The sequence below is a fragment of the Bos grunniens genome, chromosome 22, assembly GCF_055505025.1.
Source record: "Bos grunniens cultivar Pamir isolate PY7600 chromosome 22, Bosgru_T2T1.0, whole genome shotgun sequence".
Classification (NCBI taxonomy): Eukaryota; Metazoa; Chordata; class Mammalia; order Artiodactyla; family Bovidae; genus Bos; species Bos grunniens.
In genome coordinates, this window is record NC_141186.1 from 7,572,546 (window position 1) to 7,860,903 (window position 288,358).

The following is a 288,358-nucleotide window of genomic DNA, read 5'->3' on the forward strand; positions in this document are numbered from 1 at the left end:
CTTTTCCCATCCAGCTTTTTGGGACATTCACCATGTTGCGGTCCCCCATCTCTTCCCATTGCTTTATCTCTGGGGTCTCTGAGTGACCAAAATGGGGAGAACCTCGTTCCATAAAGGAGAACCACATGCAATGAAAGAGCCCCAAACTGGAAAGCAGCTTCAAATTCCCGTCACCCAGATGCAGTGTTGCTGGGTAGGGAGGTGTCAGGAGACTTTGTTCGGTGAAAGCGCCTCTTCTTTTATTGAAGAATTTAATAGTGATTCCCTAATAGTGAATTCCCCTCTGATTCCTATTCGGTTGTCTTTTATGTTGTCCCTAACTTCTCAGTTCTTTGACTGGTAAAGAGCACATGTAATTAAGCTTTTTTTTTTTTTTTTTTAAATTTTGGAATAACTTGGTGCTGATCCTCCTCCTCTTAGTCCTTCTGCTCCCCCAAATAATCACCAAAGACAACGGATTTTAAATGCTTAATTTTTCTTTTTTTAGCTGTGGGGGGGGAGTGGATCTTGAAAATTCTTTGAACTGTTCTCTGAAACTCAGGTCATGATTATGGTTAGGCTGAGTTGTTGGAGGTAGTCACTGCCTTCGTTTAGTCTGCCTTTGGTTTCATTATCTTTACTCTCACTTCTGCTTCCCAGTCTCCCCATTTGTGGGGAAGTATTGGGACCTGAGTGAGAGAGTAGCAGTAACTAAGGCTGCTTCTTGAAAGTTTGTCTGTGGATCTGGTTGTGAATCCAGGGTTTCCACACGTGGCTGAAATGACCAGGGCTTCATTAATCGACTGTCCAGTGTGCAGGCTTAAAGCAAACAGGCCCCCTCCTTGAAACGAGCATGGAGGGTGGATGACGCAGCCTCTTCACTCTTTGTAAAAGATACATCTCCTTACCTTGCCTGCGCCTAGGATTGTGCGTCGCCATTCGAGAAACATGCTCACACTTGGGAAGCTTTTGTTTGTAAAACACTGCCATCTGCGGCTGCTTCCAATTGACTCCTGACCCACAAGGGATTGGTGCAAAGCACTCGGAGTGTGCTTCTTGGACAGTGTGGAATGCTCCGGATCAAAGAGTCATGAGAAAGGCTAGCCTTTGGAGCTCCCTAGAACGAGTGAGGCTGTTCACAATAAGTGGGTACCAGTGCAGGTCTCCCGCCCCTTAGGAGGTGTGACACCAGGGCAGCAGGAATTGGGTCAGAGCAGGAGTCTTTAACGTGGTGTGAAGATAGGTTCCTGGGTGCTGTGAGGGAGGAGGATAAAATGCTTCTGTTCAGGAATGTGATGCTGAGACAGTAATCCCCGTGTATGTCCGATCTGGTCAGGGGATGGGGTGGGGTCAGTATATGGTTTGAGATACCAATTGGATTTAGATGTACAGGTTTAAATATTGCAATGGCTAAAGGAAATCCAAACAACCCACAGAGGCAAACCACTTTTGATTGACACCAACTTGACATTTCAGAAGTATTACTGGTGTTTGGGTTTGTTTTGTGTGGGTTTTTTTTTTTTTTTTTGAATACTGGGTTGGCCAAAAAGTTTGCTGGGGTTTTTCCATAAGATGTGATGGAAAAACCCAAACGAACTTTTTGGCCAACCAGTAATTCCTGTGTGAATTTGGTCACGAGAAGCAGTACTATCTCAACCTGTGCTGTGTGGTGGCTGGCAGGTGGCACTCAAGTTGGCTGGAGCCCAGTGGCCCAGACAGGACCCCAAGTCCACTGACTCTTTGATTGACAGAACCCTTTTAAGTCTAACTTAATTTGGGGAATCACAAGACTAGGGTACCATAAACAAAATCTAAATTACACGCTGGGCCAAAAACAAGTTGCCAGAATCGAAGGCACTTTGAAATGCGGTTGTAAGAGAAGACCGTGAGATTGGCTCCATCTGCTTTATTCTAGTTAAGCCAAAGCTTAATGATTAGAGGAGGGAAGTCTTACTGCCTTCTGTGTGTCTTCTTCCTCTCTGAAGATCTTAAGACTGCTGTGTCCTGGTAGATAGCGAAAGATATGCCAAAGTTAGAGGCTGGTTTTGTGGTTTTTTTGTTTTTTGTTTTTTTTTCTGTTAAAGAAAAAAATCCGATGGTGCCAAAAAGTATTTATTTAAGACATCACTCTTACTGAGTTTCCAACAGTCTGGGGCTGTATAAAAAGTCTTAATACTTGCGTGTGGTAGAATCGCAGAACTTGGCCCTCCCAATCTTCTCTGGCTATTTGCAGGCTGGGGCATAAAACACAGACAGACACAAAAACACACACACCCACCCACTCCACTTCACACCGTCTGCTTTTGTTTGCTTTCTACCTCACTTTTGGCAAAAAGTCGTCTACCTCACACTGGCATCTGACGGGGTCTCTGAATAGTATTAATCCACCGGGAGTGGGTGGGAGCAGGGAGCTACCTCGAGAAGAAAATGCTTTCATTAATTCCAGAACTGACTTCTCCCAGGAGAAACTTGGACCAACCTTGAAAAAGAAACCTGGAAACCAAATCTTCCTATACTCATGCAGAACAGAGTCCTTAAACCCAAATACTTCTTAACCAATCTGGCTTTTTTCCCCCACCAGGAGTTGACAATGCACACCGTTAATACATTGCTCAGTGTTCTGAAACCACGAGTACATCTGACCTGTTTGAGGACTTAACTGCAAATGAAGACCTTTAGGTCTTTCTTTTATTTTTTTCTCTTCAAGAGAAAAAATATTTTATCTGTATTTTGAATGTCTACAAATACAGCCTTTTAGGAGCAATTCCAAGGGTCTGGTTGTTGAAAACATCACATCTATTGGAAGGGAATGAGCATCCTTTAGACCTCATGATTGTATTTATACCCTTCCCGGACCCAGCTAGGCATGCCTCACCATGACATTGCAGCAATCACTGTCTGACTGAGCAGTGATGGTGCAGGGTGTGTCACTCCTGTGTTTGATTTTTTTCCCCCCCTACCAAAGGTAACACATACTTTGATAGGTTGTTCTTTTCCTTTGCTTGTTGATTAAATACTTGATAAAGTTGAGAAGCACATTACCATGGTAGTACTGTATTGCCTCTCCCCCTCTCTTCCTCCCCTCGCTTCAGTTTTTGTTATAGTTTGGAAGAGAGGGTCCTGAAGACCACTGTCGTCATTGCGCATTCGCTTTAAAGATGTCATGGTGAAGAAATACCTCAATGATGCCTATTTTAAAAACTGATCTTACGGGTTCACAAGCCAGCCTGGTGGGATGTTTTTCCATCATCATTTAACCAGTAATGGTTCTAAAAGTTTTGTGTATCCACATGGTCGTAGACCTCGTTTTAATGATTGTATTAACTTGCAAGCTCAGGTAGTATTTTTCTTAAGGCTCTATCCCAGAGCACACTGACTGAATGTTAATGTGTTTACCTTCTTTAAATAACCAGCTCTGGAATAGTTCTTTGTGTTTCTAGCAGTCTGTGTAGTTGTCTTTTTCAAGAGGAAGATTTTTCACATTTCTGGGATGTTCTTGTTTTTTAGGGCGGTAAGATTTCTTTCTTTTTTATTCTTCAATTCAATGCAGGTGAGAGGGTGGGTGGGCAAGGGATGTTGTTTTTAACTAGCATGTTAGGTATATTTGGGTGGGTGGGAGGGTGGTTAGTGTTTGTTGGGTTTTTTTTTTTTTTTTTTTTTTAATCTTGCTTAATACTGTCCATTAGCTGTCATGCCCGGTCAACAAAATGCTTTAAATTTGAAAGTGTAGAACACATGGCTTGGTTGAGGGGTTGTTTTTTTTTTGTTTTTGTGAGAAAAGCAAATGCAAAGTTGGAGAAATTAACCCGGGCATGCTGCCTGAGATTAGAATGACTAAGATAAGTCCTTTTTTTTTTTTTTTTTTTTTTTAATTTGTTCAAGGCAGACATGGTGTAAGGAATATGCACCACCAGACTAACTGCCTGGGCCACAGAAACCTATGCTGCAAGCCCTCCTGGTTGCTGACTGCCTCTTGACACTTTTCAAAATGGGCATTGCAGCGGTGGTGTGGATCCTGTCCATTAAGTGGAGAACTGGGGAAGTGAAGGGTTTTCCCCAGACCTTTAAGGTGGGTTCTTGTTTGGGTGGGTTTTTTTTTTTCCCTCCTCCCTTCTGGAGTTTTACTTTTAAATGATACACTGCAGGCCTCAGGCATGACAGGCAATGAGCAGGTGAAGAACCGATGGGAAAGTGTTCAAAAACTCCTGTGTTAGCTAACAGGCTTCTGAATGTATCGCTGTGGTCCACAGAGGAGGCTGGACAAGGTAGCAAGGAGATGATGTATCAGCTACTGCAGCCTTAAAACAAAGTTGGTGTCTCTTTGGACTTTAAAATTGTTCCTATGCAGCTTATTTTATTTTTGTTTAATCAAATAAACAAGAGGGTTTTTTCCATGGAAAGGCTGTGTCTGTGTGGTCCTTGATTCGAGAATAAAGAAGGGTGTGTACACTGCCATCATGAAAGGGACGTCTGTGATGGAGGATCCAGAGCTAGTACTCTGGTCAGTGGGTCAGATTGGGTCCATGCAGTGTTTGCAAAATAGGTGGATACCAGGACTTTTTTTTTTAACATTAAAGAAAAAATATATTTATTTAGCTGCACTGCATCTTAATTGCGGCACATGGGATCTAGTTCCCCTACCAGGGATCAAACCCAGGTCCCCCCCTGTATTGGGAGTACAGAGTCCTAGCCGCTGGGCCACTAGGGAAGTGCCTAAAACACCTTTATTTTATTTTATTTTTAAACTTTACATAATTGCATTAGTTTTGCCAAATATCAAAATGAATCCGCCACAGGTATACATGTGTTCCCCATCCTGAACCCTCCTCCCTCCTCCCTCCCCATACCATCCCTCTGGGTCCCAGTGCACTAGCCCCAAGCATCCAGTATCGTGCATCGAACCTGGGCTGGCATCTCGTTTCATACATGATATTTTACATGTTTCAATGCCATTCTCCCAAATCCTCCCACCCTCTCCCTCTCCCATAGAGTCCATAAGAGTCTTCTATACATCAGTGCCTCTTTTGCTGTCTCGTACACAGGGTTATTGTTACCATCTTTCTAAATTCCATATATATGTGTTATACTGTATTGGTAATACACCTTTATTTTTAAAATTTTATTTTTGGCCATAACCTGTGGCATGTAGGATCTTTCTCCCACCAGGGATGGAAGCCAGGTCCCAGCAGTGAAACTGCCTAACTAACCACTGGACCACCAGGGAAGTCCCCAAGTTTCGTTTTTTTTGGGGGGGGGGCGGTTAAGGCAATTTTTATTTTAAAGAACAGTTTTAGGTTCATAGCAGAGACGAAGGCACAAAGGTTTCCCAGAGGCCTCCTACCCTCACGCATGCATAACCTTCCCCTGCCATCCACATCCTGGGATTTCTCTCAAATGATGCAATGAACTAGAACTAGGCAGTGGTGATGGTTTTTACAAGTAAGTGGGTGAATTCTATGGTATATGAGTAATCTCAATAGGAAAAGACACAGTACACAAATCAGTATATCGGGTTATATTAAAAATTAATGCTTAAATGAAAAGGTTTGATTGGTTTTTCTGGACTTGTATTGGGAGGGCCACATGGCTAGCCTACCCCGAAAGTTGTAAGTGGAAGTGATACGGTGCCGCTTCCCAGCAGGGCTATTTCTTGGGCCTGGAGAGCCCTTGCTGAGTTCTGGTCCCTCTTCCAGGACCTCAGGCAGTATTCTAAGGAAGGCAGCATCACCAGCCCGGATTTAGGAATGAGGTGAACACACCCGGCCAACCAGAGATGTACCTGTGACCAAACAATGTACAGTTGTTACTTTCAGAATCTTAAAAATTCAGTCCAATGAACATCATTAAAAAGTAAAAAGAGAAGGCTTGGCCTTGGAGAAGATACCTATAAAGGTATGAAAACCTAAAGGTCAGTCATGTCCAACCCTTTGCGACCCTGTGGACTGTAGCCCACCAAGCTCCTCGGTCCATGGAATTCTCCAGGCAAGAATACTGGAGTGGTTGCCATTCCCATCTCCAGGGGATCTTCTTGACCCAGGGATCCATCCCAAGTCTCCTGTGTCCCCTGCATTGCAGGCAGCTTCTTTACCACAGAGCTACCAGGAAAGCCCCTTATAAAGGTATAAGTAACAGCAAGTAATATTCCAGAATATTTAAAAGAATTACAAATCAATAAGGAAAATATAGTCCAATTTAAAAAAAAAACAGGCAAAGGATCGGTTAGGTAATTTATAGAGCTCAGCTGCACTAGAGCTCAGGTAAATAACAAAAATAAGATACCATTTTGTATTCAAAAGTTTGACAAAAATGGTTAAGTCTCATTGTAGCAAGTGCTAGAAACTGTCATACACAGCTGGTGGGAGTGTACAACCGTTGGCAGGGGTGTTTGTCAATACCTAGTAAACAGTAGACGTGGGTGTGCACTGAGGTCGGTCCTTTCACCTAGAGTGTGCTTTGGAGAGAGACTAGCACAAGATATGAGAAGAGTACATGTGATACATTTATTCACTGGACTGTAAAATGAATGACCAGGAGCTAACTGTGGGTAAACTTAGAAGTCGAAGGAGCTAGTTGCCCGGGCACTTGATGGTATACCTTTTTTGAAATATAAGTTCAAATTTAATTATTTGCTCAATATGGAAAATACTTAAGTCACAGAATTGAAGAAAATCAACTTTGTTTTATGCAAACTATAAAAGGCCAACCAAAGTCAAATCATGTTTGATGAAATTAACAATTTAAAATCAGAAGCCAATATATAATGTTTGTCTCAGAGAAGTGCTGGATCTATAACTTTTAGTTTATTTGTCTTTTATTAACAATGTTTGGGCATATTAATTTTATATTTTTAATGCTATTTTTAAAGCAACAATGGAGGTAAGAAAATATCCTTTACTCTTTTTTTTTTTTTTTCCTTTACTCTTAAAAGTATTTTTAGCATGGTCTTGTTTAATCACTGAGTCGTGTCCAATTCTTTTTCGACCCCATGGACGTAGCCCGCCAGGCTCCTCTGTCCATGGGATTTCCCAGGCAAGAATACTGGAGCGGGTTGCCATTTCCTTCTCCATACAGTAAGACTTTTACATGTTTGAAAAAAGCTCAAAACAATACTACATATTTGTGGGGTTTTGTTTCATGGTTTTTTTTTTTTTTTTTTTTTGGGGGGGGGGGAGGGTGGTAGGTAGGGCACACAGAGCACTCAGGTTCTTAGTTCCCAGACCAGGGGTCAAACCCATCTCCCCTACAGTGGAAGTGCAGAATCCTAACCACTGGACCACCAGGGGATTGCCAGCATAGGCTTAGTCTTAATCCCACACGCCCAGCCTAATGCCAGAATGAGGGCGTTCCTAGCAGAAAGGAGGCGGGGGAGGTTGCCTTTTGGTGGGGAAGATGTGTGGGTTTTGAGCTAGGTTTGGAGGCAAATATTCCTGCAACATTGACAAATGTGAACATGACCTTGTTAATCCAAAACCATACAGATGTTATTTTGGCTGGGTGTTCACCCATTCTTACCTCTCTCTTGCTTGGTGGATTCCGTGATGTGAATGTACTTTCTGCTCAACCAAGCCCTTCGATAGGGCTTGCTGGAACAGGTGGCCTAACAACAATTCTGTTTTCTTGGATGGGATAATTTCCTACTGTTCGGCTCAGAAGATGTCAACTTTGATTTCAGTGATTGGAGGCTTATCTTGGCAACTTTCACAGTCAAGCATTCCCAACATTAAAAAAAAGATGTTATTGAAGTAGAGTTGATAACTTGTTTTAAAAAGGCTATTACAGGTAACACAAAGAATTCTATTTCTAGTAATATGTGCTATCCTTGCTACAAAAGGCTACAGACAGTATTTTCACTGGACCAAGCTATCATTGAATCTGAAACTTTTAACTGTTTTCTTTTTTTGGCCGAGTCATGTGTCTTGTGGGATCTTAGTTCCCTGACCCAGGATCGAACCGGTGCCCCATGCAATGGAATTGTGGAGTCGTAACTGCTGGACTTCCAGGGAATTTCCAACACTTTTAAATTTTTACAGTGTGTTCTGGGCATGGACAGACCCAACTGCTTGAGGAGAGTTCAACAGCAGCCTGGACCACCATCTGTCAGATGAGTTGGGGTTAGCTGGGAGGGGCTGGCACACGCTCTAATCTGGACTGAGAGATCTCATCAGGTGTGGGAACTCAGTTTAGGAATGCGCCTATAATGTTAAGGTCTGGGGTGGGAATGAGGAGAGAAAGGAGGAGGGATCCGCCCAGAACATACTGTCCCCCAGCCGGGAGGGCTGGGCAGGTGCCAGCACGTCAAGGTTCCCAGCCAGTTCCAGCAGAATCCCCGAAAAACAAGCTCTGTTGTGACTCCACCACCACCGGTATTCACTGCACCTTCCACATGGCAACATACTCTCCCAACTAGATCTCCCTCCAGGACATTTTTCCTAAAGCAAATGAGACCAAGATATAGGCAGAAGCCCACCTTAGAAGAGTATGGGCTTCCCTGGTGGCTCAACCTATCAATGCAGGAGACACAGGTTCGATCCCTGGGTCAGGAAGATCCCCTGGAGGAAGAAATGGCAACCCACTCCAGTGTTCTTGCCTGGAGAATCCCACTGACAGAAGAGCCTGGTGGACTAGACCATGGGGCCGCAAAGAGTCAGATATGACTTCATGACTAAACAAGAACCACCTCAGGTCATCAGGAATTAGATCCTGGAGGTGGGGGCACCTGCTATGCTGCTGCTGCTGCTGCTAAGTCACTTCAGTCGTGTCTGACTCTGTGTGACCCCACAGACGGAAGCCCTATAGAGCACTGTTTTTTTGGTGAAATCGCTGACTGCTTGCCTCTATCAAAGCACTTTGTAAGCAAAAAAAAAAAAAAAGAAAGAAGTACTTGGTAGGCACTGCTTCCCTGTCCATCACCAACTCCTGAAGCTTGCTCAAACTCATGTCCATATAGTCAGTGATGCCATCCAACCATCTCATCCTCTGTCATCCCCTTCTCCTCCTGCCTTTGATCTTTCCCAGCACCAGGGTCTTTTCCAATGAGTATATTGTGTATATATTATATACAATGAGTATATTTTGTATGCTGCTGCTAAGCTGCTAAGTTGCTTCAGTCGTGTCCGACTCTGTGCAACCCCATAGACGGCGGCCCATCAGGCTCCGCAGTCTCTGGGATTCTCCAGGCAAGAACACTGGAGTGGGTTGCCATTTCCTTCTCCAGTGCATGAAAGTGAAAAGTGAAAAGGAAGTCGCTCAGTCATGTCCGACTCTTCGCGACCCCATGGACTGCAGCCCACCAGGCTCCTCCATCCATGGGATTTTCCAGGCAAGAGAACTGGAGTGGGGTGCCATTGCCTTCTCCGATATTGTGTATATATACACAATCTATATTGTGTATATATATATATATATCTATATATACACAACGAGGAGAAGGCAATGGCACCCACTCCAGTACTCTTGCTTGGAAAATACCACGGATAGAGGAGCCTCGTGGGCTACAGTCCATGGGGTCTCGAAGAGTCGGACATGACTGAGCGACTTCCCTTTCACTTTTCACTTTCATGCACTGGAGAAGGAAATGGCAACCCACTCCAGTGTTCTTGCCTGGAGAATCCCAGGGACAGAGGAGCCTAGTGGGCTGCCGTCTATGGGGTCGCACAGAGTTGGACATGACTGAAGCGACTTAGCAGCAGCATACACAATGAGTATATTGTGTTTGTATATATACAATCTGTATCTTGTGTATCTATATGTATAATGAGTCCATTGTATATATATACAATATGTATATATATATATATATATTAAAAATATATAGGGACCTACTGTATAGCACAGGGAACTCTAAATATTCTGTAATGGCTTACATGGGAAAAAAATCTGATAAAGATTGGACGCATACATGGGTATAACTGATTCACTTTGCTGATTCATACCTGAAACTATCATTGTAAATCAACTATTGTTGTTCAGTGGTTCAGTCATGTCTGTCTCTTTGCAACCCCATGGATTGCAGCACGCCAGGCTTCCCCGTCTTTCACCATCTCTTGGAGCTTACTCAAACTCCAAAAAAAGCTAACACCATTGAGTCAGTGATACCATCAAACCATCTCATCCTCTGTCGTCCCCTTCTCCTCCTGCCTTTAATCTTTCCCAGGATCAGAGCTTTTTCTAATGAGTCGGCTCTTCACATCAGGTGGCCAAAATATTGGAGCCTCAGTCTCAGCCTCAGTCCTTCTAATGAATATTCAGGACTGATTTCCTTTAGGATTGACTGGTTTGATCTCCTTGCCATCCAAGGGACTCTCAAGAGTCTTCTCCAGCACCACAGTTCAAAAGCATCAATTTTTTGGCGCTCAGCCTTCATTATGGTCCAACTCTCGCGTCCATACATGACTAGGCTACTGAAAAATCAACCATTCTTCAATAAAAATTAAAAACTTTTTTTTTTTTTAGAAAGAGGCACTGCTTACTACTTTGGGTTCCTTTCTGCTTTTAAAATTTTAATTCTTTTTTTTTTTTTCTGTTCTGTTTTACTACTTTTTGTATGAATTTTCCCCTAAATATGTGTATTCTTTCTTTTATGTTTTTTTCTTATGTATTTTTATTGTTGATCATGCCAGATATGCAGGTCTGTAATGTGTGTGTGTGTATGTGTTCAGGTACGACTATGAACCGAAGAGTTCATCTTCATATTTGTCAGTTCTCCAGGAATCTCTGCCAACACCACCCATAACAAGTTGTGAAACTAAGCACATCTCCTCCCTGCCAGCTGGCTTCCTTTAGCAACCTCCTCACACCTGCCAGGGGAAATTCCCTTGTCACACTTTCCGACTAGAGATTTGGCAATGCCTCTTTTGTTCATTCATTAGTTCATTCTATAGTCAAACATTCAAACATCTCAAGTCTCTTTCTGTTTTGTAATGTTTATGTATTTATTTGCTGCATGCCGGACCTTTGAGTTGTAGCATTCAGACTCCTAGTTGCGGCATGTGGGATCTAGTCCCCCAGTCAGGGGTCATACCTAGGTCCCTTATGTTCGAAGTACAGAGTCTTAGCCACTCGACCACCAGGGAAGTCTCAGTCCCATTCCTCTTTATTTCCTCTCTCACTATGCTGCTCCTGTTATATGCAGAACTACAAAACCCTCGCTCTCTGCTGTCTCCTCTCCTAGCTTCACCATCATGCTGTCTAGTCCCTCCTGTATCCTTTCACCACACTGCCCAGAAGGGACAGGTGCCTTGGATCTCAGCTCAGTGGTTTGGCTTGGGTGGGTGGGATGATAAGGGTGTAAGAATTGCCCAGAGTTGGGGGACTGGTTCTATGGCAGGTGCCAGGGATGAGAAGCAGGAGACAGACCCAAAGCCGGGGGACTGGGAATAGTTGGAAAGAGATGAAGCTAAGAAAATCTGAGGGAAAACATGTTAGTGAAGACCCAAAAGGCTTGGTGATAGGTGGGGCTGGAAGTTCATCCAGAGGTTGAGTGACTTTCCCTATGTGTCAGGCAGGAGCCCAAACCCAAGGGCGTGGTTCCAACCTGGGCTCAAAAACCCTTCTATATTTTGGTTCTGGTGAATCAAGGAATCAAGCTTCCATCTCTTCTGCCCTAGATTTCATCATTCAGCCCTGGGGAAAAGACCCCTGTGAACCCCAGGCCAGAAACCCCAACTTTCAGAGACCCCTAATTCAGATGCTGCTGCCTTCTCATAACTGAAGCTGTTTTACCTTGGGGCTCACAGTTCTCGTCTCCTCCCTGCTCAGACATTGCACCTTCCTGATTTTTTTCTCCTCCAAATATTTTAGAACCAGTAGTGTTTGAGAAACAACAGTTGCTGGAGAGAAGGATAGAGAAAAGTCAGTGTTCTCAAGAAACAGCCAGATTTTAGTATTTAGTACTTAGTATGTTGAACGTGGAGGAAACACTGAGACCATGATAGAAGATATTGGGGTGGGGTGGGAGAAGGCGCTCCTGATGAATGGGCATGAGGTCGAGGATGTACAGTGGAAGGGTTTGGGGGTTTTGAGTTTTTTCCCAAGTTTGTACTGCCCTTCCTAGCCCAGTTGCCCCCCTAAAGATGTTCAGCCCAGTGCTCTCATTTTAGACGCAACGAGGTTTGGGTTCAGAAGGGAAAATGCTGCAGAATGTCTTCCTTTCTCAGTCATAGGTTCTGAGTCTAGGATAAAGTCTGAAGGGTCTTTTTTTTTTTTTTTTGCCATGCAGCAGGGATCTTAGTTCCCTGACCAGGATCGAACTTGTGCCCCCTGCAGTGGAAGCACAGAATCTTAACCAACCACTGGACCACCAGGGAAGTCCCCTGTGGGTTTTTTTGTCAGCTCCAGACATAGCCTTTTCCTATTGGAACCCTCCTCGTATAGGGACTTCACCTCTGAGACAAGCCATTTTCCTGGGGTCTCCATCTGCTGGGCCCAGTTCTACTGATGCCATCTTGAGCTGCCCGCAATCTGGAAATGTCTTTTCCTAAAGAAACCTTGCGTGGTGCTGAAGGGGCTGAAAGGAGATACCCCACATCCAAGGTCAGGAGCGGTGGCCAAGAGGAGATTTCCCACATCCAAGGTAAGGAGGAGTGGCTGTGCTTTGCTGGAGCAGCTGTGAAGAGATAGCCCACGTCCAAGGTAAGAGAAACCCCAGTAAGACTGTAGGCATTGAGAGAGCACATCAGAGAGCAGACAGACTGAATCCACAATCACAGAAAACTAGCCAGTCTGATCACATGGACCACAGCCTTGTGTAACTCAATGAAACTAAGCCATGCCATGTGGGGCCACCCAAGATGGGCGGGTCATGGTGGAGAGGTCTGACAGAATGTGGTCCACTGGAGAAGGGAATGGCAAACCACCTCAGTATTTTTGCTTTGAGAACCCCATGAACAGTATGAAAAGGCAAAATGATAGGATACTGAAAGAGGAACTCCCCAGGTCAGTAGGTGCCCAATATGCTACTGGAGATCAGTGAAGAAATAACTCCAGAAAGAATGAAGAGACAGAGCCAAAGCAAAAACAACACCCAGTTGTGGATGTGACTGGTGATAGAAGCAAGGTCCGATGCTGTAAAGAGCAATATTGCATAGGAACCTGGAATGTTAGGTCCATTAATCAAGGCAAATTGGAAGTGGTCAAAACAGGAGATGGCAAGAGTGAATGTCGACATTCTAGGAATCAGTGAACTAAAATGGACTGGAAAGGGTGAATTTAACTCAGGTGACCATTATATCTACTATTGTGGGCAAGAGTCCCTTAGAAGAAATGAAGTAGCCCTCATAGTCAAGAAAAGAGTCTGAAATGCAGTACTTGGCTACAATCTCAAAAATGACAGAACGATCTCTGTTCATTTCCAAGGCAAATCATTCTATATCACAGTAATCCAAGTCTATGTCCCAACAAGTAACACTGAAGAAGCTGAAGTTGAATGGTTCTATGACCTACAAGACCTTTTAGAACTAACACCCCAAAAAGATGTCCTTTTCATTATAGGGGACTGGAATGCAAAAGTAGGAGGTCAAGAAATACCTGGAGTAACAGGCAAATTTAGCCTTGGAGTACAGAGTGAAGCAGGGCAGAGGCTAATAGAGTTTTGCCAAGAAAACACACTGGTCATAGCAAACACCCTCTTCCAACAACACAAGAGAAGACTCTACACATGGACATCACCAGATGGCCAACACCAAAATCAGATTGATTATATTTTTGCAGCCAAAGAGGGAGAAGCTCTATACAGTCAGCAAAAACAAGACTGGGAGCTGACTGTGGCTCAGATCATGAACTCCTTAATGCCAAATTCAGACTTAAATTGAAGAATGTGAGGAAAAACACTAGATCATTCAGGTATGACCTAAATCAAATCCCTCATGATTATACAGTGGAAGTGAAAAATACATTTAAGGGACTAGATCTGATAGACCGACTGCCTGATGAACTATGGATGGAGGTTGGTGACATTGTACAGGAGACAGGGATCAAAACCATCCCCAAGAAAAAGAAATGCAAAAAGGCAAAATGGTTGTCAGAGGAGGCCTTACAAATAGCTGTGAAAAGAAAAGAAGCGAAAAGCAAAGGAGAAAAGGAAAGATATACCCATTTGAATACAGCGTTCCAAAGAGTAGCAGTGAGAAATAAGAAAGCCTTCCTCGGTGATCAGTGCAAAGAAATAGAGGAAAACAATAGAATGGGAAAGACTAGAGATCTCTTCAAGAAAATTAGAGATACCAAGGGAACATCTCATGCAAAGATGGGCTCAATAAAGGACAGAAATGGTATGGACCTAATAGAAGCAGAAGATATTAAGAAGAGGTGGCAAGACTACAGAGAAGAACTGTACAAAAAAAGATCTTCAGGACCCAGATAATCACGATGGTGTGATCACTCACCTAGAGCCAGACATCCTGGAATGTGAAGTCAAGTGGGCCTTCGGAAGCATCACTACGATCAAAGCTAGTGGAGGTGACGGAATTCCAGTTGAGCTATTTCAAATCCTAAAAGATGATGCTGTGAAAGTGCTGCACTCAATATGCCAGCAAATTTGGAAACCTCAGCAGTGGCCCCAGGACTGGAAAAGGTCACTTTTCATTCCAATCCCAAAGAAAGGCAATGCCAAAGAATGCTCAAACTCCTGCACAATTGCACTCATCTCACACACTAGCAAAGTAATGCTCAAAATTCTCCAAGTCAGGCTTTAGCAATACGTGAACTGTGAACTTCCAGATGTTCAAGCTGGTTTTAGAAAAGGCAGAGGAACCAGAGATCAAATTGCCAACATCCACTGGATCATCAAAAAAGCAAGAGAGTTCCAGAAAAACATCTATTTCTGCTGTATTGACTATGCCAAAGCCTTTGCCTGTGTGGATCACAATAAACTGTGGAAAATTCTGAAAGAGATGGGAATACCAGACCACCTGACCTGCCTCTTGAGAAATCTGTATGCAGGTCAGGAAGCAACAGTTAGAACTGGACATGGAACACCAGACTGTTTCCAAATAGGAAAAGGAGTACATCAAGGTGGTATATTGTCACCCTGCTTATTTAACTTATATGCAGAGTAGATCATGCAAAATGCCTGGCTGGGTGAAGCACAAGCTGGAATCAAGATTGCTGGGAGAAATATCAATAACCTCAGATATGCAGATGACACCACCCTTATGGCAGAAAGCGAAGAAGAACTAAAGAGCCTCTTGATGAAAGTGAAAGAAGAGAGTGAAAAAGTTGGCTTAAAGTTCAACATTCAGAAAACTAGGGTCATGGCATCCAGTCCCCTCACTTCATGGCAAATAGATGGGGAAACAGTGGAAACAGTTTCAGACTTTATTTTTGGGGGCTCCAAAATCACTGTAGATGGTGACTGTAGCCATGAAATTAAAAGACGCTTGCTCCTTGGAAGGAAAGTTTTGACCAACCTAGACCGCATATTAAAAAGCAGAGACATTACTTTGCCAAAAAGGTCCGTCTAGTCAAGGCTATGGTTTTTCCAGTAGTCATGTATGGATGTGAGAGTTGGACTACAAAGAAAGCTGAGTGCCAAAGAATTGATGCTTTAGAAGTGTGGTGTTGGAGAAGGCTCTTGAGAGTCCCTTTGACTGCAAGGAGATCCAACCAGTCCATCCTAAAGGAGATCTGTCCTAGGTGTTCATTGGAAGGACTAATGTTGAAACTGAAACTCCAATACTTTGGCCACCTGATGCGAAGAATTAACTCATTTGAAAAAACCCTGATGCTGGGAAAGATTGAGGGCAGGAGGAGAAGGGGATGACAGAGGATAAGATGGTTGGATGGCATCATCAGCTCAATGGACATGAGTTCGAGTGAACTCTGGGAGTTGGTGACGGACAGGCAGGCCTGTCGTGCTGAAGTTCATGGGGTCGCAGAGTTGGACACGACTGAAGGACTGAGTTTAACTGAACTGAAAGAAACCTTTGAGCTTCCCCAGTGGCTCAGGAGTAAAGAATCCATCTGCCAATGCAGGAGACCTGGGTTTGATCCCCTGGAGAGTTGGGTCAGGAATATCCCCTGGAGAAGGAAATGACAATCCTGTCCAGAAAAATCCCATGGACAGGTGAGCCTTGCGGGCTACAGACCATGGGGTCCCAGTGAGTCGGACACAACTTAGCGACTAAACAACAAAACAACAAAGAAGCCTTTAGGTATCAGAAGATGCTGCTGCTGCTGCTGCTGCTAAGTCACTTCAGTCGTGTCCGACTCTGTGCGACCCCATAGACGGCCGCCTATCAGGCTCCCCCGTCCCTGGGGTTCTCCAGGCAAGAACACTGGAGTGGGTTGCCATTTCCTCCTCCAATGCATGAAAGTAAAAAGTGAAAGTGAAGTCACTCAGTCGTGTCTGACTTGGAGCAACCCCATGGACTGCAGCCTATCAGGCTCCTCCATCGATGGGATTTTACTGATCCCCTTCCCACTCCTCAGCCCTGAACTCCTTCCATTCTCCAGACAGTTAGGGAAATGACAAGAGCCTGCGATGCATTTATCTGTCCTGTTACAGTTGAAGTCGCCCAACAATTCAAATGGAGGCTTTTCCATTTTCCTCCCTTGTGCAGATGAGCAAGCTGAACTCTGCTACTGCTGCTAAGTCGCTTCAGTTGTGTCCGACTCTGTGCGACCCCATAGACGGCAGCCCACCAGGCTCCCCCGTCCCTGGGATTCTCCAGGCAAGAACACTGGAGTGGGTTGCCATTTCCTTCTCCAATGCATGAAAGTGAAAAGTGAAAGTGAAGTCGCTCAGTCGTGTCCGACTCTTCGCGACCCCATGGACTTCAGCCTACCAGGCTCTTCCGTCCATGGGATTTTCCAGGCAAGAGTACTGGAATGGGGTGCCATTGCCTACTCCGAAGCTGAACTCAGAGGGGTTAATTCTCCTCCGAGGCCACGAAGCTTGATGGCTGTGAAAGCTGGCTCTGAGCGAGGCTTGGTCTCGGTCTCCAGAGCCCTTACAAGCTGTTGTTACTCAACCTGCCTTCACTTCCTGGCTGTGTGACAAGCCGCTAGTGTTATGTGGTGGGGAGTGGCACAATAGCAAGGCAGTCTCCATGCAGGATGACTAAGGTCAGTATGCCTGAGATCAGAGACTACCAGGTTGGAGGAGGCTTAGAGGAGAAGGACAAGATGGCACTGCATCGGCCTTTGAAAGAACTGGAGTTAACTACGTAGGAAAGCAAGAAGGGCATTTATGGCAGAGGAATCAGTATGAATTCAGGATCGGATATTCAGCCTCCTTTTATTCACAGCGCTGAACCTGACAGCACAATGGTGAGATGCCTAGATGTTCTTGTAGCCCTTGCCCCACACGAATCCCCAAGACCTGCCTCTCTTCGTTGACCTTCACAGGCCAAAAGGCAACCGCCCCTACTCAAGTTACTCCTGGGGAGCTCTGGATAAACTTCCAGCCTCAAACGAAAGAACACACTCCCACCGAGCCGCTGCCTCTGAGCCCATTTGGCTCTGATTGGCTGCAAGACTTGCGCCTTCAGGCTAGCCACTCAGAGGCGCCCACCAGTTCCCTCTTGCTTCTGATTGGCTGAGAGGAGCGCATGCTCAGACACACCAAGGGCCGCAAGCTCAGAGCTAGAACGGCGGTTAACTGCTTGGCGTCGTCATGTGGTTTCTTTACAGACTCTTTGGTCTGTGACAGGTAACTTAACTGGGGAGCAGGGGAAGGACCGGCCATCAGGAGGTGGGGAAGGGGAGGCTGTGGGGTCCTGGTGGTGGCCCTCACTCACCTCGGAGCTCTGGAAGGCTACAGAGCCGATCAAGTGAGGGCCAGACTATCGGGAGTACCAGGCCCCATCTCCCCCAGAATCTGACTCAGGGCGTGGCAGTTCACATGGTCTGTGAACCTGGGCCATTTCCTCCCCTCAGGGAGTCTCTGAGTGTGATATGGAGATGAACTAGGGGTGAGGACAGGCCGTTGGGGCCCAGGTCTTACTTGGTGTCGAAGGGTCGCGTAGGGGCTGGGGGTACGAAAATGATTCATCAACCGTCGATCCCCTTTGAGGTGACTGGATTTGCTCTTTGATGAACACATTGCTATCTTCTTGAGTCCACACTGATACATTTGTTTATAATTAGAAAGTAATGCGTATTTCGTTCTTTGGAATTGGTAGAAAATTGTATATAGTGTATATATCTCTGGTAGCAACGAGAAAACTACCTGTGGCTCCAATCCTCACTTGGTTGGAAGGAAGAATTGTCTTGCACAATTCTTGCACAATTAAAGCCTTGCACTCAACACCTAATCTGTTCTCAATCTGTATGATTTTGTCACGAAGGTTATAAAAATTAAAATCATACAGTTTGTAACCTTTTAAGATTGGTATTTTTCATACAGCGTAATTACTTTTCTGTCCCTCCAAGTTCTTGTGTGTAACTTGACACTTGTTTTTAGGGGAGATTGGGGTACTTTGAAGAACACTGTAGACCTTGAAGCTGATCCGTCTTAGCCATATCTGATGTCAAGAAAAGATAGCTCAGAGCTCAGGCATTGGATATTAATCAAGAGTCCATCACTTAGCAACTTTATGATGTCAGCATGGCTACTAATATGTTTGTATCTCAACTTCCTTATCAACATATGGAAGATAAGAACCCTACCTTATAGAGTTGTTGTGAGGATTGAAAAGGACAGTACATATGTACTCAGTAGAGTATATATATTATAAACATTCCATAGTTCATCTTTTAGATTTCTGTTATTAATCCATTTTACTCATGTCAGTGTGAGAGAATAAGATTGATTAATTTATGGCTTTTCATCTTTAAAAAGGCCAACAATAAGCTCAGTCTATGTCTAATCTTCATTACCATTGTTACTATGATCTACCATACTAAAACCATCTTCAAACTGGTCAGATAACCCTCTTAGAGTTTATACTATACTCCTAAGCTCCAGTAATCAAAGCAGTGTGATACTAACAAAAAAGCAGAGTTATAGGTCAATGCTGTGCCCAGAAATGAATCCATACACCTATGGTCAATTATCTACAACAAAGGTATCAAAAATATATAATGGAGAAAAGACAAGTCTCTTCAACAAGTGGTACTGGGAAAACGAAAGCTACATTTAAAATAGTGACGTTAGAATATTCCCTAACACCACATGCAAAATAAACTCAAAATGCTTTAAAGACCTACATGTAAGACCAGAATCCATAAAACTCCAAAAGAAAAAAAAAAACACTGTTTGAAATAAATCATAGCAATTTTTTTTGATTAGTTTCCTAAGGCAAAGACATAAAAGCAAAAATAAATGAATTAGACCTATTTAAACTTAAAAAGATTTTGCACAGCAAGGAAACTATTGACAAAATGAAAAAAACTATGGAGTGTGAGAAAATATTTGCAAATGATGTGACAGGGGTTAATATTAAAAATATATTAACAAAAGAAAAAAGAAAAAATATATTAACAGCTTATACAACTCAAAGAGCAAACAAACCAATCAAAAATGAGAAGAACCTAAATTAACATTTTTCCTGAGAAGTCATACAGATGGCTAACAGGTACATGAAAACATGCTCAACTTTGCTAATCATGAGAGAAATGCAAATCAAAACCACAATGAGGTGTCACCTCACACCTGTGAGAATGGCTATCATCAAAAGTCTACAAATAACAAATGTTGGGGAGGATGTGGAGAAAAGAGAACGTTTATACGCTATTGGTAGAAATGTAAATTGTTGGCAGCCACTGGAAAACAGTGTTTGTTGTTATTGAGTTGCAAAGTAGTGTCCCACTCTTTGCGACCCCATGGACTTCAGCACGCCAGGCCTCCCTGTCCATCACCAACTCCGGGAGTTTACTCAAACTCATGTCAACTGAGTTGCTGATGCCGTCCAACTATCTGATCCTTTGTCGTCCCCTTCTCCTCCTGCCCTCAATCTTTCCCAGCATCAGTCTTTTCCAGTGAGTCAGCTCTTCGCATCAGGTGGCCAAGGTATTGGAATTTCAGCTTCAACATCAGTCCTTCCGATGAACATCCAGGACTGATCTCCTTTAGGATGAACTGGTTTGATCTCCTTGCAGTCCAGGGGACTCTCAAGAGTCTTCTCCAACAACACAGTTCTAAAACATCAATTCGTCGGCACTCAGCTTTCTTTATAGTCCAACTCTCATGTCCATACATGACTCCTGGAAAAACCATAGCCTTGACTAGACGGACCTTTGTTGGCAAAGTAATATCTCTGCTTTTTAATATGCTGTCTAGGTTGGTCATAAACTTTCTTTCCTAGGAGTAAGTGTCTTTTAATTTCATGGCTGCAGTTGCCATCCGCAGTGATTTTTGAGCCCCCAAAAATAAAGTCTGAAACTGTTTCCACTGTTTCCCCATATATTTGCCATGAAGTGATGGAACCGGATACCATGATCTTCGTTTTCTGAATGTTGAACTTTAAGCCAACTTTCACATTCTCCTCTTTAACTTTCAAGAGGCTCTTTAGTTCTGCTTCACTTTCTGCCATAAGGGTGGTATCATCTGCATATGTGAGGTTATTGATATTTCTCCCAGCAATCTTGATTCCAGCTTGTGCTTCACCCAGCCCAGTGTTTCTCATGATGTACTCTGCATGTAAGTTAAATAAGCAGGGTGAGGATATACCACCTTGATGTACTCCTTTTCCTGTTTGGAAACAGTCTGGTGTTCCAAGTCCAGTTCTAACTGTTGCTCCCTGACCTGCATACAGATTTCTCAAGAGGCAGGTCAGGTGGTCTGGTATTCCTATCTCTTTCAGAATTTTCCACAGTTTATTGTGGTCCACACAGGCAAAGGCTTTGGCATAGTCAATAAAGCAGAAATAGATGTTTTTCTGGAACTCTCTTGCTTTTTCGATGATCCAGCAGATGTTGGCAATTTGATCTCTGGTTCCTCTGCCTTTTCTAAAACTAGCTTGACTATCTGGAAGTTAATGGTTCACGCATTGCTGAAGTGTGGCTTGGAGAATTTTGAGCATTTCTTTGTTAGCGTGTGAGATGAGTGCAATTGTGCGGGAGTTTGAGCATTCTTTGGCATTACCTTTCTTTGGGATTGGAATGAAAAGTGACCTTTTCCAGTCCAGTGGCCACTGCTGAGTTTTCTAAATATCCTGACACATTGAGTGTAGCACTTTCACAGCATCATCTTTTAGGATTTGAAATAGCTCAACTGGAATTCCATCACCTCCACTATCTTTGTTCATAGTGATGCTTCCGAAGGCCCACTTGACTTCACCTTCCAGGATGTCTGGCTCTAGGTGGGTGATCACACCATCGTGATTATCTGGGTCATGAAGATCTTTGTTGTACAGTTCTTCTGTGTTTACATGCCACCTCTTCTGAATATCTTCTGCTTCTGTTAGGTCCATACCATTTCTGTCCTTTATTGAGCCCATCTTTGCATGAGATGTTCCCTTGGTATCTCTAATTTTCTTGAAGAGATCTTTAGTCTTTCCCATTCTGTTGTTTTCCTCTATTTCTTCGCACTGGAAGACAGTATGGAGATTCCTGAAAAACTAAAAGTAGAACTGACATACAACCTAGCAATCCCATTCCTGGGCTTGTACCCAAAGAAAACCATAATTCAAAAAGATAAATATTCCCCAATGTTCAGAGCCAAACTATTTACAATAGCCAAGACTTGGAAGCAATCCAAGTTCCCATTAACGAATGATTGGTTTAGGAAAATGTGGCATATATATATAGAATGGAATATTACTCAGTCATAAAATAGAATGAAATTCTGCCATTTACAGCTGTGTGGATGGACATAGAAGAATATTATGCTTAGTGAAATAAGTCAGAGAAAGACAGATACCATGTGATACCACTTTTTTGTGGAATCTAAAAAATACAAATGAATATGTGCAAAACAAACAGACTCACAGAGAAAACAAACTTGTGGTTACCAACGGGGAGAGGGAAGTGGGGAAGGATAAACTGGGGGTATGGGATTAACAGGTACAAACTACTGTGTATAAAATAAACAGTAAAGATACACTGTATAGCAGGGGAATTATACCCATTATCTTCTAATTACAGTGTAGTATACCACTTGTGGACATGGAACAACTGGTTCCAAATAGGAAAAGGAGTACGTCAAGGCTGTATATCCTCACCCTGCTTATTTAACTTCTATGCAGAGTACATCATGAGAAACGCTGGGCTGGAAGAAGCACAAGCTGGAATCAAGATTGCCGGGAGAAATACCAATAACCTCAGATATGCAGATGACACCACCCTTATGGCAGAAAGTGAAGAGGAACTCAAAAGCCTCTTGATGAAAGTGAAAGAGGAGAGTGAAAAAGTTGGCTTAAAGCTCAACATTCAGAAAACGAAGATCCTGGCATACGGTCCCATCATTTCATGGAAAACAGATGGGAAAACAGTGTCAGACTTTATTTTTGGGGGCTCCAAACTCACTGCAGATGGTGATTGCAGCCATGAAATTAAAAGACGCTTGCTCCTTGGAAGGAAAGTTATGACCAACCCAGACAGCATATTAAAAAGCAGAAACATTACTTTGCCAACAAAGGTCCGTCTAGTCAAGGCTATAGTTTTTCCAGGAGTCATATATGGATGTGAGAGTTGGACTATAAAGAAAGCTGAGCGCCGAAGAATTGGTGCTTTAGAACTGTGTTGTTGGAGAAGACTCTTGAGAGTCCCCTGGACTGCAAGGAGATCAAACCAGTTCATCCTAAAGGAGATTAGTCCTGGGTGTTAATTGGAGGGACTAATGTTGAAGCTGAAACTCCAATACCTTTGCCACCTGATTAGAACAGCTGACTCACTGGAAAAGACCCTGATGCTGGGAAAGATTGAAGGCAGGAGGAGAAGGGGACGACAGAGGATGAGATGGTTGGATGGCATCACCGACTCAATAGACATGGGTTTCAATGGACTCCGGGAGTTGGTGATGGAAAGGGAGGCCTGGTGTGCTGCAGTTCATGGGGTGGCAAAGAGTTGGACACGACTGAGCGACTGAACTGAACTGATACCACTTCAGGATTCTTGCCTGAGAAACCCATGAACAGTATGAAAAGACAAAAAGATAGGACACTGAAAGATGAACTCCCCAGGTCGGTAGGTGCCCAATATGCTACTGGAGAGCAGTGGAGAAATGACTCCAGAAAGAATGAAGAGACAGAGCCAAAGCAAACACGACACCTAGTTGTGGATGTGACTGGTGATGGAAGCAAGGTCCAATGCTGTAAAGAGCAATATTGCGTAGGGACCTGGAATGTTAGGTCCGTGAATCAAGGCAAATTGGAAGTGGTCAAACGGGAGATGACAAGAGTGAACATCGACATTCTAGGAATCAGCGAACTAAAATGGACTGGAATGGGTGAATTGAACTCAGATGACCATTATGTCTACTACTCTGGGCAGGAATCCCTTAGAAGAAAGTGAGTAGCCCTCATAGTCAAGAAAAGAGTCCGAAATGCGTTACTTGGCTGCAATCTCAAAAACGACAGAATGATCTCTGTTCATTTCCAAGGCAAACCATTCTATATCACGCTAATCCAATTCAATATCACAGTCAATGCCCCAACCAGTAATGCTGAAGAAGCTGACATTGAACGGTTTTGTGAACACCTACAAAACCTTTTAGAAGTAACACCCAAAAAACGATGTCCTTTTCATTATAGGGGACTGGAATGCAAAAGTAGATTAAGAAATACCTGGAGTAACAGGCAAATTTGGCCTTGTTGTACAGAGTGAAGCAGGGCAAAGGCTAATAGTTTTGCCAAGAGAACGCATTAGTCATAGCAAACACCCTCTTCCAACAACACAAAAGAAGACTCTACGCATGGACATCACCAGATGGTCAACACCAAAATCAGACTGATTATATTCTTTGCAGCCAAAGAGAGAGAAGCTCTGTACAGTCAGCAAAAACAAGACCGGGAGCTGACTGTGGCTCAGATCATGAACTCCTTAATGCCAAATTCAGACTTAAATTGAAGAAAGTAGGGAAAACCACTAGACCATTCAGGTATGACATAAATCATATCCCTTACAGTTATACAGTGGAATGAGTGAAGTAGTTCAGTCGTGTCTGACTCTTTACGACCCCGTGGACTATAGCCCACTAGGCTCCTCCGTCCATGGGATTCTCCAGGCAGGAATACTGGAGTGGGTTGCCATTTCCTTCTCGGGGGGATATTCCCAACCCAGGGTTTGAACCCAGGTCTCCCGCATTGCAGGCAGATGCTTTAACCTCTGAGCCACCAGGGAAGTGACAAATAGATTCAAGGAATTAGATCTGATAGAGTGCCTGAAGAACTATGGATGGAGGTTCGTGACATTGTACAGGAGACAGGGATCAAGACCATCCCCAAGAAAAAGAAATGCAAAAAGGCAAAATGGTTGTCTGAGGAGGCCTTACAAATAGCTGTGAAAAGAAGAGAAGCAAAAGGCAAAGGAGAAAAGGAAAGATATACATATTTGAATACAGAGTTCCAAAGCATAGCAAGGAGAGATACAAAAGCCTTCCTCAGTCATCAGTGCAAAGAAATAGAGGAAAACAATAGAATGGGAAAGACTAGAGATCTCTTCAAGAAAATTAGAGATACCAAGGAACATGTCATGCAAAGATGGGCTCAATAAAGGACAGAAATGGTAGGGACCTAACAGAAGCAGAAGATATTCAGAAGAAGTGGCAAGAATACACAGAGGAATTGTACAAAAAAGATCGTCATGACCCAGATAATCACCATGGTGTAATCACTCACCTAAAGCCAGACATCCTGGAATATGAAGTCAAGTGGGCCTTCGGAAGCATCACTAGGAACAAAGCTAGTGGAGGTGATGGAATTCCAGTTGAGCTATTTCAAATCCTAAAAGATGGTGCTGTGAAAGTGCTGCACTCAATATGTCAGCAAATTTGGAAACCTCAGCAGTGGCCCCAGGACTGGAAAAGGTCACTTTTCATTCCAATCCCAAAGAAAGGCAATGCCAAAGAATGCTCAAACTCCCACACAATTGCATTCATCTCACACGCTAGCAAAGTAATGCTCAAAATTCTCCAAGCCACACTTCAGCAATATGTGAACCGTGAACTTCCAAATGTTCAAGCTGGTTTTAGAAAAGGCAGAGGAACCAGAGATGAAATTGCCAGCATTTGCTGGATCATCGAAAAGGCAAGAAAAACATCTATTTCTGCCTTATTGACTGTACCAAAACCTTTGCCTGTGTGGATCACAATAAACTGTGGAAAATTCTGAAAGAGATGGGAATACCAGACCACCTAACCTGCCTCTTGAGAAATCTGTATGCAGGTCAGGAAACAACAGTTAGAACTGGACATGGAACACCAGACTGTTTCCAAATAGGAAAAGGAGTACATCAAGGCGGTATATTGTCACCCTGCTTATTTAACTTATATGCAGAGTAGACCATGCAAAATGCCTGGCTGGGTGAAGCACAAGCTGGAATCAAGATTGCTGGGAGAAATATAAATAACCTCAGATATGCAGATGACACCTCTCTTACATGGCAGAACTTGAAGAACTAAAGAGCCTCTTGATCAAAATGAAAGAGGAGAGTGAAAAAGTTGGCTTTTTCACTCCACATTCAGAACTCAACATTAAAAAACTCAACATTCAGAAAACTAAGATCATGGCGTCTGGTCCCGTCATTTCACAGCAAATAGATGGGGAAACAATGGAAACAGTGACAGACATTTTTTCGGCTCCACAATCAATGCAGATGGCGACTGCAGCCATGAAAATAAAAAATGCTTGCTTCTTGAAAGAAAAACTATGAGAAACCTAGATAGCATATTAAAAAGAGACATTACTTTGCTGACAAAAGTCTGTCTAGTCAAAGCTATGGTTTTTTCCAGTAGTTGGACTATAAAAAAAGCTGAGCACCGAATACTTTTGAAGTGTAATGTTGGAGAAGAGTTTTGAAAGTCCCTTGGACTGCAAAAAGATCAAACCAGCCAATCCTACAGGAAATCAGACCTAAATATTTGTTGGAAGGACTGATGCTGAAGAACTCCAATACTTTGAACACCTGATACAGAGAACTGACTCATTGGAAAAGACCCAAATTCTGGGAAAAATTGAAGGCAGAAGGAGAAGGGGATGACAGAGGATGAGATTTTTGTATGGACATGAGTTTGAGTAGGGTCTGGGAGTTGGTGATGGACAGGAAAGCCTGGTGTGCTGAAGTCCTTCAGGTTGCAAAGAGTTGGACATGACTGAGCGACTGAACTGAACTGAACTGATACCTGAAACTAATATAGTACTTTAAGTGAACTTTTTATTCAATAAAAATAATAAGACAAGAAATAAAGAAATAGAATATCTGACATTTTAGATAATAGGAAATGCTAGAGAGAAAAAAGCAGAATGGAGATTGATAAGGTATGTCAGAGAGGGTTGAAATTTTCATTTCGATAAGAGTTGAAGATCTCATTTGGAAAGTAATTTTTTGGTAAAAGCTTGAAAGGAATGGGAGAATTTACATATCTGAAAGAAGAACATTTTAAGCAGAGGAAAAACCAAATGCAAAAGACCAGAGGTGACAGCATGCCTGATAGCATCTTTGCGGCAAAGTTTAGTGTGGAGAAAGGAAGGGATTGATAGTGGGAAATGAGGTTAGAATGTTAGGGGTAGGTCATGTAGAGTCTTAAAGTCATAATAAGGGCACTGACTTGTGTGTGCATGTAACAGTTTCATTTTGGTATAATTCACATACTGTAAAAGGCACTTTTAAAAATGTACAGTTTAGGGCTTCCCTGATGGTCCACTGGTTAAGAATCTGCCTGCCAGTGCAGGGGACAAGGGTTCAATCCCTGCTCCGGGAAGATCCCACATGCCACTGAGCAACAGAGCCCATGCCCCTCAACTACTGATCCTATGCTCTAGAGCCCGGGAGCCGGAGCTCCTGAGCCCCTGTGCCCTAGGGCCCACACTCCACAAGAGAAACCAGTTGCAGTGAGAAGCCTTTGCACCCCAACTCTCATCCCAACTAGAGAGAGCCCACACACAGCAATGAAGACTCACCACAGCCATAATATAAAATAAGTAAATCTTTCTAAAAAATGTACTATTCAGTGGCTTTTTGTATGTTCAAAGAGTTTTGCAACCATTGTCATAATCAATTTTAGAACATTTTTATCACTCCCAAAAGAAACCCCATACTCATTAGTAGTCACTCAGCGTTCTCTCACTCTCCTCTGCCCCAACCCTATGTAACAATCTACTTTCTTCATAGGTCCACCTATTCAGAACATCTCATCTCATATAAATGAAATAATATTTGATCTTTTGTGACTGGCTTCCTTCACTTACCATGATGTTTTCAAAAAGGCTTATCTATAATGTAGCATATACTAGTACTTCACTCCTTTTTATAGCTGAATAATATTCAATTGTATGGTGATACATTTTTTTATCCAGTCATCAGTTGATAGAGATTTGCATTGTTTCCATCTTCTGACTGTTTGAGCCTTCATTTATAGGTCTTTGTGTGGATATATGTTTTTATTTCTCTTGGGTATATATCTAGGAGTGGAATTGCTAGATCATATGGCAACTCCTTTTATTTGAGGAAATTCCCACACTCCTTTCCAAAGTGACTGTACTATTTTACATTCCCACAGTAATATGTGAGTTTTTCAATTTCTTCACAACCTTGTCAATACTTGTTATCTGTCTTTTCAGTTATAGCCATCCTAATGGATATGAAATTGTATGTCATTGGGGTTTTGATTTACATTTCCCTGATGGTTCATGATATTCACTATTTTTTCATGTGCTTATTAACTGTATCTCTTCTTTGAAGAAATGTCTGTTCAGTTCTTTTACTCATTTCAAGTTTGATTATTTGTCTTACTATAAGAGTTTTTATATATTCTGGATACAGGTCGCTTATCAGACATATGTATTTTTTCCCATTCTGTGGGTTGTTTTTTTACTTGATGGTAACCTTTGAAGGTCCATCTAGTCAAAGCTATGGTTTTTCCAGTAGTCATGGATGGATGTGAGAGTTGGACCATAAAGAAAGCTGAGCGCTGAAGAATTGATGCTTTTGAACTGTGGTGTTGGAGAAGAATCTTGAGAGTCCCTTGGATTGCAAGGAGCTCCAACCAGTCCATCCTAAAGGAGTTCAGTCCTGGGTGTTCACTGGAAGGACTGATGCTGAAGCTGAAACTCCAATACTTGATGCAAAGAACTAATTGGAAAAGACCCTGTGATGCTGGGAAAGATTGAGTGCAGGAGGAGAAGGGGACGACAGAGGATGAGATGGTTGGATGGCATCACCAACTCAATGGACATGAGTTTGAGCAGGCTCCAGGAGTTAATGATGGACAGGGAAGCCTGGTGTGCTGCAGTGCCTGGGATTGCAAAGAGTCTGACATGACTGAACGACTGATCTGAACTAAACCTTTGAAGCATAAAAGTTTTTGTGAATTCCAATTTATTTTTTCTCTTGTTGCTTGTAGTTTTGTAATATGTCTGAGAAGGTTTTGCCTAATCCAGGATTATATTTTATAACTCAAAATATCTTAAATTATGACTAGGATTAATTTGAAGATGCTAAATTGTACCTTCTGTCACCTGCTGTTAAGATTCATTACCCTAATACTGCAGTTTTCAAAGTGTGGAATGTGGAGCCCTCTGGTGGGAACCAGAGAGTCTTTTCGAGCGTTTGCAAGTCCAAAACTAAGTTCATAATAATGAGATGTTCTTTGTCCTTTTCACTATGTTGATATTTGCACTAATGGTGCAAAAGTATTGGCAAGTAAAACCACTTGGCAGCATCACCACCTGTAGCTTCTGGAAAATTGCATTGTGCATTCTTTAGAATGTAGAAGAAAAAAATTAAAAACACATGTACAGTTGACCCTTGAACAACATGACTGAACTGTGTCGGTCCACTTACAGGTGGATTTTTTCAATAGTAAATACAACAGTACTACGCAATCGGATCCAAAGGTGGGTGAATCCATGGATGCAGAACTGCTTCCATCGAGGGCCAAGTTAATTTATACTTGGATTTTTGACTGCACAGACAATGGGCACCTCTAACCTAAATGTTGTTCAAGGGTCAATAGTAATTCTGTGAATTCTTTAGAATTTAGAAGGTAAACTTATTTAATCTGGTATTAGTAGTAGTATTATAAAAATAGTTTTGACCTCATGGGCCACTTGAAACAATCCTGGAGCCCCTCTTGGGGCCCACGGACCATACTCCAAGAACCACTGCACTGCCAAAATAGATCCTTGATAGAAGAATTATTTGAAGTGCACTTTAAATTTCTACCAGTATCACTTTTATATTGAGGAATCTTTGATGTAAAGAAATACAAATTTGTGGGAGGGCAGTGGGGAGAAGGAAGGATTTATTACTTGCCCCAAAGAAGGAGAAAAAGGATCTTTTTCCAAAGGAGTTCCTCCCTGAACTGTAAAATTGGCTAATTTTTTTGAGGGGGATAATTTTTAAACCAGGAGTATGTGCATATTCATGAAGGGGCTTGAGCAGAGGGGAATTCAGCATAGAATTGGGGCAAGGGTCAACAGAGTCCAAGCTTTAGTTGACTGAAGTCAGGAGGGTCGGCGTCATCATTCCATCCTCTACCTGGGTAGGAGCTTTAGATCCTCCAGAACCAGAACTGGTGTCAGTTGAGTGAAGCTCAAGTTCTTATGCCTTGTCATAGAAAGAATTCAGTGAGAGACACAGTGATAGGTAAGAAGGGGATTTATTTAGAGAGGTGCACATTCCATAGATAGAATGTGACCCATCTGAAAAGATGGAGAGCAGCCCTGGGAGAGACACTCCACAGAGTGTGGACCATCTCAGAAGGTAAGAGGCTAAATATCAACATTTAATTTAGTGTTCATACATGATTTTCAGTATATATGAAAGAGAGATCAAACCAGTCAATCCTAAAGTAAATCAGTCCTGAATATTCACTGGAAGGACTGATGCTGAAGCTGAAAATCCAATCCTTTGGCCACCTGATGCAGAAAACTGACTCATTGGAAAAGACCCTGATGCTGGCAAAGGTTGAAGGCAGGAGGAGAAGGGGACGACAGAGGATGAGATGGTTGGGTGGCATCACCAACTCAATGGTCATGAGTCTGAACAAGCTCCGAGAGTTGGTGATGGACAGGGAGGCCTGGTGTGCTGCAGGTCCATGGGATCACAAAGAGTCAGACACGACTGAGCAAATGAACTGAACTGATACATGAAAGACAGTATATTTTAATTTCTAATTATTATATATCACTTTATTATATGTGATCATATTTGTGTTGTATAAATACAACACATCCAGCTTCCTGAATAATTTTTACATACTTCAGCTCTATATTATATAGAATCATATATTCCATCACACGTATGAAATCTGTGATTCTCCCCATGGACTGTAGCACACCAGGCTCCTCTAAGACAGTATATTTTAAATTAGTACATTATATCTGTTTTTAACTTTTCTAAATTTTGTGATGAAAAGACTGTACGTGCATATCGTCAGAGTGTGGCCCTTAAAATAACTGCCAGAATGAAGCGCTGATTTCTAGCTTGGGTGCAAAAATAATAGTCAGGATCTGTCCTATGGACACAACAGCTAGGGTAAAATCTTTATCATTCAACTACTTATGTGAATTTTTCTAGGTTTTAACCTACAGTAATATTTCTCCCCAAACATTCCAAACTCTGTAATAGTAAGCTGTGACTGCTAGACCGTGAGCTGGGAGGGAGCGATACTGTTGGTGATTGTCTTGAGCACATCCCTAGGTAAGAGTTTTGAAACTTAACTTCATGAGAAGGAATATTTCTTCACATGTAAATTTTTCACATATTTAAGAATGGTAATATTCTTTGGATTTCCCACATTAATTCTAAACTGAATTTAAATGTTAGCTATAAAATAAATTTGAACTGAAAAGCTGATTATGTTACTTCATAGCACATAACCCACGAGAGGCCCTAGTATGCAGATGAGGATGTGACAGTGATTTTGGAGTTGCCTTCAACTTTGGGGGAACAGAAGAAACTGAAGCACAAAACAAACTTAGAGAAGCTGAAAGAAGCTAAAGTATTTAAAAACATATTAAATGGGTGAGTTTAAATACTCTAGTTATTTCCTTATTTGCAATATAGTTGGTTCGAAGATTGTGCTCATGAATAAATGGTATAAGTTATGCTCAGCATAGAAAATGCTTTTCTTTGTTTCACTCACAATTCTAAAATCAGTTTATGTTAAAATATGTTTAATATAGCTTGACTGATGCTTTTGACCAAATCAGTCCCACTTCTCAATTATATACGAGTGATCCTTTTCAAGCATCATGTTATTGATCACAACATGTCTTTCTTTTTTCCTTAAATAAACCAAGACACTCAGGTAAGTATGTATTAGAACTGCTAACAATATGTGCATATCTCATAACGTAAAATAAGCCCCATTTAAAAAACAAGTATGCAGGAGGAGGGCTTTTATGATGCAGATACAGTGTTGTTCTGTGGATATTACATGAGCTTTTTATTACATTATGTCATTGTGTAGGTGTGAGTACTGCTTATATAATATTTGCACCCGAAAGCGTATGTAAACAGGAACACACACAAGCTCACACACACATCTTCTAGTTTGATAACATAGATGAAGTATCAAAGTATTCAAAGTATCATTTTGTGTTATATAATGTTTAAATATTTTCAGAAAAGAGCAAAAGTAATTTTTGACATGATATTTTTAAGTACCATAAATAATGTATGAAAAATGTTTTCTGATTAAAAATACATTTTACTTTATACTAGGAATCACTTCTTACCTTGAAATGTTCTCAAATGTCATAGCACAAAAGAACCGCGGTGGCATTGTGAATATAAGGTAAATACTCAGTCTTTCCCAGGTGATGCAGTGGTAAAGAATCTGCCTGCCAATACAGGAAACATGAGACCTGGGTTCAGTCCCTTGGTGGGGAGGATCCCCTGGAGGAGGGCATGGCAATCCCCTCCGGTATTCTTGCCTGGAGAATCCCATGGACAGAGGATTCTGGCGGGCTGCAGTCCATCGGATCATAGAGTCGAACATGACTGGGCGACTGAGCACGCACGCATGCACACACTCAGTCTTTTCTGTTTCGTCTCCTTGTCCACATTGACTCCTGGCACTTAGGAAGGCGCGGCACATCCCAGCTCTTAGCCCTCTGGGGCTAATGTGTAAGCAGACTCTGGAACTGAGAGTTGATGTGGGAATGGCAGGGCTCAAGGAAGCCAGAGGAAAGAGAAGCGGGAGGACAGGGATATCTGTTCCTAAGAGGTGGGCTAGATACTGTCTTGACATCTGGGAACACTGAGGAGGATGTAACCCTAAGGGAATATGGCCCAGTGTTCCTCCTGACTGCTTCTAAGCAGTTTTGTTTTTCTTTATTGAAAGCCCTGGGTTTTGCAGCTCGAGGCACCATTATTTAGCATAGCATGGAGCCATTAATTTTTGACAGATTTTTCACCTTCTCTTTTTACACTAGACCAAAAGAAGATGGCAGCAACAGACCATGGAACACGTCTGTACTGTTTTCCAGTCTCCACGGCCACCACCTGCCTCCACAGGCACCACCTAAGGATTCTCAGAGCTGCAGGAATGAGAGTTTTTTCAACTTTTATCCTCATGGTGACTCCCCATGCAGTTTCTTGAGGGCTGTGGTAAACCATTTCTCTGTAATAAAAATACCCATGATACTCTTTTCTCTACTGCCTCTTTGAAATGTAAGATGGCAGTATTTAAAAAAAAAAGATGGCAGTATTAAAATTGCTTATATTGAATGTACTGTCATTTCCAAAATTCTTCACATGGTCAAATAAAAATATTCTCTTTGAATATGCAAACCTGTATTTTATATTTTGTATCCCAACTGTGTTTAACAAGGAGGGATCGAACTTTGAGTTAAGGAGAGAGGAAGAACCTCACAGGGCTGACTTACAGGTAGAAAGTCAGGGTTGGAGGGAATTGGCTATTCCAGAGACAAGATTTGGTGGGTTGTATGTGTGTTGGGGGGGCTGCCCTGGTGGCTCAGTAGAAAAGAATCTGCTTGCCAATGTAGGAGACTCGAGTTCAATCCCTGGGTCATGAAGATCCCCTGGAGAAGGAAATGGCAAACCACTCCAGTATTCTTGCCTGGGAAGTGCTATTGGAAGAATTGTTGCTGAAGCTGAAGCTCCAATTCTTTGGCCACCCGATGTGAAGAGCAGACTCACTGGAAAAGACCCTGATGCTGGGAAAGATTGAGGGCAAAAGGAGAAGGGGGCAGCAGAGGATAAAAGATGGTTGGTTAGATAGCATCACCGGCTCAGTGGACATGAATTTGAGCAAACTCTGGGAGATAGTGAAGGACAAAGGAGTCTGGTATGCTACATACAGTCCATGGGGTCACGGAGTCAGACACGACTTAGTGACCGAAAAATGACAATGTGTGTTGGGTGGTAGTTGCTCTGGAGGAGGAAAGGAGTGTATAGTATGCTCTGAAGAACTGATGGAACATGTCGGTGTCTACCAGTATGGAAGGGACCTCTCTGTAGGCATGAAGACTCTGCAGCCCATCAACAGTGTCCCACTCTGTGATTATGCTAGTTCCCAGGGTCAGACAACTATAAAATCACCAGTGGGCATAGAGTTGCCGGGGGTGGGGCTGGGAGTTGGAGGGGTGGTAGACAATGTTTGGGGGGCTTCCTAATAATGTAAAAAGTCTATCTCTGAAAGTCATTGAAATTGGCCTCCATACTGAGGAATGGTTCAACAGACTCATAAATCAAATGATTACAGATATATTTCTACTGATTAGTATAGCAAAGATGAAAAGGCAGGAGTGTCTCCCCAGCCTGTTCCAGTGTTTGGCTTTCTTTATTGGGTGAATTTGAAGAAAGAGATGAGCAATGTTCTGAGATCAACAGCTTCTTCCAGACTGCCCAGCAGAAGCAGAGGGAGCTGACTGAGGAGCTGTGCTGCAGAGGTGGCTGCCGGGAGTGCAGATAGGTGTTTGGCACCTCCTGCTGGTCAGTGTTGAGTAGTAGGGGGGCAGTTAGCCATGAGCAGCTCCCCTGAAGCCCCATGGTATTCCCTTGACTGGAGGGCTGCAAGCCACCACCCTGCCACATGTCCTTCAGACAACAGTTTCGTGAACCTGAGCCAGGCTGGAGCAAAGCTTTTCAATTGTTCTCTGCTCCCGACCCTGTTTTTCCTTTCTTTCTCCTCTCCGGGCCACTGGTGGGTGGGGATGTCAGAGGTCAGGGCTCAGGAGCTCAGATCAGTAGGAGGGCTGAGTCCTACTCTGCCCAGAGCACCAGGGGGTACCTGGGGGGCAGACTGTGGGGTGTCCGAGCCTCACCCAGAAACAACTCCACCTCAGAGTAGAAATAGCCTCTGGCCGACAATCCTGGGTGGCATCTTCCCCTCAGTGGGTCTCTGACTGTAACATGGGGACCGCTTGTGTGGGAATGCGGTTGTTGGGCTCCAGGCTCCAGGTCTCTTCTGGTGTCAGTGGTTGCTTCTGAGAGGAGTAAGGCTGCTCTGTCTGTCTCTTTGAGATGATAGGATTTGTTCCTTGATGAACACTGGCCTCCCCCGCCTTCTCAGTGATACATTTGTTCATAATAGAATAATGCTGGTTTTGTTTTCGGAATTTGACAGTACTTGGGTGTTACATATAGCTCCTTGAATCCCAAGAGGGAATTAGCTGTTGTCTATCATGGCCTGATGGGAAGGAAGAACTGTCAGGGTTGAATTCAGAGGAGGCGTGCTGCACGCTGGCTCTAAGCCAGCCCTGGTTTGCTCTGGGGCAGAAGAAAACCTTCAGGAGCTCAAAGAAAATACTCAAGTGGAGGTTGACTACCCCATGGGGTGTTCCCCAGAGCTTCAACTAGATGGAGGCTTCAAAACATTTGCATCCCTGTGCTCACAGGTGGAGCTAACATTCAGCTGGAAAGAAAAGCATCCATGAGGTTATGGTTTCTCTTATTTCAAAGAAGGCCTATGTCAACGATGACTCCAGCCTTTGTCGGATCTCAGTTGTGATCAATGTCCATCCCCACCTCCTGCCCTGAGTATCACCGTCCCGAACATTTCCTGCCCTTTCTCCATTCCTTCCCTGTGACCCCACTGTTCCCTTAGCCTTGCCAGTCAGTCCTTACTTTGTGCCTTCATTTGGCAAATACGATTGGCAAATACCAGCTATTTTCAGGAGCCTTCCTTTTTTCCAACAAGCAGAGCCAGGTATGATTTCTGTTCTGTTACAGAATTGTGCTCAAATCTCACTTATTCGGTATTACACTTTATAGAAGTATCTCTCTACTTCATTGCATACTTCTGTTCAAATCTTTTTTATTTGTTATTTATTTTTATGTTCGGTTGTGCTGGGTCTGCCTTGCTTTGTCTGGTTGGAGTGAGCAGTGGCTGCTCTCCGGTTTCAGTGCATGGGCTTCTCACTGCAGTGGCTTCCCTGGTTATGCAGACAGGCTCTAGGCCCACGGGCTTCAGTAGTTGCGGCTTGCGGGCTCTATATCATTGGCTCAGTAGTGGTGCACAGGCTTAGTTGCTCTGTGGCGTGTGGAATCTTCCCGAATCAGGGATCGAACTCAAGTTTCCTGTATTGGCAGGCTGATTCTTATCCACTGTATCACCAGAGAAGGCCTGAAATCTTATTTTATATAATGCATCTGTCATAATTATATTCTCACATTGTCATCTTCTCCATGGGACTGTGAATTGGTGCCCTGAAACATGGGTATTTCCTCTTGAAATCTCATTGTTCAATATGCAGGAGATGTTCAGGAAATCTTAATCATTGAATAAATTTTCACCTAGGAGAATTGGTCATAGCTTAAATACTTAGGAAAAAAATCCCTTGGTTTTTTTGTTGTTATTGTTGTTTGCTAGGAAGATTGCACATTATTCTGTTATCATTTATTACTAATTATATTTTCTAGTTGGTGAACTTTTATATCTTTTGCCTACTACTGAAGTCTAAGTTTCTTTTCTAATGAATTTTTATTGAAGTGTAGTTGATTTAAATTTCTTTGTTATTTCATATAAAATAATTTGGGTAAGATATTCATTCAGCAAATAATATTAAGCATAATCCCACGTGTGACATTGTTTTAGGTGCTAGAGACGTGTAGTTAACAACGAAACAAAAATCCTTGCATGTTGGGTAGGATTTTTCTACAAAACCATCTGTCCTGAGGGTTTTTTTAATTTTTATTTTTAAAAAAATATTTATTTTTTGGCCGTTCTGGGTCTTAGTTGCAGCATGCAGGACCTTTGTTGCGGCGCAGCACTGGGTCCTGCAGGGTGGCTTCCGGGCCCTGGAGCGTGCAGGCTTCAGCAGCTGTGGCCTGAGGACTCCAGCGCATAGGCTCAGTGGTTGTGCTGCAGGGGCTTAGTTGCTCTGAGGAATGTGGAATCTTCACAGACCAGAGATGGAGCCTGTTTTCCCTTCGTTGGCAGGTGGATTCTTATCCACTGTACCACCAGGGAAGTCATGTTTTTTGCTTTTTGGTGGTGCTTTGCACCACGTGGAATTTTAGTTCCCTCAGCAGGGATTGAACCTGCACTCCTAGTGAAAGCTTGGAGTCTTAACCGCTGGACTGCCAGGGAAACCTCTGACCACAATTTTGGTTAGGTGGTATTTTATGATCATGTCATTTATACTGTCCTGCAGTCACTTCCCCTATCAACCTCTTGTATAATACTCTGGAATCCTTAGGAACCAGCCCTAATTGTCCTGTGGCTTGGGAACCAGATGACTAGGGACAACCCTTCTGTCTCAGGCCTACAAAGTTTCTCAGCTTGTTCAACAGAGAACTCTTGAAAACTAATCCCAACTGCTCGCCATATATAACCTGCTCCCTACAACTCTTAACTTGATGTTACTCTGTCCTTGGGTCCACCTGCTGTGTGGCCCTGCCTGGCAGCCTTCTCTCATTTTAAGGTGTGAATTACAGGTCTGACATCAGATCCTGGATGTTTTATCACCACTGCTCTGCTGCAGAGTTTCATGGAGTTCTTCCTGAAGGCCTTGGGAGTTTTTAGCTTCCAGTGGCAGACTTGCAGGTCCTGTTTGTGGCTATGGGGATTGTATTTTGCTGTCTTTGGTCTTGAAGTAAGGCTTGGTCCACCAGGGGGCGCAGTAGTCTCACGCTATTGCTTTGTGTCCTAGTGAAGGTCTGTGTGATGAGGCTTATCACCTTGCTTTGGAGAGGGGTTTGCCCTTGGTATTTTTGTTGGTCACCTTCTCTCTGGTCAGGTTTCAGAAACTCAGCTCAAAGTCAAAAGATTTTGTCCATGAAATGCACTGTGTTGCCTTGAATGCACCACCTCCCTTCTATGGGTTCTTAAAATGTGATCCTTTTTTTTGTGTATGTGTGGGGTGGGAATATTGTTTAGTTTTGAAATCCTTACTGGAGGGAAAACCTATTTCGTGTTTCTTCAGGACAGTATCATTATTACTTTGCAAACCTGAAGAATGACTTTCTCCAGAACAATAACTTTTGCAACTTGGAAACCTGAAACCTGCTTTTAACCTGAATACTGACTGTGATTGTGAAAACTGGTTGTGGCCCTCTAAGTCTAAATCAAAATATTTTCTGGATTCCTAATGATGGCTAACAGAAACATGCCAGGCTCAGCCATTTCAAGAGATGAAGCTAGTATATTCCCGTGTGTTTTATGCAACTTACTAATTTTCACAGCTGGTGCCGTTTTGAACACCTATCTGGACCAGACACCATGCTAGGTGTTTTACAAACTTTGGCTCATTAATCCCCTCTTCATGCATTATCACCCCCATTTTTACAGATAAGAAAATTGAGGTTCATATAGCATACACGATGGCCCTGAAATCCAAACCCAGACTGAGCAGACATATGTGCTAGCCAGCACAGATCCAGACCTCTGACTTACTCACACATGGGGCCAGGGGCCTGTCACATGGCCAGTAAGGGGAGCACCGACTGGCTTTAAGGGACCATCTCAAGACCCATAATGACCGACCACCACTGATGACGATTTGGACATCCACATAGCACCAGTTCTTCTAGAACTTCATCGCTTCTCCCCCTCCATGGAGGGTTCCACAGAGACAACACACTCAGATGGCCTTGCCCAAGGCAACTTGCCGCTCAAGGCTTCTAATTCCATGGTGGAACCTTCCTCAGGCTCTGCATTTCTAAAAATATGTCCATTTTATTGGTTACTCAGTATAATGGGTGTCAATGGATTGGTCAAATTGTTACCCAGGCAGCCCATATGGACCCCTGCTGGGGCCTTGCCCGGCTGAGACCCCACCTCAACAGGGAAGGTTCTCACTCCTTTCAGGTTCATGCAGCCAGAGGCTAAACCAAAGCTGAGACTGATGCAGCTCAAGCTTTATTCAATGGCCCGAGAATGGAGAAGTGGGAACTGTGTTTTAGATGAGCTTCTTCCCGACACGGCACAACTTTGGGCCATGGCTGGGGGCAAGGGTGTCACTTAGTAGCTGATGTAGTAAAATCAGTGTAGAGTGAGACTCAAGGGCTGCTGGAGGTCAGATTCGTCTTGGCTCCAACTGATTCCATATGGGTTTTTGTTTTTCTATAGATTCCCTTCTTTGTCTCTGGACCCTGTGACTTAAAGACACGCATTAGCTCCTGTCCACGGGCCTGGTGTCAGCTCTGGCAATAACATACACCTGAGACATTTTTACTCTCTGTCTGCTTCCAGAGTTCGTGGTAATATTAGCACTGGAAAAGCACAACAATAAGGAACTGTACCATGCTCAGCATTTAACCTGAGCCCCGGCCAAACGTTCCCCCAAGCTTCTTTGTCCCTTTCCTTTTACAGAATCCTGTGCATCTGGCTCTGCAGTTTACCCGTGGGAACATTGCTCTAGCTTAGGAGTCCTCAGCCTCAGAACTGCCGGTCTTCCGGGCTGGGTGACTCCATCGTGGAGGGCTGCCCTGCGTGCGGTAGGATTTTAAGCAGCGTTTCCAGTCTCTTCCCGTTAGAAGCCAGAAGCAACTCCCCCACCCTAAATAAATCTTCCTCTTTTATACATAAAGCATATATATATATATATATATATGACAAGCATATTTACCATTTATCTGTGGTATTATTATTTATTTTGGCCATGCCGCGCATCTTGGTGGATATCAGTTCCCCAACCAGGGACTGAACCTGGGCCACAGCAGTGAAAGCAATAGAAAGCACTAACCACTAGACCACCAGGGAACTCCCCTATTTATACGTGGTATTAAAATATTTTGTGGAGGATTTCCGTGGTGGTCCAGTGGTTAAGACTGCATTGGGGAACTGAGATTCCACATGCCACGTGACATGGCCAAAAAAAAAAAAACCCCAAATATATCATGGGGAGGTGATGACGAAAAAAATGTCTGAAAAGACTCTTTGGGATGGAGTGATAAAAAAAGGTTGATAAACACTCTAGTTCAATTTTTCAGTTCTTATTCATGCAACTTCCTCAGGAAAAATGGCATTTGTGGCTCTTTAAAAAAAGCTGAACCAAAGAGCCAAGCAACTGTAGATACATAGAAGGAAATAACTGAGAGCTGGCAGGAGCCAAGGATACCATATGGAAAAAACTTAGGGCCGATGTCAGCCGCTTGGCTATGACTGGTAGGTGAACCCCAAGAAATCCTCAGCCAGGATCACTGTCCAGCGGAAGCTCTGCCATTTCTAAGTAGAAGAGGCTTGGGGGAAGGGTCTTCCTGTGGTGTGGGGGGCTTGGAACTGTGTTATCATGTCACTTATTTATTGAGGACATTTATTGACTATGGTTGACCAGAGCCTCCATGTCACTGCCAGACACACACATCTGAATACACTTCCCTGCCCCTAACTATTATTCTTAAATAAATCTGGCTTCTCACTCTGACCTTCTCAGATCCCACTGTTTAGAGAACATATCGTGGCATATCTTGATTGCTGGTCATGGCACATCCAGAATGGGGAAATAACAAACAGCTCGTTGATCCAGAATATAAAGGTCATCTCTATTGCACATAGCCAGCTAAACTGGAAAAAGAGGTAAATTAAAAATTCAACAAATTTTAAAACATTAAAAAGTTTCTCTCTTGAAAAACTGACTTCCCTCATCTAGCAGAGCACAAAGCTTCCCAGCTTTCAGTTTGGGGAAATGAGTGAGTAACCTGAACCCAAGCGGAGAGTCACTCATTTTCTGCTTCTTACTTCTTTCAAAAAACCCCACTTGAACTCAGCGTGCGTAGCTGGGTGAGGAAGAGAGAGCTGGTGTTCACAGGAAGCCACGCGCCCTTCAGAGGCACCTGTCTTTCTTAGTGCACTGCTTCTGGAGCAAGCGGGCACTGCCTCTCAGACCTGCCTTGGAGCCACTTTGAGAAAAGCAAGGTAAGGGGGCAGACGGTGTGGGGTGCTTAGGTCCTCAGACCCCGTGCTGCTCGGCCCACAGGTGTGTGGGTTCTGGAAGCGCTGAAAGCTGCCCGGCTAGGCAGCCGGCCGATCACTTGGTCAGCCCGGTCATTCTGCTGGTTCGTGCCAGTTGGCACCTGTCCTTATTGCTCACACACAGCCCTCCCAGCCCTCATCTGACTGGCTCTCACATACTTAACAGCGCTTTCCTCCCGCATACATCTGGCTTAAACTATGTGCTCGGAACACACAGTTGATTTTCATTCACTATATATACTTTTCCATTTCTGGCTTCTATCAAGACTCCCGGCTCAAGAAACACCAGCCCAGTGAGGGCTGCAGCATAATCCCAGACATTTACCAGCTGTGTCGACTTCTGTTTCTTCTCCTGATAATTTCCTAACACCTCCTCAGCCTCTCTTATTCCTTTCCTTTTCACTGGTGAAATGATGGTGATAGACCAGAATTGTTATTTGTTTAATTGGAATTGATAATCATTTAACACATTTTTTTTTAATTTTTTTGAGAACCTGCGATGCCCCAGGTCTTCAGCATCCCTTTGGAGGAATAAATCAAAACCTCTCTGAGAAACACATACTTTGGGTGTGTGGTGGTCAGAGTGGGAGATGGGGAATGTATGTGGAATTATTGAGCAATGTGATAGGGTTTTGATCAAGAATATCAGGGCGCCAACTAAGAAGGATGCAAGGAGAGGTGGCCTTGAGGCAGAAAGCCGCCTGCATTGCTCTGACTCACATGTGGACATGTGTGTAACTTTCGGAAGATTTTAACCTCTTCATCTGCGAATTTAGACAGGAAATGAGGGTGGTTGTGAGCATATGTGTAAGGTTAAGATTGTAACCTCATCTGCCAGTTTAGATAAGAAATGAGGGTGGTTGGGAAGGTAGAGATTTTATTTTTGGCTATGATGTGCCTTTTCTAGATCTGTCCTGCTAATTGATACTCTGATATGATTCATGCATAAAATTGATCTTTATATGCAGTTCTGATGAAAAGACCAAAAATTTCCCTCAACTTACCCAACTGAATGTTGCGACCTTCCATAGGGCCTGGAAAAACACATTTGCTGCTTTTGTGTCAGATTGGCCCAAGAGTGCCCAGTCACCCAGCCGGGGAGTCCAGGTGCGTTCCAGGTAAGACAGCGCTCCAGAGCGAACACAGGACTTGGGTGTGGTGTGCTGGGGCCCACCTGTACCAGCACTCAGGAGCTGATTGTTAAATCTTGAGAAATTTTGTGGGGCAGTTGGTGATTTGACCTTGGCCGTGGTGGGAGTGTTTGGGCTTCCCCAGTGGCCCGATGGTAAAGAATCTGCCTTCAATGCTGGAGATGTAGGTTCGATCCCTGGGTTGGGAAGATCCCCTGGAGGAGGGCATGGCAACCCACTCCAGTATTCTTGCCTGGAGAATCCCATGGACAGAGGAGCCTGGGGGGCTACAGTCCAGGGGGTTGCAAAGAGTAGGATACGACTGAAATGACTTAGTGCACACACGTGGTGGGAATGTTTACACCATGGAAACCGCCAAGAGCCACACATCAGAGCCCCCCAGCCCCACCTCCTCACCCTCCCAGACCTGGTTCACCTGCAGCACGTCACTGGGACTTGGGGCCCAAAGAATACATTCTCTGTGTGGCTGTGTGGTTTTCGGAAGACACTGAACTTCTCTGAGACTTTCGTGAGTCATCTACACCACGGCTCAGTATGGTTATTGGGCTTAGAATACCAGGTTTTATTGAAAGGAGTGTGAGAACGGGAACACACGACTGGGATTGAATGCACAATACCAGTGAACATGTTCTGAAGTCTGTAAAGAGCAAAGCACACAGAAGGAATTCGAATTTTTATATAAAAGCAAGAGGTCAACCTGGTTCCTTTCTAGCCTGATGATTTACCTAAGTCATCTCTGAATTTTGGGCATTACAATCTGAAGGGGAAACATGCATAGATTTTCTACCTTTTTTTTTTTTGGATTTCATGTCAGAAAGGCCCTGGGTACGGTACTGTTGGGCAGGTCATCTGGTCTTGTCATTTCTGTGAGTGATTTCAGTAAATGCCAGACTAGCTTTCAGAAATACATCCTTGAAGAACAGCTCATTGAAAGAAGGTTTTACTTGTCCCTCTTACAAATGGGAGAACCAGAGCTCCCAGCAGTGGGGCAGGAAGAGTGGCAGAGCTGGAGTTTGGTGTCTGTATGCCACCAAAGGGCAGGATTCCTGCACTGTGGCTGACTGCTCTTCAGTTCAAGGACCTGAGCCCCTCAGTGCCGGGAGCTTGGGATGAGTGTCTGATGATCTGGGCAAAGCAGCTGTGCTCTGCACACAGCACCGTTCTGATTTGTTTCTGTTCTGATAGAAATCTGTTGGCTCTTCCCCTCATTAGGTTCTTTTGGCTGGGCTCAGAGCTGCCTTGAGGAGCCTGTAAATCTGAAAATGAACCCCACGGATATAGCAGACACCACGGTAGATGAAAGCATCTATAACAGTTATTATCTCTATGAAAACCTGCCCAAGCCTTGCAACAAGGACGGCATCCGGGCATTTGGGGAGCTCTTCCTGCCCCCACTCTACTCCCTGGTCTTTCTCTTCGGTCTGCTTGGAAACTCCGTGGTGGTCTTGGTCCTGTTCAAGTACAAGCGGCTCAAGTCCATGACCGACGTGTACCTGCTCAACCTCGCCATCTCGGACCTGCTCTTCGTGCTCTCACTGCCTTTCTGGGGCTACTATGCTGCAGACCAGTGGGTGTTTGGGCTTGGCCTCTGCAAGCTGATTTCTTGGATATACCTGGTAGGCTTCTACAGCGGCATCTTCTTCATCACACTCATGAGCATCGACAGGTACCTGGCCATCGTGCACGCCATCTTCTCCCTGAGAGCCAGGACCTTGACTTACGGGGTCATCACCAGTGTGGCCACGTGGTCAGTGGCTGTGCTTGTCTCCCTCCCAGGCCTCCTGTTCAGCACGTGTTATACTGAGCGCAACCACACCTACTGCAAAACCAAGTACTCTTTCAACTCCACGCGGTGGAAGGTCCTGAGCTCCCTGGAGATCAACATTCTAGGGCTGGTGATCCCCTTGGGAATCATGCTGTTCTGCTACTCCATGATCATTAGGACCTTGCAGCACTGCAAAAATGAGAAGAAGAACAAGGCAGTGAAGATGATCTTTGCTGTGGTGGTCCTCTTCCTGGGGTTCTGGACCCCTTACAATGTGGTGCTCTTCCTGGAGACCCTGGTGGAGCTGGAGGTCCTTCAGGACTGCACATTTGAGCGACACCTGGACTATGCCATCCAGACCACAGAGACCCTGGCTTTTGTTCACTGCTGCCTCAATCCTGTCATCTACTTCTTCCTGGGGGAGAAATTTCGCAAGTATATCGTACAGCTCTTCAAAACCTGCCGGGGCACTCTGGTGCTCTGCCAATACTGTCGACTCCTCCCAATGTACACTGACACCCCCAGCTCATCTTACACGCAGTCCACGGTGGACCATGACCTCCGCGATGCTCTGTAAAAACTGAAAATGCAAGAAACAGTTAATAAGCTTCCCACGTTGAGAGCTTATTTAAAATTGTATCAAAGTGACAGTTTCCTGAACAAGTACAGGGGAGAAGAAGAATTATATCCACTGCAAAAAGTAGGGCTTCTCACCCGGCAGTCACGTTTTCTTCCTGCCAAGTACAAGTTCAGTGTGACCAGAGTTCACCTGGACCGAGGCATCCTTCCTTGGTGCACCAGGCTTTCCTGCAGGGATGAGTAAACCTGAGGAGGCTTCTGAGCAAGCTTCAGTGAGGAGAGAGATGATTTGGGAACGGGAAGACCATTCCCTTCCAACCTGAACTCATGGGATTCTCTGGAGGGGTTTGTAGAGAATTGACTGGGGGAGTAAAGCGCTAATTCTTGCTGTGAAAATGAGGCCTTTGAACTGCTACTAGCTTCTGTGAAACAATATAGAAAACCTTGGGCACACTGTCCCAGTGTTTTCCTGATCATATATATCTGAAGCACGGTGTACGCCACGAAGCCAGGTGTCTGCAGAAACAACTAGTAAAGGAATGAAATTAGATCTGGATTCTTTTATTGTGAAGGATTATTTGTTAATGAAAGCCAAACTTCCAATGCTGATAACAAGTATAAGCTTAAGAAGGCATTAGAATGGTCTGATTCCTAAACATGAAATGCAAGGCATTAACAAATCTAAACGTAACTTGTGGAAATTCAAACACAGTTTCATATGCTTATGGTGTGTTTTATTTTCATTAATACATGAGTATTCACATTTAAGAAGTAATACATAGGCCCAGATACATTTATCTGGGGTCTTTTACTCATTTACAAACATATCCTTCAAAACCAAAAAATAACAAGGACTAATCAAGTAAGAAGACAGTGCTTCCTTAATCACTTCAAAGTGCCTGCCATAAAGTAAGGCAAAAATAGTCCACTAAAAGTTAATGCTGATATGGCATAAAAATGACTTCCAAAAAATTTGGAATTGTGAAAAGTGTCATCTTTTAAAATATTGGCCCTGCTTTTTAACTTTTGGATGATTCAAAACTTCAATCAGTCACTTCTTACAAGTCATTTTAATTATGTAATTAATCATTAAGAGAACGCTCTGTTCTTACAGCCTTAATCAGAATTAAGACTTACGAAGTCTAAGGATATCTGTAATTGCTCCAAAAACAAAACCTACTTTGCAAACTATTACCTGAGCTAACCAGTTTAAAGTGCTTCTGTAAATTTACACATTATTGCATGCTTTCCATTTATAAAGAATGCATTTCCAGAAAATTTATTTTCAGAAGGTGATTTTAACAGGGTAAGTTGATATTGCCTTTCTAGAAATACAATAAAAGACAACAAATAGACCTGTGTATAGTTTTTCCTGGTTATGTGTATGTTTGGTCTCCCACTGGGGATGAGCATCTGAGCCGCCAATGTTCCTGTTGTCTGGCTTGATCATCTTTGCTACACGTTATAGAAGAAATCCACGTTCCGGAGAGGAAGAATTAAAGGCTTCAGTGTTAAGATAACCACTTGGGATGGAGAAAGGAGTCACTACTCATTGTCACAAAAGTGCTTGGGGATGAGAGTGGATGAGGAGTGGGGACAGGAGGGGTTCCTGGGCAGTCCTTAGAAAACCCACATGACACGGCAGGGTCTGCAAATTATACTTCTGTGTTTCCTCGTGCGTCTGAGCCATTACTTTCCTCTCTTAGCCTTGGTTTCCTCTTATCTGTAAAGCAGAATAGAGTTCAGAGTGATTGAAAAAAAAGATGACTACTCAAAGTATCTATGTTCCTTGGTCATAAAGTGTGGTTTTGAACTTCCCAGCCAGTGGCTACCTCCCCTTTCCTCTTAGAGCTTGAAGTTTCATTCATTTAATCAGTAGGAGACAGAAATTTAAGGACACCAAAAGACAGAGACTAAAGACTCTGATGCTGGGAGGGATTGGGGGCAGGAGGAGAAGGGGACGACAGAGGATGAGATGGCTGGATGGCATCACCGACTCGCTGGACATGAGTCTGAGTGAACTCCGGGAGTTGGTGATGGACAGGGGGGCCTGGCGTGCTGCAATTCATGGGGTCACGAAAAGTCGGACTCAACTGAGCGACTGAGCTGAACTGAACGGAACTGAACCACCGGGGTTTTACTGTCCCTTTAGTGTCCATTACTCTAACGCTCACTGAGGCTGCAGACCACACAGCTCCTGCACCCCATCCGAGGATGGGGTCACCTATCACCTCCAGGACCTCAGCGCCTCCCTTTCTCCAAAGTTGGGAGCTGTCCCCTCAGGATGGGAATTTAGAACCTCTGGTGATACCCAAACATAACCCTCTCAGCTCACTGGAAAGAAAGTTCCTTCCCCTTCAGTAACAAACATAGAAACCCCAGCTTGATTTCTACAAAGTTTGGTTTTGCTTTTTTTTTTTTTTTTAAAGGGTGCCAGGACCAACAATCACCAGCTACCCAAGAACCAAAAAATTATACTTCCAAAATCTCTTGATGTTGATTCTGCAAAGAACAAGAGCTGTCCTACGTGTGCCTCTTGTGACGGAAACCCTTTTTAAGGTGGGTTTACAGAATTGAAAGAGACATGTGTACCCCAATGTTCATCACAGCACTGTTTATAATAGCCAGGACATGGAAGCAACCTAGATGTCCATCAGCAGATGAATGGATAAGAAAGCTGTGGTACATATACACAATGGAGTTTTACTCAGCCATTAAAAAGAATGCATTTGAATCAGTTCTAATGAGGTGGATGAAACTGGAGCCGATTATACAGAGTGAAGTGAGCCAGAAAGAAAAACACCAATACAGTATACTAAAGCATATATATGGAATTTAGAAAGATGGTAATGATAACCCTGTATGCGAGACAGCAAAAGAGACACAGATGTATAGAACAGTCTTTTGGACTCTGGGAGAGGGAGAGGGTGGGATGATTTGGGAGAATGGCATTGAAACATGTATAATATCATACAAGAAACGAATCACCAGTCCAGGTTCGATGCAGGATACAGGATGCTTGGGGCGGTGCACTGGGATGACCCAGAGGGATGATACAGGGAGGGAGGTGGGAGTGGGGTTCAGGATGGGGAACACGTGTACACCTGTGGCGGATTCATGTTGATGTATGGCAAAACCAATACAATATTGTAAAGTAATTAGCCTCTAATTAAAATAAATAAATTTAAATTAAAAAAAATAAGGTAAGTTTAACTGTATGTTTTCATTAGGACCATTCTTCTCTTGCTGCACCATGTCTAGCTTCTGGGGAACACAGTTCAGTTCAGTTCAGCCGCTCAGTTGTGTCCAACTCTTTGCAACCCCAGGGACCACAGCACACCAGGCTTCCCTGTCCATCACCAACTCCCGGAGTCCACCCAAACTCATGTCCATCAAGTCAGTGGTGCCATCCAACCATCTCATCCTCTGTTGTCCCTTTCTCCTCCTGCCCTCAATCTTTCCCAGCATCAGGGTCTTTTCAAATGAGTCACAGACTAGGTATAATTCCTTTAAGAACAAAAGAAAGAGGTTTGCTTTTCAGATGGTGTCATTGTTTTGGAATAAGACAGAAGTTATGGCTGCACAGCATTGTGAATGTACCAAATGCCACTGAATTGTACATTGAACACTCTCCGACATAAATCACAGCAGGATCCTCTATGACCCACCTCCCAGAATATTGGAAATAAAAGCAAAAATAAACAAATGGGATCTAATTAAAATTAAAAGCTTCTGCACAACAAAAGAAACTATAAGCAAGGTGAAAAGACAGCCTTCAGAATGGGAGAAAATAATAGCAAATGAAGCAACTGACAAACAACTAATCTCAAAAATATACAAGCAACTCCTGTAGCTCAATTCCAGAAAAATAAATGACCCAACCAAAAATGGGCCAAAGAACTAGACATTTCTCCAAAGAAGACATACAGATGGCTAACAAACACATGAAAAGATGCTCAACATCACTCATTATCAGAGAAATGCAAATCAAAACCACAATGAAGTACCATTTCACACCAGTCAGAATGGCTGTGATCCAAAAGTCTACAAGCAATAAGTGCTGGAGAGGATGTGGAGAAAAGGGAACGCTCTTACACTGTTGGTGGGAATGCAAACTAGTACAGCCACTATGGAGAACAGTGTGGAGATTCCTTAAAAAACTGGAAATAGAACTGCCATATGACCCAGCAATCCCACTGCTGGGCATACACACTGAGGAAACCAGAAGGGAAAGAGACACGTGTACCCCAGTGTTCATCGCAGCACTGTTTATAATAGCCAGGACATGGAAGCAACCTAGATGTCCATCAGCAGATGAATGGATAAGCAAGCTGTGGTACATATACGCAATGGAGTATTACTCAGCCATTAAAAAGAATGCATTTGAATCAGTTCTAATGAGGTGGATGAAACTGGAGCCGATTATACAGAGTGAAGTAAGCCAGAAAGAAAAACACCAATTCAGTATACTAACGCATATATATGGAATTTAGAAAGATGGTAATGATAACCCTGTATGCGAGACAGCAAAAGAGACACAGATGTATAGAAAAGTCTTTTGGACTCTGTGGGAGAGGTGGCAGGGGATGATTTGGGAGAATGGCATTGAAACATGTATAATATCATATATGAAATGAATCGCCAGTCCAGGTTCGATGCATGATACAGGGTGATCGGGGCTGGTGCACTGGGATGACCCAGAGGGATGGTACGGGGTGGGAGGTGGGAGTGGGGTTCAGGATGGGGAACACGTGGTGGATTTATGTTGATGTATGGCAAAACCAACACAATATTGTAAAGTAATTAGCCTCCAATTAAAATAAAAAAGAATTGTACATTAAAAATTTTTTTGATTTATTATTATTTTTTTTAATCACACTATGCAGCACGTGGGATCTTAGTTCCCTGCTGCTGCTGCTGCTAAGTCGCTTCAGTCATGTCTGACTCTGTGCAACCCCATAGACGGCAGCCCACCAGGCTCCACCGTCCCTGGGATTCTCCAGGCAAGAACACTGGAGTGGGTTGCAATTTCCTTCTCCAATGCATGAAAGTGAAAAGTGAAAGTGAAGTCGTTCAGTCCTGTTGGACTCTTAGCGACCCCATGGACTGCAGCCTACCAGCCTCCTCTATCTATGGGATTTTCCAGGCAAGAGTACTGGAGTGGGGTGCCATTGCCTTCTCTGCTTAGTTCCCTGACAAAGGATCAAATCCTTGGATCAAATCCCCTGCAGTGGAAGCCTGGAGTTTTAACCTCTGGATGACCAGAGAAGTCCTGAATCGTAGGTACAGTTTTAAATGATTGGTTTTATAGTGTGTGAATTTTACCTCAACAACAACAAAAAGAATAATAAGAAATAGCCCTATCAGTATCTGTCCATAATAGGCACTCAAACTCTATTAAATAAAAAAGTGTCACCTGCTTCCCAAGAGAAGGAAGAATGCTGGGTGATGTATAGACCTTTATGGAGATTTTTCATAAGAAACTCTTATAACACTCTGGGACATTTTATGCAATGATTTCTGATTTGTTGGGAGTCTGTCTTGTACCACTTGGGATGGTAGGTGATGGAGAGGAGGATAGGATAAAGGAGTGGGCTCTGCATGTATAGATTGTAACTTGAGACAGGAATACACAAGTACAAGATCGACTACGAAGCAAGCAGGACAGACACAATAACATAGTCACAAAGAAAATGCTTCAGGACCCCAGACGAAGAAGGAATCAATGTCAAATGTCAAACTTCGACTAGCTTTTGAAGTTGGCCTTATAAGAGGAGCCTGATTTTGGTGAATGGAAGGGAGGAAGGACATTCTAAGCTGGTGAAATTGCACATGAAAAGGCAGATGCTGTGTCAAGACTGCCCCTTGTGGTCAGGGAGGGGTGAGCAGGTTTTTGTAGTTAAAGTGAAGACGGGTTGGGTGCGGAGAGGGCCAAAAGAGGAAAAGCTGAGACAAAGGAAAACTTAGGGACCTCATTTTTGGCGGCAGTTTTGAGCTCCTGGGACAGTGGCCATGCTGCATCAGGCTGGAGGAAACTGTTGGGGTTGTGGGGTGCTGTCCACACACCCTGTGCTGAATGAGTACTCACCCCATCCGTTCCAGGAGCGCTGACACTTGGGGCTCTCGGCTGGTCTCTTCAGGACTGTCCTCCCAGGGGAGCACTCACTTCCAGCGCCTGATCTTGGAGAGAAAGAAACACTCGCTCCCTTGCTTTCAACTGGGACACGCTGATAAGCCATTCCAACCGCAGAGCTGCCCGTAAGATTAGCTGAGCCTCTGTTGTGGCTACATTGTGGTGTGCCCAGCGCTGCCTCCTTCGTGCCCTTGCAGATGTTGTTCCCAAGAGGCCTCCCCAGTAAATCTCCCGTATGCTCATCTCAGAGTCTGCTCCCAGGAACTCAAGTCTAAAGTGGGAATTCTGGATCATCGCCTAAGATAAATAGGAGTGACCCCAGGTGTGGGAAAATGAGGGTGCATAGAGTTTGCAGCAGGCTGTCCATTCATCACCCTTTGGCTAGCAACCCCATTTGACTCTTGGTTCATGTGCTTCCCTGAGTCAACCTCGCCTTTGCTGTCATAATTCACCTGCCTCAAACCCTGAGCCATCATCCCCACACCACTCTCCTTCTGTTATGGTAAGAGCTCAACGCTACCCTTGGCCTTGACGTCCTGTATTCTGCACTGGTCTGTGGCTTCCTGGATTCAATGAACCAGACACAAGTTCCATTCGTTTCGGGATTCACGATACTTCACTCCTGAATGGCCATTATCAAAAAGTCTGTAAATAGTAAACGCTGGAGGGAGTTCCCTTATGGTCCAGTGGTTAGGACTTTCACTTCACTGCTTAAAATGCCCAGACCGGGTCAGGGAACTAAGATCCCACAAGCCAAGTGGTATGACCACCACCACCACCAACAAAAATAGGGAAAAAAGAACGCTAGAGAGAGTGTGGAGAAAAGGGAACCCTCCTACACTGTCGGTGGTAATGTAAATTGGTGCAGCCGCTAAGAAAAACTGTATGGAGGTTCCTCAAAAAATGAATAATTGAGCTGCCATAATCTAGCAATCCCAATCCTGGGCATATACCTGGAGAAAACTCCCACTCGAAAAGACACATGCAGCCCAATGGTCATAGCAGCGCCATTCACAATAGCCAAGACATGGAAGCAACGTACGTGCTACAGACGAATGGATGACGATGTAGTGTATATATATACACACACAATAGAATATTAGCCGTAAAAAGAATCAACTAATGCCATTGGCAGCAACATGGACGGAACTAGAGATTATTTTACTAAGTAGATCAGAAAGAGAAAGACAAATATCATATGATGTTACTTACATGTGGAATCTAAAAAGATACAAATGAACTTATTTACAAAACAGGAATAGACTCACAGATGTAGAAAACAAACTTATGGTTAACAAAGGGGGAAGGGAAGGGCGAGGGATAAATTAGGAGTTTGGGATTAAAATACACACACTGCTATATATAAAATAGATAACCAACAAGGACCTAGTCTATAGCATAGGCAACTATGTTCAATATCCTGTAATAACCTGTAATGGAAAAGCATCAGAAAAAGAATAGATATATATGTATAACTGAATCACTTTGCTGTACACCCAAAACTAAGACAACATTTCAAATCAACTACATTTCAATAAAATTTTTAAAAAAATACTTTACTCCTTAAAAGCTTCTAATGGCTTCAAATTCCCCTTTCAGCATATCAGAACTCCACTAACTATTTTTGAAACTCATTTCAGCCTTCTCTTTAAGTAGATAAGGTTGGTTTTATTATCCCCAAGCAATTGAGTTCAGGGGAAACAACATTTTAATAATGAAGTAAACCAGATCCACCAACAATATCATCACCTAACTGCTTAGTAAAATGCCCAGCACAGAGCAGTTGTTCAATTATTTTTTTAATGAATGAGTGAATTTCCTTATCTCTTAATTAAGTACTCTATGCTGGCAACTCAAGTTTCTATTTCACTACACAAAGTTCACCAGTCTGCTCTCCAAAATCCCCAATATGTTTCTAATAAAACTTTGTGTGACAGAGTTCAAAGATTGATTGACTTGCCTCCTAGTTCCAGAAATTAGTGGGTGGTCTTTGGGTCAAAAATGACTTCATTATGACTTTTGGTATGAACAGAGTTGCAGAAATCTGCATTTTCGTCTTCTCTGGGAAATTATAAAATATCAGCAAGAAGAATGAAAAACCCCACAAACTCCATTTTCAATCAAACTTGGAGAGAGAAATACTTTTCAGAGTCTAAAATATACATGAAGGGCCTACTAAAAGCGGCCGATGCCAGGCACAGATGTGGAGGCAGCGTATGGCAGGGACAGAGCTCACAGTCTCTGCAGAAACCCATTTCCCATAGGGAGAGGTTTACCGCCGGGGGCAGGGGCAGGGGCTGGCAGGAGCAGAGCTGGAATCAGAAGCCCTCCGAGGCCCAGTTTGGTTCAGAGGAGGCAGATTTGCTCAGTTTCAGATCTGCAGGGTGCAATCTGTCTCTGTGGCTGTAGAAGAGAGTCATTGGATTGTGAAAACAGCTTGCCTCCTGGAAAAGAACGGACACCCTGCCTCAAACACATGCATACTCATACTTAACAATTCAAAGATAGACACTCAGAAAAATGATACTGACTACAATCAGGCTAGGAATACTATAGAAATATAGGAATATAATATTTTATTATTTTATCATCAAATATATTTGTCCCCAGCTTCCCTTGTGGCTCAGCTGGTAAAGAATCCACCTGCAATGAGGGAAACCTGGGTTTGATCCCTGGGTTGGGAAGATCCCCTGGAGAAGGGAAAGGCTACCCACTCCAGTATTCTGGCCTGGAGAATTCCATGGACTATATAGTCCACGGGGTCACAAAGAGTTGGACACGACTGAGAGACTTTCACTTTCACTTTCTTAAAATGCTTAACAGGGCACTCCCGAGATATTTTAGCTCAAGACAGAAGACAAGAACGCCTGCTGTCACTGCTGCTACACAATACCAGGCTTTGAGATACCAGCTCCTTCCTATTTAGGGATAAATTAGAGGTATAAAAATTGGGAAAGAGGGATATTCTACAAAATACCTGACCAGGATCCTTCAAAACTGTTAACATCAGTAAAAACAAAGAAAGTCTGAGAAATTGTCTCAGACTAGAGGAGCCTGAAGAGACATGATGATAAAATGTAGTTGTGGAACAGAAAAGAACATCAGCTAAAAACTAAGGTCATTTCAATAAAGTATGGACATTAGCTGATAATAAAACATCAATAATGGTTCATTCAGTGTAACAAATGTATCACAAAAATGTAAGATGTTAGTAATAGGGAAAATGGGGCATGGGGTATATGGGAACACTCTACTTTCTTCCTAATTTTCTTTTATTCTTACAGTTTCAGTGAGATATAATTGACATACAGCATTTGAGCTTCCCAGGCATCTCAGCTGGTAAAGAATCTGCCTGCAATGCAGGAGACCCCGGTTTGATTCCTGGGTCAAGAAGTTCCCCTGGAGAAGGGATAGACTATCCACTCCAGTATTCTTGGGCTTCCCTCGTGGCTCAGAAGGTAAAGAATCCACTTGCAATGCGGGAGACCTGGGTTCGATCCCTGGGTCGGGAAGATCCCCTGAAAGAGGGCATGGCAACTTACTCCAGTACTCTTTGCCCGGAGAATCCCATGGACAGAGGAGCCTGGTGGGCTACAGTCCATGGGGTCTCAAAGAGTCAGACACGACTGAGTGAGATAGATACTGTATAAGTTTAAGGTGTACAGCATGATGATTTCTAAAATATTTATTTGCTTATTTGGCTGTCCCAGATCTTAGCTGCACATGTGAACTCTTAGTTGCTGCATGTAGGATCTGGTTCCTTGGATCCAGGATCAAACCTGGACTCCTACATTGGGAGCATGGAATATTAGCCCCTGGACCACTAAGGAAGTCCCCAGCATAATGATTTGACTTACATATATCATGAAATAATACCATGTAAGTGTAGGGAATATCCATCAACTTATAGAGATATGAAATCAAAAAAAGGATACCAAAGATATTACATAATTATTGCATATATTCCCCCACACTGTCCATTTTATACTTGTTAGTCATATATTTTGTAACTGGAAACCTGTACCCCTTAAACTCCGTCACCTGGTTTACTCATCCCCCACACCCTCCCTTCTGTTTCTGTCTTTTTATGTTTGTTCATTTTGTTTTGTTTTTGTTAATTTATTCTCACATCCATACATGGCTATTGGAAAAACCATGGCTTTGACTCGACGGACCTTTGTTGGCAAAATAATGTCTCTGCTTTTCAATATGCTGTCTAGGTTGGTCATAACTTTCCTTCCAAGGAGTAAGCATCTTTTAATTTCATGTCTGCAGTCACCATCTGCAGTGATTTTGGAGCCCCCCAAAATAAAGTCTGTCATTGTTTCCATTGCTTCCCCATCTGTTTGCCATGAAGTGATGGGACCAAATATCATGATCTTAGTTTTTTGAATGTTGAGTTTTAAGCCAACACTTTCACTGTCCTCTTTCACTTTCATCAGGAGGCTCTTTAGTTATTCTTTGCTTTCTGCCATAAGGGTGGTGTCATCTGCATATCTGAGGTTATTGATATTTCTCCCAGAAATCTTGATTCCAGCTTGTGCTTCATCCAGCTCAGCGTTTCTCATGATGTACTCTGCATATAAGTTAAATAAGCAGAGTGACAATATACAGTCTTGGAGTACTCCTTTCCCAATTTGGAACCAGTCTGTTGTTCCAAGTCCAGTTCTAAATGTTGCTTCCTGACCTGCATACAGATTTCTCAGGACATAGGTCAGGTGGTCTGGTATTCCCATCTCTTTCAGAATTTTTCACAGTTTGTTGTGATCCACACACTCAAAGGCTTTGGCATAGTCACTAAAGAAGTAGATGTTTTTCTGGAACTCTTTTGCTTTTTCGATGATCCAGCAAATGTTGGCAATTTGATCTCTTGTTCCTCTGCCTTTTCTAAATCCAGCTTGAACTTCTGGAAGTTCACGGTTCACATATTACTGAAGCCTGGCTTGGAGAATTTTGAGCATTATTTTGCTAGCATGTAAGATGAGTGCAATTGTGCGGTAGTTTGAGCATTCCTTGGCATTGCCTTTTTTTGGGATTGAAAGAAAACTGACCTTTTCCTGTCCTGTGGCCACTGCTGAGTTTTCCAAATTTCCTGACATATTGAGTGCAGCACTTCCACAGCTTCACCTTTTAGGATTTGAAATAGCTCAACTGAAATTCCATCACCTCCCCTAGCTTTGTTTGTAGTGATGCTTCCTAAGGCCACTTGACTTTACATTCCAGGATGTCTGGCTCTAGGTGAGTGATCACACCATCGTGATTATCTGGGTCGTAAAGATCTTTTTGTGTAGTTCTTCTGTGTATTCTTGCCACCTCTTCCTAATATGTTCTGCTTCTGTTAGGTCCATACCATTTCTGTCCACCCATTCGTCACAAATGGCAAGATTTCATTCTTTAGTATGGCTGAGTAATATTACTTTGTTTGCGTATCTTAACCTGTGAACCAGTGGAAGTGATAGTGTTAGTTACTCAGTCGTGTTCAACTCTTTGTGACCCCATGGACTGTTTGTCCATGGAATTCTCCGTGCAAGAACACTGGAGTGGGTAGCCATTCCCTTCTCCAGGGGATCTTCTGACCCAGGGATCGAACCCGGATCTCCTGTACTGCAGGTAGATTCTTTACCATCTGAACCACCAGGGAAGCCCATCTCTACCTGTATCTATATCTAAATCTTCTAAAAAAGAATATTTATACATATATACCTGAATCACTTTGCTATATACCTGAAACTAACACAAAATTGTAAATAAACCATACTTCAATAAAAAAAATAAAGATGGCAACATAAAATCAAAGGAGGGACACAACAGATTTACTTAAGGAGTGGGCCAGTTGGACTGTTATCTGGGAAAAAAATTAAGCTTGATTCATGTGTCATATGTACATGGTTAAGTGGCAAATAGATAAAAATTTAAACGTAAAAATTGGAACAATATAAGTTCCAAATGGAAACATGGAAGAATTTCTTCAGAATGTTGGCACAGGCAAGAATATTCTCAAAATTCAGAAGCCATAAAAGAAATGAGTAATAAATTCAACCATGTGAATACAAAAATGTGCACGATGAAACATCACCAAGATAAAACTCAGAAGACAAGTGATGAACTGGAGAAAATATGTATATGCATTTGAACTGTTTTTCTAACAGCTAAATGGCAAAAGGATGTTTCTTACATTATTCTCAATACTTTTCTATATGGTTAAAACATTTAATAAAAAAGTAATTAATTTTTTATTAAATGTTTTAAATTTTTTTAATTTAAATGTTTACATTTTTTATTAAATCTTTTATTAAATGGTATATTATGGAATATGCCATTAAAAAAAGAATGGCTTCCAGATATAAACTTACCACTATGCACAAAAGTTCATGATATATATTAAGTTTTTTTTGGTTTGTTTTGGCCATGTGGCTTTTTGTGAACACAGGCCCTGGTGCTCAAAGTGTCTAGTCTTAACCACTGGACTCCCCAGGAATTCCTGTAAGTTCATGATAAAAACCTGGAATGATGAACCTAAAACTTAAATCCCAAACTCTTATTCATTAAAAATTTTTCTGGATTTGTTGAGATATTATTGATGTTAGCCATTTCTTAAAATTATTTTTAATTAAAAAATTTTATGCAATTTGAAAATATGTATTTACTTGGTTTTGGCTCCACTGGGTCTTCACTGCTGCGCGTGGGCTTTCCCCAGTTGTGGCACGCTGGCTCAGTTGCCCTGTGGCCTGCGAAAACTTCGCGGACCAGGGATCAAACCTGTGTTCCCTGCGTTGGCTTTGGCAGGGGATTCTCAACCACTGAACCACCAGGACGTATTTTATCCATTTTTATAGAGGGAAGAATTATACTACTTTACAATTTCTAGGCTTCTTAATTTCTTTAAACAAACATGCCTTATTTTCACAACCTGCTAAAACAATCAGGATCTCCCCATTTTAGAAAAATAAAAAGAGGGAGGCCTTGTGATTGGGGAAAGTTGACTAATGAACCGCAGACAGGATCTAAAAAGTAGGGCTCCCAGGTGAGGTGAGCAGGTGGTTGCTCATGCCGGTATGATACCTGCCTACGGAGATGGCTACTTTGAAGAAGATGCTGATGTCAGTCGTGGGATGGGAAGCAGAGTTTGCATATGAGATGGTTACAAGATAACTTGTGGGAACCTGCAGAATGTCTGCACTCTTTTGATCTCACAGGAGATAAGCCAAGGTTATGCTTGGAGCCCCACCAGGCAGGAAAGAGCTCTGCATCAACACTGGACTGTACAGCCACCTCTCCACGGTTGCCTTGGTTTGAGGGATTCCTCCTAATGGTAATTACATCGCTACAAAAACATCGCATGCAAATAAAGTGAATGGTGGTTCAAGTGGTGGATTTTGTGGTCTAGCTGGGCTTCTCTTGGGGGAACGACTGAGAAGGAGTTTGAGAGGGGTTGCACAGTTGACAAGAGTGAGCTTATGAGGGAATGGATTTAAGCTGAAAATAAAAAAAAAAATCATCTTTTGGAAGCTTCTTGAAGATTACAGACACGTTGAGTCTATCACAGAGAAGACTTCCAATTAAGGTGCAACATAAGTCTACAGTGTGGGGGCCTTTCTGTTTTCCAAAACTCACTGGGATGTAACAAGAGAAATTTAAAAGATGGTTGGATACAAAAGCCACTTTAGAAAATACCTTGACAATTGTAAATTTGAACGTATATGTACCCTATGATCCAGGAATTCTATATCTAGGTATTTGTGCAAGATCTGAGTTCTTAAAAAGGCTTGTACAAGAATGTTCACAACATCATACTTGATGGTGAAAGACTGAATGCCTTCCCCTTTTAAATTTTTTTATTTATTTTTAATGGGAGGATAATTGCTTTACAATATTGTGTTGGTTTCTGCCATACATCAACATGAATCAGCCATGGGTATATACATGTGTCCCCTTCCTCTTGAACCTCCCTCCCACCCCCCACCCCATCCCACCCTTCTAGGTTGTCACGGAGCACTAGATTGAACTCCCTGTGTCATATAGCAACTTCCCACTGGCTATCTATTTTACACATGGAAATGTATATATCTCCATGCTACTCTCTCAGTTTGTCCCACCTTCTCCTGCCCCCGCTGTGTCCATAAGTCTGTTTTCTGTGTCTGAGTCTCTATTCCTGCCCTGCAAATAGGTTCATCAGCACTATTTTCTAGGTTCCATATGTATGCATTAATATGCAATATTTGTTTTTTTCTTTCTGACTTACTTCACTCTGTACAATGTCACTAGAACGGACTCAAATGTGTTCCTGTTTATGACTGAGCAATATTCCATTGTATATATATACCACAACTTCTTTATCCATTCATATGTTGACAGACATCTAGGTTGCTTGCATGTCCTGGCTATTGTAAATAGTGCTGCAAACGAACACTGGGGCACACGTGTCTTTTTCAATTATGGTTTTCTTAGGGTATATGCCCAGTGGCGGGATGGCTGGGTCATTTGGTAGTTTTATTCCTAGTTTTTCAAGAAATCTCCATACTGTTCTCCATAGTGACTATATCTGTTTACATTCCCACCAACAGTGCAAGAGGGTTCCCTTTTTTTTTACATCCTCTCCAGCATTTATTGTTTGTAGATTTTTTGATGATGGCCATTCTGACCAGTGTGAGGTGATACCTCATTGTCATTGTCTTTGCCTTAAAATCAGGAACAAGACAAGGATGTCTGCTCTTGCCACTTCTATCATTGTATATTGGAGGTTCTGGTTAGGAAAATATGGCAAGAAAAAGAAATACTGAATGAAATGCATCCAGATTGGAAAGGAAGAAATAAAACAATGTCTCTCTGCAGAGGACGTGATCTTTTATGTAGAAAATTATAAGGAATCCATAAAAAAGGAAAACTCTTAGGGCTGTTAAGTGAGTTCAGCAGATTATAGGATACAAGATCAACATAAATCAATACTATTTCTATTCAAATATCAATCTCATCCAGAAATCCTCACAGACATACCCAGAATACTGTTTAACCAAATGTCTGTGGCTCAGTCAGGTTGACACATAAAATTAACCATTAGAAGTTGCCTGCACTGGCTTGATTTCACAGGGGCTCTGGAGCATGAACTGTTCCACAGAATTAGTTCCATTTTGAGGCAAAGAGTCTGGCCTTTTGTATCCACATGTCAGTGAAGCATCTTCCTACTTAGGCCAAGAGTAGATCTGTGGTAGGACTTCCTCGGTGGCTGGTCCACTGGATAAGACTGTGCACTTCCAGTGCAGGGCCTGGGTTCGATCTCTGGTCAGGGAATTAGATCCCACATGCCATGCAGCCAATACATAAATAAACTAAATAAGAGAGTAGTTTTCTGGGGAAAAAAGCAACTAACACTCACAGCAGCTAAAGGAGGGGTGCAGCAGTAGGCAAAGGCTTCTGGGTAGGGTACCAATAACATCCAATACAGAGGCAACCTCAAAATTCCTATGCAGAGATGGAGGAGCAGAGAGAGAGAAATAAATATTTATAAACAAACTAATATGAAATCTCCATTCAAAATGAGTCTGCAATCCAACATTCCTTACTCCAAGGAAGAAATATGATTGTACAATGAACAAGATCAACAATCAAAACGAGATCACTTGAGATGAACTCAATATAATAAAATAGCAGGGAAAATATTTCAAAATAAACATGCTGATCCATTTGGAGGAAGTAATAACACCCACTAACAAAGAACAAACATTTTTACTGACATCTGATAGAATTGATCCTGCCCAAAGGTGTTAGGAGAGGTGTATGCGGTTGTTAACAGGAAACTTCCTTCCACAGCTGAACTGAACTTCTATTTCAAGATCCTAGTTCTCCCAGAAGTCAGAGACTTCATCTCAGACAATTCAGCATTTCACCCACTCCCCCCTCCTTCAGTGGCACTTTGATATTACAATTTTGGGAAATGATCTTCGTCATCTGTTGTCAGCAACTGCTGAGACTCGCCTAATTCCGCCCAGGCCTCAACCATCAATCCATGGACTGACCTGCTGAGTTTATCCACTGATCATGTGGCCACACTGGAAACGCTCCATTTTCTCCTGTGTTCCTCTGTGGCCTCAGCAGACATAGCAGGGCTTTCTGGAGCCGTTGCTACTTCCTGCTGCTCTGACTGGCGTGAGAGATCAGCCTTCTCCTCCCCACTCCATCTCTGGCTCATAGGAAACCTTGAAGGGACCTTGGTCCTTGTGCAGACACCTATGCTATGCTTCCTTCAAACTTGAACAACAATGGGAAACGCAGGGATCTTGCTTCCTCCCCTTTTGCTCAAATTTTAAGACCTTTGTGGGGATTCCATGGTATTCTCTAACTCTAAGAGCCTGGCCATGGGTGGTGGCCATGCAAGGACCCTTCCCAGGTGTACTTCCTAGCATCTGACTTTTGCTTTCCTTCTGACTCCTCTCTCTCAGCCCATGGAAGCCTCTTCCCTCTCAGGGCCCCTTCCTAAGAAGTTAGATCTGAAGGAGAAAGGCAAGCATGTGTCATTTCAGAAATACAGATGGGACATGCTTAATCTTCAAATCATTAGAAATTCAGAGATGTGAGTGGACAAAGAGAAGTGAAGATTAAGAAAAGCTGGCCAAGCAATATGAAGCATGGTCGAATGTCTTGTAAAAACTGGAATATCTGATATTCAGTACAATTAAGCTTATGCTATTACTCTGTAGACCGCCCCCACCCCTGTCTCTTTAAGCTTCTGTAAAGTTCTAAAGATGAAAGGGCCAGTGTGGGTGAGGTTTTTGTGAAACTCAAGGGACTCAGTTCCACATTTGAGTCAAGATACTGCAAGAAAATATGTGGGACAGTGAGCTCGTTCATGACTTGAACTCATTCAGTGGAGGCACAGTGTCTAGCCAGAGGAAACAATGAGAAGGAAGCCCTCCAGGGGTTCACAGAAATCTTGGGAAGGTTTTAAAAACAAACCTTTTCTAGATTTTCAAAGAGAAGGAAACCTCAGCTGACATCTGGTAGACATGGCTAAAGGAGTGCTTTTAAAAACACATGGGCCCACTCCCAATCTGTGAGCATAGACATAGAAGTATTTTTTTTTTTTTTTTGCATTCAGGAAGCATTGATGGACGACTTACTATGGGCTAGATGTGCTGAACTGCGTACCAAGGATACAAGAATGAAAATCACACGGCAGTTGTCATGAAGGCTCTCTGGTCAGTGGTAAACAAATAACTACAGTTTTATGAGCTAAGTGCCATAGAGGGGGATGTAACCTGGGAAAGGGTTAACAGTCCCTCCCCTAACAAATATCAGGGAACCTGGCTCTTTCATTTCCTCATCTGCTCCCGAGGCTCACAGAATGTTTTGCCAACCTGGCCCTAATCCACATGTCTGAATTTCTGACACAGTGCCCTGGATATTTACTTAAGTGTCCTTTGCCTAATTAAACGATGGAAGTTTCTCTTCTCTTTTGACTGTTATTATCATTGCCTGTTGGTTCATGAGCGTAGGACAACTCTGCAGAAGCTCCATGGTTATTGCATGTTATAGTTAAGCTGATGGGAGAACAAGTGTCACCAAAACAGGAAATTGCCCATCATCTCAAAAACCTTTGGGTGAGATAATTGCCTTGATGCCCATAGTTAGCATGGAGGCGGGGGGGGGGGGGGCGGCAATTGTCCCAAAGACTGATGAGATTCTCAGCACATTTAGCTTGAAGATGGAGAGATTTTATGAGACATGCTAGAGATAGAGGGATTGTGTGGGACATGCTTTCTTTAAGTGGGAATGGAAAAGAAGAATTCTCCCCTCCCATTTTCCATAATAACAGCAATCAAAGAAAGAAAGAAAGAAAATAAATTTTGTAAGTGTCAAGAGTTGAGGACGAAACAAAGTTCTTGAATTTCAGACTCTGCAACAGAGGGATTCATAGGACCCTGATAGAAGGATGTTAACTAAAATTTTAGAAACCAACGCCTGATTGAAATTAAAAGGTGTTTATTTGGGGTTTGTTAAGGCTGTAGCCTGGGAGACACAGACTCGAGAAGCACCGGAGTTTGTTCTGCTGGACTACAAAATGAGAGAGGCTGATAAAGGAAAAACCCATGGGTTACACTGAGTTTCAGGAGTGGTTTATCAAGCATTAGAATTGGAGCTGGTGAGAAGTAAGGGAACTTGTTGAGTAAGACTGGGTGGGGTCTGAATATTTCTGGAACTCTCTATTGTCTTTCTGGGTCTCTGCAGGTGCTGCTTCCTCCCCAAGCACCTTCTGCTCTCTTCATCTCTGTTCCTCCTGCTCTCATTCTCCGTGTGTCTCCACTCCAGGAGGCCTACCCTGACCAACCCCTGCTCCACGCCAGGGCCAGGTCTAGAGCTGGCATGCTCACAGCATGCTGCTCTTCTCCTTGAAATTGTCTTCCCCACAAACACTGCCTCGTCCATTCATACACAACTGTGTGATCCTCGAGGGGCAAGAAAAATGGCCTACTCAGTAACATGGGGCTCAGGGTAATACTGAAGGAACGTTTACTGTGTGGGTGAAGACACTCTGCTCATAGGTAAAGGTGAGGAGCACACCGACCCTAAAAGGGACAGGATCTGAACCCCTCAGGAGTCCTCTCTGGCACTTCTTGGAACACTTAATGTCTTCAAAGGTGTGGAAAGGAGGACAGGTGAGCCAGAATGGCCCAACTACCTGGATAAAGATCCTACCGCCTAGTAAAAAGTAAAGCCAAGGTGAAGTAAATTGGACAGATCGCACACCTTGCCTTATGGCACCACCGTTATGGCAGAAAGTGAAAAGGAACTAAAGAGCCTCTTGATGAAAGAAAAGAGGAGAGTGAAAAAGCTGGCTTAAAACTCAACATTCAAAGAACTAAGATCATGGCATCTGATCCATCACTTCATGGCAAATAGATGGGGAAACAATGGAAATGGTGAGAGACTTTATTTTCTTGGGCTCCAAAATCACTGCAGATGCTAACTGCAGCCATGATATTAAAAGACGGTTGCTCCTGGGAAGAAAAGCTGTGATAAACCTAGACAGCATATTAAAAAGCAGAGACATTACTTTGCTGACAAAGGTACGTCTTGTCAAAGCTATGGTTTTTCCAGTAGTCATGTACAGATGTGAGAGTTGAACCATAAAGAAAGCTGAGTGCCAAAGAACTGATGCTTTTTGAACTGTGGTATTGGAGAAGACTCTTGAGAGTCCCTTGGACTGCAAGGAGATCAAACCAGTCAATCCTGAAGGAAATCAGTCCTGAATATTCATTGGAAGGACTGATGCTGAAGCTGAAGCTCCAATACTTTGGCCACTTGATGTGAAGAACTGACTCATTGGAAAAGATCCTGATGCTGGGCAAGATTGAAGGCAGGAGGAGAAGGGGACGAAAGAGGATGAGATGGTTGGATGGCATCACTGACTTGATGGACATGAATTTGAGCAAGCTCCGGGAGTTGGTGATGGACAGGGAAGCCTGGCATGCTGCAGTCCATGGGTTCACAGAGTCCGACACAACTGAGTGACTGAACTGACATGAACTGAACTGTACATCTTGCTCAGAAATCTATATCGAAGGCTTTGCCAAAGATAAAACGGGAAACCAAACTGAGCTTTAAGTGCAGGACATACTCCTGTCATCTCACCCTGCCATATACTCTGCCTGGTGAGGCCTGTGTTCAGAGTCACAGTTCCCATTTGGTTAATACTTGGTGGGACCACCAAAGGCCAGTAATCTGCAAAAATGATGAATCCCACTCATTAACACAGGCGAAACATACCTGCTATGGAACAAGCACAGTGATCTGCCAACAGGACCTTGCACCAGGGGTGAAGGGACCCGATTCATGCTCACCAGGTTCTCAGACTTGAGTGGGAAGAATGGAAATACGTATAACACTCCAGAATTTCCTCCTGGAACACACCCTCTTGAACCTGGTCCTAGGCCATGGGCGGAAGCTTTGGTTGACAATCCCAGCTGAGTTCAGCCTTCAGACACGCCAGCCCAAAGGCCATCTGGAGTGAAGGAACCTCCAGACGATTCTAGGACCCGGCAGAGGCCACAGTGTCATGACACCGAGAAGCCATCCTGCAGTCTGTCTGAATTCCGGATGCATGGAATCACACACATCACAAGATAGTTTTTTTATGCCACTTGCGCAAATGTATTGAAGTGCTTGGACGTGTAGCAACAGACCACGAGCAGCAGGCGCATAGTGATGGGAAGCGCCCGTCAGATTAGAAATTAAGGTGTTGGCACCAGAGAGTTGCTTAAGTTTTGAGAACAGGTGAACAGAGACTTTAAAGGGATGGAGGACCCTTCAGTCTGCACTGAGGTTTCTGGCGTCCACGCTGGATTTCAAGTGTTTTCTGTCGGCACAGGCTGCCCACAGCAAGGTCAGGCTAGTGCTGGAGGGTCCTGAGGGATGAAGCTCCTTTCCCCTTTCTGTGCAGCCTCTGCCCTCCGCTTTTCTGGTTGTGTCCATATTCGATACCAAACTATCTCCTTAGCTTTGCGTCCTTCAGTCAAGCGCGGTGTCCAGTCAGAAGGGCCCAGTTGTTGAACTGAACACAAGGGGTACAAGGAAAGGGCAGTGGCTCCTGGTGGGTGTTCTCCCCAGCCTGTCCCTCAGGTTTCCAGATGACCCTTTACCTGCTTCTGTGGAGGAATGTGATGGGAAAGCACCCAAATAGCCTTCAGGAAACCCTTTCTCCATGGCAAGTGACCTGGGAGGTGCTTTTATGATGTAAAAAATGCCTTTGATGTAAAAACTCCACAAGTGGAGGCCCCCTTACGAAATGAGGGCTTAATAAGTGAATCACTTGCTTAAGATCATATTGATGGTGAGTGATGAGCGGGGAGCACCCACCTGTGTTTTTGCACGGCCCCCCCACCGCCCCCAGCCTGTCTCATTTCACCCGGGAGACAGTGGTGCTGGCCTGGGGGCTTACAAGCCTGGGGCTCCTAGGGGACTTCCTTACACATGGAAAGCCCCTGGGGGTACAAATAGAGCAGCTGTCTGCTGCGGAATCAGCTGAGAATCTTCACAGATGGCTGCTGGGTATCTAGTTAGCAAACCTCAGGCCCCAAAGGCTGGAAGGCAGGGGACGACCCGGGAACACGCTCAGTTAGATCAAGAGCAGAGGCTGGGCTGAACCCAGAACCCCTCACCCTGAGCATCTGGACCCTGACCAGACTCTCCTCACAGCCCACGAGTGGCTGGACCACACGAGCCGTCCCCTCTACCACAGACCAGACAGAATCCCTCAGAGTACGGACTGAAAAAGCAATTTCAGGAAATGACTTTTTTAATGATCATAAGGCAAGAAACAAAGGCCACACAAGATCATTTCCTTTGTGTGTCATCTGCCAGAAGACCGAGCGCTTGTTGGGGAAACAGTGAAAAAAAACCCAAACTCAGATGAACACGAAACAATCTCATTCTGAATAAACTGGATTTGCTGAGAAATAACAACGGACATGCTGACAGATAAAAAGAGAGAGAGACAGTGACTGGCCTGACTCAGAGCAAGGCAAAGAGACAGAGGCAGGTGGGAGGGCTGTGAGCAGTCTTCTTCATCCCCTCCTCGGCTCAAGCAAGGTCTTCTGAAATTGTCTGGCAGTTTCTTAAAAAGTTAAACAGACACTTATCATATGACTGAAGAATTCCATGCCTAGGTGCCTACCCAAGGGAAAGGAAAACAGTTGACCACACAAAGAATTGGGCCCAGATGTTCAGATCAGCATTATTTATAAGAGTTCCAAGCTGGAAGCAGTCTGAATGCCCATCAGCTGACAAATCAACGTTCACACATGGAACACTCCTCGGCAGGAAAACGGAGAACATTCCACATCGCGCTGCAGCATGAATGGATCTCAAACACACGATGCTGAGTGAAAGAAGTCAGACACAGAAGACTGTGCTGCTGCTAAGTCACTTTAGTCGTGTCCGACTCTGCGACTCCATAGACGGCAGTCCACCAGGCTCCCCCGTCCCTGGGATTCTCCAGGCAAGAACACTGGAGTGGGTTGCCATTTCCTTTTCCAATGCATGAAAGTGAAAAGTGAAAGTGAAGTCGATCAGTTGTGTCTGACTCTTAGCGACCCCATGGACTGCAGCCCACCAGGCTCCTCCATCCATGGGATTTTCCAGGCAAGAGTACCGGAGTGGGGTGCCATTCCTAGTTCTATGAAATTCCAGCAGAAGGCAGAACTACAGAGATGGAAAACGTTAGTGGCCACCTGATGTGGGGTGGAAATGAAGACTTCCTGCTTGAGAGAGTCTTCTGAGTGAAAAAAGTGTCCTAAAACTGGATTATGGTGGTGGATTTACACCTGAATAAATTTAGTAAAGGACTTCCCCAGGGGCTCAGCTGGTAAAGAACTCGCCCACCAACGCGGGAGACAAAAGAAATGCCAGTTTGATCCCTGGATCAGGAAGATTCCCTGGAGAAGGGAATGGCTACCCACTCCAGTATTCTTGCCTGGAAAATCCCATGGACAGAGGAGCCTGGTGGGCTATAGTCCATGGGATTGCAAACGGTCAGACATGACTGAGCACCGCCCCCCTGCCACACAAGTTTAGTAAAACCCATCAAAGTGAAAGTGAAAGTGAAGTCGCTCAGTCGTATGCGACTGTTTGCGACCCCATGGACTGTAGCCTACCAGGCTTCTCAGTCCATGGGATTTTCCAGGCAAGAGTACTGGAGTGGGGTGCCATTGCCTTCTCCAGAAAACCCATCAAAGTGTACCCTAATACGAGTGAAATTAATGGTATGTAAATTACACTTCAACAACACTTTTCCAAACAAGACGATCTGCTGATTGTGCAAATCTGGGCCAAGGATGCCAAGGAAAAAGCCCTGCTGTTCATAAGGACGGCTGAAAACATAGTAATGTTCCGGGAACATCAGTGTTATGGATGGGTTAGTTCAGGCCTGCTCAGAAAGCTTTGACATATTTTTAAGAAGTATTTATTTGGCTGCACCAGGTCTTGGTTGCAGCACACGGGACCTTTAGTTGCAGCATGTGGGATCTAGTTCCCGGACCAGGGATCCCACCTGGGCCCCTTGCATTGGGAGTGTGTAGTCTTAGGTCCTGGACCACCAGGGAAGTCCCCAGAAAGCTCTGACATATTAAAAATCAGCTTAAGGTAAATTTAATATAAAAGGTTTATACATCAGTCAATAAAGGTGTTGTCCTTATTATTTTCCGGGGCTCATCGAATTTTACAAATGACGTTGTAGAAGGTGAAATGTATGCCCCTGAGAGACAAACAAAGAGTTGGATGGGTTTGGGTAGAGTCCAGGGTAGGGTCATTTGTGTATTAAGATTCTGTTTTCCACAGTATGCTGCTGCTACTAAGTCACTTCAGTCGTGTCTGACTCTGTGCGACCCCATAGACGGCAGCCCACCAGGCTCCCTCGTCCCTGGGATTCTCCAGGCAAGAACACTGGAGTGGGTTGCCATTTCCTTCTCCAATGCATAAAAGTGAAAAGTGAAAGTGAAGTCGCTCAGTTGTGTCTGACTCTTAGAGACCCCATGGACTGCAGCCTACCAGGCTCCTCCATCCATGGGATTTTCCAGGCAAGAGTACTGGAGTGGGGGTGCCATTGCCTTAAGTTCCTCAAAAAACTAAAAATAGAACTACCATATGACTCTAGTAATCCCACTCTTGGGCATATACCTGGAAAAAAATCATAATTCAAAAAGATACATGTTTCTCAATATTCATTGCAGTAGTCTTTACAGTAGCCAAGACAAGGAAGCAACCTAAATATCCATTAACAGATGAGTGGATAAAGATGTGCTACATAAATACGATGGAATACTACTCAGTCATCAAAAGAAATGAAACCATGCAATTTGCAGTGACACTGATGGATCTGGAGACTGCCATACAGAGTGAAGAAAGTCAGAAAGAGAAAAACAAACGTCGTATAATGTTGCTTATTTGTGGAATCTAGAAAAATGGTACAGATGAACCTATTGGCAAAGCAGCAATAGAGACACGGATATAGAGAACATACGCGTGGGTACCAGAGGTAAGGGGGAAGGAAGGCAGTGGGAGGAACTGTGAGCTTGGGATTGACATATATACATTACTGATACTATGTATAGAGTAGTTAAGTAATGAGAACCTACTGTCTAGCAGGGAACTCTAGTCAAAGCTCTAGGGTGACCTAAATGGGAAGGAAATCTGAAAAAGAGGGGACATATGTATAGCTAATTCACTTTACAGCAGAAACTAACACAGCATTGTAAACCAACTATACTCCAATAAAAATTAATTTAAAAATTAAAAAAGGATCGTTTTCCAGAACATAGCATCCTGGACGAGGGGGAGAACCCCAAAAGACTCCCTCACACAAACAAAACACTCTGACTTTGGTGGAGACAGACCAGATTGGAATCCAGTTCCACCTCTCCCTGAAGGTTAAACGTTTTCATCCGTGAAGCGGGCTCTCCACTGCCACCAGTGGGGTGCGGTTCTGAAGGCTGGATGAGGGGAACCAGGTAAGGCGATGGAAGGGAAACAGTCTGCTGAGGCGGTTTCACTCCAGCCCCTGAGCCTCTGGAGAGGCCACAACAGGGAATCTCTGGGACAGGGGATGTGCAGGGGACCAACGCACAAGGCTTTAGTCTCTCGTCTTCCCAGAGCATGTCACAAGGCACAGCTCTCGAGTATCATTTTCTCAATGTTGAGGAACTTAGTGGGAGAAAGAGTGATGCACTGCGGCTTAGGCGCAGGGAGCAGTGCCTGCTGTCCGCCCAACACCCAGAGGATGCGGGACATCCAGCAGCAGATGCTACGCAGACACTCCTCGGCCAGGTCTGGTCTATTTGTTTCAGCACATACATGTCTCCTGCAGAGTTTCCAGACTCCCAGTCATCACTGATGTCTAAGAGACAGAGAAACACACTCCTGTAGAAAGATGCGGTCGGTTAGCAACAGACATCTTTCTTCCTCTCTTAAGAAAATGGACCTCATCTCTGCACAGAATCTAAAATATAGGTAAACAAAAAAGAAATTGCAAACAACCTCTCAAACACCCACCACCCAGATATGCTCATATATTAAAAAATTTTTATTTATTTCTTTGATTTTTGGCTGTGCTGGGTCTTCGTTGCTGTGCGCAGGCTCTCTCTAGTTGCGGTGAGTGGGGTCTCTTCTCTAGAGCGGTGCGCGGGCTTCTCACTGCAGCGGCTTCTCTTGTAGTGGAGCACAGGATCTAGGGTGTGTGGGCTCGTTAGCTGGGCGTGAGCTCAGTAGTTACTCCGCGGCATGTGGAATCTTCCTGGACAGAGATCTAACCTGTGACGCCTGCCCCCAGATATGCTCATGTCAACATTTCCGTTTCTGTCACTGTAGTCTTCTCCTCTGGGAACATGAGCATGTGTCAGTATATGACAGATGCCACACCAGAGCCAGAGGACTGGGCTTCAAACCACGTCTCTACAACGTGTAGACGTGAAGTAAACGTGTTAGTCGCTCAGTCGTGTCCAACTCTTTGAGACCCCATGAACTGTAGCCTGCCAGGCTCCTCCATCCACCGGGTTGTCCAGACAAGAATACTGGAGTGGGTTGCCATTTCCTTCTCCAGAGGATTTTCCCGGCCCAGGAATCAAACCTGGGTCTCCCACATTGCAGGCAGACTCTTTACCTCCTGAGCTACCAGGGAAGCCCAGTATGTAGACAGGTGACCTGGTAAATGAGGTCATATGCTCCTCTGAGTTCTGGTGAGGGACGAGTGGATTAAATACACAATACGCTCAGAACTGGACATGGTGGAAGACAGTGCTTACGGTGTGAGATCAGGATGCCTGGGGCAGGAAGGGCATCTCCCACAATTGCTGGGGTCTGCACGTCCACACGTGTGCCCGTCTGTTGACGGGTGAACAGGCCTGGACTGAGTGTGTGCATGTGTGCAGCTCTTATGTCCAAATCGACAACACAGGATCCAACTTAAGGCAACACGCTTTTTTCACACCACTTACCATGAAAATATTTTCAAGTAAATAAATACAGATCTGCGTCTGCATCTTAGCGGCTCTGGTGTCTCCCACTGTACAGATGTACCAATCTGTCTATGCTTCCCAACTGCTGATGGTCTGCATAGTCATTTGGAGTTGTGTTTATGAGCTCTCCTGGTATGTATCACAGAAATTTAAAAGGAAGTCAAAGACCAGAAAAGCAATGGTCCAGTAGATCAAAACAAGACTATTTTCCACTCCTTTGAACCAACCTCAACTTAGTGAAGTGGCTTATTCAGCCCACTCAAGTCTAGTTATGATTTAAATCAGAAGCTATAATTTAATACCTGCTCAACATTAAAAACAGTAAGATCATTTGAATACAAATTTTATTTAATAAAAAGGCTACATGATTCTTAACAAAATAAAAATCAGAAAAACTTCAAACGCTTCCCTTCCAACTCTGTGGATGCCTCTGTGTTGCTGGGCTACCAGCCCCACCCCATGACCACGCAGCCTGGACGGGGTGCGTCAGGCACCGCCGGGCGCCAGGGAAACCTAGGTAAGAACACGCCTAGCCCATCTTCCAATCAGAAGTGAATGCTGGCCTTCCGAGCGACAGGCGAGGTATGTGCAAGGCTAGAATTCTGAAGGGTCACAGACTTTGTTCCAGGGAGTCGGTCTTGCTCCTAGTTTGCATGTCTGTGGGTCTGGACTGTGCGAAAAACTGGCTTGTCCACGAACTCCACGGTGCACAGTTCCGGGCCGCCGTCCTGGCAGGGCGCATGCTCCAGCTCCAGCACCACGATGGTGTTTGGGGTCGAGGTCACCAGGATGTGCTGAGGCACGAACAGGGTCATCTGGGGGCCCCGCACTGGCCAGTAGCGGCCGAGGTTAAAGCCGTTGATCCACACCTGACCCTGGAAAGAGAGAAAACCATCAACCCAGCTGTGCTGACCCCTGAGGGGCATGAGAACCTTGGTGCAGGGGGCGTGGGGTGGGGAAGCAGGCAGTGTCCCCAGGAAGATGCTCAAGTTGGGCAGGAGCTGGGTGGGAGAAGCCACTCATCCCAGTACCCACCCTGCTTCAGGAAGAGACGTGTTTGGTCCCTCCTGTGGCTTCAGTGCCGCGCAGGTCAGCACTGGATGACACTGCGGCACAGTCACCAAGTTTCTGAATTTTGTCCTGGGTCCGGCGCGACGTAGGGGTGGGGTGCCTGTCTGCACACGCCTCTGCCCGAGGCCTCTGTACACAGTCGCCTCCCTGCCTCCTCAGGAGACGAGCTTTGCCTCTGTGCTCCCCCCTCCTCCAGGCAGATGGGGGCCTTGCTGCCCGAGGTAAGCAGGAGCCCAGCAGCCCAAACACATGCGCCCTCTAGAAGGATGGGGAGTCGAGGAGGGAGAGGCTGGCCGCCCAGGTCGTCTACCTTCTTGCTACCTTTTGATGGTTTTCACACCAGCATAAAAGTGAGGGGTGGGGACTTGCTTCAAGGAGCACAGAGTATCCTACAAGCTGCGAAGACTTCTGCCGATGCTGCTGCTAAGTCGCTTCAGTCGTGTCCGACTCTGTGCGACCCCATAAGACGGCAGCCCAGTAGGCTCCCCCATCCCTGGGATTCTCCAGGCAAGAACACTGGAGTGGGTTGCCATTTCCTTCTCCAATGCATGAAAGTGAAAAGTGAAAGTGAAGTCACTCAGTCGTGCCCGACTCTTAGGAGTAGGAAAAGCTGCTTCCACCGCAAAACCCAGAAGGAGGAGAAAGTTCTCGGGAATGGGGCCCGGGCTGGGGTGTGTCTGCACAGCGTGAGAGCAGGAGCTAGAATTCGCTGTCAGGTGGGACTTAGCAGTTGATGGAATAGGTGGACCATTCTGTTACGGAGAAAGCAAGGGAGCAAAGGAGAGAAGGTCACACACAAGAGAATACCTGAGAGAGGATGGAGGAAGGAAGAAGGGAGGAGGAGGGGTGGGAGGAAGAAGCACCAAAATTGGCCCCACAATGGCCCTAATGTCTTGGGGAAACATCCTGCAGAGGTCCAGCCCCCGTTGCCCCCTGGAGCCCTGATCCTGAACCCAGCTCTGGGTGCTCACCCTGGAGCTACCTACTCAGGTCTCACCTTTGGGTAATTTTCAGCCCCCAGGTGGCCCCTGGATGCAAGCTTCCCACCTGGCTTCAAACCTTATTCCTGCCGCCTCCTGCCTGTATGACCCTGGGCAGGTCCCCACTCCCACTGGTACCTGGGGACGGGGGGTAGGCAGGAGGAAGCCGCGCATGGTCAGCATGGCGTGGCTGCACCCCTCACGCCACCCAGTGAAAAGACCTTGGCCTCCACGTCCCCTTGAAAGGAAGCCAGTGATGGAAAGCCACCTGTCTGTCGGGATAAGTCATTTAGAAAAAGGGTGACAGTTTCACACTTCTCAGAATTATTTTACTCTTGTTTTTACCGCGGGATATGCTATCTCGATCCATGCCGAAGGTACATGCAAACGACAGCTTCACCAGGGTTTATCACATTGAAGATCTGGTGGTGCCCCGTTTCCGCAGTGTTAGAGAACAGTAGAGGCCGACTCTGCAGTCGGGGTAGGGGCAGATGGGCTCCAAGGGGAAGCGAGGGAGAGCGCTGTGAGCAGCACGTGTGGGCAACCCCGGCCCCACCTTGCGTCCTGGCCACACCGAGGACCAGTCCCTGCCAAGATGCTGCCCCTCCAATACCTCTCCCGCTGCACCGAGCGGGTCTCCTGTGTTGGTTATTGGGACTGGGGAGCTGGGTGAGAAAAGGCGCCCCCAGCTCCCTCCAGGGTTAGGGGGTGCAATTCACCTGGCGGAGGAGATGAGGTGCAGCGGGCTGGGGCCCCAGGAGCACCTTGCTTGACACTGGAAGGTGGCAGGGGAGCTGGGCCACTGTCAGGGGCTTGCACAGGTAGACGGGGGACTGGCACCTGTGGGCTCAGCTCACCCTTGGTCCCCCAACTACCCCAGGTCTAGCTTATCCCCCAAATGCTGCCCTGCTCACAAACAGTGCAGTAGCTGCACGAGCCAACAGCCCTAAAGACCCCCTCCATGAGCTTCCAGGGGTACCACTTCCTCCTGGGAGCCCCTCGAGGTGCCGACTGGACCAGCCGGGGAGGAAGATGAGCGTTTCTGCCTTTGATTCTCCAGTCCCTCTTCCAGCTCTCGCTTCCCCGGCTGCCCCCACATTTCTGGAAGGTCCAGCTGCCACCAGTCAACACTCAGGGTGGCCCCACTTCCCAGACTGCTCTGTGACTGACAGATGTAACCCCTAACCGTCACTCCTAGTTGCTCATCAAAGTGGATGTAATTTTCCTTCTGACCCTCCTGGCTTTGGATCATCTGTTTAAGTTATCTTTTCTCTCCCAAATTATCACCCATTTGGAGCCTTCAGCCCCCATCTGGATTCTGCCTCCTAACTCACCTAAGTGACTCTAACATGTAGATATTGTGCCTGGCCCCTTCCCTCCAACCTTCCCCAAACTCAGGCTTACAGGATCTTTGTTGTTGGTGGTTAGTCTCTAAGTCGTGTCCACCTGTTTTGTGACCTCATGCTGTAGGGTCATTCTGTAGCCCACCAGGCTTCTCCATGGAATTCTCCAGGCAAGAATACTGCATTTCCTTCTCCAGGGGATCTTCCTGACCCAGGAATCAAACCTGTGCCTCCTACATTGCAGGCAAGTTCTTTGATTTTGGTTAATTCTCCAAAGCAAGAAAAGTCTTCAGGACAGTTTCCCTCTACTCTCCGTCCTGAACAGAATGGGCGTGCGGGAATGCCTATGACAGTTTGGTTGCCCTTCCAACCCAGAGGAATGAAGGATTCGGAGAGCACAGGTCATGGTACATAGTCCTGAGGCCCTGCTGGTCCACAGAACTGTCCACAGAGATGGAGGGCTTGGTGTTGCCCCACAGGGTAGCTACCTGCACTGACCAGCGGCTGGTGCAGGGAGGAACTAAATTTTCACTTTGAATTAATTCAAAGGTAAATGGAAAATAGCCAGGTGGCCGGTGACTGTTGTGCTGAGCAGCTCAGCAGAGGTGTGGTGAAGGCCCATCACTCCATCATCAGACCCATCTCCCTGCTCCTCTCTACTTTCCCAGCCAGTTCTTCAGACACATTCCGGGCAGCGCTGGCTCAGGAGCCTGGAGCCACTCCCCACCCCAACCCACCGCCTGGGCAGGTCCCCCTGCTTCCTCTAACTCTAGATCCCAGGCTCCACATAGCAATCCCCCACACTCCAAGCCTTCGGATCCCTCAAGTGTCCACCCCATCACCACCTCCACAGAGAGAAGGTCATCTCACCCTCCTCAGTCCTGGGGCTTCCAAGTCCCTCGCTTGCCCTTTAATATGATTCTTCTAGTTACTGTCATTGTTTGCACACGCAGTCACTTGTTTGACTACTGGTTTATCAGCTATTTGCAGCAGAGAGACATACAATGTACACCCATGACACCCAGGAGGTAAGACTCGTGGACGATTCTGCCCGGGCAAATACCCAGCCCCACTTCAAGAATACTCCTGTCCCTCCCCTCCCAGCTTAAGAATTTTAGGGACTACTGTTCACAGGCAGAACAATGCAGCATTTGCCTACTCCCTTGATTAACACTGTGATTTTTTTAAAACACAATTTTTTACGGCACTAAAAAACCAGTTTAGGACATCCCTGGTGGTCCAGTGATTAAGAATCCGCCTTCCAATGCAGGGGACATAGGTTCAATCCCGGGTCTGGGAAGATCCCGCATGCTGTGAGCAACTAAACCCGTGTCCACAGCTTCTGAAACCCATGCTCTAGAGCCTGTGCTCTCCAACAAGAGGAGTCACCGCAATGAGAAGCCGGCGCGGTGCTACTAGCGTGTGGCCCTCGATCGCGCAACTAGAGAAAGCCTATGCTCGGTAACACGCAGCCAAAAAAAAAAAATCACTTTGAAAGAGTCAAACTGAAAAAAAAATCTATTAAAATATATATGTACATTCTGATTCTTGTTTCCCTTTTAAAAAATTATGCTGAAATTATTGGTGCGGGGAGAGTAGGCCCATGTGATCTGAATAGACATAACTCTTTTTTTCCCTTTTGTTGTAGCCATGTGGCTTGGGGATCTTAGTTTCCTGCCCAGGGATAGCACCTGTGCCCCTTGGGGTGCAAGCTCGGAGTCCCAACCATTGGACCTCCAGGAAAGTTCCTAAAAGTAGACACACTCTTAATCAACACAGTTAAGTATTAATACATACTAAGGCCGAGCATCTGTAGAGTGAACACTGATGGCTTCAGAGTTTCCCTGGGTTGTCCCAGCTGAGACATCTCCATGACAAATGCTGACTTTCTCTGACTGTGGCTTGACCCCTGACAGACTCCCCGCTCTCCGCTAAATATTATCACCAAGGTTGTAATAGTTCCAGTGAAGGACAGGTTCCTGGCAGTGACTGACTTGCTTCTGTGTTAATCAGGCAGACATGTGTCTGTCTGTCTGTTTTCAATTCTCCAGATAAATAGAACCCTCTGAGAAGAATGTAAAACAAAAGATTCAATCCTGGTTTAAGTCATAGCTTCAACATTCTCAAATGTGGTCAGGAGTTCCTTTAACAACACCAAACTTGGGTTGAAGGTTGACTCTGTTCTACTCTGGAAGAAGACATTTAGATACTTGGAAGACTTAAAGGTCCATTTCTCAAGGTTAAAAGGTTCTCACATGCATGATTCATGAGTATTTATGGTGCTAACTTGGGAGGAAAAAATAAAGAAAAAAAAGTAAAACAGTGAGAGATAAGATGTTAAATAAACCTCCACACAGGAGAAAACCAAAATCTCCCCTGCCTTCAGACCCCAAGTCTGTGGCTGATGCAACACCTTTCCTTCCTCCTTTGTCTTAGAATAAAAAGTTTATGGTTTCTCTGTATTTTAGGACAGACCCAGATAGAATCGAAGCCACGAAAATGCAGAATATTAACATAAAGGATGAGTCACTTCCTGCTCTCAGCAAACCCCCAAAGATAAATTCCTTCCTTTTCAACTCGCCCTGGGTGCCAGCATCGCTTGATCTTTTTATGGAGCATCTCCCCTATGACTTTCCTCATGCGTCCTCACATTCCTGGAACGAAGCTAAGAACTGGTAAGCGAAAACCATCTCTAGGCAGCATATACCATTTGTTGCGGAGTCCATGCACTAAAATTTGTAGAGATTCTCCTTTACTCAGAGCCCATTTACTCCTGTTGGCATACAATTCTTACAAGCCTTGTTACTAAATTAATATACATTTGGGCAAAGGTGTCTATCTAGTTTCCAAGTTCACAGGACTTGTGATTAGAAACAATGAAGTGGAAATAGTAAACCTTGTTAGGGGTAGGAGAACTGTAAATCAGGCCAAAAAGAGTTGAAAAAGCATATCAAATTCAGAATGAAAGTAGGGTCAAACAGGGCTAAGACTTCGTGGTAGGCTGCAGACATGCCCACAACTTTTCACAGCATATGCACTCAGGAAGTAGAATCTTGGATGGGGCTGGTCGAGTGTTGGGCAAAGAACATGGAAGAAGTGACATGTGAATTCTGACTTGGGTCTTAAGAATCCTTGCACGTCTGCATTTTTTTCTTTGAACACTGCCAGTCATCATATGAGCAAGCCCAGGTTGGCTTGCTAGATGATGGGAGAGACACAGACCGATCTGTACGGCCTCAGCAGACAGACAGCCAAGCCCCAAGACGAGGGCCTCCTCACCGACTGGAAGGGCTTGCCCAGCCAAGACCAGCGAAACCACAACCCAGTCTGCCAACACTCCCAATCAGGAGCTAAATAGAGGGTTGCTGTTTGACACCACTAAGTTTGGGGTGGTTTTTTAGACAGCGAAAGCTAACTGATAACACAACTCCATGGCCATCAGCGTACAGCAGCATGCTACTTTTCAGTAAAGTAAATGATGTCATTGAACCCAATTTCACAAGAGTAGGGTTATCCTCTACTAGTCAGTTCCTCTTTCACCAATTAGCCTCCAAATCCCATCTCCAAGTCCCCACCTCTGTCGTATCTGTACCTCTCTCAGGGTTGTTGTAAGTAAGTGAGAGGATTCAGGTGAGCACTCAGCATGGTGGCTGGTGTGCAGGGAGCTCTCCACAAGACTGCTGGTATTGTTTCCCACAGCTGGGCCCCTTTTCCATCCTCTCTGCTGCACTAAATTCCAGCTTCCTTCCTTGTCCCTGGACCACTTCTCCTGCAGAAGAGCAAGTGTTGGGGAACGAGGAAGAAGGGGCTGTCTTATATATATCAGACGAGATCTGAGGCCTCCAGTGGTCAGTCCACCCCGGTGGTTGGATGTGGTGTTCCCCGTCCTCAAAAATGATGAGCTGGAAATCGGGGTGTTACATCTGTGGGGATGAGCTCCCCTCAAAGTGTAAGCAGAGGGCCCTGAATCAAGTCCTGAGAACTGAAACACAGACAGAGAAAGAAAAGCCTGAGAAGGAACGAAGACAGGGTAGGAAACCAGAAGTTCGTAGACATCAGGAGAGCTTCAAGGGAGGGCGTGGTTACCTGTGTCAGATGTTACTTGCCAAGAAGTTACGTGAGACATGTCTGGGGAGCATGTCACCATGTCGATGTCAGTGATCTCAGCAGGGACAGCTTCTGAGCATGGGCGCAGAGTTCCTGCCCACTGCCGTCCACTCTACAGACTGAGTCCTTTCCTGACAGGCATCTTCCTGCTGCATTCCCATAAGTGCTGAAGTCTCCCCTTTAACTTGCCTCACACAGCCCGGCCCCCGCAACCTGTACAGAATTATCCATAGAGACTCAAGATTGACGGGCCATCTAGAAGATGACCATCAGGTCTGGAAACAGAGATGACACAATTTCATTGTGCTGAATGCAACTTTCCTTTTTTGCTGTGTTCCAGACTTCATGGCCACTCCCTGTGACGACCAAGAGCGGACAGCTCTTCCTGAATGAGCAGGAAGTACTTGAGTGGCCTCTGACCCCCACCGTGCTCCTGAGTCATTCCCCTCAGAGGCTGACAGTGCCATACCTCCAGTTGTGTAGGCTCCAAATTCTGGAGTCCTAGTTCTGAACAACCTGTTGGGGATTCCCATGAGCCCCTCCTCAGATTCAATAATGTCCTAGAATGGCTCACAGAATGCAGAAAAACACTTTACTGATATCTATGGGGTTATTATAAAGGATACAACTCAGAAAATGGCCAGACGAAAAAGATTCACAGGGCAAGGTATTAGGGGTGCGGGGCTGAGCTGCCGGCCGTCTCCATCTGTACCTCCCGCCCAGGTGTAAGCTGTCAAGTGTTCACCGACCCAAAAGCTCCTGAATCTTGTTGTTCTAAAGTTTTTTTGTAGAATTTCATTTCCAGTCCCTGACCCTAACTCCAGAGGTTGAGGAAGGATGGGCTGAAAGTCCCAATGTCTAATCACATTGTCTTTCTGGTGACTAGGCCTCAGGATAGGACTGATCACCAGAAAGACCAAATGATTAGAGAGCTGGAAATGTCAAAAGCAAGATTCAAAAAGAGTCTCCAAATAGAAGATAGTTACCAACCCTTCATTATAAATTTTTTTATCCATGGTTCTTTTACAGCTTCTTGCTTTTCATCTATATTCAATGTTGATTTTTTTTGGTCACCAGCATGTGGTGTCTCCGTTCCCTGACCAGGGATCGAACCTGTGCCCCTGGCAGTGGAAGCTTGGAGTTCTAACCAGTGGACCACAAGCGAGGTCCCTCTATGTAGCTTCTTAATGTTCAAAGCTTAATTCTGGTAGAGGAAAAACCGGAAGTTATCCCAGCCCTCTCACCCCCATGCTCTGTTAGGCACCCAGACCTACTGCAAGTGGTAATAAATGTAGGAAGTCTACAGAGGATATTCATGTGGTGTCCTCCACATGCATCTGAAGGAGAGATAAACAGCACACACGTCACTGCAGAGACAGAGTAAGGGTTTTAGGTCTGGCCCATCTGGCATGCTGGAGCACTGAAAAGCAATGCTCGCTGTGGGGAGTTTGTGGTCGGACGAGAGTTCTGTGCAGACCAAGCGCTGGTCTGTGTCTCTTGGATGAAGCCAAACATGTCAGACCACTTCCCAAAGAAATCCCAGTTGACGTTCGGGCATTTAACCAGAAAGCCACATCCGACCCAAGTATGGCCGATTAATCAGAAGTGACTTTTTTTTAATCTCCTGAATCTCCTTATCAGTGACTTCATTCACCCCATCAAAGTAGTTTCTCTATAACAAGTGAATGGCAGAAGTCAAAGGGCCAGAACAGGGGCCTCCTCGGGGCCTCCCAGATGGAGGATAGAGCGGGTTTGGTGTCGAAAGGCAGAGTCTTAGAAACCGCCCACGCTTTGGGTGGTCCATCCCCTCTGCATCCCCCTGGTCTGCTAAAGTGCACATCCTCCCAAACTCAGAACTCCATGCCCTGGGAGGGGGTGTGTGATCTGTCTGCCGTGCATGTGTCGATCGCTCAGAACCTCAGGAGCTGGCATGGATGGTCCATGGCGATAGGGACCACCGCTCGCTGGAAAAGAATAGAAAATGCGCATGCTCTGTCCTAGGCATGATAAACGTGTGTTCTCTGACCTTCAGACCTAGGCAACCCAGGCTCACAAATCTCAAGGACAGACCTTCTGGTGTGTGTGTGTGAGGGGGTACAGCTTTACTGAAATGTAATTCACATACTATATAACTCCCTCATTTCAAGTATACAACTCAATGGTTATTAGTTTACTAAGGAGCAATCCAACCATCACCCCAAAGAAAAACTCTTCAGTCTTTAGTATCCACCCCCACCCCCTTTCCCTAATACCCCCTTTTCCCTGCTCTAGGCAACCACTCATCTTCCTGGGTCTATAGATCTGCCTGTTCTGGACATTTCACATACATGGTACCACATGGTATATATGGTTTGTGACTAGCTTCTTTCACGGAACATGTTTTCAAGGGTCATCCATGTCGTTCATTTGTCTTTTTAATATTTTGATTTATTAACACTGCTGGGTGGACTTTCCTCTAGTTGTGGTGAGCAGGGCCTACTTTCCCTCGTGGCGTGTGGGCTTCTCACTGCGGTGCCTTCTCTTGTTGCGGAGCGAGGGCTCTAGGACGCACAGGCTTCAGTGGTCGCGGTGCACGGGCTTAGCTGCTCTGAAGCATGTGGGATCCTCCCCGATCAGGGATAGAACCCGTGTCTCTTGCATTGGCAGCTGGATTCTTTACCACTGAACCACCAGGAAAGTCCTGTTCATTTGTTTTTACTGCCAAATAATTTTCCATTAAACGGATAGGCCATAGTTTGTTTATTCATTATTAGTTGATGGGCACTTGGGTTTTTTTACCTTTTAGTTGATTCTGGATAATTCTGGGTAATACTGCTCTGTACATTTGTGTATAGTTTTTATCTTTATTTTTGGCTGAACCATGCAGCATGTGGGATCTTAGTTCCCCTGCGTACTAGTTTTTGATGAGACGTATGAATTAGATGAGTTTCTTGGGTTCTAAACACCCTGACATATTCATAAATATTGTGTGCACATGTACTTTAAGATTAAATTTTTTTTTTACTTTTGACTGCACTGTTTCTTGGTTGCTTTGTGCAGGCTTTCTCGAGCTATGGTGAGGGGGGCTGTGGGGGCTACTCTTCGTTACTATCCAGGAGCTTCTCATTGCAGTGGCTTCTCTTGCTTCAGAGCACAGTGGGCTCTGGAGAGCGGGCTCAGTAGTTGTGGCTCACGGGCTTCGTGGCTCTATGGCATGCAGAATCTTCCCAGGGATAGAACACGTGTACCCTGCATTGGCAAGTGGATTCTTATCTACTGCACCACCAGGCAAGTCCTGTACATGAACTTTTCAAGCATAAAGGTGCAGAAAACCCATCAGACTAAGTAAGTGAAGAGCTTCTGCCTGGATCATTAGTACAAGCTCCCCCTGGCCTTTGAGGCCCTGTACATGCTGCCGGCCTTTTCATCTGGGCCTCCAAGTCAGACAGACCTAGGGCTGGGGAGCCTTTTCACCAGCATGTCTGTACCTCACACCAGATACTGAGGTCTTTGAGCCTCTATCTGCTCATCTGCAAACTGGAGACACTACCAGGACATCCTACCACAGGGGCCTCCTTTGATGATTATAAAGATAGTGTCTCTTAGGTGCTGAGCAAAATGCCTGGGTCAGTAACTCTTGGGTGTGACACTTCCATGACCTGGCCAAGGTGAACCCCTTTGACCTCCAAAAACATGCTATGCTTTTCCATTTATTTTTTTTCCTTTATATCTGCTATTCTTTCACTTGGAAGTTCCCTCCCTGACATAACCTCTAATTCTGATGAAGGACTTATCCATCCTTTGGGTGTGTTTCAAGCTCCATCTGAGCCTTCAGCCCTGCTCATAACTCCTGGGAAAGATAATGCTGTCTTTATGCGTTACATCTCTTGAAGGTTCTTTCTCTAAGCCATGGAGCTGATGCCACCTGGTGAGCCACCGTTTGTGTTGGCTCTTCTCGTGGGCCTTGGTCCCATACCCCCAGCAACAGCCAAGCCTCTCTTCACCAAAGGGACCCTCAGAAGGCCTGCACTCTACTCACCTCCAAACGCACCTCCAAGAGGTTTCTTCCAAGGGACCCAGCAACATAATCAAGTCCCCTCTTCCACCTGAAGGCAGTTACAGAGCAACCAGGCCCAGGGAGGAGGCCAGATAAACCGGGCACTTAAAAAAAAAAATGCCTCTCGTGAAACTTATGGCTCAGCAGGTGAAACTGGGGCGCCAGCTTGAGTGACGAAGTGTCATGGCTGCTGAGTCTAGACTGGGCTCTAGAGGGATCAAGGGGGACAAAGTGTCTAGGAGGGTTTCAGAGAGGAGTTAATGCCAGTCTTGAAGTTGTGAAAACCCAGTGGGCACAGAGAGGGAATGAACAAGAGTGAACAGAGGACACCAAGAGGGAGAAGAGGGCCAGTAACGAGGGAAGGGAACATGGTGGAAGAGCGGGGTGAGGAAGCGGGAGGGAGAGAATGAGCATGCGCAATCCACTGGGAGGATCCGGGGAAGGCTATACTTTGTTTCCGGGTCAGGCCTAACTTTGTTTCCGGGTCCCAGCGGCCCTAGATATTGCTTCTGGGCTGCATGCAACAAGGAGTTGGAGAGAAGACGGAGAAGCTGACAAAGTGCAAGAGGAGGAAAAGAGAGAACAGGAACTCGGCCTGGAGGAAGAAGGTGGGGAGGGGGTTTGGAGCTTGCACTTCCTTCTAGAGGCCACGGGGCAGGAAGTGAGGGTGGAGGCAGAAAGATAAGTCTGACAGGAAGCTGAGGAACAAAGGATCTCACCTGATAGCGTCAAGTAGGGTGAGTCCTCTGTGGAGGAGGTGGGGAGGAGGCAGGTGGTTTAAGGAAGGTGGTGAGAGTTAGAGGCCAGCTGGGGATAGGGAAGACTTGCTGGGCAGCTTGGGGACCTCCAGAGTTTGGACACTGAGGGGACGAATATGCCAGAGAGGCCACACCCGGGGTCCTCAGTTACCGAGAACTAGCAGAGAGAGGCCAGTGCTGAATCCATTCCCAGTGAGGGTGAACAAGGAGTGGAAGGGCAAGGGGGCCAGTGGATTGAGGGCTCCTAAGGAAAAGACTTTTCGCTGGAGAAGACTCTGATGCTGGGAGGGATTGGGGGCAGGAGGAGAAGGGGATGACAGAGGATGAGATGGCTCGATGGACGTGGGTTTGAGTGAACTCCGGGAGTTGGTGATGGACAGGGAGGCCAGGCGTGCTGCAATTCATGGGGTTGCAAAGAGTCGGACACGACTGAGCGACTACACTGAAGGAAAAAAAATGGTGGTGTCGTCTAGGCAGGATAGGGAAGAACTGTGGCCCTGATGGTGGAGTTTCAGGTCATCTACAAGATCCAAGAGTAGACCTGGGAGCCTTGAGAATTTTGAGGGATAGAAACATATGGCCAGAGAGAGGATGCTGCTAAGTCGCTTCAGTCGTGTTCGACTCTGTGCGACCCCATAGACGGCAGCCCACCAGGCTCCCCCATCCCTGGGATTCTCCAGGCAAGAGTGCTGGAGTGGGGTGCCATTTCCTTCTCCAGTGCATGAAAGTGGAAAGTGAAAGTGAAGTCGTTCAGTCGTGTCGAACTCTTAGCGACCCCATGGACTGCAGCCTACCAGGCTCTTCCATCCATGCGATTTTCCAGGCATGAGTACTGAAGTGGGGTGCCATTGCCTTCTCCCAGAGAGAGGATAGTAGAGCTTAAAATTACAGAAAAATGTTCACCAGGAAATATATGCTTGGGCGATAAACTAAGTCTCAATAAATTTAAGAAGATTTTGCAACCATCACCACAATTTAATTTGGGGACATTTCCATCACCCCAAAAAGAAACCCCATACCAATTTTCAGTCACTCTCTATTTCCACCCTAAGTCCTAGGCAGCCATTCATTTACTTTTTGGCGTTTCTGATTGGCCTTTTCTTTTTTTTTTGATTGACCTTTTCTGAAGAATTCAGACAAATGGGATCACACAATATGCAGTCTTTTATGATTGGCTGCTTTTACTTAAGGGTCTTCAGTCTTGCAAAACACCTCCAAGGGAATGGTCAGTCTTTGGATGGGGTGTGTTAATCTCTATTCACAGGTGGGCAGGGACCTCCAGGGAGGCCATTAAGTATGATTATAATAATAAAGCAATGAAAATCAAGTCAAAGAAACAATTTTGAACAGGGAAGCAGAACTGGCTTCCTCCTTGCAACATTCCTTGAAGAATGTGATGGCAACCCACTCTAGTACTCTTGACTGGAAAATCCCATGGATGGAGGAGCCTACAGTCCATGGGGTTGCAAAGAGTTGGACACGACTGAAGCGACTTAGCAGCAGCAGCGGCTTTTACTTAGCATAATATTTTTCAGATTTATCCATGTTGTAGCCTGTATCAGTAGTCTGTCCCTTTTTATTGTGGAATATCATTCCATTATATGGATATTGCATAGTTTCTTTCTCCATTTATCAGTTGATGGACATTTTGAATTATTTCCAACTCTTGGTTATTTTGATAATGCTACTATGAACATTTGCATATAACTCTTTGTGTAGACACATGTTTTCATTTCTCTTGGGAACAGCTGGGAGTAGAATTGAAGGCAATGGCACCCCACTCCAGTACTCTTGCCTGGAAAATCCCATGGACGGAGGAGCCTGGTAGGCTGCAGTCCATGGGGTCACTAAGAGTCGGGCACGACAGGGCGACTTCACTTTCACTTTTCATGGTAATTTTAGGAGAAATTGAAGAAACTGCCAAACTGTGTTCCAAAGTGTTTGTACCATTTTACAATTCCACTAGCAATGTAGGAGGGTTCCCATTTCTCCATATCCTTGCCAACATTTGTTCTTGTCCATCTTTTAATATTACAGCCATTCTAGTGGGTGTGAAGTGGTATTTCATTGTGGTTGATTTGCACTTCCTTAATGATTTGCACTTCCTAAAAGCATTAAGCATCTTTTCACATACTTATCTTCTTTGGTGAAATGTCCATGCAAGGCCTTTGCCCATTTTTTGAGTGGGTTGGTTATCTTTCTATTACTGAATTCTTTATATATTCTAGAACCAAGTCCTTTGTCAGATATATGCATTGAAAACATTTTCTGCTAATCTGAAGTTTGGATATTCATTTCTTAAATAATGTCTTTTGAAGGGAAAACATTTTCAATTTTGATAAAATCTAATTCATCAATTTTTTTCCTTTAAGGATTATGTATTAGGTCTCAAGTCTAAGAAGTCTTTGCCTAATGCAAGATCAGGAAGATTTTTCTCCTTCTTCCAGAAGTTTTATATAAGAATTAAGTTAGAAATAAAAAAATAAAAAATGCTTCTAAAACAAAAACACAGAGAATTCCTTGGTGAGCCAGTGCTTAGGACTGTGTGCATTCAATGCTGAGGGCCTGGGTTCAGTCCCTGGCCAGGGAACTAAGATCCCACAAGCTGTACAGTATGGCCAAAAAAAAAAAAAAAAAATATATATATATATATATATATATATATAATATTAAACAATGCATATTTAAATCACTTATGGTTCAAAGAAGAGATATTAAGGGAAATTAGAAAATATTTCAGACAGAATGATAATGAAAACATATTTCCATAAACATGTAAAAATCAAACATTATAAAAGGGCACTTATTAAACACATGCCATGTGCATCTTCGGCTTCCCTGGTGGCTCAGCTGGTAGATAATCCGCCTGCAATGCAGGAGACCTGGGTTTGATCCCTGGGTTGGGACGATCCCCTGGAGAAGGGAATGGCTACCCATTCCAGTATTCTGGCAAAGAATCAGACACGACAGAGCAACATTCACTTTCACTTTCACATGTGCGTCTTCTCTTGCAGCTTTTTTTCCAGTATTTTTTTCCCTCTTCTCCTTCAGAGCCAAACTTCTCAAGAAGAATGTTTATCTTTAAGTATCTGTATTTTTCATGTTTCCATCTCCTCCCCCTTCAGTCCTCAGTAGAAGGCTGTTTGGCTTGCAGTGTTCGCTCCACTGGCTTAGCCCTTACTGAGGGTCCCTGTGACCCCTGGTGCTAAACCCAGCAGAGATGCTTCAGTCTTCATCTCACTTGCCTCTTGGCAGCATAAATGCTGTTCTCCTCCCATTTGTTTGGTCTCTCCTCACTCTCCATCATGTTTGTGTCTCTCAAAGATCAGCTCAGTGTCTTCCTTTCTTCCTTCTGCGTCATCTGTCCTTAGAGGAACTTGTCTACTGGTCATGTCTTCAATGACCATCCATATACAAATGATCTCATTCATATATTCCCAGCCCAGATCCGTCCTCTGAATACCCACCCATAAATCCAACAGCCTCCTCAAGTACCTTCTCTCCGCTATTCCCCATGGCCTAACTCAACTGTCCACATCCAAACTCATGATCATGCTCTTCTAGCACAAATCCTCTTTTGAAATTTCTTCTTTCAGTAAATGGTGTTATCTTCCTAGCAGCATGCCTAGAACCTGAGAGTCACCTGATATGTCCTTCTCTTTCAATACCTATGTCCAATCTATCACTACCTCTTTATGGATTTAACTACAAACATCTCTCAAATAGTGTGTCATTGCCATCTTGTCCCACCAACCCCGTCTGGCAACGAAACTATGGTCCAGCCTCCTAGCCAGTTTCCCTGAGCCCAGTCCATCCCAGGGTCACAGAAACTCATTGCATCACAACCATGCCATGTCACTCTGTTTTGGTGGCTCTCAAAAGAAAGATAAAACTGTAATGTGGTTAAATACCCTGTCCTGATCTAGTCTCTACCCACTTTCCAGCTTCTTCTCTGAACCACAACCCTTCTTCTCTGTGTTCCATACAGTTGAGTTCTCTATGAGTTCCTCATTTTGGCCACTTTTCCCTCTAACCACATAACCTTGGCATGTGCTAGCTCCTCTGCCTGGCGTATGTTTCCCTCCCCTTTCTGCCATGTTAAGTCCTATTCAACCCATCTCTGTCAAGCATCATGTTCACATGTCCATCATGTTCCCTAACCACCTTAACATGGGCAAATGCCCAATTATTGTCAACCTCCATATCTCTTCTTAGCACCCATTGCATCTGCAATTGTATCATTTAATTTGAGTGATGATATGATTTGGGTATGCTAGATTTTAAGTTCCATGAGAGCAAGAGGGCTTCCCTCGTGGCTCAGATGGTAAAGAATCTGCCTGCAATGCAGGAGACCTGGGTTTGATCCCTTGGTCAGGAAGATCCCCCAAAGAAGGGCATGGCAACCCACTCCAGTATTCTTGCCTGGAGAATCCCATGGAGAGAAGAGCCTGATGGTCTACAGTCCATGGGGTCACAGAGTTGGACACGACTGAGTGACTAGCACACGCCCAGACTTTAAGTTCTGAGAGAGCAAGAACCATATCCAGTTCTCTTCATTTTTGGATCCTTAGTGCCTGGCACAAGGTGTGGGCACGTTGTAGTGAAAAGGAGCAGGACCCTATGGGCCTTCCCCCACCATGCTTCCTGCCTGCCTTTTGTCTGTAGAAAACCTTTAGCCAAAGGATAAGTTTAATCAGAGAACTAAGAAAATACAGAAGCAAAGGAAAATAATCAAATAGGATAAAATAATAATAAAGTCAGTAAGCAAAGTCAAGGAGCTTTAGTTTCTTCTCAAGGGTTTTAGATAGTATTAGAGCCATATCCTTGGAGCTGTGTTGTAGATGCTGAAACCCCCACCAGGTGGAAGACGTTAACTACATGAAGACCAGACTATAGCCCCACGAATTGGCCCCAGGGAAATGGAAGCAAACCGACCCCAGAACTGAAGATTAATTGCACTTAAAATAATCAAGATGACACTGGTCAGGGATTTCCTGGTGGTCCAGTGGTTAGGACTCCACACTTCCACTACAGGCAGCCCGTGCTCAAGCACTGGTCAGGGAACCATGATCCCAAAAGCTATGCAGTGCGGCAAAACAAATACCCAAAATGCTGTCAAAAAAGCTGTGCAGTGCGGCAAAACAAATACCCAAAATGCTGTCAGACCACTGCATGATCAATTTCAAGGCGACTCAGAGCTGACTGTAGCCCCCTCCCGAACACCTATACAACCCTGAAGATCCCCTTTAAAAGCTCTTGCTCACTGCTTGTCAGTGGGAGGAGGAATGAGTTGGCCTATGGACAGGAGTCTGTCCTCCCTTTGGTTTCATACATCTGAAAAAAAGACAACTTTCCTTTCCACTAACCTTGCCTCTTTATTGCTTTTGAGCTCCGAGCACCTGGACCCACTTTTGCTAACAGATTTTGATGCAACGAGACTGAGCTCTCGCAATACCTGCCTCCTGGGGGTTTTCCCCGAGGGAAGCCGCCACCATGAAGACACGCCAGGAAGGCTTCAAGGAGCCATTGCTCATGGCTCTCAGGTCCGGGGAGGAGATTTGGGGGACATTCCTACCAGCTGCCAAAACCATTTGTTTCAGGGGTCCTCCCTGTTTCTCCCCTGCTCGGCACTGGCCGCCAACATGCGCTTTCTTGGTGGAACAGAAAGACACCCCAGGACGAGTTGAGGAGCTCCCAGACCCAGTAAGTCCACAGGTGTGCACCCGGCTAACTTCTCTTTTGAGCTTGAAGTGCTATTTGGGCATTTTTGCCAGCTGGTTCTGATGTATGTATGATGTTGAGGACTGTTTGTGTTGCAGAGTGTTTATCTGGGACTCCATATCTGTCATCCTCTCAGGGGATTTATGACAGTTCTTTCTCTGGTGTGTGAGTGTGTATTCTGTTTGTGTGATTGGTATTCTTGTCTTTTGTAAAGTGAAAAATTCAGGTTCATTAGAAAAATTTTAGCTATGAAACTATGACTAAAGGGAAAAAAATGATTTTTTAAACACTGGGTGGCCACCAAGTGTTCTTCAAACTCCAAAAAAAATTGGTTATGATGAAAGTCTTTTATTTTTGCATATGCAGTTAGAAAAAACATACTTTTTTTTTCTATTCACAATTCTGACCCTGAGAGAAACAAAAATATGCTTAGGAGAAAGCTTGAAGTTAAGTCTTGTCCTTGAAATACAAACACAGCTCACGTTGAGACTTCAGACTTGGGTTATTTAGTACAATTTTAAACAAAAAAAAAGGAAAGAGGGCTTAGATTTAAACACAATAAATGCATATTATTAAATACACATATTGTACCACATTAAAGAGAAATTGTGCTATGAAAAAAATGTATGTTTTTAGAGGTTATGGAATATGTTCTTAAGTTTGCCAATCAGAAATGCTGGTATAACAGTTCAACTACTTGTTACTTAGTTTTGTTAAGGCTTTAAAGGGTTAAAAATTGTAATATGTGAAAATGATAGGGATACACTTCAGTATTGAAAGCAAGTAGGATATGTGTTGTCTGCCAGAGAAAATATAAAGGATGGAGATTTTGTTTTTTTCCTTTGGCCCCACCGTGTGGCCTGCAGGATCTTAGTTTTCACCAAGGATCAACCCTGTCCCCCTGCAGTGGGAGCTCGAAGTCCTAACCACTGCATCTCCAGGGAATTCCCAGGAGATATTTTTGTTGAAGGATAAAAGGAGAATAACTTTGGGTGGGAAAAAAATTAGAAATTAAAATGGATATAGAAAATATCCTTTTTTGTAAAGAAAAACAAAGTACTATGAGAAAGGAATTTTGGACACTTAAGATTGATTAAAATTAGATTGAATTTAGTAAAGTAAATGAATTTTAATGGTAAGCTGATACAGGGCAGCAATTTGGTTTTCTGTTACGAGAATAGAGTTTTCCTGGAATATTGTGCTGCTTTTGATAACAGATCGTAAGTTTCTTTATCTAGGTAACTTTGAGTTTTCCAGAGGGCCCCTGAGGAATCTCAGAGAAAAATACTGTTAAGAAATTGACAGAATTCTAATGGAAAGCTGTTTTTCTTCTAATCATACTTTTGACCCCAATGTTCAGGATGGAAAAAACTGTTTAATGAAGTTATCACAGAGTCTAACTACTCATGATGTGTACCATTGCTGCCTTTAAGTTTACTACTTAAAATACATGTACAAGGTGTAAAGATTGGGTGTAATCAATACAGTGTATGACCTAGAAAATGCTTCCCTGTCAGCATACCTCTCTCTGCTTGTTTGTTACGTCTAATTAGTTTTCTCCCAGTGTGGATGACTAGACAAATATATAAACAAAAAGTCGGCCGAGCACCGAGGGACATGAATGGACCGAGAGCAGGCAACAACTGAGCCACTCTGGCAACAGTGGAAAATATATTGATTATCAGTGCTTTTTACGGGAAAGGGGAAAATGGTAGAAGTTTTCATATACTGAGGTATGGGGGTCATTCTGGCTTATACATGATTTAATTTGAACTTTAGGCTGACCAGGGCTTCCCTGGTGTCTCAGAAGGAAAAGAATCCACCTGCAATGTGGGAGACCTGGGTTCGATCCCTGGGTGGGAAGATCCCTTGGGGAAGGAAATGGCAGCCCGCTCCAGTATTCCAAATAGCCAGCTTATGGCCTATTTGACATACATTGTACATCTGCTTTAACCATTAAGAAGAAAATACATTCAGAGAATAATACAAAGATGCATTTTGATTATTATCCTCATCCATAATATGTCTGCTAATTTTTAAGCGTTTATCCAGGCACTGTGACAAGGCAATCAGACAGAGGTCATGTTTTCACAATACAAAATACTGATGCTAAACTTGAGACTTGAGATTATTTCCAACTCTGTGTCCATTCCCCAGATTAGGCAGGACTGCACCCCATTTCAGCAGAGAGGAACCAGAGCAGCCAACACCCACTGCCTCAAAGAATCGGGGAATACTGGAAGAGAAATGAATTAAAACCAAGTGCCTCTGCCAACTTTATTACTAACTTCATTCTCTATTCAAAACTTTTATTCCATTTCTTGCTCTCTATCTGTCTCTCCTTAATCTTGAAGCGTGTCAAAAAGGGGTGGATTGAAAGGGAACAAGACCCTATGGTCCCCAACCCCCATGTCCTCTGCCTGTCTTTTGTCTGCAGAAAACTTTAACCAGTTTAAACAGAGAATTGGGAAAATACAGAAGCAAAGGGAAAAAATCAAACAGGACAAAATGATAATGGTTGAGTCAGTAAGCAAAGTTAAAGACCTCTAGTTTCTTCTCAAGGATCATAGATAATATTCTGAGCCATATCCTTGGAGCTGTGTTGTAGACACTGAAACTCCCACCAGATGGAAGAATTTAATTACATGAGGACCAGACTGCAGCCATGACATGAGGTGCCACAATTCCGAGAATTGGCCCCTAGGAAATGGGAACAAACTGACCCTGGAACTGAAGATTAACTGTACTTAAAACAATTAAAATGACACTGCTCAGACCACCGCATGACCAATTTCAAGACGACTGTCAGAGCTGACTGTGCTGTTTCTGCATGTAGCTCCTCCCTCTGCCTATAAAAGCTCTTGCCCACTGACTGTCAGTGGTGGGGGAGTTGGCCTGTGGACAGAACTCTGCCCTCCCCCAGCGTTGCCAGCCTCTGAAATAAAGCAAAGTTGCCTTTCCACCAACCTGAACTCTTCATTGGCTTTAGGGTGGCGAGCAGCTGGACCCACTCTCAGAAACAGAAACCACTAAATATTTGTTGAATGAATAACTTGAGTCATGATAAGGTCTAAGATGAAAATAGGACTTGAAGTAGAGAAGACAATGGTGAAAGAAGACATGTCTTCCAAGAATAAAGGAGAATGAAGCAGGCAGTAAAGTGGCCAGGGGGGAGCTGAGGATCCTACAGACAGGGGTGGATGCACCCTGGGCATGGGAGCATCCCCATACGGAGGTGGGGTGGTCTGGAGAGTATAGAGTTAGGCGTGAACAAGAGAAAACAGGCTTCCCAGAGATTTGCCCCTTTGCCTGGGCCGGATTTTCTTCAGTATAAATAAGAAATGCTATTCCTAGTCAGTTTTCAAAGACGGTATGGTTTTTCTTAGGGGAAGGAGGAAGTTGCTAAAGAAAGTTGTCAATGAAAATGGGCTAGATGGTTACCTTCAGGCTGACCACAGCATCTTTGAAGATCTGCTGTGGCCCTGCTCCTGACAAATGGATAAGCATCCACAGAAAACCCTCCACTCCCCTGAGTCTCACGCAGCACACCATTAGCAGTCTTTTTGATGCTGTATCAGACACAGAAAAGAAGACATCGGAGGCCTAAACGCAAATACTTTCCATGAAGACACATACCTTGGTCCATCCAGGAAACTGGATAAAGGTGTCCTGAGGCAAGTCTGCGATCCCGCTGGGAATAGTGAAGTTACCCACATAAAAGGTCGGGAGTGCGTAGGTAGGGGGGCTGTGTGCACGGGCTTTATTGTGGTAGCCCCCGTCACGGCCACCCCAGGTCCCCAGGTGACTGCGTACTGCATCCTCCATGTCCAGCGGGAAGATCTCCCAGTTGGTGAGGATTTTGGAACCAAGGGTCAGGTTAGAAACAAGACCCTGTAAAAGAGAAACAGAGTGATGAGCTGGGGGCTAAAGATGGTGCAGAGAGGCTTCATGTGACTCTGTGTTCCAGCCCTAAATTCCTGGGAAAAGCAAACTGGGATATGAAACACCAACAGCACATGAAATCCAAACTGTGTGTCCATCAGAGTGACACAGATCTGGCTTGAGGCCAGAGCTTTCGACCTCAGATCCCCGTCTTCAGTGTTTGGTTCAGAGACATGGCCAGAACAGAGGAAATGATGGTTTCGAGGGTGGGAGAGTGAATGGAGGTGGGGGGAGAATGCAAAGGAACACTTGGCCACTGTAAAAGGATAGAAGGGTCTGTGATAATGATGGGGAGCCTGAGACTCACATTCTGAAGTTGCTCTATTTGTCCAGCGGAGGCAAGGGCTTGAGGTGTCCATGGCACCAGACACTGCATGGAAGCCTTTGCTCATGGCTCATCTGGCTTCCTCTTCCCAGCCTTTCATGAGTGGAACTTTTCCATCCCAGTGGGATCCCATATTTGTTCTACGACACCTGTCAATACCATGTCTCAGTGGCCCAATCAGTAATTCAATAAGCGTTGACCATGCAGCTGTGTGCCAGGCTCTTTGCTGGGTCCTGGGGATTCAGGCACCTCACAAGAGTCCCCGTCACTCTGTGGGTCAGTGTGGCCTATGATAGCCAAGCAGCACGACCATTAATTAGTCTGACCACAAGGACGGTAACAGGAACATTTCTTTTATACTGGAGACAAAAGTGGCCCCTGCATGACTGTTCTCCAGGAGTGTCACTGCTTTGCTTCTGAGATGCCACCAGGAGGGTCAGGAGATAGCCCCAGACACCTGTCCTGTCGTGGGTGTTGCCGTCATTCTGGAGGTGCAGCCTTCCCTCCTCTAGCACGTGGTGAGCTAACCGAGGGGCAGCCTGTATCTCAACATCCTTGCCTTCCTCCAAAAGCACCGCATGGAGCACACACACAGAGGATGAGCATAGCAAACACTTACTGAACAACGCTCTCAAAATGCACATCAGAAAAGCATACTTGGACTAGATGCCTAGGCACAGACTAACCAAGAGAGCTGAGAGCAGTGCACGGAGGGAAAGGCTTTCTAAAATTCAAGAGTTTGTCCACACCCAGAAAACAGCAGAACAAATGCTAAATTGGCTTTGTTGGCATGGGAGTGCCTTTTGCAGGCTTGGTGGGTTTTTTAAGCAAAGGAAAAGCATGGTGCAGTGGCTTCCTCCTTCTGTTTCTTGCTAAAGGATGGCTGAACTCAAATGCAAGGGTTCTGTTTGCAAAGCTCAACTTTCTCATCATCTACAGAGGAAAACAGATCTTCAAAATAACCCAACTTCTAGGCTGCAAAACAAATCAGGTAAGTTTACTCATCAAATTTGGCAAAGGGCGCATGCTTTTAAAAATTACTTCTACGTGGACTTCCCTGGTGGTACAGTGGATAAGAATCTGCCTGCCAGTGCCGGGGACACGGGTTCAGTCCCTGGTCTGGGAAGATTCCACATGCCTCGGAGCAACTAAGCCCATGAGCCACAACTTCTGAAGTCCCTGCACTCTCGAGCCCATGCACTGCAACTACTGAAGCTCATACGCCCTAGAGCCTGTGCTCCACCATCAAAAGAAGCCACCGCAATGGGAAGCCCGCGCACTGCAACTAGAGAGTTGTCTCCACTAGAGAAAGCCTGTGCGCAGCAGCAAAGCCCAGCACGACCAAAGCAGAAAATCACTTCTACGTGAACAGGGCTGCAAGGAAAGAGTGTATGCAGGAGAGTCTTTAAGTGGATTTACAGAAACTTTCCCCAATGACTCAGGCACAGTTTGGTCAACCTTTGAGTCTCACTCCCAACAGGGAGGCTGGGCCTACCTTAAAATCACTGATAGACGAGCCATAGTTCACACGCCCCATATTCTCCACCAGGAGGTCCAAGGTGGCTCCAGCTTTCCCTGTTATGTTCAGGGTGATCACGGATTCTCGTTCAAGGACTCCCTGGGCAACCTGTGGGTTCAGTACCAAATGAGAATTAACTAGGGTGGGAGGGTCAGCAGAGGCAGCCTGCTCAGTCAACTCCACACTCATTTTGCTACCCTGACGTGTCACCAGACTTCAGACAGAAGTGCTCTGATGGCTCCCTTGCCCAAGTCCTCAGCCAGATGCCCAGGCTCCTGCAACAACTGCTTTCTTCATAGGAGGGTTGCCAGACTCAGCTCCCAGCAGGGAAGGGCTGAGGCTGATTTCCTTAGCTCTGGGTTATTTTCTTGTATGTCTATTTTATTTTTTTATTTTGTATTTATTATTATTTTAAATGTTATTCATTTATTTTTAATTTTTGGCCATGCCGCAAAGTACACGAGATCTTAGTTCCCCAGCCAGGGATCAAACCTGCACTCCTTGCAGTGGAATCACAGTCTTAAACACTGAACTTCCAGGGAAGTCCCTTATTTTTTAAATTTAACTTTTATTTTATATTGGGGTATAGTTGATTTACAATGTGTTCACTACAGGTGTACAGCTAAGTGGTGCAGTTATATGTATACATATCAATATATGAATTCTTTTTCAGATTCCTTTCCCATATAGGTTATTACAGAGTATTGAGTAGGCTGTGCATCTATTTTTAATAGAGAGGGGATGGAGGCAGAAATTCCAGGGAAAGATTTCTAATACAGGAATCTCTTCATGCGCTCACAGCAAAAAAGGCAGTAATAAAAAATAGGTTTTAAATCACATGGAGATGGGACAAAATAAGACAAACGAGATAAAATCAGAGAGTTAGGTGGAGTAGTTTTACTTCAAAATACCTGATATGATACATTAACCACAAAGATGAAATAATAGAATGAGGGGAAATAACTGGTAATTTAGCAGCAACATATTCCTAACTTTTTAAAATGCAAGATTCTTTAAAAAACAACAACAAACAAACAAAAAAATCACTAAAACAACCCTCAAATTGGAATTTTAGAAATCGTTGCCATCAGTATACATACTCATAGCGTTTTAGACATTTGCTGCCACTCAAAACCACTCATCACCATAGGATGGAAATATTTTCATTTGAAATTGTCTCTCACCTGAAACTACCACAACATTGTTAACTGGCTGTGCCCCAATACAAAAGAAAAAGTTTAAAATCTGAAAAAAAAAAAGAATAAGTAGTTTGGGAGACATGGGAGATTGCTGTAGAGAAATCGAAGCAGCAGAGAATTAGTTCTGATAGTTCTTGAGTGACCTTGGGTGAATCACTCCCTTCTCTGGCCCTTAATTTCTTTCCTTTTGTGTTGCTTTTGAAGCATAGTTGATTTACAATGTTGTGTTAGCTTCGGGTGTCCAGCAAAGTGATTTCATTTTACATATTCTCTTCCATTATCGATTATTATAAGATATTGAATATAGTTCCCTGTACTATAGAGTAGGACCTTGTCGTTTGCCTATTTCATATATTAAAATCACTTCATTCTTTTTTTTTTTTTTAAAGAAAAATTAAAAATTTTTTTTCCTCAACAAATTTTCTTGGTTAGGAACAATCTTTCATGTGTTTATTTCACATGATTGTCTCAGTGAGAGGAATGGAAATCCTATAACGTTATGTATGAAATCAAAGTCTTCGTATCTCTTAGCTCTGATTATCATGAACAGCCCTTCAGAATATAACTTCTCATGTAGGATGAAGACCCTAAGTTAAAATGACTCATCTGGTGTATACAAAACAGACCCTGCCATCCAAGAGTAAAGAAGACAGGAATGACACCCAGTGTCAGTCAGAGGGGATGGCCCTGGACTAGGGGGGCAACCAGGAAGTTCGGATGGACGAGGGGGTGTATACCTCAGGCAGATGGAGTGCAGGTGAGGCTACACCAGCCAGCAAGGGGAAGAGCTCAGGAGCATCACAAGGAGGGTGGAGCCTGAGGATGGGAAGGCAGCAGTCTCCCTGACTGTCATGTTACTGAGGTAGGAGATAGATGGGCCCTTGGGTTGGACATCTGGCATTTGTCAAGTGGGGTCAAACTGAAGACACTCCAAGGACAAAGCTAGTGGCAGAAGCTGACCTCTGCTGAAGAGAAGCTGAAGATGACCACTCCTGAGGGCAAGGGAAACTTCCCTGTCCGTACACGTGCAGGCAGGCTCCTTGGGGGTCACAACGTGCCACCCCATGACAAGTGAGGACATGCACCCAGAGGCCTCTGCAGTGGGATCCATTTTAGCAAAAAGTTACGCACGCATGTTGGGGAAGGCCCAAGGACAGGTCAAGTGTGAAAAAAGAAACGATAATTGGCCAAAGGTACACAAAGACCCAGAAGGACTGTCTTATATAAGGGATTTGAATCACCTCTTTACTACATTCCCCATTCAGGACACCTGCTGTCCTCTCCAGGTGTGTATTTCTGCCTTGCTTCAGTCTTTTATTTTTATTTATTTTTTGTATTTTGGTCCTGCTGTGTGGCATGCAAGACAGTTCCTGGATCAGGGATCAAACCCAGGCCCTGGCAGTGAAATGCTGACTCCTAACCACCAGGGAACTCGGATAAACACGCTGTTTCTCTGTGTGCTGTCCCTCTTCCTGTGCTGTGTCTCTAAGGATAAACTTGCTACCTGTTTTTACAGTTTTTGCCTCCTTGAAACATTCTTGCATTCACACAGGGGAAAGAGCCAAGAGAACTTTGCCTGTAGCCCCTGGTGGCCCAGCAGCTAAGATTTCTGCTTTTCATCCAGGCTAACCAGGTCCAGTTCCCGGGCAAGGAATAAGATCTCTCCTCAGGACTGCTTACTGCTGTCTCTCTGAGATCATTACCAAGTGCAACCCACAACTCTCCTCCCCCGTGGGGGCAGACACACAAATTCAGAGAGAATTCTTACCCCGTTCACAGAGACGTAGGCCCGGTCATGGACACCACTGGGTGGCGAAGAGAGGGGTGTAGGGTCGCTGCAGTCTTCAGGGAGCATTGTTCGGTACAGCACAAATCCAAAGTACTGGTTAGAGAAGGATGCAAGAAAAAGACATCACTCTTGCAGTTCACCTTAGGAGAACTGGGTCACCCTCCATCCGCGTGAAAGCAACATTTCTAAAACTATAGGAATGAAATGCTTCCCCAGCTTCGGCAAATATTCTGTCTAATTAAAGGGAACTGGCTTCAGTTTTCAGATCACAGAATAACCATCACAGCAGCTAACTGCAAGGAAGCCTGGAGGCCTTTGTCAAACATCCCCTCCCCTCCCACAAGAGGGAACCAGACCCTGGAACGTGGTAGGTGATGTGCCCAGAATAACTTGGGGGGATCCTGTCACAGATCAAAAGGTTACTGCCATTACCTCAAAAACCAAAACCAAGGACAACAAAAACAAAAGGTAAACAGCAACAGAATGCTCCGTAAAGCATTCTCCAGCTTCTTGGGCTAACTCTGCTCTAACATACAAAACAAGAGTCAATCAGAAACCGTTTCAAGTGGAGGCGAGAGGGAAACAGGCGGCGAGAGACAGATGGAGGTGGGGGTGAAATGTGCCTCTAAATGAGCCTCAGAAAGTACTTTGAGATGCTGGGACCCCTGGTTGGAAAGGAAGCCCCCAAACACCAGCCTGGGTGAATGGCTTCCTGAGTGGTCATTAGCTGGGAGAGCTGGACAAGTCAGGTCATACAGGAGAATCCAAATGGAAACCCAGCAGGAAACAGTTTCCCACTCCTCAGCCCTGAATGCGAGAAAGAGCAGCCCAGCAAAGGGGAGGGGTGATATGCAGGAGCGGAAGGAAAATGCTAACCCGTGTTCCTGTGCTGCAGGAAAGTGCTGAACTCAAGAAATGCCACTGTCATCACCCAAACCTTCGAGCACAAGGATGCCTCCCTTCCAGACCCCCAAATCTCCATCTCTTGTTTCTTTTTTTCTTTTGAATGCAGCAGAGTGGTGAGTCCTAGCTCAGAGACTAGGGGTTTCCAGGAGGGGAGCAGAAGGTGAGATGCTCCCTGCAATGGCAAAGTGAGGACTCCGGACGGGGCGGATGGGGGAGGCAGCTGCAGGGGTACCAGAGCTGCACCCCACTCCCTGCAGCTGTGCCCACCGAGAGGTTTGCTGGAAGTAAATCTTCTACGGCCTGTCCCAGATCTGAAGCAGTCAGGGCCCAGGAGCCACACCTGATCTGAGAGCACTGCCTTGGCCAAAGGTGAGAGAGCAGAAAGGGGCTGAGAAAAAGCAAGGACACTAACCTGGGATCCACTTCCCAGGTTCCCACTGCTCTGAGCTGTGTCTTATCTGATGTGCTCCGACCCTCCTCAGTGGAGAGGACAGGTAGATGGAGACACGGATGTACAACCAGTGTGTGTTGGAACCAGAGAAAGAACACTACCCAACGCTAACAAAAAAGTGAGGGGGGCTTAATTAATCATTTTTATTTATCACAAAGCAGTATTGCTGGAGTGAAATCACAAACTCAAAAAAAGACAGTTATTTGTTCTTAGTTCCAAGATACAATAATATAACAAAATAAGCTAAAGCAAGATCAAATGTGCTGTTACTATATCATTCTCCAGAAGGTGATCTCCTCAGAAGTCAGAAAGGAGCCCCTACATAATTTTCCATTTCAAAAACCAGAGCTGAGATCTTAACTAAGTGATCAAATAGAACACTGAACTAAAGGCACCAAGTGACCCTACTACGGCAGCCTGAGACGAACACGCTGCGGCCGTTGTGTGTGTGCCAAAAATGTCTCACTGAGTCTAACCGGTGAGGTGTGGTCTGCAAAACTTAGAAACTGTCTGAACTCTTCAGACATGACCATGTCACGAGAGAGAGAGGAAAAACAGACTCAGGAACTGTTTCAGATGAAAGCAGACTAAATGCAATGTGTGATAGTGGACTGGCAACTGGACTGAAAAGAGAGAAGCTATAAGGGACATTGCTGAAATAAACTGGGATACCTGATCGTAGAATGTATATTAGATAATAGGACTGTATCCATGCTAGATTTCTTAAGGGTGATCATTATTTGTGATCATGTACTATAATGTCCTTCTTAAAAATACATGCTCTAATATTTAAGAGTGGAAGTGTCATGATGTTGACAACTACCTCAAATGCTTAAGAAAAACAAAAAGCAGCTGACTCCAAACCATACACACACAGAATGCCAATGAAGCAGCTGTTAACACTTGATGGATCTAGGTTAAAGCTCTATGGGTGTTGTACTATTCTTGCAAGTTTTCTAACACAAAAAGTTGGGTAAATTTTACAATAAAGATGGAGCTGTGCCTGGAGATTAAACACACACACACACACACACACACCGTGTACTCTCTTCTTTTTCTCTGCAAAGGCAGGAAAAAATCTCTAATAACCTAATCTATTAAGAACACAGTCCCTATATCTTGGAACTAACAACAAATATGGAGAAGGAAATGGTAACCCACTCCAGTGTTCTTGCCTGGAGAATCCCAGGGATGGGGGAGCCTGGTGGGCTGCCATCTATGGGGTCGCACAGAGTCGGACACGACTGAAGCGACTTAGCAGCAGCAGCAGCAAGAACAAATAAGTGTCTTTTTTGAGTAATAAAACAGTGGTTTTACTTTGATACCTAATAAGACTAATTATATCAGACATATACTCAATGTATAACCTGCACAGAATTATGCTAAAGCAGGTTATTACCTATGTGATAAGAAATGGGATGGGGAGAACAGCAAAGATCAGCCACTGTGCAGCATACAGAGCTAGAGCCTGGAGATCCGAGGTGATTTTACATAGGGGTCTGATTTATCTGCTTATCATTTTGGTCCCTGTGTTCAGAACAGGTAGTGTAGAAAGCACATATTTTTGAAGGTAGAAAAAAGGTAAAGCATTACCTCTGAAGCCTTACCTGTTTCACATCGATAAATGTCAAAGGATAAACACTTTTTATGGGTCCAGAGGGACACAGGATGTTGAGAGCATCCTCCACTGTCTTTAACTGGAAAGAAACAAAAGCAGCTTTTACTCACTGTCACCCCTCACTTAATCACAGTAGAAATAACGTCATCATCAGAGACAGCGGATTTGACCAAACCCCTAAATGAAATGGTTTGAATTCTACTCAGGGCTGTCCTGAGTGGAATCAATTCTATCCAGTCCCTAACTCTGGATGAAAAATAACAGATGATATTGTAAAGAGTTTCAAACATACCTATTCAGTCACAACCTCCTGTATAGGAAAGGCCCGTAAAATGCATGAAAACCAAGGTTCTGTAAAAGCTCCCCTCCACCTCCGAGTGAAGCAGCCCCACTGTGCCCTCCTCTGAGCTTGTCAGCAGCATGTTCCCCATGCCTGGATCACCTTCCACTTGTTGACCCCACTGTCCTCCTTGTGGACAGTCAGCTTCTTAAGAGCAAGGTCTGTACTGTGCTCACCTCCAATGCCCAGCACATAGTAGACACCCAATTAACACTTACATTCAGCCTGAATGACTGTGTTTACTCGTAGCCCATGATGTTTACTCTGATGTACAAAACAACCGTGGGTGCCTCTCCAAACTCTAGGAGAGACCTCCCTTTACCCACACACCTCACTGAGTCCTCACAAAAGCCGGCAAGGAAGGCAATACTGTCCCTTGTTAGGGAAGAGGAAGGAACTGGGGACTCAGGATTTCACTTGAGTCACGGCCCAGACGGGATTTGCAGTTAGGTTTGACTTCAAACCCAGGGCTTTCCCCAGCATGAAACTGGTTAGGAATTTTTATAAACGCTTTTTAGAGCTACCTCACTGATAGGTAGCATGGAAGAAAAAAAAACCATCGGTTAGGTACAATCCCATCAATTCAGCTAAGTGAGTGCTTTCCTACTTGGATAACTAAAGGAGCTCATGGTCAGAGCTTTTATCCTATATTACTATGATCTACATAAACTTCATTCAGTATTTTAAAAAATTAATTATTCATTTATTTGGCTGCATGGGGTCTTAGTTGCAGCATGTGGGATCTAGCTCTCTGACCAGAGATCAAACCTTGGGCCCCCCGCATTGGAAGCATAGAGTCTTCGACACTGGACCACCAGGGAACTCCCAGCCTTTACACAGTTTTATGTCAATTTGCTGTCTTCAATCCTGTATTTAGTTTCTGGTCTCACAGTTCTCCTTCCTGGTAAACAGAATGTGCTTTGGTACTAAGGTTAGCAATATTGTTCAAAACATTTGCAGTTATTTTCTGTTGCATAAAAATAAACTTTTCACAGCTTAAAAAGACACAAACCAAACTTTTCCTTAAGTAGCAGTAGCAATGAACAAGTTGAAGGTACTCCCTTTACAAATGTGATTAAAGTCTGATTAATCTAAAGCAAGATTCCTATCAGGCAGAGAAACCACATTCTTTGTAGAATGTAACACACATATCTGACACTAGGTGGAAAATGTTACAAGAGCTCAACCAAACATCAAAGGGCTTCACGAATGGAAACATTATACAATCATGTTTGGCATTTTGCTTAAAGATAAAAACTTATGATGCTATTTTAGCATATCAAGATTCTTAAGAAATGTGTAACTTTTTTTTTTCTTGTTAGTTAACCCAGGTAGGAGTTAGGGATTATCAGAGGGGAAAACCTGAAGATGGTCAAAACAAATTGCCTTGGGCTTACGTCACTCCTATCAAATGAAGCCTCTCCTCTTTTGCTCTTTCCCTAGAAGAAAAAGCTCTTTGCTAATATTTATGATTCGTTTCTGGCTTTCCCACTCCCAATTACCATATTTCCCACAATATGGTAATTATATGTCCCAATTACCATATAAGCCACAAGCCATGAGGACATGATTTTTCTTTTTTTCCTGAAGACATGATTTTGAGATGGAGGGCAGTGTATAATTTAGAGTTAATGTTCGTGGCTTTTGAGAACTGCTTTTAGAAAAGGAGAATTATAGAAATGAATGTCACTAGCCGTAACAGTAAGGTTAGATGTTATTCCCACAAGGGCTCCTAAGGCTGGTTTTGCCACTGATAATGGAAACAAAATGATCTAAGAATGCCCGCTCACGCCTGACGCGCTCACCCTGTCAGCATCACACACAGCAGCTCACGGCCTGTGTCCCCGTTTTCCCAGAAACATCACCCACCCCATCAGTCTCACAGAAAACAAGTTCACAAAAAAATAAGGAGCCGATTGCCAGACATAACACTTTGACTCATGACTGCTGAATTCCACTTCCTCACTCTTAATGTTTCTGTTAGTTTTTTTCTTACCTTATTCAGAGCAACTTTTCCATATGCAAACTTCGGTGTGGATGGGGGGATAGGACCTTCTGGTACTTTTGCAAACTATAAACCACAGTGGAAAAAAGAAAAGAAAAATGGCTGTTAAACTCTCAGAAACACATCTCTACAATTCATGTTTCAAAAGAATGATCAAAGATTCAAATAGTGCCAGTGATTTTTGGAAAGGCAAAGGAACCAAAAACTCCCTCCAAAACAGAATTCTAAGCACACGCCTGTGTATGTCTGTGCTTTAAGCTCCAGGAATCACTCAAATAATTATAGAACAAAACACCTGAAAACAGAAAGTGGAAACAAATAGACTAACACAACATTGTAAATCAGCTATCAGCTCAGTGGTGTCTGACTCTTTGCGACCCCATGGACTGCAGCATGCTAGGCCTCCCTGTCCGTCACCAACTCCTGGAGTTCACCCAACTCATGTCCGTAGAGTCAGTGATGCCATTCAACCATCTCATCCTCTATCGTCCCCTTCTCCTCCCGCCTTCAATCTTTCCCAGCATCAGGGTCTTTTCCAATGAGTCAGCTCTTCGCATGAGGTGGCCAAAGTACTGGAGTTTCAGCTTCAGCATCAGTCCTTCCAATGAATATTCTGGACTAATTTCCTTTAGAATGGATTGGTTGGATCTCCTTGCAGTCCAAGGGACTCTCAAGAGTCTTCTCCAACACCACAGTTCAAAAGCATCAATTCCTTGGTGCTCAGCTTTCTTTATGGCCCAATTCTCACATCCATCCATGACTACTGGAAAAACCATAGCTTTGACTAAATAGACCTTTGCTGGTAAAGCAATATCTCTGCCTTTTAGTATGCTGTCTAAGTTGGTCATAACTTTTCTTCCAAGGAGCAAGCATCTTTTAATTTCATGGTTGCAGTCACCATTTACAGTGATTTTGCAGCCCCCCAAAATAAAGTCTGTCACTGTTTCCATTGTTTCCCCATCTATTTGCCATGAAGTGATGGGACCAGATGCCATGATCTTAGTTTTCTGAATGTTGAGTTTTAAGCCAACACTTTCACTTTCCTCTTTCACTTTCATCAAGAGGCTCTTTAGTTCTTCTTCGATTTCTGCCATAAGGGTGGTGTCACATCCTGGAATGTGAAGTCAAGTGGGCCTTAGGAAGCATCACTACAAACAAAGCTAGCGGAGGTGATGGAATTCCAGTTGAGCTATTTCAAATCCTAAAAGATGATGCTGTGAAAGTGCTGCACTCAATATGCCTACGAATTTGGAAGACTCAGCAGTGGCCACAGGATGGGAAAAGGTCAGTTTTCTTTCCAATCCCAAAGAAAGGCAATGCCAAAGAGTGTTCAAACTACCACACAATTGCACTCATCTCACGCTAGCAAAGTAATGCTCAAAATTCTCCAAGCCAGGCTTCAACAGTAGGTGAACTGTGAACTTGCAGATGTTCAGGCTGGATTTAGAAAAGCCAGAGGAACCAGAGCTCAAATTGCCAGCATCCATTGGAGCATCAAAAAAGCAAGTGAAGAAAAACAACTACTTCTGCTTTATTGACTATGCCAAAGCGTTTGACTGTGTGGATCACAACAAACTGGAAAATTCTGAAAGAGATGGGAATACCAGACCACCTGACCTGAGAAATCTGTATGCAGGTCAAGAAGCAACAGTTAGAACTGGACATGAAACAACAGACTGGTTCCAAATTGGGAAAGGAGTACGTCAAGGCTGTATATTGTCACCTTGCTTATTTAACTTATATGCAGAGTACATCATGAGAAACGCAGGGTTGGATGAAGCAAAAGCTGGAATCAAGATTGCCAGGAGAAATCAACTATACACCAAAAATAAAAATTTTTAAATGCTACCATTAAAACAATGACAACTGGGGCTTCCCTCGTGGCCCAGAGGTAAGAAATCTGCCTGCCAATGCAGGAGACAATGGGTTTGATCCCTGGTCTGGGAGGGTCCCACATGTTGCAAAGCAAACAAGCCCATGCTCCCCAACTAGTGAGCCAGTGCTCTAGAGCCCAGGAGCCACAACACCTACTGAGGACCATGCTCCCTGGAACAAGGGCTCCGCAAGAGAAGCCCACATACCGCAACTGCAGAGCCGGCCCTGCTCTGGAGAAAAGCCCATGCAGCAAAGAGGATCCAGCACAGCCAAAAATAGATAAAATTATTTTTAAAAACAACAACTGAGACCTGAATTAGGAATGGGGTGAAACAAAAGAGCAAAAACAAGTTAGAGAGGATGAAAGTGACAGCTGAAGATGAGTTGGGAGGAAAAGAAATAAAAGGTACGTGCCCAAACTGACTCTGAAGGGGGGGAGTCTATAGCAGGAAAAGATGCTGTGTGCAAATTAAATCTTAGGAGTAGATTAAAGTTTTGTGTCAGTGTTAAATTTGCTGTGGTTATATAAGAGCATATTCTTGCCTATTCTTAAACAACATACACTGAAGTATGTAGGGGTCGAGAGTCTTGATGTCTAAAACCCTCCAGAGGTTTAGAGAGCATATGGGCTCGGCGAGGGGCAAATGATGACACAAACGTAGTGAAATATTCACACGGGTGAATCTGGGTGTGGAAGACACAAGTGTTTGTCCTGCTATTCTTATTCTTGAAATATTCCTGTAAATTTGAAATGATTTTTAAACAAAAACAAAACCTGATTAAATACACACACACACACAATTTATATTAATGTCAGAAGATACGGGTGTCATTCCCAGGTCTTAAAAAAAGTCGATGTCCATCTGGAATCTCCAAGTATTAATAGGTTGTATTATGATCTGTCAGGGCTCTTAGTTCCTTCCTTCTTTCCCCGCCCGCCCCCCACCCCCCAGCCGCCTCTCAGCTTCCCTTTTTAAAAGTAATTTTAAAAAGCATAGTAAAAAGCAGTGGTTTCCTGCAACATTCTTTTAGTTCTGTTCTTCAGACGAAACCATTTTAAAATCATTTCACTGTTTCGATTTTTGCTTCTTTTAGTCTCTAAATTTACCTGCTACTTCTTGTTTGACCAACTTAAAGCATGATCATTTATTTCTTTAATACATGGGATTTAGCTCAGTTGTACTCTTCAGATATCACCCTTTCTTGCCAATATGGTTATGTCACTATTTTTACTTTCTCTACTGGTTATCTTTGTAGCTTTAAATAATACCCTATACCTTTATTTCTTAGTTCTTACCGACTAGAACATTATCCATCGTCTCCACACATTTAAAGATAAGGCTGTCTGCATCCTTCCCCTTAGCTCTCCTCTCCACTCCCATCTCCAAACCATCAGCTGTGCTTTTTAAATGTCAAGGTTAAAGGTCTACCCTATTAGTCACAAGTCCTCCCATCAAGTGCACATTGACCTTATATTAAAATTAATCACCTGTGCTCACATTATTACAATTATATAAATACTGCTCTCTGCACAGCTAAATGGCAGATATGTATCAGGATGGCATATTCTCTCTCCTTGCAGATGTTAGTTTTCTTTTCTCTTCCCTGGGGTTTCTAATTGCCTTTCTTTCTTCCTCTCTGCTGTGCAGTTCACACGGTGCTTAGATGGTTCCAAATTTCCAAAGACGGTATCAAGTTTCTTCCAACACTCTTTTCTCTCCCAGAAATCCTCCTACTGGGACCCTCAGTCTTCTGCTCCAAGGGTTGAGAGTCCACGATTATTTTAGAAAAACTTTCGTATTTCATTGATTTATGGCCCCGCTGCACCACTTGTGGGATCCCCATTCCCTGACCAGGGATCAAACTCTTGCTCCCTGCATCGGGAGCGTGGAGTCTTAACTGCTGGACCACCGGGGAAGTCCCCAGGCTTTATCATTATTCTGGCTTTTCCCTCCTGTTTCTAGAATCTCACGACTTCCTCATTTCACCAGAGCAATCTCAAGTACCTTCCTAAGAACTGGTACATGGGAAGGAAACTTCCTGAACCTTTGAATGTCTGCGTATGTCATATTTAGTTAGCAATTTGGGTAGGTATAGAATTCTATGTTGAAAATCATCTTCAGGACCTCCCTGGTGGTCCAGAGGCTAAGACTCCCGACGCAGGGGCCCCGGGTTCAATCCCTGGCCAGGGAACTAGATTCCACATGCCTCAGCTAAGAGTTTTCATGCTGAAGCTAAGACCCAATGCAGCCAAATAAAAATATTTTTCTAAAAAATCATCTTCCCTCAGAATGACCAGGGTGCTGTTCAGTGTCCTCTGTCACCTGGTGTGCCTCATGCCAAGCACCTTCCTGAAAAAGGTGACCAGCTTTTTCTCTCTGGAAGCTTGTAGGTTATTTATTCCCAATATCCTAAATTTTTGTAAAGGTGCATCTGGACACACATGGGTTTTACATTTATTGTGCTAGGCAACTCAGATATTCTTTTTTATTTTGGAGAAAGTTCTGTATTATTTCTTTGCTGTTTGCTTTTTCTCCATTTCTCCCCTTCCTTATGAGTAACCTGCACCTCCCAGATTATTCTTCTATGGGTCTCATCTTTCCTCTCCTGTTTCCATCTGTCTTCTCACTCTAATTTCTAGGATATTTTTAAAATTTCCGATAACTTTTTCTTGGTCTCCTTTATCAAAGTATTCTGTTCTTCTTTTATCGATGCCATATCTTCTCAGATATCTCTGAAGGATATACATTTGAGAAGGTTTGCTTTGTTCTGTTTAAGATCTGTCCTGTGGATTCTCTGTTGCCTTTAGGGTTACTTTTCTGTTTATTTCATCTTGGTCTTCCTCCTCCTGGTTGCAGTTTTTCTGGGTTTGCACAAACATGTGGCCATCATCCTTAGCTGTCTATTCACATTTAATGGTAATGCAAACGAATGCACTAGCATTTGCACACTCAGCTTCTTTGTGCCAGTCCTGTTATACGTACAGCAGCCAGGCTTGTCCAGTGGGGACCTCTGTTTTAGGATGACTTCGCAGGGAATCAGACATAACATGTGGGGTCTTTGCTCTGGGGCTATGCACTTTTTTTTTTTTTAATCCTCCAATTTTCTGGCTGGTAGAAAGATGCTTCCCTGATGGACAGTTTATTGGAAAGTGGGGTGAAGGAGTGAAGGATATGACTGGAAATACGTAGAGTTTCATCAGCCTTCCCACCCTGCCACCCCTGCTTTTTAAAAATCTTCTGGCCATGATACACACAGCATGTGGGATTTTGGATCTTTGTTCCCTGACTAGGGATCGAACACCCACTCCCTACATAAGGAGTGCAGAATCTTAACCACTGGACCACCCAGATCTTCCATTTTCAGCTTTCATTTCCATCCTTTGTCTTACTTGTAGTTCCAAGACCCCAGCTCTTCTTGGTTCTTTATGGTCAATCTACTCCCTGTTCCCTGTTCCTATAACCCTCTTCCATGCTCACTGGGAACCTAGATTTCCTTATCTTACTTGTTCAGTCACCACTGCTCCATCTATTTTTGTTTCCCAGAAATCTGCTGAAATCTCTCATGCATGGACAGCTCCCTTCTTGTTGGCTTCATTTAAAATAAAAAATTCTTTTTTTTTTTTTTATCATTAGTCACATTTTAGAAGGAAGAAGAGATAGATACATAGACAGGCAGCCATCTGGAGCTGGGAACCCTTGGTATTTCTAATATTCTATGAGTCTATGTTTCTGTGAAATTTAAAAGATCATGTTACAGTGAACTTTATGACACAGTAACACAAATGAGGCCACAGTGACTCCTGATCTTACAGCAGGATGCAAGGTCTCTCTTCCCAGCTTTGCCTGAAGCCTAGATCATATTCTTTCTCTTCTGCCAGGCGACATACCGCATTCTCCCCCCAACATTCTGGCCAATAACAGCAGTCAGCACAGATCCAGAGGGGAGACCTGACAGCAGTCTGAGATCCCCTATTTACTTGTGCGAGGTAGGGCCACGACCCACCTAATTTCTAAAGCCAAGGTGTGGCCAGGGCCGCAACCTCTCTACCACACTGGATGAAAAAGTCAACTGCACAGACACTTTTATTCAACCTACACTCGGCTGACTTTGATGTGCCGGTTCTATCATTTTATTTACTCCTTACATAGGCCCTCATAGCTTGTTATCATATTTCCTCTTTAGGGATGAGACCGAGGAACTTGCTCAAGATTTCGGAAAGGGGCAAGGGAGGAGCCGGGACTTCGACTCCAAGTTTAGTGTTGTTCCTCTGGCTCTGTCTTTTTCGTTTTCACTATTGTTACTTATTTATTTTTTTGGCACGCTGGGTCTTAGTGGTGGCACTCAAGAATCTTTGTTGAGGCTTTCAGGACCTTTAGTTGCAGCATATGGGATCTAGCTCCCTGGCCAGGGATTGAGCCCAGGCTCCTTGCATTGGGAGCTCCGAGTCTGAACCACTGGACCACCAGTTAAGCACATATAAAGACGAGATAATTTTATAATTTACTCCTGCCACTTACCAAAAGCACTTCTGGCATGGGCCAAATAGTAACAACAATTTTACTTTCTTGTATATTATATTCAAACAGATATAACAGAAGTTATATAACCATCGCTTTTCAATATTAGGTATTGAATTATTTCCAGTTTTTGATACTATAAATAATATTGCAATGAACAACTTCTTGTCTATAATATTCTCCACGTTCAGAATTTTTAAAATAAAGTTCCAAGTGAGGGGCGTGCACGTGAAGTCACTTCAGTCATGTCCGACTGTGACTCCAGGTACTGTAGCCTGTCAGGCTCCTCTGGCCATGGGATTCTCAGGCAAGAATACTGGAGTGGGTTGCCATTTCTTCCTCCAGTCAAGTGAGGGGTCATTAGGTCAAATGATATAAGCATCTTATATGATTTTTAACATAAGGTGTGTCAAAGTTTTCACTAGACGTCTATACTTGTTTATGTCTTTCATCCAGTTATCTATTTGGATCTTGATTTTTTAAATCAGTAGGATGAGCTCATTATAGTCTCCATATTAAGCCTCCCTCTGTCTATCACATTTGCCACAACCTTTAAAAAAATTATTATAGAGAGTTTTCACTGATTATCATATAGCAAAATTCTAACCTTCTGTCCAAGTAACCAATGTGTCAGAAAAGAAATAGACAAACATAGCAAAATAGACGTCTGAACCTTTATGTCTCCAGAGTAATTTGTACTTTAATCATAGTTTTCAGACTTGTCGTAAATACTGCTTCTTATCCTACTTATTTAGAGGGACAAACTCAACATGGAAAGCTGCTCTTTTCCTAGTAGAAGCCAACAGATGCAACAGTGACCAACTGTTCTCTCCCTAAGATTTCTAATGTTTTTGTTCATTGATCTAGCAAACTCTCATTAAGAAAGTGACTGGGGAATCCACTGGGAGTCCAGCGTTTAGGACTCTGCACTTTTACTGATGGGGCCAAGTTCAATTCCCGGTCAGGAAACTAAGATCTGGCAAGCCACGGGGCACAGAAAAAAAATGAAAAGAAAGTACTTTGTGTCAGGTCCTGTGCTTGGTACTAAGGATAATAACAGCCCCAAGTCTAGAGTGCAGTGTGTATACACAAGTCATATTAACACTAGGAGAAGTTGTGTATTCAAGATTTCCACAGTGTAACTCAGTGGCGGAAAGCAAAGTGTGACTAAATCTACAGAGAGACGACTCAAAGATGACTCCCCAGAGAAGCTAATGAGGCATGTCCTCATTTTCTAGGTGGGTAAGTGAGGGGCCGATCTGTGCAGAGGCCAGGGAGTAGAAGAGGCACCTCCTGTAGAACTTGAGGAATTTTCTGTACCTGTATCTTAAGGCTAGACAGTCATGTACAAGAAAGGGAGACCTGCATAGCACAGGGAACTATATTCAAAGCCTGTAATGTAGGAAAAGAATCTGAAAAAGAGTGGAAAAGAACGGAATCATCTTGTTGTACACCTGAACCTAACTCAGCATTGTAAAGTATACTTTAAAAAATGGTTTAAATAAAAGGGAGAATGGAAAGATGAGGCTTGATGAAAATAGGGGTGGAGTCATGGAAGGCATCCTGACCAGATCAGGGTTTCAGAGAAATCACTTCGGAAGACAGACTAAAAAAGCCAGGTATGCAGGAAATGAATGGACTAATGCCACAGGAGTTTAGGCGATGCTTTAAAAGACTATCTGTTTGGATTAGCAGATGCAGACTATTATATGTAGAATGCATAAACAACAAGTCCTACTGTGTACCACTGGGAACTATAACCAGTATCCTCCGATAAAACCATAATGGAAATGAATATGAAAAAGTATGTATCTATATGTATAATTGAGTCATTTTGTTGGACAGCAGAAATTAACACAACACCGTAAATCAACTGTGCCTCAAAAAATTTTTTTAAAGACTAACGTTTATGAAGCAATATTGACATTGTCATCCTTGATTATCTGACATAAACACTGTGTTTCCACCAGCACCATGGATCATTAAGAGACAGCTGGTTCACCCACTGAACTAATGTCATTCTAGCCATAAACCAAGAGGACATTTAGCCAGTGTGACTGGTCCTGGGTCAAGGTTCAAATGTCATTAAGCTTCTGAAATACTGAAAATCACGTTGGCCATTCTCCCATGCCCCGTCACCACCCAGCCCCAATGCCACCCTCAAGGAATTCCAAGATCCACTCCAGTCATCAAGGTCAATCAACTACAACTTGATTAATTTCTACAGAATAACCCATCTTCAAAAAGTCAGCTGGACTCATCTTTGATAGAACCCCTATTAAGAACTGGAACAAAACTCTCATTCAAAAGCATACAAAAAGAAACTCACCACTGCCCCTCTCAGGAATTGGTAATGAGCAGGAGGGCGTTTACCCTACAGTCTTAGAGTTCATCCTCGAGGTCAAAGTGTTAACCAAGTTGGTTGAGTTTTACCCACAGCAAAGAGAATAGCTTTAAAAATGCAAATATCGAGAGCACTGCCCTGACTTAAAAGAGTCCTGTGCGGCCTGGAGGGCTGCCTGGAGCCTTCACCACCGCACACAGGCTGGTGCAGCCCTCTGGGAAATTCCCATCCCCCGGAGTCAGTGGAAGAGACTGTCCATCTCCACCCAGCTTAGTCTTGAGATGGACTAAAGAAGAAACTCAGTCAACTTTTTAAGTCTTTGGTGAAGGAAAGAGGCAGGAAGAGGTGTATATGGGGATATTTATGATCCCGTTTCTTTTCCTCCATGCAAACAAATACTCTGAACACCATCTAACAAACCAGCTAGCTGAACATCTACAACGTCTCCTAAGCAAGAGCCCACTTTTGAAGTTGTTCTTTTTTCTCTTCCTATACCTAAAATATCAACACAGAGAACGAGGGGAAAGACAACTAAATGTTAACGTTGCAATCTATCGTAAGCTACTGAATCACATAAATTTCTGAAGATTCGGTCTCCTTCACGAGTTCATCTTACTGCAGCCGCTGGTTGAACACCTGGGATCCTCTGGATTTGTCCTTTGCTTGGCCCACTGCCCTTCCGGATCAGCTCTCCACGTGCAATCTCAGCCTCTCCTGAACTTCACCCTCTGCCTCCACAATGACTGTGGAATCCATGTCTGTCCTAACGACTTCTTCCTGGAACTTTTCACTCTTAAGTGAGTTGCCTGCCAGACCTCCCCCAGTTGTCCCCAGAGGCATCCTGAGCATAACTGGCTTCTCTCCCCCACCCCACTTCCCACCTGCGTTTTCCTTGCAGCTCTCTGTCTTAGTTGCTAACCCCAATACCCATCCAGTTATCCAGCTAACGTTGTAACATGGACCAATTAATGACTCCTCATTCTTCCTCACACCTGCATTCAGCCAGTTGCTGCCGCTACTGCTGCTAAGTCACTTCAGTCGTGTGCGACTCTGTGCGACCCCATAGACGGCAGCCCACCAGGCTCCCCCATCCCTGGGATTCTCCAGGCAAGAACACTGGAATGGGTTGCCATTTCCTTTTCCAGTGCATGAAAGTGAAAAGTGAAAGTGAAGTCGCTCAGTCATGTCCGACTCTTTGTGACCCCATGGACTGCCGCCTACCAGGCTCCTCCATCCATGGGATTTTCCAGGCAAGAGTACTGGAGTGGGGTGCCATTGCCTTCTCCGCAGCCAGTTGCTAAATCCTACCAATTCTGGGCTTCCCTGGTGGCTCAGATGGTAAAGAATCTGCCTGCAATGCAGGAGACCCAGGTTTGATCCCTGGGTCAGGAAGATCCTCTGGAGAAGGGAATGGCAACTCACTCCAGTAATCTTGCCTGGAGAATCCCAAGGGCAGAGGAGCCTGGTGGGCTACAGTCCATGAGTTTGCAAAGAGTCGGACATGACTGAGCCACTAACACTCTCACTTCCCTTTGTCACCAATTTTACCTCCCAAATATTTTTCAAATCGATTGCTCTCTCTCCACTCCCTACTGCCCGTGCCGTCATCTCATTCCTTGGTTACTTCAGCAGCCTCTGAACTCATCTCCTGCATCCAGAAGTGCCCCCAAGGCTCACTCCCTCCCCAAGGGAGAGTCCTAGTAGTGCGTGATCAGAGGTTTCTGTAAAATTTGCAAAGTAACACAATTTAACCACAAAAGGCTAAAACACTCGTCTTTTTCTGCTCCAGTTTTCTTGTCAAGCATGCTCTTAGGTGAAGGGGCTTTAGAGTGGGTATAGGCCTTGATTCAACCAAAGGAGAGTTGAGGTGGGGATTTATTTAATTTGGGTGGAAAATATATTTACCAGCTGCACTATCACTCCCATGAGTAGGCAAACTATTGCTAACAGATTATGCTGACCTGCAACATGACTGTGCTCTAAGGCATCCAGCCCCAGAAATATGTGGGTTGCGGAAGGGAAACAGGGTTTGAAATGTTATGCAGCCAGAACCTGTCTGTAATTTCTTCCAAATATTATCGCTCATGCTTGCAAGAACTTGAAAGACATCTTCCCAATTTGCATGACAATACTAAATAGTCATACAGCACCATCAGTAACAAAATGTGAAGCTTTTCTGTTTTGCTAAACTGTCAATACTGAAAAACAAATTTCTATCAACCACACTCAAGAGCCAATCTCACTAGAGAAGATTACAAACACTGCTGTCATTTGAAGAGACAATAAAACAGCATGAAGCCAAAAGAAGTTAAGGAAAGAAGGATGGCAGAGGTGTTTCAAGCAGTGGATAAGTCAAAATATGTTTTTAGGTTTTGTGATGTTTCCAATTATTTTAATCTTTAAAACATTTTAACTTGCAATGATTAAAATGTTTTCATTGGAGTATAATTGATTTACAGTGTTGTGTTAGTTTCTGGTATACAGTAAAGTGAATCAGTAATGCTGTTGTTGTTCAGCCACTAAGTCGTGTCTGAGTCTTTGTGACCCCATGGACTGCAGCACACCAGGCTCCTCTGTCCTCCACTATTTCCCAGAGTTTGCTCAAATTATGTCCATTGAGTTGGTGATGCTATCTAACCATCTCATTCTCTGCTGCTTTCTTCTGCTTTTGCCTTAAATCTTTCCCAGCATTAGAGTCTTCTCCAGTGAGTCAGCTCTTCACATCAGGTGGCCAAAGTACTACATCTTCAGCTTTAGCATCAGTCCTACCAATAAGTATCCAGAGTTGACTTCTTTTAGGATTGACTGGTTTGATCTGCTTGCTGTCCAAGGGACTCTCAAGAGTCTTCTCCAGCACCACAATTTGAAAGCATCACTTCTTTGGTGCTCGGCTTTCTTTATGGTTAAACTCTCGTATCCGTGCGTGACTACTAGAAAAACCATAGCTTTGATTATACAGATCTTTGTCAGCAAAGTGATGTCTCTGCTTTTTAATATGCTGTCTATGTTAGTCATAGATTTCCTTCCAAGGAGCAAGTGTCTTTTAATTTCATGGCTGCAGTCACCATCCACAGTGATTTTGTAGCTTAAGAAAATAAAATCTGTCTTGCTTCCATTTTTTCAACTTCTATTTACCATGAAGTGATGGAACCAGATGCCATGATCTTAGTTTTTTGAATGCTGAGTTTCAAGCCAGCTTTTTCACTCTCCTCTTATTCTCATCAAGAGGCTCTTTAGTTCCTCTTTACTTTCTGTCATTAGACTGATACCATCTGCATATCTGAGGTTTTGGTATTTCTCCTGGCAATCTTGATTCCAGCTTGTGATTCATCCAGCCCAGCATTTCACATGATGTACTCTGCATATACGTTAAATAAGCAGAGTGACAATATACAGCCTTGACATACTCCTTTCCCAACTTTGAACTAGTCAGTTGCTCCATGTCTGGTTCTAACTGTTGCTTCTTGACACCTGCATACAGGTTTCTCAGGAGACGGGTAAGGTGGTCTGGTATTCCCGTCTCTAAGAATTTTCCACAGTTTGGTGTGATCTACATAGTCAAAGTCTTTGGTGTAGTCAGTGAAACAGAAGTAGAGTTTTTCTGGAACTCCCTTGCAATCTCCATGATCCAATGAATGTTGACAATTTGATTTCTGGTTCCTCTGTCTCTTTGCTCGTACATCTGGGAGTTCTTGGTTCATGAGCTGCTGAAGCTGAGCTTGAAGGATTTTGAGCATCACCTTGCTAGCAATTGTGTGGTAGCTTTAACATTCTAAGGCATTGCCCTTCTTTGGGACTGGAATGAAAACTGACCTTTTCCAGTCCTGTGGCCACTGCTGAGTTTTCCAAATTTGCTGACATATTGAATGCAGCACTTTAATAGCATCATCTTTTAGGATCTGAAATACCTCAGCTGGAATTCCATCACTTCCACTAGCTTTGTTTGTAATAATGCTTCCTAAGGTTCACCCAAACTCACATTCCAGGATATCTGGCTCTAAGAGAGTAACCACAATATAGTGGTTATCCAAGTCATTAAGATCTTTTTTATGTATTCTTCTGTGTATTCTTGCCACCACTTCTTAATTTCTTCTGCTTCTGTTAGGTCCTTATCATTTTTGTCCTTTATTGTACCCATCCTTACATGAAATGTTCTCTTGATATCTCTAATTTGCTTGAAGATATCTCTAGTCTCTCCCATTCTGTTGTTTTTCTGTTTCTTTGCATTGTTCATTTAAGAAGGCCTTCTTGTCCCTCCTTGCTCTTCTCTGGAACTCTGCCTTCAGTTGGGTGTATCTTTCCCTTTCTCCTTTGCCTTTCCTTGCTCTTCTTTCCTCGGCTATTTGTAAAGCCTCCTCAGACAACCACTTTGCCTTCTTGCATTCTTTTTCTTTGGGATGGTTTTGGTCACTGCCTCCTGTACAGTGTTATGAACCTCCATCCATAGTTCTTTGGGTACTCTATCAGATCTAATTCCTTGAATCTATTTGTCACATCCACTGTATAATCATAAGAGATTTTATTTAGGTCGAATCTGAGTGGCCTAATGGTTTTCCCTACTTTCTTCAATTTAAGCCCAAATTTTGCAATAAGGAGTTTATGATCTGAGCCATAGTCAGCTCCACATCTTGTTTTTGCTGATTGTACTGAGCTTCTCCATCTTTGGCTACAAATAACATAATCGGTCTGATTTCAGTATTGACCATGTGATGATGTCCATGTGTAGAGTCATCTCTTGGGTTGTTGGAAAAGGTTATTTGATATGACCAGCATGTTCTCTTTCCCTTGCCCTGCTTCATTTTGTACTCCAATACCAAACTTGCCTGTTATTCCAAGTATCTTTTGACTTTCTACTTTTGCATTCCAATCCCCTATGATGAGAAGGACATCTTTTTTTAGTGTTAGTTCTAGAAGGTGTTGTACGTCTTCATAGAACCTGTCAACTTCAGCTTCTTTGGCATCAGTGGTTAGGGCTTAGACTTGGATCACAGTGAGGTCGAATGGTTTGCTTTGGAAATGAACTGAGATCATTGGGTCGTTTTTGAGGCTGCATCCAGGTACTGCGTTTTGGACTCTTGTTGACTGTGAGGACTACTTCATTTCTTCTAAGGGATTCTTGCCCACAGTAGTAGACCTAACGGTCGTCTGAATTAAACTGGCCCGTTCCCGTTCATTTTAGTTCACCGATTCCTAAGATTTCGATGCTCAATCTTGCCATCTCCTGATTGACCATGTCCGCTTTACCTTGACTCATGAACCCAAATTCCAGGTTCCTATGCAATACTGTTCTTTACAGCATCGGATTTTAGTTTTACCACCAGATACATCCACACCTGAGCGTCGTTTTTGCTTTGACCCAGCCGCTTCTTTCTTTCTGGAGCTATTGGTAATTGCCCTCTGCTCTTCCCCGGTAGCATATTGGACACCTTCTGACCCGAGGGACTCGTTTTCCAGTGTTATGTCTTTTTGCCTTTTCATACTGTTCATGGGGTTCTCCAGGTGAGACCCCCGGAGCGGGTTGCCATTTCCTCCTCCAGTGGACCATGTTTTACCAAAACTCTTCACTATGACCTGTCTGTCTTGGGTGGCCCTGCACGGCATGACTCATAGGCTGTGATCTATGAAGTGGGATCAGTTATGCATACACATATATCCACTCTTTTTTTTTTTTAGATTCTTTTCCCATTGCTGAGTTTTGAATAGAGTTCCCTGTGCTATACAGCAGGTTCTTATTAGTTGTCTATTTATATATAGCAGTGTGTATACCTTAATCCCAATCTCACAATTCATTCCTCCCCTCTTATTCTCTGGTACCCATAAATTTTAATGATTTGTTTTTGCTCATTTAAATATACATACGCTTTTCATGCCTCATCCGATACCCACTCTGAAATGTATATCTATGTCACCTGGCTTTTTCAGCAGCATTAATGTCCTTGATGAAGGAGAAGACAGCATCACCTGTACATTACGGGAAAAGTGTGGCGGTGACGGTTCACACTGGATGGGGAGAAGAGATGAGGGTGGAGACAGAGAAGTGCAGACAGTTAAAGGTCCAGTTGAGGCTGAAAGTACAAATCCCTGTTCCAGCCAGTCGACACTGACACTCACAATCCTCCTGCCTGTTTCCAGGGCCAGAGTGTGACAGCAGAATGGCCCAGGCTGGTGTATGGGGCATGGACCCTGAACAGCAGCAGAGAGAGCTATGCAGGGTGACAGTGACTCTAACAGCCAGCAATCATAAGGGCCAGGGAAGGTCAAGAAAATGTGAGGGCCTGCAGGAGTGGGGAAGAGGCAGAAAGCAGCAGCTAAACGTATAGGAGAATAAGAGTGTGAGGTTGTGATGAGGCCAAAGATAAGACGACGTTTCGTGCAAAAAAGCACATGTAAATATCTGTTTTTAAGTTTGATTTGCATTTTTTTTCTTGTTAGGCATAGAAAAGTTCATTATTTCAGAAAGAAAAGTATTCTAAAAATAAGCCTTTCCAGCAGTACCACTGCAAGGTATGTAGCAAAAGAATGGAAAGCAGGACTTGAACAGATATTTGTGCCCTGATGTTTAATACAGTGTTATTCAAAATAGCCAAAAGAGTGTCACACAATTCGAAGTGTCCATCAAGAGATGAATGAAATGAACAGATAAACTGGTACACAAGTTTTCCCTTCGTATCTGCAGGGTACTGCCACCAGGACTCCTGCAGATGCCAAAATTCCAGGATGTTCAAGAAATTTGAGTATATCTGCATATGTCCTGTGCACATTCTCCCATATACTTTTTTTAATAATTAAAAGTTTTTGGCTATGCTGTGCGTACTTTTCTCTAGTTGTGAGTGGGGGCTACTGTTCACTGCAGTACACAGGCTTCTCACTGCAGTGGCTTCTCTTGCGGAGCACAGGCTCGAGGGCATGTGGGCTTCAGCAGTTGTGCTAAGTAGGCTCAATAGTTGCCACTCCTAGGCTCTGGAGCACAGGCTCAATGGCTGTGGCACACGAGCTTAGTTACTCCAATGTATGAGGGATCTTCCCAAACTGGGGATCATACCTGTGTCTCCTGCTTTGGCAAGTGGATTCTTCACCACTGAGCCACCAGGTCAGCCCTCCCATATACTTTAAATCATCTCTAGGTTACTTATAATACCTAATATAGTGTAAATAGGAGAAGGCAATGACACCCCACTCCGGTACTTTTGCCTGGAAAATCCCATGGACGGAGGAGCCTGGTAGGCTGCAGTCCATGGGGTTGCTAGAGTCGGACACGACTGAGCGACTTCACTTTCACTTTTCACTTTCATGCATTGGAGAAGGCAATGGCACCCCACTCCAGTGTTCTTGCCTGAAGAATCCCAGGGACAGGGAAGCCTGGTGGGCTGCCGTCTATGGGGTCGCACAGAGTCAGACATGACTGAAGCGACTTAGCAGCAGCAGCAGCGGCGGCACAGTGTAAATGCTATGTAAATAGTTGTAAATACAATGTAAATGTCATATAAAAAGTTGGTGCTATGCAACCACCTCAAGTTTTGCTTTATGGAACTTTCTGTTTTTGTTTTTTTTTTCCCCTTAATCTGTGGTTGGTTGAGTCTGCAGATGTGGAACCCACAGATATGGAGCATTGACTGTATATATACCATAAAGTATTATTCACCATAAAGAAGAAATTAAATTCTGACACATGCTATAACATTGCAGAATCTTGAAAACATGCTAAATGAAATAAGTCAGTCACAAAAGGAAAATACTGTATGGTTCCACTTCTGTGAAACATCTAGAATATGCAAATTCACAGCGGCAGAAAGTAGACCAGAGCTTCCCAGTGGCTGAAAGGGGGCTGTAATGGGGAGTTATTGCATAACAGCGTTTCTCTCTGGGCGAATGAAAAGATTTCGTGACTAGATAATGGCCATGGTTACACCACGTTATGAATGAAATTTATGCCACTGAACTTTTAACCCCTTAAAAATGATTAAAATGCCAAATTTAATGTTATATATATTTTATCACAATTTAAAAAATTAATGTACAGAATCCATCGAATTGTGTACTTTAAATGGGTGAAGTCCACAGTATGTGATTTATATCTAAAGAAATCTGCTAAAAAATAAATAAATAAATCTGAAATGGTTTGTGAGATGAAGCAACAGAAATAAGTCCACAGGCACTATAACATTAATAAAATCCTGGAAATCAGTCAATAATTTAAAAAGGAAAGTACAATGGAATATTCATGTTCAATTTAAGGAGACTAAATAAATTAAATATAGTATATGTGGATGCACGCATTTGTGGTAAAATCACAAAATGTATGTAAGGATAAATACCATTCCCTCTTCCTCCATCTGAGGGGGGAGGGCAAGAAACAGGGGATAGAGCCAGATTTATCTGCATTGTATTATTTTCTTAAACAATTAGAAGCAAAGATTTCATAATAACCTGTGTTATATCTAGGTATTGGGTACATGAGTGTCTGCAACATTATATATTAAAAAAATTTCAAGATGTTATATTTTGAAGACAAATATATATCATAATATTTCTCATGAAGAAATAAAAGACTCCATTTATAGTAATATTAGAATTAGGAACACAGAATACTTGAGAATAAACATATTCAGAAATGGACAGGGACTATTTTTTTTAAGAAAGCTTTAAAACAAGGACATCAGAGAAGACTTGAATAGACAGAAAACCATTTTCTTGGCTAAGTCTCAATACAGTAAATATCACCCCTAATTTGATGTATAAATTTAATACAAAACTAATTAAAACATCAACAAGTATCTTGAGTTTTTGTTTTGAAGTTGATAGAATAATATGAAAGTTTATAACAGTTGGGGAAATTCTGAAAGACTATAGACGGAAGACTAGGACTTTCCAGTGGCTAAGACTCTGGGCTTCCACTGCAGGGGGTGCCCAGGTTCGACCCTTAGTCAGGGAACTAGATCCCACATGCCATAACTAAAGATTCCACATGCTGCAACCAAGACCCGGTGAAGCCACATTAATTTAAAAATTTTTCAATAAGTAAAATAAAAGTTCAAAATAATCTAGATGCCCATCAATTAGAAATGGTTTAAGTAAATGGCAGTAGATCTAAATAGTATAACAGCATGTAGCTGAGTGCATGCTACATGTACAACAGCATGTGATGATCTCATTATAGAGAATGAGATCATTTAGGTTAAGAAGGCTCACTAAACAGAACATCTGATGTCATTCTTGCCCAAAACACCAGTAAAATCTCAGTGAACAGATTTTTGTTTAAGACATAAATACACAGAACTGAAGGACAGGACAGGAGACAACAGCAACAAAATTTTGGAAGCTGGAAAACGGACAAATGAATGGCGAATCAGTAGTAAGAAAGGCAAAGAGAACGGGAGGAAGCTAAGAACCAATTCAATTTGGTTCTGAAGAATTACTAAAAGGCTCGAAACTGGCAGCACCAGGTACGTCCGAACCTGGGAGGCACAGGTGCTTAATTAAATAAGGAGCCTGATCCACAGATTTCTTCTTCTCCAAGCTAAGGGTTCTTAAACTCTAGTGCATGTCAGCGTCTCCTCTGACTGTAAAATCCTGGATTGCTGGCTCTACCCACAGAGCTTCTGATTCGGTGGAATTAGAATTTCCATCAAGTTACTAGGTGGTTCTGATGTGCTGGTATTTGAGAAACACTGCTCTTTGTATGCAGTGCCCTCTCCCACCTGGGACTAGAGATTTATTTTCTGGGGAGGAGAAAACATGGTCTTTGGGTTCCTGGTTAACCTGTAGAGTTATGGACATGTGGAGCATTTTAAAAGGGGAGGCTGTGATCATGTACAAAGTAAAAAGTAACTACCGCCACCCCAGCCCTGTGCCAGGGTGCAGAATGCTGGCAGCCAGCAGCTTACTCCAGGCAGAAAATCAGAAGACATCTTTCTTGAAAATCTTAACAGTCATAGAGGAAACATTTAAAGATACTGATATTTGGTAATTTTATATAATTAAACAAAATTAGGTCAAAAAGGGAAAAAACAACCTCTATAAATAAAAAGACCCTTAAAGGAAATAAATGAACCTGTTGGACTAGCAGCATAACCAAAAGTTACCCGTGGTTACAATGAGTGTTGACTGCGACAAGTCTGGCCCTGACTGTAGGGGGATGCGACGGTTTTAATAATATGCCCACAAATTCTCTGATCCTCTTCCCCTCAATAAGTGGAACTTAGGCCCCGTGAAGATGGCCCAGACTTAGTAACTGGCTTCTGGAGGAAAGAATGTGGAAAAGGGATGGAATGTCATTCTTTGTTTAGGTAATTCAAAGACTGCAACTTTGGGAGTTCAGTGATTCAGTGATTCCCTGGGAGTTCAGTGATTCAGTGATTCCCTGGGAGTCCACTGGTTAAGACTCCATGCTTCCACTGCAGAGGGCATGGGTTCAATCCCTGGTTGAGAAATAAGATACCATTTTTTTAAATAAATTAAAAAATTTTTTTTAAAAAGACCGCAACTCTCATCTGGAGGTGCCCGCTCTCCCACAGACCTTTCACTGTGGGGGAAGGCACATCGTGAGCCACCTCATGGAGAGTCCTACATGGCAAGGAACTTTAGTGACCTGCCCTTAGCCGTGTGAGAGGGACCTTTCAAAGTGGAGCTGCTGGCAATGTAAGTAGTTGCAGCCACTATGTCTCCATGGAGGTTCCTCAAAAAACTAAAGATAGAGCTGCTATATGATCCTGCAATCCCACTCCTAAGAACATATCTGTAATTCAAAAAGACACAGGCACCCCAGTGTTTGTAGCAGCTCTGTTCACAGTAGCCAAGACATGGAAGCAACCTAAATGCCCACTGACAGATGAATGGATAAAGAAGATGTGGTACGGATATACAATGGACTATTACTAAGCCATAAGGAAGCATAAAATTATGCCATTTTGTAGGATGGACCTACAGATTATCATTCTACACGAAATGGAAAGAGAAAGAGAAATGCCATATAATATCACTTATATGTGAGATCTAAAAATTGGTACAGATGAACTAATTTACAAAACAGAAACAGACTCACTGACATAGAAAACAAACTTACGGGGACTTCCCTGGTGGTCTAGCAGTTAGGAATCTGCTGGCCAATGCAGAGGACATGGGTTGGATACCTGGTCCAGGAAGACCCCACATGCCTTGGAGCAACTAAGCTCAGGCGCCACAACCACTGAGCCCACTCTCTAGAGCCAAGAGTCACAACTGCTGAAGCCTGTGCTCCACGACGAGCGAAGCCACCACAGTGAGAAGCCTGCGCACCACAGCGGAGGGCAGTCCCCGCTCGCCACAGCCGGAGAAAGCCTCACGCAGCGAAGAAGGCCCAGGGCAGCCCAAAGTAAATAACACAAGTTAAAAGAAAACAAATTTATGGTTACCAAAGGGGAAAAAAGGCGGGGGAGGGATAAATTAGGAGTTTGGGATTACATATACACACTACTAAGTTATGACCAACCTAACAGCATATTCAAAAGCAGAGACATTACTTTGCCAACTAAGGTCCGTCTAGTCAAGGCTATGGTTTTTCCTGTGGTCATGTATGGATGTGAGAGTTGGACTGTGAAGAAGGCTGAGCACCGAAGAATTGATGCTTTTGAACTGTGGTGTTGGAGAAGACTCTTGAGAGTCCCTTGGACTGCGAGGAGATACAACCAGTCCATTCTGAAGGAGATCAGCTCTGGGATTTCTTTGAAGGGAATGATGCTGAAGCTGCAACTCCAGTACTTTGGTCACCTCATGCGAAGAGCTGACTCATTGGAAAAGACTCTGATGCTGGGAGGGATTGGGGGCAGGAGGAGAAGGGGATGACAGAGGATGAGATAGCTGGATGGCATCACTGACTTGATGGACGTGAGTCAGGAGTCCAGGAGTTGGTGATGGACAGGGAGGCCTGGCGTGCTGTGATTCATGGGGTTGCAAAGAGTCGGACATGACTGAGTGACTGAACTGAACTGAACTGATATATATATAATAGATAAATAGCACCGGGAACTATGTTCAGTATCCTGTAATAAACCATAATGGAAAAGAATATGTGTATGTATGTATAACTGTACACTTTGTTGTACACGGGAAACTAACATAATATTGTAAATCAACTATACTTCAATTTAAAAAAAAAGAAAGAGAGAAATGGATCCTTTAGCCCCACGCAAGTCTTTAGAGTCTGCTGCTTGGCCAACAGCTTTCACTGCAGCCTCAGGAGAATTCATGAGCTAGAACATACAGCTAAGCCACCCTATATCCTTCACTGTCAGAAACTGTGAGATCATATATATATTTGACCATGCCACGAAGCTTGTGGGATTCACCAACTAGGGACTGAACCTGGGCCATGACACTGGAAGCCCAGAATCCTAACCAGCAGGTAACCAGGGAACTCCTAACATCTGTTGTTTTAAGCCACTAAGTTTGTGGGTAATTTGTTGCATAGCGATAAACTGGGGAGAAAACAAATCTCTTTTGAAGATTCACATCCACAACTAGCCCACTACTAAAATACACGCCATCCAGAGCATGTAAGTCAGGAGGGATGTAATTGAAGTTAACGTGAGATAAAGTTCTGGTTATAGGAAGGAAGTAAAGATATAGATTAATTTTAAATTATTATAAATTCAAACTGAATGTTAAAGTTTTTTGAAAGCCAGATATAAAGGAGTGCATATTGTATGAACCCATCTATATAAAGTCAAAAAACAAGCACAGCTAACTTGTGGTGATCAAGGTCAGGGGAAAGTCAGTAATTAGAAGGAACATGAGGGAAGCTTCTGAGGGGCTGTGTGTTGGTTCCAGGAGTCTGTGTTTTATAAATTCACTGAGCTCTACATTAAAGAGCTGTGCTTTTCTGGGGAGGGTGGGGTGCGCATACTTCACACTTCATCAGGTAACCCCTAAAGAAACGAAAATACAGACGATAACATCCAAATTAGGGTGTGGAGGGGGTGGTGATATAAGAAAACAAAAATAAACAGTTCAAAAGAAAGTAAGAAAGGAAGACGAAACAGAAACGGTAGGCAAGTACATAATTACAAGATGGCTGAAATGAATCGAAGTGTATCAAGAATTATAATGAATGATGATGAGCAGGTGCACCAGTTAAAAGACAAAATGTCCAAACGAGATTTTTTAAAAAATCCAGCTATATCCTGTTTACAAAGGATGTATGTTTTTATTTTATTGTTATTGAAGTAAAGTTGATTTACAGTGTTGTGTTAACTTCTGCTGCACAACCAAGTCAGTTATACACTCATACATTATTTTTCATTATGGTTTGTTACAAAGATATTAAATCTCGTTCCCTGTGCTCTACAGTAAGAAAGGAAGACCTTGCTGTTTATCCACGCTATGTACAACAGTTTCTCTCTGCTAACCCCACGCTCCCAATCCGTCCCTCTCTCCCTTGGCAGCCGCAAGTCTGTTCTCTATGTCTGTGAGTTTGTTTCTGTTTTGGGACAGAGGTTTTGGGGATGATTTTTAAGAAAGGATATAGAAGGATATTTTTCACAGGTACAAAGATACACCAGGTAAAAGATACACCAGATAAAAGAATGCAGGTAAGTATATTAGTATCAGACATAACAGATTCTAAGGCAAAAATCATTATCAGAGATAGTTTCCATATGATACAAAAAGATTTAATTCTCAATTTGCATTCTAATAATATGGCCTCAAAAACTGACAGAACTACAAGGAGAAATATATAAACACAACTCTCTCAATAACTAATAGAATAAATTAACAAAAATTAGGAAGGACATAAAAGATATCAATAGCACCATTAATAAGCTTAATCAAATGAACATGTATACAGATTATAGCCAACAGTTATAAAACATGCGGTCTTTTCAAGAATATATGGAGTATTTGTTCATATTGGTATAAGCCAGGCTGTATGAGGAGGTTCAATAAATTTCAAGGGATTGGTATTATACTCAAAACATTCTCTAACCAGAATGCAGCTATGTGAGAAACCATCAGACTAGAAAAATACTTGTGTTTAATATTTTAAAACCTCACTTCTGAACATTTGAAGGGCCAAAGAGAAGTCAAAATAAGCATGTTTAAAAGCAAATAATAATAAATATATTATATATCAAGACTTACGAGATGGAGCCATAGCAGTACTTGAAGGAAAGGTACAGACTTGAGTATTTATATTACAAAAGAACAAAGTCTGGTTTAAAAAGCTAAGCTTCAAATAAAGGAAGGAAACAATAAAGATAGGAACAGAGAGCTTTGAAATGGAGAACAAATGTACAAGACAGAACTTGGGAGTCATCACTCTAAATTCTAGAGATTAAACCCACAATAAAAATTACACGAGCAACATTCTAACCACACATCTGAAAATGCAGATGAAATGAACAAACCCTGAGTAGTTAGGTATTGACTCTACTTTTTAATAGGCTTAAAGTATTTCATAATATTAACGTTAACACTTAGGCATAAATTGAGACTATGTTGAAAACAAAAAAAAAGTTTATACCATTTATAGGCAGAAAACCTTTGTTTTTTAACTTCAAAACGCAGGTGACTGAGCAGAAAAACTGTGGGTTTTTTTTTAAAAGCCACACAGAGACAGGAAACCCCACCTGGGTGCGTTAGATGCTTCAAAAGGTCACAACGCTAGCAGGACTAAGTGTTCAGGTGTCAGGCCAGGAGGAAACAGCAATCACTTGCTCCAAAGCAGAAAAATGAAGCTCTGCTGACAGCTCACACTTGCCCTGTGTTCACGATGCCCATAGATTTTCTCTCCCGCACACTTCAGCTATTTATGTGGACACACATTTATACCTTTAGTATAAATAATAGTAATGGCTAACACTTACTGGACAGCGTATGTGCAAGGGCTAGTCCCGAGGCTTTACCTATGTTCTCTCTAATCTTTACAACACAACCGCGTGCTGTGGCCTGACTTGCTGACAGGCTCCCTCTTAACTGGGTGGGGCCAGGACTTGAGGTCAAGTCTAGCTGATGCCTCCGTTCATCCATCCTTTTACACACAAAGGCTGCAGGAAGATGTCTACAGAGCATCCTGAGTCCCAGGCAGGCTTGGTCCAAGACCAGCCCCTGGAGCATGTACAAAGCACTCACCTTCTGAATAATATCCCGCAGAGCAAAATACTTCTCAGTGAGGTCCCCGGCCTCGCTCAGGGGGGCATCATAGTCGTAGCTGGTGGGCTGTGGTTGGTAGGGTATGTTGGCTCCTGGAAGACAAAACCATGCCGCTAGTTACTACAGAAGGCCTTCTCCTGTGAGAAGTTCTCATGGATTTGTGGAGGTGGTGAATAAAGAAGCACATTACAGCCAACTGTTAAGTGACACAGAGGTGGCCCTCCAGATGCAAGGTTTCTTCCTGCAGGTGGCCCTCACTAAGCACCTTGGTGTCTACAAAGGACTTTCCCCATTTACTCTCTCAGCAACCCCAGCAGATATCCCTGCACTGGATCCGCAGGGCATCTGAAGCTCCCAACAAAGCCCCCAGACATCTCACAGCCAGCAGTGGCCAGGCCTATGGCACGACTCACACGTCCGAATGTTAACCTTGCAGCTGTGATCTTGTTTATGACCTCCTCTGTGGCTAAAAAACAGGTCCATGGTAGACACACAGGTTTCTGGGCCCAGGATCAGCAGCAAAGCACTAAGGGGTTATCAGACCAAGTAAACTCAGAGAATTTTATCATGATTTTTCCTACCCCCAAAAAAGACCATGGAGGGACTTCCTGATGGTCCAGTGGTTAAGACTCTGCTTCCACTGCAGGGGGCGAGGGTTCAATCCCTGGTCAGGGAACTAAGATCCCACATGCCAAGTAGTGTGGCCAAAAAAAAAAAAAAAAGACCACATAGGAAATACAGGAATGGTGTATTTGCTTTGGAAAAAAACTGTGGCAGTTCCTCTAACTCTAAAAATAGAGTTAGTTACCATGTGAACCAGCAATTCCAATCCTAGGTGTGCAGTCAGAAGAACTGAAACAGAGACTCAAACAAATACTTACACGTCAATGTGCATAGCAACATTATTCATAATGGCCAAAAGAGGTGAGACAACCCACATGTCCATCACTGATGAATGGAGAAACTGAATGTAGTATATCTGCATAATAGAGTATTATTTCTCTATAAGAAAGAATGAAGTGCTGACACCCACTATAATATGGATGAACCTTGAGAAGATTATGCTGAATGAAAGAAATTAGACACAAAAGACCATATATTGTGTGGTTCTACTTGTACTAAGTGTCCAGAACAGACAAAGAGTGGTGGCCAAGAGCTGGGAGAAGGGCAGTGGGGCACTTCTTGGGTATGAGGTTTCTTTGGGGGGTAATGAAAATGTTTTGGAATTAGATGGTGGTAATGGCTGCACAAGTTTGTGCTAAACTAAACACCACTAGATCATATATTTTAAAAATCATCAGCTTTAGGGTATGTGAATTATGCCTCAACAAAATGTTTTTTAAAAAAGAAAGAGAAAAAAGACCAGAATATATGAACAAGTTATAGCCAGAGACTACGACTTGCCCAGTTAGCTTGATTTTAAACAATAGTTTCTAAATGCACAACCTACAGCCCTTAACGTTTTTTTAAAGAAAAATGATTTTGTAGGAATTCTCTGGCAGTCCAGTGGTTAAGACTCCATGCTTCCAATGCACGGGATATGTGTTTGATCCCTGGTCAAGGAACTAAGATCTCACATGCCATAAAGTGTGACCAAATAAAAGAAAAATGATTTTTTGACCTACTGTATAGCCAGAGACTCGATATCTTATAGTAACATATTAGGGAAAAGAGTCTGAAAAAGAAATATATATATCTGTATCTATATCTATCTATCTATATATCTGAATCACTTTGCTGTATACCTGAAATACACTGTAAAGCAACTATACTTCAATAAAATTAAGAAAATAAAGAAAACCTAGAAAAATTAAAATTTACATAGGGAAAAAAATTCCACTTCTATGATTCTTACACATTTGTAAATTAAATTGAAATGTTGAAGTAAATTGTCGAAAGTAACTTTTGAACATCTAAAACAAGTATAGAAGGGTAATTCAGAAGCAGCCTAATGCTACTCATTCATATAACACTGATTATTTCATGACACCTGCATACTCAATTTTAAAAAATTATTCTCAATAGAAAAGTAAATTCAACATTTCTCTCTTCCTAATAAATAAAAGATGAAAGTGAGTTTTTAATATTATATAGGCAATCTTACATATTAGAAAATTTAGGAGAAGACAAACCAAGACAGAAGAATCACCAATGGCCATGGTATGGACAAAATCAAGCACCAGAAACATTCTACCATTAGATTCTACAAACAAATGTTAAATCGCTCTTACCGTTCCAATAGGCAAAATTGGTGCCACCTATAAACATGTACCTACAAGGAAACAAGAGAACAGATGAGCCCACAGCTCATCATGAGCCCACAGCTTCACCATGAGCCCACAGCTTCATCATGAGCCCACAGCTACAGAGGACTCCCTTCCCTCCAAAAATTAACACTCACATGTTTACATTTGCCCCGAGAGCAAGCATATCATGAAGGGTGAAAGCCACTGCTTTGGAGCTGACTGTGGAATGACGCTGGCCCCAGTGATCTAACCATCCGGTGTAGAATTCAGAATTGACCTAAAAAGAAAGGGATATGGAGCTTAGGACAGACTTAAACCTTCACACGCTGGGCTTCCCAGTAACTACTGCCCTAGGTTATCCACTGAAGAACAGGAAGAGGGGGCAGCTGACATTCACTGCTTTGCTGGGAACTGGGGGACCAATGAGGACATTTCATAATAGCATTGCCTAAGCTCAGGTCTCAGGTGTGGACAAAGCAGGTGTTCCTGAAAAGCTGTACCTGCATCAAAATCTTATTAACCAATCCCCAGTTTGAATACAGGAGGAAAGTTTGTTGGGCAAAAGAGTCAGATGACAAAATATGTTTATGAAATCATTAGCACCAAATTCACCCTTTGTGTGAATCCAGATTTTCAGATCTCAGGTTGACTTATTTTAATTGAAGAATAGTTGATTTACAATGTTGTGCCAATCTCTGCTGTACAGCAAAGTGACATACAGACATTCTTTAGATCTCAGACTGACTTAATGTGTTGTAGAAATATTGTCCAAATATTCTAGCGCTTGGTGTTTCTGTTGGGCATGACCCTGCCACGCCCTTGTCTACAGAAGAAAAGAGAAATCTGGGTGTGTTCTGGGGACTTCTTGTCTCAGGCTGCAGGAAACAGCTCCACTCAGTGTCTGTGAACATGGGTTCTGCATGACTCAGGAAGCAGAGGCCAGGTTCAGAAAAGGCTGCTTTGTACAAAGGTGGGTGCACAGGCAGGGCAGCCTGACCTGCTGCGGGGAAGACACCCCTTACGTGGGGCCAAGTAACAACAACAACTGCGGGGGGAAGGGAAGCGGAGAGAGGGACACATTCATTGATGGGCTGAGCACCCCTGCCAGGACCTCATTGCCGTCTCTGCCTCCCAGCCGTCTACGGAGATGCCACAGAGCCCTGCAACTCCCAGAGCGGTCAGCAACCCTACATCCCCACATCTCCTGGCTGCTTGTCAGAAACTCAGTGCCCCTTCCCCAGACCCAGTAAATCAGTGTCTGCATTTTCACAAGACTCCTATGTGATTTCTAAGTAGATTGAAGGCAGAGCAGCTCTGTCACAAAGAGCTCTCAAGAAACACAGACCTGAGCTCAGATCCTGGCCCTGCCACTCACCAGCTATACAGGCATGGGCAAGTGACATAGTCTGAGTCTCACTGAAAAGAACGAGCTCTCATAACACCACTTATGAGAGCTGCCATGAGGATCAAAGGTGACGAGCTATGCCAGGGTGCAGAGCCTGGGACTTCCCTGGTGGCCCAATGGTTAAGAATCCGCCTTGCAATCCAGGGGATGTGGGTTTGATCCCTGGTAGGAGAACTAGGATCCATTCTGGAGGGGGCAGAATGGGGACCATGGTGAACATCCCGCCTCATTAAGCTCTGCTTTTTTTTTTTTTGCATTAAAAAAAAATCAATTGTATTTCTTTTTCTTTCTTTCTTTAATGATTTGGCTGCACTGGGTCTTCACTGAGGCGAGCAGGCTTCTCTAGTTGCAGCACATGGGCTTAGTCCCCCGTCCAGTGCAGAGCCTTAGTCTTGAGCAGTAGTACTGCTTCAGCTGTTGCCCATGCGTCCAGAAGGTGGTCTCTACAGCCCCATCAGTTCTGACCCCAGACCCAGAAACCAAGAATCCACTCCCACCCTTCACAGCACCTCATCACTCTCCCCCAAGAGCAGAAAAGAAGTCTGTACAACCAAGTGGTCTCCCCATGCCTCACCCCTGACTCTTACCAGGGGTCCTGTGGGTTCAAATTTCCTCTGGAGCATGAAAGCAGCGGTGAGGTTGGTACCTGAACGAGAAAGAGGAGAGAGGTCAGCCGTGGGAGTGACAAGTTCAAGAAAAAAGATTCCTTTGGAGACTTCCCAAAGGAAGTGGGTCCAGTAGTTAAGAATCGGCCTTGCAGGGACTTCCACCTGCCGATGCAGGGGACATGGGTTTGACCCCTCGTTGGGGAACTAAGATCCCACGTGCAGAAGAGCAGCTGAGCCCATGCACACCACAGAGAATCTGTGCTCCACAACGAAAGATCCTGAGGGCTGCAGCTAAGACCTGGTGCAGCCAAGTATATAATAAATTCATTTCTTAAAAAAGAGGACTTTCCCTGGTGGCACACTGGATAAGCATCCACCTGCTAATACAGGGAACATGGGTTCGATCCCAGGTCTGGGCAGATCCCACATGAGGCAGAGCTACTAAGTCCCTGTGCCACACCTACTGAGCCCATGTGCTGCCACTCCTGAAGCCCATGCACCTAGAGCCCACAACAGGAGAAGCCACTCAATGAGAAGCCCGGGTACCACAACGAACAGGGGCCCCCGCTTGCTGCAACCAGAGAAAGCCCATGTGCAGCAACGAAGACCCAGCACAGTTGAAAATAAATTAATAAAATGAAAAAAAAAAAACAAAACAGATTCCTTTGCAGGACTTGAGCCTCAGGTTCCCTGCCCTCCCTCATACCCCCATGGGCCTGCACACCTCCAAGCCAGCCTCAGGTGAGGACTGCTTCAGGTGGGGACTCAGACCATACATTTGATAGACTGTGGAGACCACAGAATGATGTTTCCTTTGTGAACAGTGTCTGGGCCTCTCCTGACTGCATTCCTCTGGGAGATCATGACACAGGCCTTGTGCTTCCTCTGTGGCCCCAGAGCCTAGACACATGGCTGGTGTGCAGCTCTCTTCACTCAGGTATCTGGTTGACTGAGCTGCTCCCTACACAACGACCCTGCTTTGAACATACTTCCTGGTAGCCTCCACAGCACCATATGCATCACAGTGCCCAAATTAGAACCAGACATGGAACAACAGGCTGGTTCCAAATTGGGAAAGGAGTACGTCAAGGCTGTATATTGTCACCCTGCTTATTTAACTTATATGCAGAGTACATCATGAGAAACGCTGGACTGGAAGAAACACAAGCTGGAATCAAGATTGCCAGGAGAAATATCAATAACCTCAGATATGCAGATGACACCACCCTTATGGCAGAAAGTGAAGAACTAAAGAGCCTCTTGATGAAAGTGAAAGAGGAGAGTGAAAAAGCTGGTTTAAAACTCAACATTCAAAAAACTAAGATCACAGCATCTGGTCCTATCACTTCATGGCAAATAGATGGGGAAACAGTGGAAACAGTGGCTGACTTTATTTTTTGGGCTCCAAAATCACTGCACATAGTGACTGCCACCATGAAATGAAAAGATGCTTGATCCTTGGAAGAAAAGTTGACCAACCTAGACAGCATATTAAAAAGCAGAGACGTTACTTTGCTGCCAAAGGTCTGTCTAGTCAAAGTTATGGTTTTTCCAGTAGTCATGGATGGATGTGAGAGTTGGACCATAAAGAAAACTGAGCACCAAAGAATTGATGGTTTCGAACTATGGTGTTGGAGAAGACTCTTGAGCGTCCCTTGGACTGCAAGGAGATCCAACCAGTCCATCCTAAAGGAGATCAGTCCTGAATATTCATTGGAAGGACTGATGCTGAAGCTGAAGCTCCAGTCCTTTGGCCACTGGCCACTCCAGTCCTTTGGAACTGACTCATTGGAAAAGACCCTAATGTTGGGAAAGATTGAAGGCAGGAAGAGAAGGGACGACAGAGGATGAGATGGTTGGATGGCATCACCGACTCAATGGACAGACACTTGAGCAAGGTCCGGGAGATGGTGAGGAACAGGGAGGCCTGGTGTGCTGCAGTCCATGGGGTCGTAAAGAGTGGGACATGACTGAGCAACTGAACAACAACAAATTAACAAATCAAAGGGACACACTGTGCTCTAATTACATCTATCCTGAGTCACAGAGTACACTCTGTATTTTAATTTGTACATCTCAAGCCACTCCAGACCACTTGTGCTCAATTTTTGTCTTTTGAAGTGTTCCATTAGGATGTCTATGTCTCATCTTGCATCCCACATCTTCTGTTCTCCCCACCTCCTCTAAAAAGAGAAAGGGTTTCTCCACAGAGAAGTAATGAGCACGAACAGCGTCTCTCCAGCCAGAGTCGAGGACACCCTGGCCCACCCTGCACTGTCCAGGTCCTGCAGCAGGTGTCCCAGGGTGCAAGCACACCAGCCCAGTCTCCAAATAACCCCTTGCCGTCGGACAAGTCTTGGGCTTCTCTGCGAGGCTAGCTCTCAGGAGAGAAAGCGATGATCAAGAAAGAGTGGAATTTCATTTCCTTTATGGCTGTAAATTTCTCAATATTAACTAAGCATTAGGTGGTTTCTAGATCTTTTTTTAAAAATTTTTATTGGAGTATAGTTGATTTACAGTGTTTTGACAGTTTCAGGTATACAGCAAAGCGAATCAGTTACACATATACATATATCTACTCTCTTATTTTTTTTTTTAGGTTCTTTTCTTGCATATCCCTCCTCCCGCCTTATCCCCTGATAACCCTGTTTGATTTCTGCATTTGTGACTCTATTCCTCTTTTGTAAGTTCATTTATACCCCCCCTTTTTTTTAGATTCCACATATAAGTGATATCATGTGCCATCTGTCTCTCTGAACCTGACTTACTTCACTCAGTATGACAATCTCTGGGTTCATCCACGTTGCTGCATATGGCATTATTTCACTCTTTTATGGCTAATATCCCACTGCACGTGTGCACTACGTCTACTTTATCCATTCCTCTGCTGATGGGCATTTAGGTTGCTCCTGTGTCCTGGCTATTGTAGACAGTGCTGAGCTTCATGCTGGGGGCGCATGCATCTTTTTGAATTCTAGTTTTCTTTTGCTCTAACCTCAGGAGTGGGATTGCTGGATCGTATGGTAGTTTTAGTTTTTAAGGAACCTCTATACTGTTCTCCATAATGGCTGTTACCAACTTACATTCCCACCAACAGTGTAAGAGGATTCCCTTTGCTCCACACCTTCTCAGCATCTACTGCTTGTAAATTTTAGATGATGGCCACTCTGATTGGTGTGAGGTGATACTTCATGGTAGTTTTGACTTACATTTCTGTAATTGTTAATATTAGTGATGTTGAACCTCTTTTCATGTGCTTTTGACCATTTGCATGTCCTCTTTGGAAAGATGTCTATTTAGAACTCTTCTCCATTTCTTAATTGGATTACTTGGTTTTGTTTTTTTTTTTTTTTGGCTTCAGATCTTGAAACCTGCTCTCAAGAGCCTCTCCTGGGATCTGACCCCAGGCACTGCTCCTCTCCCACTCCAGGAAATGAAGCTGCCACCATCCCCCCTGCCCCAGGCACACTGGCCTTGAGTGTCTGTCCTTGAACCCACAGTGGTAGCAACCATGCTGTCACCCCACATACAAATAACATAACTAACTTGTGATAATCCTCAATTTGTTCCTCCCAACAGAAAAGTGCTGTGCTTTTTCATCGCTGTGTTAGGAAATGTGCCAAAACAGGAGGAAACCAGCATGCCACTTCCTGTGCAGCCCTTTGTAGATGACTTACTTCATCACCAATTGATCTGAGCAATGTACCATGTTTCTAGAAACACTCAGTTCACTCGGAGCCAGTTATCTCTTTGTTCGTAGCAGAGAAGAATTTTTAAAAAAATGCAACTTCAGTCTGAACATCCTTCTCTACAGAAGGCAATGCTGGATGTGTGTCTTCTCCCTCAGACAGGACAACAGTGGGGTCTTTATGCTACTTGAAGAGCTGGTCTTCTGGGCGAGTGGGGTAACGTTTTATTTTGAAATCATTCCAAATTTATAGGAAAACTGTGAGAATAATACAAAGAACTTATTTTCCCTTCACCCAGGTTCCCCAATTGTTAACATTTTACCACATTCATTGGTTTTTTCCTCTCTATATAAATATGCACATTTTTTTTTTCTGAGCCATTTGAGAATAAGTTGTAGACAGGATGGTCCTTTACCCCTAAATACTTCAGCATGTATCCCCTAAAGAGCAAGAGCATTCTTTAAATACAACACAATGATACAAAAAAAAAATAGGAAATTCCATGGATAGAATATCATTATCTAAAGGCTTTATTCAAAGATTTCAATTGTCTCAATAATGTCCTTCATAATAACAACAACCAAAACAAACAGAAAAAAAAGTCCAGGACCCTTTTCAGGATCACATTGCACTTAGCCGTGATGCCTTTTATAAAAGCCGCTCTGAACCCACGTGAAGACCTCTTAATGTCGTTGCACCTGAGCACCCCAGCCATGCCTTCATGGGCAGAACCTCAGTGGCTCACGCAGCATGAATGCGTCAGGAAAGACGATTCTTTGCAGCATCTACCAAACCACCTCTGGCCCATCACAGTTCCCAGTGTTATGAGTTATACAGAAAGAAGACGGAAGTGCCAGGCATGTTCTCTGCACTCCAGAGCTGACCTCAGAGTTCACAGTGGCCTCAACCCGGCCCAAGCATCCAGCCACGACTTGGGGGGATGGGGGTGGTGAGGGGGCAGGTGCAGACAAGAACAGCACATCCCAGACACAGCCTGAAAGGTGGTGCTCCTCCAGGTAGGGGAACCCCTGGCAGCAAACCCTAAGAAAACAGGACTCCAGGCTGCAGCCAGCTTCGCCAGGGCTGGAAACAGAGCCTGTGTCCTAAGGGCCAACCCAGCTGACATCAAACCATCTCCGCCATCAAGGGTGCTTTATCAAGTATTCTATTTCACCGTTACAAATAAAGGAAAATTTGGGAAATCCTATTCAATATGCCCATGCCACTTAAACAATAGCTGCTTAGAGCAATTGACTGAGTAGAAGGCCCAGATCCGCCCGCCGAGCTGGGTTTCTGCAGACACCAACCTGGGCTGAAGTCCACGGTGGCGTAGAGCCCCTGGAGCGCCCCACACTGCAGCAACCTCTCATTCACCCCGTCCGTGGTGAACAGAAGCACATCCTCACCCAGGTGGTCGTGGAAACGCTTCTGCAGGAAACGCAAGTAGTCGTAATCACAGGAGAGGTAGCTGCCATATTCATTTTCAACCTGCAAGTTTAAAAAAGAGGAGGGGAAAAAAATCAGAAGACTCCAACGTTCTAAGGCAAACTGTGGTTTGGAGAAACTCCTCGAGCCTCTCTGAGATGACGAGGTTTAGGGGTCCCCTCCCCCTAAATATCTCCTACACTTGATCCTCAAAACTCATTTTCTAAAGAGCAACTCAGCATAAAAACCTAAGCCTGTGAGTCACAAGTAAGACCCAATGCAGCCAAATGAATAAATAAATAAATATTAGAAAAAAATCTTAGAGGTATAGAGTTTAATGAAGGAAACATGACACTAAAAAATACATATAATACAACTTCCCGAACAGAAAATCCAAACCAGTCAAAACCAAACTATACGTGTGGGTGTGCGGATAGTTGGTTGGTAGAAGTGTAAAAAAAATCAAGAAGCTGATGGTCATGAAAGTCAGGACAGTGAGAAAAAGTAGAGCATTATCAGGAAGCTTCTAGGGTTCTGGTGTGCATTTCCCATCTTGGGTGGTCGTGGCTGTTCTCTCTACAATGCTTCCTTCACTGCACATTAATGTGTGTGTTACAGCTCACAATTTTACAAAAATTTAAGAATTGCCCAAACATAAAAATTTCAATTAAAATTCAATAAAAATTTCAGCACACAACACAAAACAAACTTCTGTGATACAAGGAATACGTTGTCTTTGAACATGAGCATAAGAAACTGAGAGCCCCCAAGAAGGGATAGTTAGGGAGTCTGGAATTAGCACGTATACACGGCTATATTTAAAACGGATAACCAAGAAAAATCTGCTGTACAGCATAGGGAACTCTGCTCAATGTTATGTGGCAGCCTGGCTGGCAGGGGAGAATGGGGGAGAATGGATCCATGTATATCTGAGTCCCTTTGCTGTGTACTTGAAACTATCACAACATTGCTAGTAATTGTTAAACTCCAAAATAAAAAGTTAAAAGAAAAAGAAACCGTGAGCCCCCAGAAAACAGGTGTCCAGCCTGAGGGAAGCCGGGAGAGGAGGTTAACGGAGCTTCCCCGGAGGGGTTACCCGAGGCGGCTCTAGACAGAAAGGCACTGGTCAAGGAGGCGAGACAGGTGGAGAGCGCTGCTCAGAGAGCAGGCTGTTTGCAGAATTGCTGGCAGCTCCAGGAAGCCTGTGGACACAGTCGGGGTGTGGGGAGGGGTGGGGAGTGATGCAGAAGAACCCAATACCACCGTCACTGTCTAAAAGCTTAACGCGTGACAGCTTTCTCAGCAAGAATCCCTCTGACTATACCGTCATGGTGTGGGTTCAAACAGCAAAACGGGGACCTCCCGGGGGGTCCAGTGAGTAAGACTCCATGCTTCCAATGCAGGGGACACAGGTTCAAGCCCTAGTCGGAGAAATAGGATTCTATATGCCTCCAGGTACGGCAAATAAAATAACATAAAAATGTTCTGGGACTTCCCTGGTGGTCCAGTGGTTACGAATCTACCTGCCAAAGCAGGAGACATGGGTTCAATCCCTATTCTGGAAATATTCCACACGGCATGAGGCAGCTAAGCCTATGGGCCACCACTCCTGAAGCCTGAGTGCCCTCGAGCCTGCGCTCCGCAAGAAAAGAAGCCACCGCGATGAGAAGCCTGTGCGCCACGGCCAGAGAGAGCCTGTGCATGGCAACAGAGACCCAGCACAGCCAAAAGAATACACTGTCTTTTAAATGCTCTTAAGGAGAAGAAAAACAGGCAGTAGCAGCCAGTACCAAGGGCTTCACAGGGCATGAAGCCATCCTGAAAAAGGAGGTGTTTCCACTCAGAGCAGGACACGCTCCTTGGGAGACTGATCCTGATACCCTGATGACCTGATCCTGATCAGCAGCCTCTTTGAAAATAAATGAAATAAATCTTAAGAAAAGCTCCGTAAATACTGGCAAGGTACATTCCTCCTCATTTTCTTTTTCCTCCTTTTAATTAAGAGCTATTTATAGGGACCTCCCTGGTGGTCCCGTGCTCAAGACTCTGTGCTCCCAATGCAGGGGGCACAGGTTCAATTCCTGGTTGGGGAACTAAGATCCCACAGGCTGCACAACACAGCCAAAAAGAAAAAAACAGGTACTTATATGGCTGTGTCTTCCTTCATCATCTGGCTGCCAAGAAGTTCAGAGCTAACTTAAAGGTCAGCTGTAGCAACAAAGTGGGCTCACAGCCTCTGCACCCCGAGTTCTTTTCTGGCCATGCCCAAGCTGACATCGTTGATCTTCACTTACTTTTTCAAGCCTCGTTTATCCATTAACATCATTATATTACAGTAAAATATAGGAGGGTATTTTAAACAGGATTGTAATTCATGCATACACATAATTTGGTTTGCTTTTTAGAGAAAGAGAGAAAAGCTCCACATTGGCAAGGCAGCTCAGCGCTGCGGTCACAGGCACAGACATCAAAGGCCCAAGAGCCCTTGTGCAAATCTCAGCTCTGCCTCTTCTCATCCATGTGGCTCCACCTGTAAACCATCTGTCTGTCTGTCAGAGGCTGGTGTGCCTTCCCCACTGGGCTGCAAGAGGAGTCCCTGAGCCGATACATGATACCTGGCACCTTGTGAGGGCTCAAAATGCTGGCAACAAAGCGTATATTCAAGTTCTCTATCATTGCCAAGGCGGGGGGAAAGGAGAGGTGGGGCAGGTGAGAGGAGAAACATACAGAAAAGGGCTTGAAAGACACACAGAAGAAGTCGAAGTGAGATTCCGAGGAACACTGATTTTCCTGGAGCAGGAGTCTGCTAACTTCTTCAATTAAGGGCCAGACAGTAAACACCAGGGGCTTCTGGGCCGTAAGTCTCTGTCTCAGCTACTCGAGGACGTTACTGTGGTGCCCGAGCACCCTAGACAGTGCATAAACAGCCGTGTGCCAATGGCACTGATCTACCACAACAGGCAGGGGGCCCCTACCGCAGCGTGCAGATACTTGCTCTAGGATAATCATCTCACCCTGTAAGCTCCGAAGTCCCCTACATACGAACCTTCAAGTTGTGGACTATCAAAGATGTGAATGTGCCCAGAGAAAGGATGAAGAGAAGCAAGAGAAAGATGAAGAAACTGAAGAACTGAAAAGATTCACAATGCAGGGAAATGGCAAGGGCATTTGCTTTATTTGAGGAGCCACTGTTTAGTTTTCAAGGCATGGGACCCAAATGTAGAACAGTTCACAAAGGCTGCAGGAGCTGTTCAGAATGCAATCCAGTGCTAGCATTGTCATCTATGATGAGAACAAAAGGGCTACGACCTAGATATCACTGGATCATTTTCCAAGAGGGAAGACAGAATTGTTTGTCTATGACAAACCTAGACAGTATTGAAAAGCAGAGATATTACTTTGCTGACAATGGTTTGTATAGTCAAAGTTATGATTTTTTCCAGTAGTCATGTACGGATGTGAGAGTTGGACCATAAAGAAGGCCAAGTACCAAAGAACTGATGCTTTCAAACTGTGGTCCTGAAGAAGAGTCTTGAGAGTCCCTTGGACAGCATGAAGATCAAACTAGTCAATCCTAAAGGAAATCAACCCAGAATATTCACTGGAAGCACTGAGGCTGAAACCGAAGCGCCAACACTTTGGCCACCTGATGCAAAGAGCCGACTCACTGGAAAAGATCCTGATGCTGGAAAAGATTGAAGGCGGGAGGAGAAGGAGGCGACAGAGGAGGGGATCACTGGGTGGCATCACCAACACCATGGACATGACTTTGAGCAAATCCCGAGAGATGGTGAAAGACAGGGAACCTGGAGTGCTGTAGTCCATGGGGTCACAGAGAGTCGGACACGACTGAGCAACTGAACGACAACAGACAGAATTGATCCAGCAGGGAGCCAGAACCCGTACCATCAACATCAGGCATGGATGAAATCAAAGCCTGTACTCTGTCCCCTATTGCTGACAATTCTTCAGCTCCGCCATCTCCCACCTCGTCTCCCTTCTCCAGTCAGTTGCTCCTCTTGCCTGTTCGCTTGATGCCAACCCCCGTGTGCCAGTTGTTAGGCACTGTACTGTAAGGTTGAACATGTTTCCTTTATTGTGTTTGTTTTTTAATGTATTATTTGTGTGGAAAGTATTATAAACTTATTATAGTACAGTACCATACAGCCAGTTGTGTTAGTTGGGTACTTGGGCTAACTTCGTTGGACTTAGGAACAAATTAGATTTAGGAACGTGTTCTTGGAATGAAACTCGTTCATACGTAGGGGATTTACTATAAAGCAACAAAGACATTTTCAGTTGTTGACCTTCCAAAACAACAGGTATAAACAGAGGGGATCCCTCATGACGAGTGCCCCACAAATTAGGTTGTAGGGTAGAAGGCCCCCATTCCTGATTACCAAGGGGCAAAAAGATTAGCTGGGATTTGAGCATGGAGAGAGATGTGGGGAGAAGAAAGAGGAGGAAACTCAGTTCCCTGGCAGGACCCGGAGTTAAGTTCATGTCACCTGAGGTTGGAGGGATGGATACAGGAGGAAACACACCCACCGTCCAGCCCTCTAAATCAGTCAACTTTGCTCTTCTGTGCAGAGTTTGTATTTGATGACATTTTGAAAGTCAAAGTGAAAGTGTTAGTCACTTAGTCGTGTCCAACTCTGTGCTACTCCATGGACTGTAGCCCGCCAGGCTCTTCTGTCCATGGAATTCTCCAGGCAAGAATACTGGAGTAGACTGCCACTCCCTTCTCCAGGGATGACATTTTAGTGGCTTTCAATAACCAAAAGATACGGAAAACTTGTGAGCGAAAATTGAAAGTGATTTAGGGGGGACTTCCCTGGGGGTCCAGTGGCTAAGACCCCTTAGTCCCAATGCAAGGGCCCTGGGTGTGATCCCTGGTCAGGGAACTAGATCCCACATGTCCCAACTAAGAGTTAGCATGCTGCGACTGAAGATCCTGCATGCTGCAACTAAGACCCAGTACAACCAAGTAAATATATAAATTTTTTTTTTAAAGGTGACTTAGAAGCAAAGGGCTTTCCAGGTGGCTTAATGGTAAAGAATCTGCCTGTCAATGCTGCAGATGCAAGAGATGTGGGTTTGATCTCTGGGTTGGGAAGATCCCCTGGAGGAGGGAAATGGCTACCCACTCCAGTGTTCTTGCCTGGAGAATCCCATGGACAGAGGTGGGCTGTCCATGGGGTAACCTGGTGGGCTACAGTCCATGGGGTCACAAAGAGTCAGACGTGACTAAGCAACTAAACAACTAAACAACAACAACAACAACGAACTAAAAAACAATGGAAACTGAGGAAAACCTGAGATCAAGAGGAAGGAGGAAGACCCAGCTAGGCAGACACATCCAGCTTCAGCCTTGAAATCGTCATATAGGAAAATGGGCTCCTGTAAGCTTAACTGTGTCCACTGTTTCCCCATCTATTTCCCATGAAGTGATGGGACCAGATGCCATGATCTTCGTTTTCTGAATGTTGAGCTCTAAGCCAACTTTTTCACTCTCCTCTTTCACTTTAATCAAGAGGCTTTTTAGTTCCTCTTCACTTTCTGCCATAAGGGTGGTGTCATCTGCATATCTGAGGTTATTGATATTTCTCCTGGCAATCTTGATTCCAGCTTGTGCTTCTTCCAGTCCAGCGTTTCTCATGATGTACTCTGCACAGAAGTTAAATAAGCAGGGTGACAATATACAGCCTTGACGTACTCCTTTTCCTATTTGGAACCAGTCTGTTGTTCCATGTCCAGTTCTAACTGTTGCTTCCTGACCTGCATACAGGTTTCTCAAGAGGCAGGTTAGGTGGTCTGGTATTCCCATCTGCAGATGGTGATTGCAGCCATGAAATTAAAAGAAGCTTACTCCTTGGAAGGAAAGTTATGACCAACCTAGATAGCATATTCAAAGGAGAGACATTACTTTGCCAAAAAAGGTCCATCCAGTCAAGGCTATGGTTTTTCCAGTGGTCATGTATGGATGTGAGAGTTGGACTGTGAAGAAATCTGAGTGCCGAAGAATTGATGCTTTTCAACTGTGGTGTTGGAGAAGACTCTTGAGAGTCCCTTGGACTGCAAGGAGATCCAACCAGTCCATCCTAAAGGAGATCAGTCCTGGGTATTCATTGGAAGGACTGATGCTGAAGCTGAAACTCCAATACTTTGGCCACCTGATGCGAAGAGTTGACTCATTGGAAAAGACTCTGATGCTGGGAGGGATTGGGGACAGGAGGAGAAGGGGGCGACAGAGGATGAGATGGCTGGATGGCATCACCAACTCGATGGACATGAGTTTGGGTAAACTCCAGAAGTTGGTGATGGACAGGGAAGCCTGGTGTGTTGCAGTCCATGGGGTCGCAAAGAGTTGGACATGACTGAGCGACTGAACTGATCTGAACTGAAGCTTAACTGGTACAGACTCAGGACAGGTTGGGGGCAGTGAATGCTACCAGTAGTACATCCCTCTGGGAATAGCAGCCTGGCCTTTCTCTACCACGCAGTGTCAGAACAGGCACCCTGGTCAGCCCAGCCCTCTTGTTGCAACCTGCATATTTGTTTGTTTTTTGGGTGGGAGGGGGGCTATCCCACACAGCTTGTGGGATCTTAATTCCCTGACCAGGGGGTGAACCCAGGCCACAGCAGTGACAGTGCAGAGTCCTAACCACTGGACCGCCACGGAGCCCCTTACAGCCTGGGTCTTAAGTGCACAGAAGGGGCCAGGCTCCTTCCCCACAGTGACCATCCCTACGAACAGTGAACAGTGCTGGTTCCAAGTGCTGGCCCACATTCCCCTAGGGAGCACTGCATACATCCCATGCTGGTCCGGGACACAGCCAGTTTTACATAACATACTCTCTGCAGTAAGAGAACCCTTGCAAATGACCAACAGACATGGTTTTGTTTGACCTAAGTCATTTTACAAATATCAAAAATCACTGCAGGTCAAGTGAACTGATCTTTCTCTTGGAACACCCTTGCCACATGACAGACTCCTCCTTCTACCAGTCACTGCAAAGGGAAAAACACATGGAAGAAGGAAGGTGAGGGCAGGAAGTGGGAGGAGAAAACACAGCGGCCCCAGCTCACCGCATCCTCTTTCTACACCCACGGGAACCGACGACCGAGGCAATACAGACACCAAAGCGGGTCGGTCCGGGCTGCGTCCCTGCAGCCAGAAGGCGCTGTGGGAGCAGAGAGGGGCCAGGCTGCAATCCTTACTGCCACCTGCCAGCTGCGTGACCTTGGCCAAGCCACTTAACCTCTTTGGTGATGGTGGCTGGGATAACTGAATGGCATCTGTAGGGCGGCCAGCACAGAGTCTCACACAGAGAGCATTCAAAAATGGTAAAGCCCCCTCAAAATGCAATTTAAATCAAAGTACCGTCTGTGGCATTGCCTCTTAGAGATAGACATAGGAAGATAAACAGCAAGGACCTTACTGTAGAGCCCAGGGAACTATATTCAACATCTTGTAATAACCTATATTGGAAAAGAATCTATATCTGTATATAAAACCGAATGATGTTGCAGGACACCTGAAACTTACATAACATAGCAAATCAACTACACTTCAGTTCTAAAAATTAAAAAGAAAAAAAGAAAGAAAGAAAGAGTCACATGTGGCTCCCATCTGCTTCACTCCCGTATACTGTGTGGATAAATGGAAATCTCCCCCTACCAGCCCGGGCTCCATGATTACCTGCACTGTTATAATCGGGCCTCCATTCTTATAGAGGAGGGGTCTCATCTTGGGCAGAAGGACCCCCAGCCACTTGTCCACAGCCGCAAGGTAATCTGGAAAACAGCCAGGTTTAACACCATCACAGACCTTTTTACTACAAAGAGGCACCATGCACCCTGTTATCCTGGGGCTGGCAGCAGAGATCGAACAGACTGATTCAACCACTACTTTCTGAAACGGGGGTGTCACGTGCACCGCAAGTCTGATAAAAGCTGTCCTGCCTGGAGTTGTCCGCTCAGCGGAGCCTTCAGAGGATCAGCCTGATATCGGCCCCTGCCGCTAGGGCCACAAGCCTGCAGCACAGGAGGCATCTGCCCGTGTTTGTTGAATGACTGAATGATGGGTCCTTCTCTGTCACAGCTGAGTTTTTAAAAAATTAAGTTCTAATCAACTATACATTTACACTGTCAAACGGGGATAAGTATGCAGTTCACAAAGCTGCTGTAAGTATTAAATGAGCTAGTACATGGGAAAATACTAATAATATACTAAGAGTGTAAAACGTGTGGGTAATACGCTAAGAAGAAAAGCCACACAGAGCATAATGTACTAGCCTTTTATACAGCAGATTTAATCATTGTTAGCTGCTCTTATGACCAGCTTCATCCCCAAGAGAAATGAAGTCTTCAGAAGACAGAAAAGCAGCTAGGAACTCTACTGAGTCCCCTGCAGTGACCTACATAGAAAAAGAATCTCAAAAATATGCATATGTGATTCACTGCGCTGTACAGCAGAAAATACCACCACACTGTAAGTCAACCATACGCCAGCAAAAATAAATACAGCGAATTGGGGCCTGCAGACCGGTCAGGGTTTATAGCTAGATAAGGGGAAAAACCTATCACTCACAGATCACTCTGTAAAAGTAGATGAAGAGAGATCCAGTGACGCCACCAGAGAAGCTACGTCTGCCCGTCTGGTTAGCTGGGAGTCATCCCCATCAAGTCAGACTGAGAATGGAGGCAGAGAAAGCACTCAAGTCAATCAGTCAACCGCAAACAGGGCCCAGTGCTAACTCAAAGAGTTACCAAGGCATCGACAAGATCTAGTTGAGTTGTCCGAACAATCCTTCTTTCCTACACATTCAGCGTCTGGTGGAGAATGATGGACACCCACACTTTTACTAAACTTTCAGAAGCATTCACCCAGGAGTATCCCAGCCTTTGAAATATTGTATCTGACCCTTTGGATATAAAGTATCTGAACTTTCTTAAATTCTCTTCCAACATCTCTAACAACTCACCTGGATCCGAAGAACGGAGAACAATAGATTTTTTCTCCAATAGCCAAGCAGGTAATCCTCCCTAGGATGGGGAAACAAGCAAACAAATTAAAAAAAGAAACCACTTTAAGGTCTTAGGGGAGATAGAAATTATTAATACTACTAGCAGTGAGAGTAAAGAAAAAATGTGTCATGGAGAACGGGTATTTGAGGTAGGCTTTCTGGTTTGTAACTTTCAGGGCAATTAGAGATTGTAAACATAATAAAAAATAAGATCACTCTGCATGAATGCAGTGTTTTGAGAATCAAAGATTTTTCTATAGATTACTCCACTGAACCTCATATCTACCTTGTGGGGCAGACAGAGGCCACTTTATGAACTGCTCTTAACAGATGAGGAAACTGACTTCTGTCTGTGACCACCAGGAGGAGGACCCATGCCTTCTCACCCCTCCCTGTTCCTCTCTGCCTGGCCACCACCTAAAGTAAAAGACACCTGGGCTTTCTTAGCTACAGGCCCGTGCTATCTGGAATGAGACTTATCCACACCACTTTCATTCCCTTTTCCCCAGAGCCCCGTCTGTCCACGCACCAGGCAGACGAGGCCAGGTTAGCCACACTCACCATGTCCCACTCTGCACAGATGTAGGGTCCAGGCCTCAGGATGACCAGCAGTCCCAGCTCATGTGCCAGCTGAATGAAATGTTCCACATCATGGTCCCCGGAGAAATTGTACCGTCCAGGCTGCAGCTCATGGAAGTTCCAGGCCACGTACCTGCCAAGACGCACACAGCCCCTTCCTGAAAATAGCTCACAATTCCAGGGGTCCCATACATATTTCCGAACCACTCTGCAGAACTATAAACCCACAGGGCATACACAGACATCTTCCTAAGGCAGCCTCTTGAGAAAAAACTCTTGTTTTGAGTTTTCACGGTAGCTACCCAGATAATCAAACTTGTGGGGACACTTTTAAGTGTATGCACCACAAAGGATGCCCATTCCTATTTAATGCTTGATTTAATTAAAAAAAAATATATATATATATCGAGTTCCCTTGTGGCCTAGTGGTTAGGATTCCGGGCTTCCACTGACAGGGCTGGGGTTCAATATCTGGTTGGGGAACTGAGATCCTGCAAGCCGCACGGCGTGGCCAAAAAACAAAAAATACATAATTGCATGGACACAAACTTCTACTGTGTAAAAATTATATATGCCTGTGTAAGGCTTAGGAAAAATGAAAGTATCTGTGTTAAGGTCATAAGCGATATACTTACTTTTTGAAAAATGTTTTTCAATAAAAATGGGAGAGCCTCCAAGCCCTGTGTCCTCCTAACCAAAAATTTTATCAGGAATACCCTGAAGGAGGTAAAGTAACCAAAACTCTGACCGGTTTCCCTGGCTGCCTGCAGCAAGGGACACAAATTTAAATACAAAGCTACCCATTGCCATCACAAAGGTCTCTCTGGTGACCCCTGACTTATGGTTTCAGGGTTTCCTGGTTCCCTGGAGCCATTTTGGTCTCCTAGAACTTAGTTTAGTTTTAAAACTTTAATTTTAGGGCTAAAACTACAGACAGGCCCCAGTGGTCCTACAACCAGAAAAATGAAGGGGATTCTCCCTAACCATCTGTCCCAGGAATCTGCTGCTGGATTTTCTCATACTTTATCTTTGAAAAGTTATCAGCAATCCACATCAGCAATGCAGAAACCAGAGTGGCCAGCCACCCCAACTTCCTTCTCAATTAGTCATTTTGAAACAAACAGAAGAGATGAGGAGAGATAGTTATTGGGGGTGATTCTGTAACCCTGGGCCATAGAATCACCTCAGCAGAACCACAAAGACAAACTAGGTTTCAGGGATCTACGCAACAAGGCATGTTCCCCTAGGAGCTGAGAGGAGCTACGGCCACCTACAAACACCCTTATCTTTAAATCTCAGCTGGATTTCTGTCCAAAAGCACATGCCTCGGCAAATTTCAGTTTTATCAGCTGCATTCGGCTGACTTGGAGAAATGGCATCATCCATGTCATTTGTCCCGCACACAGCAAATCCTCAATCACTGTTACTTCCCTCTGCCTTTTTAAGCTGATATTCATTTTATGATTTCTGCTGACAAAGTTCAAGGTTGGAAGAAGTAGTTAACTGTCTAAAGAAGTGACACCCAAGCCCACGACAAACCTCTCCCACGACACTGTGCATGCTAAGGCATTTCAGTTGTGTCCGACTCTCTGCGACACTGTGGACTGTGGCCTGCCAGGCTCCTCTGTCCATGGGATTTCCCAGGCAAGAATACTCAAGTGGGATACCAGACCATGCTATTCCCGTTCTGAGCAACGAAACCTCTGCACAGAGAGATGCAGCTGGTCCCCCACTCCAGGTGCGCGTGTTTCTGCCTCGGAGGGGAGCCCAGTGCCCTCCTACTTACGTCTGGATGGCGTTCAGCCCAGCCATCTTCATCTTCAGCAGCCGGTCCTTCCAGTAGAAGCGGGGCACACGGAAATAGTGAATGCTTCCCGAGATGTAGCGGAAGGGCTGGCCATCCTTGAGGAAGCGGTTACGGCGGTAGTCGATCTGGAATGTTCTCTGGGTGGCGTTCTACAGAGCAAGGATTGGACCACATGAGAACTTCCACCCTCAGAAAGCAGATGTTTGGACGGTGATGAGGGACTCCCTACCCGTTTAGTTTATGCACGTGCCTGGTTCTGGGCTATAAAACAAACCACTGCTGAGACAGGGCGAGGAGGACCTACACGCAAAGTTCCAGAGGCTGGCACCAATGTGACAATCAGTGGGCGGTGGCAACACACACGTGGACACACACACACGCACGCACACACACTGCCTCCCCCGCCCCCTGCGGCCGCGCCCTGCTGGAGCCCTGCATCTCCCTCAGCAGGAATGTCACTATGCTGAGAGCAACAGACCACAAGTCCGAAGCCCCGAAACCTTTTCCTAGCTGCTGCTCTGAGCCCCACCATGACCGAGCATCCTTCTCTAACCCTCTGTCTCTTCATCCATAAAAAGGCACGATGCCAGACTAAATGAAATCGAAGGCAATATGTGAGACCCAGTTTGTGAATCATGAACTCAATCTGGGTGATCAGAACTTTTTTAAATGAAAGAGAGCAGAAAAAAGAAAGAAAAAATCAGTATTACACATAGTAAAGAGACAAGGGTTATTTAAAAAATTGTATTTTATTGAAGTAGTTGATTTACAATGTTGTATTAATCTTTGCTGTAGATACACATCTTTTTTCATATTCTTTTCTATTATGATTTGCCACAGGATACTGAACATAGTTCTCCGTGCTGTACAGCAGGACCTTGTTGTCTCTGCACTCTCTATATGATGGCTTGAATCTGCTGACCCCAAACTCCCAATCCATCCATCCCTTCCCCAACCCCCTTCTCCTTGGCAACCACAAGTCTCTTCTCTACAAAGATAAGTGTTATTTTATGAAACTTTAGTTATATAGGCATATATAGATTTGCATATGGATGTATATCTCTGCAGTGTTGCAATGTAAGTTGTATTTCTAGAATCAAATTTCAAGAAACACTGTTTGGGGATCACTGGAGAAGGCGAAATGCTAGGAGTTGAAAGAGAAGACCTCAAAGGGGAGGCCGACTTTTAGGTAGAATAGAACACTGCCCTCTGGTGGACGGAAAAAGGCAGCCACAGACCTCATGTTGCAACAGGACCAGGGTTACAAATTGCTGTTGTTTAGTCACCCACTCCAGTGTTCTTGCCTGGAGCATCCCAGGGACGGGGGAGCCTCGTGGGCTGACGTCTATGGGGTCACACAGAGTCGGACATGACTGAAGTGACTTAGCAGCAGCAGCAGCAGTCGCTAAGTCACATCCAACTCTTTTTCAATACTCTGGACTGTACAACCCACCAAGCTCCTCTATCCATGGGATTTTCCCAGGCAAGAATATTGGAGTGGGCTGCCATTTCCTTCTCTAGGGGACCTTCCCAACCCAAGGCTACAAGAAACCATTTAATTAGTGTCCTCCATCGTTAACAATGGTTATGGTTTTTCCAGTAGTCATGTACAGATGTGAGAGTTGGACCATAAAGAAAGCTGAGCACCAAAGAACTGATGCTGTTGAGCTGTGGAGCTGGAGAAGACTCTTGAGAGTCCCTTGGGCAGCAAGGAGATCAAATCAGTCAATCCTAAAAGAAATCAACCCTGAATATTCACTGGAAGGACTGATGCTGAAGCTGAAGCTCCAATACTTCGGCCACTTGATTTGAAGAACCAACTCACTGGAAAGGAGACCCTGACACTGGGAAAGATTGAGGGCAGGAGGAGAAGGGGGCGACAAAGGATGAGATGGTTGGATGGCATCATCACCTCAATGGACATGAGTTTGAGCAAACTCAGGGACACAGTGAAGGACAGGGAAGCCTGGCATGCTACAGTCCGACTCGAGTCGGACACAACTTAGCGACTGAACGACAACTGTTGGTAAAATTTCTTGTGCATCTTTAGGCATTTTTTTAAAATCTTTTTTTCATAGCAGCATAACAGTCCATGAAACTTTTGAGTGTTGCCCTTGAAGCCGTATCTGGAAACAACCATGAGAGCAGGGGTCCTAGATCCCACTTGGCTTGAAATCCAACTAGAGTGTTTAAGTACTGTGACTGTGGGACTTCCCTGGGGGTCCAGTGGTGAAGACTCTGCACTTCCACCGCAGAGTACGTGGATTTGATCCCTGGTTGGGGAACTAAGATCCCGCTTGCTGCAGGCATGGCAAAAAAAAAAAAGCATTGTGACTAAAAGTTAAACAATTCAGAGACTGCTAAGGGACAACTGGAAAGCTTTACTAACCAAAAATAAAAAACTAATTTAAGAATCATTTTTTCAAATGCCAGAGTGTCAATATCCCTTTATTCTTCCAGTAAGCAATGCTTTAATCGCCATCCAAAAACCAGAAACTAACAAAAATATAAAAATTATTTCATATACCAAGTTGCCCAATGGATGATTTTAAAAACACCTCAAAGCATGTATACGCCTAAATATCAAATAAAGGTTTCCCACAAGTTCTGTGAGTTCAAAGGCAGCTCAGAGGTTGGGGAAATTCTTTAGACCGATAGAAAGGGAGGGAGCGACTTCGGGTAGAACTGGGAAGAGGAAAGGGCTGTCTGAAGTCTGCTGGTTGGGAATTTCCTGGCTGTCCAGTGATTAGGAATCTGCATGTTCACAGCTGAGGATGTAGGTTAAATATCTGGTCGGGGAACTAAGATCCCACAAATCTCCTTGTCTAAGAGAAGTAGTTCAGAGAAGTAGGAAATGAGCTTAGAGAGAAGTGTTCTGTGGCTTAATTCCACAGAACAGAGCAGCACCACCATCTCTGCATTCACACAACCTCAAAATACAGCCCAAACATCAACCTAATAACTATTTATAAAAATTACAAACACCTACTATGTGCTGAGTAATAACAGGGGAACCACACAGATGCAGCCGCAGCCCACGTGAAGCTTCTGTCTAGCGAGGAAGAAACTCAAGAATCAACACAATGAGTACTAGATGATTAAATGAGGATAAAACCACCAAGTTGTATACCTTAAACATACAGTTACCCAATTACATCGAGTACAGCTGGGGGATGGGATAAGAGCAGAAGATGGCAACAGTAATAAACAGCTTGTAACCCAGGCCTGGGGGACAAAGAAGAATTTCCCAGAGGAAGGAACACCTCAAATTGTGATTCTCAACCTTGGCTGCACATCAGAATCATCTGCCCAAGCTTTTAAAAATAGCAAAGTCAAACCTCATCGCTCAGGCATGCAGATGTTAATTGATCTTGGGTGGAGCCCAGGCCTTGGCATTTCTTAACACTGCCCAGATGATGCAACGTATGGTCAGCGTTGAGAACGCCTGGTTTAAGCTGAGCCCCAGAATGAAGACGAGTTAGCCAAGGAGAGGTGCAAGGCAGGCAGCAGAAACTGGGAGCCCTGACAGAGAGGGTGCAGCACTCGGGCAGGGAGTGGTGGAACAACACAGATAAAGCACAGTGACAGCCGAAACCGCGAGACGGGACAGACCAGACCAAATGAACTCTGACCTCCCATCCAAGGGCCTGGGCTTTATGCCGAGCGCCACAGACAGCACCTTAAACAGAGGACTGATAGGAGCAGATGTGTGTTTTCAAATACTTGGTACTCTGCTCTTTTCCTGAAATGGCCATCAAGGAAGCAGAGTTGTGGACCCTGGTGGCGGTAGCGACGGGTCAGGTGGGCAGGAAGTGGACCCCATAGAACTCATGGGTTGGTTAGATGCAGGGTGGACACAGGGCCTAAGCCCGAGGCTCCCACTGGCCCTGGGCAGAAACAACTGAGCCTTTTCTTTAAAAAAGAGAGAGGGACTTCCCTGGTGGTCCAGTGGTTGAAACTCCACACTGCCGATGCAGGGTTCAATCCCTGGTCAGGGAACTAAGATCCCATATGCCATGCAAGGCAGCCAAGAAATCAAAACATATTAAAAAAAATTATTTTTAAAAGAGAGAAACTTAATAGGTATCATCTGGAACAAAAAGACTGCAAGGATATTAACACCTCTGAGTTCATAATGATTCACAGAGGGGAAAAAAGAATTCACCAGTCACTTTTGGAGACTGCGAGAGTACCAACTCATTACTCCAAAAATGGCAAGCAAAGGGAAAAAGCCAAGCAGGTTATTTCCCTTTTCACAGAAAAAATATATTTCAGGGTAACCAAGAAGTTGACAATGGAGAATTCTTCACAGAATTCTAGCTAATAAATGGCAACAGAATAACAGAATCTGAAAAACATCCTTTCCTAACCTTAAGTGAAATAATAGACTTAAGTTGTAATCATCAGTTCAGTTCAGTCGCTCGGTCGCGTCCAACTCTTCGCAACCACATGGACCACAGCACGCCAGGCCTCCCTGTCCATCACCAACCCCTGGAGTTCACTCATACTCATCTCCACTGAGTCGGTGATGCCATCAAACCATCTCATCCTGTGTCGTCCCCTTCTCCTCCCGCCTTCAATCTTTCCCAGCATCAGGGTCTTTTCAAATGAATCAGCTCTTTGCATCAGGTGGCTGAAGTATTGGAGTTTCAGCTTCAACATGTCTTTCCAATGAACAGTCAGGACTGATCTCCTTTACAATTGACTGGTCGGATCTCTTTGCAGTCCAAGGGACTCTCAAGAGTCTTCTCCAACACCACAGTTCAAAACATCAATTCTTTGGTGCTCAGCTTTCTTTATAGTCCACCTCTCACATCCATACGTGACCACTGGAAAAACCATAGCCTTGACTAGGTGGACCTTTGTTGGTAATCATCAGTGTATGCTAACACCATCATCAAGGTTGAAGGAATCTTATAAGAAGGGATCAGGCAGATGTGATCCCTCTGTTCATGTCAACCTCATGAACGTGGAACAAGCAGACGTGACTCTCACGTTGTGGTTCAGGAAGATGTACACAGCCCCACCCTGAATCAGTGCTCATTGTTGAACTTTAATCTCAACTGAACCTGAATCTAACTCTAACACAAGGAAGTAAGAAGCCAAATCCAACATGTGGGACATTTTAAAGTCCCATGGTAAGAGTTACTCTGAAATGTTGATGGTATTAAAACAAAATAAACTAATTGAAAATAGCAGTGCTTGGGAAGGAACATTGGGGCATTTTCTGGGGCAATGGTAACATCCTAGAGCTGAATCAGGGTTTGGGATTACCAGGTGTATGCGTTTGTCAAAACTCATCAAGCGGTGGGCTTCCCTGGTGGTCTAGTGGTTAAGAATCCTGTTGCCAATGCAGGGGACGCGGGTTCAATTCCTGCTCCGAGAAGACCCCACATGCCTCATGGCAACCAAACCAGTGCATCATAACTACTGAAGTCTGTGCTTCCACAAGAGAAGCCACCACACTGAGAAGCCCATGCACGGCAACTAGAGAACAGCCCCCACTCGCTGCAACTAGAGAGAGCCTGCACACAGCAACAAAGACCGAGCACAGCCAAAAATAAACAAATCTTAAAAAAACACAAAACACTGTTAAATTAAAAAATGTCTCATGCATTTCACTGTATGTAAAGTCAGTAGTAGTGAAAGTTGCTCAGTCGTGTCTGACTCTTTGTAATCCCATGAACTGTAGCCCGCCAGGTTCCTCTGTCCATGGAATTCTCCAGGCAAGAATACTGCAGTGGATAGCCATGCCCTTCTCCAGGGGATCTTTCTGACCCAGGGATTGAACCCAGGTCTCCTGCATTGCAGGCAGATTCTTTACCATCTGGGCCACCAGGGAAGGCCCATGTAAAGTTTACCTTAAAGGGAAAAAGGCTGAGTAATACTCCATTGTGTATATGTACCACAGCTTTCTTATCCATTCATCTGCTGATGGGCATCTAGGTTGCTTCCACGTCCTGGCTATTGTAAACAGTGCTGCGATGAACATTGGGGTACACGTGTCTCTTTCCCTTCTGGTTTCCTCAGTGTGTATGCCCAGCAGTGGGATTGCTGGATCATAAGGCAGTTCTATTTCCAGTTTTTTAAGGAATCTCCACACTGTTCTCCATAGTGGCTGTACTAGTTTGCATTCCCATCAACAGTGTAAGAGGGTTCCCTTTTCTCCACACCCTCTCCAGCATTTATTGCTTGTAGATTTTTGGATCGCAGCCATTCTGACTGGTGTGAAATGGTACCTCATAGTGGTTTTGATTTGCATTTCTCTGATAATGAGTGATGTTGAGCATCTTTTCATGTGTTTGTTAGCCATCTGTATGTCTTCTTTGGAGAAATGTCTATTTAGTTCTTTGGCCCATTTTTTGATTGGGTCATTTATTTTTCTGGAGTTGAGCTGTAGGAGTTGCTTGTATATTTTGGATGAAACTGGAGCCTATTATACAGAGTGAAGTAAGCCAGAAAGAAAAACACCAATACAGTATACTAACGCATATATATGGAATTTAGAAAGATGGTAACAATAACCTTGTGTACGAGACAGCAAAAGAGACACTGATGTATAGAACAGTCTTATGGACTCTGTTGCAGAGGGAGAGGGTGGGAAGATTTGGGAGAATGTCATTGAAACATGTATAATATCATGTATGAAACGAGTTGCCAGTCCAGGTTCGATGAACGATACTGGATGCTTGGGGCTAGTGCACTGGGACGACCCAGAGGGATGGTATGGGGAGGGAGAAGGGAGGAGGGAGGAGGGTTCAGGATGGGGAACACATGTATACCTGTGGCGGATTCATTTTGTTATTTGGCAAAACTAATACAATTTGTAAAGTTTAAAAATAAAATAAAATTTAAAATAATTTTAAAAAAAAAGGGAAAAAGGGCTCTAAACAAATATTGACCTTTAGGTAATGATTTATATGCTGATATATTTCAGAGGAAGTACACTTATGTCCACAACCGACTCCCAAATGCATTTCCAAAATAAGACAGAGTTGATGGATGCAGTGATGGATGGAGGGATAGACTGACAGTAACATGTTAATGGGAGAATCTGAGTGGTGAGGATATGAAATGTTTTCAACTCTCTGTATGTGTGAAAACTTTTCCAAGTGAAATGTTAACACAAATTAAAAAGTTGGGTCAGGAAGAATTGGATAAAGGTGGTCAAAAGGCACAAATTTCCATTTACAAGGTAAGTACCAGAGATGTCATGTACAATATGATGACTCCAGCTAAGAATGCTGCAGGATCTATAAGAACATTGTTAAGAGAGTAAATTCTAAGAGTTCTCATCACAAGAAAAAATTTTCTTTCTTCTTTCTTTCCTTTTTATTGTATCTGTACGAGAAGAGGGATATTACCACCTACTGTGGCAATCATTTCACGATATGTAAATGAGTCAGGCATCTTGTTTACCTTAAACTTATACAGGGATGTATGCCAATTATTTCTCAATAAAACTGGGAAAAAAAATAAGCTTAAAATGTGAACTCAGGGGACTTCCCTGGCAGTCCGGTGGTTAAGACTCTGTGGCCCCAATGCACAGGGTGTGAGTTCAATCTCTGGTCAGGGAACTAGATCCCACAGGCCACAACTAAAGATCCCAAGTGCCGCAACTAAGAGTTGGCATAGTCAAATAAATATTTTTAATTAAAAAAAACACACATCTACATCAGCTCCTGTGGATAGTCCCTTGGGAACTCATCGTACTGTATGCTGATAGGGTCTCATCTCAAACTCATCGCTCAAGTCTTTGTGACTTCCCACCCCAAAGTCACTGTGGATGGTGACTGCAGCCATGAAATTAAAAGACGCTTACTCCTTGGAAGCAAAGCTAGGACCAACCTAGACAGCGTATTAAAAAGCAGAGACATCACTTTGCTGACAAAGGTCCCTCTAGTCAAAGCTATGGTTTTTCCAGTAGTCATGGATGGATGTGAGAGCTGAACCATAAAGAAGGCTGAGTGCCAATGAATTGATGCTTTTGAACTGTGGTGTTGGAGAAGACTCTTGAGAGTCCCTTGGACTGCAAGGAGATCCAACCAGTCCATCCTAAAGAAATCAGTCCTGAATATTCATTGGAAGGACTGATGCTGAAGCTGAAGCTCCAATACTTTGGCCACCTGAGTCAGCAAAGAGCTGACTCATTGGAAAAGATCCTGGTGCTGGGGAAGACTGACAACAGGAGGGGAATGGAAGCCAGGATGAGATTGTTGAATGGCATCACTGACTCAATGGAGCAAACTATCTCCCTTTGAGCAAACTCCAGGAGATAGTGAAGGACAGGGAAGCCTGGCGCACTGCAGTCCATGAGGTCACAAAGAGTTGGACACGACTGAGGAACCAGAGATCAAATTGCCAACATCCTCTGGATCATCGAAAAAGCAAGAGTTCCAGAAAAAGATCTATTTCTACTTTATTGACTATGCCAAAGCCTTTGACTGTGTGGATCACAACAAACTGGAAAATTCTTAAAGAGATACCAGACCACCTTACCTGCCTCATGAGAAATTCATGTACCTAACATCCCAAGTTCATTGACCTAACATTCCAGGTTCCTATGCAATATTGTTCTTTATAGCATCGGACTTTACTTCCATCACCAGTGACATCCACAATTGGGCACTGTTTCCTCTCTGGCTCCATCTCTTCGTTCTTTCTGGAGTTATTTCTCTACTTTCCTCCAGCAGCATACTGGGCACCTGCAGACCTGGGGAGTTCATCTTTCGGTGTCATACCTTTTTGCCTTTTCCTACTGTTCATGGGGTTCTCAAGGCAAGAACACTGAGGGGGTTTGCCATTCCCTTCTTCAGTCGATCAAGTTTTGTCAGAACTCTCCACCATGACCTGTCCGTCTTGGGCGGCCCTACACGGCATGGCTCATAGTTTCATTGAGTTAGACAAGGCTGTGGTCCATGTGATCAGTTTAGTTAGTTTTCTGTGATTGTGGTTTTTATCCTGTCTGTCCTCTGATAAGGATAAGAGGCTTATGGAAGCTTCCTGGTGGAAGAGACTGACTGTGGGGGAAACTGGGTCTTGTTCTGATGGGCGGGGCCATGCTCAATAAATCTTTAATCCAATTTTCTGTGAGAGACTTTGTACTTTTGGGCTCCAAAATCACTGCAGATAGTGACTGCAGCCTTGAAACTAAAGATCCTTGCTTCTTGGAAGAAAAGCTATGACCAACACAGACAGCATATTAAAACACAGAGACATTACTTTGCTGAAAAAGGTCCATCTAGTCAAATATATGGTTTTTCAGCAGTCATGTATGGATGTGAGAGTTGGACTATAAAGAAAGCTGAGTGCCAAAGAACTGATGCTTTTGAACTGTGGTGTTGGAGAAGACTCTTGAGAGTCCCTTGGACTGCAAGGAAATCCAGCCAGTCCATCCTAAAGGAAATCAGTCCTGAATATTCATTGGAAGGATGATGCTGAAGCTGAAACTCCAAAACTTTGGCCACCTGATGTGAAGAACTGACTCACTGGAAAAGACCCTGATGCTGGGAAAGACTGAAGGCAGGAGAAGGGGATGACAGAGGATGAGATGGTTGGATGGACATGAGTTTGAGGAAGCGCCAGGAGTTGGTGACGGACAGGGAAACCTGGCATGCTGTAGTCCATGGGGTCACAAAGAGTTGGACACGACTGAGTGAACTGAACTGAACTGGGCTGTAGCCCGCCAGGCTGCTCTGTCCGTGACATTCTCTAGGCAAGAATACTGGAGTGAGTTGTCATTCCCTTCTCTAGGGAACCTTCTTGACCCAGGGATAAAACCTGGGTCTCCTGCATTGCAGGCAGATTCTTTACTGTCTGAGCCACCAAAGAAGCCTGTTTTACTTCTAGGACTTCCCTGGTGGTTTTACTTCTGGGGCTGCTGCTGCTAAGTTGCTTCAGATGTGTCCAACTCTGTGCGACACCATAGACGGCAGCCCACCAGGCTCCCCCATCCCTGGGATTCTCCAGGCAAGAACACTGGAGTGGGTTGCCATTTCCTTTTCCAGTGCGTGAAAGTGAAAAGTGAAAGTGAAGTCACCCAGTCATGTCCGACTCCCAGAGACCTCATGGACTGCAGCCCACCAGGCTCCTCTGTTCATGGGATTTTCCAGGCAAGAGTACTGGAGTGGGGTGCCATTGCCGTCTCCTGGTTTTACTTCTAGAGGAATCCAAATTAAGACAATTTGTTCCAGAAGTGGCCTAAACAGCAGATCCTCATGATGCTGAGTCTGTACCTGGATTTCTCATTTCCTGTACGTCAAGACAGCAGTGAGAACCCTGAAGTAGTGCTAAGTGGAGGGGGCAACAGCCTCTGGTATGCAAACGCACGCACCGAGGCCCCACCCGTACAGGACTGGGAGGACACACAGGCAGATAGGAGCTGGCGTCTGCCTTAGCTTTCCCTGTGGGATGGGGCTGAAGGACGGGGTGCTGGTAATTGTAAGGACTTTGAGCTTGGCTGGCTTTTATTAACCGATTGGCAGTTTTGAAGAAAGACTGGCTGACAGGCTCAAATCATGCGTACACGGAGGGCATTCTGTGAGTGCTAGAGGCTTCCGTGGCAATGTTGAAAGAGACCTACATCTCCTGCCAGAAAATAAGGCCAGGACTTAATGGGGTAGAGGGGAACATGGTGTGCGGATCTCGAGGGGACGGAACACAAGGAGGAGAGAGGGGAATATATGGACATGGCTCACTCTCCCAAGATTCGTGAGCTTTCATCTTGGTAAAGGCATTCAATCCAGTCCCTTGCTGTTGGAACCGGGTGCCTGGGAACTCGGACTTGATGTTGACCTATAGGAAATGAAGTGAGGTGCCAGGACTGTGTTGCAATCCTCAGGAACGTGTGAGACAGCTCTAAGAGATGAGAAGGTAAAGCCGGTGACCAGACACCCCACCATCTGCCTACACTCCCAAGCCTGGCCAGATAATGCACCCTTCCCTAAGGAAGGCTGCAGGGAGGAGGCCCTGGAGACCTCAGGTCCCCTGAGGGCTGTGCTCTGTGGGTAGGCAAGGGCAGAAGACATTCCTTTGTGTCTCTGAGGGTGATGAAGTGCTGACATACCCAAAGAGGGGCCACCTAACCACCAGTGGCCGGTGGACATGATCACCATCTCTATGACTGGTGGCAACTGGGGCGTGTTGACAGAGATGACCTCAGGCATGGGCTCAGAAACCACAGCGTTCCGAGAGGGTGAGACAGTTGGGCAGCCAGTGGGGCTCCAGCTTGATGTGTCTCACAAGAGACAAAAAAATCAGTCACTCATGAACAAACGGCTGAGGTCAGCCACCACCATGGGAAGTCACGACTCCTTCATCCAGGCCCCAGCTCTGAGGCGGGAACCGACAGATGGAAGGGAGGATCCCCTCGCGGAAGGGCCCTGTGATGCCACCCAAGTACGCATGATAAAAACTCCTTCCCCAGTGGGACTTAGGGCACCTTTGTCCTAAGGAAAGGGCACCCTAGACCCTGTGAGGCCTGTCCAATGCAGTCTAGGCTGACACTGATACCAGGGCTCCTGAAATGCTGCCATCCCCGCCTTGTTGCTCTTTGGGAGACCACAGGAAAGGGCCACGTCCTTTTCACAACAAGTCAGAGGACCTACCCGATGGCAGTGTCACCAGTCATGAGTGTAAATTGGGATGGTTTCCCCAATGGCTCAGAAGTAAAGACTCCACCTGCAATGCAGGAGATGTGGGTTTGATCGCTGGATTGGGAAGATCCCCTGGAGAAGGGCATGGCAACCCACTCCCGTATTCTTGCCTAGAGAATCCCATGGACAGAGGAGCCTGGTGGGCTACTGTCCACAGGGTCAGAAAGAGTCGGACACAACTGAGTGTGCACTCAACTTACTTAACAACCTCCAGAACCTTCCACCTGAGTTAGAGCCCATGGTTGGGGGAAGGGCCAGATGATTGTCCTGGAGCTACCCACTGCCCACCTCCACCTAAGAGAAATCTGAACAAGCCCACAGTTCCCCCTGAAACTGAAGATTCCTGGTGCCTCTTCCACAAACTCAGTGGACACCCTCACCACATCCGCAGTCAGATCACCTGTGAGCCCTGCCAGAAACAGGCTGGTGCGGGGAGACCACTTGTTTAACCGAGCACCAGCCCCAGGGGTGGCCATGGAATGCCAACACCGCCTCTGGCATGTGTGACTCACTAAAAAGCAACAAAAGCAGTCTGTGAGTGGGCGTGACAGCAGGGCACCTTCTTTCTCTTGCTCCAGGGATCTTGTACCTGCCCTGCTCTGTCCCCTGAGACCTTGACTGCCAGGATACTCTCTGAGCTGTCACGACAGTCAAACAACAGCATGTTATTTAGACCTGGGGAGCAGTGACAAGTCTCCGAAGGAAAGCTTAGAAAAGCAGCAAATGGGGGGATTTATCTGGTGGTCCAGTGGTAGATCCAGCTTCTAACGCAGGGGACGTGGATTCAGTCCCTGGCCCCCGAAGTAGGGCGCCACAGGGCAACAAAGCCCATGCCACAGCTAGAGAAGCCCATGTGCTACAAAGAAGACCCTGAGTGCGCAACTAAGACCTAACTCAGCCCAACAAATTTTAAAAAAGTTTTTTAAAGGGGGATAATACGGACAGATGCAGAAGCAAGAGATGTCACCTAAGAGACCGCCTCTAACTGGTGCCTGTCAGAGCCAAAGTCAACAAGGAACATCCACCTCATGGCTCCAAAGTGACCCCTCTCCACGCTGAAGGACCTGAAAGGATCCAGCTTACTAGAGCCAGCTTCCTTAATCTCTGGGCTGTGGCACCACGAATGGGAGTAAGACAATTGAGGAGTGGGGAGAGGAGAAAGAGCTAAAGCTGTCTTCAGAGTTTACTCCCTCCAGATACATATAATGGAAAATCAGCCTTCTGAGCAAATTCCACCCCTTTTAAATAATTAGCACTGGAACCAAATACTGAAGAGTCACAGTTTTATTTCACATGCATTCAGGTGTGGGAGCATCAGTATTTACAATGCATGAAGTCATAGCACTCACTCAGGAATTCCAAGCAAGTCAAAGCCCACGCTTTTCCGAGCCACCCCCACCATCCCCAACCAATGAACACACTGCATGCCATACTGGAGAAAAAGAAAGCCAGAGTACAAGTAACCCCAGTCCAAGTACATCTCAGGTAACTCATACTGTCCAGTACAACAGTTTTAAAGTTATTGATAATGTTTAAGATTATTTCAGTGGTAAATAAGCCTTTCTTTTAAAAAATTAAACATCACATCAGTATTTACATCACCAGGTAATGCGAACATGCCTCAAGTTTCCTAATCCTCAGGGCTAAAAATGATTATATTTGCATTATTAGTGCACACTCCTCAACCTGAATAAATAAAGAAAAGGAGATCAGTGCTATCACAGTTATGGGTCATGCTGATTATGTGAAGATACTTAAGTTGCTCACTATAATTCGGTTAAGCACCTCTTCACGGACCTCCATCCCTAGCCCCTACACACCCTCTCAACCTACCCCAGAGGCCCCACAGCCTGGAGAATCCCTGACATGAGCTGCTCAGCTCCAGGGTGACAGAGACACAATCCTCCTAGGCTGATAGTACCCCAGGGGTGAGGGAAATGGGATTAAGAGAAGGGGAGAAGACAGGGGTGGGGGGTGTTTCCACTCACGGGCTTTCCCAGATCCCTCAGTTCACAGAACAAGGAGAAAGAGCAGCAGTGTTGCAGACAACTCTGAAACACACTTCCACTGTGCCAGAGCGGGAGTTCTTTCAAACATCGAGCCTCATGGAAGCATCATTACTTCAGACAGGCTGGAGGAGCAAAACCGCCATAGGGAAGGAACAGTGATAACCAATATGGATCTGGAGGAATCTGTGAATGATCTGCTACAGCTTATGTATTTACTCATTTTATTTATTTATGCCTGTCTTATTTCAAACAGATTTTTGTTCAGCCTTCCAAATGACCATGGATAGAAAGAATACATTTCAGTGGAAGAGAAAGGAAAAATGGCAGAATAGAAAAGAAATGAGCACAGTTGAGGATCAGTTCCCTATCCTCCAGGACTCACAGACATTTACAGATTTAATTCTACCCGCTCCTCTCAGAGAAGAGGGAAGTGCACATTTCATTAATTTTAAATAAAATTTAAAAATTAAAAAATATACAATAATTTTTAATAGTTAAAAACAGACCTAACTTTCCACAGAGGAAAAGAATCAAGTCAATTTGAAATAGTATTTTAACTAAGGATAAAAATATATCTTGAGCTGCATTAAAACAAACAAACCTGCATCCAGTAGATTTCATCCTATTAACATTTCATGACTATTTTGAATTCATAAAATACACAATATGATACATATGTAATTATATTGCGTTGTTAGGAACCAAAATTTTCAATATAAAATAGAAGCAAATATAAAATCAAAGAAAGGGGGTACTCTTTCTGCCCCCTTCTGATGCCTATGTCAGAAGCTTTCTCTATCTCCTTTATACTTTAATAAAACTTTACTACACATTTTCTGCTATGCTTTACTAACTCTACCGTGTGCTTGTGTGAATGAATGGCACGCCCTGCGTGAAACAAGTAAGGAGCTCTGCTCTGCAGTTCTACGGTGATCTCATAGGGCTTATGGCAGAAACCTGTCGGGGCGTTATACGGACCTGCCAATGCCAAGAGGCACCCAATGTCTCCTTCAGGAACCGACCAGAAATGGGCAAAGCGTGTGGACCGAACTCTCCTTTCTCGGTCAAACTTTTCGGTCTCTTTGACCATTTCATAACTCCTTGGGAATAAAACTTTACTACACACACACAAAAAAAAAAAAAAATCAAAGAAAGTTACTTAAAAATCCTATAACCAGAAAATCTCTTACCTTCCACTCAATTTTGCTACGAACATAAAACTGCGTTTTCCTTTTTATAAAAAAAAAAATTTATTTCCCAGCAGTAGCCACAGAAACAGCTTAGAAATGACAATAGCTGGTAGCACTTAGCTCATCTAGTCCCTTAAATTACAGTCTCTAAATATTTCCCATTAAAAGAACCCAGGGCTCCTTAAGAAATTACTTAATCCAAGTCTGGGTAGAATATATACAAAATAGCCCTAAACCAATCAATAACTATTATCAACAACAAAATTACATACAAGCCAATTTGAAAGGGCTCCTACTGGCTGAACATGGGCTATTTTGAGCAGCAAAAGATTTAAGATTTCTCTGGATTGAAACACTTCAGACATGTAAAAATAGCCAAATTCAGCATACTCCCTCTCACACAAAAGAAAAGCGTTTTGGTCATCCTCGAAGTTTGCTGGGGTATCAGTTCATTATCCTGAAAACTGAAGACTGAAGGGGAAGAATCAGCATCTCTCTCGCCTTTGCTACAGACTTTTTCAGAATAACCAAAAAACTGATGAAGAGAATTCTTTGTAGACAAACCATAGCTAGTAAATACAGAAGAAATGATGTGATTAAAAATCCTCATTTTGGGGGCTGATGGCCGAATTATACCTCCTTTTGGTCACACTGTGTGGCTTGTGGGATCTTAGTTCCCCAATCAGAGATTGAACCTGGGCTCTGGAGCAAGAGCTCAGAGTCTTAACCACTGGACTGCCAGGGAATTCCCAGGATTATATTTCTAAGTGCCACAAAAATGCCTTCAAAATATAGAACTGAGGTAAAAGAAGCTTCCATTGTCTCTTGAATACATTAAAGCCAACTAATTATTCCTAGAAAGCCTACTTGGTATTCTGGCCTACTAAATTCTGTATTAAATGTATCAAACTTAAAAAATCACCATTTTACAGTCTCTATTAGACTAATGACTTCAGGCAACAATCATCAGTGATTCCTGAAACCTTAGATGAAAAGATGATGTGCAACTTTCTGGTGGTGGGGCCAAGCTGACAACACCTGATCAACCTCAGCCTCACCGAAAACAGTGGCGTCTTCCTACCAAAAAGGGCAAAAGTTGAACGTGAATCTGTCCAGCTTGTAGCTCTAACTTTAATAGATGTCCACCTCTATCTGTTTACAGAAAATATGAAGGATAGTACATGTCAAACACCACCACAAATCCAAAATGTAGGAAATACCAAGATATAAATCCAGATAACTTGAATAAATAAATGACACAAAATAAGAAGAGAAGATATCTTAAAGACTTAGAGAGACTTATGAAATATATCATATATAGACCTTTTTTTTACCTCCTGATTCAAACAAAAGAATTATAAAGTGACACAATTCCTCAAGAAATCAAAGGGAAAAACTAAACCTCAAGCTAACAGAAGGGAAGAAATACTGCAAATTAATGTAGGGATAAGTGGCTCAGGCAGTAAAGAATCTGCCTGCAAAGCAGAAGACCCAGGTTCGATCCCTGGGTCAAGAAGATCCCCTGGAGAAGGAAATGGCAACCCACTGCAGTATTCTTGCCTGGAGAATTCCAAGGACAGGGGAGCCTGGCAGGCTACAGTTCATTGGGTCGCAAAGAGTCAGACACAACTGAGCAACTAACACTTTCACTTTTTAAGTGAAATAGAGAATAGAAAAAAAAAATCAATGAAAATAAGAGTTCATCTTTTAAAAAGATCAACAAAATGGACAAATCTTTAGCTAGATTAAGAAAAAAGAGATAAAACTCAAAATTAGAAATGAAAGAAAAAATACTACAACAGATGCTACAGAAATCAAAAGGATTACGAGACTATTATGAACAACTGTATGGCTATAAATTGTGTAACAATACAACCTACCAAGAAACATACAACCTACATAGACCGAATCAGGAAGAAATAAAAAATGTGAACAGACCAATAACTAGTAAAGAGACTGAACCAGTATTGAAAATCTCAAAGAAAAACCAAGAACCTGATGCTCTGAAAGTGAAAGTCAATCAATTGTGTCCAACTCTTTGTGACCCCATGAACTATACAGTCCATGGAATTCTCCAGACCAGAATACTGGAGTGGGTAGCCTTTCCCTTCTCCAGGGGAATCTTCCCAACCCAGGAATCGAACCCGGGTCTCTTGCATTGCGGGCAGATTCTTTACCAGCTGAGCCACAAGGGAAGCCCGAGAATACTGGAGTGGGTAGCCTATCCCTTCTCCAGTGGATCTTTCTGACCCAGGAATTGAACCTGGGTCTCCTGCATTGCAGGTGGATTCTTTACCAACTGAGCTAGGGAATTCTACCAAACATTTAAAGAATAATAATGCCAATCCTCCCGAAACTATTCAAAAAATTAAAGAGGAGGGAACACTTTTATTTTTTTTATTTTTATTTTTTATTTTTTGGAGGGAACACTTTTAAATTCACCCTATGAGAACAGCATAATCCTGATATCAATGCTAGATAGGACATAACAGAAAAAAGAAAACTACAGGCCAATATCCATATCCTTGGTTAATACTGATGCAAAAATCCTCAGCAAATATCAGCAAACTAAATTCCGCAACTCTTTTTCTTTCTCTTTGGCTGCACCACTTGGCTTGTGGGATCTCAGTTGCCTGATAAGGGGTTGAACTGGCACCCTCAGAAGTGAAACCGCCAAGTCCTAATTACTAGACTGCGAGGGGTTTCCCTTAGCAACTCTTTATATCAGTATATCATAACCAAATGGGACTCAGAACACAAGAGTGATTCAACATATGAAAATCAATGGGTTGCACCACATTAACAGGTTGAAGAACAAAAACATGATTGCTTCAGTTGAGGTAAAAATCTATTTAGCAAGATTCTATACCTTTTCATGGAGAAGGAAATGGCAACCCACTCCAGTGTTCTTGCCTGGAGAATCCCAAGGACAGGGGAGCCTGGTGGGCTGCTGTCTATGGGGTCGCACAGAGTCGGACACGACTGAAGCGACTTAGCAGCAGCAGCAGCATACCTTTTCATGATAAAACACTTAAACTATGCTGCTAATGGAAGTCCTAGCCAGAGCAACAAGGCAAGAAAAAGAAAAAAAAGACATTCAATTGGAAAGGAAAAAGTAAAATTATCTCTGTTCACAGATGACACGATCTTACATGTAGAACACCCTAAAGAGTCTCCCCCAACCCCCATACACAAACAATTATTAGAACTAATAAATGAATTCAACAAAGTTGCAGAATATAAAATCAACATACAAAAATCAGCTGCATTTCTATACATTGACAAGAACAATCCAAAAAGGAAATTAAGCAATTCTAATAAAAATGGGATCAAAAAGAATAAAATGCTTGGGAATAAACCTAACAAAGGAGGTGAAAGACTCATACACTGAAAACTACAAAACACTACTGAGATTTACACAGACTCACACAAAGGGAAAGACATCCCGTGTTAATGGGTCAGGAGACTTAGTACTGTTAAAATGTCCGTATTACCCAATGTGCTCTACGGAGTCAGCGTAATCTCTGTCAAAACATCAACAGCATTCTTTGCAGAAATGGAAAAATTCATCCTCAAGTTCATATGGAATTTCAAGGAGCCCCAAATTGCTAAGACAATTTTGGAAAAGAAGAACACTGGTAAGACTCATACTTACTGATTTTGAAAGATATTACAAAAGTATAATAATAAAAACAATGAGTTACTGATATAAAGACAGACAAATAGACAACTGGAATAGAATAGAGGGGCGTGAAATAAACTGTCATGTATATGCTCACCTGGTCATCAACAAGGGAGCCCAGACTACCCTGGGGAAAGGACAATCTCTTAAACAAAGTTTTGGGGAAACTGGATATCCACAAGCAGAAGAATAAAACTGGATCCTTACTTTACGCCATATACAAAAACAACTCAAAACAGATGAAATACCTAAACATAAAACCTAACAATTAAAACTCCTCAAAAAAAAAAAAACATAAAACCATGGGGGAAACTTTATGATATTGGGATTGGCAGTGACTGCTTGAATATGATACCATAGCATAGGCAACAAAATCAAAATAGACAAATAGAATACAAAACTTAAAAACTTTTTCACATCAAGGGATACAATCAATACAGTTAAAAGTGAGTTTATGGGAGATAATATTTGAAAATCATATATCTGGTAAGCAGTTTATATCCAGAATATATAAAGGCCTGTAACTCAAAAACAAACAAACAAAAAAATCAAATACTATGACTTACAGTGGGCAAAAGACCTGAATAGACATTTCTCTAAAGATGCTATGCAAATAGCCAACAAGCATATGAAAACATGCTCAACATTACGAGTCATCAGAGAAATGCAAATCAACACCCACAGTGAGTTTGCATCTCATACTACCATCAGAAACAAACACAGATGATACATTTGGGTGAGGATGCAGAGGAATGGGAACACCGTACTGCTGGTGGGACTGCCAAGTGGGCCAGTTGCTATGGAAAGCGGAATGGAACTTCTTCAAAACGTGAAAAATAGGACTACTACATGACCCAGCAATGCCATTTCTGGGTATATATCCAAAAGAAGAGAGAGCAGGGTCTCAAAGAGACATCTGCACACCCATGTTCAAGTAGCACTATTCACAACAGGCAAGGGGTGAGAGTGATCCAGCTGTCCACAAGTAAACAAAATGTGGTAGATACATTGCAACATTATTCCGCCTTAGGAAGCAAGTCTTGGCACATGCTACAATATGGATGCACCCTGAGGACATTATGCCAAGAGAAACAAAAGACAAATAATGTATCATTCTGCTTATAGGAGGTACCCAGAGTAGTCAAATTCATAGAAACAGAATGTGAAGCAGGAGTTACCCGGAGCTGGGGGTGGGTAGGGGCATTGTTGTTTAATGGGTACAGAGTGTTAGATCTGCAGATGAAAAAGCTCTGAAGAGCTGTTGTACATCGATGTGAATATACTTAACACCACTGAACTGTACACTTAAAAAATCACTAAGATGATAAACTTTATCTTACGTGTTTTTTTAAATCACACACACAAAAGACAATTGAAATGATCAGAAAAAACCTGAAAACTAATCCTTATCCAGTTAACTGCATTTGAATCCTATACTTAACCTATAATAGATATAGCTACTTAATCCTCAGATAGTGGAAAAAAACACTCTTATTAAGAGGTAGAAGACCTATTATAGCTTCTAGCCCCAAGTCTCCTAACTATTAGACAATATTCAAGAATGGATATGCTTTTTAAAAATTGATTCATACTGAAGTATTTTAGGGTGAAATCACATTTTCTAAGATTTGTCTTAATATACTCCAGACAAAAACAAAGAGTGTGGGGCTGGGGCAGATGAGAAAGAACAGGGGAATAGTCACAAGTGTTGAAGCTGGGTGATGGGCACATAGAAACTCAGTTGCTGTTTTCTCTACTTTATACTTTCAAATTTTCCCAGTAAAAGACTTTAAAAAGAATAAACAAAATAAGAGGGGAAACAGATAGTTGGATGGATGGATGTTTGGAATAAACAGCAGTAGGATAAATGTACTGAGATTTTCCAACAATAGCATCATACTACACATGCTACTGTTAATTTTTAGAAAGTTTTTTGTTTAACTTGCATTTAACAGATATATTAAAAAAAAAAAAACTAGAATGAAATTGAAAGCCTTTTCAAGCTTCAAGTAAATGTTTCTCACCACCTCCCCTGGCCTCCCCTGGCAATAAATAAATCAAAGAAGGTAAATGAGCAAAGAACGGGGGAACATAGGCACCCGGGGGCCGTGGAGAGAGGCCACACATGCCTCTCCACAGATCATATCTGAACAGAAATGGAGAAATTTCTGCTCGGAAAGCTTCCCCCATAAAATCAAGGAACACAAACCAAGCGTGAGAAGGTGTTGCTGACTATTCCTTGGGCACAGAAGACGGACCTGTACTGTTTCTGTTAAGACAGGAATCAGTCAACCAAGGACCTCAGAATAAGGATGCCAGGGCACAGGACCAAAAAGTACAGGCACTCAAGGGGAAGAGAAGAGACAAAGCTGCAAGATGAAAAACAGGACTGACGCAAGTAAATTCCAGCCAGCTCAGGCACTGGAAGGAAAGATCCCCAGTTAAGAAACCAATGGAATAATACTTGTTGGAGCAGGAGAGACGCACACGGCCTGTTGCATCGTAAGACGGAAGACAAATGGCACAACTAACACAGACTGGGGGATCCAAACCCGGGAGTCAGAGAGCCAGGGACCCCAACTGGGGTCAGGCACGAGGGGGTGAGAGGCTTTGGAGGAGCGGCCTTTCTGAGACAGGGAGAGGTGGGGAGCTTGAGTGGTGCCACGGAGAGGGGAGTCAGAGAACTTGAGCTGAGCTGGGCACTGCCCAGGGCAAAGCACTTCTCCCTCCCACGACCCCACCATCTGCAAAATGTGTTCAAAGAAAGGCTCTCCAGGGTCCCTTCCTTGGTTGTAGATAAGTTTTACTCCAAACATACTCCTGACTGTAAGAACGATTAAACACAAGGGGGTAAATAGTAAGGAAACCACTGAAATCTCCACGCAAAGATGCATTTTAAACTTGGCTGCCTGGAAACAAGGGAGGTGATCTCCAGGATCCCCCAAGGTTCCACTGACCAAGAACAGAGGCAATTGACACTTGCCTGGGAAAATGGAGAAATGCCCTGGCCAGGCCCTGCCTCCCTCCCAATAGGGAGACAAAAAACAAGCAGAGAGGCAGAGGAAAGCAATGCCAGCAGTTGCTGCTCTGACAAACCACTGGGCATGGTACCCACTCCCATTCCCTAGGAGTGGCTGCTCCACCGTTCTCTGGGCACCTGGTACCAACAGTATCACTGCACACCCCATGGGATGTTTTAAAATTGGCAACATCAAGTGCTTCCTTGTGACTGAGCCCTGGCAACTGCTGCACCACGTGTTTTTTTGTTTTTGTTTTTTGCACCACGTTTTAATACCCTCCCCTCAAAACAATCTTGAGGTACATACAGTAATTATCCCCATCTCAGGGTGAGGGAAACTGAGGCTCAGTGACGTCAAGTTTGCCCAATGCTGCCTGACAAGTGAGCAGGAAGGTGAGGAGCCCCACCCCACCCCGGTCAGAGGTCACAGAAAGATTCCCAGTGAGGCCTTTTTTATTAGGATTTATTGCTAGCCCGGGGTCACAAGGTCCCCTGCCTCTGGCACAGAGGCCAGCCAGTGGGGTCAGGGCTGCTCCTGACTTATTGACCCCTGACTCTTTTTCTGTGGATCCAGCACAGAGATGGCCATCTGGTTCCATGACCAGAGCGCAAGGATAACTCTGATGGGGTCAGCTGGCGAGGAAGGATAGACCAGCATCCCAAAGGCAGGATCCCCAGGGAGGAAAGGCCCCTGCCACTCCCCATGCAAGCCTCAACCTCCCCATTGGGAGGGCGCGAACCTCCATTTCTAACCCCAACCTGGGGTGGAGGGTGTGGTCTTCAGTTTCCTGGCTGCCCCTCCCGTGTAATAGTTGCCCTACATTGAAACTGTCTAACCCCCCTTCAGGGCCCATGTAGTTATGATGAACTGAAATCAGCCTCAAAGAGAGCACTTGGAAAGGACATCAGGTTCCAGGCCCTTCTCGTTACATTGTTACTTGTGTTTGAACCCTGTTCTCACCTGTAAGGATACAGGCAGTGGGAAGAATACTTCTGTTGGGAGGCAGAAACCTGGCTCTCAGCCCGGAATCTCCCACGACCCCTGCAGGGTTGCCAGTGCCCTAACTTCCCTTTGCTTTAGTGTCCTCATCTCTCAGCAAGGGCGAGTTGCCTGTCCCTAATCACCCCATCCAAGTGTTGTAATACAAATGGAGTCAAGGTTGGCAAACACCCTCTGAATTCTAGGCAGCAGCACTATGACCCCATCTCGCAGTGCTCACATCCTTCCACTCCACCCCCAAGCCCAAAGGTCCAGCAGCCAGTTAGACAGCATCAACCAAGGCCCAGAGGAACAGGAGGAAGCCTGTATTCCGGACGGTTTGGCTGATGCTCTCAGTAAAGGTGACTCTGATAGAACCCAGGGGGAAAAGTAAACCCTCTTCTCCAGCAGCCAGAGGGGCCTCCATCTTGCCTGCTCTCCCAGATTACCTAGCCCCACTGCCCCTTCCCCAGAAAGCTCAGGATCACTGATTTCTGGAAACTGCTTAAGTCCAAAAGACTTTTAGAACACGAAGAATCCCTTCCCTATTCCACTTGCCAGGGACATCCCTATTCAGCAACCCCTGTTTTCAGGGCATCCTTGTGAGTTTTGCAGAGGAGGAGGGCTTACTCCACATCATTTGGAAAACAGATGTCCGTCCTTACACGTTATTTAGTGGCCTCACAAATGCGTATGAAAAAGCAGGTGGTCATCTGCAGAGTTAACCTCCCTGGACTTGCCAGGTAGCCCCAGCACAGATCACAGTGCCAGCCAGTCTTGTGACAAGTGTGGGTTGGCAGGGGAGGCTGGGGGGAGGGGTAGATGGACGGCCTGCTCTGCAGAGGGATGGGGACAGAGGACAAGGGCGATGAGGAGGCAGGCGCTTGGGGGGCAGACAGGGGTGGGGTCAGGGAGCCGCCTGCAGGATGAGCTGGGTAATTTCTGCCCTGCTGCCCAGACGCATGGGTATCCCATAATAGGCCGTGCCTGGGCTCACATATACAAATGTAGTCTCGGCCACCTGGTAGAGACCAGCAAAGAAGGGGTTCAGGAGATAGGCTGCCACGTTCAAGGGGAAGATCTGCCCAGCATGTGTGTGCCCAGAAAGGATCAGGTTAATATCTGGCCGGGCCTGGAGGGCTCTCTTAGCAGCCAGGGGCTGGTGAGCTAGCAGGATGGTGGGGTGGTCTGGGCTGCAGCCCTCCAGGGCCTTCTCCAGGTCCATGCCATGGCCAGTGTAGTGCAGGATGTTCGCTTCGATGTCATCCACCCCAGCCAGGCAGATCCAGTCGTCGTCCTCCCGGTGGGCCCCGGTAGCAGAAATCCTCACGTTCTCATTGTGGAGGGGCTGAACGTTCAGGGACATCAGCAGTGCAAACCAGTTGCTGACATCTGACGTGTAGTACTCATGATTGCCCGTGACGAAGTAGGTGCCCAGGCGTGAACGCAGCTGGCCCAGAGGAGCCACGGCCGTGCGCAGGACAGAGGCTTCAGAATCGCACAGGTCGCCCACGATCACCGTGACGTCCGGCTCCAGCGTGTTCACCATCCTTACGAACATGTCCATCTTGGTCCTGCCCACCGTGGGACCCAGGTGGATGTCCGAGAGGAGCACGATCTTGAGGCTGTTCATGGAGGGGGGCAGCCGATGCACGGGCACCTCCACAGTGGTCACCGCTGGGGGCTGGGCGGCGTTCAGCAGCCCCACCACGCTGAGCACAGTGGTTACCATTACTGCCAGTGCCGGCCGGAGGGCCAGCTTCCTTGTCTTGTCAAGGCTGCCCACCGCCCTGCCGGCACGCCAGGCCAGGAGCTGGTAGGCCTGCTCCATGCCGCTGAGGACACAGAGGAAGCAGAGCATGATGACATACGCCCCGAGGCAGGTGTAGGCAACCAGGGAAAAGAGATAGGGCTCCTCGGCCACTAGAAAGATCATGGTGAAGAAGCTGGAATGCGCTAGGGCCAGGAAGGCAGCGACGACCATCTTCCAGAGCTGGAAGCAGGCTGACTCTGCAGCCGGGGAATGCCTGAGATTGCTGACGGTGCTACGCCAGATGTAGATGGAGCCGAGCAGCATGAGCGAGTTGACAAACAGGGCGAGCTGCAGGCGGAACAGGCATCGCCAGGCCCTGAACTCCAAGCTCTCCGCCAGGTAGGACCGGGAGACAATCATGGACACGAAGACAGTGCCGGCAGCCAGGGCGGCCTTTGCGCCCAGGGACAGCTGCCTGAAGATCGCCATTGCCTCAGCTCCTAAGAGGATACCCCGCCAGCTCTGTGCGGGTGAGCTCTGGAAGGTGAGTTCCTTAGATAGGACAGTGGCCAAGGACAGGTTTCCAGGTCAGCTCCTCCTGCAACCAGGAACCGGCGTCAGCTTTGTGGGATATGAGAGCTTTCTTGTCCCCTGTCAAAACCTGAAGGCCACTTACATCTGCCCAACCAGCCTTGAACCCAAGCCACTCAAGTACCAGTCAGCTGCACACTATATCAGTGAACTACAAATACATCTTGTAACAGGATGGGCAGTGTCACTTTCTTACAGTTCTCTGCATCTTTCAAGTATTTCCACAACATGTATATGAACTTTTATAATAAGAAAAACATTATTCTAAATCAGTGGTTCTCAAAGTGTGGTCCAGGGAGACCCTTTGGCTGTTGGGGTTGGGGGGGAAGGAGGGGGGTGTCCCCTGACTGTTTTCAAAAACAGTACTAAGCCATAACCATTCTCTCATGAGTGTACAGTGAAGTTTCCAGAGGTTACATGACATGTGATATGGCAAAACTGAATGCAGAAGTAGCTACGAGCATTCAACAGTCCTCTATTAAGACAGACATGAATGGATACAAGTATACATATGGCTGAGTCCCTTTGCTGTCCACCTGAAACTACCACAACATTGTTAATCAGCTATCCTCAATACAAAATAAAAAATTTAAAGTTTGAAGAAAACAAAGTCTAATATCAAAAAAAAAAACACATGAGAGATTTGCAAAATGTACAATGTCACTTTGTGCCCTAAAAACTGGAGAGAACAACTTATTTAAAAAAAAATATATATATATATATTGTTTATTAACATATAGTTTTAAATGTTCTAACTTCTAGGACAGTCACAGTTTGAGAACCGCTGTTCTAAAGTGTAAACCAGGAAGCCATGGAAAGCTAGTCTGCTGGTATTTTTTTTCAGCTGTAGGCCAAGAAGGGAACTGAGGCAACTGACATAAAGATTCCTGGGGTGGAGCCAGTCTCCTTGTTGGTTCTCATAGCTGGCTGGCTCCCAGACAAAAAACTGCAAGGGAACTACAGACCTGGATAGACAAAGGTTAGCAAATATTCATTTGAGGTGACCTTTTCCCAATAAGACCCAAAACGAAAATATTTTCAGCAGTTGTTTTCCAAGTAAAATTCTCAACCTTGCTTTTAGATAAATGTAGGCCTTTTTTTCTTTTTTCTGCTCTAGGCACTTTATAAAAAGCCTCTTATCAGAAGGTGTAATTTGCAAGCCAAGTTCACCAGCTTCTAGTTATAAAACAAGCCCCAGACTCAGCCCACCGGAACTCCGGAGGAACCAAAATTAGTTCCCAGAAAGTGTAGAGAGAAAGGCGCCCGTTTCAAGTCCCCACTCTCACCTCCCAGCTCAGATCTCCCCACCCCCACCTTTCCAAGGCCAGGATGCTGACCTGTACAGGAGCGATCCCGAGTTCCCTAGGCCCCTACCTTAGCTCTGCCGGGTAGACTGAGGCTGTCCTTCTCCCGCAATCGTGCACGACTCTCCCCCCAGCTCCCCGCCTCCCGCGTCCCCGCCCAGCACACAGCTCGCCCGGCCAGACCTCCCTCCAGCAACGCTGGCGGCCACCTGCAGCCTGCCCCTCGCCCACCGTCAAACGCTGAAGCTCTGAAAAATCCAAGCCTTAAAAGTAGGCGGAGGGAAGTAGCGAGACGGGCAAGAGACGTCCTCAAAGAGAACACCCCGAAGGTAATTGATCCAATGTTCCCATTGCTGGGGCCTCTCGTGACCCCACTATTCTCCTTCCGGAGCGCTCCACAGAGCGCAGGCAAGAGAGGAGCGCCAAGACCGAGCCTCCGGCGCCCTCCAAGAACGCGCGCTACTCAGAATCCTACTCCCGGAAACCCGCAAAGCTGGAAAGCACCTCATCTCAGCCTTTGGTTGCATCGATAAGGAAGTGGCTTTCGGCGACAGAGGCGGCAGGAGCGGAACTCACAAGCGACAGAGCTACTGGTAAGGACGAGCGCCCCGCCCGGCCCGCCTCCGACGGGAGGGCCGGCCCACTGCCTGAGCTTCCCCGGTAGCCGGGCGGGCCCGGGCGTGCCTCGGGGGTCCCGGGACCTCCGCCCTGTGGGGACCCAGGTGGCCGCAGCCCCAGCCCGGTTCCCCGCCAGCGTTTTCCCGATTCATCATTTGTGCGCGGGGGTCCTGTGGACTTACGTGCAAACCACGCGCAGAGCCCAGCAGCAGCGGCACCAGCAGCAGAGCGAGGAGGCGAACGACCCCCGGCATGTCCACTGTCGGGCCTCCCGGCTCTGCAGTCAGCCAGGGCAGCCGTTCGGTGTCACTTGACCGAGGACCGGGGGCCTGGTCCCGCCCCACGCCGCCTCCGCCCCGCGCCCCGCCCCGCCGCCGCAGCCGCGGAGCCCGGAGCCAGGGTAGCCGAGAGCCTGGGGCCACACGCGGCCGCGTGACTGCAGGGCAGTGTTATCTGACCTCGGCGGGCCTCCGCCTGAGGGAGGAACCTTTTGCAAAGACTCAGGAGTACTCGCTGTCAGCGGCTTGATAACGCACCTCCGGTTTGGACTTTAACAAGGGTCTCCTTGCTCCCCGGCTTCCTGGACACGACAGAAACGGAGCAGTTAAACCTAAGTGACTAGATGGATCCTCAGCCTTTCATAGGGGCAGTCTGGAAAACAACCAGGGGTCCGCCAAGTGTGGTCCCTGATCCAATCTTCTATCTGGTACGTGTTAGAATGGGAAATAACGAGTCCTCGCCCAAGAGATAACCCTAGGAATAGGGTCCAGAAATCTATTTTTACCCCTCCAGGTCATTCTGACAGCACGCAAAGCTTGAGAACCATTCTTCCAGGTTACTGATACATTAAGAGATGTGGTTCAACTGTGGCAAAATCTTCGGGAATTCCAGGCAACCCTCAAGGCACCCGGGTCTGCGGAATTTTTATTTCATGCTGGGTTTTGAGAGATAGAAGTACCAACAGCTCCCATCTTTCAGTTTTGCACTTAAGCCACTCAACATCCCTGTGATGCAAGCAGATCTGTCAAGTGGCCGTGCAATATCTAGTATGATCTCTTTTCTACACTTGGGGAAAGGGAGACTCTACTGTGAGTTAACCAGTCCAGGACTGCTGCTGCTGCGGCCAAGTCGCTTCAGTTGTGTCCAGGACTGCTGGTTACCCCTAGATCTGAACCTAAAGTTGTCTTTTCCTACCTGGTTGCCAAAACTCTCTGCAAATCCCCCCTTTGCATCACTGCACTTTAATCAACTTTAATCAAAACTGAGTCTCAGAGGAAGGTGCCTTTAGGGAAATCGCTTTCAAATATATATATGTATATATATTTTCCAGCTTTATTGAGTTACGATTAACATTCTACTGTTGTGGAATCCGGAATCACAAAACACAAGACGATGTGGAGTACCGTTTATTACTGCCAGCAGGTCCAAGGGAATCAGTTCCCAACAAGGACTTCGATGGTTCCCAGAGGCCGGGTTTTATAACCATCTCCCCCCCCCCCAACCCCCACCGTGAGTGGTTACATGTTAGCAACCTCTTTGTTGTATAGGACTGAGTTTTACAACAAGTAGGTGCTAGGAGAACAAACAATTAAGGTTAAATGTGGGGAACAATGCTTATACATCAAGGGGGGATATCTCCATGGTTAATCTAACAGGGGCAGCCTGACTTTAACTACAGTCTCCGTTTGCCATCTGTATGGAGCGAAGTCTCCAGGAGACCTGGTTTTTATTAGCAATGGTCTTCTCATTCTTGGGCAGGGTTCAGGCCCAGTTATTTACATCCTGTCTTTAAGACAGATGACAGGCTTTAAAATGGAGTCTCTCCTTCTTTCCTCACACTGGCCCCAACACTACAAAAATCACTCATGTTAAATGTATTAACTTGCTAATGGTTTAGTCGCTAAGTCATGTCCGAGTCTTTGTGACAGCAGGGACTGTAGCCCACCAGGCTTCTCTGTCCACGGGATTTCCCAGGCAAGGAAACTGGACTGGGTTGCCATTTCCCTCTCCAGGGAATCTTCCCCACCCAGGGATGGAACCCGAACCTCCTACATTGCAGGCAGATTCTTTAACACTGAGCCCACTGCTGCTACTGCTGCTAAGTCGCTTCAGTCGTTTCCGACTCTGTGCAACCCCATAGATGGCAGCCCACCAGGCTCCCCCATCCCTGGGATTCTCCAGGCAAGAATACTGGAGTGGGTTGCCATTTCCTTCTCCGAACCACTAGGGAAGCCCATATTGTTAACTTGAGACTTGAGGTTAACAATAACAGTATAGGGTTAGCGAATTCCCTGGTGGTCCCAGGATTCGATCCCTGGTAGGGGAACTAAGACCCCACAAGCCAAACTGCGAGCACCCCCCCCCACCAAAATTATGGTTTATTGATAGACTCCTTGACTAAACTTTAATTAGGCTTCTCTGACTAGAGACTCTTCTAGACTCTTCTAGACCTGGATCTTGGCCTTCTGTGCCTGACCTGTCCTTGCCTGCCCAGAATTGTCCAGTCTTAGCAAATTAGCAAAAAAAAAAAAAAATTCTTAGCAAAGAATCCTGCTAAATCAGTTTGGGAATAATCCCCCAGTTCTTGGTATCTGATCAAGTTCCTCATCCCCACCCCACCTCTCTTGACATCTAACTCTTTGACCTACCCTTCCTGGAGAAGGAAATGGCAACCCACTCCAGTATTCTTGCCTGGAGAATCCCATGGACGGAGGAGCCTGGTGGGCTACAGTCTACAGGGTCGCAAAGAGTTGAACACGACTGAGCGACTTCACTAGCAAAAATCCCTTGAGACCTCCTCTTACAATTTTCCATCCACAAGCCCCTAACTCTGCTGGCTATAAATCCTCAGCTCTCTTTGCTGTAGTTAGAATTGAGACCCATCCCTCTCCACCTGTGGCAGTAGAATTGACTGTTATGACAAAAATCTTGAAGAAAATCTTCCTTACCACTTTAGCAAGTATACAATTTTTTTTCTTTAGCACTATTTTTTTTACAATTTGCAGACCTTTTTCAAACTTAGTCTGGTTTTTAACAATGAGAGTGATGGTTATCAAAGACAAAATTAGTGGTTACAGGTAGTAACCACTGGTAGTAACAGGTAGTAACCACTGGTAGTCCAGTGGCTAAGACTCTGAGTTTCCAATGCAGGGGGCCAGGGTTCGATCCCTGGTCAGGGAACTAGTTCCCACAGCAGTACATGCTGCAACTAAGAGCTTACATGCCACAACTAAAACCCAGCACAGCCAAATAAATAAATAAAGTAGTAATAATAAAGAATAATAATTACTTATGAGAGTGAGGGCCTGAAATGGGGGGAAGGGCCCCCGAAATTTTGTTTCTTGAACTAGAGGGTGGTTACAGGAGTACTCGCCACCTAGTCATTCATTTGTTTTGTGTCACTTCCTGTATCTTTTTTTTTTGACCTCGCCTCACAGCATGTGGGGTCTTAGTTCCCCAATGAGGGATTGAACCCATGCCCCCTGCAGTGGAAACACAGAGTCCTAACTACTGGACTGCTAGGGAATTCCCTGTAATTGTTTTTAAAATTAGTTTAAAAGTTATTTGGGGGGCTTCCCTGGTGGCTCAGTGATAACAAATCCACCTGATAATAGAGGAGACATGGGTTTCATCCCTTTTCTGGGAAGAGTGCACATGCTGCAGAGCAATTAAGCCTGTGCACAGCATCTGAGCCCATGTTGTAGGACCTGCGTGCTGCAAGTACTGGAGCTCGTGTGCCTAACGCCTGTGCTCCGCAACAAGAGTAGCCACTGTAATGGGAAGCCCGTGAACCGCAACTACAGAGTAGCCCCGACTCTCTGCAGCTAGAGAAAGCCCACCCAGCAACGAAGACCCAGCACATAAAGAAACCTAAAAAAAAAAAAAAGATGAGGGGGATTTCCCTGGCAGTCCAGTGGTAGAACTCCATACTTTCACTGCAGGGGGGGAGGGTTCAATCCTTCATCTGGTCTAAGAACTAAGACCCCACAAGCCTTGAGGCATGGCCAGAAAAAAAAGATATGAGATTCAAATGTTAGCATCCATGAATAAGGTTGTATTAGACTACCACCCCTCTGACCCACTATGTCCTGCATGTGACTGCTTTGGGATTACAATGGCAGTTGAGCAGCTGAAACAGAGACTTTGCTGTTGTTGGCGTTCAGTCCCTAAGTTGTGTCTGACTCTTTGCAATGCCATAGACTGAGCACGTTAGACTCCTCTGTCCTCCAATATCTACCGGAATCTGCTCAAGTTCATGGCCACTGAGTCAGGGATGCTATCCAGCCATCTCATCCTCTGCCTCCCTTGTCTCCTTTTGCCTTCAGTCTTTCCTAGGATCAGAGTCTTTTCCAGTGAATCAACTTTTGCATCAGGTGCCCAAAGTACTGGAGTTTCAGCTTCAGCATCTATCCTTCCAATGAATATTCAGAGTTAATTTTCTTAAGGACTGACTGGCTTGATCTCCCTACCGTCCAAGGGACTCTCAAGAGTCTTCTTCGGCACTCAGCTTTCTTGATGGTCCAACTCTCACATCCATACATGACTATTAGACAAAACATAGCTTTGTACAGACTTTTGTTGGCAAAGTGACGTCTCTGCATTTTAATTCGCTGGCTAGGTTTGTCATAGCTTTCCTTTATGAGCCACAAAACCTAAAATGGATCGTATCTGACCCTTTACAGTAGAAGCTTGCCCAGAGAGTATAGATAGAAGTTTGTTTCTGAGATTTTAGCGCCAGACTCTGTGTTATAGTTGAACTGGAAGTGATAATAGCTGTGGTTGTGCTAAAGGCTTTACCAGCAGTGAGTCAGTCTGCATCACACCTAGTTTCATGTTATTATCCACATTTCACGAATGAGGGAACCGAGTCACAGAGGAGGTGCCTGTCAGTAGCCACAGAGCCAGGAAGTGATAGGACCTCTAGTGTCATTGCCTGACTTTAAACCTCAAGTTTTTTATCTTTATTTTTGTATTGAGGTATGGTTGATTTACAATGTTATGTTATTAGTAGTTTCTAGAGTATAGCAAAGTGATTCCAGTTTATTCATATACATATATATGTATATACTTATACATATGGTTAATTAGAGCCCGGGTTATTTTCACAAGGACATGATGCTTCTGTGCCTGCTCTATTTATAGTTCCTGTCTGAGTGTGCACACATAGTAGGTGCTGCTGTGCTGTGCAATGCTCAGTTGTGTCTGACTCTGTGACCCTGTGGACCATACCCCACCAGGCTCCTCTGTCCATGGAATTTTCCAGTCCAGATTGCTGGAGTGGGTTGCCATTTCCTTCTCCAGGGGATCTTCCCAACCCAGGGTGAAACCCACATTTCTTGTGTCTTCTGCATTGGCAGGCAGATTCTTGACCACTGTGCCACCTGGGAAGCCTTATATGTATGTATCATATATATAATTATACATTAAAATAAATATATATTTATTACATGTATATATATAATTATACATAATATACATATTATTACATGTATAGGATGAAAGAAAACTATGGAGCAAATGAGGCAGAATGTTAACAATCGATGAATTGGGCAAAGGGCATATAGAAATTTTTATTGAATGAAATGAAAAGGTTATTTAAAAAATATAAAATAAAGCCTCCTGTCTACAGATTCAGACAGTTGTGCTGTGTAGCAATCCCTCATGCTTCTCACAAGTCCTTAAATTTTCTGATGAAGAAAGTCACAAGACTATCCTGGGGTTAAATTGTGCAGCCAACTAATGGGTATGATTATGAAACAATCAGTTCAGTTCAGTCTCTCAGTCGTGTCCAACTCTTTGTGACCCCATGAACTGCAGGACACCAGGCTTCCCTGTCCATCACCAACTCCCGGAGCTTGCTCAAACTCATGTATATCGAGTCAGTGATGCCATCCAACCATCACATCCTCTGTCATCCCCTTCTCCTCCTGCCTTCAATCCCTCCCAGCATCAGGGTCTTTTCCAACGAGTCAGATCTTTGCATCAGGTGGCCAAAGTATTGGAGTTTCAGCTTCAGCATCAGTCCTTCCAATGTATATTCAGGACTGATTTCCTTTAGGATCGACTGGTTTGATTTCCTTGCAGTCCAAGGGACTCTCAAGAGTCTTCTCCAACACCACAGTTCAGAAGCATCAATTCTTTGGCACTCAGCTTTCTTTATGGTCCAACTCTCGCATCCATCCATGACTACTGGAAAAACCATAGGTTTGACTAGATAGACCTTTGTTGGCAAAGTAATGTCTCTGCTTTTTAATATGCTGTCTAGGTTTGTTATAGCTTTTCTTCCAAGGAGCAAGCATATTTTAATTTCATGGCTGTAGTTACCATCTGCAGTGGTTTTGGAGCCCCCAAAATAAAGTCTTTCACTGTTTCCATTGTTTCCCCATCTATTTGCAATAAAAAGATGAAACTGTGAAATCATCAGCTTGCAGTTTCCTCACAGTCTCAATAAAAGTTGGCAGCTGTGCCCCAGGACTGGTCCACCTTTCATGACTCTTGTGAGGTTAGGATGGCTGCATGTCCTCAAACTCCCTTTCAGGAGTCTAAAACCAAAATATCTAAAAGCAAAAATACCCCAAGTGAGGCCCTTCTTAATGGGGGAGGGGGATGGGAGGCGGAATGATTTTGTTTTCAACACACACACTCTCTTTTGAGACTTTCCCAGCGGTCCAGTGGTTAGACTTCATACTTCCACTGCGGTGGCCTAGGGTTTGATCCCTGGTCATGACACTAAGCTCCCACATGCTGCATAGTTCGACCCAAGAAAGAAAGAAAAAATGATCAGAAAGTCTAGCCACAGAAGGGCCAAGGTCCCATGGGGTAACAGTAGATCATATATTGCATTGGGACATTCTTTAGGCAGGTAGGTTCTTTCAGTTTGCAACATCTTCTCGTCTGCTGCACCTTTGCCATGGCCTGCAGGCACCAGCAGAAGAGAAAGTTTCTAACTTCTGGGGCAGAGAGTATCGATGCTAATTTGATTACAACCTCTCTGACTGCTATATCAAACACATTGATGTGACCCATGAGATCCCCTAGTTCCCTGTCTCCAGAGCCCTCAGCTGCCTGCTCCATCCAGCTAGCCTGGCTGCACATCTATCGCCCCAAACCAACCACCTGGAGTTTCTGCTCCTCCAGATACCTGTGCGCTCATTGGAACAGAGCACCACACTTCCTCTGTTGTTGCCAGAGGCTGGGTGGTGCAACCCAGAGGGGCAGGCAAGTTCACTCTCTCATGGAGAACCACAGTGCAGTGGGGATCAGAGCGGGGAATGAGCCAGTAAATAAATGTCCTCCTCGCCCTTCTTCGCTCAGATCAACTGTTTCAAGGAGTGGTTTCTCTGTATAGCTTGTCCAGAGACATTCCACATGGTCTAGTGGGCGCACCTGCCAAGGCCCACGTGTCTTCAAGCTGTTCTGAAGTTGTAGCCAGTGTGGGACCATGTTCCTTTGCATCTTTGTGTTGCATCTCAGGGGCCCAGGTGCCTCTAGTGGTAAAGAACTGGCCTGCTACTGCAGGAGATGTAACAAATGCAGGTTCCATCCCTGGGTCAGGAAGATCCCCTGGAGGAGGGCATGGCAATCCATTCCAGTATTCTTGCCTGGAGAATCCCATGGACAGAGGAGCCTGGCGGGCTATGGTTCATAGGGTCATGAAGAATCGGACATGACTGAAGCGACTTAGCACACACACACACACACACTTTACATTTCATCTTTTCTTTCCTTTTCCTTTCCTTTCCTCTCTCCCAGTCATGCATTCTACCTTCCACATAAAGTCTGAGCACTTAGTTCTTGCCTCAGTCTCTGTTTTCTAGCCCACCTAGCATGAGACCATTATTTGTTGAATACGAAGAAACTGCTCTGCAGCCTACTATTTAAGCTTTCTCTATCGGTGGGTTCTGGGGATGTCCTCTTAGATTTTGCTTTTAGGATCACAGGTCACAATTCATTCCCAATTCAAATCCCAGATTTAATGCCTCTTTCGGAATGAAGTAATTAGTGCTTGCACTAGCTGGAAGAGTTCTTTTTCTTCCTACATACATCTGACTTATGACATTTATCTTTATCTGTTATGGCTCTTTATGTTCTGTGTCTTAACTCAGACCCTCATCTTCTTTTAATTATGAATGAATTAACTATTTTTGGTCACACTGTGAGGCTTGTAGGATCTTAGTTCTCCGACCAGAGACTGAACCTGGGGTCCCCAACCGTAGAAACGCAAAGTCTTAACCGCTGGACCACCAAGGAATTCCCACGCGTTCATCTTTCTTATAGGATCACATTTTGGGGTCTTTATGCTGTTTTTTGGCCTCCAGTCCCATCACCTCTCTTCTCCTTTGTAACTGTTATTTCTTTTGCCAAGAATCTTCTTCCTTTTTCCCTTCTTGCCTCCAGCAGTCTTCTGTTCCTTTTGTTCAGGTCCTTCAAGACTTAGAGAATGACCTCTTGCAAGAAACTTGCCCAGACTCACCTTCAGACTAGGTTAGTGCTACAGACTGAAGGTTTGTGCCCCTCCCCAAATTTATATGTTGAAACCTAATCCTCAAAGTGATGGTATTTGGAAATGAGGTCTTTGAAGTCTTCGGAGTGATTAGCTCATAAGGATGGGGCCTTCATGGATGGGATTAGTGCCCTTGAAAAGGAGACCCCCAGGGACTTCTCTGATGGGCTGCCTTTCAGTCCAGAGACCACACGTTCAGTCCCAGGTTGGGGAACTAAGATCCCACATGCCATGAGGTATGGCCAAACGTTTATTAAAAGAGAAAGAGTACAGTGCTTAGGACCAGGTGCTTTCACTGCAGTGGCCCAGGGTTCAATCCCTGGTCAGGCAACTAAGATCCAGCAAGCCATGCAGCCAAATTAAAAAAAGATTGACATATCTGACGCACTCAGTGAGAGAGACAAAGTCAAATTTACAGTGCACACCAAGACCACACTGCCCACATTTCACAGCCCAGAGTTTTCTGTTACAAGGCAACATGAAGACTTTGTGTGGCTACATGACACTCTTATTGAAACTACAGACTATGCTGGGCTTATTATCCCGCCAGCGCCGACCAAGCCCGACTTCGATGGCCCTCGAGAGAAGATGCAGAAGCTGGGAGAGGGTGAAGGGTCAATGACAAAAGAAGAATTTGCCAAGATGAAGCAAGAGCTAGAAGCGGAGTACCTTGCTGTCTTCAAGAAGACGGTGTCTTCGCACGAAGTCTTTCTCCAGCGGTTCTCCTCCCACCCTGTTCTCAGTAAAGACCGCACCTTCCACGTGTTTTTGGAATATGATCAAGATCTAAGTGTCAGGCGGAAAAGTACTAAAGAGATGTTTGGTGGCTTTTTTAAAAGTGTGGTGAAAAGTGCTGATGAAGTTCTTTTTTCAGGAGTTAAGGAGGTAGATGACTTTTTTGAGCAAGAGAAGACTTTCCTCATCAACTATTACAACAGGATCAAGGATTCCTGTGCAAAGGCTGACAGGATGACCAGATCTCATAAAAATGTCGCAGATGATTATATCCACACTGCAGCCTGCTTGCATAGCCTGGCTTTAGAGGAGCCTACAATCATCAAGAAGTACCTCTTGAAGGTGGCTGAGCTGTTTGAAAAACTTAGGAAAGTGGATAGTCGAGTCTCCTCAGATGAAGACTTAAAGCTGACGGAGCTCCTGCGATACTACATGCTCAACATAGAGGCTGCCAAGGATCTCTTATACCGATGCACCAAAGCCCTCATTGACTATGAGAATTCAAATAAAGCGTTGGATAAGGCCCGGTTAAAGAGCAAAGATGTCAAGCTGGCCGAGGCACAGCAGCAGGAATGCTGCCAGAAGTTTGAACAACTCTCTGAATCTGCAAAAGATGAGCTGATCAATTTCAAACGGAAGAGAGTGGCAGCGTTCAGGAAGAATCTAATTGAAAATGTCTGAACTGGAAATAAAGCATGCCAGGAACAATGTGTCCCTCCTGCAAAGCTGCATCGACCTGTTCAAGAACAACTGAGTGAAGGACTGAATGTGAAGAAAGCCCGCATCACTTGCGCTTAAATCATTACCACAGAAGATTGATTTGATTTATCTTGACTTCAGTTTAAAATTATGTGAATACATATTTTGATTTCTAAAGATCTTAACACTTAACCATGTTGGTTTAAAAATATTTCTATTGCATGCTCCTTGGACATAACTAATCTTGATGCAGTTAATACCTCAGTGGGTAGAATCTTAAGTACTGGGTTCTCCTCTAATTTGTAGTAATGAAGAAGGGGTTCTGGAGCGAGTGTAATCAGCAGGGGCCCTGCACATGTCATCTCCAGTTTCATGTGCTCGGGTCCCTGTAATTTAGGGTAGGTGCCTGTTAATAGCAGATGAGTCAGCTACTTGTTGCAGGTGACAGACATTCCATCCCTTTGTCAAGTGATTTTCCCCTTTCTTACTCTCACAGATCGGTAGTCACCTTCAGTTGTTTGTACTATAACAAGAGCAAGAAAAATATCATATCTTTATATATACCCTTTGCAACTCCATGTTTGTAGCTGGGATACAAATATTTGTGGGGAGAGGCTTATCCTGAAGGTATAAGAACAACTAATGTGAGCCCCTCCCTTCCTGGTGGGGGCACAGTATGTGTGTGCTTGGACTTTTTATAAAGCATCCAATAAAATAATCCATGCTCAAAAAAAAAAAGAGACTCCTTGAGGACTTAGGTCTGCCCCAGGTGTGGAGGTGGCACAGTGCTTGGATTTCAGGGACCCTGGCACGTATGTGTACCCATGACTGATTCATGCTGCTGTATGGCAGAAACCAACACAATATTGTAAATCAATTATCTTTCAATTAAAAATTGATATTTTTTTTTTTAAAGAGTGAGAGACACCAGAATGTTCCCTTGCCCCTTCCATCCATGAACCAGAGAGCAGGTTCTCTGACACCACACCTGGCAACACCTTGATCTTGGGTCTCTCAGCCTCCAGACCACGAGAAATAAATTTCAGTCTATGAGCCATCCACTGGGCCTGTGATAGCAGCCGGAAGTCACTAAGGTAGTTGCCCAACCCTCTTTGGGGTCCACATAACACTCTCTCCAGCTCTAATGGTGGGTAATTAAAGGTTTGCTTATCTGTCTTCTCAAGACTTTGAGGGAACGAGTTGATATTTCTTTAATACAGTGCCTGTCACACAATAGTTGACTATAGGTTAATGGAACACATGCAAAAAAATACAGATGTCTTATCTCTACTGAACTGGAAGTTCCTTGTAGTCAAGGATGTATGTCTGATTCATCTTTGCATTCCGTGCCAAGGGCAGGACCTGGTCTAAGGTAGGTGCTGAACAGTGTAGTGAAAGAATGAATAAATTCACGATACTAAAGAGAATTTGTCGTTTAAGTCACCTGAGGGGCCTTCCACCTTATAGGAAATCATGATCCAAAAGTTTTGTTTATGGTTCCTTTTTCATTCCAGTTTTATCTTGTATGTTTGTATGTTGTTGTTCAGCCTCTCAGTTGTGTCTGACTCTTTGCGACCCCATGGACTGCAGCACACCAGACTTCCTTATCCTTTCCCCCAGAGTTTGCTTAAACTCTTGTCCATTGAATTGGTGATGTTACCTAACCATCTCATCCTCTGTTGCCCCCTTCTTCTCCAGCCCTCAATCTTTCTCAGCATTAGGGTCTTTTCCAATGAGTCGACTCTTTGCATCAGGTGGCCAAAGTATTGGAGCTTCAGGTTCAGCATCAGTCCTTCCAATGCATAGTCAGGGTTGATTTACTTTAGGATGGACTGGTTTGATCTTTGCCATCCAAGGGACTCTCAAGAGTCTTCTCTAGCACCACAGTTCAAAGTACCCTGATAGCTCAGTTGGTAAAGAATCTGCCTGCAATGCAGGAGACCCCAGTTCGATCTGCTGGAGAAGGGATAGGCTACCCAGTCCAGTGTTCTTGGGCTTCCCTGTGGCTCAGCTGGTAAAGAATCCGCCTGCAATGCGGGAGACCTGGGTTCGATCCCTGGGTTGGGAAGATCCCCTGGAGAAGGGAAAGGCTACCCACTCTAGTATCCAGGCCTGAAGAATTCCATGGACTGTATAGTACATGGGATGGCAGAGTTGGACACTACTGAGCAACTTTCACTTTCAACCTTCTTTATGGTCTAACGCTCACATCCGTACATGACTACTGGAAAAACCATATTTGTTTGTATGAGGTAAGACTCTATTACTTGCATTCCTAAATAATATTTTGTGTACTTTGGCATACTTTTAAACTTTAGACAAGTGGAATCATTCTTTTTAAGGCTAAACTGTGTTGTTATGTATAGCTGTAATTCTTTTATTATTCCCTGCTGTAAAATCTTCTCTCTAAAAAAACAAACAAAAAAATCCACTTTTGTTTTTACATGGTTATTTCTGCTTTCTGCTATTAGGAACTGTGCTGCTGTATCATACCGAAAACACTTATTAAATACAAAAGAAAAAAATGAAGTGGAGAAAATGGATACAACCTTAACAAGGTAATCACAATTAATATCAGTGATAAGGGGCTGACAGTGGGCTCCTCCAGTGACGTCTGAGAAGGACTGTATTCTAGTCCAGCAGTCCCCAACCTTTTTGGCACCAGGGACCAGTTTCATGGAAGCCAGTTTTTCCAGGGACTGGGGCGTGGGAGGGTGTGTGGGGGGAACGGTTTTGGGATGATTCAAGTGCCGTTACATTTACTTTATCTCTATTATTATTACATTGTGATAGACAATGAAATAATTCTACAGCTCACCATAATGCCGAATCAGTGGGAGCCCTGAGCTTGTTTTCCTGCAGCTAGACAGTCCCATCTGGGGTGATGGGATAGCGATGGGGAGCGGCTACAAATACAGATGAAGCTTCATTCACCTCCTGTTGTGGCCCGGTTCCTAACAGACCACAGACCAATATCAGTTTGTTGCCTGGCCTCTGGGGACCCCTGTTCTAGTCCAGAGACCTTAATCTGAATCTAATCATGAAGAAACAGCAGAGAAACCTCAATGGAGGACTTTTTATAAAATAACTGGCCTGTATTCTTAAAAATAATTCTATTTCTTTTCAGCTGTGCTAGGTCTTCCACGCTGTGCAGGCTTTTCTTGTCTCAGAGGCTACTCTCTAGTTGCAGTGTTCAGGCTTTCGTTGCACAGCATGGGCTGTAGGCGGCCCGTGGGCTCAACAGCTGCAGCTCTGGGATTCTAGAGCACAGGCTCTGTAGTTGTGGTGCATGGGCTTAGTTGCTCTGAGGCATGTGGGATCTTCTGGGACCAGGAATCGAACCCATGTCTCTTGCATTGGCAGGCGGATTCTTTACCACTGAGCCCCCAGGGAAGACCCCTGTATTCTTTTTTGGAACTAGACTGGAACAGTTTTAGGTTTGCAGCAACGCTGAATGAACAGCACAGAGGTTTCCCATTCCCACGTAGGTTTACCACTACGTACACACCGCCTCTCCCGCTATCAGAATCCCACACCAGATGGGTCGCCTGGTACAGCCAGTGAAGCTGCTTTCATTCAATATGATCACCCAAAGCCCATGACTTCCATTAGGGCTCACTCTTGATACTGCATATTCTCTGGGTTTTGAGAAATGTATCATGATATCCATCCACCATTATAGTATCACACAGAAGAGTTTGGCTGCCCTGAAAGTCCTCTTCTGTGCCTGTTTATCCCTCTCTCCCCGTATCACTTGGCATCAGTGATCCCTTTACTGTTCTCAAAGTTTGCCTTTTCCAGAATGTCACATAGTTGGGGGAATTCCTTGATGGTCCATTGCTTGGGACTACACATTCTCACTGCTGAGGGCCCAGGTTCAGTCCCTGGTTGGGGAGCTAAGATCTCACAAGCAGTGCAGTGCAGCCAACAACAACAACAACAAAAAAAACAAATAAATAAAACCCCCAAACATAACATCATATATAGTTGGAATCATACAGTATATAGTCTTTCATATATAACCTTCTTTTACATAGTAAAATGTATTTAAGTTTCCTCCATGTTTTTTTGTGGTGGAATAGCTCATTTCTTTTTAGTGCCGAGTAATCCTTGGAAGAAAAGTTATGACCAACCTAGATAGCATATTGAAAAGCAGAGACATTACTTTGCCAACAAAGGTCTGTCTAGTCAAGGCTATGGTTTTTCCATTGGTCATGTATGGATGTGAGAGTTGGACTGTGAAGAAAGCTGAGCGCTGAAGAATTGATGCTTTTGAACTGTGGTGCTGGAGAAGATTCTTGCGGGTCCCCTGGACTGCAAGGAGATCCAATCAGTCCATCCTAAAGGAGACCAGTCCTGGGTGTTCATTGGAAGGACTGATGCTGAAGCTGAAACTCCAGTACTTTGGCCACCTCATGCGAAGAGTTGACTCATTGGAAAAGACTCTGATGCTGGGAGGGACTGGGGGCAGGAGGAGAAGGGGATGACAGAGGATGAGATGGCTGGATGGCATCACTGACTCGATGGACATGAGTCTGAGTGAACTCTGGGAGTTGGTGATGGACAGGGAGGCCTGGTGTGCTGCGATTCATGGGATCGCAAAGAGTTGGACACGACTGAGCGACTGAACTGAACTGAATTGAATAGGCGTGTGGTGGATCTCACTGTTGTTTTGGCCTGTACTCTAGTGTCAATAGCATAACAATAAAATCTGAAGGTTCGGATTCTAGAACATTAGATAGAAGAAACACCTAGATACAATACATGATATTGGACTGTTTCCTGCCCAGGGGAAAACGTGCTATACAAGATGTTGTTGTTGTTGTTTAGTCCAAACAACAACAGTTGGGATTGAATCCACCTCCCTTATGTCTCCTGCATTGGGAGGCAGATTTTTTTTTTTACCACTGAGCCACCAGTGCATCTCCCACAACTCCTGCGTTGCAGGCAGAGTGTTTACTGCGGAGTCACAAGGGAAGCCCGTAAAAGACATTATTAGTTGACAAAACTGGAATGGGGGATATAGATTAGTGAATTTGATCATTAATGAATTTGAGCGTTGTAGTTTCATTCCCAGGTGGGGCAGTGGTAAAGAATCAGCCTGCCGATGCAGGAGACACGGCTTCAATTCCTGGGTGGGGAAGATCCCCTGGAGAAGGAAATGGCAACCCACTCCAGTATTCTTGCCTGGAGAATCCTATGGACAGAGGAGCCTGGCAAGCTCCATGGGATTGCAAAGAGTCAAACATGACTGAGCACAACAGAGAGTTTCGGTTCCTAGGACATACATACTAAAAGATTAAAGGGTAAATGGCCTGATGTATGCAATCTTCTCTCAAATGATTAAGAAAAAGAAATATGGCATAAGTTATTCATTTGTAAATGTGTATAAAGGATATATAGGAGTTGTATGTACTATCCTTGCAATTTTTTTGTAAATTATTTAAAAATAAAAATTTAAGTAATTACAATTACAATGCTGGGACTTAATCACTGGCAGTCCACTGGTTAGGACTTGGCGCTCCCACTGCTGGGACGGGTGTGCTCTGTGGTCGTGGAACTAAGATCCCTGAAAGTCGAGTGGTGCGGCCAAAAAATTTAATAATGATAAAATAACAGTACTGCCTTTAACATTCCATCCACATCTTTTGATGCACACATACAAGCTTCTCGAGTGTATTCTGAAGCGTGGAATCTAAATCATAAGGTGTGTGCATCTTCAACTTGATTTGCTCAATAGTTTACAAAGTGCCACCGACATCCTCATTAATTTTATATATGCACTGTCTCTCTCTCTCACTGAAATGTAAGGTCGTTCGTGGACCCGCAGCATTAACCTCACTAGGGTGCTGGTTAGAACTGCAAACCCTCAGATCCCCATCTCTGCCAGATTTGGTGAAAGAGAAACTCTGGAGTCACTTGTGAATCTGCGTTTTTCAAAAGTCCTCTAAATGATTCTAAAGTCTAAGCAGCGCTGATCCATCAGGGCCGCGTCTGGCTTCCAGACCGCCTTCTCTAAAGGAGCGATCAGCGGAGCCGGGGATCAAATGTTAGACAAGCAGAAACTAGAGGGCAGCGCGCCTCCCTAGGACACCCTCTCTGTACGGGCAGCTTCGCCCGGACCCCCCGGCTGGTGGGGAGGGGCGGCCGGACGGGGCGGGCCTGAGGCTGGCGTCTCCGCCTCTTCAGCGTTCGGCTCCCTTTTCTTTTCCTTCTTTCTCCTCTCTTTCCTTCCTTCCGCCTGGAGCTATGGAGCCGGGGCGCCGGGCGGCCGCGGCGCTGCTGACGCTGCTATGCGCGGTATGCGCGCTGCACTCGGGGCGCGCCCAGTACGAGCGCTACAGCTTCCGCAGCTTCCCGCGGGACGAGCTGATGCCGCTCGAGTCGGCCTACCGGCACGCGCTGGACCAGTACAGCAGCGAGCACTGGGCGGAGAGCGTGGGCTACTTGGAGATCAGCCTGCGGCTGCACCGCCTGCTACGGGACAGCGAGGCCTTCTGCCACCGCAACTGCAGCGCGGCGCCGCAGCCCGAGCCCACCGCCGGCCTCGCGCGCTACCCGGAGTTGCGCCTCTTTGGGGGCCTGCTGCGCCGAGCGCACTGCCTCAAACGCTGCAAGCAGGGCCTGCCGGCCTTCCGCCAGTCGCAACCCAGCCGCGAAGTACTGGCGGACTTCCAGCGCCGAGAGCCCTACAAGTTCCTGCAGTTCGCCTACTTCAAGGCAAGTCCGGTCGCCCCGCCTTACGCTTAGGCCCCGCCCCGCGCCGCGGTTAGGCCCCGCCCGCCGCGGTTAGGCCCGCCCCTAGACCCCTGCCTGGTGCCTGCGTCCTGGGCCCGATCGCACCGCCCTTTCTAGACTTAATTCTTTCGCACTCAGCGTCGCTAAGGGAGACCTTCAAATCCTCTGCCTTGTATTCTATTTCATAGATAAAGATGAAAAATACTTTTCTTGAAGGGTGGTTCTGAGGCAGAGGATGTATATCTAACGACTAGCACAGTGTTATTTGAAGACAGACTTCTGTTTTTAGTAGATACCATCAAAATCCCTTTTCTCAAGTGAGTAGGGCGGGAGAGGACCTGCGGGGCCGGTCAGTCTCTTTTAAAGAGGAATTTAAAAGGGCAGGGCTCCTTGGAAGGACACTTGCCTGTCTGGAGGAGGAGAACCTGAGCGCTGTGATTCCTCAGGGCTGGCGCTCTCCGCTGGCTTTCATCTACAGTGTAACGCGGTTGTCTTCCTCCTTTTTATGACTGTTTGCATTCCGTCTGTGATTGCTGGCTAAAAATAGCCACAAATTGCAGTTGTCTACGGTCCTTACACGGGGGACCCTGAAGTTTTAAGAACGGGCTGAATTCCCTGTTAACTGGATAAAGAGGCTTTAGCTTGGCGGGTCTTCAATGGGTTTTGCCAAGAGAGCCCTCTTAAAGCTGTTTCCACTTTATTGGAAAACGATTTGGTAAACTCTGTGTCTTTGGGCTGCAAGATCTGCTTTTCATATTTCTCTGAAACGGGTCCACGTGTATGTTGCATTCGTATGGGCCATAAAATAGCACAAAACCCTAAATAGGAGAAAAACTGGGTTATTTCTATGCCTGCTACAGCTTTATATAAAGTATCAGATTTGTGAATGTTTGTCCTAGCAATTAAAAAAAAAAAAAAAAAGTTTTAAAATAGACCAGGGATGAGATTAATACATTTCCGGAACTCAGAAATGATGGCTGACTCATACCAGCACTATATTTTTACGCTGAAAAAGACTCATTTAATCCTCTTTTTTGTAGAGCTTTTGGCACATACAGTATGAGCCAAATTTGAGTCACATAATCAAGGGGGAAACGTTTTATTTTTAAACCTGGAGAATAATGGGAGCTCTGATTTCTTTAAAATACGGATGAATGTGAAACGAGGCAAAAGGGGAGGAACAGTTAATTCAGGGTGACCGGAAGGCAGGGGTTTCGTCCATCGTGGCATCCGCAAAGGCTAGGAAATTCATAACTTCTCTTCAAAACCCTTTACAGGTCTTGTGACAATCACTTACTTAAAGTCAGTAAAGGGAATTCCCCGGTGGTCAGGTGGTTAGGGCTGTAGGCTTCCACAGGGGTCTAGGGGGGTTTGGGGGAGGGAGGGGCCGAAGAGGAGGCGAGGGGGCCGGGGGCGGAGGCGGGGTGGGGGGTGGGCAGGGAGACAGTCCCACTCCAGGCCGCTAGATGGCATTCCTCAGACATCAGCACGGATATCTGGAAGGGCGGGCTCTGCCATTATCTCCAAATGACTAGGCTCGCGTATGTGGGGTAGTTTCTGCCCTGGCTGTTTGCTGCCCTTTGATTGTCAGAAATCCAGACCGTGCCAAATATTCCTTTATTTTCTCTCTCCAAACAGAATTCCCTAATTCCTGTCCCCGAGGCTCCCTCTGGATTGGCTGAAGGAGTCTCCCTCCACATGTATGGGTTCCCCCCCCCCACCCCCGCCCCCCGGCTCCCCCAGATTGTGCTGTGATTTCAGGGCATGGAGGGGCCATGACATCCATGGTGGGGGAGGGCCCTCTGCCACTCGTGTGTCCACACAGGGAGGTGTCCCTATCCCTTTCTGCGAGCCTTTTCACTCACCTCATGGCACCTCCTTCTTCCCTGAAGACTTCTGGGCTCTGCCTGCAGGTACCAAACCTGAGGATCAAGGGCCACAGACCTTGCTGCCCCTGCAGACTCCAAGGAGGGAGTTTTTTCTAGCCTAGAGGATTCCTCTTCCTCCTCTTTTTTTTTTTTTTGGCCATGTGGCATGGCATGCTGGATCTTAGTTCCCCAACCGGGGATTGAACCCATATCTCCTGCAGTGGAACCTCGGGTCCGGAACCGACAGGGAAATCCTTCCTCTGTCTTCTTCTTCCAGGCCAGTCAGCTTCTTCCTGCAGTTCCCTCTCTCAATTTCCTCTTCTTCACATACTTGCCAAGTTCTCTAAGGAGTACAAGAGCTTTGGTCATACCTCTATGTCCTGACCTCCCCTGAGGCAGTGAGACTCAGAATCAGCTGATCAGCACCAAATGGGGAGAAGACAGAGAGGGGGAAAGAGAGGGAAACATGAATTAATTTCATGAAAATATTATGTAGTCGTGATGTCCTGTCCAAGTCATTGGTACTTACCAAGTCCTGCCTTGTCCTAAGAACTCTGCCAGCTGCCAGGAATGCAGAAGACAGGATGACATAAAAGAGGCTCATGGTCCAGTGGTTAAGACTCCTCACTCCCAATATAGAGAGCCTGGGTTTGATCCCTGGTTAGGAAACTAGACCCCACATGATGCAACTAAGACCAGCACAGCCAAATTAATTAATTAAATAAATATACATACTTATATACCCTGATGAATATATACCTTGATAACTCAGCTGATAAAGAATCTGCCTGCAATGCAAGAGACCCCAGTTCGATTCCTGGGTTGGGAAGTTCCCTTGGAGAAGGGATAGGCTACCAACTCCAGTATTCTTGGGCTTCCCTGGTGGTTCAGCTGGTAAAGAATCCGCTTGCAAGGCGGGAGACCTGGGTTCGATCCCTGGGTTGGAAAGATACCCTGGAGAAGGCTACCCATTCCAGTATTCTGGCCTGGAGAATTCCATGGACTGTATAGTCCATGGGGTCGCCAGGAGTCGCACGTGACTGAGTGACTTTCACTTATACTTTCATATATATATATTTTTAAGAGTCTCTTGATTGAGGTCGTGGGGAAAGGGAGGACTCACTTTCATGTATAAGCAGGGATCTTCCTCCCAGCCCCCAAGATTCACTTCCTAGAACAGCACCTGTCCTGTAGAGGCTCTCAACAAATATTTGCTGAGTGAATGAATGAGTGAATGAGGAGGTGGTGGGGGTCCTCGGGAAGATGAAACAGAGGTTCTGTGAGAGACCTGGGAAAATACTGATCTACCTGTCAAGGTTCTGGCAGAAAATATGTGATATAGTTATACAGGGTAACTGGAGGAATACTTATGAATAAGGCAGTTACTTACAAAAGCTGGGGTGAGACCCACCTCCCAGGCCAGAAGGGGTAACGTGGATGGAGAGAGACTAGATGGAGAGACCTTCAATTAAGGGAAGGAGCCAGGACGAAAACAGCCCAGCCTTATTCTCTTCCCTTCCTTCAGTCTCCTGTTGGGCACCTGTTGGGGCTGAACCCACTGAAAGCTAGAGGGCAAGGGAGTCCACAGGGACAGCCCATACGCCAGCCTCCTGGGCAGGGCAGGGTGGAGACGGCAGAGTAGATCGGGGCAGGCACAGAGGGTACATCGGCTCACCCATAGGAATGAACGCTCATGCCTTGTGGCTGGACCAGGTATGCTGGGCCTTGGAAATCACTGAGCCCTTAGCTGGAAACACTGTGTAGAAACACAAAATTGCCTAAGGACTGAACAGACGTTCTTGTTTTACAGAAATCACGCTCACCACCCACTGAGTAGTGCTTGTCTCTCCTCTCTGGACTTTAGGCAAATAATCTTCCGAAAGCCATTGCAGCTGCTCACACCTTTCTACTGAAGCATCCTGATGATGAGATGATGAAGAGAAACATGGCTTATTACAAGAGCCTGCCCGATGCGGAGGACTACATTAAAGACTTGGAAACCAAGTCGTACGAGGTACATTTGGGTTTTTACACAGTGGTTAGTTGCAGTGTGAATTTTAGAATAAGTGTATCTTAGTGAACAGCTACTGACACTGAAGGACTGATAAGTGATTTTTGATGACATTTAATGAGTATTATGACAATAGAAATGACTGCCTTGGGATTCCCCTGGTGGTCTAGTGGTTAAGACCTCGTACTGCTAATGCAGGGGGTGCAGGTTTGATCTCTGGTCAGGGAACTGGATTCCACATGCTGTGGGGTATGGCCAAAAAATTAAAAAAAGAAGAAAAAATGATTGCCTTTTTAACACCAAGTTGATCCATTTAAGAATGCAATTTTATATTGCATGGTGATTTTAAAGTCACTTTTTTCCCCTTTAAATGCTGCATTTTAGAAATATGGTCATTTGATCATTCAGTTTTAAGATGGTATAAAAATGGGTCTTGGAAATCATCTGAAAATGACTAAGAACAGAAGAACCTGGAAGTAGGTCTTCATCTCTGATGCAACTAGGAAACATGTATTTTTATACACACACACAGCACATACCTCAAGATGGAAGGGGAATAAGGTTCTAGGAGGACAGACTCAACAGGTTACAGGATATTTGAGTCTGTGCATCTGCAGAGGGGATTCTGAGGGGAATGAGTGAGGACAGTAAGAAGAGGATGAGTCCAGAGCACTTACTGCTGTCGGGGCCTGTCGAGTCTGGGCTCCAGGTGTGTGGGTACCAGTGGGGCAGGAGCAGGGGTTGAAAACAGAGGGATGGGTTGGAAGTGCCCACCGGGGCTCCTAGAGCCTCAGGTCTGACTCTAGGGTTTCCCATCGTGGGACCAGACTGCAAGCTCACTTTTTCACCAGCGGTGACCCTCAAACATTGTGGGCAAAATCTCTTTTCTGGAGCCCATCTGGTCTCCAGGGAGGAATTCCCCAGCCTTCCGCAGGGCTGGCGGAGTGTCTGAGAGCCAGTCTGGGGAGAGGGATGGCGATCTCATGGCTGAGTTGGAGGCCTCACCTGTTCCTGGGTGTCAGCCCACACCTCAGCTTGATTGCTGTGCCTGCTCCCTGGGCCTTCAGCCTTTATGGGTAGAATCTCTAGAACAGACTTGGAAGGTGTGGTCCCTTAGGGGAGCAGATGGCTGCTGGCGGGGGAAGCCAGGCTCCAACAGCCAGGTTCAGACTTTCAGCCAGCGTTCCATCCCGCACCTCGTGCCAGCCTCTGTAGTCCCTGGTGTCTGCAGGTGTCTATGGGTTGTGCAGCTCACCTCCCGTGAGGACCCTCCTCTCTGGTCATTTGGCTTTCTGTCTTTCCAAAAGTTGTTGAAATCTCTCGTCTGCTGCTTGCTCCTTTCCTGATCTCCTGTAAGAAGAATTGATCCCTTTTTACTTTCCTCCCTGTTATTGTTCACTGGGTTTGGGGAAAAGAGTTGTGTGCACGTGGCCATCGCACTGTGCTTAGGGGCATCCTCCCTCTGTAGAGTTTTGTTTGTTTTCTTTTCTATTTCATTTATGTGGCTGCCTCAGGATCTCTCGTTGTAGCTCGCAGGCTCTGGGGCATGCAGGCTCCGTAGTTGTGGCAGGCGGACTTAGTAGCTCTGAGGCATGTGGGATCTTAGTTCCCTGACCAGGGGTGGAACGCATGTCCCCTGCATTGGAAGGCGGATTCTTAACCACTGGACCACCAGGGAAGTCCCTCTGCAGGGCTTTCTTTCTGCTGCCACCCTGCCATTTCTGCAGAGCCAGCGGTCTGGTATTTCTGCTTCCCCTGCCCCACACTCCCCTTCCCCCCACCTCCCATCCATCTCCAGGCAAAGCTTCAGTTCTTTGCCTGTCTTGCTTCCAGGGGATGCTGCCTGCCCAGGAGATATAAGGAGATCCATGTTCCTAACCTTAGGCTTTAAGTTGGGTGAAAATTCTAGGTCCCAGGGGTGACCCTCAAATACCCCCTGTTCAGAGCAGCTGAAAACAAAACTCTCAAAGGAGAACCACATGTGTATTTCAAGACCTGTCCTGGCCCCTCCAAGTTAGCAGGTTTCTGCCTGTGTCCAAAATCTCTACTTATTTCTGGTGAAGATGAAGCTGCTTCCTCAGCCCTAGTTATTCCTGGTACCTGGTGGAGGCAACAGGTAGCAAGAATTCCTTGATGTTTCCTCTGGCTGGCATGTGGCTGCCCTACCCAGGAACTCGTGCAGACATGTGAAACTCCTAGTTTATACTTTGCTGTTAGGGCAAGGGCCCTCTGACCCTTGCTTTAGCTTATCTTTTCCTTGAATTGATTTTTAAAATCAGTTTTATGGAGGTATAATTTATTTAAAACGAATCTTCTAATTTTAAGTGTATAATTCGATGAGTTTTGACAAATGTGTGCAGTCATACAACTACCACCACAATCATACAGACATTTTCTTCTCCCCTAAAAAGTTCCTGCGTTAAAAAAAGAAATTGTTTTAAATTTCCCTCATACCCCTTTGCAGTCATGCCTTTGCCCTTGACCTCTGGCAGCCACTGCCCTGGTTTCTGTCCCTGGTATTTTCCTTTTTTCCTTGATTCAAACTTGATTTTATTATCAAGTATCTGCTAGTTTTTGAGTTAAATAAAATAACTGTACTGCTGTGAACAGGGTAGAAAAATCTAGATGTAGGTAAGTCACTGATTGCCTTCCCAGCTGGGGAGAAGTTACTGTGCAGCACAGGGAACCCAGTCTGGTGCTCCCTGATGACCTGGGTGGGTGGAGTTGGGGAGGGAGGGAGGCTGGAGAGGGAGAGGGTGTGTGCATAATTAGGGCTGATTTGCCTTGTGGTATGGCAGAAACCGGCACAACATTGTAAAACAATTTTTTTTAATTAAAAAAAAAAAAAGAGTGAGCATAGTTTGTCCAGAGTTAATGAGAGTCAAGCTTCATGATAATCTGATTCCTTTTGGGAGGACAAGTCTGTCTCTTCATGTCTGGACATTCCTTGACTTCTCTCGGCTTCCAGAGCCTGTCTTTTTGTTTCGTTTTCGATTGATTTACACTGTGTCAGGTGTACAGAAGAGTGATTCAGTTATACATACGTGTACGTATATATATAAATATATACATGTATATATATATTCAGATTCTTTTCTGTTATACTTTATTACAAAATATTGAGTGAGGTTCCCTGTGCTATACAGTAGATCCTTGTTTATCCACTTTATATTTTATAAGATCTTATGGAAAAACCCAAATGAACTTTTTGCCCAACCCAATATATAGTAATATGTAACTGTTAACCCCAAATTCCCTATATATCCCTCCTGATCCCTTTCCCCCTTGGTAACCATAAGTTTGTTTCTCTGTCTGTGATTCTATTTCTGTTTTGTATATAAGCTCGTTTGTATCATTTTTTTAGATTCCATGTATCATAGGATATTTGTCTTTCTCTGACTTCATTCAGCATGAGAATCTCTAGGTCCATCGACGTGGCATTATTTCCTTCTTTTTTATATATGTATATATGTACCACATCTTCATCCATTCATCTGCTGATGGACATTTGGGTGCTTCCACGTCTTGATTATTGTAAATAGTGCTGCTATGAACGTAGTGGTGTATGTATCCTTTGGAATTAGAGTCTTCATTTTTTCTGAACATATGTCCAGGAGTGGGATGGCAGGATCATATGGTAGCTCTATTTTTAGTTTTTTAAGGAACCTCCATACATCGTATGTTCTCCATAGTGGCTGCCCCAGTCGACATCCCTCCCTTTTCTCCACACCCTCTCCAGCGTTTTTTACATGTAGACTTTTCGCCGATTCCAGAGCCTGTTCATCCGAGCCGTGCGGGCCTACAATGGCGAGAACTGGAGGACGTGCATCACCGACATGGAGCTGGCCCTTCCTGACTTCTTCAAGGCCTTCTATGAGTGTCTCGCTGCCTGCGAGGGCTCCCGGGAGATCAGGGACTTCAAGGATTTCTATCTTTCCATCGCAGGTTGGTAGTGGGTTTTATCCTTGACATAAAGGACACAGCTGCCCCTGCGAGTTCTACATGCTTTCTAGGAAACTCGGGTGGCTTCTGAGAAACTTTTGAGTGTAAATGAGAGTGGGTTAACTGGGGTGGCTGATACAGACATGAATTAGCCTCTGACTTGGCTGGAACTTCTAGAGGAACAGTGAGTATGGTATTCAGACACAGGCCTGTGGAGAAGGTTTGTTTCATCAGTCCTACTTGACTGCAGATTCCCACAGGCTTGTAGCAAAATAAAATTGAGCCCCAAAGCATCTCACACCTCGGCTTAGGGAGATAACTTTGATTATGGCAGTTTTTCAGCATGCAGAGTCTGCATGCTCGATCACTAAGTTATGTCTGACTCTGCGACTCCATACACTGTAGCCCGCCAGACTCCTCTGTCTGTGGAAATTCCCAGGCAAGAATACTGGAGTGGGTAGCCATTTCCTTCTCCAAGAATGAAGAGTATAATTAGTGATCACTAAGGCAACTTTGGTAGCTCAGACAGTAAAGGATCTGCCTGCAATGCAGGAGACCCAGATTCGATCCCCGGGTCAGACAGATCCCCTGGAGAATGAAATGGTAACCCACTCCAGTACTCTTGCCTGGAGAATTCCATGGGCAGAGAAGCCTGGCGGTCTACAGTCCATGGCGTCACAAAGATGTCAGGCACGACTGAGTGACTAACACATATACACAAGGTAACTTTTGGGGAAAAAGAAAACATTTTCTGATGATAAAATAATGCATGCTTATTTTAAGAAGTTTGGAAAGCACAAGAAAGAGTAAAGAAAGAAAATTGAGGACTTCCCTGGTGGTGCAATGGTTAAGACGCTGAGCTTCCCAGGGAGCAGGGGGCACCGGTTCAATTCTGATCCTGATCAAGGAACTAAGATCCTGCATTCCTTCAGGCTTGGCCAAAACAAGAAAAAGAAAATTGAAAACACATAAATAGCCCTAGGGGTTTTCTTTAACCATTAGTGGGCAGCAGTGCTCCAGAGGATAGGAAATGGCCAAGAGATGTCTCTAAGTGGTTTGGGAACACAGACCCTCAAACTGCCCCTTGCCGGAAGGGGCCCCAGGTCAGATAAGCCTGGAATTGGTCTGAGGGTTGTCTGCTTCTTGGAGTCTCTGTGCCCCGTGATGATTAATGACTCTCAGAAACCCTGAGGCGGGCAGCTCTTTTACAGTTATTGAGTCCAGGATGGTTATTTGTTGTTGTTGTTTTAGTAAATTTTTGCTTGTGAAACTCTTTTTCTACAGAGTACCTTTATTTTTCTTAACAAAACGTTTTTATTGTGGAATATTTCAAACATATACAAAATATAGAAGAGTGTGAAGGAAGCCCACTTACCCATGACTCAGCTTCGCTACTGTCAACTCATGGCAGAGTGTCATCTGAAAACCCTCCTCTTCCCTCTCAGGTTCAGATCAGATCAGATCAGTTGCTCAGTCGTGTCCGACTCTTTACGACCCCATGAATCTCAGCATGCCAGGCCTCCCTGTCCATCACCAACTCCCAGAGTTCACTCAGACTCACGTCCATTGAGTCAGTGATGCCATCCAGCCATCTCATCCTCTGTCGTCCCCTTCTCCTCCTGCCCCCAATCCCTCCCAGCATCAGAGTCTTTTCCAATGAGTCAACTCTTCGCATGAGGTGGCCAAAATACTGGAGTTTCAGCTTTAGCATCATTCCTTCCAAAGAAATCCCAGGGCTGATCTCCTTCAGAATGGACTGGTTGGATCTCCTTGCAGTCCAAGGGACTCTCAAGAGTCTTCTCCAACACCACAGTTCAAAAGCATCAATTCTTCGGTGCTCAGCCTTCTTCACAGTCCAACTCTCACATCCATACATGACCACAGGAAAAAACCATAGCCTTGACTAGACAGACCTTTGTTGGCAAAGTAATGTCTCTGCTTTTGAATATGCTATCTAGTTTGGTCATAACTTTCCTTCCAAGGAGTAAGCGTCTTTTAATTTCATGGCTGCAAGCAAATTCCAGGTGTTCCCTCATTTTGTATGTTTTGTTTCAATAGATACCTCTAAAAGATAAGAACTCTTTTTTTTATTAACATAACCACCAAACTATTATACCTAAAAGAATTATAACAGCAGTTCCTTGATCTCATCATCAAATATCCAGTGTCCCAGTCGTCTTAGAAATGGCATAAATATGTGTGTGTGTCCCTTACATTTATAATTTGTTGGTTTGAATCAGGTTCAAAATAAAGTCCACACATTGCACTTGGTTAGTTTCTTAATCTTTCAGGTTGCTGTGAGGCCACCATCACCATCCATCTGCAGAACTTTTTCATCTTCTCAGACTGAAACTCTGTATCCATTAAACACTAGTTCCCAGGACCTCCCCAGTGGTCCAATGGTCAGCACTCAGCATTTTTCACTGCTGAGGGCACAGGTTCAATCCCTGGTTAGGAAACAAGACTCCCGGCTTGGCAAAAAAAAAAAAATTGAAGAATAGTTAATTTGCAATATTGTGTTAGTTTCAAGTGTATAGCAAAGTGATTCAGTTATACATATACACATATGTATATATACACACACATTTTTTTCAGATATAATTTCCATTATAGGTTATCACAAAATACTGGGCAGAGTTCCCTGTGCTCTCTATACAGTGCGTGGCGTGCCTGCTCAGTCATGTCTGACTGTTTGCGACCCCGTGGACTGTAGCCCCCCAGGCTCCTCTGTCCATGGGATTCTCCAGGCAAGAATACTGGAGTGGTTGCCATTTCCTTCTCCAGGGGACCTTCCCGACCCAGGGATCAAACCCTTGTTTCTTGCCTCTCCTGCACTGACAGGCGGGTTCTTTACCAGCTGAGCCGCCGGGGAAGCCCCCTATGTATACAGTCGGTCTTTGTTGTTTACCTGTTTTATACATGGCAGTGTGTATCTCTTAATCCCAAACTCCTGATTTTTTCCCCCACCTCCCAAGCCCAGTGCTTCTGGTCCTCAGGGGAAGGGCTAGGATTTAGACCCAGGTGTTCTGACCGTGGTCTCACCTCTTAACCTGTGAAATAGTGTCTCACCTGAGGGGGTTACCCTGGATTAACACTTAATCTCAAACTTTATTTTTGATAGTTAATATAAGCACATACTATCGCATGTGAAAGACAAAGGGATATAATGTGAAAAACGTCTCCTGCTTTCTCAGTTAGGTCCTGACTAGAAAGAGAAGTGCTTTCCAGTTCCCCAGTATAATTACTGTTGAAATGAATAATTCATGGACAGATGCTTCCAGACGAGGACAACTTGCTGTCCATTAGATTCTCTATTCTCCACCCCCTCACCCCTGACCATGCAGTGATTTAGCACAGTATTGAGAATTCTTGCCTGAATCTTTTTTTTCCTATAAAGGTTATGTAAATATAAAACCACTTTCCCCTTTATTTTTGTGCCTGCTTCTTCCATACAGAATACATACCCTACATTACACACTATTCTATTTTATGCTTTTTCCACTTAACAGTATATCCTAACTAGTATGTAGAGACTGTTTCATTATTCTTCTCATTTCTGCCGAGTACTCCGTTGAGGGTCGGGGTAAGAGTGTGCTACTGTTTATTCCACCATCTGGTAGACATTGGGGCTGCTCCAGTCTTTTGCTTGGGCTTCCCTGGTGGCTCAGCTGGTAAAGAATCCACCTACAATGCGGGAGACCTGGGTTCGATCCCTGGGTTGGGAAGATCCCCTGGAGAAGGGAAAGGCTACCCACTCCAGTATTCTGGCCTGGAGAATTCCATGGACTGTATAGTCCATGGGGTCGCAAAGAGTCAAACACGACTGAGTGACTTTCACTTTCTTTCAGTCTTTTGCTATAACATCTACTACTGTACTGGGGAATTTTAGTGGGTTTCTTTTTTGTTGTTCTTGTTTGCTAAGTATGGAAATGTGTTTGCAAAGTCAGCATCAGTGGGATTGATGGTTCAGGGTGAATGTTTCAGTAAATTATTTGGTATTTTAAGGTACTGTTTTGTATTCCTACCAACCAGGGAGAGTGCCTACTCCTCCACAGTCTTGCTGGCAAAATGTGTACCATCATGCTGGACTCTGAAAGGGGGAAAGGGAAGGGCTGAGGACCACGCTGGATTTAGGGACCAGCTCCAGAAGTAGTATCCATCAGTTGTTAACTGTCCACATTTCATTGGCTCAGTTAGTCACATGGCCCCAGCTGAACTGCAAAGGTGGCTGGGAAATGTAGTCTTCCACATCTTTCTATGTGCCTGTATTTAGGTCTGCCTGCTCTCTTTTAAAACCTGTGTGGATTCTGCTGTTTGTATATACCATAACTTCTTAATCACCATCCTACTGATTGACATTTGGGTTACTTTCAAGTTTGTTTGCTTAAGTGTGCCCAAGTCTAAAGAACATTTTCCCAGAAGGAGACTACTGGGTTAGAGAATGTGTGTATTTTAACCTTGGATAAATTTTGTCAAATCGTTCTCCAAAAAACTTGTTCCTTTTTTGCTCCTACCACAAAATATGAGACTGTGAATCCCGATATTCTCTCCTTAACACTGGGTGTTGTCAACTTTTAAACATTTTGCCAATTTAATAGCTTACATTATTTTAGGATTTCTTAATTACAAATAAGGTTAAGATCTTTTCACAATGTTTATCAGCCCCTTTTATAATTTCTGTTACCATCTTTTTGGCTATTTTTATAGCCAGCATTTGTCCTTCTCCTATTGATTTAGCATGCTTCATGTATTAAAGATTTTGGCCCTTTATCGTAAGTAGTGCAAATATTTTACTTTTATCATTTTATCATGATCATTTTGGCCTTAATTGTTTTGAGGGGTGGGGCAGAAGTGGCATAAAGAAAATAATGAATGCACTGCCTGAAAATCTGTGTGTTCTTTCAGATCATTATGTGGAGGTCCTGGAATGCAAAATTCAGTGTGAGGAGAACCTCACACCTGTCATAGGAGGATATCCGGTGGAGAAATTTGTGGCTACCATGTATCATTATTTGCAGTTCGCTTATTATAAATGTAAGTACTCATCTTCTAGGCAATCTGGGCAAGGTACTAAGATTCAGCTTCCGCCTCAGTGGAGAGTACTAACCTTGTAAGATTGTCTTGAGGATTAAATGAGTTGGTAGATGTAGGATGCTTATGGAATTCACACACTGGCACAGGGCAAACTCTATATAACTGGTGTTTTTGTTTATTAATCTTTTTTTTTTGACTGCTCCATGCAGCTTGCAGGATCCTAGTTCCCTGACCAGGAATGGAACACCCTGTAGTGGAAATGTGAAGTCCTAACCACTGGACTGCAAGGGAATTCCTTTTAGAAATTCCCAATGGCTTCCCTGATGGTTCAGTGGTAAAAAATTTGTCTGCAATGCAGGAGATGCAAGAGATGCAGTTTCTATCCCTGAGTGGGAAAGATTCCCTGGAGGAGGAAATGGCAACCCACTCCAGTATTCTTGCCTGGAAAGTCCCACGGACTTAGAGGAGCCTAGCGGGCTATGGTCCATGGGGTTGCAGAAGAGTCGGACACAACTGAGCGATTAAACCCCCACCACTATATATATCATTATTTCCCTTCCTCCACACCATTGACCTTTTCACTCTTAACCCTAAGATCACTGCAGTTGATCCTGCCTTGAACTTGGAGTTTCTCGATCAGAACCTTCCAGACAGACAAAGGGCTCACATGGGAGAGAGAGAAAGGAATTCAGACTTCAAAGCCCGAATTTCCTGCCTTCCTTTCTTTCCCTGTAACCAAGATTGCCGAGGCCCACTTGCTTGAGCAGCGTGTGCCCTGGCGGTTCAGTGATGAGCACGGGATGTTACTGGGGTCATGTGCTATGGGGAAGACTCTGCTCTCCTGATGACATATCTGGTCCGTGGGCAGGAGTCTGACTAGCTTCCCCGAGGCTGTCTTTCAGACTCAGGGGTGCCTGGTCATGGGGCCTCGGGGATGTCTTGGAGGACTGAGAAGTGACTTTGGCTTCCACAGCCTCCTCCCCTGCTGTGAGCATCTTGTTCTTTGTGGAGTTCACTCTGCCCACAGCAGACACCTGCCCACCTACCTGGTAATCCCACCTTGTCTCCTCTCCAGGACACACCAGAGGCCTTGCCTGCTGAAGGTCAAAAAAGGGGAAAAAAGGAAAGAGAAAAATTTTGCTTCATTCCCTCTCTCTCTATTTTAACTTTTTAACTAAAAAATTTAAACTTTTGCTGCTAATCAAGATGATTCCTTTGTTCCTAAAAAGTCTCTGATACTGACATTTACAGCATGTTTTTCTGAGGAAGGTAACTGGCCTCTCTCAGCAGTGAACCTGATCTTCACCAGCCTGTTCAGTTCAGTTCAGTCTCTCAGTCGTGTCTGACTCTTTGCGACCCCATGAATCGCAGCACGCCAGGCCTCCCTGTCCATCACCAACTCTTGGAGTTCACTCAGACTCACGTCCATCAAGTCAGTGATGCCATCCAGCCATCTCATCCTCTGTCGTCCCCTTCTCCTCCTGCCCCCAATCCCTCCCAGCATCAGAGTCTTTTCCAGTGAGTCAACTCTTCGCATGAGGTGGCCAAAGTACTGGAGTTTCAGCTTTAGCATCATTCCCTCCAAAGAAATCCCACGGCTGATCTCCTTCACCAGCCTGAACCCCATCTAAATGTGCAAAGAAATGGCCCGAAATGCCCCTTGGTTGGGACATTTCTGAGACCAGCAGGAGGCCGAGGGCTGTTGTAAAGAGGTGTCTTTCTCGTGTCCCCTTTCGTGGAGGGAAGGGTGAGTTTATTTGCCACTGTCAGCCTGGCATGGACTGTCTGGTAAAGGATTCTTTAGCAGAGAGGACGAGAGTCTCTTCTATATAATGTGTGGACACGCTTCCCTGCCGGGCAGCACTGAGCTCACAGCATGTTCCAGCAAATAGCTGTTGACTGCATTCTAGTGTGGAGGGGCGGTCTTCTACTGGACAATGTCTTTGCTTATGAAGAGCCTTCTTTTTAAAAATAAGTACCTGGTTTAAGGTAACTGTTTTTTGTTTTCCCTAAAAAGGCTTGTAGTATAGGTTTAGTGCAATAAAGTAAACATCACAGAGATATACAGAAAAACATCAAGCACATCACCCATTCTAATCTCCCTGCTCCCTCTCACCCGACCCCAGATTTAACTACTTGCTTATTTTTATCCACACTCAGAAAGATCTTATTTTAATGAGAATCACAGAAAATTATGTACTTTTTTTTTATTTCTGAAAATTGAAAAACATATTAGAAAGGATGGTATAATAAACTAGGGGGTGCGTCCTAATTTGCTTCAGTCGTGTCTAACTCTCTGTGACCCTATGGACTGTAGCCCACCAGGCTCCTCTGTCCACGGCATTCTCAAGCAAAATTCTAGAACGGGTTGCCATGCTGTCCTCCAGGGGATCTTCATGACCCAGGGATCAAACCTGGTCTATTATCTCTCCTGCATCGACAGGTAGGTTCTTTACCAGGGAAGCCCAATGGACTAGGGGTGACTGTCACCCAATTCAAACATTTATCAACACATTGCCGATCTTGGGTTTAGCTTCTACATGTTCTGTTGGATGAAAATACAGCTGGTATTTTTGTTTCATTTTCATGAGAGGCTGTGCCAGCACTTCACTGAGCTAATTGTGATGGACATTGAAACGTGAATCTTCCAACCACTGAGCAGGCTGGGTTCAGTGGCAACACGCCAGAACACTGGACTTCAGCACTGCACTGGATATATCCAGGCTCTGGCAACTCACTGCTCACGCCTCTGAAGCCTTTACTTGCTCTAAAAACCACCGGGCCTATCAGAAACTGACAAGGACAAAATAGCTAAAACAACAAGATTTTCAGCATTTATTGCTGCTCTGCAAGAAATCTTTGTTTTGGGGAATATAAATAGGCACTGTGAGTGAAATGTAACTCTTAAAATTGGCTTCTTGAAAGTCAGCCCTGTTTTGAATTCTTTTTCCAAGACCTACACCAGGACATTTCTTGAGGGCAGATGTCATTTCCAGCTCCACAGATTTGTGAATAGCAAGTGTCCACGTGTGTGTGTTAGTTGCTCAGTCATGTCTGACTCTTTGCAACCACATGGACTGTAGCCCGTCGGATTACTCTGTCCATAGAATTCTCCGGGCAAGAATATTGAAGTGGGTTGCCATTCCCGTCCCCAGCGGATCTTCCCAACCCAGGAATCGAACCCCAGTCTCCTGCCTTGCAGGCAGATTTTTTTATCCTCTGAGCCACCAGGGAAGCCCCTAGTGAATAGAAAGGGTCCATAAACAGGGTTTTTTTTAAATTAAATAAGTTGTAGTTGTGGAATGAGGCCACAAGGTGGCAGCACTACTTCACGCCCCCATCTGGTCACCTGGGCAGACACAGCCTCAGGAAAGTCTGTTCCTGGGTTGTCAAGGAGAGTGCGGTGTGGGAGAAGAAATGCCCAGGGGCTGTGTCTCATTCATTCTACCCCTTCTTTCCCTTCACCCCACGGAGAAATCCCAGCCCCCTGTAAAACCACTCTGCTGAGGGTGCTGTCATCTGAGACCCGTACTGAGTTCCCTCACCAGGACACATCCAGGAGACCTGCTGGCTTTTGCAAGCTCTTCCAGCCCAGAAGTCCCTCCAGTCGTTGGGTGCCCTGGGCTTCAGGTATCTTCTGAAGAGCCTGCCTGCATCTGGAGATTGTGGTCCCATCCGGAGGGGACCAGGCCCTACAAGTCCAAGGGGCGCTGCTTTGATGGCATATAGTTCCCAGCTCCCTCAGGCCCATAGGAGTCCAGTCTTGAGACCCAAGCCTCTCAGGCTGCGGGGATGTAACACCAGCCCGGGTCCCCACGGCCTGAGGGCAATATGGTGGGCACTGCTTTTCCTTTTTTATGTAATTTTTAGTTTATGTGGACTTACAGTGTTGTGTTTGAGGTGTACAGCAACTTGACTCAGTGATACACATACATAGATGTATTGTTTTTGGATCCTTTTCCCTTGAGGGTTGTTAGAGTGTTGCATAATTTCCTTGGCTATACAGGAAGTCCTTTTTGACCTTCTGTATTATGTATATGAGAGTGTATCTATTAATCCCAACCTCCTAATTCATCCTTCCCACCCTAATTTGCCCTCTGGAAATCCTATTTGTTTTGAAACTCTGTGAGTCTCCTTATGTTATGTAAATGAATTCATTTCTGTCAGTTTTGGGGTTCCAACTGTAAGTGATCTCATACGATACTTATCTTTCTCAGTCCAGGTTACTTCACTCAGTGTGATCATGTCTAGGTCCATCCAGATGTCTGCCAATGGTATCATTTCATCCTTTCTTATTGTCATTCATTCGCGCGGTCGTGTCCGACCCTTTGTGCCTCTATGGACTTCAGCACACCAGGCTTCGCTGTCCTTCACCATCTCCCTTTTCTTATGGCTGAATAACAGTCCATTTTATACATGGGCCATGTCATTTCCTGTTCATCTAACGATGGACACTGTGGTGGCTTCCATTCCTGGGGTGTTGTAAGCAGTGCTGCACTGAATGTTGGGATGCATGTGTCTTTTGAAATTCAGTTTTCTCCACTTGTACACCCAGGAGTGGGGTGGCCGAATCATATGCCCACTCTATTTTTATTCAATGGTTTTGAAAGAACCTCACGGTGTTCTCCAGAGTTGCTGTTACCAATTCACATTCACAAGACCTTGTAGGAAGGTTCTCTTTGCTCCACCCTGTCTCCGAATTCAGTGTTTGTAGATGTTTTGCTGAGAGCTATCCTGACTGCTGTGTGTTGGTACCTCCTCATAGTTGTGATTCACATTTGTCTAGTTTGCTGCTAAGTCACTTCAGTCGTGTCCGACTCTGTGTGACCCCATAGACGGCAGCCCACCAGGCTCCCGTCCCTGGGATTCTCCAGGCAAGAATACTGGAGTGGGTTGCCATTTCCTTCTCCAATGCGTGAAAGTGAAGTCGCTCAGTCGTGTCCGACTCTTCGCCTCCCCATGGACTGCAGCCTACCAGGCTCCTCCGTCCATGGGATTTCCCAGGCAGGAGTACTGGAGTGGGGTACCATTGCCTTCTCCGGTGTCTAGTTTAGAGCATTGCATCTTTTTCATACGTTATTGTTTCAAACAGTAAGAGTTAATTTTACATTTTGAAGCAGGCTTCTTGAAAGTCGACCTTGTTTTGACTTTTTTTCCCCGTGATCTACCCCAGGGCATTTCTTGAGGGCAGGTGTCATTTGCAGCCCTGCAGGGTTATTGAAGTCAGTGTCCATTAGCCTGTTTCAAAGCTGTAGTAAAGAGAACCGGCCACAAGGAGGCAGCATTTCTTCAGACCCAGGTCTAGTTACCTGGGCAGCCAGAGCCTCAGAAAAGTCGCGTTCCCTAGTTGTCAAGGAGAGCGGAATGTGCCAGAAGAAACTCTCAGCGCTTGTGTTTCATTCCTTTTTCCCTAACCCTTTTACCCCGCGGGGAAATCCCAGCCCCTGAAAAACCGCAGCGCTAAGGGTGCTGTCCTCGGAGGCTGGTGGTAGGAACCTCAGGACATGGGGAGGGACCAGGTGACTTTTCCAAGCTCTTGCAGCTTGAAGAGTTCACCAATCTTTAGGTGCACTGGGCTTCCTGTGGCTTTTAATGAGCCCGCCTGGATCTGGAGATTATGGTCTAATAGGTAGGATTCCAGGGACTGCAGATCCAAGGGGTGTTGCTTTGCTGGCACACAGCTCCCAGCTCCCTCAGCCCCATGAGAGTCAAGTCTTCAGACCCTAGCCTGCTCAGGGCCCCAAGGCCCTAGGGGAATATGGCAGGCACTGGGTTTTTTTTAATATTTTATCTTAGATGGAGTAGAATTTTACTATTGAGTATGTTTTAGGTATACATTATCTTGATTCAGTTGTGGATGTGTTTTTTGGATCCTCTTCCCTTATATTACAGTGCTGAGCACAGTTCCCTGTGCTATGTAATAGGTCCTTCTAGATGATCTGTTTTATGTATATGAGAGCATATATGTTAATCCCAACCTCCTAATTCATCCCTCCTGCCCTAATTTCCTCTTTGGGCATCATATGTTTGTTTTACATATATGAATTTGTTTGTATCAGTTTTCAGATTCCACCTGTAGATGAGCTCACATGATATGTGTATTTCTCAGTCTGATGGACTTCACTGCAGATGATCACGTCTGGGTCCATCCGTATGGCTCCCAGTGGTATCGCTGTTGCTCTCTTTTGGCTGAGTATCATTCCGCAGGATACATGTGCCACATCTTTTTCTGTTCACCTGTCGATGGGCGCTGCACTGGCTTCCATGTCTTGAGTGTTGTAAGCATTGCTGCACTGAACGTTGGGGTGCATGTGTCTTTTGAAATTTAGTTTTCTCAGATTATACTCCCAGGAATGGCATAGATCCTTTTCCCTGCTTTATTTTCAGTTTTAAAAGAACCTCCACACTGTTCTCCAGAGCTTAGGAGGGTTCCCTTTGCTCCACCCCGTCTCCACATTTACTGTTTATAGATGTTTTGCTGATGGCCATTTTGACTGGTGTGAGCTGTTACTTTCTTGCAGTTCTGATTTGCATTTTTCTAATAATAGCTTTGTGGAGCACTTTTACCACTGTTCTTTTGTTTTTTCTTTTCAAACAGTGTGATTGAAATTTACATCTTTAAATTGGCTTCTTAAAAGTTGGACCTATTTGAATTTTTTTTTCTGACCTTCCCTGGGGCATTTCTTGAAGGCAGGTGTTATTTCCAGCCCTGCAGGACTTTTGAAGGCAAGTTCAGTTCAGTTGCTCAGTCATATCCAATTCTTTGCGACTCCATGGACTGCAGCACGCCAGGCTTCCCTGTCTATCACCAACTTCTGGGAGCTTGCTCAAACTCATGTCCATCAAGTCGGTGATGCCATCCAACCATCTCGTCCTCTGTCATCCCCTTCTCCTCCTGCCTTCAGTCTTTCCCAGCGTCAGGGTCTTTTCCAACGAGTCAGTTCTTTGCATCAGGTGGCCAAAGGATTGGAGCTTCAGCTTCAGCATCATTCCTTCCAATGAATATTCAGAGTGGATTTCCTTTAGGATTGACTGGTTTGATCTCCTTGCAGTCCAAGGGACTCTCAAGAGTCTTCTCGAATACCACAGTTCAAAAGCATTAATTCTTCAGCACTCAGCTTTCTTTATAGGCCAACTCTCACATCCATACATGACTACTGGAAAAACCATAGCTTTGACTAGACGGACCTGTGTCAGCAAAGTAATGTCTCTGCTTTTTAATATGCTGTCTATGTTGGTCATAAGTTTTCTTCCAAGGAGCAAACGTCTTTTAATTTCATGGCTGCAGTCACCATCTGCAGTGATTTTGGAGCCCCCCAAAATAAAGTCTCTCACTGTTTCCATTGTTTCCCTATTTGTTTGCCATGAAGTGATGGGACCAGATGCCGTGATCTTTGTTTTTTGAATGTTGAGATTTAAGCCAGCTTTTTCACTCTCCTCTTTCACTTTCATCAAGAGGCTCTTTAGTTCCTCTTTGCTTTCTGCCATAAGGGTGGTGTCATCTGTATATCTGAGGTTATTGGTATTTCTCCTGGCAATCTTGATTCTAGCTTGTGCTTCATCCAGCACAGCATTTCGCATGATGTACTTTGCATATAAGTTAAATAAGCAGGGTGACAATATACAGCCTTGATGTACTCTTTTCCCAATTTGGAACCAGTCGGTGTTCCATGTCTGGTTCTAACTGTTGCTTCTCAACCTGCATACAGATTTCTCAGGAGGCAGGTGAGGTGGTTTGGTATTCCCATCTCTTGAAGAATTTCCCACAGTTTGTTGTGATCCATACAGTCAAAGGCTTTGGCGTAGTCCATGAAGCAGAAGTAGATGTTTTTCTGGAACTCTCTTGTTTTTTCTATGATCCAACGGATGTTGGCAATTTGATCTCTGGTTCCTCTGCCTTTTCTAAATCCAGCTTGAATATCTGGAAATTCTCGGTTCACGTACTATTGAAGCCTGGCTTGGAGAATTTTGACTATTACTTTGCTAGCATGTGAAATGAGTGCAATTGAGTGGTAGTTTGAACATTCTTTGGCGTTCTTTCTTTGGGACTGGAATGAAAACTGACCTTTTCCAGTCCTATGGCCACTGCTGAGATTTCCAGATTTGCTGGCGTATTGAGTGCAACACTTTCACAGCATCATCTTTTAGGATTTGAAATAGCTTAACTGGAATTCCATCACCTCCAGTAGCTTTTTCGTAGCGATGCTTCCTAAAGCCCACTTGACTTAACAGTGTGCATAAAAGCCCGTTTTGAAGTTGTAGTAATGAGAAATGACCACAAGGAGGCAGCACCACTTCATGTGCAGGTCTGCTCACCCGGGCAGCCAGAGCATCAGGAAAGTCAGTTCTTGGGTTGTCAAGAATGTTGTTTAGGGTGTCCAGCAAATTGGTTCAGTGATGCACACACATAGATGTATTGTGCTTTGGATCCTTTTCCCTTATGGGTTGTTAGAGTGTTTCACAGTTCCCTGTGCTGTACAGTAGGTCCTTTTTTATTTTCTATATTATGTATATGAGAGTGTATCTGTTAATCCTAACCTCCTACTTCATCCCTCCCACTCCAGTTTCCCCTTATAGAATCATACATTGGTTCTGAACCTGTGAGTCTCCTTGTGTTACATAGATTATTTGTATCAGTTTTTGGGTTCCAACTGTAAGTGATCTCATACAATATTTGTCTTTCTCAGTCCGAGTTGCTTCACTTAGTATGATCGTGTCTAGGTCCATTCAGGTGGCTGCCAATGGCATCATTTCATCCTTCCTTAGGGCTGAGTACTCCTCCATTGTTTACATGGGCCACATCATTTTCTGTTCATCTAACGATGGGCACTGCTGTGGCTTCCATTCCTGGGTGTTGTAAGCAGTGCTGCACCGAATGTTGGGATGCACGTGTTTTTTGAAATTCCGTTTTCTCCACTTGTACAGGAGTGGAGTGGCCAAATCATATGCCCACTCTATTTTTATTCAGTAGTTTTGAAAGACCTCACAACGTTTTCTGGAGTTCCTGGAGATTTAAATTCACAAGAACTTTGTAGGAGGGTTTCCTCTGCTCCACCCTGTCTCCACATTTACTGTTTGTAGACATTTTCCTGATGACCATTCTGGCTGGTGCAAGTTAATACCTCCTTGTAGTTCTGATTGACATTTGTCAAGTAATAGCCATTTAGTGGAGAAGGCAATGGCAGCCCACTCCAGTACTCTTGCCTAGAAAATCCCATGGACGGAGGAGCCTGGTAGGCTACAGTCCATCCGGTCGCTAAGAGTCAGACACGACTGAGCGACTTCACTTTCACTTTTCACTTTCATGCACTGGAGAAGGAAAGGGCAACCCACTCCAGTGTTCTTGCCTAGAGACTCCCAGGGACAGGGGAGCCTGGTGGGCTGCTGTCTATGGGTTCGCACAGAGTTGGACACGACTGACGTGACTTAGCAGCAGCAGCAGCCATTTAGAGCATCTTTTTCATACTTTGTTTCAAACAGTATGGGTGAAATTTACGTTTTGTAGCAGGCTTCTTGAAAGTCCACCTTTTTTGACTTTTTTTCCTGTGACCTACTCCAGGGCATTTCTTGAGGGCAGGTGTCATTTGCAGCCCCGCAGGGTTATTGAAGGCTAAGTGTCCATAAACCTTGGTTTTAAAGTTGTAGTAGTGAGGAACCGCCACAGGCAGCAACGCTTCCTCACACATAGGTCTGATCACCTGGGCACACAAAACCTCAGGAAAGTCAGTCAATTCCTGGGTTGTCAAGGGAGCAGAAGGTGCCAGGAGAAATGCCCAGGGGCCTGTGTCTCGTTCCTTTACTCCTTCTCCCCACGGACAAATCCCAGCCCCTGCAAAACCACTCTGCTGAGGGTGATGTCGTCCGAGGTTGGTGCTGAGTTCCTTCACCAGGACACGTCCAGGAGACCTGCTGGCTTTTGGAAGCTCTTCCAGCCTGAGGGCCCACCAGTCTTTGGATGCTCTGGGCTTCGTGTAGCTTCTGAAGGGCCCGCCTGCATCTGGAAATTGTGGTCCCATCCAGAGGGGACCAGTCCTTACAGGTCCAAGGGGCTCTGCTTTGATGGCACGTAGTCCCCAGCTCCCTCAGCCCCGTGAGAGTCCAGTCTTGAGACCCACGCCTCTCAGGGTGTAAGGATGTGACACCAGCCTGGGTCCGCATGCCCTGAGGGCAATATGGTGGGCACTGCTTTTTTTTTTAATGTAATTTTAAAAAATTTAAAATAGAACTGAAATAGAACTGACTTATACTACAGTGTTTGTTGGGGTTGTACAGCAAATTGGTTCAGTTATACACACACGTGGATGTATTGTTTTTCAGATTCTATCCCTGTAGTTTTACAGTGTGTTTCATGGAGTTCCCTGTGGTGTATAGTAGGTCCCTCTTGATTATCTGTTTTATATATAAAAGAGTGCAACTGTTAATCCTAACCTCCTAATTCATCCCTTCTGCCCTAATTTCCCCTTTGTGATCGTAAGTTTGTTTTACAACTCTGTGAGTCTCTTTGTGTTGCATAAATTAATTAATTCTTATTATTTTCTAGATTCCAAATCTAAGTGATCTCGTATACCATTTGTCTTTCCCAGTCTGACTGACTTCACTTGGTATGATCATGTCTGGATCTGTCAGTGTGGCCGTCAGTGGCACCATTTCATCCTTTGTATAGCTGAGTAATATTCTGTTGTAAACATGTGGCATCTCTTCTTTTTCCATTGATCTGTCGATGGACATTGTGGTGACTTCCCTGTCTTGCCTGTTGTAATCAGGGGTGCACTTGTCTCTTGGAATTCTGGTTTTCTCCAGTTACATGCCCAGGACTGGGGTGGCCCAATCATACGCTAGCTCTATTGTTAGTTTAATGAACTTCCACACTGTTCTCCAGAGTGCCTGATACCCAATTTACTTTCACAACAACCTGGTTGGAGGATTGTCTTTGCTGCACTCTGCCTCCGCATTTGTTGTCTGTATACAGACCATTTGCTGATGGCCATGCTAACGGCTGTGGGGCGATTCCTCCTTGCATTTTTGATTTGCCTTTCTCTGGTAGTCATATGGATATATGTCACATACATATAGTAGTAGTCATGAGTCTGAGCAAGCTCCGGGAGTTGATGATGGATAGGGAAGCCTGACGTGCTGCAGTCCATGGGGTTGCAAAGACTCAGACATGACTGAGTGACTGAACTGAACTGAGTCATGTGGAGCAGCTTTTCCATTACTTTTTTAAAAACAGTATGAATGAGATTTACCTTTTGAAGTTGGCTTTTTGAAAGTCGGCCCCGTGTTGAATATTTTTTCATACCCTACTGCAGTACATTTCTTGAAGGTAGGTGTCATTTCCAGTCCTTGCAGGGTTGATGAACAGGAAATGGCCTTAAGTGGGGGTTTTAGAGTTGTAGTTATGGGAAAAGGCCACGAGGCAACAGCACCACTTCACACCCAGATCTGGTTACCTGGGCAGACAGAGCCATAGGGAGGTCCTGTTCCTGGGTTGTCAAGGAGAGGGGAATGTGCCAGAAGAAACGCCCAGGGTCCAGTGTCTCATTCCTTCTTCCCTTTCCCTTTGCCCCCATGGAGAAATCTCAGCATCTGGAAAACCGCTCTGCTGAGGGAGCACCTCCTCCATAGGTGGGGGCGACTCTCAGGAAGGAGGGTGGAGGTGGGAGCCCAGCACCAGGACATGAGGAGGGGAGACCAGGTGACTTTACGAAGCTCTTACAGCCCAGGAGGATCCACAGATCTTTGGGTGCCGTGGGCTTCTTGTGGCTTTTTGTGGGCCTGCCTGGCTCTGGAGATTGGGGTCCCATCAAGAGGGAGTGGGCAGTACAGGTCCAAGGGGGCTCATTTGCTTGCCCATCCTCCGTCAGACCCATGAGAGTCCAGCCACCAGACGCAGGCCTGCTCAGGCCCCAGGGATGTGACACCAGCCCAGGTCACGGTGGCCTGACGGGGACTGACTAGTTACTTCTGCCTTGGCTTCTGTGTACCGAGGAACTTATGTCATTTTCACAAATGGATTCCACTTTTCCCTGGAGATCCTGTCTACGGCCTGTTCATCCCTGAGGTTGTTTTTTTTTCCGTCATTGCAGGAGTTCCATCGGAGGGGCTTGGAGAGGGGGCTTGTTGGTGATCTTTTTCTTCCGGAAGCCCTTCTTCACCGGAGAACTGTTCTTCTCCTGAGAGGCTGGCTGACTTCCTGTTCCTGTTTTCTCTCTTCCGCCCACAGTGAACGACCTGAAGAATGCGGCGCCCTGCGCGGTCAGCTACCTGCTCTTTGACCAGAGCGACAAGGTCATGCAGCAGAACCTGGTGTACTATCAGTACCACAGGGACAAGTGGGCGCTGGCGGACGAGCATTTCCAGCCCAGACCGGTGAGCGCCGGCGCACCGGCCATCGCGTTTCCGCTCTCGTCTTTATCCCACTTCCGGGAGACAGCTTGGCATCTGAAGAGAAGGGCTATTGCAGAAATAAGGCAATCTCAACTTGCTTCTGTCGCTTTTTTGTCTTTTAACACTTTACCCCTTTGTTCTCTTTTCTATATCCCAAACTCTCCTGAAATTTCAAGCATTACAGAAGCATTTCATTTAGGAATTGACACTGCCTCTTGATTTCATGTTTTCTCTGTCTCATGCTGTGGTAAAGCTGTATGTTTGCCGTATATGCAGCATGTAATTCTTTATTTTTACAACAATGGGATCCTACATACTGTTTTACAACTTGCTTTGTGTTTTCTAAGAATTTCATCATGAAGGCCTCCCTTGTTACTCTCATACTATATATATATATTTTGTTGTTGTTGTTATTAACAACTCCATGGCAGGGTTGTTTATGGATGGATCATCATTTCATTCTTTTGATGCACACACACAGTTTTGCACGTGCTCAGGGAAACTTGTGGATTATTTATCACTTTCAGAGGATTTGTTCTCATGTGCCCTTAAGTTGTATTTTCACTGAGATTTGTGCCGGCTGTCCTGGTTTGCTGTACATACATCTTCCTTCAACCTCATTGTTCAGACACACACACATACATTTCTCTTTCATTCACTCGGAATTGGCCCCTGTTTTTCAAATTGAGATATAATTCGTATAGTTGAAAGTTCATGCATTCGAAGTGCACAATTCAGAGGTTTTCGTGTATTCACAGCACTGCATGGCTGTGACCACTATTAAATTTTGCATATTTTCATCATCCCCTCACCAGAGAAACCCCAACCCCTCGTTCCCTCTGCACGCCAGTTTTCCTGTTAAATGGTTGGCTGTATACACTGTTCTCTGTTTGTGTCTGAACAGGAAGCAGTCCAGTTCTTTAACGTGACCATGCTCCAGAAAGAGCTGTATGACTTTGCTAAGGAGAATCTCATGGATGACGATGAGGTGAGCTTTCATGTTTAGCACACGACTGACTGAGAGAAAAATATTCCTCACGTCTTTGTGAAAAGTCACTGGGAGGCCCCGTCATTCCTGAAATGAGATCCAGAAGAGGGCTTGGGAAACACGGTTTCTGTGAGTGTTTTAACGCGTCAGTGGACTGACCTGGACAAGAGGGCTTCTAGGAAACCCAGGCTGAAGCACCACGTTTCCCGGCAGAGTTCGGAGCCATGCTTTAGTCACCCGTCACAGGCGCCGTCCAGGCATCGTTTTTGCTTTATTTGTTTATTTATTTATTTGAGGCTGTGCTGGACCTTCGTTGCTGTGTCGGCTTTTCTCTAGTTGTGGTGAGCGGACTGCTCACTGTGGTGGCCTCTCTCGTTTTGGAGCGGGTTCTAGGACAAGTGGGCTCAGTAGTTGAGGCTCTGGGGCTCTAGAGCACAGGCTTCATAGTTGTGGCACATGGGCTTAGTTGTTCCATGACATGTGGGATCTTCATGGATCAGGGATCAAACCCATGTCTCTTGCATTGGAAGGTGGATTCGTTACCACTGAGCCACCAGGGAAGCTCCCGGGCATCGTTTTTAAAAAAAATTTGTATTGGAATATAGTTGCTTTACAGTGTTATGTTAGTTTCTGCTATATAGCAAAGTGAATCAGCCATATATATACATTTATCCTCTCTTTTTTGGATTTCCTGCCCGTTTAGGTCACCAGAGAGCATTGAGTTCCCTGTGCTATGCAGCTGGTTCTCATTAGTTACCTATTTTATACATAAGTCTCAATAGTGTATCTATGTCAATCTCAACCTCCCAATCCCTCCCACCTGGCCCTTCCCTCCTTGGTGTCTGTACCTTTGTTCTCTATGTCTGTGTCTCTATTTCTGCTTTGCAAATAGGTTTATCTGTACCATTTCTTAGGTTCCACATACATGAATTAATATACGATATTTGTTTTTTTCTTTCCGACTTACTTCACTTAGTATGAAAATCTCTGCGTCCATTCATGTCTCTGCAAATGGCATAATTGCATTTCTTTTTGTGTCTGAGCAACAAGCTTCATTTTTTAACTTTATAAAAACAGTGAGTATTCAATTACTCAGCACTCTGAAGACTCTGGGAAACCCACATCCCAATTTTTCTGTCCATTTGTGTGTATGTGTGTGTGTCTTTTTATGAGTTAAGCATTTTATCCTTCTCTGGGATTTTCTTGAAATTCCTGATTAAGTCTTACCCAGCTGATTCCTTTACTGATGGAGACTCTGCTGGTTACAGGGCAGTCATTCTGTGTTGGGGCAGTCTAGTCACAGAAAAGCCATCATCGGGGTTAGCGTTTGGGCTCCCCAGGTAGCTCAGTGGGTAAAGAACCTGCCTGCCAGTGCAGGAGACGTAAGAGATGCAGGTTCAATCCCTGGGTTGGGAAGATTCCCTAGGGGAGGACATGGCAACCCATTCCAGTATTCTTGCCTGGGGAATCCCATGGACAGAGGAGCTGGAGAGCTACAGTTCGCAAAAAGTCGAACATGACTGGCCGAGCATGCATGCAGGAGTAACATTTAGAGAGACGTGTTTGGAACAGACCATGGAATGCTTTCTGAGACAGCTGAGGACTCACCATCCTTCAGAGTTGGAAGACAGCTGAGGGCTTGTTCTCAGCTGACCCTTCACTTCATAGAAGAGGAACCCCGGGGAGCAGGAAAGTCTGGAAGCTGCTCGGCCAGACCCAGAGCCCTGAGCCTCCATGTCTGCTCTTTCCTCTGCCCCAGTTTTCAGTGAAGCACCTGTAAGTAAAATGTCATCATGAGATTTGTTTTTTGTGGACGAATTTACATGAGTTGGATGGACCACTGCCATGCAGCCATGCATTTAGCTGCCCTGAGCCTCAATTCTTTTGTGCAAAATGCAGCTGATAACATTGACCTTGCAGGGTTGGAAGAAGAAAATACCACTTTGGACGTGGAAGTGCTTTACAGGGTAGGAAGTGACGCACATGCCTTGTGTCTTGTGTTGGGTTCTCTGGAGGCAGATCCTGGGATAAGATCACAAGGATGCTGAAAAGGAAGGAAAACAGGCCAGACACAAACTAGCTTGGCTGCTGTGGTTTAAGAAGTAGAGAAAATTATATTCAGGAAAATGGGGATGGATTGGGTTCCTGATTATTTAAAGGCAAACTACTATTGAGATTTTGGTGTTTATGCTTCCCGTTTTTTCCATGTATTTCCGATATGTTAATATATTCACCATAAACCTAATGGTAATTATACATCAGAGCTTTTCCATTTAACACTGATATGAGCAGTTTCCCTTGTTACATTTTTCTAGAACAGAAAACTGGTATGTGAGATACTACTCACGTACCATACAATTTTCCTTTCTAAAGTGTACAACTCAGTGGCTTTTAGCATATTCATAAAGTTGCACATTCATGCAGCTATCAGATTTGAGAACATTTTCCTCACCCAAATGAAAGCCAAAACCTATTAGTTGTTACTTTACATTCTTTCCCCTCTGTCCACACAGCTTGTGCCCCCAGCCTCTGGCAACTACTAACCTTCTTTCTGTCTCTGAATCTGCCTGTTCTGGATGTTTCCTATGAGTGGAATCAAATGGATTTTGGTTTTTGCGATTAGCTCCTTTCACTGAGTATAATGTTTTCCAAGTTTAGCTACGTTGTAACATGGATCACGTTACATGAAAAAAAAATCCTTTTCATTGCTGAATAATATTCTACTGTGTGGACATGCCACATGGTGTCTATTCCTTGACTGATGGATGTTTGGGTTGTTTCCACTCTTTGGCTACTTTGAATAATGATACTGTGTACATTTGTGTACAGATTTTTGTTTGGGTAAAAATTTTTGATTCTTTTATACTTAAGAGTGGAATGGCTGGGTCCCATGGTAACTCTGTGTTTGTCTTGTTAAGGAACTGCCAGACTGTTTTCCAGAGTGGCTGAACCATTTTGCATTTCCCACCAGCAATGTAGGAAAGATCTAATCTGCTTCATCTTCATCAACATTTGTAGCGTCTGTCTTTCTTTGTGCGTGTGTCTGTCTGTCTGTTTTACTATAGGTGTGAAGTAGGTGTGACGTGGTACCTCATTGCGGTCGTCATTTGCATTTCCCTATTGACTGATGATGTTGAGCATCTTTTCTCATGCTTACTAACCACTTGTGTATTTCTTTGGAGAAGTATTGATTCTATTCAAACCCTTTGCCCACTTTTTTTTAAGAGAGGAATGTTTTTGTTTTCCTTTGCCCATTTTCAAATTGGGCTATTTGTCTTTTCATTGTTGAGTTGTGAGAGTTCTTTATATATTCTGGTTATAAAGTCCCCTGTCAGATACATTAATTGCAAACATTTTCTCTCAATCTGTTGGTTATCTTTTCACTTTGCTCTTGAAGCTCAAATGTTTTAGATTTTTATGAAATCCAACTTACCAATTTTTTTCTTGTTACTTTTGGTGTCACATCTAAGAAACTCATCCAGGATCACTAAAATATACTGTGTTTTTTTTTTCCTAAAGTTTTTATAGTTTTAACTTTCATTTTTATCTATAATCTACTTTTTGTTAATTTTCCATATGATATGAGGCAGTGGTCCAATTTCATTCTTTTGCATGTGGAAATGCTGTTGTTCCAGCACTATTTATTGAAAAGATTCTCCTTATTCAGTTGTCTGGGTACCTTCAATGGAATTGTTTTCCTTTTTTTTTTTTATTTTCTAGTTGTGTGTCTTGCTGGTATATAGACATACTGTTGGTTTTTGTATATTGATAGTGTAATCTTGCAAACTTATTGAACTTGTTTATCAGTTCTAATTTTTTTTTTGGCGCGTATATATTCCTCAGAAGTTTCTGTGTGTAAGATTATGTTTATCTGTGAGTAGACCTAGAACAATCACAAGTATTAGAACAAGAAGAGCCCCTTTATGAGACAGTAAAGCTCTTTCATGTCACAGATGAGGAACCAAACTCAGAAAGGTAGCGTGACTTACTGAAAGTCACACAGCTACCTAGTAACCATCTGGTGAACTGACCAGGCTTCTTCCAGGCTTTACAGTTCCTAGGATTCTTGAACTTGGTGCTCTCAAGATAACAGGACTCCACTGAAGATCCCAGAGTAATTAGGTTATTAATCAAAGCTTTAGAATTGTGAAATAATTTCTAAAGAATGACCTGTTTTTTTAAATTATAGATCAAATGATGGCAAGTCATAATTTGAAATAAACTGTAACTAACACAACAAAATTCTTAGTTAAGCCTTAAAAGTTTCAAAGGACCAAATGCTACCTTGAAACAAAGTATCAATACAGTCTACTGATATCTGTGGTATTGTTCTTCATAGCTTTCTGGGCTTGAAATGTGTGTAAGAATACCTGGAAGTTTGCACACTGGTTAAAAATTTTGCAGAGGCCCTGTTACCATTTCAGAAAGTTTATAAACTGCAACAAGATGTTTCAGGTTTCAGGTTCGGATAATTGTTTGCTCTGGGAAAGTCTAAAAGATGTTAACTTTTAAAAACTGCACAGCATTAGAGTTGAGAGTTAAGTTTTGTTGGGGGCAAAATGAGGACTATAACCCGGGCGACAGCATTTCAGATCGCTCTGAGAAACTGCTCTAATGAAGCAAGGGGGCCGGTCATCAGTATAAATGTGATTGTGGTAAAGTGGGAGTACACGCAATCAAAAGCACGTATTCTTCACAGAAGCTTTCTGCTAGTCTTTAGTCACCATGAAGGATTTTAGTGCTTTTCTAGAAATGAAGAGATACAAGAATTGGGCTCATAAAATTGGCTTATAAAATCTTAAGTATCTGAAGCCCTGGTCTGCCGGTCTTTCCCAGAGCACAGAGTGCTTCATTTCTGCTCTCTGCCCTGAACTCCTTTCAGGGAGTGTTGAAGGTCAGTAGCTGTAGCAGCACCTGAGTTAATCCTTGTGGTGGTAGGTGGCGAGTGCCCATTTGTAATCGACAAAGAAATAGATTAGAATTTGCTGGAGTGACTGACTGAGGGAGCGCTTTTGGGAAAGGAGCTGAGGGGCAAAGGAGGAGCTATGCAGGTCAGCCTGGGCTGACCCCAGGGCAGGGGAACTGGGCCTTTTTGGTCATTCACTCTTTCTCTGCAGTAAAGGGCTTGGGTTGGGGGTGGTCAAGTGCGTTGTGGGAGAGAAACCAATGCAAAGAAGATCAGAAAGTGCATGGCGGCTTCAGCTGCAGCAGCAGTAACACGTGTCCACGCAGTCGGCCATCCTTCCTGTAGCACGTTTATGGAGACCTGTGTGTGCCAGGCTCTAGGGAAGAACCTGAGCCCAGGTGCTGGTCCCTTGAAAAGCTCATGGTCTGGTAATCAAGGCAGAAGGGGCACAGACAGAAGGTCTCCCTGTGGGGTAACTGCTGATGGGAGGGGGGTAGGGGTGAGGGAGGGATGCACAAAGGGGGCGCTAAGCAGGATCTTTCAGAGGGTGCTGGGCCCCCCGCTTCACACGCCATCTGTGGGGGTCTCGGAGCACTTGGCGCCAAGTTCACATGACGTGGAAGCCATGTCTCCCCCAGAAGAAGTAAGGTCCTCTGGGCCCTAGGGCAGCAGGGAAAAGGCTACTCCAGCCCCGGGGGTGGGTGGCAGCGGCCTCTTGGAAACAGTCTCTGTTCACCAACACTTTGAAGGTCAGGTAGCCGCCTAATGGAGGTGTCCTGTTTCTCTTGCAGGGAGAGGTCCTGGAATACGTGGATGACCTGCTGGAGTTGGAGGAGACCAGCTAGCCCCAGAAGCCAGAGAGCCATTCCTTCCATGTTCAGAAAACACGATTCTTTGTCTTCCTTTTCCTAATAGTCCAGGCTGTTGATACCTCAGAGCCTTCTCTTCTCTCTGTGAAGTGAAAGGGAAGCCCCCGTCTCTCGCTACAGCTAACAAGGGGTGAGCCTGCATTCCCGTGCCCACAGCTGCCTCCCCCAACTTTCACACCTGCCCTTCTATCTTCATACCTGCCTCTCCATCTTCACTCCCGCCTCCCCATGACCACACTTGCCTCTCCATCTTCACACCTGCCTTCTCCATTTTTATACCTGCCTTTCTCACCATTTTGGTTAGAAGGAAAGTTTTCCATGGAATTTTCTCCCCCCAGAAAATCAGTATTTTTTTTTAAATAAGAAAAATGCTCCTGAAAGATGATAATTATAAAAACCTACTCTGGCCTTTCTGCTTTCCCCCATTTTGGTTTCCTTTCTCCCCATCCCCTGATCCAGCAAAGATGGTGGGGACAAAGGCTAAGCTTCTCTTCAGAATGGTCTGCGCACCATCTGACCTGCATCATTGCTGGCACCCGTTGAGAACAGAGTTGGGGCAACAGCGTGGAGAACAGACCTGTGACTTTTGCCTAATGCTTTCGCGTGTCCAAAGTCTTCCAGTGGCCGGTCGATCCCCTTTGAGGACAGTGCTCAGCCGTTAGTCTCAGAGTTGGAAATGGAAGGAAGGAGAGGGAGTCTAGTTTCATTGACTCTTCGACAAATATTTACTGAGCACCCACTACGTGCTAGGCCTCCATCTGGGCGCTGGAGACACTGCACAGCAAAACAGAAAGAAAAAAAACAACCCTGTCCTCACAGAGCCTGCATTCTACAGGGAAAGACAGACAACAGGTGAACAAGAATAAATACACACAAAGCCTCGGAGGGTGATCATTGCTATGGAGAAAAATAAAGCAGTGAGGGGTAAGGAAGCTTGCAGATGAGGCTGTAGGGTTGTTTGTTTCATTAATTTTTTGGTGGTGCAGTATGTGGGATCTTAGTCCCCCCACCAGGGATCACACCCCTGGCATTAGAAGTGTGGTGTCTTAACCAGTGAACCCCCAGGGAAGTCCCAAGGCTGCAGTGTTTTGTTTTGAATTAATTTATTTTAATTGGAGGATCATTTCTTTACAATATTGTGGTGGTGGTTGCCATTCATCGACGTGAATCACCCATGAGTGCACATGTATCTTCCCATCCTGAACCCCCCTCCTGCCTCCCTCCCCACCCCATCCCTCTGGGTCGACCCAGGCTTTTCGTGCCCTGCTGGGGTTTTAAATAGGGTGGTCAGGGAAGCTGACACGGAGAGCATGACAGCAGAGCAGAGACCTGGGGAGGTGGGTCTCAGGACAGAACCTTCCAGGCAGAGCAGGCTGGTGCGCCAGGCAGAGCGCCCAGTGGCGGGGATGTGCTTGTGCCGTCAGGGGACAGCGCAGAGCCCTGGGGATGCGTGGGCCCAGGGCAGAGTGGAAGGTGGTGTTAAGTGTGTGGCTGGGAAGGGGCATGGCTCAGCCTTGACAGACAATGTAAGTAAGGCCCTCGGCGTCTGCCCTGAGTTGGGTGGGAGCCGTGCAGCAGGGCAGAGCCTGGGCTCCCTGGCATTTTACAGGGAGCTTGCCTGCTGCTGTACCGTGAGAAACCTGGAAGCACTCAAGCGGAGAATCGGGAATGTCAATCCGGGGATGGCTACAGAGATCCAGGCAGGGGGATGAAGGCGCGATGCTGCGCATAGCAGCGGAGGATGGTGAGAAGTGGTCCCATCATGGATTTGAAAGCAGGGCCAATCACAGGTTGCTGTAGAGCATTAGAGAAAAGAGAGGGGCTGGTGGCGACCTGAAGGTTTGGGGCCTGATGCGCAGAAAGGATTGAGTTGCCATTGACTGAGATGGGGAGCCGGGTGGTTGGTGAGTCGGGCGTTCGGTGCCTGTAGCCATCTGAGGCTGGGATGCCGAGTTCAGGCTGCAAATATGATTTTGAGAGTTTTCTCAGGTCAGGTGGTTGACAGAGCCTGAGTCAGGGATCCAGTGGGGAGGGGTACCAGGGTGGGGCTATAAAGCAGAGTGGGGGCCCTCGAGCATGGACACCCTTCCCCAGGATCCCATCAGGGGAGGCTCTGGGCCCACAGACGCTTGACTGTCCTCCAGGCTCCAGGCTTCAGCTCTCTGCAGCGGCGTGAGGACCAGCAAGGAGACTTGACTCTGCACTTCTGTGTCCCCAGGGCCTCCCTCTGGTCCTCAGATTCCGGAGGGCTTTCTGGGGGTGAGCATGTCTCCACAGGGTTTCCTGGTGCGGGCAGAGGTTTGGGTTCACTATCTGAAAGTCACTCAGTCATGTCCAACTCTTTTGTGACCCCATGGATTACAGCCCTCCAGCTTCCTCTGTCCATGGAATTCTGCAGGCCAGAGTACTGGAGTGGGTAGCCATTCTCTTCTCCACGGGATCTTCCCAACCCAGGGATTGAACCCAGGTCTCCCGGATTGCAGGCGGTATCTGAGGTTGGCTTCTTTCCACCGGGCTGAAAGCCCCTCCCACCCCCATCCTGGGACTGTCCCCTGGGGACAGTGGGATCAATACTATCAGCCTTTGCTTTGATTGAAGGTTGTGGAACCAAGTTACTAAGTTTTTATTTTAAAAGAAACCAAACCAATTTTTTGAAAAAAAGGAAAAGGTGGGCCAGTTCTTCCAAATGTAACATGAAAGCCCAGCTGCACTCAGCAACCTCAGCCCAGTACCTCCCTGAGTGGGTTTTCTTGGAAGAGCCTAGAAGAATCCTGGATTGAGACCTCGTGGGCTCAGCATTCGTCTGGCCAGCCATTTGGGGGGAAAAAAAGAAGCACATTTGTAAGCTGTGTGGGAGTTTCCAGACCAAGGCTAAGATGTCTGGCTTGCTGTCTGACCCACCTGCACTCAGCCCAGTGGGTACCAGTTAGGTCTCTGCCCACGGAGGCTGCCCACCATGGGGCAATGGAGTCTGTCCATCCCCAAGGCCTTTCAGGCAGCTCAGGCAAGGACGCCCCCGGGGAGGATCTAAAGGCACCCCCTGCACCCATGTTAATGTTCAGATTTTTGGTTAGCGGGGAAGGATGGGGGGTGGGGGGAGGTTTGGGTGTACACAAAAAATTTAAAGCAACTAATGGAAATGTCGCACATACCAGCGTATTCAGCGCAGTAACGTCTTTCTGAGTTTGAGGCTTTCTAATTACTGCCACCGACCTGTCAGGCTCACCTCTGGGGTCCAGAACCACTGAGGCCGTCACCCACAGAGGCTGCCTTAGGAAATGTTGCTTTTAGGAGTCCTTACTAAGGGAATTTTAAGAGTACAAAAATTTTATTGAACCAAACTCAGCAGCAAACAGAAAATGATTTGTTCGATTGTCAGTGGGAAAGGGTTTATTATGACTGCCGGTGGAATCAACAGTGGCCCGTTTCTGCCAACATGGATGGAAATAACGTTTTTAAGTTTTAAATGTGAGCTGTAAACCTAAGCTACTTCGGTTTAAAAAAAAAAAAATTCAATACTTAAACTGTGGGGAGAAGGTGGACTGGAGCCAGAAAAAACATTCTCATTTAATAGTGTTTGCCCATGGAACGGCAACAGTTTGTAGCGAGGCTCCGCGCAAAACCCACAACTAATCCTTCATCGCAGCTGTCCCAGCTCCTGACCATCTGCCATCCCCCAAACAGCGACTTCTTTTTTTCTGGGGACTCCAGGCTTGAATGACCTAGTGTGGAGAGTTTAAACTATATACAAGGAGAGGGAGGGGGGTGGGAAGGGAAGGGACCTTAAGCAAGCCTCGGCCAAAGGTTTTGTGCAAGGACTTCCTGTGCCCGCTGCCCTGTCCCCGGGGCCTCTCCTCGAGGGGGATCCCACCAGGACAGCCCAGCTTCGTCCTCACTGACCCTCTCCTCTCCAGAAACCCGAGTCTGGAGTGGCAGTGGCCTGCACTGTTGCAGCATCTTCCCCGAGGTGGGCCTCAGACTCAAGAATCCCCCCACTCTACCTCCCAGATCTGGCTTGGGTGTCTTGTTGAGTGAGTGAGCTGGCTGGCTATTTTCTTGGAGCTGATAGAGTAAGATCATGGTGCCTCCTTTTGCAAGAAAAAGAGTGGGAGGAAATGAAGCAATTTCTTTTTTTTTGTTTATTTTTCATTGATTAAAAAAATTTTTTAATTTTGTAAGGGATACAGCCGATTAACAATATTGTGACAGTTTCAGGTGAACAGAGAAGGGACCCAGCCGTAAATGCATGTGTACCCATTCTCCCCAAAACTCCCCTCGCACCCAGGCTGCCACACTGAAGCAGTTTCTCACTTGTACCCACAGATCCAAGATGGCCCGCTGTAGAGCTGTGGTCCACAGGCCACACTGAAATGTTGTCACAGATGTCTTTTCCATTTCCCTCCTGGGATCAGGGCAGTGGGTATGGTCTCACTCTTTGGAAAATGGTTGGAAACAAAACTTTTTTAAAGAAATCACATTAAATGTTTTATGCGGCTTATTCTTGACTATTTTCTTTCTCTGTCCAGTGGTGGGACTGTCCTAACCACACCCAGTCCTTCTAGGACACGTGGTAAGTGGTGTTTTGTTTTTGTTTGTGTTTATTTTTTGCCACACCGAGCTGCTTGTGGGATCTTAGGGTCTTAGTTCCCCCACCAGGGATCGAAACTCTGCCCTAGGCAACAAAAGTGCAGAGTCCTAACCACTGGACCACCGGGGAATTCCTAGGACGTGTCTCATGAGCTACTTTCTCAGGTCTGTGAGGTTTCTGACGTGCATCTACGGAAGCAGAGTCCTCACCCCAAAGACTGTTGACTGACAGAGAGGGGGGTGGTCCTTACCCACCCGGATCCTTGAGGAGATGCAGGCTCATTCCTCCCCCCAAGTAAGGCTCTCTTTCAGATACCTGGGATCCCACGAAGGGATAACATCGGGAATCTAGGGCTTGCTTTGGATCCAGTGAGCTGGGCCCTTGGTGCCACGGTCTGAGAAGTAACAAAGTATTTACTGTTTCAAACAAGGACCAATCCAAGCATGACAGCCAACAGCTACCGTGCTCCATGCCTGTCACCCAAGGACAAGCGAGGAGAAAGAGAAGTGTAGAAGGAGGCAGGTGGGAAGAGTAAGGAGCCAGTTAGGGCAAAAGCAGACTCTCTGCACAGAGAACTCACACATCAGCTACTGGAAGAGGAGGGGGAGGACGGGGATTCTGTTGATGTCAGCCCAAGAATTCCGGAGGATACAGTGGAAAAGTTTGGGTCAAGCAGGAATGGGGGGAGTAGGAAGTAAGAGCTTACCCATCAGTGGACGTCTTAGGTCCAGATCACTTTTTAAAAGTTATTATTAGCAAATATTTTTAAATTTTTGGTTGTGCTGGGTCTTCGTTGCTGCACATGGTCTTTCTCTAGTTGCAGCAAGTGGAGGCGTCTTCATTGCAGTGTGTGGGCTTCTCTCATTCCTGAGCATGGACTCTAGAGCGTGCGGGCTTCAGTAATTGTGGTGCAGGGGCTTAAGTTGTTCCGGGGCATGTGGGATCTTCCTGGGCCAGGAATTGAACCCATGTGTTCCCGCCATTGGCAGGCAGATTCTTATCCACTGGACCACCGGGTAAGTCCAGGTCCAGATCTCTTGAAGCAAAGCCTTGTGTGAGTGATGGAGTGATCTCAGGAGAAGGGGAGCAGGAAGGAGCTGGCAAGCGTGTGGTCACTGGAGACCAGCCTCTGCCTGATCTCACGGGAGCTCTCCCACCTGGAGGCAAAGAGGCTGACCTTCCATGTGACCATGTCCATTAGTCACTGGCTCCACACAGGCTGCCCAGCCAGTGGGAGTGGGGCCTAACTCCTGGGTGAGGGAACTCCCATTAGGCTGAGGACAATTCTCTGGATGAGAAGGGTATGAGTATGCTCTAGAGCACAGGCTTAATTGCCTCATGGCATGTGGGATCTTCCCGAACCAGGGATCAAACCCATGTCCCCTGCACTGGCAGGCAGATTCTTAACCACTGGGCCACCAGGGAAGTCCTGGATTCTGCATTTCTAACAAGCTCCTAAGTGGTGTCTCTACTGCTGGCCTGGGAACCACACTTTGAGTAGCAAGATCCTGGGCTTTTTGTTGTACTGAGAAGCATGGTCTCTGGTTGGTGTTAGGAAGATGGAAGAGGGGGTAGGAGCTCAGCGGATGCCCTAAAATCCTGCTGCAGGAAGTCAGGTGGCTGAAAATTAGGCTTAGAAAAGCTGGTCTTAGATCCAGCAAGTATTAAGACATTACTTTCAAGATTACTAGAGAGTCCTTTAAAAAAAAAAATTATTGTGAGAGCCGAAGAATTGATGCTCTTGAACTGTGGTGTTGGAGAAGACTCTTGAGAGTCCCTTGGACTGCAAGGAGATCAAACCAGTCAATCCTGAAGGAAATCAGTCCTGGATATTTATTGGAAGGACTGATGCTGAAGCTGAAGCTCCAGTCCTTTGGATACCTGATGCAAAGAGCTGACTCACTGGAAAAGACTCTGATGCTGGGAAAGATTGAGGGCAGAAGGAGAGGGAGACAGATGATGAGATGGTTGCATGGCATCAGTGACTCAATGGGCATGAATTTGAGCAAACTGGGAGATAGTGAAGGACAGGGAAGTCTAGCATACTGCAGTTCATGGGGTCGCAAAGAGTCAGACTCGACTTAGCGACTGAACAACAACAACTTTGATGTAACCCAGATATAAAATACACTAGGTAACTATTTGGGGAAATAATTATTTATTTTAAATATCTCAGAAGCTTTGTGTTAATGGATCCTCGCCCATCCCCCACCCCCAAGTTTTCATGAACATTCAACATTTAGCAACCTCAAAACATGCATAATGATATACAATTGAAGTTTACGCTGTTTTAATCATTCCCTTTCTACGTGCATTTTTACATTAATTTAGATGAAACCAAATCAATAAATGGGCTTCCCAGGTGGCTTAGCAGTCAAGAAGCTGCCTACCAACGCATGAGCCCCAGGAGATGCAGGTTTGATCCCTGGGTTGGGAAGATCCCCAGGAGGAGGAAATGGCAACCCACTCCAAGACTCTAGGGCCAGGAGAATCCCATGGACGGAGGAGCCTAGTGGGCTACGGCCCATACGGTCGCAAAGAGTCGGACATGACTGAGCACGCACACAGGCGGCTGGGCCGCCTTCATCCAGGGTGGAATCAGAGGCCTTGCATCTCCAGCAAGTTCCCAGGTGATATCTATGCTGCTGGTCTGAGGACTGCTGTCATAAGTGAGACGAGCTGAGTCACCATAAGATGCCCGGGACGCCATGAACTGGATGCTCACCAGCCGGGGGAGCCTGTGATGCACTTAGGCTGTTTCCGGACAGCTCACAGTCGTCACGACAGGGTAAAGACTAGGTCGGCACAGATCACTTCATATTCCTTTGTAATTCCTCTGCTTCTCCATCAAGTAGGTACCCATGCTTGATATCCTAGTCCTTGGCCCTCTTTAAACATTTTTTCCCTCCTAGGTCATTCTTTCTTCCTGGCGTTCAGAGAAATGGTTAATCCTGAGAGAGGAAGCCGAGGACTGAGTTTTGTTAGTCCTGGCAAAAACTCTAAGACATTCCTAGGCACAGACGGGTCAAGGACAACCAGGCCACTGCTTCTGAGAGGAAACGGTGCTTACCGGTACAAAGCTAACCTTGTTTAAAAAAAAAAAGATGGACTCACAGGACAGAGGGGACAGGGGGATGTGTGTCCCCGCCCTCCCCGCAACAAATGTCAGTTGTAAATTCTTTCCAATTGCAACAAACAATTTTGAAAAAATCTCAGCGCTTCTAGGCTGTGTCCTGGATCTTGGCTCATTTGCCCTCAGCAACATCGCACCGTTGAAAGGAAATAACTCATTGTTTTTCTTCCCTCTCCCACTCCCAAAAATTAAATACCTGATCCAAAATAACGCTGCTCTCAAATACTCTGTCATGCCTATTTCGAAAATTTCAGGTTGCAGACTCATTTCTTTCTTTAAAAAAAAAAAAGAAGACAATAGTATGATGAAGAGGTGAATTTTGACCTCTGGCTGGAATTAGGGCCAAAGCACAGGTCTGGGATTAGGGCAACAGGGCCCAGGACAGGTGGTCCAGGGGCTGCTGACGTGTCCTGACCCCGCCCAAGCCTCCCTGCCCTGCCAGCTGCTTCTAGACCCACTGCTCAGCCTAGAAAACGAAGACCTGAGAGAAGGAAGAGCAGCCCTACTCCCCCGTTTCATGCGCTAGTGAAATGTCAGCGGTTCTCACTTGATGTGTCACCGTTTATTTTCCTATCAAGGGGCTTTGGGGGAACCCCCCACCCCCAGGCGGCTAGACCTTCTCCATCTCGATCTGCTGATGGTAGTGCCGAGCCTGCCGCTGGCCAACGTTCAGCTTGTACACGGAGCTCTTGTGCTGGCAACTTCGGTAGCCCCACACACCCCCCACGCCTGCCAGGAACAGCAGCAGGCACAGAACTGTGACGATCGTGGCAATGATGGGGCCTCTGCCGAGGCTGGGACACTTGCCCCCGGCGCAGGGCTCCAAGGTTGGGAGAAGCTCCTCGCTTGCACCCGGGCCGGGGACTTCCTGTCCCAGGAAGTCCTCCGACAGCAGGTATGGGAAGGTATCCTGGACAGCAGGGGCAGTGGTCTCCAGTGGGGTCTGGGTGGCCGCCGCGACAGTTGAGGGAGTAAGGTTGGGCGTCTTCTGGATGGCGGTTGTCTCGGTCTCCAGGGTAGAGCTGGTGAGTTCATAGGGCAGGGTGGACGAGGGAGGCTTCTCTGTGGCGTATCTCCAGGGAACGGTTGACTGATTTCCCGTCAAGTCACCAGCCCCTTTGCTGGGACCCTCAGTTTCAGACACATTCGTGGGTCTGAGAGCCAAAGCTTCTCCATCTAGCGTTTGAGATGGAAGAAGTGAAGTCACGTCCTCACTGGGTGTGAGGGTGGTGCCCCTGGATCGCTTCCTTTCCGCAAGGGCAGGCTGGCTGGGCGTAATCAGCATGCTTTCCTCCAGCCCTTCTGATCCATCCCCTTTGTCCTCCTCTTCCTCGTCTTCCTCCGCTCCTGCCTCTGTCTGCCTCCAGGCCCCGTCAGTCACGGGGTAGCCATCTAACCAGGACTCATCGCTGCTGCTCACCATGGCGTCACCGGCCCTGCTGTCATTCCTGCCCACAGAGGGCCCCGAGGGGCCATCAGTGCTGTGGTAGATGACCTTGGTTTCCGGCTCCCCTGGGGCCAATGTGCTGTCCCTGTGGTGGTCACCAGCACGAAGGTGCTTTTTGGCATCTTCATCCATCGCCTTTTCCCATTCAGGCTTGTGGAAGGTCCCAGCAGGCGACCCGAGCATGTCCTTCCCGCTGCCTTGGGATCCCGGAAGCTCTGTGGGGACAGGGCTCCCAGCGCCCAGCAGGCCTGTGGTTGGCACAAAGGATGTATCCTGGGCTCTGTCTTCCCTTGCAACAGGCATAGAGACCAGACGGTCCTGTTTTGGAGCCTCCTCAGAGGGTTCTCCCTGACTCCTGTCCTCCTCTGCCTCTGTGTGGGAGTCCTCCATGAGCTCTCTGAATGACACGGATCTATCATCAGGAAAATTATCTTCATAGTCAATATGTACCTCTGCCTCATCTGGAAGGAAAGAGGGAAAGCCTCATGAGGTCCAAGGCACACAGCCAGCATGGAACACAGGGGATAAAAAGCACAGGGGCTGGAACAAATGCAATGAAACTGTTATTCTTAGATGCTATGACTGTATCACACAGATAAACCCAAAGAACCTACATACAAACTGTTACAATTAACAGATGAGTTTATCAAGGACACTGGTTCTACAGGCAACATAAAACACCAACTGTGTCTCCATATACCAGCAATAAACAAAAAAAATGTAAAAGATACTGTTTGCCATAGCATGTGTGTGCTCAATCTTTCAGTTGTGTCCGACCCTTTGCGACCCCATGGACTGTAGTCCACCAGGCTCCTCTGTCCATGGAATTTTCCAGGCAAGAATAGTGGAGTGGGTTGCCATTTTCTGTTCCAGGGGATCATCTCGGCATTAGCAGGCAGACTCTTTCCCACTGTGCCACCCAGGAAGCCTGACTGTCATTGCATAACCAGCCTCCCCAAATTCCAAGGAATAAATCTAACAAAAGATGTTTAAGATTTGTACATGGAATGGTACAAAGTATTTCTGAGCAAAATTAAAAGATGACTTAAGTAGTGAATGGCTATAATGGAAGTTTAATTGCTCAGCTGTCAATCTGTCCAAATCACTCACTGGAAAAGACCCTGACGCTGGGTTTAATTGCTCAGCTGTCAATCTGTCCAAATCACTCACTGGAAAAGACCCTGATGCTGGGAAAGACTGGGGGCAGGAGGAGAAGGGGACGACAGAGGATGAGGTGGCTGGATGGCATCACCGACTCGATGGACATGAATTTGGGTAGACTCTGGCAGTTGGTGATGGACAGGGAGGCCTGGCGTGCTGCAGTTCATGGGGTCGCAAAGAGTCGGATACGACTGAGTGACTGAACTGAACTGAAACTGAATAAAAATCTCAGATATTGACAAGCTGATGCTAAAATTTATGTAAATGCAAAGGGCCAAGAAGAGACAAGGGAAAAAGAAGAGAAATGCTGTAGCAGGGATGCTACAAGATTTTAAGATTTACTATAAAACTGCAGTACTTTCAAAGACTCTGTTTGGTATTGGCACAAAGATAGACAATCAAGTTACACTAACTTTAACAATTTCTGTTCATCAAAAGCCACCATGAAGAGCATTCAAATGCATGCCACAGATTTGAAAATAACTGCAGCACATATAACCTCTGGAGGGTTCCAGAAAAGGTACTGGGTCTTCCCTGGTGGTCCCGTTTAAGCCTCCAAATTTCCACTACAGGGGGCACAGGTTTGTTCCCTGGCTGGAGAACTAAGATCCCGCATGCCATGCAGCATGGTTAAAAAAAAAAATCTAAATAATCATTATACACGTGTGAAGATGCTTAACCTCATTAGTAACAGAGAAATGCTAATCACAGCCAGAGTGAGATTCCATTATCTAGCACCAGAATGGCTAAAATTAAACAGACCGACAGTCTCTAGTGTTAACAAGGATATGAAAGTGGAAACCGAAAGTCACTGAGTCGTGTCCGACTCTTTGGGACCCCATGGACTAAACAGTCCATGGAATTCTCCAGGCCTGAATACTGCAGTGGGTAGCCTTTTCCTTCTCCAGGGGATCTTCCCAACCCAGGGATCAAAGCCAGGTCTCCTGCATTGCAGGCAGATTCTTTAACAGCTGAGCCACAAGGAAAACTCAAGAATCCTGGAGTGGGTAGCCTATCCCTTTTCCAGCGGATATGACATACAGCAGTTCTCTTCCTAAGTGTGTGCGCACATGGGCACCAAAAGACATGCGCAAGCATGTTCCTAATAACCAGAAGCTGGACATACTGCAAGTGGCCACTCACTGCAGAAATGACACACACATTTTGGCACACACAACACGGACTCCCGCCGCCATGGAATCCTGCACAGGAGCACAAGCCTCGGGGCACTGGCAGCATTCAACTTCTTGACCTATGTGGTGGCTAAATTGCTGTATTTTTTGACCATTTATTAACCTGTTCTCTTATGATTCGGACACTTTTTAATTGAATGAAAGAGTCTTTACATTCTATCGTGCTCTACAATTTTCAACAGTTTCACACACGAGTCCATAAAATTCCATAATGAAGATTTCATTTTTTATCCCCTGCCCCTATGTTGCTCAGCCCACTCCCCTCTCCCCACTGGTAACCATTCATTTCCCATATCTGTCAGTTGGCTTTTTTTTTTTTGCCATACTGCACGGCATGTGAGATCTTAGTTCTCCAACCAGGGGCTGAACCTGCTGCGTCCCTTGCAGTGGAAGGGCACAGTCTTAACCACTGGACTGCCAAGGAAGTTTCAATCAGCTTCTATTTTGTTTTATTCACTAGTTCATTTTATTTTTTAGATTTCACATAAGTGATATAATTGTATGTTTAACTAAATATCCAGAGAAAGCAATGGCACCCCACTCCAGTACTCTTGCCTGGAAAATCCCATGGATGGAGGAGCCTGGTAGGCTGCAGTCCATGGGGTCGCTAAGAGTCAGACACAACTGAGCGACTTCACTTTCACTTTTCACTTTCACGCAGTGGAGAAGGAAATGGCAACCACTCCAGTGTTCTTGCCTAGAGAATCCCAGGGACGGGGGAGCCTGGTGGGCTGCCGTCTCTGGGGTCGCACAGAGTCGGACACGACTGAAGCGACTTAGCAGCAGCAGTAAAACACTCATTTGCCCATTCATTTTACTTTTCCTTACTATATTTGTTATGGTGATCCACGATTTTTTCTAAGATTTATTTATTTTTTGGTTATGGTGGGTCTTCGTCGCTGCACGAGGGCTTTCTCTAGTTGCAGAGAGCAGGGCCTACTCTGTAGCTGTGGTGCACAGGCTTTTCATTGTGGTGGCTTCTCTTGTTGCAGAACGCAGGCTCCAGGCATGCAGGCTTCGGTAGCTGCAGGTACCGGGCTCTAAGTACTCATGGTGCACGCGCTTAGTTGCTCCACAGCACGTGGGATCCTCCCAGGTCAGGGACTGACCCAGTGTCCCAGGCATTGCAAGGTGGACTCTTAATCACTGGACCACCAGGAAGCACAATCCGTGACCTTTGATGTTACTACTACAACTCGATGAAGGCTATTTTGTAGACACTAAAACCCCCAGCAGGTAGAAGAAGTTAACTACATGAAGACCAGACTGTAGCCTGACATGAGCTGCCACAATTCTGAGAACTGGCCTCAAAGAAATGGGAAGCAGCCAACCCTGGAAATGAAGATTAACGGTACTTAATCAAGAAGACTCAAAGCTGACTGTATTGTTTCTGCATGTAGCTCCTTCCTTCTGCCCACATGCCTCCCAAACTCCCCTTTAAAATCTCTTGCCCACTGGCTGTCGGGGGTGGGGGTGGGGGGAGGAGTCAGCCTTTGGACAACACCCTACCCCTAGTTGCCGGCCTCCAAAATAAAGCAAACTTACCTTCCCACCAACCTTTTCTTTACTGTCTTTGGAGCTGCCAGCACCTGGACCCACTTTAGAGAACAGATTTTGGTGCCCACGTGAGGCTGCACCCTCACGATATCTGGCTCCCCGGGTTTTCCTTGAGCAGAGCTGCCACCATGATGACGCTATGAGGTGGATTCAAGGAAACGCTGCTCATGGTTCTCTGGCCCCGGGAAGGGGTTTGGGGGACGTTCCTAGCAGCTGCCGAAAACCATTTGTTTCGGGGGTCCTCCATGTTTCTGCCCTGCTTGGCACTGGCTGTCATCAGCCAAGGTATTATTTAGTTCATGACAGTAGCAAAGAATGGTAAACAACCTCTGAGTCCTAGTACTGGACATAATCAATCTCAGCTAAATTCCTTTTCCCATGTAACCCACCCTATGAGCTCAAGAAGTCAAAAGGCACCTGGAATATGGGCAGGAAAGGAGCCATGTTCTCCTCCACCCTTGCTTCTTACGTAGGGAACACTGGCCTAGTGTATGATGTTAGAGCTGGGGATTTGAGATGAGATGGTTGGATGGCATCATCAATTCAATGGACATGAACTGGAGCAAACTCCAGGAGATTGTGAAGGACAGAGAAGCCTGACATGCTGCTGTCTATGGGGTTGCAAGGACTGGGACACGACTTAGCGATTGAAATACAACAATAAGCCCACTCCTGCCTGGTGGGCCTGCCTTGACCTGGCCCCTTACGGTCACTCTGAGCTCTGTGTGTATCTATCTGTCCATCTGGAGATTCTGCCTTCAGAGCTCTCTGGGTGTAGAGCATCCCTGGACAGCAGCCTGGGGCTCAGAGCCAAGCCCTTCCTGTCTGCCGGGGCTCTCAGGTCAAGGTCTGGCTCAGAAACAGGCTCTCATTATGTCAAGCCTCAGCCACACCAAAACCTCAAATGAAGACACAGACACCAACTGTTTACAAAGAGTCTACTCATGACAAAGTATCCCAAGGCTGTTTTTCCCCTCCTGAGTAACGGTAAAGCTTCTTACTCACAGAATGTCAACCCCAAAGTACATTCTGCCATCAGGATGGGTAACACCAGCTCTTTGCCTGTCGAGGTGCTATTTCTCTCGCCTCTCTCTGGTTTGCAGTCTGAGCTCTCCGGAGCCATCCAGCAACTGTGCCCCCTCCCCTTTACCCCCCTCCCCTCCCCCAGGCTCTCCTGAAACCTGGCCTCCACAATGCCCGGCCTTCTGGTTTAGACCAACGGGTCCAGGAAATGTAAACTTCATGGGCTCTCTTGGGAAAAATCAAATCCCTCCCTATGTGTTTATAATTAACTGTTACTTTAGGAAAACACAAGACGACAGATCAATAGGAATCAGCGGTAAAAAGGGGCACCCAGGCCGTGCCTTTATCAAGGGCAGGAGTGTACAAGCCGGAGCCCAGAATGCTGGGCTGTCCAAGTGCTGCTGCTTTTCATGCTTTTTCATGTTGTTGTGTTTCTGGAAGCCCACACATGCCTTCTTTTTTCCCCACTGGTCTTGGCTACACAGCCTTTAAAAATAGTAATTTTGAAAAAAGGCAACCAGACAAGCCAGAAATAACCACTGGTTCAATGAACTTCTGAACAAATATGGCAACATTGACAAGGCAATTCTAAATTCAGTTCAGTCTCTGGCTTTTATTCCATGAAGGAAGTCTAGAAGATGGAGAAAAACAGAAACTGGAGTTAATTTAAGAAAACAAAAGAAGGGCTTCAGAAATGAGAGAAAATAGCAAAGAAACTTGGTGAGAGAACAGCTCGTTTGCAAAGCAAGCCCTGCTCTGCCCTCACGCTTTGAGAGGCCCCAGAGAAGCACACTCAGATGCCGGAATGAGACATGCCTGGTTTTACATCTTGGCTCTGCTGCTTTCTGGCTGGCTGACATAGGAAGTCAGCGAGCCTCTCTGTCCCTCAGTCGTCCCATCTGTCAGTGGGAGGTGGCTGTTTCTACTCAGACTTGTGAAGATGAGCTAGGATAAAGCAAATAAAACTCCTCCATCAGAAAGGAGCATAAGGAGGCTTGGGGAAGATGGAAATATTCTGTAATTTGGTTCTGCGGGTGGGTTCCCTTATTTAGCTAGGCCGGGTCTTAGTTGCAGCATGTGGGGTTTTTTTTTGTTTTTGACTGCACCAGATCTTAGTTGAAGCATGTGGGATCTACTTCCCTGATCATGGATCAAACCCCGGCCCCCTGCCTTTGGGAGCGTGGTACCTTAGCCACTGAGCCACCAGGACTTTTATATTTTAAATGGGTACCATTTCTTGTATGCAAATTAAGCCTCAAGAGAGTTGTCAAAAAACAGAACAAAAACAAAAGACAACTCCCAAGACAGAAATAACATGGGACAGGTTTGGCATTGTTTATGACAGCTCTTCTCTCAGTGCCCGACGGGGGAACAAGTCTTGTGGCCACAGCTGCAGCAGACCCAGGAAGGGAGTGAGAACCTCAATCTATCTCTTGTGGGACTCAGAGGTGGTGGGGCTGGCAGCTGTTAAGCTTGGGGTCGCTCACTTTCTGATACCACAGACCAGAATGCACAAACAGAACCATGGAGCTTGGGGTGGAAGATCTCAAAGGCTTTTCAGAGCCTAGCAGATATCCTTTGTCAGGGCAAGTTTTAGAAGAGAAGTGAAGTGTTAGTCACTCAGTCATGTTGGACTCTTTGTGACCCCATGGACTGTATGTAGCCCGCCAGGATCCTCCGTCCATAGGATTCTCCAGGCAAGAATACTGGAGTGGGTTGCCATTCCCTCTCCAGGGCATCTTCCCGATCCAGAGATTGAACCTAGGTCTTCTGCATTGCAGGCAGATTCTTTACTGTCTGCGTCACCAGGGAAGCCACCTTTAAAGGAGAAACATGGGGTAAATCCGAGAGCAAGGGTCTATGAGTCTCTCCCATCCTGGGGTGTCTATCTGGTGCTACTCTGCAGAGGCCACGGGACCACAGGGTGCTGAGTCAGGAGACGGCAGAAGCCACCGGGGAAACCATAGGGCAGCGGTGTCAGAGGCAACGAGTGGCCAGGGCAGTGAGTAGGGAACAATCAGTGTGCCCTGGAAACTGCACGGGACCCTGTGATCATGTGGCCAGGGGCAGCCACTTGGAGTGGTGGGAGGTCAGAGGCTGTCCCTAGGGTACCAGTGGCTAGAGATGGATATGGCCTTGAAGACTGTATGGGACTTGGTATAATAAAAAGCCCAAGGAAAACCCAACATAACATGGAAATCTGCACACACAGGTAAAGCGCAAAGCACTGGGACTTTTGTATGATGAGGGCAATAACCAGTTATAGTCAGATACTGAGCATGTAGCACTAACACTGGGCTTCCCTGGTGGCTCAGTGGTAAAGCATCCACCTGCAGTGCAGGAGACCCGGATTTGATCCCTGGGTTGGGAAGATCCCCTGGAGAAGGGAAAGGCAACCCACCCCAGTATTCTTGCCTGCAGAGTTCCATGGACAGAGGAGCCTGGTGGGCTACTGTCCCTGGAGTCACAGAGTCAGACACGACTTAGCGACTAACACTGAGAACATTAGAGAGGTATGACGGGTGTTCCGTGCTGCCCAACTGGGAACATAAACTAAGAAGATGTGTGGAATCAGATAGAAGGGGAAACAAAATGGCCAGACCCAACCCTGGACTCCAGGACCCCAAACTAGAGAAATACCAACACAGAGAAGGGAAAAAATGGCAGTTAAGCCCCCACCCTTCAGATTGACGGTCAAGGCTGAAGTCCCTGTGCTTCAGTGAGAGACCTCACCATCACCACTCGAGGCTGGACCTTGATGTCACAGTGAACAGACAACCCGGGTGGTTGGTGTGTGGCTGAGGCGCCCTCCTGCACCAGCTACTGTCTGATCCCTCTGGGTGGATGTGCCCCTGTGCATTCACGCCTGCTCACCATTTAGTTCAGTTCAGTGCTCAGTCATGTCCAGCTCTTTGTGACTACATGGACCTCAGCACGCCAGGCTTCCCTGACCATCACCAACTCCCAGAGCCTGCTCAGAATCATGTCCATCAAGTCGGTGACCACCATTACAAAGTTTAAATTTCATCACGCCCATTCAGGCAGTCCCCACATTACTAATGGATTAAAAAAAAATTTTTTTTAAGCATCTGCTCTACTGAACTGATGCCTTAATAAGCAACAGCTGCCCTTCCTCTAGAGCACTGCCCTTGGAGGAATGGGAGCCTTAATTACAAGCCACCTGATGCCTGCATTTCAGGAGACTGGGGTTCGATTCCCTGGGCAGGAAGATCCCCTGGAGAAAGGAATGGCAACTCACTCTAGTATTCTTGCCTGGAGAATTCTATGGGCAGAGGAGCTTGGCAGGCTACAGTCCATGGGGTAGCACAGAGTTGGACACGACTGAGTAACAATTTCATTTGCCCTCCATGGACAGCAGCCTGCAGCCAATGACAGACTAGAACAGAGGAACTCAGGCCGGTCCCCTTGCTTCCAAGTGGCACCAACCCAAGGTGCAGTTCATGCTCCCTAGCTCCCCAAGGGATCAGGCAAGGCAAGAATCCACCTGGGACTGCATCCTTAACTCCTCCCCTCTCACCTACCCTGCCTGCCTTACTCCCCCTCTACAAGCCATCTCCGTGTGAATAGGCTCTGCTTTTACAGACTCTAACTCAAGTCTTCAACATGCCCAAACAATGACAAATTTGAGTGAAACAGTCTTCATAGTAGCCCGGAGCCTCCAAGCCCTTAGAATCTCTAAGACCAAAGGCATCTGAGCTCCAGGTTCTTTTAACACCTGACCTCCAAGGTTCCTGAGCCTTGAGGCTGTCTGGATCTGGAGAGGTTGTGAGGGAAATAAAGGGCAGGAACCTCTGGAGCAGGTTCTGCCAGAGGGCTTGGAGCGGGCTCCAGCAGCTCACAGGGAACAGAAGGAAATGCTCTCTGGTGGGGGCTCTGATGTGTAGGGAGGGGTACTGGCTGAGCTCAGGGCAGAGGTGACACGTGCTCCCTGGGAAGGTGAGACAGCCACAGGTCTGGAGGGCCTGGGAGCCACATGTTAAAAAGTCACCAGCTGATTGCCCACGGGGTCTCCCCTGTCATAAGGCCACACGGGCCATGCCTTTCTGGAAGGATCAGCGGCTGTCTCCAGAATCTGAGACGCCTGCTGGCAGTGACTAATTTCTAGCTGTATTAGACAGCTAGAGCTACTGCCTGCCTTTGGCTGTGTGTTGTACAGGGGGCTGGAGTCAGTAATGCACAGGGAAGCAAAGCCAGCGTCACACAAATCTTTCCATCCTTCAGTGAGAGGGCCTAATACCCTCCTCCATCAGCACAAGGCTGGAAGGGAAAGCAGGACCCTTCATGTTGCTGTTCAGTCGCTCAGTCATGTTTGACTCTTTGCAACCCCATGGACTGCAGCACACCAGGCTTCCCTGTCCTTCACCATCTCCCAGAGCTTGCTCAAACTCACGTCCATTGAGTCAGTGATGCCATCCAACCATCTCATTCTCTGTTGCCCAGTTCTCTTCCTGCCCTCAATCTTTCCCAGCCTCAGGGTCTTTGAGTCGGCTCTTCGGAACAGGTGGCCAAAAGACTGGAGCTTCACTGGGCTCCACTGGGCTCAGACCATATCACAGGTCCTGTTCCGAGTGATGTACTTCCCATCTTAGAATAACAGCAGCAAGGAGGCAGACAAAACAAAACCACCTCGCCTCCTCGCTGGGTGCCTGATCCTCCTCCAGCTCCACCCTTTGCGCCCCACCCCACCCACGTCCTCCTGGTGAACAGCAGTAGTCGTCTGCCTCGGCTCTCTTCCTCCCTCCAGCTTGTTCCTGTGTTCACTGCAGTGCTGCCTAGGTATATTCCATGCCTCGGATACACGCTGAAAACACGAGGCTTCCAGAATCTTCTTATACTTAGAAGCCAGTGTACACTTTTTAGCTTCCATGGACTGGATATGTACCTCCTTTGAGCACTTCTTCCACCTGGGAACATACACTTCCTTTAAAATTTCACCTATGAAACCTCGTTTTCCAGCTTTCCCTTTTACCTCATCATCTATGGCTTTTCTATCTCTTCTAAGGCACTCAGTTTACTAGTTACCTTTAGGGTTGGGACAATTTTGCTCAATCTTGATTACACAGGAACTTGGACCCTGCCCGATGAAGGGAGGGGGAGAGAATGAATGAATGAATGGCCGGTCGGTCGTACAAAGCATGCTGTTGTTCAAAGTCAGACACATCCAACTCCAAAATCCGGTTTGGTCCGCCCTTCCCAAGATGACTCCTTTCCAATTTGAAAAAGTTCCTTAAAACAGTTCATTGGAAAAATGAACAAGTAAAGGCGGAGTCAAATAGCTGGTGACAATGTTCTTGTAAGGCACACTTACAGTGACACAGATACTGAAAACCGTAAGGGTCTGTGTGTTCAGCCAAGTGTAGAAATCGAAATTCCTGACCAGCAACTGAAAGCTCCAACAACTCGGCTTTGCGGTGAGAAAATAAACACCGTTTCAGACACACAAGACCTGCATTTAGTGCTCATTCTGCTGGGGCCAGTAAACAGCCCGTTTGCCTTGGTGGGTGTGGCTCGTGGGATGATCCAGCGTCAGAAATGCAGCCAGCTCACTCACACCTCGGGGTGAGCTCGGGTCTGCTTTGAGGGGACACCCTCAACAAACAGGAAGTCAGGTCTTCAGCCTGATTTTTCTTGGACAGGTGAATCCATTAGGACTGGTGGAGCTCCTGCCTGCCACAAGACACCAGCGACCGAGGAAAGTGCTGGGAAATGGCTCAAACTGTGTTTCAAGGACTTGTCCCAGTCTGTCACTTTGGTACAAGTATGTGACAAGCAAGTAGGAAGGTTTTAGAAGTTTTTGTAATAATTTGAAGGGGGAATTTTATGTCTATTTTTATTTATATCTGGAATATCTTTGCTTTAGTTTTATGCTAATTCATTTTTATTGCACTTTACCAAAACCTGTCAGTCTATAATAACTAAAAAACAAAAAAATCTGTTTAAAAATTGCACACAGAAAAAAATTTAAAGTTGCACACAGAGAGTTTGAGACAACAACGACAAAATCTCAGTATTCATCAAAAAAATACTCCAAGGGGAAAAACATAAGCCACAGAGTGAGAGAGAAAATTTTAACACATAAAGGTTTATGTAAAGAAGAAATCCTACATTATATGCGTGTTAGTCCCTCAGCCGTGTCCAACTCTTGGAGTCGGACTAGAGTAGCCTGCTAGGTTCCTCCATCCATGGGATTCTCCAGACAAGAATACTGGAGTGGGTTGCCATGCCCTCCTCCAGGGGATCTTCCCTACCCAGGGATTGAACCTGGGGACTCCTGCATTATAGGCAGATTCTTGACCATCTGAGCCACCAGGAAGATGCCTAATCAAGTCAATCAGAGAAATGGGCAAACACGTTGGACAGAGGTTCTGCTGAGGAAACACTGATCATGCTCCATCAGCATGTGGTAAGTGCTTGGGTAGAGAAATGGATCTGATGGAGCAGTCACCAGCTTAGCAGAAAGGTAGAAAGTCTCACGGTCCTGAAGCTTGGTGAGGATGCTTAAGCAGAACTCTTCTGCACAGCTGGTGGGAGAGAAAAATGGTCAAAACCCTTTGGAAAACTCTCTGGTAGCGTCCACAGAAGCTGGACACCCACCTATCCCGTGGGCAGCGACGCCTCTCCCAAAAGCCAACAGAAAGGTGTTCAGGTGTGAAATGAATGATGTAGACGGGAAAGATCATGGCAGCGTAAGCTTGTGACGATCAGAACGTGAGAACAAGGCAAATGACCATCAGCAGAAGCCATGGGCAGTGGGTTCACACTGTGGAGAGTGAACTGCAATGAACACAACAGACCACAGCTCAGGCCGCAACACAGGTGAAGCTCACAGACAGGACAGCACCCTAGTCTCATCACGGTTCTACCGCATGATCTGCTGGGCATCCTGGGGACAAACTGGGGATTCAGTAGCATCGTGGGGGGTGCTGGAGTCCTCCCCCTCTATAGAGCCAACTTCCGCTTGGTACTCAGATGTCATGGGGCACCAGGAAGGTGGCCCTGAAGGAGTCCTGGGGAGAGAGGAGACCTGTGAGGTCATGGAGCAATGCAGGGTCAACATGAGGTCCATGGTGCAGGAGTCACAGGAGAGATAGAGAAATTTAATTCACTGGGAGAATTCCCAACGGGCTGGACAGGGGTGGGATGCAGAAGACTCACCCCCGCCCGCCCAGGTAAATGCTGATGAGGGAATGGGGAACATCTCGGAGAGTCAAATCAGGTTTCGGGAGCTCTGCCCACCAGGAGTCTTTTTAGCCTCAGCTATAATTTCATTCTGGAGAAGGCAATGGCACCCCACTCCAGCACTCTTGCCTGGAAAATCCCATGGACGGAGGAGCCTGGTAGGCTGCAGTCCATGGGGTCGAGAAGAGTCGGACACGACTGAGCAACTTCACTTTCACTTTTCACTTTCATGCATTGGAGGAGGAAATGGCAACCCCCTCCAGTGTTCTTGCCTGGAGAATGGACACTGGAGCCCGGCGGGTTACAGTCCATGGGGTCACAAGAGTTGGACACGACTTCGCTACTAAACCACCACCACCATATAATTTCAGTCAGACACAAGGGGCAGCGTAGGGGGCAGAGCAAGGCTGCAGGGGAGCCGTCCACACAGCGGTCATGGCGTTGCCTTCCTGCTTACCTTTCCCGCAGGCCTGGACCAGCCCGTACCACTCCCCGCAGCTGTTGCACAGCAGGGTGAAGGCCGTTTCGCGCTGGCCGGTCACGTGGCCCGGGGCGCACACGTACAGCAACTCGTCCCCCATCTCCAAGCCGGTGCGGCCCTGCAGGATGGTGTGTGGGAACGAGGGCGGGTCTCCACACGGCTTCTCTGCGGACAAGGAAGCACAGTAAGTTTCCCCAAACTCTGCAGAACTTTTTCAGCCTGAGAGAAATAAAAAACTGAAAAAGCGACCCCCTCTTCCCTCATGGGTGCTGTCTGTACCCTAAACGGAGATCGCCTTCACCCTGGCATCCCCCACCCTGGTCGAGTGCCTGGCACAGATGAAGCACTCAATACTCGTTGACTGAATTGTGTGCGCTCCAATATAGCTTTGTATTTTTAAACTGCCAGGCAACAGGACCAGAAGCAATGCCCAGGAGCCAGTTCCTTTTTGCCTTATTTACATAAATGGTAGATGCTCTTTGACAAATACTAAACTGTTACAGACTATACAAGTTGCCTCTCCCTTCCCCCAACCTTCACCCTGATGATAACACTGCTACCGGTTTGGTTTTTACAAATAAATGCAGATACAGATATAAAGGGTTTCCTAGGGAGCACTAGCAGTAAAGAACACTTCGGCCAATGCAGGAGACTAAGAGAAGCAGATTCAATCCCTGGGTTGGGAAGATCTCCTGGAGTAGAAAATGGCAATCCACTCCAGTATTTTTGCCTGGGAAATCCCATGGACAGAGGAGCCTGGGCGGGCTGCAGTCCATGGGGTCGCAAAGAGTCACACAGGACTTAGTGACTCCACAACATTTATATTACAGCACACACGAAGACAATTACATATGTGTATGTGTCTGTGCATCTACGTGTGTGTGTATGTGTGTGTGTGCTTAGTCCTGTCTGACTCTTTGCAACCCCACGGACTGCAGCCTGCCAGGCTCCTCTGTCCATGGGATTCCCCAGGCAAGAACACTAGAGTGGGTTGCCATGCTCTCCTCCAGGGGATCTGCCCAAACCAGAAATCAAACCCACGTCTCCTGCATTGGCAGGTGGATTCTTTACTGCTGAGCCATTGGGGAAGCCCATAAATGGGTTAGATCGATCACTGCAGATGGTGACTGCAGCCATGAAATTAAGACGCTTGCTCCTTGGAAGAAAAGCTATGACTAAACTAGACAGCATGTTAAAAAGCAGAGACATTACTTTACCAACAAAGGTCCGTCTAGTCAAAGCTATGGTTTTTCCAATGATCATGTATTGATGTGAGAGTTAGACTACAAAGAAAGCTGAGTGCCGAAGTATTGATGCCTTTGAACTGTGGTATTGCAGAGGACTCTTGAGAGTCCCATGGACTGCAAGGAGATCCAACCAGTCAATCTTACAGGAAATCAGTCCTGAATATTCATTGGAAGGACTGATGCTGAAGCTGAAACTCCAGTACTTTGGCCACCTGATGTGAAGAACTGACTCATTGGAAAAGACCCTGATGCTGGGATAGAAGGCGGGAGGAGAAGGGGACGATAGAGGATGAGATGGTTGGATGGCATCACTGACGCAACAGATATGAGTTTAAGTAAGTTCTGGGAGTTGGTGATGGACAGGCAAGCCTGGTGTGCTGCAGTTTATGGGGTCGCAGAGTCAGACACGACTGAGTGACTGAACTGAACTAAATATCTATTACTGAGTCCCTGCTTTAAAAAAAATAAATGAATTTTTGGAGCTGGTTTAGGTTCACAGCAAAATTGAGTGGAAGGTACAGGTACAGAGATTTCTCCACTGGGCACAGCATGGACCACAGGGGTATGTTCACTGCAATTGATGAGCATCCAGTGACATGTCATTATCACACACAGTCCACAGTTACCTATGGGCTCAATTTTGGTGTTCCACATTCTATGGGTTTTGAGCAATGTGTAATTACACATATCCACCACTGTAGTATGACACAAAATAGTTTCACTGCCCTAAAAACCCTCTGTGCTTCATCTGTTCGTTGCTCCTAGCTCCGGGCAACCGTCAATCCTTTCACTGTCCCCATAGTTCTGCTCTCTCTAGAATGTCATGTAGTTGGAATCATATAGTAGGTAGCCTCTTGAGACTGGCTTCTTTCCATTTCATAATATGCATTTAAGTTTCTTTCATGTCTTCTCATGGCTTGATAGCTCACTTCTTTTAATAATTGATTCTTATTTATTCATTTATTTGGCTGTGCCAGTCTTGGCTGTGGCATGTGGGATCTAGTTTCCTGACCAGGGATCAAAGCCGGGCCCCCTGCCTGGGGAGCACAGAATCTTAACCACTGGACCACTAGGGGAGTCCCCTCATTTCTTCTGAGCACTGAATGATATTCCATTGTCTGGCAGTGCCACGGTTTATTTATCCATTCACCTACTGAAGAGACATCATGGTTTCTTCCAAGTTTTAACAATTATGAAAATTGTCAAAATTATGAAATTGTCAAATTTTGAAAATTGTCAAAAATGCTATAAACATTCATGTACAGGTTTTTGTGTGAACTTAAGTTTTCAGCTGGGCCTTCCTTGTGGCTCAGCAGTAGAGAATCCACCTGCAGTGCAGGAGACGGGGGAGACGTGGGTTCTATCCGTGAGCTGGGAAGATCTCCTGGAGTAGGAAATGGCAACCCACCCCAGTATTCTTGCCTGGAGAATCCCATGGACGGAGGAGCCTGGCGGGCTACAGTCCATGGGACTTTGTGACCATGGGGTCACAAAGAGTCAGAGCTGAGCGACTAAACAACAAAGTTTTCAGCTAATTTGGGCAAATATCAAGGACTGTGACCGCTGGATCGCATGGTAAAAGATGTTTAGCTTGGTGAGAACCTACCAGACTGTCTTCCAAAGTGGATGTGCCAGTTCGCATTCCCATCAGCAAGGAGTGAGAGTTCTTGTTGCTCCACATCCTTGCCAGTGTCTGGTGTCATCAGTGTTCTGAATTTTGGCCATTCTACTAGATGTGTAGTGTATTTCGTTGTTTTAATTTACCTTTTCCTGATGACATATGACATGGAGCAATATTTCATATGCTTGCTTGCCATCCGTATATCTCTTTATTTTTTTAATACTTATTTTTTATTTATCTGGCTGCACTGGGTTTGAGTGGTGGCATGTGGGATCCAGTTCCCTGACCAGGGACTGAACTCATGCCTCCTGCATTCGGAGCACGGAGTCTTAATCACTGGACCATCGGGGAAATGCCTTTGTGTATTTTGTAATTGAGTTGTTCATTTTCTTAATATTGAATTTCAAGAGTTCTTTATATATTTTAGGGCTTCCCAGGTAGCTCAGCTGGTAAAGAATCTGCCTGCAATGTGGGAAACCTGGGTTCGATCCCTGGGTTGGGAAGATCCCCTGGAGAAGGGGAACAGCTACCCACTCCAGTATTCTGGCCTGGAGAATTCCAAGGACTGTATAGTCTGTGGCGTCGCAAAGAGTCGGACAGAACTGAACGACTTTCACTTCACTTTGTATATTTTGCATGATAGTCTTTAGTAGATATGTCTTTTGCAAATAACTTCTGCAGTCTGTGGCTTGTCTTTTCATTCTCTTGATAGTCTTTTGCAAAGCATAAGTTTTTAATTTTAAGGGAGTCCAGCTTATCAATGATTTCTTTCATGGATATTACCGTTGGTGTTGTCTTGAAAAAGCCATCACCATACACATGGTCTCTAGGTTTTCACCTGTCTTATCTTCTAAGAGTTTTGTAGTTTTGCATTTTACATTTAGGTCCATGATTCACTTTGAGTTAACCTTTGTGAAGGTGTGAGGTCTGGGTCTAGATTCTTTTCTTTTGTATGTGGATGTTCAGTTGTCCCAGCATCTATATTTAAAAGACAATTTTTGCTCCATTGTATAGCTTTTGCTCCTTTGTCAAAGATCAGTCGACTACATTTGTGCGGGTCTATTTCTGGGCTATTGGTTTCCACTGATATTTGTCTTTTCTCTCACCAGTACCACACGGTCCTGGCTTCTGCATCTTAGTGCAAGTCCTGAAGCTGTCATGTCAGTGCTTCACCCTTGTCCTTCTTCAATAATGAGTGAACTGTTCTGAGTCTTTGTCTCTCCTTACAAATTACAGAATTAGTTTGTTCATATCCACAAAGTAACTTGCTTAGAATTATGACGGAGATTGCACTGAATCTATGGATCAAGTTGGGAACCCTAACTACGATAGGGTTATCTGGGCTGCCCTCTGCAGCCTCCTCAGACTTGCCCAGCAGGGATGGGTGCCCTCAGGGATGTTCCAAGCCCGGTGCATTCTCTAGTGAGCACTAGGACAAGGGCTCACCCAGAGCTCGTCTCCCCAGAACCACTGTTCTCTCTGTCTGCAAGGTCCTCGTCTGGCCCGTGCTCCAGCGGTTCTGTGTGTGCAGTGTCCTCTCCTCCTTCCCCTAACCACAATCCCCAGAAAGTTCCACCTCAACTGCCACCACCTCAGGAAGTCTCCCTAATTATCCTGCTCCTTTGTGTCATTCCGCTCTTACTTGTCGTTATACACTGTCAACTCCTTGAAGGGTGAAAAAGTCCCTATCTCTATCTGTCTATCCATTCATCTTTCTCTCTAATTATCCATTCATCTATCCATCTAGCTATCACCTGTCATCTATCTATTCAACCATTCATCTATCTCTCCATTCATCTATCCATCCATCCAACAATCCATCTATCTTCAATTTATCCATTCATCTATCTACCTATCATCTATCTATTCATTTATCCACCCATTCATCTATCTGTCCACTCAACCATCCACCCATCTATCCATCCATCCAACAGTCCATGTGTCTGTATATCTATCTATCCATTGAAAGCACCTGTAAGTCTGAGCGCTCTTTGCATTACCCTAGACAAATAAATTAACAATTGGCCAGTGCCAACTGGTAATGAGTACAGAATTTCCCACACTCCCTTGGGAGACCCTACACTGGATAAGTTCTATCAGCTGCTCAAAGTATTGCGATTTTTTGGTCTCAGTCTCCCATCACCACTGGAGAATTTCCCCAAAGCCCACCTGGAGGCTCAGCCCCTCCTGCAGGCAGACCTGGGAATTAGCTGTTCTCAAAAATTCTTGCTTGGCCTGAGAGGTGAGCATTCAGTTCTCTGTCTGAAGACATAAAAGAAGAGATCATTCCATTTCTGTTTTTATGGGAAATACAGGCAGGAGTAGCGTGTGCAGGGGAAGGTGGAATACAGTGCTAAGAGAATGAGGTGGGCTGGTGGAGAGAGCAGCCAGGCCAGCCCTAGCTTGGAGGGGGAGAAAGAGAAGCACACCCCAAGTAAGCCTTGGGGTGCAACAGGGAGAAGGCGAGAGGGGACTTGAATCCTCCAGACCCCACACCATTGACCGCACAAACAAGCTGCCAAGAGAAGCAAAGCTGGAGAACCCAAGTGGAGGCAGCTCATTTAATCAGGATCCAGTTAGTTAAAAATAACTTCCCTTATTAGTTTAAGTGAGATCACCACAGGGCTGGAAATTCACTGTCAGTGAAACACAAATACGAGAAGGAAACAGAAACGTCTACATTCACGGTGAGCTTTAGTTCAGAAAAAGACACACAGGAGGAAGCTGCCTGCACATGCCATAGGCTCTGTTTGCCTTCCAGGCTTGTGAGGCACATGTCTGCTGTTTTGGGAGCGAGCACCCTTCATTCTCCCTGTCTTGCTGAGAAGAAGTGGCAGCCTAGGGCCAAGTGTCGTGAAGCATCTTTAGGAAAAAGGCAACCTTTAGAGGTGATGCTGCACCCGGGCTCTGCTGAATCAGACCTCACGTGCACTCCCCAGGAGCCTCTTCTGGCTTCCCACCACCTTTCTTCGGCACACAGCTTTCCCTTGTTTTTGATTTTTTGTTTTTAACTGCAGTACAGTTGACTTACAATGCTGTGTTAGTTTTCTGGCGTCCAGCCAAGTGATTCCGTGATGTATACACACATATATATACAAACGCACACATAATTGTATGTGCTAATAACCCCTAATTTACCCCTCTCCCACCCCTCTTCCCCTTTGGTAATCATGGGTTTGTTTTCTATGTCTGAGAATCTGTTTCTGTTTTGTAAATAAGCTCATTTGTATCAAAGTTTAGATTCCACATATAAGTGATATCATATGGTATTTGTCTTTCTCTGTGTGACTTACCTCGCTTAGTAAGATAATCTCTTGTTGACTGTCTACAAGGTTCCAACCAGGGAAAAGTGGGAGGGGGGCATATGGGAGTGGTTTACATGCTCTTTCTAAAGGGCCAAAGGCAGAGGATCAGGGACAGAGCTCTCTGAGGAAAACTTGGGGAACCCATCCTGCTTTCCTGGAAAGCCCAAGAGACAGCAGCCCTGTGACCCCAATCCCGCCTCAGCATGCATTCCTGAGCCCCCTTCATCGCCCATCTGCAGCCTCCTCTGAGGTCAGGCCCTGTTGGAACAAGATCCCATATTTTCCCACCTAAGTCTCTCCCTGTTGATCTGGAGGTGATGGGGGTGGGCAGGCTAGGCTCCAGAAAATCGCCCTGGGGTGCGGGGCTCAGGCGCTGTGATTCAGAGATGCCCACACAGGGCTCACTCTGCTAAAGTAGCAGCAGTCCTCACATAAGCTGACAGGCGTCATGAATGTGCTTCAGTTTTGTTTTTTTGGTTTTGCTTTCTTTTGTGCTTCCCTATTGTTTTTGTTGTTTTGGGAGGAGTATGTAGACCTTTTGAGGGGAAATTTTCATTTACATATAATCACAAAGTTACAGAAAAATTCTAAGAATAAGGACCTCTTATAAATGCTTTATCCAGATTTACTAATGTGTTTTCATCCTGTGCCATTTGCTTTATTTTTCTCTAGATAGATATAAATATGTATATAGATGTCTATATATAGAGAAAATATATATCATACATAAATACACACATACATATATGTGTAGGCTTTGTTGTTCAATTGCTAAGTCATGTCTAACTCTTTGTGACCCCATGGATTGCAGCATATCAGGCTCCTCTATCCTCCACTATTTCCTGGAGTTCGCTCAAATTCATGTACATTGAGTTGGTGATGCTATCTAACTGTCTCATCCTCTCCTGCCCCCATCTCCTTCTGCCTTCAATCTTTCCAGTATCAGGGTCTTTTCCATTGGGTCACTTCTTTGCATCAGGTGGCCAAAGTTTTGGGGCTTCAGCTATAGCATCAGTTCTTCCAATGAGTATTCAGGGTTGATTTCCTTTAGGGTTGACTGGTTTGATCTTCCTGCTGTCCAAGGGACTCTCAAGAGTCTTCTCCAGCACCGCAATTCGAAAGCATCCATTCTTTGGTGTTGAGACTTCTTTATGGCCCAACTCTCACATCCATACATGACTACTAGAAAAACCATAGCTTTGACTAGATGGACCTTGATCGGCAAAGTGATGTCTCTGCTTTTTAAGACGCTGTCTAGGTTTCTCATAGCTTTCCTTCCAAGGAGCAAGCATCTTTTAATTTCAAGGCTGCATGATTGTGTATGTATACATGTATAAATATGTATATATGTGTATCTGTAATTCCTTTCTCAACCACCTGAGAATGATTTGTAGATGTGATGTCCCTTTGTCCCCAAAAACCTTAGTACACGTTTCCAAGAACAAGGATATTCTCTTGAGTAACTGCAGTATAGTTACCAAATTAGAGAACTTAAGCCCCGACACAACACTACTATCTAATTCATAATCCATACTCAGACTTCATCAATTCTAGCTGTTTCCGCTGATCCAGGATCACAGACTGCATTTATGTTGTCAAGTCTTTTTAGTCTATTTTAATTCAAAACAGTTGCCTAGCCCTTCTTTATCTTTCTCGCCCTTGACATTTTGGAAAGCTTGTAGGCCAGTCGTTTTGTATAATGGTTCTCAGTTTGAGTCTGGTTACTGTCTCTTCATGATCAGATTCGAGGTATGCATTTTTGGCTACTGAAATCAAGCTGTGCTCCTCAGAGTGCAAGATATCAGGAGACACATCTCATCGGTTTGACAAGAACCTGGTTTTAGAGTCACACTCATGGGTTTTAACTTGGTGCCCTATAGGATGTGAACAGGTATCTCCAACCTCTGGCTTCTTCCTGCGCCACAGCTGTGGACAGCGAGGCACACACTCACAGACACACAACCTGTTGGAAGGCCTGTGAGGTGGAAGGCCCAGGATTTCCTTTTGGATGGTACGGAACATGTGGTTGGATGATAGTGGCCCCCATCACCCCAGTCAATAGCCAGCCAATGTCCAGAAGCAAGGCCCCCACCCAGCAGTTGATGGTGGACTCATGAATAAGCCCGGCTGAGCCCAGCAGAGAAACACAGACTGCTGTCTCCCCACCCCCCAAACAGTGGACTAAACAAAGGGTTTTTACTTTAAGCCACTATATTTATGGATGGTATGCTGCTGCTGCTGCTGCCAAGTCGCTTCAGTCGTGCCTGATTCTGTGCGACCCCATAGACAGCAGCCCACCAGGCTCCTTTGTCCCTGGGATTCTCCAAGCAAGAATACTGGAGTGGGGTGCCATTTCCTTCTCCCATGGATGGTATGTTCCACAGCAAAGGATAGCAGATACCCTTTGTTCATCAGGGGAAAGAGCTCAGACTCAGAAGCCCTGCATGTCCATTGAGATCACGAAAGAAAAAGGTCACGCTGCCTTTCTTTTAGCTCTGTCCTGTCTCCCTCAGAGATCTGAACCTCTGCCTCGGTTTGAGATTCAAAGGATCATTTTCATTTACTTATGCGATTTAAAAACAAACCACGGGTATTGTTCTCCCCAGACCTTTCCAGGGCACGTCGTTCAGTCATTTGACTGCAATCAACAGATGTAGAGTCTTTTCTGGAGGGAGATGCCGTAGCAGCAGAGAAATCTACCACCAAGACACATCTAACAGGCACCAGCCGGGGCTGTAGGGTTCACTGTGGCTCTTTTTTAAAAATACATATATGTATTTATTTATTTGGCTGTTCCAGGCCTTAGTTGCGGCACACAGGATCTTTAGTTTTGGCTTGTGAACTCTTAGTTGTAGCGTGTGGGGTCTAGTTACCTGACCAGGGATCCAACTGGAGCCCCCCACATTGAGAGTGCTGAGTCTCAGCCACTGGGCCACTAGGGAAATCCCCCCTGTGGCTCTTTGCTTTGTCAACTCCTCTGACCCCCTTCCCTGAAGGGGAAGGCACTGGGATTTGGTGCCTCTGGGATGCAGCCTGAGGGTTTGTATTTCTAATATGTTCATCTGGTATTGCTCACCATCAAAGAGCTTTGGGAAACTGCATTAGTGAAGTATTTCTCCAACTTGGGTTACGTCTTATAACCACTGAGTGCGTGCGTGCACGCTAAGTCGCTTCAGTTGTGTCTGACGCTATGCGACCTGCCAAGGTCCTCTCTCCATGGGATTCTCCAGGCAAGAATACTGGAGTGAGTTGCCATGTCCTCCTCCAGGGGATCTTCCTGACCCAGGGATTGAACCTGCATCTCTTAACATCTCCTGCACTGCCAGGCAGGTTCTTTACTACTAGAGCCAGCTGGGAAGCCCTGGGGAAGCTTTAAAAAGCCCCAACGTCGACAGCATTTGTATCTGAATCTCTGGGGCTGGCCCTCAAGCCTCAGTATTTCTTAAAACTTTCCAGGTGAGAACACTGTGCAGCCAGGCAGTAGCCGTGGTGATGTCTATGACTGATGAGTAAGCAGCTTGCTTTCTCCCGCTGCGCACGGACATTGCCTTTCAGTGGCATGAATTTCTGACCGTGAAAGTGTACTTTTCCCAGGGCTCATGATATGCTGCCCTGGAGACTCCTTTATGGTCTTCTCCTCATCATTCAGCTGATTTCTCATAAGAGAGTTGAATTTTCCTTTCTAGGAGAAGTTTCCTAAATCCTATAAATTTCCTTTCAGGGAAAAAGTGTGTGTGTTTTTTTTTTCCTTTGTAGAAAAATTTCCACCATGAAGGCAGATTGAAGGGCATGCAGTATCAGCAGCTGTAGCAGATGCTGTCAGGGGTCCGTGGACAGGGGCTCTAGGTAGGCATCTGTGCATCTCTGTTGGAGGTTGGCTTGCCTATTGGAACGCTTTGTCTGAGCACACTGAAATCCAGAAGAGTCTGGGAATTTACAGCTCCCTGAAGTAGCCCTTACCCAGTGACTGACAGCAGCAGTGGTATAAATAGCCCTGCTCTCTCACTCCTCATCAGGAATCCCATGATGACCTGTGGTCACTGTCTCCAGAGAGCCCCTGCAGGACCCCACCAGAGTTACTCCCCACCTACACCCACCTCCCAACCCCTGTGGACACTGATTAGTGGCCCCCTTCTGGCCCCCTCCTTTCCCTGTCCGCTTCCCCACTGCCCTGCTGGCTTTTCTTCAGAAGACTTCCTGATTCACAGTGTTCAGTGAATCCTCATCGTAAAGTTGGCTTCTAACAGAACACAACCTAAAGGTCAACCCCCCACAAGCACAGCCTCCAAAACCTTTACAGAGGCTCTGGTACTGACCTTCATCCTTAATACACAGCGCGTTGTATGTACCCCCAGGAACGGGGCTGCTTTTCACCCTCACATCCACAGCTCGCATGGTTTGTTGCTCACCCCTCCGCTCGCTGCACACAGTTGTCCTGAAACAGACAAAGAAGACAGTGGGTTAGGAGAGCTAGCCAAACTGGGAAAGAATTCTCCTCTGCCATCGCTTTGAATCAGCAGATATTTTTCTGAGTCAGGAGTTTGGGCTGAAATTATCAATACTCTTCCCAGAGATCGGTCTAAAAGCAGGAAGTTGTAGGTGATGCTTGAGTTCAGGTCATGTAAATTGATTCAAGTTTCAGATAAAATACATTGCTGATCTCTTCCAGTATATGCTTGGTTTTTATTTCATAAAATTCTGCTCTTTATTAGCTCCCTTCTTTTGGGGGGGATGGGTTTGTTTTGCTGTTCTTTTCAGATTTCTTAAGATAGATCGTTATTCCTGAACCTTCAGACTCTTTCCTTTTCTAACATAGGCATTTAATGTTTTTGTTAAAGCATTTAATGCATTTTCCTCCAGGTATAGCTCTAGTCGCATCCCATGAGTTTGGGTATGCTATACATGTGTGTGCACATATGTATGTGTGTATATATATGTGTGTGTGTATATATATGTGTGTGTGTGTATATATATATATATATATATAATTTTTGGCCACACTGTGTGGCATGTAGGACCTTAGTTCCAAGAGGGATGGAACCCATGCCTCCTGGATTAGGAGCACAGAGTCTTAACAACTGGACTGCTAGAGAAGTCCCTGTTATATTTTAATATCGTTCATTTCTACATATATGTAAATTTCCACTATAATTTATTTTTGTCCCATGATTTGTTTAGGGGTATCACTTAAATCAACAAATAGGGTTTTTTTAAATCCACCTCATGGTTCTTGTTTTTTCTTTTTTTCATTTGTGCCGTATGATGTAGACACAGCACATCTATGTACTTCCCAACATAAATGAAAACACACGTTCATAGAAAAACTTGTACATAAATGTTCACAACAGGTTTATTTGTTACAGAGCAAAAATGGAAACAACCCAAATGCCTATCAGGAAGTGTATGGATAAATAAATTGCCGCATACTTGATGCAATCAAATGTTATTTAGCAGTAAAACACAATGAACCATTAATAACATAAATATAGATGAATATCAAAATAATTTTTAAGTGAAAGGGGTCAGAAAAAGAGCATATGCTGTATGACTCCATTTATATGAATTACAAATTAGCCTCAGGTGTCCGAAACCTGATCAGTAGCTATCTGGGCACAGAGGTGGATGAACGGGTGATGAAGGTAGAAAGGGAGGAAAGAGCTGCCCCTGAGTCTGTCTATGTTTTGTAATAAGTTCATTCGTATCTTTTAAAAGTGTTTGTTTATTTTTGGCTGCACTGGGTCTTTGTTGCTGCATACAGGCTCTCTAGTTGCGGAGAGTGGGGGCCGCTCTATTTGTAGCACATGGGCTTCTAATCGCAGTGGCTCCTCTTGTGGAGCACAGGCTCCTGAGAGCACGGCCTCAGTGGCTGCGGCACGCGGGCTCAGTAGTTGCGGCACGCAGGCTCAGCTGCCCTGCAGCATGTGGAATCTTCCTGGACCAGGAATTGAACCCATGTCTCCTGCGTTGGCAGGCGGATTCTTTACCACTGGACCACCAGGGAAGCCCTGTATCTTTTTGAAAATTAGACTCCACTTATGAGTGATATCATATGATATTTGTCTTCCTCTGTTGGACTTTTTTCACTTCGTATGATCATCTCTAGGTCCACCCATATTGCTGGCAAAAGTGCTGTTTCTTTTTTATGACTGAGTAGTATTTCACTGCCTGTATGTACCACTTCTTCACCCATTCCTCTGTTGACAGACATTTAGATTGCATTCATGTGCTGACTACTGTGAAGAGTGTTGCACTGAACACTGGGGTGTATTGCGATTTTCAAATTATGGTTTTCTCGGGATCTATGCCCAGGAGTAGGATTGCTAGATCGTATGGCAGCTCTGTTTTTACTTTTTTTAAGGAACCTCCACACTGTTCTCCAGAGTGGCTGTACTAATTTACATTCCCACTAACAGGTTAAGAGGTGACGGTCCTTGTTTTCTAATCAGAGCATCATATTTGCTTAATTTAATCACATATTTCTTTGAATTTAAATCTGCCATATTTCTATTAGTTCTGCCCATTCTTTCTTCTTCTCTTTTCCAGATTTTGATGGTTTGAATTCGTTTTCAGCAATCTCTTCTTCTTCTGTATTGGTTTGGAAGTTACATGTTCTTTTACAATTCTTTTAGTGGTTACTCCAGAGGTTATAACATGCTTCTTTGATTTATTAAAATTTAATGTTTCTTTTACCCTCTTTCCCAACAACACAACTTAAAATACTATGTATTAACATACTTCAAACACTTCCTGATTTGTATGCCATTTTTTTAGTGTTTAGTATTATTATTGCTTTAAATAATTATAGATCTTCCTCAACTTACAATGCGGGTTACATCCCCCAAAACTTGTAATAAGTTGACAATATGGTAAGTAAAAAATGCACATAATACACATAGCCTGCTGAACATCAGAGCTTAGCCTAGGCTACCTTAAACATGCTCTAAACATTTACATCAGCCTACAGTTGGGTAAGATCATCTAACAGTCTATTTTACAATAAAGCATTCAAGGTCTCATGTAATTTATTGACTGCTATGCTGAAAGTGAAAAAGCTGAATGGTCATCTCACCACAGAATGGCTATAGTGTGTCAGTTTTTTATTCTCACAATCGCACAGCTGACTGGGAGCTGCAGGTTACTGCCACTGCCCTGCATCACAAAAAAGTATGATAGTATCTCACTAGCCTAGAAAGAGATCAAAATTCACAACTTGAAGAACCATTTCTGTTGAAAGCATAATGCTTTCCTACCATCATAAAGTTAAAAAGTTGTAAGCTGAACCACCATAAGTCAGGGACCATCTGTATGTAATTTCAACTCACCTCTATATTTACTTTTACCACTCAGTTCTTTCTTGCGTCTCCAATTGTCCACCTCCAATTATTCTCCTCCTGCCAGAAGAACGTGCCTCAGGGTTTCATTTAGTGCAGATCACATATAATGAATTCTCTCACCCTTTATCTGTCTGAAAATTCTTTATTTTACCTTTATTCTCTGAAGATATTTTCACTGGGTATAGAATTCCAGTTTGGCAGTATTTTCTTTCAGCACTTTGAAGGCATCATTCAGTGGTCTTTGGGCTTTCACTGTCACTTTATTGCTGCTCCTTTGAAGGTACTCTTTCTTTTCCTTATTACTTTTAGCAGTTTTTCTTCATATTTGATCCTTACCAGTTTTACTATTTTGTTCCAGGTTGTGAAACTCTTATTTATCCTGACTGGGCTTCACAGGGCTTCTTAAATCTGTGTGTGAGTATTTTTCCACAGTTGTGGCTAAATATACTAATTTTGCTTCATCTTATTTCTCTTCTCCTTCTGGATTTCCAATTACATGCATCTTCTTTGCTTTGTACTCTTTCTTCTATATTTTCATCCCGTTTCTTCTGTTCTTTATTCTGGACATTTTCCTCTAAAATATCTTCCAGTTCATTAATTTTCTCTTTGACTCTTAAAATCAGCTGTTAGATTTGGCCATTAAGTTCTTAATTTCAGCTATTGTATTTTTCACTTCTAGAGTTTTTACTTGGTTATTTTCATAGTTTTCAGTCTTCTGCCAAAATTCTCCTTTTTGTCCTTTGTATTGTGAGCATTTTAAAGAGTCATTTTAAAGTCTGCATCTACCAATAATAACATCTAGAATTTCTATTGGCTATTTTTATTATTATTGCCTTGTCTACCCAGCTCAGTTCAGTCACTCAGTCGTGTCCAACTCTTTGTTACCCCATGGACTGCAGCATGCCAGGCTTCCCTGTCCATCACCACCTCCTGGAGTTTACTCAAACTCAAGTACATTGACCTGGTGATGCCATCCAGCCATCTCATCCTCTGTCGTCCCCTTCTCTCTCACCGTCAATCTTTCCTAGCATCAGGATCTTGAAATGAGTCAGTTCTTCACATCAGATGGCCAAAGTACTGGAGTTTCAGCTTCAGCATCAGTACTTCCAATGAATATTCAGGACTGATTTCCTTTAGGATGGACTGGTTGGATCTCCTTGCAGTCCAAGGGACTCTCAAGAGTCTTCTCCAACACCACAGTTCAAAAGCATCAATTCTTCAGCACTCAGCTTTCTTCACAGTCCAACTCTTACATCCATACATGACCACTGGAAAAACCATAGCTTTGACTAGACGGACCTTTGTTGGTGAAGTAATGTCTCTGCTTTTGAATATGCTGTCTAAGTTGGTCATAACTTTCCTTCCAAGGAGTAAATGTCTTTTAATTTCATGGCTGCAGTCACCATCCTCAGTGATTTTGGAGCCCCCAAAAATAAAGTCTCTCACCGTTTCCACTGTTTGCTCATCTATTTGCCATGAAGTGACGGGACCAGATGCCATGATCTTAGTTTTCTGAATGTTGAGTTTTAAGCCAACTCTTCACTCTCCTCTTTTACTTTCATCAAGAGGCTCCTTAGTTCTTCACTTTCTGCCATAAGGGTGGTGTCATCTGCATATCTGAGGTTATTGATATTTCTCCTGGCAGTCTTGAGTCCAGCTTGTGCTTCATTCAGTCCAGCATTTCTCATGATGTACTCTGCATATAAGTGAAATAAACAGGGTGACAATATACAGCCTTGATGTACTCCATTTCCTATGTGGAACCAGTCTGTTGTTCCATGTCCAGTTCTAACTGTTGCTTCTTGATCTACACACAGATTTCTCAGGAGGTAGGTAAGGCGGTCTGGTATTCCAATCTCTTGAAGAATTTTCCACAGTTTGTTGTGATCCACACAGTCAAAGGATTTGGCGTAGTCAATAAAGCAGAAATAGATATTTTTCTGGAACTCTCTTGCTTTTTCAATGATCCAACGGATGTTGGCAATTTGATCTCCAGTTCCTCTGCCTTTTCTAAATCCAGCTTGAACATCTGGAAGTTCACGGTTCACGTACTGTTGAAGCCTGGCTTGGAGGATTTTGAGCATTACTTTGCTAGCGTGTGAGATGAGTGCAACTGTGCGGGAGTTTGAGCATTCTTTGGCCTTGCCTTTCTTTGGGATCGGAATGGAAACTGATCTCATGTGACTGGTGCCTATGTGACTGGTTATTTTATACTATGTGACAAGTCTTTTATTTGCTAACATAGTTTGTAGAAATAAATTGTCTAGGATAATATTATTTTCCTCTAGAGAAGTTTTTTAAAAACACTTATTTATTTTGTTTGGCTGCACAGAGTCTGAATTGTAACATGTGAGATCTTTGATCTTCATTGTGGCATGCAGGATTTTTTATTTTATTAGTTGCGGCATCTGGGATCTAAGTTCTTTGACCAGGGATCGAACCTGAGGGCCCCACATTAGGAGTGTGGAATCCTAGCCATTGGACCGCCAGGGAAATCCTTGAACTGTGCATTTAATAGTTTTTGGTGGGGAGGGGAGATGGACCCACAGTGAAATGTACTACTAATGGTCAGATACTTCATGGTTCCAGAAATATTAACATGGAAAACTATTTTAATATGTCATTTAGTAAATATTTCAAATAAGCATGTTTACTGTATAAAGAAATATCATCTAAGCAAGGTAGAGATCCACTATGTAATATGTTTTAACACATTACAGCAAACCCAGAGAAGATAAACCTTTCCAATGACTTTGTTTCTATTTGTAATGCCTAGGAGACCTAAGCCTGGCTCAAGCTGGCTGTTTAGAATCTGTGAATATCTTGATTATCTGATTCAATGATAGTAACAGAGTTATTAAAAGTATCCATACTTAACTACATTAGGGGAATATGTATTATCACTGGTCATATTTTGTTGATTTAGGACCTTGGAAGCAAAATACGAGGCAGAGAGAGTCACAATTCCAGACTCACTGAAACGTTCTGGTGGTAGTTTCATTTTTTCTCTTTATTCAATTGCTGCTTCACCTTTGGGGATGTGAATCAGCATGGTTGTGTATGTTTTCTATGGCTATTTCCCAGCCAGACATCTTCAGGGTCAAGCAGTTCTTGGAGCCCATTTCTTCTCTCACATTCCTGTGGCATGAAGGAAAAAGTGGAATGGCTCCTGCCCTCTCTGTTTATGACTAATAAACAGAGCAGTTAGCAGCACTAATGGGATGTTTTCTCCTAGCCAGCCACAGAATTATTTCTCCACAAGGATTCCAAGGGTCAGGAATTCAGATAGGGCATGATGGGAAAGGCTTGTCTCTGCTATACAATGTCTAAGATTGAGCTGGGGAGACTCTGCTAAGGCTGGGCTGGCTCACTCAATAGCTGGGGGTTGGAATCACCCAGAGGCAGTTAATGCTCGCTAGTAATTGGGAAATCAGTTGGGGCTATTGGTGAGAGTACATACGCAGGGCATTTCCATGTGGCCTGGGCTTCCTAGGACTTCTCAGTGGTAGCATCACAAAAGTAAGTGTCCCCAGAAATCAGAGAGTGGCTTTTTCCAACCTAGCCTCAGAGTATCACTCCCGCTGTGTTCTACCGGTCGAGGCAATGCTATGCTGTCCCTCATTCAAAGGTAGAGGACACTGGGACTTCCCTGGCAGTCCAGTGGTTAAGACCCTGTGCCTCTCCTGCAGGAGGCAGGGGCTTGATCCCTGGGTGGGGAATGAAGATCCCGCAGGTCACACCGGTGAGGCCAAAAAAATAAGGAGTGGTATAAAAACAAACAAAATACAAAGGGAAAGGACACTGACCCCACTCCTCAATGGGAGTAATGTGAAAGAATTTGTAATTATATTTTAAAACCTCCATGCCATGTTCCTCTTTTCTCATGGAAGCAGATGAACATTCCCAGAGAAAAAGAGACAAAGAACATATGTCAAACAGTTAAGGGTCATTAACTCTGAGGTAGGGAAGAAGAGAGAAACTCACTTTGTGCTTTATATATATATATTACCTGAAATTTTTATGAGCATGTATTATTTTTGTAACCTAAAAGGCAATTCAAAATAACAAAGCAAGGGGGAAAAGACTGCAACAGAACTCCAGAGATATGTTTTTATATGAGAACTCAAAACAAAAAATGTACTGCAAGCCATAGCCCACTGCACTCTGTCTATCCTGGTGCCTCAACAGAACAATTATTGAGCCACCAAATCAGCCCTGATGGGGTAGTGGATGAGTTGGAAGGAGAGTGCCCCCAGCTGGCCTGACTTACCCTAGGGTGCCGTCCGCCAGCCAGCCCGTGGTGCACACCGCCAACGCGCAGTCCTGGACCACCCTCCGCAGCTCATCTGCAGACACCAGGTGAGCACCTCTGCTTCTGCAGGAAAGCCGCGCGGCCTCCAGTGCCAGGCCCTGAGAGCCGTTCTGAGACTCCAGCACGAAGAGCTTCCCTGTGTGAGGACAAGCATGGACACAGGCTGATTCCAGGATCCAAGGGAATTTAACCTCAGCAGACACCCCCCGGGCACACACCTGTGAGGACTGCGGTCTCTCCCACTTGCTTAAAGACTGAAGCACAGCAACTACCTCAATGCGCTCATCCCTGGGGCCAAGCGATGACAATTACAAGTTTTTACTCTTTTTAAAAAAAGTAACTAACTGCTGTGGCATGTTTATCTGGATAAGTCCTTCAAATCTTCCATTTAAAAAGATGCCTAGAGGCATTATTTACAATGCTTGGCAATTTCCTTGCCAAGACAAGGAAACACCCTGACTGTGTATCAGTGGATGAATGGAGAGAGAGATATACACAACGGGATACTATTCATCTATAAAAAAGAATGAAATTTTGCCATTTGCAGCAACATGGTGGACTTCAAATGCGTTATAGTAAGGGAAATATGTCAGACAAAGACAATATCACTTAAATGTGGAGTCTAGAAAATACAACAAACTGGTGAATCTAACAACAAAGAAGCAGACTCACAGATACAGAGAACAAAGCAGTGGGGGGAATGAAGGGCGAGGGGAGATGCAGGGGTGGGGAGGCACAAACGACCGAGTGTCAGACAGGCTCAAGCACGTGTTGCACAACGCAGGGTGTATAGCCAGTATTCTGTAATCTTTCTAACTGAAAGACCAGGGACTGCAGCACTCCAGGCTTCTTGTCCATCACCAACTCCCAGAGTTTGCTCAAACTCACGTCCATCCAGCCAGTGATGCCACTCAACCATCTCATCCTCTGTCGTCCCCTTCTCCTCCCACCTTCAATCTTTCCCAGCATCAGGGTCTTTTCCAATGAGTCAGCTCTTCACATCAGGTGGCCAAAGTATTGGAGTTTCAGCTTCAGTATCAGTCGTTCCAATGAACACCCAGGACTGATCTCCTTTAGGATGGACTGGTTGGATCTCCTTGCAGTCCAAGGGACTCTCAAGCATCTTCTCCAACACCACAGTTCACAGCATCAATTCTTCAGTACTCATTTTTCTTTATAGTCCAACTCTCACATCCATATGTGACTATTGGAAAAACCATAGCTTTGACTAGGAGGATCTTTGTCAGCATAGTAACATCCCTGCTTTTTAATATGCTGTCTAGGTTGGTCATAGTTTTTCTTCCAAGGAGCAAGCGTCTTTTAATTTCATGGCTACAGTCACCATCTGCAGTGATTTTGGAGCCCAAGAAAATAGTCTCTCACTGTTTCCATTGTTTCCCCATCTATTTGCCATGAAGTGATGGAACCAAATGCCATGATCTTAATTTTTTGAATGTTGAGTTTTAAGCCAACTTTTTCACTTTCCTCTTTCACTTTCATCAAAAGGCTCTTTAGTTCATCTTCACTTTCTGCCATAATGGTAGTATCTTCTGCATATCTGAGGTTATTGATATTTCTCCCTGCAATCTTGATTCCAGCTTGTGCCTCATCTAGACTGGCACTTCACATGATGTACTCTGCATATAAGTGAAATAAGCAAGGTGACAATGTACAGCCTTGACATTCTCCTTTCCCAATGTGGAACCAGTCTGTTGTTCCATGTCTGGTTCTAACTGTTGCTTCTTGACCTGCATACAGATTTCTCAGGAGGCAGGTCAGGTGGTCTGGTATTCATCTCTTGAAGAATTTTCCACAGTTAGTTGTGATCCACACAGTCAAAGGCTTTGGTGTAGTCAATAAAGCAGAAGTAGATGTTTTTCTGGAACTCTCTTGTTTTTTCTATGATCCAATGCATGTTGGCAATTTGATCTCTGCTTCCTCTGCATTTTCTAAATCCAGCTTGAAGACTTGGAAGTTCTCGGTTCACATACTGTTGAAGCCTCACTTGAAGGATTTTGAGGATTACTTTGCTAGCGTGTGAGATGAGTGCAATTGTGCAGTAGTTTGAACATTCTTTGGCATCGCTGTTCTTTGGGATTGGAATGAAAACTGACCTTTTCCAGTCCTGTGGCTACTGCAGAGTTACCTTTGCTGGTATATTGAGTGCAGCACTTTAACAGCATCATATTTTAGGATTTGAAATGGTTCAGCTGAAATTCCATCACCTTCAATAGCTATGTTCATAGTAGTGCTTCCTAAGGCCCACTTGACTTCACATTCCAAGGTGTCTGGACAAAACGTTTCTGACAAAACGTGGTCCACTGGAAAAGGGAATGCAAACCACTTCAGTATTCTTGCCTTGAGAACCCCATGAACAGTATGAACAGGTAAAAAGATATGACACTGAAAGATGAACTCCCCAGGTCAGTAGGTGCCCAATATGCTACTGGAGAATAGTATAGAACTAACTCCAGAAAGAATGAAGAGACATAGCCAAAGTGAAAACAACGCCCAATTGTGGCTGTGACTGGTGACGGAAGTAAAGTCCGATGCTGTAAAGAATAATACTGCATAGGAACCGGGAAGGTTAAGTCCACAAATCAGGGTAAATTGGAAGTGATCAAGCAGGAGATGGCAAGAGTGAACGTTGACATTTTAGGAATCAGTGAACTAAAATGGACTGGAATGGGTGAATTTAACTCAGATGACCATTATATCTACTATTGAGGGCAAGAATCCCTTAAAAGAAATGGAGTAGCCCTCACAGTCAACAAAAGAGTCTGAAACGCAGCACTTGGGTGTAGTCTCAAAAATGACAGAATGATCTCTGTTTGTTTCCAAGGCAAACCATTCTATAGCATGGTAATCCAAGTCTATGCCCCGACCAATAATGCTGAAAAAGCTGAAATTGAACAGTACTATGAAGACCCAGAAGACCTTCTAGAACTAACACCCAAAAAGAGATGTCCTTTTCATTACAGGGTGCTACTAAGTCGCTTCAGTCGTGTCCGACTCTGTGCGACCCCATAGACGGCAGCCCACTAGGCTCCCCAGTCCCTGGGATTCTCCAGGCAAGAACACTGGAGTGGGTTGCCATTTCCTTCTCCAATGCATGAAAGTGAAGAGTGAAAGTGAAGTCGCTCAGTCATGTCCAACTCTTCGCAACCCCATGGACTGCAGCCCACCAGGCTCCTCCGTCCATGGGGTTTTCCAGGCAAGAGTACTGGAGTGGGGTGCCATCGCCTTCTCCGTCATTACAGGGTACTGCTTCATTCTATACTCCAAGGCCAAATTTGCCTGTTACTCCAGGTACCTCTAAACTTCCTACTTTTGCATTCATTATAGGGTACTGGAATGCAAAAGTAGGAAGTTTAGAGATACCTGGAGTAACAGGCAAGTTTGGCCTTGGAGTATAAAATGAAGCAGGACAAAGGCTAATAGAGTTTTGCCAAGAGAACGCACTGGTCATAGCAAACACCCTCTTCCAACAACACAAGAGATGACTATACACATGGACATCACCAGATGGTCAATACTGAAATCAGGTTGATTACATTCTTTGCAGCCAAAGATGGAGAAGTTCTATACAGTCAGCAAAAACAAGACCAGGAGCTGACTGTCACTCAGATCATGAACTCCTTATTGCAAAATTCAGACTTAAATTGAAGAAAGTAGGGGAGATCACTGGATCATTCAGGTATGACCTTAATTAAATCCCTTACGATTATACAGTGGAAGTGACAGATTCAAGGGATTAGATCTGATAGAGTGCTTGAAGAACTATGGACGGAGGTTCATGACATTGTACAGGAGGCAGTGATCAAGACCATCCCCAAGAAAAAGAAAAAGAAATGCAAAAAAAGCAAAATGGTTGTCTGAGGAGGCCTTACAAATAGCTGAGAAAAGAAGAGAAACTAAAGGCAAAGAAGAAAAGGAAAGATACACCCATTTGAATGCAGAGTTCCAAAGAATAGCAAGGAAAGGTATGAAAGCCTTCTTCAGTGATCAGTGCAGAGAAATACAGGAAAACCATAGAATGGGAAAGACTAGAGATCTCTCAAGGAAATCAGAGATACCAAGGGAACATTTCATGCAAAGATGGGCTCAATAAAGGACAGAAATGGTATGGACCTAACAGAAGCAGACGATATTAAGAAGAGGTGGCAAGAATACACAGAAGATTATACAAAAAGATCTTCATGACCCAGATAACCATGATGGTGTGATCACTCACCTGTAAATGGAAAGTAACCTTCAAAATTGTATAAAAATCAAAATACTGAATAAAAATAAATAAAATGGCACTTTACAAACCGCATATGCTAAAGCTCAGCGTCCTAGGCTCCCCTGGGTGGGGTCACTTGGTGTCCAAGGCCCTGATTCAGCCTCAGCTCTGCCTTCCTCTGCTGCTGTGGCCTGGGGGGTGACCTCACACCAGCAGGTTGCTCCCCTCCTGTCTCAGGACATCATCACTTCCCACGATGAGTGCACTTGTGTCTGCTGCATTTCTCCCCACTGGCCAAGAGAGCAGTAGCCTCGTCTCTTGCACACTGGCTGCCGGCACTACATCAATCTATGCGCAAGAAGCCTCAAGAAATATAGGGAGATGGGTAGAATAGGACGTGAACTCAGGGAGAGGTGGAAGCTGAGTCTGAAAGCAAAGGACAGCTTTAGGCAAGAAAACCATGGTGCAGGAGGGCGTGCTGGGGCCCCCAGCAACCTCTTGAAGGGACCAAGTCGGGACCCTGTCAAATCTAAGGTAAAGGCAGGGAGAAAAAGCCCACCTAAAATGTCACATTTCACTTCCGTCAGCAAAATTACCATAAAATATTCAGTTCAGTTCAGTAGAGTCGCTCAGTTGTGTCCGACTCTTTGTGACCCCATGAATCGCAACACACTAGGCCTCACCAACTCCTGGAGTTCACTCAGACTCACGTCCATCGAGTCGGTGATGCCATCCAGCCATCTCATCCTTTGTCGTCCCCTTCTCCTCCTGCCCCCAATCCCTCCCAGCATCAGAGTCTTTTCCAATGAGTCAACTCTTCGCATGAGGTGGCCAAAGTACTGGAGTTTCAGCTTTAGTCCTTCCAAAGAAATCCCAGGGCTGATTTCCTTCAGAATGGACTGGCTGGATCTCCTTGCAGTCCAAGGGACTCTCAAGAGTCTTCTCCAACACCACAGTTCAAAAGCATCAATTCTTTGGTGCTCAGCTTTCTTCACAGTCCAGCTCTCACATCCATACATGACCACTGGAAAAACCACAGCCTTGACTAGACAGACCTTTGTTGGCAAAGTAATGTCTCTGCTTTTCAATATTGATCTTAATCAAATAAGAAACTTAGCTGTCGTCTACTGCAAAATTATTACCACAAACACAGTAATCGTCAAAGCTTTGGAAGCAAAAGCTATAATAAAAGAAATGCAAAAACTTCTCACAGTAAACATTACCTGTAGGTGACTGGAGTTCTCTCAGACATGGTACCAGTGTGCAGAAAACGACCTGAATAACTATATTAATCTTGGTAATCCTACCTGAAGAAGCAAGCATGCACCCTCAAGACACTTTTGTATAAGTAGCATTTGTATATCTGGAAAAAAAGGGCTATGAAATTAGACACAGGTTTTGATGGTCAAACCCCGGAGATAAAAGTGAAAGCCAAGGCTTCACATGATGCAAGGAATCGGATAGACCTCTCTTCCCTGCTCCAGCACTGCTACTGCACACGCGAATCTGAGAGTCTGAAACGTTAAACTCTCAAGATGAAAGAGTGGACAACGGTAAACTGTATCCCCTTCCCCTCATTCTGAAGACTGCTGGAGGAGTCATCTTGGTGCTAGGAACCCAAATGCTAATCTTCGTTGAGAACAGTAGTCCTAACAGAAAATGAATGTCTAAAATACATGAAGCCATGGATGTAGCCTAAAGTGGCCCAAGACGAACATGTATCCAGACACCTCATAGGAACAATTTTAACTCCTCTCTGGAGGGGGAAAACAAAAACAAAAACACCTTTATCTTATGCTTCAGGAAATCCCATGCAAACACTTTTTCAAAGGCAATGACCACCAAAGTAAGACACAGCAAAGAGTTCAAGCAAACGAGGCACTGTGAGTGAGAAGCAACAGATGTGACACATAACAGACACTGACCTAAAAATAAGCCCAATACTGGTATTAACAGGCACAGACTACAAAACAATGATGATGACTATATTTAGAGAAATAACAAATTTGAAAATATCTGCAAAGGATAGGAAGCTATAAAAAGTTGCTAAGCTGACTTGAAAAAGAACAAAATAGGAAATCTAGAAATGTTTATAAAAAATGATAAATTTAAAATGTAATAAATGTTTTTGACTGCATATCAGACACATTTGAACAAAGAACTTATCCTTGAAAAAGAAATCAGAAGACATCATCCAAAATGTAGTAAAATGACCAAAAAGATGGAAAACATTAATATTACTCAGCTGTAAAAAAGATGATGCCATTTGCAGCAACATGGATAAACCCAGAGCTGATCATACTAAGTGAGTCAGACAGAGAAAGACAAATGTTATATGATGTCACTTACGTGTGGAATCTAAAAATATGATATAAATGAACTTATTTACAAAACAAAAATAGACTCACAGACACAAACTTATATGGTTACCAAAAAGGATGAGGGGGGAGACAAATTAGGAGTTTGGGATTAATACATGTGCACTACTATATATAAAACAGATTAACAACAAAGACCTACTATGTAACACAATGAGCTATATTCAATATATTGTAATAACCTATAATGGAAAAGACTATTAAAAAGTGAATCACTTTGCTTTACACCTGAAACTAATACAACACTGTAAATTAACTATACTTCAATTTAAAAAATGGTTAGAATATAAAAACTAAAAAATAGAATAGCAGAGAGCAACACCTCCCAACTTGATCTATGAGGCCACCATTGCCCTAATGCCAAACCCAGACAAAAGACACAAGAAAAGAAAATTATAGGCCATTATCTCTCATAAATATAGACACAAAAATCCTCAACAAAAATACTAGCAAAGCAAGTCCAGCAGAATTAAAAAAAAAAAAGAATTATACACTATGACTAAGTGGGATCTATCCCAGGAATACAAGGTTGACTTATACCCCCAAATCAATTAAGGTAATACAATTTATCAATAGAATAAAGGCCAAAAACTACATGATCATCTCAATAGATGCAGAAAGGCACTTGACAAAAATTCAATACCTTTTCATGATAAAAGCATTCAACAAACCAGGAATGAAGAGGAATTTCTTCAACCTGATAAAAGCATCTACAAAAATCCCATAGCTGACATTACACTTGATGGTGAAATGCTGAATGCCTTCTGCTACCATCCTTGTCAACAAGGATTATCCACTCTTGCCACGTCTATTCAACATTGTACTGGCAGTTCTCTCCAAGGCAATTAGGCAAGAAAATGAAATAGAAAGCATCCAGATTAGAAAAAAGAAAAATATATCTGCAAACGACATAATCTTGGAATGTAGAAAATCCTAAGGAATCCACTAAAAAACTACTAGAACTAGTTCAGTATTTATACTTCAGTGGATATGTGGAGAAACTAAAGTAGGTCATCTTGCTGTAAAATCTTTCCTTAGGATTCCATTTACACACGTCGCTTCACAGACCGTCTTGACATGGATGACTCACATTCTTCTCTTCAGTCCAGACCCTTTCTGTTCACCCCAGCCTTCTTTCCATCCCTAGCCTCTCTCACCTGGACAAGTGAAATACCACCTGTATGGTCTCTCCACATCCAGTCTTGCCCTGGTCCTATCCATTCTTCCTACTCTCAGGATGAGCTTCTAAAAATGCAAACCTGATCAGTCACTCTACTACTGGAAGCCATTCAATGTTTTCCTTTCCGTTTGGGGATTGAAACAAAACTTGGCCCCATGTCAATTCTCCTAGCATCATCGCAAACTACTTCCACCTTGGACTCTGGACTCCAGAACTCTGTTTCTTATCACATGTCCCGTTTTCTCTGTGACTCACAGTTTCTTTGTACATCATTTTCTGTTCAGATCCCTTTTCTTCCCCACTTTGCCTGGTCAGTTCTTGCTCATCTTTCAGATCCTCCTACACCAAATGAAAAAATCTCCTGATACATGCTGTCATAGTACTTCTGTCCTTTAATCTTATCCGAACTGCAATTTCACATTCTGTTCACATAATTATTTGCCTAATGAGTCTCTTCCCCCCACTGGGTTTTTTTTCTTTTGTCGGGCCACGGCTTAGCTGAAGCATGTGGAATCTTTTAGCTGCCACATGAGGGATCTTTCGTTGCACCACGTGGGATCTAGTTCCCTGACGAGGGATTGAACCTGGGACCCTGCAATGGGAGCATGGAGTCTTAGCCACCAGGGAAGTCCCTCCCCTATTGGACTTTAAGCTCCCTGATAACAAGGACCTTTTTCTCCTTGCCATTCTATCCTCAACAGCAAGGGTAGTAACCTAGCATAAGGTAGACACTCAAATTACCTGTTGAATTAATGATCTTTTCCTTCAATCATTACCCAAACACAGTTAATTTGCATTCAGTTAATGAGAAGATATTTTTCAGTTTCAAAGTATTTTAAAATTACAGTAGCAGGTCTCTTTTATGTATAAGATACATATCTAATTAGTCCAATGAAAACTAAATGTCATTTGAGTTTGACTTATTTTTTAATAGGTCTATGGAATTTTTAATAACACCAAACTCTCTCTTCAAATGTCCTAACACCTCAGGTTAGCTGCACATTTCATCTTCCTCCTTCCATCACTGTAGAACACAAATCCCTAAGTGTGAAAAGTGGTGGTAGTTAAGCATATATTTAGTAAAGAAAAGATTCCTTTCATAAATAGATTCTAATTTCTTCAATGGCTCTGTTATAAAAGTTGGAGCTCAGCAATTGGAGTTTCTTGAAAGCAAAGGTACCTATAGTTCGCCATTGGGGAAGAAGGGAGAAGGAAAGGAGAAGAGGGAGAAATGGAGGCATTTCTGGCAAGTGCTAAGAAGAAAAGGGGGATAGGGAAGGACAGAGGAGCCTGGTGTGCTTCGGTCCATGGGGTGGCAGCGAGTCGGACACAACTTAGCAACTGAACAACAGCCAGGCTTGGTGCTTTCTCCTTGTCTGATGATATTTCTGTCTTAAATTTTCTATGATCCAAATCAAGCCATATTGCTCCATATCCATCTGGCATTCCACTTAAGCAGTTATAATGGGGTGAAAGGAAAGTCTCATGGATTGCAGGACATTTCTTTAAAAGGAAATAAAATGTGTACAATAGTATACATTGTTCAAAAGTTAGTACTAGCTCCAGTTTATTCCAGTTGCATTCTTTAAATCAGCTTAATTTTTCATGACTCAATGTCCGGCCAAAAACTACTACAGCAAAGAACTAAGAGTGGATTGGCTGCTTATAGGGATGGGATTTCTTTTGGGGTGATGAAAATACTCAGAAATTAGAGAGTAGTGATGGTTGTAAAACATAAGGACTATATTAAAAAACACTTGAATTGTGCATTTTAAAACGGTAAATTGTACATGAATTTTATCTTAATTAAAAATTAACAGGGTTCACTAGAAGCTTTCAAAGTTAACAGTGTTTTTTTTTTTTTTTTTCCTCACACACTCTCTCTGAGGATATGGAGAAATAAGACACTGACCTTAATTATGAGCAAAGAGTCCTACAATCTGGCACTTAAGACAAAACTTCTAAGATAATACCTGGAGGTTTTCGTCTGGCTTTCTCCTTTCCTTAACCACTGTGCTTCTTTTTTGTCAAATCTTCTCCTTTTACCCAATATTGTTTGCTAAATAGTGATGACATTTTAAGATAGACAAAGCATCCTGAATCAGCCAAGAGTTTTTTTTACTTCATCAACCTAACTTGTCCCAAGCTTGATTTACTAGAAACCCCTCACGGATGTGAGAACTCATGACTTCTTTTTCATCATATCCTTCTGCACAAATCAATAGGGATTTTGATTGAACAGCTAAATTAGATTTTTGAAACTGAGCTGATCTAAGGTTGTGATTCTGCTAATTTAAGAGAAGTATTGAAAGCTGAATTCAGGCTCAACAAACGAACAAAAAGATGGGTCAATTTTCAAAAATCTGCAATAATCTGGTTCTTACCTATTTCTCCAGCTTCTTGTGGAAGGACAGCCTCACCTTGAACTTTGCACTCTAGCCACTCTATCATTTATCCCATTTCCCCTGCCACTCACAGGGCCTTTGCACGTGCCATCGTCTCTCTCCTGTATATTATCTCTCTTTCGCCTAGCTGATTTCCTCTCATCTTTCAGCTCTTCCTGGACCAAGCCAAAACTCCGAGGGAGTCTTGTAATCACTGGCGGTGCAATTAGGAGCACATTTAATAGACGTGGGAAATCGTATCTCAGCAACGGAGGTTCCAGGCACCCTAGACGTGATGTCATTTTGCAGACTTTTCAAGATCTTGGAAAGCTAGCGGCAGGGCTGTGAGATCAAAGCACAGGCTTTCTCCGGTGCGCGCCCCGCAGGAAGGGGTGGTTGAGGGACTCCAGGGTGCGTTTCGGCTCGAGGCTACTCGAGGAGCCGGGAGAGGGGACGCAGGGTGGCAGGACGGCCACTCGCCTCGTTCTCGCCCCAGCTGGCCGTGCTCTGGGCTCGTCCCAGGGGGCAGCCCAGGCGAGCTTCGCTTTCCCCACCGAGACCCTATGAGCCACCCGGGGCCCGCCGCCTCGTGGACGCTCCACGGACACTCACCATTCGCCGGCGTGGAGAGGCGCGGCAGGCCAAGAAGGAGCAGCGCCGCCGCCCAGAGCCGGGCGCCGGGGCCGGGTCCCTCGGCAGCCATGGTGCGGGCGTCCGTGGGCCCGCAGCTGGAGCGCGGGCTCCGACCGCGCCGAGATCCCGCTGCCCGCGCCGCTGCCCGGCGCGCGCCTCTCGGCTCCGCGCGCTGCGCTGTGTTCGCGCGTCGCAGGCTTAGCCCCGCGCACGCAGAGAGGGGGGAGCGCGGCGGGCCTGGGAGGCTGGGGACGACGGAGCCGCAGCGCGGGGGCCCAAACTCCCGGGGGTCTCGTCCGCGGCGCCGGGGAGGCGGCTGCAGCCCGGCTCCGCCTTCGCGCTGGGCACCTGGAGGTCTCGGTGCCAAAGGAGGCTGCGCCGGACGGACGGCAGGCTCCCAGGGCGCCTCCCGGACGAAGGGGAAGGGCTTGAGGAGGCGGGAGACCAGAGCACCGGCTTCAGGGCATCCCCGCCTGCCTGGGGACCCTCTGAGAAAGGGGGACGCAGTCTTGAGAGGCCTAGCCCCTCCAGGAGGACCGGGAAAAATCGGATGCCTAACTCTGTCCTCTGCTTCTTGACTTTGCAGCTGGAGTTCTCCTAGAGTGGAATAATTTTTTTTTTTTTTTAAGAAAACTAACTGACCAGCCTCATTCCGAGGAGTGACACGGACTAGCGAGACTCCTTTTCCCCTAAAAGGCCTGACAGTCATTCACGTGTAAGTGTAAATGAATTTACTTAACTGTTCATCTTCTAACAGCTAGTTGGTAAGCTGAGGAGTGAGAATTCACACATCTGGGCTGGAGGGGACCTTCTGACGCCTGGCGATCGCTGAGAACGGTGGGGAGGGGACAGGAGGCACCTGTAGGAGGAGCTGCGCTTTGCTTGCTTCAGGAACTGTGCCTACCACCGTTTTTTTAGAATAGTCCATTGGATATTACTAGCGAATCCGAATGACATTTTCAAGTTTGTCTTTATTCAGGCCTGTGTTGGCCTGGCCTGATTTGGAGAGATAGCGCGCTCTAAAGGTTTAATTGGTACAATTGTTTTAGAGAACTATTTGGTTATTTCATATAAAGTTAAAATACACCTCCCCAAAGACAGAGAATTCCACTCCTGAGTGTATATCCAAAAAGAAAAAAAAAAAAAAGAATGTCCACAAAAAGATTTATACCCAAATTTCATAGCAGCTTTAGTCACAATAACTAAAAACTGGGAGCAACCCACATGTCATCCATTGACTGAATAGAAAAACAAACTGCATCATGTTTATGCGATAGAATACCCTTCATCAGTTAGAGGAAGTAAATATTGATGCACTCAGTCACATGGATGAATCTCAAAAATATGATAAGTGAAATTTAGCAAAAGAGTTCATACTGTACGGGGGACCACCAGGCAAGTCCCTGCATGATTCCATTTTTATATGAAGTTCACAAAGGGGCGGGACTAATCTGTGGTGAAAACAATGGTGTGGTCGCTTTGAGGAGGTGGGAACACACAGAGCTTCTGAAGAAATGAGAGCATCCTGTATGATGGGGATGATGGTCACCCGAGTGTATGTACTCTGTCACTACACTGTACACTTAAACTCTGTGCGGTGTTGCATGTTATTTAAACCTTAATAACAACTATTTCAAAAATAATGAGTTCAGTTCTTGCCCTGAAAAAACAAGTAGGTTTAACAGAAGAGAGTTTAATGAAAGGACCACAGACAGAGATGTGGGCAGGGTTGAGAGAACCAGTAAGGGATGTTAAAGCTCTTGGGATTGTCAACAGCAGGAAGGTGTGAGGGGAGGTGGAGGTGTTATCAAAACCCAGCAGGAACGTGGTCATGAAAAGAGAGGTTAACCACAGTTGGAGGAACATAATCGTTGCCAGTGGTCTGGTAGTGGGGAAGAAATACTCCAATCTCTCTCTCCTTCTACCCTTGTGGCTGAACCATTTGATAGCTGAAAGGCAAGGGAGCGCTGGTGCCTCGGTCCTCAGGAGTCATCCTCCCAGGTAATCCTGCCTGCAGAGTCGGGCAGAGTGGGTGCAGAGTGGATCCGGAGAGGCAATCAGAAATCAACCAGCACAGTCCATCTGTTTTTTCCTTTCATTTGCATGAACATAATTGGGAACAAAACAGGGGAAACACAAAGTTCTATCAGTTTCTATATGATCTGGGAATACGTCCATTCAATCAGACTTTCACTCGGAGCTAAACAATAACATCAACCACCATCACTGCTTATTTACACATGAGTGCTGTCTCACATGCAGAGAAAAAAGTAAATGCTTATCATTAAATGTAGATAGTACAGTCCTCGATCCCACAACTGGCCAAGAGGTGTCAGTTGATAATCATTGCAATATTGCCCTTCTGCCCCCTGAGCCTCTTGGCCAACGTGATTTCTTTTAACTGGTAGGAGAGATCCAAACCTTCATTCCTGCTGAAGCCCCACCTTTCTTAGTTTGCCATGGTTTCTCACTGACTGTTGCTATTGGACAGATTCCTGGGATCTAGACATAGTCATCCATTCCCCCATCAGGTAGCAGCAACCCCCTTGGTAATCGGGACCAGTCATTAGTCGGTAGAGGGACCTCCTCTGTCTGTTGGAGAGCAATTTGAGTTTCCAATTCACTGGCACATGCCTGTGTGTTCCTCGTGGAAATATATCTCCCTTGCCTACCCAACCCTTCTAATTCACCAGTCTAAAGGTTGTGGGGCTGATTTGCAGAATTTTGATAGGTGATTTATCATATGCAATAGAAGGGAGGTCATTCCTACTTCCACTCCTTGGTTCTTAGTGTACTCTGTCTATAAAAGAAATGACACCATGCATTGGTGACTGGTTTAAGGCACATACTGTATCCTGGGCAGGTGCCCTAACCACTCTATAGAGTGTTAGCTCAGCTAGTACCCTGTGACCTTACCTTTTGATCAAGCCATCTCTTTCTGGGTGAGGTGCGTAGAGTAGGATTCAAGAACATGACTCCATTCCCTACTGCCTTTGTGGCAGAATCAGCTTCTTGGTTATAGACGATGTACTGTGTGATTCCACTGCCATCAGTGAGGCATTCTGAGTTGACGATATCGTGCTAGAAGAAGCAAGGCAGGCAAAGAAGACAAAATCATATCGAGATTAAGTATCTGTTCCAATGAGGACGAATATTGATAACTATAACCGCTGTGAGAAAAGGGATCCAGTATAAGCTTTTCTCCCACATAACCAACAAGAGGGGCCAGCGAGGGAATCGATGCTGTGGGGACTCACTGTAGCCTCTGCCTGTTGGCATGTTGGACACTGAGCAGTGATGGAAACCAGGTCAAATCTAAGGAAGAAGAGAAGCTTGTGTTATTGCACTCTTGCCTGGGTTCCGTCTCTGCCACTGTGGCCCCGACGTGCATGGTTGTGTTACACAAGCATAGGTGTGGCTGGAGACAGAGGTAACTGACAACCAGAGAACAAGTTCAGTGCTCCAAGGTGCCCGCAGGACTGTCAGGGGCACCCTCTCCACTGAATGTCTCCGGGGGCCATAGGCTATGTACACAGTTCCAGGCTGTGCGTTTCAACAGGTCCGTACTGACATCTTATTACCAGTTTTTCAGCGCTGACCTTTTCAGTTTTCTGACTAGCTGTTTTAGGCATTATGCATAAACCAGTGCAGATCCATGGATAAGGCCATCTCTCCTTTCATGTAAACTAAAGTCCCACACGTTGGGAGAATTTTCTTTTGCTACTGTGTTTTTCATTGTGGTGAAATATACATAACATGAATATAAATATACATAGCATAATATGAACTTACCACTTCAATCATTTTTAGTGTACAATTCTGTGGCATTAAATACCATCTCATTGCTGTGTGGCCATCACTCCTGTTCATCTCCAGAACTCTTTCATTGCCCCCAGCTGAAGCTTTGATCCCATTAAACAATAAATCCTGTTCCTCCGCTCCCTCCTGGCCACCGCTGTCCTACCTTCTGTATCTGTGCATTTGACTGTTCTAGGAGCCTCATGTAACTGGAATCATACAATATGTGTCCTTTTGTGTTACTACTGTTTTATTTCTGCACCAGACTAGAGAAGACTAGTGCCACACCATGGACACTCAAGGGTAGAGCAAGCCCAGATTTTCCCCTTGTGAGCCCGTAGATGTGGGTTGAGGTAGAGATAGCAAAGCAGCAGAAGCGGGTGCCCTGGGAGCCTGAGCCACCTGCTCAAGTAAGTTATTTGTTCCTTCCAGGCCTACTCTTGTACACACCATTTCCACTGAACAGTGGAACTCTGCGTCTAATTCAAAATGCCTCATTCATGAGACCAGCTGAAGTCTCATACTCCAGTGGTCAACCAGTCCAGGCCAAAAAGGGGGAAAAAAACCAAAAAGATGTCTGGTTAATTTACAATGTTGTGTTACTTTCAAGTGTACAGTAAAGAGATTCAGTTATATTGTTGTTCAGTGCTAGGCTGTGTCTGACTTTTTGTGACCCCATGGACTGCAGCACAGCAGGCTCCCCGGTCCTTCACTATCCTTCTGGAGTTTGCTCAAAACCACTGAGTTGGTGATGCTGTCTAACTATCTCATCTTCTGCAGCTCTCCTCTTTTGCCTTCAATCTTTCCTAGCATCAGGGTCTTTTCTAATGAGTTGGCTCTTTGCATCAGGTGACCAAAGTATTGGAGCTTCAGCTTTAGCATCAACCCTTGCAATGAATACTTAGGGTTAATTTCCTTTAGGATTGACTGGTGTGATCTCCTTGGTGTCTAAGGGACTCTCAAGAGTCTTCTGCAGCATCACAATTTGAAACCATCAATTCTTTGGTGCTCAGCCTTCTTTAAGGTCCAGCTCTCACATCCGTACATGACTACTGGAAAAAATCATAGCTTTGACTATATGGACCTTTGTCAGCAAAGTGATGTCTCTGCTTTTTAAGACACTGCCTAGGTTTGTCATAGCTTTCTTTCCAAGGAAATTCATGGCTGCAGTCACCCAAGTGATTTTGGAGCCCAAGAAAATAAAATCTGTCACTGCTTCCACTTTTTGCCCTTCTATTGGCCATAAAGTGATGAGACCAGATGCCACAATCTTAGTTTTTTGAATGTTGAGTTTTAAGCCAGTTCTTTCACTCTCCTCTTTCACTTTCATCAAAAGGCTCTTTAGTTCCTCTTAGCTTTCTGCCATTAGGGTGGTATCATTTGCATATCTGAGGTTGTTATTTCTCCCAGCAATCTTGATTCCAGCTTGTGATTCATCCAGCCTGGCATTTTGCATGATGTACTCTGCATATAAGTTAAATAAACAAAGTGACAATATATAGCCTTGTCCTACTCCTTTCCCAATTTGGAATCAGTCCGTTGTTCCATGTTCAGTTCTACCTGTTGCTTCTTGACCCACATACAGGTTTCTCAGGAGACAGGTTTCTCAGGAGACAGGTAAGAATACCAGGCTGATATTCCCATCTCTTTAAGAATTTTTCACAGTTTGTTGTCATCCACACAGTCAAAGGCTTTTGCATAGTCAATGAAGCAGAAATAGATGTTTTTCTGGAACACCTTTGCTTTATGATGCAATGAATGTTGGCAGTTTGATCTCTGGTTCCTCTGCTTTTTCTAAACCCAGCTTGAACATCTGGAAGTTCTCAGTTCATGTACTGCTGAAGCCTAGCTTGAAGGATTTTGAGCACAGTCTTGCTAGCAAGTGAAATGAGTGCAATTGTACAGTAGTTTAAACATTCTTTGGCATTGCCCTTCTTCGCGATTGGAATGAAAACTGAGGTTTTCCAGTCCTGTGGCCACTGCTGAGTTCTCCAAATATGCTGACATGTTGAGTGCAGCGCTTTCACAGCATCATCTTTTAGGATTTGAAAGAGCTCAGCTGAAATTCCATCATCTCCAATAGCTATATTCATAGTAGTGCTTCCTAAGGCCCACTTGACTTCATACTCCAGGGTATCTGGATTTAGGTGAGTAACTGGATTTAGGTGAGTGATAAATTGTGATTATCTGAGTCATTAAGATCTTTTATGTATAGTTCATCTGTGTATTCTTGCCACCTTGTCTTAATTTCTTCTGCTTCTATTAGGTCCTTACTGTTTCTGTCCAATATCATACACATCTTTGCATGAAATGTTCCCTTGATATCTCCAGTTTTATTGACGAGATCTCTAGTCTTTCCCATTCTACTGGTTTTCTCTATTTTTGTGTGTTGTTCATTTAAGAATTCTTTCTTATCTCTCCTTGCTATTCTCTGGAACTCTGCATTCAGTTGGGCATATCTTTCCTTTGTTCCTTGCCTTTTGCTTCTCTTCTTTTCTCAGCTATTTGTAAAGCCTCCTCAGACAGACTTTGCCTTCTTGCATTTCTTTTTCTTTGGTGTGCTTTTGGTCACTGCCTCCTGTACAGTGCTATGAACCTCCATCCATAGTTTTTCAGACACTCTGTCCACCAGGTCTAATCCCTTGAATCTATCTGTCATCTCCACTGTATAGTCATAAGGGATTTGATTTAGGTCATACTTGAACAGCCTAGTGGTTTTCCCTACTCTCTTCAGTTTAAGCCTAAATTTGGCAATGAGGAGCTGAGGATCTGAGCCATGCTCAGTTCCAGGTCTTATTTTTGCTGACAGCATAGAGCTTCTCCATCTTCTGCTACAAAGAATGTAATCAGTCTGATTTCAGTATTGACCATTTGGTGGTATTCATGTGTAGAGTCATCTCTTGTGTTGTTGGAAAAGGGTGTTTGCTGTGACCAGTGTGTTCTCTTGACAACACTGTTAGCCTTTCCCTGCTTCATTTTGTGCTCTAAGGCCAAACTTGCCTGTTACTCCAGGTATCTCTTGACTTCCTACTTTTTGCATTCCAATCTTCTATGATGAAAAGGACATCTTTTTCTTGGTGTTAGTTCTAGAAGGTCTTGTAGGTTTTTATGGAACCGGTCAACTTCAATTACTTCGGCATTGGTGGTTGGGGCACAGACTTGGATTACTGTGATGGTTTCTCCTGGAAACGAACTGAGATCATCCGTTGTCTCTCAGGTTGTACCTAAGTACTGCATTTCAGATTCTTCTGTTGACTATGAGGGCTACTCCATTTCTTCCATGAGATTCTTGCCCACAGTAGTAGTATAATGGTCATCTGAATTAAATTCGCCCGTTCCCATCCATTTTAGTTTACCAGTTCCTAAGATGTTGATGATGTTCACTCTTGCCATCTACTGTTTGACCACGTCCAGTTTATCTTGATTCATGGACCTGACATTCCAGGTTTCTACGCAATACTCTTCTTTACAGCATTGGACATTACTTTCACCACCAGTCACACCCACAACTGAGCACCGTTTCTGCTTTGGCCCATCTGTGCCATTCTTTCTGGAGCTATTAGTAATTACCTTCTGCTCTTCCCCAGTAGCATACTGGACACCTTCTGACCTGGGGGCTCATCTGCTGTAATATCTCTTTGCCTTTTCTTACTGTTCATGGGGTTCTCGAGGCAAGAATAGTGGTTTGCCATTCTCTTCTCCAGTTACACATGTATATATACATGTGATTATATCTTCAGTTATACGCGTGTGTATATATATATTTTTCAGATTCTTTTCTGTTACAGGTTATTACAAGATATTGAATATAGTTCCCTGTGCTCTACAGTCGGACTTCGTTGTTTATCCACTCTGTATGTAACAGTTTGTATCTGCTAATTCCAAACTCCCAATCCATCACTCCTCCTACACACAGCCTTTCTCTAGGTCTGTGTGTCGGTTTCTGTTTTGTAGGTAAGTCCACTTGTGTCATATTTTAGATTCCACCTATAATTGATATTACATGATATTTGTCTTTCTCTTTCTGACTTACTTACCTTAGTATGGTCATCTCTAGGTTCATCCATGTTGCTGCAAATGGCATTGTTTCATTCTTTTTATGGCTGAGGAGTTCACTTCCATGCACTGGAGAAGGAAGTGACAACCCACTCCAGTGTTCTTGCCTGGAGAATCCCAAGGACGGGGGAGCCTGGTGGGCTGCCGTCTATGGGGTCGCACAGAGTCGGCCACGACTGAAGCGACTTAGCAGCAGCAGGAGCAGCAGTATTCCATTGTGTATGTATACCACATCTTTTAAAAATTGTTTTGGCCACATTTTACGGCATGGGAGACTTCCCCCACCAGGAATCAAATCCATGCCCTCAGCAGTGGAAGCTCAGAGTCTTAACCACTGGACCACCAGGGGAGTGCATACCACATCTTCTTTATCCACTCCTCTGTTGATGGACCTTCAGGTGGTTTCCATGTCTTGGCCATTGTGAATAGTGCTGCTCTTAACACAGGGGTGCAGGTACCTTTTAAAAAATAGTTTATTTGAGTTTTGGCTTCTCTGGGTTTTTGTTGCTGCACACAGGCTTTCTCTGGTTGCAGCAAGCAGGGGCTACTGTTTGTTGCAGAGTGTAGGCTTCTCATCGCTGTGCGTGGCTTCTCTTGCAGAGCATGGGTTCTAGGCCCAATAGGCTTCAGTATTTGTGCTGCATGGGCTTAATTGCTCTGCAGTATGTGGGATCTTCCCAGACAAGAAATTGAACCCGTGTCCTCTACACTGGCAGTTGCCTTTTTAATCAGTAGACACCAGGAAAATCCCATGTATATATATATTTTTAAATGTTTATTTTTATTTACTTATTTGGCTGCACAGGGTCTTAGTTGTGGCCTGTGGGATCTAGTTCCCCAACCAGGGATCAAACCCAGGGCCCCAGCACTGAGAGATCAGAGTCTTAGCCACTGGACCACCACGTATCTTTTTGAAGTAGAGTTTTGTCCAGGTATATGCCCAGGAGTGGGATTGCTGCATCATGTGCCAACTCTAATTTTAGTTTTATGAGGAGCCTCCAAGCTCTTTTCCATAGTGGCTGCACCAACTTATGTTCCCACGACCAGTGCAGAAGGGTTCCCTTTTCTCTACACCCTCTCCAGCATTTGTTGTTTGTAGATTTTTTTATGGTGGTCATTCTGACTGGGGTGAGGGGGTACCTCATTGTAGTTTTGATCTGCATTTCTCTAATAACTAGCAATGGCGAGCATCTTTTCATGTGCCTGTTGGCCATCTGTATGTCTCCTTCAGAGAAATGTCTCTTCAGGTCTTCTGCCCATTTTTCGATTGGGTTGTTGATTTTTTTTTGTCGTTGAGTTATGTGAGCTATTGTTTATTTTGGAAATCAAGCTGTGTTGCATCATTTGCAAATGTTTTCTCCCAGGCTGTAGGCTGTCTTTTTGTATTGTTTATGGTTTCCTTTGCTGTATAACCATTGTATCTTCTTATTCATGATGTAGTACCTGCCTGTCAATTTCTCTCAAGATACAGCGCTGAGATAAACAGTGAAAATGTGCTGCTATTTTTGCGGCTGAAGGAATGAAAAATGAACCATTTAGTGTGTTAATAACATAACGGAGGCCAAAGCCCATATTTATTCTAGTAATGACAATATACCTGCAAGAGCAGATGCAATTGGCATCAGCCCCTGATTAGATTGAAGATAAGCTGGCAATATTTTCCAATAATTCCATAGTATTTTACGGCTTTTGCTCTGGCAGATGGGAAAGAAAGATTGAATGACAAAAAGTCCTGGTTTGTATATCCTTTTTACACCTGTTGTCACAGAGTGCCATCCAGTTTCATATGTGACCCAGAGTTTTCATTTTCTAGAGAAATATTATTAACACTAGAATTAACATAAGCCACAATGGCAGTCCTCAATTTTGCACTCCTGGCTTCTGTATGTTTTCATCTAGTAGTGGTCGAGATGCATGTGTATTTCTCATTTGAAAACATGATTAAACAGGAATGATAAGCAGTGACCCATCCCATTTTCCCTGATCGTTCTCTGAGGCCTTGTAACCAACCACTCCCTTTTAAGCACAGTATACAGAATGATCAGTGATATAAATCAAGTGTGCTCAGACACATGGAGTGAGGGGCAGCTCACTCTTTATGGTCTCTACCCACCAGCCACTCAGTTTACTAGGCATGAGCCCACCATGCCACCAGCAGGTCAGGAGTGTGGGACCTTATAAGTTAGGTTAATATGAAAACTGTCCAGAAAATAGAGACTGAGGACTCCTGTTTTGGAGCGCTGAGTATGTAGTTTAAACGCTTTTGCTGCATTCTATGTGCAGGTGTGAACAAGAAACCATAAGTAACTTCTCCAGCTCCTTGTGACCGTACCATGTAGGTCACTGTTTCGTGATGCTAGTTCAGTTCAGTTCAGTCGCTCAGTCGTGTCCGACTCTTTGCGACCCCATGAACTGCAGCACGCTAGGCCTCCCTGTCCATCACCAACTCCCGGAGTTCACTCAGACTCATGTCCATCGAGTCAGTGATGCCATCCAGCCATCTTATCCTCTGTCGTCCCCTTCTTCTCCTGCCTCCAATCCCTCCCAGCATCAGAGTCTTTTCCAATGAGTCAACTCTTCGCATGAGGTGGCCAAAGTACTAGAGTTTCAGCCTTAGCATCATTCCTTCCAAAGAAATCCCAGGGCTGATCTCCTTCAGAATGGACTGGTTGGATCTCCTTGCAGTCCAAGGGACTCTCAAGAGTCTTCTCCAACACCACAGTTCAAAAGCATCAATTCTTCGGTGCTCAGCCTTCTTCACAGTCCAACTCTCACATCCATACATGACCACAGGAAAAACCATAGCCTTGACTAGACGAACCTTTGTTGGCAAAGTAATGTCTCTGCTTTTCAATATGCTATCTAGGTTGGTCATAACTTTGCTTCCAAGGACTAAGCGTCTTTTAATTTCATGGCTGCAGTCACCATCTGCAGTGATTTTGGAGCCCAGAAAAATAAAGTCTGACACTGTTTCCACTGTTTGCCCATCTATTTGCCATGAAGTGAAGGGACCAGATGCCATGATCTTCATTTTCTAAATGTTGAGCTTTAAGCCAACTTTTTCACTCTCCACTTTCACTTTCATCAAGAGGCTTTTTAGTTCCTCTTCACTTTCTGCCATAAGGGTGGTGTCATCTGCATATCTGAGGTTATTTATGGGTTATTCCCTTTCTCTGGAGAATAAGTTTCCAGAGAGTAGGAGCTGTAGCTCACTATCTCTGTATCTCAGTGTCTCCACAGCCCTTATCCCAGTGCCTGGCACATAATAAATATTCAACAAATGTCTGATAAATGAACGAGTCTGTACTTCCCATGGTATCGCGGGCACTCTGCTTCCCTCAGCCCACCTGCTCAAATGCATGTTCATCTTTTTTGATTCAATACTAGCATCATCTCCTCTGAGAAGTCTTCTTTTGGACTAGTCCAGTCTCCCCACTCACAGTGCTCTCTTTTGTGCTCCCAGTGTACCCTGAACATTGTCTCAGTAATCACGGATTTTTTAGTTTTTTGGCTCTGCTGGGTCTTCATTGCTGCGTGCAGGCTTTTCCTAGTTGCAGCGAGCGGGGCTGCTCTTGGTCGTGGTGCCCGGGCTTCTGTTGTTGTGGCGCACAGGCTCTGGGTCTGCGGGCTCAGTAGCTGTGGCTCACGAGCTTCAGAGCACAGGCTCAGTAGTTGCGGCGCACGGGCCTAGTTGCTCCATGGCCTGTGGGATCATCCTGGACCAGGGATCGAAGCTGTGACCCTGCAGTAGCAGGCAAATTCCTTACCACTGAACCACCAGGGAAGCCCATGGCCTTTATTTTTTAATTGGAGTATAGTTGCTTGACCGTGTTGTGTTCATTTCTGCTGTATGGCAGTCAATAAGTCACATGCCTGTTTCTTGGATTTCCTTCCCATGTAGGTTACCACGGAGCATTGATAGAGTTACCTGTGCTGTACAGGTGGTTAAGTTTTTTGATTTAATTAATTTATTTATGTGACCATGCCCTGCGGCGTGTGGGATCTTGGTTCTCTAATCAGGGATTGAACCTTTGCCCCCTGCAGTGGAAGCACAGTGTCTTGACCGCTGGACCACCAGGGAAGTCGATGCATCTGTAATGGAGTGATTGTCCTATAGGCCTGTCTCTCCCACTCGTCTGCATGTCCCTGATGACAGACACCGTGTCTTTTCTGTGGTTTTATCTCTGATGCCTTGGGAAGTACCTGGGTCATAGTGGTTCTCAACCTCTGCTTGATGAATTCATCATACATGCAGCTCCATGGGGTTAACTCATCCAAGAAGAGAGCAGATCAAGGGTCATGGTAATGCTTTCAGTAAAACAATGCATTTGCCAACGGACTGCGCAAATCTCTTCTTAGTGTCTTCTTTTTTAGGGCTGTGACCACGTCCACTTATATTCTTCCGTCTCTGATAGCCAGTAGGCATTTAATTAAGCTTCAATGAGCAGAAAGATAAATAAATGAGGCTCAAAAGCAATATACATCAGCCAACGTAGATTTCAGACTTGATGGATTCAAAGCCGTCTTGCAAATCATCTGCCTCCAGTCTGAAGCCACGTAACGAAAAATCACTGCACAATGTAGCATTTACATGCAGGCTGCCTTCAGGGCTACGGAGTTTGTGGGCTGGGTCCTGAGTAAACACAGGCTACACTGAAGAGCCATTGTGGGCGCTGGGAGTTCTTTCAAGTTCCTCTGGGGTCTGAACTTGATTTGCAGCTGGAGCCAAGTCCCAACCAAGCCCCCCCCCCCACCCCTGTTTTCAGCAATTGAATTATTAACTAAAAGGAAATCGTCCAGGGTATAACAGTTAGCAGCAGGCTGCCAGTGGTCAGGAAATTTTATTTTGTTTACTGAGAGTGTTTGCACTTAATCTAAGGAAGAGTAGGAACGAGAACTCAGAAAGCAATTCTGAAGTTCTGGTTCTGAAGGAAGACAGGCTTTGGACCGGGCAGGAAGGCAGTTCAGGGCAGCCAAGGAATGGCACTGCAGTGCGGTCCCTCAGGACAAGGCTGATTTCATGGTAGTATTACCTACACCTTCCTTCTGTCCAGGCATTTTGGGGAGGGCTCCAGGCTCCCCGATATCTCCTGCAATCCCCAATTTGAATTCTGCGTTGTTCGCTGAAGTCTTTGATCCTTATTGAGATGCAAATGCCACTGAGAGGGACACCTATGAAAAGGCATCTGAGTTTCAGTCTGACTTTTGCAACTAAATGAATATATCTCTTTACATCTCTGGGCCTCAGATTCTTTACCTATAAAATAGAGATGAAAGTGCCACCTAACATACAGGGTTTTTGAGACTGGAATTTGTAAATAAAAAACCTTTCTACAGAAAGAATGATTATCCATAATAGTTTGTTTCTACATGCATGGTGCCTTAGCCACTTGCATCGCTGTGTCGTATTAGGTATCTGCTTCTAACTCAGTGGGTTTCCCAGGTGGCTCAGATGGTAAAGTGTCTGCCTGCATTGCGGGAGACCTGGGTTCGATCCCTGGCTCAGGAAAATCCCCTGGAGAAGGAAATGGTAACCCACTCCAGTACTCTTGCCTGGAAAATTCCGTGGACGGAGGAGCCTGGTAGGTTATGGTCCATGGGATCACAAAGAGTCAGACACGACTGAGCAACTTCACTTTCACTTTCTAACTCAGTACATGGGACAGAGTAGGTGCTCAATAAAGGGTAGATGAATTCAGTTCAGTCGCTCAGTCGTGTCCGACTCTTTGCGACCCTATGAACCACAGCACGCAAGGCTTCCCTATCCATCACCAACTCCTGGAGCTTACTCAAACTCATGTCCATCAAGTTGGTGATGCCATACAACCATCTCATCCTCTGTCGTCCCCTTCTCCTCCTGCCTTCAATCTTTCCCAGCATTAGCGTCTTTTCAAATGAGTCAGTTCTTTCCATCAGGTGGCCAAAGGAGCTTCAGCATCAGTCCTTCCAATGAATATTCAAAACTGATTTCTATTACAATTGACTGGTTTGATCTCCTTATAGTACAAAGGACTCTCAAGAGTCTTTTCCAACACCACAGTTCAAAAGCATCAGTTCTTCAGTGCTCAGCTTTCTTTATAGTCCAACTCTCACACCCATCCATGACTACTGGAAAAACCATAGTTTTGACTAGATAGACCTTTGTCAGCAAAATAATGTCTCTGCATTTTAATATGCTGTCTAGGTTGGTTATAGTTTTTCTTGCAAGGAGCAACGTCTTTTAATTTCATGGCTGCAGTCACCATCTACAGTGATTTTGGAGCCCAAGAAAATAACGTCTGTCACTGTTTCCACTGTTTCCCCATCTATTTGCCATGAAGTGATGGGACCAGATACCATGATCTTAGTTTTTTGAATGTTGAGTTTTAAGCCAACTTTTTCACTCTTCTCTTTCACTTGCATCACGAGGCTCTTTAGTTCCTCTTCGCTTTCTGCCATAAGTGTGGTCATCTCCATATCTGAGGTTATTGATATCTCTCCTGGCAATCTTGATTCCAGCTTGTGCTTCATCCAGCTCGGCATTGAATTGAGTAAGTGAACTGAGCAAGACTCATTTATAGCAGCAGGAAGATAAGTGTTCTCAGGCTTCGATCATGTCCAACAGTAAGATTCTCACTTCTTTAAAGGTCACAGAGTAACCACTGAGCTCTGGCCTTTTGCTCTGGGAAAGCAGGGCAAACTGACCATGTCTGCTGAATTCCCTGTGGAGCTCTCAGTCTGCTATTAGGGACTGTTCTTCCTAGGTCTCCCTCAGATAGTTCATGTATTAACATAGACTGTCCTGTTGTACCCACTGTTGTATCTGTACTTGTCAAGCCATGCGTTCAAACCTTCATTTCCAGAAGAATGGTCATCATGTACATGGGACATGGTGAGAAGACAGGGAAACCCAACCCCACAACGTGACATGTTAAATATCTCTTATCTTAGCCCATATGTTGCTTTTTGCTTTTTGCTGAAGTACAGCAAAGACAGAGACATTGAAAAGTTTTCTTTGAGAAGTAGTGTGATAGAAGAGCCCAAGATGCTTGGCTTCTTCTCTTAGTCTGTTATCAACCTATTGGGTTAATCATTCCTTTGCACTCCATTTCCGGTTCAGCAGAGCCAAGGAATGAAGAGGTGGCTTCTAAGGAGACTTCCATCATTCTCTGATCCAACGGCCCCTTTCCTCATGCATGGTGGTTTTCTGTGTTTAGAGTGCCTCCTGCTGGCCAGACCAGAATCCCTACCCCTACACTCCCCACATTTGTCAGCGCATGGGGCTAAACTGCGTATTCTGCTGGAAAGAGAGTTGGGTGGGGGTGTCTTGGTCCTGCCACACAAGACTATCTGGAAAAGAAAGAGACCCCCTCAGGAAGAGGACAGAGGTTTATGTAAGCTGCCCAAGAGCTGTAAGGGTCCCCAAAAAGAGCTGTAAGGGGTCCCCAAAAAGAGCTGTAAGGGGTCCCCAAATAGTGACGCGCCACAAAGGACCCAGGAGCCCACACAGGGGGAGGAAGAAGACCTAATGTCAAACAAAGTCGTGCATTTCTATTGCTAAGTGTCTAGTGCCAATTTCTGAAACAAAACTGTATCTTCAAATTTAAGTGGTAGTGGGACTGTTAACCTTGAAGTGAGAAAAAAATCCATGGACTCACTGGGAATTTGGGGGCAGGGACAATTATCCTCGTGAAATAATGTTCAAAGGAACAGTGAAAGGTGAAAACAAACTTGTGTTTTGATCACAATCCATGTATCACCTGCCAATTCACATACTTCAAAGATATATATTTTATTCATTTGAGCCTCCGTTTGCTGTCTGTATGTATCAAGCTGTGGGCAAATATTTTC

The 288,358-nt window shown here is 44.9% G+C and overlaps 5 protein-coding genes, 1 long non-coding RNA gene, 1 other non-coding gene and 1 pseudogene across 13 annotated transcripts; 4 read left to right on the top strand and 4 right to left on the bottom strand.

The window, feature by feature from the left end:
• The first annotated feature begins 17,535 nt into the window (after nt 1-17,535).
• Nucleotides 17,536-32,814, top strand: LOC147347981 (uncharacterized). Its single transcript, XR_015150886.1, has 4 exons — nt 17,536-17,626; nt 30,890-31,041; nt 31,744-31,816; nt 32,457-32,814. It is a non-coding gene; the product is annotated as an uncharacterized LOC147347981 (long non-coding RNA).
• Nucleotides 32,815-40,197: 7,383 nt separating this feature from the next.
• Nucleotides 40,198-45,252, top strand: CCR4 (C-C motif chemokine receptor 4). Of its 2 annotated transcripts, XM_086365682.1 has the most exons (3): nt 40,198-40,345; nt 41,434-41,520; nt 42,766-45,252. In XM_086365682.1, exon 3 carries the CDS (start codon nt 42,816-42,818, stop codon nt 43,893-43,895), a length of 1,080 nt encoding a protein of 359 aa, XP_086221808.1. In that variant the 5' UTR covers nt 40,198-40,345; nt 41,434-41,520; nt 42,766-42,815; the 3' UTR covers nt 43,896-45,252. The 2 variants fall into 2 exon arrangements, with proteins under 2 accessions (XP_086221808.1, XP_086221807.1); XM_086365681.1 differs by lacking the exon at nt 40,198-40,345 and having other exon boundaries at nt 41,400-41,520.
• Nucleotides 45,253-46,323: 1,071 nt separating this feature from the next.
• Nucleotides 46,324-46,453, bottom strand: LOC147347983 (U11 spliceosomal RNA). Its single transcript, XR_015152040.1, has one exon. It is a non-coding gene; the product is annotated as a U11 spliceosomal RNA (small nuclear RNA).
• Nucleotides 46,454-70,357: 23,904 nt separating this feature from the next.
• GLB1 (galactosidase beta 1) lies at nt 70,358-173,915 on the bottom strand. Of its 2 annotated transcripts, none has more exons than XM_086365684.1 (16): nt 173,775-173,915; nt 146,773-146,942; nt 144,969-145,119; nt 144,366-144,426; nt 143,081-143,175; nt 135,261-135,441; nt 130,244-130,302; nt 128,407-128,528; nt 128,237-128,277; nt 125,985-126,097; nt 102,132-102,206; nt 99,785-99,874; nt 96,800-96,913; nt 93,809-93,940; nt 91,683-91,937; nt 70,358-70,905 (listed from the first exon to the last, which is right to left on the bottom strand). In XM_086365684.1, the coding sequence occupies exons 1-16, from the start codon at nt 173,844-173,846 to the stop codon at nt 70,675-70,677; spliced, it is 1,962 nt and encodes a 653-aa protein (XP_086221810.1). In that variant the 5' UTR covers nt 173,847-173,915; the 3' UTR covers nt 70,358-70,674. The 2 variants fall into 2 exon arrangements, with proteins under 2 accessions (XP_086221810.1, XP_086221811.1); XM_086365685.1 differs by lacking the exon at nt 173,775-173,915 and adding an exon at nt 173,479-173,602.
• TMPPE (transmembrane protein with metallophosphoesterase domain) lies at nt 166,519-173,915 on the bottom strand. Of its 3 annotated transcripts, none has more exons than XM_086365686.1 (2): nt 173,775-173,915; nt 166,519-171,677 (listed from the first exon to the last, which is right to left on the bottom strand). In XM_086365686.1, exon 2 carries the CDS (start codon nt 171,566-171,568, stop codon nt 170,234-170,236), a length of 1,335 nt encoding a protein of 444 aa, XP_086221812.1. In that variant the 5' UTR covers nt 171,569-171,677; nt 173,775-173,915; the 3' UTR covers nt 166,519-170,233. The 3 variants fall into 3 exon arrangements, with proteins under 3 accessions (XP_086221812.1, XP_086221813.1, XP_086221814.1); XM_086365687.1 differs by lacking the exon at nt 173,775-173,915 and adding an exon at nt 173,479-173,585; XM_086365688.1 differs by lacking the exon at nt 173,775-173,915 and adding an exon at nt 173,045-173,177.
• CRTAP (cartilage associated protein) lies at nt 173,155-223,211 on the top strand. Of its 3 annotated transcripts, none has more exons than XM_086365690.1 (8): nt 173,155-173,567; nt 186,001-186,087; nt 194,000-194,149; nt 197,920-198,091; nt 202,994-203,122; nt 215,346-215,491; nt 216,414-216,497; nt 222,195-223,211. In XM_086365690.1, exons 3-8 carry the CDS (start codon nt 194,066-194,068, stop codon nt 222,246-222,248), a joined length of 669 nt encoding a protein of 222 aa, XP_086221816.1. In that variant the 5' UTR covers nt 173,155-173,567; nt 186,001-186,087; nt 194,000-194,065; the 3' UTR covers nt 222,249-223,211. The 3 variants fall into 3 exon arrangements, with proteins under 3 accessions (XP_086221816.1, XP_086221818.1, XP_086221815.1); XM_086365692.1 differs by lacking the exon at nt 173,155-173,567 and adding an exon at nt 174,034-174,298; XM_086365689.1 differs by lacking the exons at nt 173,155-173,567; nt 186,001-186,087 and adding an exon at nt 189,763-190,249.
• Nucleotides 182,463-183,719, top strand: LOC147347987 (sorting nexin-5 pseudogene; annotated as a pseudogene).
• Nucleotides 223,212-229,001: 5,790 nt separating the features above from the next.
• SUSD5 (sushi domain containing 5) lies at nt 229,002-273,445 on the bottom strand. The gene is made up of 5 exons (XM_086365683.1): nt 272,654-273,445; nt 261,833-262,010; nt 254,545-254,663; nt 244,032-244,220; nt 229,002-231,901 (listed from the first exon to the last, which is right to left on the bottom strand). Exons 1-5 carry the CDS (start codon nt 273,381-273,383, stop codon nt 230,604-230,606), a joined length of 2,514 nt encoding a protein of 837 aa, XP_086221809.1. The 5' UTR covers nt 273,384-273,445; the 3' UTR covers nt 229,002-230,603.
• Nucleotides 273,446-288,358: the final 14,913 nt, after the last annotated feature.

What these genes read in the sequence shown, in the direction of transcription:
- CCR4 (XM_086365681.1), top strand. Translation starts at nt 41,415, where the DNA reads ATGTTGCGACCTTCCATAGGGCCTGGAAAAACACATTTGCTGCTTTTG. An exon ending in GGAGTCCAGGTGCGTTCCAG is followed by an intron (nt 41,521 to 42,765) that starts GTAAGACAGCGC and finishes TCCCCTCATTAG; the next exon opens with GTTCTTTTGGCTGGGCTCAG.
- TMPPE (XM_086365686.1), bottom strand. Translation starts at nt 171,568, where the DNA reads ATGGCGATCTTCAGGCAGCTGTCCCTGGGCGCAAAGGCCGCCCTGGCT.
- GLB1 (XM_086365684.1), bottom strand. Translation starts at nt 173,846, where the DNA reads ATGCCGGGGGTCGTTCGCCTCCTCGCTCTGCTGCTGGTGCCGCTGCTG. An exon ending in GCTCTGCGCGTGGTTTGCAC is followed by an intron (nt 146,943 to 173,774) that starts GTAAGTCCACAG and finishes CTTGCTCTGTAG; the next exon opens with AACGCCACCCAGAGAACATT. An exon ending in TTGAACCCACAGGACCCCTG is followed by an intron (nt 128,529 to 130,243) that starts GTAAGAGTCAGG and finishes CTTTCTTTTTAG; the next exon opens with GTCAATTCTGAATTCTACAC.
- CRTAP (XM_086365689.1), top strand. Translation starts at nt 189,779, where the DNA reads ATGGAGCCGGGGCGCCGGGCGGCCGCGGCGCTGCTGACGCTGCTATGC. An exon ending in TGGAAACCAAGTCGTACGAG is followed by an intron (nt 194,150 to 197,919) that starts GTACATTTGGGT and finishes CGCCGATTCCAG; the next exon opens with AGCCTGTTCATCCGAGCCGT. An exon ending in AGCATTTCCAGCCCAGACCG is followed by an intron (nt 215,492 to 216,413) that starts GTGAGCGCCGGC and finishes GTGTCTGAACAG; the next exon opens with GAAGCAGTCCAGTTCTTTAA.
- SUSD5 (XM_086365683.1), bottom strand. Translation starts at nt 273,383, where the DNA reads ATGACTGTCAGGCCTTTTAGGGGAAAAGGAGTCTCGCTAGTCCGTGTC. An exon ending in CTGGCGGACGGCACCCTAGG is followed by an intron (nt 254,664 to 261,832) that starts GTAAGTCAGGCC and finishes TGTCTGTTTCAG; the next exon opens with GACAACTGTGTGCAGCGAGC. An exon ending in GCTGTGTATTAAGGATGAAG is followed by an intron (nt 244,221 to 254,544) that starts GTCAGTACCAGA and finishes CCTTGTCCGCAG; the next exon opens with AGAAGCCGTGTGGAGACCCG.